The following is a 288358-nucleotide window of genomic DNA, read 5'->3' on the forward strand; positions in this document are numbered from 1 at the left end:
ATTCTCTAATGCATTAGTATATTGTTGCTATTTTCAGTAAAGTGCATGCACAAGATTTAAAAATTACCAATCTTTATATTTTTTCTCTTTCTTATTCCTTTTATTTTCTTCCCATTCATTCTTTTTCTTCTTAAAGATGTAACACATGCTATTTTGATCTATTGGCATATTGTACTCCTGACTTCTACCTATCACATGTTTGTACTACAGGCATGTGTCATCTCACATAGGATGAAACCCAGGTACTACTCCATTCTAGTAAACATTCCACCAGTTGAGCTATACCTCAGCTCCAACATGGGTTTGTCAACTGCATCCACTTCCAAACCATTCCAAGAACTAACTAATATTGTATGACACATGTGCATCAGGTCTGGTGGTTTTCAGGAAAACATCTATTATGATTAAAGTGTTGGTAAGAAAACAGAGTCCTTCTAATCTTTTATACTTGGGTTGAATGTGCAATTATGTCTTTTCTTGGTATACTGATAACTGGCTCCTGTTAGATTGCTCCCTTTATAATAATGAAGTAGAAGTCAGAAAACCTAAGAAACATTGTTGTTAGTTACACACTGATCTTTTTCACACAACAGTCTGAGGCCTCAAAGTCAAGGTAAAAAAATGGGTGAATAAGTTAGTTAAAGAAAATGCTAAAACTAAAAATATCCAGGCAATCTGGGGCACCATGAAAAGACCAAACCTCTGAATAACTGGTATGGAGGAAGGAAAAAAACAGCTCAAAGGCATAGAAATTATTTTTAACAAAATCATAGAAAAAAATCTCAAATCTAAAGAAAGAGAATCATGTCAAGGTACAAGGAAAATACAGTATTCCAAATAGACATGGCCAGGAGAAAAACTACCCACAATACATAATAATCAAAATGCTGATTATACAGAGCAAAGAAAGGATATTAACAGTTCCAAGGGAAAAAGACAAAGTCACACATAAATGCAAATCCATTAGACTAATACCTGATTTTTTTCAGTGGAGAAATCCAGAAGGGCTGAAACAGAAACTCTGCGAACTCTCAGAGATACCAATGCCATAGACTTCTAAACCCGGCAAAAACTATCTAACATAATCAAAGAAGGAGGAAAAGTGTTTCACATTAAAAAAGCACTTTCTGTCCATTGATCCATCTCTTCAGAAGGTATTAGAAGGAAAGCATCAGTATGGAATAAATAATCACAGGACAGTTAACCACAGAGGTCTAAGAAATCACCACCATGACAAAATAAGTGTAAAAGGGCATGCAGTGTTCAATGATAACTTCCAATGTCAATAGTGCAAATTCCCCAGTAAAAAGACACAGACTAGCAGATTGGATTAGAAAACAGGATCCTGTCCTCTGCTGCCTGCAAGAAACACACCTCCAGGTTTTAAAAGAGAAGAGCAGAAGCAAACAGTGTTCAATGCACATAAATATTTCTTATGTACTCATTTGATTCACACAATCAGGAAGGATGCAATGATATGGTGAATAAATTGGTCATCTGAATGCATTTCAGGTGAGGTATTGGTATAAGAAAAATTTAATTATAATTATCTTGGCAATCTATTTTATTTAATTCTTGTGGTAATTTGCTTATGTCTGATTTGTTTTGGATTTTCTCTAAATGCTTGTAGCTTATTATCTATTTCAAAGCATGCAAAGAAAAGTCAGTCTTACTGAAATTGAATGAACAACTAATAGAGTGCCTGAGTGTGAGATAAAGAGTAAAAACTGAAAAAGTAGTCACACACACAAGACCTTACAAACAACAAATGGAGATTAGATCGTATGTTATCATTAAGGGTGAGCAATAGCAGGCTTGATGGGGACACATATGGTCAGTTACATTAGATAAGGAGAAAAGTAAGTTATGGGAGACATGTGAGAGTTATAAGAAAGGCATAACAGCAAGGAAGTAGGCTATCTGGCATTTACATGTCTGTTTGGAGAGGTAGCATTGTCTTGTGTTAGATGGGATAAACTTGTGAGAAAGCTGAGCTATGAATATTGTTGGAATTGCAATGTTGGAATAATAAGCCTTGTATGAGTTATACGGGATATAAAATTAGTTATATGAAATGAAGAGACTAGATAAAGTTAACCCATGTGCTCCAAATTAGTTCATGAATAAATGTAAACTTTTAAAGAATGGGTATTAATTTTTAAGAATTGCCTCAGTCAGTTTTCACTCAGTACAACAAAATAAGTAAAAAATAAACTTATGAAAGGGAAATCTTCGTTTTCACTCATGGATCAGGAAGTTCCAGGCCAAGTTTAAGTGGACTCAATTTTAGAGCTTCCAGCAAGGTGTTCTATTCTAGTTTGTTTCTCTGTTGCTGAGGTAAAACACTGACCAAAAGCAGTTTGGTAAGGAAAGATTTTACTTAGTTTACCCTTCACACTCACATCACCAAGTGAAGTGAGGGCTGGAGCTCAAGGGGAAAATGAAGCAGATGCCATGAGACAAAGCTTTGTACTGGCTTGTTTTCCCTGGATGGCTCAGCCTGGTTTCCTACGCAATCTAGGACTGACTTCCAAATGGTGATCCCTCCAACACTTGTTTAGATCCTGTAACATCAATCATTAATCAAGAAATGTCCTATAAAATTTCCCAATGAGATGAAAGCAGTGTATCAACAGAGTTTCCTGCTTCCTAAGTGACAAAGTTTGTGTCAACTTGACAAAGCCTAACCAGAAGATGAGGCCCAAACATCCCAAAATAGTGTGTGGTTAAGGATGCCGCTTTACTGCATGGAACAAAAATGAAAGGGACTGGGAGGCCAGGGTGCATGATCTCTTCAAGAGATCTCTAACTCCCATTCCTGCTCTTCTGTTCTCCACAAGCACCAAGCTTGCATGTGGTGCACAGACACATGTAGAGGCAAAACACGCCCCAAAATTACAGTAATCAAATCCACAAAGGTCTTCACAATATGACTACACACCTCAACAGTACAACACTCAGGACCAAGTGTGTGATATGTGTGCCAGTGGGAAACTCACTTGGGGCTCGAGACATTGTGTTATATCAGCTTTTGTTTTTTGACAAGTCTCATTGTCCTCTGGAATCACTTTTACTGTTTGTCTGCATGCAGCTTTACATTTGGAGTCTAGTTTCCATCATAACTCTAACTGTTCTACCCTGTTTTTCTTTAGAGACATGATTTGTACTGTGTGGATGTCTCACTTCCCTGCATGTGAAAATTCATTTTCTGTAAGGTGTCTCTTATATCTATTAGTATCTATTTTCTTTTCCTTGTGGTTATCCTTGATAACTCATCATTTTTTCATTAAAAATAAGGCTGCTGGATTCTGTGGTGGTCAATGTCTATTAACAACATGATTGGATTAAAAATCATACCAGGAATTAAGGAAACATTACTTTGGGGATGACTGGGAGGAGTTTCTATCAATGGTTAACTGAGGAGGGAGGACAGCATCTCACGGGCTGTATTCATGGACTGAATAAAAGGAGGAAAGAGAAAGTTTGCTGAGCATTAGTATTCCCTTTCTTGTTCTCTGCTTCTTAGGCAGCTCATATGTGAGGTGTTCCAGTCATAGGCTCCAACTACCTATAGCTCAGCCATGCTTTCCACTCCTGGGTGGGCAACATCCTGTCAGACTGTGAGGCAAAATAAGTTCTTCCTGTTCATAGAACTGGTTATTTCAGGTGTATGATCACAATGAAAGGAATTAAAATTGAAATTTAAGTTCATTCATTAATTTTTGTGGTTTCTGTTCTACAATGCTTTCTTTTAGGTTTCAAACATTTATTCTGTTGCTCTATTCTCATATATTACATTATCTATTTACTTATGTGAATTTCAGTGTTTTCCCAAATACAATTTCTATAACTAACACAAAATTTTCTCTAAAAATTGGTGCTATTCCATAAAATATTTTAAAATTTTTATTATGATTTATACTTTGATCATAAAATATATAAGTATACTTTTAGTTTTTAAAATTACTTATTAAATGTAGTATCATATAAATGCACATTTCTCTGCACTATTCACTAAATAATTGCAAAGCTAAGGTTACAAGCAATCAAGTCAAGAAACAGATTCTGGCCATTAAAGCACCTCTGGGATTATAGATTAGGTTTGTCTGTAGCCTAAATTTATCACAAAAGACTCTCCCTTCTTCTTGGAGCCTCCTCTCTCCCTACACTGTGTCTGTGAATTTATCCATGCTATAGCACATAGTGGTGTTTGATTTACATTTATTATATTACATCTATAATATCCGTGCATGTTTTGCCTTTTCTGGTATTTTTGTGGTCATAAGTACTCCTTTCCTGAACATTTTGGAATTTTCCTTTTGATAAACATAGGCATATGATTATTCTGCATATGTGCATTCCATAAATGACTCTTGGAAAATTAGGAATAAAGCCAATGCATATATAAAAAACAGGTTTGATGATACTCCCATATCTTAAAAGGCAATGTCCACAAAAATCGCCCAAAGCCTGAAGTTTCATTGTATCTTGCAGTGGCAGAACAGAACAATGAACCACAGGCTCTGTACCAGTGTTGAGGCTCCTACCTGAGGCAACCTGCAGAGTCTGGGTAGAGTTCTTACTGGTTAACGTGACTGTAGTTGGAACCTGAAAAGTAACGAAGGGCAAAATGGGGAAATACACAGGATGTTTGTCACTTAAACACACATACTGAGAATGGATACCTGGAAACCGGCAGTAACTAGCTAAAAATTAAACTAATTCATTGTGTATTGCTGGACCCGAAAACCTCTGATACCCCTGACAGGAGCCCTAAATTACAGAACACCAAGCAACAAAGCTGCAATCATGGGTACACACATTTGTTCTAATTTAGTGGATGACTCAAGAAGCTTTCCAAAGCCATTGCAACAATTTGCAATGTTAAAAACTGTGTGCTAGATTTACAAAGTCTATAAATAGAGCTGTGCACACATAGTGTCCTGTTTTCTTGATGGAGTGAAGCTGGTGAAGTGGAGAAAGGATTGTCTACCTGTCCAGTGGCATGGTGATCTGTTGTAATTGTGCAAGGGACAGGTCAGATTTACAATGGCCCCACCTCACAGCTTTCCTTACTACCTAAGCATGAACTGTAAACCTGCAGGTAATTGGTGAAAACAATACATACTTAGGGGGAAAGGAATAGGAACACATCATGATGATGTTATTAAAGGGTAAGCTAAAAAATAGGAAACAGGAGCACTGTGACTTGATATGATCAATTAAATAATGTAAATTAATAAACATCAAATACACATAAACAAGCTGAAACTAAATGATATTTATCATGTATTTATATGTGCACATATATACACAACATCTAAAACAACAAAATGTGTACCAAAATATAAGTATTCTATAACTCATTAAAAGACTGACATGGTTGATTCACAAACATGTTTCACAGAGCTAAAACTGTAAGATAAATGTTGAACATCTTAAGAAAAAGAAAACACATCAGAGAAACATCACCCTTTACAATTGCCACAAACAACATAAAATACCTTGGCGTAATGCTAACCAAACAAGTGAAAGATGTGTATAGCAAAAACTTTGAGTATTTAAAGAAAGAAATTAAAGAAACACTCAGAAAATGGAAAGATCTCTCATACACATGGATGGGTAGGATCAATGTAGTAAAAATGGCAATCCTGCCAAAAGCAATCTACAGATTCAATGCAATCCCCATAAAATACCAGCACAATTATTCACAGAACTTGAAAGAACAATAATCAATTTTGTATGGAAAAACAAAAGACCCAGGATAGCCAAAACAACCCTGTTCAACAATGCAACATCCGGAGGCATCGCCATCCCTGACTTCAAGCTCTATTATAGAGCTATAGTCCTGAAAACAGCTTGGTATTGGAACAAAAATAAACAGGTAGACCAATGGAATCGAATTGAAAACCCGGATATTAACCCACACACATATGAACATCTGATCTTTGAAAAAGAAGCTAAAATATACAATGGAAAAAAGAAAGCATCTTCAACAAATGGTGCTAACATAACAGGATGCTGGCATGTAGAAGAATACAATGGATCCATGCTTATCGCCATGCACAAAACTTAAGTCCAAATGGATCAAAGACCTCAACATAAATCCAGCCATACTGAACCTGGTAGAAGAGAAAGTGGGTAGTATGCTTGAACGAATTGGTACAGGAGACAGCTTCCTGAACATAACACCAGTAGCACAGACAGTGAGATCAACAATTAATAAATGGGACCTCCTGAAACTGAGAAGCTTCTGTAAGGCAAAGGACACAGTCAGCAAGACAAAAAGGCAGACCACAGAATGGGAAAATTATTCACTAACCCCACATATGAAAGTGGGCTGACCTCCAAAATTTACAAAGAACTCAAGAAGCAAATCTCCAAAGAACCAAAGGATCCAATTAAAAAAGTGGGCTACAGAAATAAATAAAGAATTTTCAGTAAAGGAGTCTAAAATGGCTAAGAGGCATTTGAGAAAGTGCTCAATACCCTTAGCCATCCGGGAAATGCAAATCAAAACAACTCTGAGATACCATCTCACTCCTGTCAGAATGGCTAAAATCAAAAACACCAATGACAATTTATGCTGGAGAGGTTGTGATGAAAGGGGAATACTCCTCCAATGCTGGTGGGAATGTCAACTTTTGCAGCCACTTTGGAAATCAATATGGAGATTCCTCAGAAAATGGGAATAAACCTACCACAAGACCCAGCAACTCCACTCTTAGGCATATATCCAAAAGGATGCTCATTCATACAAAAAGGATGTCTATTCCACTATGTTCATAGCAGCATTATTTGTAATAGCCAGAACTTGGAAGCAACATAGATGCCCCTAAAGCGAAGAGTGGATAGAGAAAATGTGGTCCATTTACACAATGGAGGACTATTCAGCAGAAAACAACAATGGAATCCTGAAATTTGCAGGCAAATGGATAGCACTAGAAGAAACCATCCTGAGTGAGGTAACACAGTCACAAAAAGAGTAACATGGCATGTACTCTCTCATATATGGATTTTAGACATAGATCTGGGAAGTGCCAGCCTACAATCTCATGGCCAGAGAGTCTGGGAAACAGAACCTTCATTCAATGACTGATGGAAGCAGAGGCAGACTCCCACAGCTAAGCACTGAGCTGAACTCAAGAAATCCATTGACAGAGAGGGAGGACAGATGAGCAAAGGGATTAAGACTGGTCTAGTTTAACCCCCAGAAACAGCTGACCTGACAAGGGTTAGCTCTTGAATCCCAGACTGATGGCTGGGAATCCAGCATGGGGCTGATCAAGACCCCCTGAATGTGGGTGTCAGTGAGGAAGCCTAGGAAATCCATTGAGCCTTTGGTAGTTGATCAGTATTTATCCCAGGCATACAAATGGACTTTGGACTCCCATCCTACAATGAGAGATGCACTCTCATCCTGAACTCTTGGGGGAGGCTCTAGACACCCCCATGGAGGGCCTCTCCCTCCCTGGGGAAGTGAGGGGATATTGGGGTTTGGTGGGGAGGGCATGGGAAGAGGGGAGGGAAACAGAGAGGGACCTGGAATTGACATATGAAGCAACCTTGTTTCTAATTAAAATTTAAAAATAAAAATATATAAAAATAAAAAGGAAAATGTTTGTCAAAATAAGAGATTTAAGTCAGTCTCAGAAATGAAATACCACACATGTTCTTTCACTGCTTATTTATAGACTTTATAGATACATGTATTTATTTATATATGACATGGATGTAGAAACGATCATATCTAAGAGGGCAAAAGGAACTCATGGGAGGAGAATAGGGAGAACAACTCAGTAGGGGTTTAGGCAGTAACAAAATCCATATATAATATATACTTATATAAAAGCAAAAATGTCTGTGGATAGCATGTCCTGCATGAGTGAAGTTCTGAGCAATTGTGTGCTGATGATAACTGAAGAGCCATATCAAGGATGCCAATGCCTCAGCCCCAGCAAAAAGCAGGAGCCTCCCCAGGAGATTCACAGAAAGATGGCAATGTCTTCCTTTGGTTCATGGATGATTCTGATAGTAGTATGTGTACGAAATTATTTCTCTTCTTAGATGATTACAACTCTAAGATGCTATCCCACAGAGAGCACACCTACTGAGGTCAGTTAGACCTGCCTTCTTGCTTAGATAAATATGAAATCCCTGCCTCTTTGGTTAGCTGTATATAAAATGCTGCATCCTTGTTTATTCATATGCAGTACCCATCATCCTTGTTCAGCAGTATTCATTAATCATACTTCTCAGTACAACTGGATATAATATATGCAACAATCTTCTGGGGTGCTGTAGTTTCTTCCTCAGAAAACTCAGTTCTCCTTGTCCCAGATTTTCTGTGTCCATGTTTCTATATGTGTGTCTGTCTTTTCTTGGTTCCCTATCTGTCCTAGTCAGGTCAAATCCCTGGAAGCTATTACAGGATGTGGCACATATAAATGCTACTAAAAGACAAGTTTCTTGTAAAGTCTGCTGCAGCAAGATTAAGGAAAGTTGTCTACCAAGTTACAAGAGAATTGTCCATAAAAGATGACAGATTATATTAAATGACATACATAGTACCAGATACTATAATAAGGAAAAGAAGTCTGTTTCAAATAAGTAAACTGTCACTAGCAATCTGCTGCTATTTTAGACCGGATTTAATTAACATCATTTTTGGGTGGATCTGTCAAGGTTTATCTTTACAACACTTCCAAGAATATTGTAAAAGAATATGAACATGATTACACAATCTGTAGACTGTTGATGTTTTGAGAGTTATGTGAAATATTTAAAGGAAGTGACCCAAATTGATTTAGTGATCCATACATGAAAAAGCAATTAATGGGGATGTTATATAGTCAGCAATGTTTTTAAAAAATCAAAAAGCATTATGTTAGTGTTTGTTATGCATATAATAAAACCATGGAAACAGTGCTCTCAATATTCAACATTAATTTATAATTTATGCATCTACTGAACATTCTATTGATTGGATCAGCCATGGTGATATGCCTGGGGTTGTATAGGCTTACCTCCAATTTACAGCTCTATTTAGGTACTATTTATGCATCTCATATTCTGGAATGAGTGGAATACCCAGGGAATATTCTGAAACAATGACAAAACTACAAGGGAAAGTGCAAGGAACATTGGTTTTAGCTCTGCTTTAACCTGAGCTAGGGACATTATTTGGTTCATATAGTGGCTCTGTGGAATAGCCTCCAACTCGAGGATCTGAGTATCTGTCAATAGCTTCTCTAGCTTCTCTATGCTTCAATGCTTTAATTCAAAAGTACTTCCTTCATGATCCCTTAGTGGATACAAAAGCAAATAGAATACCTGATACAAGAATACCTCAGTGGCAAATGACAACTTCTGTCCTTTTCCTCTAGTTTTAGCAGTGTCCTTATTATCATCTGGAGCACAGCTTATTACAAGATTCTCCTTTCAAGGGAGCCCAAACTAAAGCATGACTTCTTTAAGCCTACCAAGTCTCTCAATAATTATTTCTCTTGCAGATTACTCCCTTTCTGTACCTCCTTAATGTTCTTTCAGTGACTCGCTTTTATGTTTGATAATTCTCTCTTAGATTGTGTTTGCTGTTGTGCTGATATCATACCAGGTCATGAAATAAGTTAATCCCATAATTACTCATATTTTAGACGTCATAATGGCTAACCTTGATGGTCAAATTGACTACTACATCTAGAATCAACTTAAATCAAGTAGCTGGACATTCATTCCTGTGAGGGGTTTTCTCATTCTGATTATTTGAAGCAGGGAGATCCACCCAAAACCTGGGCAGCACATTTGGTGGCAACACAGATATAATGACATAGAAGAAGAAAGCTTTGCTTAGTGCCCACAGCCCCCACTCTTGATGGCAAGTCTATCTATCTTGTTGCTGCACCATTCCTTCACCAACCTTAGAAACAACTCCTTCATAGACAGATGTTTCAAACACCTCTTCAGCAGAAACTGAAGACCAACAGCTCTCCAAGAAATCCTCGGGGAATTCAGTGCCAGATTAGGACTGTTAGATTCACAGTCTCTACAGCATAAGGAAGCCTTTGATGACTGACCCCGATGGCATCTTTTAAGCCAGTCTAATCCATACAGGTTTTCATTGTGTCAGTTCTGTTTCTTTAGTGTACTCTGACTAATGTACGTGCTTGCCTTTGTATAATTTTGGGGATTTTACTTTTAATTATAATGAACTTCTTGTTTTCCTTGAAATCATAATGCTTTTTTACATAGTCTGTGGACATCTATCTATAGTGATTACTTAAGATAATTATGATCTTCAGTATCCCAAAGAATCAAGAGCAAATATAAAAATTCTCAGGTGACTTAACCATTCCCTACTATATATGTGCCTGTAGACTTAGTATGCTATTCTGCACTACCAAAGTTTTCTGTTTCAGATAATTACAACAATATATATATATGAAGAGTTCTTGAGTAAAGTACAACCTTCAAAGTACCACAAAATACATTTTATACGTTTCAATTTTGAACAATGTTCTGATTTTTTAAGTACCCCAACCAGCCCAAGAGTTTTATGCTTTTTGTGTCTTCTTTCTTTATTCAGTTGGAACATGTTGATCACTTACTGTTATTCACTATATATTAGTGTAAGTGTATAGAAATAGTTCATATGATCAAGTATGTCAAATACAAACACACACACACACATACACAATAGGAACATATTTCTATGTTCTTACATTTTTTGGTATATCTCATTGTATCTTATTTTATATGGCATTGATGTATGTTACTACAAACTGAAATATATATATTTCCATTGACAGTGAAGGAGTTCTTAATTTTTAACTTCTAATTTATGTATTTAAAAATCTGAAAATGCTATTTTACTGGCTGAAAATAAACACCTTCATTATTTCTGTAAGATTGATTTGCTTCAGTGCTTTTGATCTTTTATTCCATATATTCTTGTATATTAATGTATTAATATATTCAATCTAGAAAGCATTTCAAAGATGCTGACTAGTTATACTGATTATAAGTATAACAATAACATATCCTATCTTTAATAATGTAAGATTACTTACGGATATAAAATAGATTGTATATCTACAAGGCAAAGAGGAGAGCAATTTTATAGGGAAGGATCGAGAAGTGGTGTAATATGCATTCTAGGTAGTTACAGTTAAAGAAGGAAGAAATATGTCTGTCTCTCATCTTGATTAGCAGTGCCAGGTGAGAGAAATAAATAAAACATTCTTTGTTCAAGCCATTAACTTTACCTGGTGTTTGGTCATAAAGTACTTGCCTAGCAAAAGGGGGGGCGGTGGATTCAATTTCCAGTAGCACACAAAGAAGGGAAAAAGATGTAGAAATATGTAGAAACATAATCATTGACAGTAGACTTCTTCAGTTTAAGTAGGAAGTTAAATAAATATCCCACACTATTAAATAGAAAGTATTCTCGAAAGACAAAGCAGTGTTGAGTGCTGAACTGCGAACCTGAACACATTGGAGGCTCAGTTCAGACTTAAGTGTACTGCATGACTTAAGGCAAGAATCTTTTAATTTCATGTGCTTCATTTTCATTCTAAAAATGTATCACAGGCATTTTCTATCTTTTTCTTTAGATTTCAACTTACACTTAAAAGTAAACCGAAACAGAATTAATTTATTAAGAGTTTTATGACAGTTGTTATTTTATCTAATTCTTCCAAATTTATACATGTGATTTGAAAATACCAAATTATTTTTCTCTATATTATCAATGATATGAACTTACCTCATAGCACTCTGTTGGGGCCTAGCCCCCCCCCAGGGTCTCTGAGTTTTTTGTCAGCTGATATCCACAAGTGCATCCTGTTTTCTAGTCATGGCTTACTGCCCCCCGCATTGCCCCACTGACATCAACATCTAGCAAGGGGAAAATACGATCTCCTCTACCTGCAGTTTTTCCACTGTGTTGTAAGCCTGTATATATAAGACTGCTCCCTCTTACAAGAGAGAGACCTCTTAGCACTTGCAATAAAGACATATACATTCTCTCTCTCTCTCTCTGTCTGTCTGTCTGTCTGTCTATCTGTCTGTCTTTCTCCTGGCAATAAAGGCAACACTTGCATTCTCTTAGTACAAGCAGCTGGATGTCTTATCTTTCTTTTCCTGATACCCTGGAGTTGCTTGTGGTACGTGTGCCACAATTGGAGGTCCCACCGAGATCAAGAAGGACTTGGAAAGACTGGGAAAGATCAGCCAGAAAGAAGACTCGGGAGAGGAGAGACTTGAGAAAGAAAAGATTTAAAAGCAGGTACCTCAACTTCTAACAGTAAAATTGAATGATCACATCTCCAGGCTTTTGCTTGAGAGATCACCTTCTAAGAAGAAGGTATATTGAATTAATCTCCAGCCTTTGCCGGATACACTGAGGTCAGGAAAATAAAGGGGAACTGAGAGATCACCCTCAAATGCTGGCCAAATAGTAAGGTTATGAGGGTGTACTAAAAAGGGGTACCAAGGTATGGGTACCAGGTTAAATCTCCAGGCCTCCTCCTGTCACCAAGGTTGGGAAAGAAGGGGGACCTGAGAGATCAACCTCAGTTGGAGGGTGGATTGAGTAAATCCTAAGGTTTTTGCCTGAGGGATCATCCTCGGTTGGAGGATGGATTGAAAATGGGTGAATTGAAAATTGGTAACAGTTAGTAAACGAGGTACTAGTATTAAGTGAATGAAAAGGAAAAAGTATATTGAATGGAAAATACACATAAAGTCTAGATACTGTGTGCTGTTTTGTTGTCTTTAAACTGTTTAATTTCTAAGAACAAAAACTGCTAAAAGACCTTTAATTACCAATGCTGCTGAAATAATCCAACTTATATATTTTGAAAATGCTTTGACTTCCGAATTTAAATATAAGTATGGAATACTTGGGAAAAGAATTTATGCATTTATTTCCACAGAAAATATGCTGTGGGTTCCTCCCATACTTGTATGGTTTGATGAAGCAAGACCACCTGATGTAGTGACCCAGGTGATCCAACTTATAAAACAGATGAGATGATGCAGCCTTGCAGACCACAAAAACAAGGACTTCAACAGGTTTCTGGGTTTTGTTGTTGTTATTGTTGTTGTAGTTGTTGTCATGATCCCCTGGTATTTCAGCGCTCCTTAACAGCAGGAAGTAGTTTGGGAAGAACGATGCCCACTTTCCTAAATATTGTTCATAAATGTTTGTTTGCATTTATACAGGGTTGGTTATTGATACAAATTAAAGGTCAATTTTGTGAGTCTTCTCTAAAAACTTTTTACAAAGAGTAGGTACAGCTGTAGCCCTGAATGTAGCTCAGAACTTCTCAAATGGAGGGATGATGAGGGGCACACAGGACTTTTTTAACTTTGTTTTAATTCAAGGATTGTCTGGAGTTGTTCTGTGATGGAGATTTCAATTAAGGAAGTTCCATTTCAACAAACTAATCATGACCTAGGGAAAAAGTATGACTGAAAGATATATGTATATTCTGAATATATGGTGTGGCCACACCGGTATGTATGAAATGTGATTGTGAATGTGTGAGTGTTAACTGCTTAAACTGCCTTGCTGTGATTAAAAGGATACTTAAGTTGCTTTGGATATAGTTAAAAAGCTACCTAAATTGCTTTGGATATAGTCAAAAAGAGCATCCAGCCCAGTTAATGTCTTAACAGGAAAGGTTGATGATTTGAGTCCTCAGAGCCAGTCAGTGGAAATATAACAAAAGCCTACAACATGGCCTGAGAGCCAAAGAAATCTGTATGGAAGATTCTATAGAGTAGCAAACAGCTCAAACAAAATTTCAAAAGTTAAAAATGGGGGAGATGTTGAGGCCTAGCCCACACAGGGTCTCTGAGTTTTTTGTTAGCTGATAGCAACAGGTGCATCCTGTTTTCTAATCCTGGCTTATTGCCCCTGTACTGTCCCACTGACATCAACATCTAGCACGAGGAAAACACGTTCTCTTCCACCTGGGGTTTTTCCACTGTGTTGTAAGCCTGTATATATAAGGCTGCTCCCTCTGACAAGAGAGAGACCTCTTAGCACTTGCAATAAAGATTCTCTCTCTCTCTCTCTCTCTCTCTCTCTCTCTCTCTCTCTCTCTCTCTCCTGCTGGCAATAAAGGCAACACATACATTCTCTTCGTACAAGCAGCTGGACATCTTGTCTTTCTTTTCCTGATAACCTGGACTTACTTGTGGCACGGGCACCACAGCACTCCATTAGGAGACATCTAAGTCTCTTATAGGTAAAAATCCAATTTAATTTAAATGTTTAAATGTTTTATTCTAAAAGTACCTAATAGACACATATTGAACTTCATGGAAGATAGCTTTTGCTGGGGCTCAAAAGAATATAAATAATCATATCAGCCACTAACTAAAAATTAAACCTTTGTCATTAGAAGACATAGCCAACAATTGGACATGTTCATTTTGTATTTCTAAGGTATGATTTGATTGTATTTGAGGGTTAATATCTATCATTAGCCTCAGTTTTAATCAGAATTGATCAGGTTATATCATAGTTACAATAGTCTTCCCAATCGATGACAACACACAATGCTGTTCCAGTTTTTCTATTCAGGAATTTGCATGTCATTGCTCTCTCACTCTCCTAGGTCAGCCTATGGCAGGTACCAGCTCAGCATTCCAGGATGTGCTGACTTAAGAGTACTTTTTTCTCATGAGTTGATGCTGTAATGACTGAATCTAGAAGATATTTATGGAGATCAAAGGCTTAGTAATTAATTCCTTCTACCTAAGAAGGATGTAGACTATATCTACTCTTGGTGCATTGCCCAAAGCGATTCCCCTAATCAGTTCTATTTTAAGAGGAGTTGTGAAGTTCAGTGTTCTCATGAGCCCGTAAATTATTAGATGGTACTTGTGCTAATATTTGACATTCCAAGGAATCTGCTTGAAGTGCCAAAGCCTTCCAGTATAATGTAGAGGTGTCCACTTGCCTCTGTATATCTCCCCTACACGTATTGTGAGTTTTTCATTTTCATTTCCTAATGCTTTTGGTGATATTAATGGTTCACTCCTTGATATCTGATAGTCACTAAAATATGTTAAGTCATTATTACAATTTGCCATTAAAGATTAACACCAGAAACATTTCAAAAGCCATGTTCATTGAATAAGGTTATCCATTCTTTTGTAAGAAAAATATTTACTTAACAGTAAATCTAAGACTCACAGATCCCAAACATGGGTAATTTACCTACCTGGTTTTGCAGAGTTATTCCTTGTTCTAAGATACTTGACTTTTCAGTTCTGAAACAAAACCAACAAAGAAATAATTTTAAATGAAACCCTATATTTCTCAAAATCTTAAATATTCCTTAACAAAAGGCTGTTGTGAGTTTTTCTTTTTCTCCCTTTACATCAAATGATGTAGAAATGTAAAATTTTCAACTTCTGTCTATAGTCCTGTAATAGTGTAAACACACAAAATGACATAAAGGGACAAATATGCTTACATGTAATATTCACCATCCTAGGCTCTGTCAGGCACAATAATGGTGCAATGTGTGAATGGCAAATCTGCTTGCCTGTTCTATATTACCCAACCATCAAAATATACACTCTGCCCATTGGGCACATACAGTATAAAATACCTCCATGAAGTTGATGGTGTCTACCAAACACACTAAATTGAGCTTCATGGAAAGGTGACATTGTACCTCTGATTCTACACCTCAATTTGTGTAACTAACTTGGAAAGAAAGAGAAATCCTGCGGTTGTCATGTGGTAACTATCAGCCTTCATAGTGGATCAGGGTTATTTTGTGCATTTAAAAATGCAGAATCATGAAGACATCAGCCCCTCCAAGACCCCAACCCCAGGGAGTCCAACTTCAGGAAAGGGATCAGCCCCTCCAAGACCCCAACCCCAGCGAGTCCAGCTTCAGCATCCCCAGCTTCAGCTGCAGTAAGGAAGGAGACCAGTGGAGACGGAAAGACCCCACCAGCACCCACTGGAAGAAGAGATGGGAAGAAGACAGAATAAGAGATCACTCAGCAATAGAAACACCAACATGACCCCACCAGAATCCAGGGATCCAACACCAGCAAGACCCGAAAAGCACTACATAGATGAAGAAGAGGAAACAGACCTTAAAAATTATTTCATGAAGATGATGGAGACCCTCAAAGAAGAAACAAGGAAATCCCTTAAAGAAATAGAAGAAAAAACAAACAAAAAAATCCATGAAATGGGGGAAAAATTCAAGAAATAAACAAGTCTCTCAAAGAATCTAAAGAGCACCAAGAAAAAACAACCAAGAAAATTAAGGAAACAGCCAAACAGTTGAAGGATTGAAAGCTGAAATAGAAACGATAAAGAAAACACAGAATGAAAGGATGCTGGAAATAGAAAAGCTCGGTAAACGGTCTGGAACTACAGATGCAAGTATCACCAATAGAATACAAGACATAGAAGAGAGAATCTCAGGTGTTGAAGACTCATTAGAGGATATAGGGTCGTCAACCAAAGAAAATCTCAAAACCAACAAATCCTTAACACAAAATATCCAGGAAATATGGGACACCGTGAAGAAGCCAAACCTGAGAATAATAGGTATAGAAGAAGGTGAAGAACTTCAACTTAAAGGTACAGAAAACATATTCAACAAAATCATAGAAGAAAACTTCCCTAACCTAAAGAAAGGTATGCCTATGAAAGTACAAGAATCTTACAGAACACCAAATAGGCTTGACCAGAAAAAGAAGTCACCTCGCCATATAATAATCAAAACATAAAACCTACAGAGTAAAGAGAAAATATTAAGAGCAGCTAAAGAAAAAGGCCAAGTAACATACAAAGGCAGACCTATCCGAATTACACCTCACTTCTCAATGGAAACGATGAAAGCCAGAAGATCCTGGTCAGATGTCCTACAAACGCTAAGGGAACAAGGATGCCAGCCCAGACTACTATATCCAGCAAAGCTCTCAATTACCATAGATGGAGAAAACAAAATATTCCATGACAAAGCCAGATTTAAACAATACGTATCCATGAATCCAGCTCTACAGAAAATGCTAGAAGGAAAACCTAGAGCCAAGGAAGATAACTACATTCACAAAGACACAGGCAATATATAATCATACTTTACAAAACACCAAAGGAAAAAGGGAGGAGAAACTACACAAAATAACTTCACTAACAATAAATCAAGCGCAAACAAGGATCACCAATCAATGGTCATTAATATCCCTCAATGTCAACGGCCTCAACTTGCCTATAAAAAGACACAGACTAGCAGAATGGATACGAAGACAGAACCCTTCCTTCTGCTGCATACAAGAAACACATCTCAACACCAAAGACAGACGTTATCTCAGAGTAAATGGCTGGGAAAAGATCTTCCAATCAAACGGCCCCAAGAAACAAGCGGGCGTAGCAACCTAATATCTAACAAATTAGACTTCAAATTAAAATCAATCAAAAGAGATGAAGAAGGGCACTTCATATTCATCAAAGGAAAAATACATCAAGACGAAGTCTCGATTTTAAACATCTACGCCCCAAATACAAAGGCACCTACATTCATGAAAGAAACATTACTAAAGGTCAAAATGCACATAAAATCTCACACACTAATAGTAGGAGACTTCAACACTCTGCTCTCACCGCTAGACAGGACCTCCAGACAGAAACTTAACAAAGAAACAAAAGAATTAATAGAAGTTATGACCCAACTGGGTTTAACAGACATCTATAGAACACTCCACCCAAATACAAAGGGATATACCTTCTTCTCGGCACCACATGGAACCTTCTCTAAAATTGATCACATAATAGGAAACATAGAAAATCTCCACAGATACAAAAAATTGGAATAACCCCCTGCATCATATCAGACCACCATGCATTAACATTAGAATTCAACAATAACACAAATCGCAGAAACCCTACAAACTCATGGAGATTGAACAATGCACAATTGCACCATCCCTGGGTAAAGGAACAAATAAAAAAAGAAATTAAAGACTTCCTCGATTTCAATGAGAATGAAGACACAACATACACAAACTTATGGGACACTTTGAAAGCAATGCTGAGAGGAAAGTTTATAGCACTAAGTGCCCACATGAAAAAACTGGAGAACAGTCATACTAGAGAATTAATAGCACAGCTGAATGTTCTAGAACAAAAAGAAGCTCCAGGAGGAGCAGACACCAGGAAATAATCAAATTGAGGGCTGAAATCAATCAAGTAGAAACCAGGAAAACACTGAGAAGAATCAATGAAACAAAGAGTTGGTTCTTTGAGAAAATCAACAAAATAGACAAACCTCTGTCCAAACTAACCAAAAGACAGAGGGAGAAAATGCTAATTAACAAAATCAGGGATGAAAAAGGGGACATAACAACGGACTCTGAGGAAATCAAGAGAATCATCAGGGCATACTTTGAAAATCTGTACTCCACAAAATTTGAAAATTTAAAGGAAATGGACAATTTCCTGGATAGATATCACTTGCCAAAACTAAATCAAGAACAGATAAATAATCTAAACAGACCTATAACCCCTAATGAAATAGAAGCAGTCATCAAAAGTCTCCCAAACAAAAAAAGCCCAGGCCCAGATGGCTTCAGTGCAGAATTCTATCAGAAATTCAAAGAAGAGCTCATTCCAATACTCGTCAAAGTATTCCACACAATAGAAGCAGGAGGCTCACTGCCAAACTCTTTCTATGAGGCAACAATTACCTTGATACCCAAGCCAAACAAAGACACAACTAAGAAAGAGAACTATAGACCAATTTCCCTCATGAACATTGATGCAAAAATACTCAATAAAATACTTGCAAACCGGATTCAAGAACACATCAGAAAAATCATCCACCATGATCAAGTAGGCTTCATTCCAGGAATGCAGGGATGGTTCAACATTAGAAAATATATCAATGTAATCCACCATATTAACAATCTGCGAAAGAAAAACCACATGATCATCTCACTAGATGCTGAAAAAGCCTTTGACAAAATCCAGCACCCCTTCATGATAAAGGTCCTAGAGAGAGCAGGGATAACAGGAACGTACCTGAATATAATAAAAGCAATATACAGTAAACCAACAGCTCACATCAAACTAAATGGAGAGAAACTCAAAGCAATTCCTCTAAAATCAGGAACAAGACAAGGCTGTCCACTCTCTCCATATCTCTTCAATATTGTACTTGAAGTTCTAGCTACAGCAATAAGACAACAAAAGGAGATAAAGGGGATACAAATAGGAAAAGAAGAAGTCAAACTTTCACTATTTGCAGATGATATGATAGTTTACATAAGTGACCCAAAAAACTCCGCAAGGTTACTCCTAGAGCTGATAAACACCTTCAGCAATGTGGCAGGATACAAGGTAAACACAAAAAAATCAGTGGCCCTATTATATACAGATGATGAAGTGACTGAGAAAGAAATCAGAGAAACATCACCTTTTACAATAGCCAAAAACAGCATCAAATATCTGGGGATAATGTTAACCAAGGAAGTGAAAGACCTGTATATCAAGAACTTTGTGTCTTTGAAGAAAGAAATCAAAGAAGATACCAGAAAATGGAAAGATCTCCCATGCTCTTGGATTGGTAGGATCAACATAATAAAAATGGCAATCTTGCCAAAAGCAGTCTATAGATTCAATGCAATCCCTATCAAAATTCCATCACAATTCTTCAAGGACCTGGAAAGAACATTAATCAACTTTATATGGAAAAACAAAAGGCCCAGGATAGCCAAAACTTCCCTATACAATAAAGGAACTTCAGGAGGCATCACCATACCTGACTTCAAGCTCTATTATAGAGCTATAGTCCTGAAAACAGCTTGGTATTGGCACAAAAATAGGCAGGTAGACCAATGGAACCGAATCGAAAGCCCTAATTTTAACCCACACACCTATGAACACCTGATTTTTGACAAAGAAGCTAAAACTGTACAGTGGAAAAAAGAAAGCAACTTCAACAAATGGTGCTGGCATAACTGGGTACTAGTATGCAGAAGACTGCAGATAGATCCATGTTTATCGCCTTGTACAAAACTTAAGTCCAAATGGATCAAAGATCTCAACATACATCCAGCCACACTGAAACTTTTAGAAGAGAAAGTGGGAGATACTCTTCAACGAGTTGGTACAGGAGACCACTTCCTAAACATAACACCAGTGGCACAGGCACTGAGATCGACAATTAACAAATGGGACCTTCTGAAACTAAAAAGCTTCTGTAAGGCAAAGGACACAGTCAAAAAGACAAAAAGGCAGGCCACAGAATGGGAAAAGATATTCACTAACCCTACATCTGACAGAGGGCTAATCTCCAAAATTTACAAAGAACTCAAGAAACAAGTTCCAAAACACCAAAGGATCCACTTGAAAGGTGGGGTACAGAGATAAATAGAGAATTCTCAGTAGAGGAGGCTAAAATGGCCAAGAGACACTTAAGAACGTGCTCAACATCCTTAGCCATCAGGGAAATGCAAATCAAAACAACTCTGAGATTCCATCTTACTCCTGTCAGAATGACTAGAATCAAAAACACCGAAGACAATTTATGCTGGAGAGGATGTGGAGAGAGAGGAACACTCCTCCACTGCTGGTGGGAATGCTGACTCATACAGCCTCTTTGGAAATCAGTATGGAGATTCCTCAGGAAAAAGGGGAATTAATCTACCACTAGACCCAGAAATTCCACTCTTAGGCATTTATCCAAATGAGGCAGGTTCACACAACAAAGGCATCTGCTCCACTATGTTCATAGCAGCATTGTTTGTAATAGCCAGAACCTGGAAGCAACCTAGATGCCCCTCAACTGAAGAGTGGATAGAGAAAATGTGGTACATTTACACAATGGAGTATTACTCAGCAGAAAAAACCAATGGAATCTTGAAATTCGCAGGGAAATGGATAGCACTGGAAGAAACCATCCTGAGTGAGGTAACCCAGTCGCAAAAGACAAACATGGTATGTACTCACTCATATATGGATTTTAGATATGGATCAGGATAGTGCCAGTCTGTACTTCCACAGATAGAGAGTCTGGGAAACAGGAAAGAACCTAAAAATATGCATATATGCATAGTACCCAAGAGAAGAGGATGGAGACAAGATCCTCTGAATGGATGGGGAACACGGCAAGAGGTGGGGGGAGTGGGACCTGGGAAGAATAGAGGGGGTAAAGAGGAAGGGAGTTGGTCATGGGGGAACAGGAAGTTGAGGGGGTGGGGGTAGAGTAGGGGGAAGAGGGAATCATAGGATCAAAGACAGATCAGGCACCAGAGTGACCTCGAGTGATCTAAAGGTATAACTGAAAGACCCTGGCCCAGTCTAAACAGGCAGCTGAGGCTTATGGAAAATTCCGTTTCCCCCACAGCTGAATAGTCATTGCTATCAGAAGGGAGCTCTGCCCAAGGATACAGGCTGCTGGGTATCTGCTGCGACCAGATGGCCAGCCCAGCAAGATTGGGCAAGCACAGAGACCTATTGTTCCTCAGATAGGGCCAAGGCCGAGACTTGAGTTCCAAGCAAAACCTCAATTGCCCTCGTTCTGAGCCCCAGCCTCATTTAAATTGCCCAATCAGGGTCCTGTTACTAGGCTTCTCGCTTCTGTACTGCGCTTTTTGCTATAAAAGAACCCCTGAGTCCCCAGCTCGGGGCTCTCAGTTCCCGAGACTGAGATGCCCCGGGTACCCGTGTATTATCAATAAAGCCTCTTGCTGTTGCATCCAAGCTCGTGGTCTCGTTGTTCCTTGGGTTCGGGTCTCCCTTCCGTGAAAGTATCCCTCTTGGGGTCTTTCATTTGGTGCATTGGCCGGGAAAATTGAGACCCCCGCCCAGGGACCACCGACCCACTTCTGGGAGGTAAGAATTCTCCGGACTCAATTGCTGTTGTCTGCTGTCTGTCTATGCCTGTTATTTTCTCGCGCCTGCGTTTGTAGTATACAGCTGTATACATCTGTATTTGGCGGCACCGAGGAGGAATTGACGGATTCGTACTCCCGACCGCAGCTCCAGGAGACGTCCTGGTGGCGTCTGGAGTCCTTAGGGACTCGTCTGGTTGGGGTAGGTGTCTAGGAATCTGCCCCGTCTGTTTGGGGAAGTCCCGCTGGCCGAGGGAGTTTCCATCCTGATAGGGGACAAGGACGGGAGCACGAGGCCCCCGTCCCCGAGCCCATCTGAATGTTTGCTTTTGACTTTACGTCAAAGCTGCGCAGCGAAAATCTGTTTGTTTTTGTTTCTTATCTGTTCGTCCGTCTTAGTGTCGTTTGTCATCGCTCTCGAGAAAATGGGCCAGACAGTTACCACTCCGCTTAGCCTGACCCTTTCACATTGGCAACAGGTTCAGGAATATGCTCACAACCGGTCTGTCGATGCGCGCAAGAAGCAATGGATCACCTTTTGCTCTTCTGAATGGCCAACTTTTGATGTTGGCTGGCCACGAGATGGCACCTTTAACCCTCAAATTATCTTCCAGGTGAAGGAGAAAGTCATGGATCCTGGACCCCAGGGCCACCCGGACCAAGTACCCTATATAGTTACCTGGGAAGTGTTGGTCTATGACCCTCCTCCCTGGGTGCGCTCCTGTGTGCACCCAGGAGATCCCTCCCCCTCCTCTTCCCTAACCCCCGCCACCACCGCAGCTGCAGGCACCGCTCGGGCTGCGGCTCATTTCCGGTTCGCGTTCAGCGTCCCGGCCGCTGCGGGAAGGGCGCCCTGAGTGTGACGGCGCGACCGGCGGCGGTGCGAGGGGAGCTTCGTCTGCCTCCCTGCGGCCCGCGGTGGACCAGGTACGGACAGAGAGCGGCCGCCACGCCCCTCGCCCCGCTCCCCGGCAGCCGCTCCGGCTCTTCCGGGCAGCGCGGCAGCCTCAGCCCGCTCCGGATTCAACCGCCCTGCCTCCCCGTATGGGCCCCGATGGCCAGTTGCAGTACTGGCCGTTCTCTGCCTCGGATCTTTATAGCTGGAAAAATAATAACCCCTCCTTTGCAGCAGACCCCATGAGACTGACTGATCTATTAGAATCGGTTCTCACTACAGCGGGTCCTTCTTGAAGCCCAGAAAAAAATGTTCCTGGGGCAAATGGCCAACCAACGCAGCTTCCAAATGAAATTGATGCTGCTTTCCCCCTTGACCGCCCAGACTGGGACTTCACCACTGAGGCAGGTAGGACCCATCTATGTCTTTATTGCCAGTTGCTTGTAGCGAGTCTCCGAGGGGCAGGTAGGCGTCCTACAAATTTGGCCCAGGTAAGACAGAGAGTTCAGAAGGCAGACAGAATGTCAGAGACAGGAAATTAGAGAGGGGGAGATAGCAAGGGACAAGAAGCGTAACAGAGAAATGACTAAACTGTTGGCCACAGTAGTCGCAGAGCAGAGACAGGATAGGTAGAGAGAGGGACAAAGGGGGCCTCACTTAGAAAGAAGGACCTTTCAGAGACCCAAACCCCCTGCCGGTCCCCCTGGAACACTCCCCTGTTGCCAGTCAAGAAGTCAGGAACCAATGACTATAGGCCGGTCCAGGACCTCCGGGAAGTCAATGAGCGGGTTGAGGACATACACCCCACGGTCCCCAATCCCTATAACCTCCTGAGTGGACTGCCACCTGACTATGTTTGGTACTCAGTCCTGGATTTAAAGGATGCCTTCTTCTGCCTGCGATTACACAAAGACAGTCAGCCACTGTTTGCCTTTGAATGGCAGGATGCAGACCTGGGAATCTCAGGACAACTTACATGGACTAGGTCGCCCCAAGGGTTCAAAAATAGCCCCACCCTCTTTGATGAGGCCTTACATCAGGACTTGGCCGGGTTTAGAGTCCACCATCCTGAGGTCATCCTCTTACAATGACATCCTGATAGCCACCAAAACAGAGGAGGAATGCCTAAGGGGGACAGAAGCTCTCTTAAAGACTTTAGGAGACTTGGGGAATAGGGCCTCTGCCAAGAAGGCCCAAATCTGCCGGACCCAGGTCACCTACTTGGGGTACAGAATCCAGGATGGAAAACATTGGCTAACAGAAGCCTGCAAACAGGCCATCCTCGACATCCCCCCCCCAAAAAACTGCGGGAATTCTTGGGAACGGCAGGTTTCTGTAGGCTATGGATCCCCGGGTTCGCGGAAATGGCAGCACCCCTGTACCCCCTCACCAAGACGGGGGCTACCTTTGACTGGGGGTAGAGCCAGGAGAAAGCCTTCATGGACATCAAGAAGGCTCTGCTCAGCTCCCCAGCTCTGGGGTTACCTGATCTGACTAAACCAGATGGCCAGCCCAGCAAGATTGGGCAAGCACAGAGACCTATTGTTCCTCAGATAGGGCCAAGGCCGAGACTTGAGTTCCAAGCAAAACCTCAATTGCCCTCGTTCTGAGCCCCAGCCTCATTTAAATTGCCCAATCAGGGTCCTGTTACTAGGCTTCTCGCTTCTGTACTGCGCTTTTTTGCTATAAAAGAACCCCTGAGTCCCCAGCTCGGGGCTCTCAGTTCCCGAGACTGAGATGCCCCGGGTACCCGTGTATTATCAATAAAGCCTCTTGCTGTTGCATCCAAGCTCGTGGTCTCGTTGTTCCTTGGGTTCGGGTCTCCCTTCCGTGAAAGTATCCCTCTTGGGGTCTTTCATAACATCAATTGGCAAGCTAAGCAATAGTGGAGGGACCACCTCGAATGCCCATTCCTGATAATGAACTTGATGTCTATAACCATCCGGGAGCCTTCATCCTGTGACTGATGGAAGCATAGGCAAACACACAACTAATCACTGAACTGAACCCAAGGAACCCAGTGACAGAGAGAGAGGAGTGATGAGTAATTTGGCAAAGAATGGGCTGGCAAAACCAGCAGAGACAGCTGATCTGAACAGGGGAGTGCTCTTGGACCCCAGACCGACAGTGGGGAGGCCAGCATGGGACTGATCTGGATCCCCCAAATGTGAGTGTCAGTGAGAAGGCCTGGGCAACCTATGGGGCCCTGAGCTGTGGATCAGTGTCTATCCCTGGTATACAAACTGTCTTCATGTGCCTATAGCACAAAGAGAGATGCTCTCTCAGCCTGGACTCTTAGGGGAGTGCCTTGACCCTACCAAGAGTAAAATGACAGACTCTAGATATGCCCTATGTGGAAGGATTTGGCAATAGGGTGGGAGAGAGGGGGGGAAGGGGAGTGCGGGAAGAGGGGAGGGAGAGGGAACTGGGATTGACATGTAAAACAAGCTATTTAAAATTAAAATAAAAAATGATAAAAAAATGCAGAATCATTCCCCTATCTAGATGCCAAAAAATCCTATTTGTTATTAAGAGTAACACAAGTAAGAAAGGCACTTCAGACTTTTCCATAGAAAGAATTTACTATTGTTTAACACACACACACACACACACACACACACCTTGAACAATGAGGATTTGCTAACAAATTCTGAATCTATGAGGTGTCAAATTTCTCATGGTTTGTACTTTACCTTTTTATGAAAAGACACACAAATAAGCCTATATAATAATTACCTGTACATGACAATGCATCAGGAAACACACAGAATAGGATGAAAGAGTAATATTTTCTCCTCCATTATCACTTAACTATTTTATTATGTTAATGCAATAGCAACAAACAAATCTGGGAATGTTTAGATTTTCTGAAAACATCCTTTTTGTATGAAAAGATCTAACCAATATCAATTCTATGTAATTGAAATAAGCATGCCTAAGTTGCAGAAGCAATAAAATATAAGGAAATGATCTCAACTCCCACGCTCCTAAGCATGCCTCCAGGAGTTTGTGAAAAACTGAAAATTGCCAGCTCTACCCCAGGAGCCTTCTATGGGGGCAGATGTGAAATTCTCAGGTCATTTTTCTTATAATAACTCTAGATCATATGAGTGTGTATATACCATGTTTGTCTTTTGTGACCGGGTTACCACACTCATGATGGTTTCTTCTAGTGCCCTCCATATGCTTGCAATTTTCAAGATTCCATTGTTTTTTTTCCCCACTCAGATTCCATTGTTTTTTCCCCACTGTGTGGGGAAAGAGTAGTTCTCCATTGTGTAAATGTTCCACATTTTCTCTATCCACTCTTTAGTTGAAGAGCATCTAGGTTGCTTCCATATTCTGGCTATTATAAATAATGCTGCCCCTACAATGAGATTGATGTTTACCTTATATGCCATCCTAGAGCATTCATCCAATAGCTGATGGAAGCAGAAGCAGATATCCACAGCTAAACACTGAGCCAAACTCCTGGAATCCAACTGTAGAGAAGAAAGAGTGATGAACAAAGGTGTCAATACCAGGTTGGTGAAACCAGCAGTAACAGCTGACCTAAACAAGGGGGAGATCACGAATCCCAGACTGATAGCTGGGAAACCAGCATAAGATCAACCCAGAAAGCCTGAACATGGGTGTCAGTTATGAGGCCTGGGTATTCTATGGGGCCTTCTATGGGGTAGTGGATCAGCATTTATATCACTAGAATATGAATGGACTTTGTGAGGTCATTCCACATAGAGAGATACTCTCTCAGCCTAGACACGCGGAAGGGCCTAGGTCCTGCTCCAAATGATATGACAGAGTTTGAAGAACTCCCTCCCATGTAAGGCCTCACCCTCCCTGGGGAGCAGAAAAGGGATGGGGTATGGGATCTGTGGGGTGCAGGGGAGGAGTGGAGGGAGAGGGTACTGGGATTGACATGTAAAACAAGACTGTTTTTAATTTTAATAACAAAAAGAACTCTATATCATTTGGAAAGAATGCTGGACCCTAAATTAGCAGCAGACTGGTATCACAGATAGAACAGAAGTGGAAGGTAAGGAAATTTAGAATTTGTATTCTACCTCTACCTCAAATACAACAGTGTATGCGAGCTATACTGCTAAGGCAACAAGTAGCTACACATTATATCAACTTAAACCTGAGCATCTATAGATGGAAAGATTCTACAATGAGGAACTGAGAATCGTTTATTAGGATTCTGTACTCAGGTTTGTACAAGGCCGGGAGGACCAGGTTAACATCTAGAGCCTCAATCAAGAAAGTGACTTCTCAAGCTTCCCAAGTTGATTAACAGAAGATGTTTCTTTAGGTGTTAGGTCTCAGCATTTCACTTAGGCCAACCCCACTCCCCCCTACCCATAATTCTGAGAGTTGTCCACAATCCCTGATATTTCAACCTCCCTAATGTGGGCACATAACTCACCAGTGAGTAGACTCCAAGGTAGCAATGCCAAAGTATGAATGAAAAGGGATGTACCATACTCTATTAGTCATAAAAATATGCCAGATTCCCTTTATTCCCAAAGTGAAAGAACGGACAGACAATGTGTGGAATCCCAACAATGATCATGGGAAGCCACTGTAGAATTTTTCAGACACATGGGACCTTAGGTGAAGTGTTTAGCAGCACTGATTATTGATTTTCTCTCTAATAACAAACTAAGTAGTATCTCTTGGATGGAGAAATAAATAAGGATGCTGTCCTGTCACAGCAATTATATAAATACCTTATATACTAATAAAAGGAAATGACATTCACTCAAGAAACTTGAATAGCATATCTGCAAAATCACTTCCAACTTGTGTCTTAATGTGTAAAATTTATACTCATACATTTATTGACTAAAATGTACCTCCACAACCAAATAAGGTTTCATGAATGCCACACAATGTGTTTGTTGAATGAATAGTCATCTTAATAAATGGTTATTTATTTATTTGTTTGTTTATGAATGAATTTTAAAAATTGCCTATCAACCATTAACTTATTGAAAAATAATTTCAGACTGAAATGATGCCTATGGATACAGCAAGTAAAAGTAGAAACAAAGAATACCAAGAGGCCATAGAGGGAGTATTTCAACATGGAACAGAATGACAGGAGTTCTGTGTGAAGGAACAGCAGTACCTCTCACCTTCCATCTCAAATGCCTGTTTTGACAGCTGCCACTGAGGGCTGCAAGGGATTCACCAGCCATGAGCCTTCTCTTCTTTTTTTTGTTTAATTTTATTTTCCAGTTTAAATTTAGATAAGAATCAAGGTTGCTTCACAAGTCAGTTCCAGGTCCCTCTCCCATTCCCTCCCTTCTTCCCGTGCCCTCCCCCCCCCCGTTATCCCCTCATTTCTCCAGGGAGGGTGAGGCCCTCCATGGGGGTGTGCATAGTGTGTCATTTCATATAGGGCAGGGCCTAGACCCTTCCCCAAGAGTTCAGGGTGAGAGTGCACCTCACATTGTTCTATGGGAGTCCAAAGTCCGTGTGTATACTTGGGATGGGTACTGATCTGCTGCCCAAGGCTCAATAGATTCCCTAGGCCTCTTCTCTTCTTGCTCTAACTCTCAGATGCTAACATTGCTCCCAACTGCTTTTTTCATTAACACTTTCTTTCCATTTTTACAATATACAACAAAAAATTAATCATCTGAAGATAATTATTTGAAGACTTAGTCCAAAAATCATATTAATCAGGAGATACTGAAGAAACATTATTCAAAATAATCCCCTTCTATGCTGCATTTATGTGTCACATTTTTTTTTAATTCTATCAATTTCTTTTTCGGTTGCAGTGTTTATTCAGAAAAGACCTGGGTAGGTAGAGATATAAGAATTAGGATATTAAATGTAGTAAATACCATAGATAATAAAAAATCCTACCATTCTTATCCTGTCAATACATACAAGACACAGAAACATAATTCAGCAGAAAAGAATCAGCTAGAGAAAGTGCAATAAGAGATTTACTTTTAAAGCAGATAAACCATAAGCTCTAAAAAGTCATTTTTCTTAATGTACTACCATTTCTTTAGCTAATCTCCTCTGCACCTGACCCCTCTGTTTACTGTGCAGGACCTGATGCTCTGCCACTTGATAAGCTCATTACATTTATAATCTGTTGGTTCTACACAATAATATCAAATTCATTATGTTTAATAGCTATCTAAGTTTGACATATTTTTCTTTATTTAGTTTTTTTCATTTTTGGAAACTTTATTTGTCAGCACTAATTTTTTCATTTACATGCATATTTCCAAATTACTGGATGCATCGGCAGATATTGGTAATGGTGCTGTTATATAAATCCAAAGTCTATTTAACAAGAATTTCTTGAAAAATTGGATTGTGAGATTGATGGGCAGGTAGAAATGGCTAATCTGAAAAAACAAAACTGCAGAATTTAGTCATAAAGTGTTGCTTCAAAAAGGACTGTGCAGGATCATTAGCTGAAATGTTCAGGTGTCACATGCTTTGTGTGAGAATTTTATAGAGATTGTGGGAGCTGGCAGAACTGATGCCAGTGTCCCTTGCTCTTATGACCCCTATAGCAAGCTGTGCTAACTCCATTATTATCTGAAATGTTTGAGTGTAGAGAAATGAGAATAAAAATGCAAAAACTTCTCCAAAGCATTCAGACTCTTATTTTAATACATAGTTATCAGGGTTTGTGTCTTTGTTAATGTTCTTACAAAGGTTTCTGAGGCTTCCAAACACTTGCCCAAGTTTGGGACTAACTACAGATAGACACACATATTACATGGCCTGGAAAAATCAGGGTAGTTATAAATGGAAATAATTTAAAGTTCATGAAAAGCCTTGAAACATTAACCCAAGGAATTTGTCTAAATACATGAAAGAAACAACAATTGCATTATTATTACCGCCTGATTTCACAATTCCCTTAGCAACACATGCAAATTTACAGTTTACATGTGTAAAATGTGTAGCCAGATGTACTGTATTGTTTTCTATAATTAAAATTGTTGTATATCATGGAAATTTCTAATTCACTGATTTATGGAGAAGTATGTTCTTTCTAACTATCCTCTAATATTTTCTGATGTGTAAGGGCCTGAATATTCTGAAGAGTTCAGTAAGTTGTTCTACCTGGGCATAGTTCTTTCTTCTAATGTAAATGAACCATAGTATATTCAGCCTAGAACATGAAGTAAGATATTTCAGAAAACAGGATATACCCATTGATCAGTTCCCCTCACAAATTAAACCATGGAGGCCTTGGTGACATTTGAGGCCAGCACTGATACATCAGCACATTTCTTTTAAGGGAGTTACTTTCCAAGGGGCACTGTGAGACTGTTGAAGGTTTCTGGTCCATAAACTCTCAAAAAATTTAATTTCAAAATCTATTTGTTTACACAGATAGCCAATAGCAGTCACATGTAGTCCCATGTTTTGATTATTCAGCTTATAGAATTAGAGGACATAGTATATGTACTCTAGGATAGTACAAGATGGTTTTGATTATAGTGGTTAGTTATTAATTCAGTGTGTCATGTATTGAAGGGGTACACAGTGGGGTTGGCTTTTTAAACTTTGCTTTTTCAGGATATATTTTCCATGGAAAGTCATTTGTATCCATATTTGCGAATGGAGGTGTCTGCTGTCCAGTGTTAAATGTTCTGCATTTTGTTGTCTGCAGCTCTGCAGTCCTCTGAGATCAGGTACAATTGGTAGTAGAGTTCATTCCCTGGGGAGCTGAGAAAAGCCTCAGTGCATCTTCTGATGCTCCTTTAACAGCCATAAGTGTAAAGATAATGTGCAAGGTAATGACTTTAAATGTATAAATCCATAGACAGCAACCTTCAGAGGCAAGTTAAACTGGAACAAGATATCACTAACGAAGGATTTAATATTGTTATTAGATATCCTATGCACTGATTAGAAATATTTCTTATACACAGAAACACTCCTAAGATATAATGGTTATTTTTGCATTACTTTACAAGCATTTTATCATTAAATTTTTTGACAATGCCATATGTGTCAACATGTGTATTGAGATCATATTCATTTCCCATCATGCTCTGCTCTATTCTCTCACTCCTTCTGACCCCTGGCTTTTTTCTAACTATCCCCTCTCCAATTTCCATGTGTTTTTCCTGAGGTCATTTGCAGGTACCCCAGGCTGCTGTGTATTCACGATTGTAATGGCCATGTCACAACCAGATGATAGCATTTCAAAGGCTCCCTCCTCATTTTCCAATCTTACACTCTTTCTGACCCTCTTCTAAGATATTCCTTGCACACATTAGAGGTGGCAGTATCCATATCGTATTTTTGTCTGAGTCCACACACCTACTTATTTCTAGCACTTTCCTCAGTTGTGGAAGTTATTTACATATTCTAATGAGCTTAAAATAAAAGATATAAAGAAATATAATCAACTTTGAGTACTGCAGCTTTTCCCACAATAATTTTCTCAGAAAGTAGCACATCTTAGTAGCAATGCCTTTTCAGTGATGAAATAATTTCACAAAAGAAACAAGGAAGAAAGAGTTTGGTTAGCTTATAGTACAATATGTCATGGCAGTCACATGGGAAGTGACAGTGGCAGGGGCTTTAGAAAACTTGTCACCTTACAATCAGAGTCAGGGGCAGAGGAAATGTTTTAATGCATGCATGCTTCTCTCTGTTCTCTCCTTTTCATTCAGTCCAGGGTCCAGCTCAGTAAATGATGCCACCTGCATTCATAGTGGTCTTCCCTGTCAGTTACCTCAACTAAGACAATCCTTCACAGGCATCCTTAGAAAATGGGTCAAATCCAGACAGTTCCTTATTCAAATTCCCTTCCCAGGTACTTTTACACTGTTTTGAGTTGACAATCAAAACTCACATAGCTCCTCACCCTCCCTGGGGAGTGGATGGGGGCTGGGATGGAGGTTGATGGGGGACATGGAAGGATGGGGGGGAGAGGGAACTGGGATTTGTATGTAAAATAGGATTGTTTTAATCTTAAATATAAATGTATTTTAAAATATTCACATAGCCTATCAGATACCTCTTAGTATCAAGGGAGATACACATCAATTTGATTAATTTATACAGTCCAAGTATTGGGGAAATTAAGGCACAGGAAAGCTCACTTGACTCTCAAATATAAATGGGCATCTCCAAATGAAAGTTATGATTGTCTCAAAATGGAGTAATTGCAAAGAATCAAGTGCAAAGTTAGTACAACAATATTTTATCATAGGCAACATAAGAACCAAGGCAAATGAAAATAGCAACATCACTGAAAATAAGGACACATCTTTGGAATTATTGGGGACCCTGATTAGTCTTGACAGAGTTCTTTTGTATTTAAACCATTCCACAAAACTTCAGTTATTATGAACTGGGAGAAAGTCTGAAAGCATTGTATATGAATTCAAAATGAATAAATTAAATTCAACTTTGCAAACTATGTGGAAAGCAATGTTGGCAATGAGCTTTAAAGTCCACATCTTGACTTCCAAGAACAATTCACATTTGTGGTTGTTTGAGTCACAATTGTTTTATATGCAATGTGTATTTGCATAAAAATGGCTTTTTTGGGGGGGACTGTGGATTCACTGGCTTCCTAAAGTAAAGGAACTCTGTGTAATTGTAGGTGCTACATAGACAGTAGTTGAAGCTAGTCATTAAAAATACTGCCAAATTCTTTCTTTCCTTGCCAATGCATTCTTCAAATCGTATTTTTTGCTCTTGACATCTTCACGGGCTCTTCTGCCAACCAGAACAAAACAGAATAAAATTGAGGTTGACAAACTCTAAAATGTATGTTCTTTAAAATTGAGGCAAAAGTCATATTATAGCTATGGAATATATTTCCTTTATTATATCTTATAACAAAGGACTAAATAGAACACATGGCAACACTGTTTTAAAATAAAATGAAAAAACAATGACTACAAATAATATACAAAATAAGAATTGAGATAGTTTTTGCATTAAAGTAAAATCTGTATATTTGTCATGAAAAACCCAAACTATGCATATAAAATCGAATCTCCAAGTTAACTAGTTACCTGAGAGTGAAGTTATATACTCTATGGTATATCCCAGAGCAAGAGAAGACACAAGGAAAGAAAAAGACTACCTTTTAGGACACTGTATCTACTGATGGAATTGAAACACCTTTTGCTATTTTCTGTATTTTGGTAGAAAAGGGTTACCTTGTTTTCTAACTAGAAATTATACATATTTTCAAGCATCACAATAGCAAATAGTCCCTAGACACAGATCGCAGGCATCCAAAATTATCGTCTTTTCTGAAGATACTCTTCACATTAGAGGGTGATAAGCAGAGTCCTGATGGTAGAGTGGATAAGTGGTTGAGTCCTGGAGTTGAGTTCTCTGCACTCAAACTTCTCTCTTGTCTTTCAATAACTGTATGACCTTGGAAAAATCAACCTGGCACTATGAGCCAAACTAACATCTCTTTCTTTGGTTGCTTCTGTATTTGGCCACAGCAAATTAGTCAAGTAATTAACGCACCACCTCAGAATGACCGGGATGGGCAGGGAAGGGCATTCCAACATCATGCTTAGACTAGTCTCTTAAATTTCTTTTGTCAAACACCATTTCATATAGCAGCTATTCTATCTTTCTTCCTTTAGGTAGACTTTGGAGACATGACATGGTATATTTGCCTTAATTAAAATGTTTTACCCTGAAATCACATATAAATAATTTGTAAAGTAATCTTAAAATTGTCTTAGTGTACCTCGTTTTGGGTGCATGTTAGAACTATTATTATTGATGTTCCTTGTGATTTGAAATGCAAACAAAGAATCATGTTTATAACATTCAGGAAAAGAGACAGAGAACCATACATGAGTAACCTTAAACACTTCTACTGCTCAGCTAATCAAGGAAACAGGAAGAAAGGTGAAGGCTACCATGTAGAAAAATTATGACAGAGCTTCCTCACAGTCATGACAGATTGTTGACCTAGGGAGGAATACATTTTTATCCTACTAAACTACAAAAATGTAGAGATTGTGCATTCTTAGAACTCAGCCTGAAAGGAAGCCTCTAAAAATAGGTAATTAAAGATACCTAAATGAAAGAAGGGTTCACAAATTTATACACACCAGAAATTAGAGAAACTGACAAGATGCTGCAGAGAAGAAACTATTAGCAGAAACCTAAAAGAGCAAAAGAAGAGAGAGTTCATTCCCTGAATCCAGATCATATAGCTTTATAGAGAAACTCAGATGGGAGCTGTAGACTTCAGTAGAAGATCAAGACAACTTCTAGCAATGTTAGGAAAAAGTACCCAGAAGACTTCACCCTTTCTAGTATCTTTCCTGAATGTGGGATGAAAAAATAAATAAGCTTCAAAATATAACAAAGTTAGGGGAAGAATAGTTCATCAATCTAGAAGAAAAGAGAATAAATGGAAATATCTATCAAAATAAAATATTTCTGAATGTCATGTAAATTTTTATGAGATGGTGCTGAAACAACATACCCAAGATTTAAGGTTGGTGAAAGGATAAGAAGCCTTAAAAGGTACTCATGGCATTTGTTATAAAAATATTGATAATATTTCAATTTTATTAAGAAGCTTGCTAATGTAATCTCAGAAAGAAATGTAAACTAAAATGTTAAATAAAATGTGGTTGTTATTGACTGCATTTGGCAAATAACAGAGAAAAGGGAAGAGCTCAAATATCTTTTTGAAACCAAATAGGAATCTTCTTAATTACAAGGACTTGCCGGATTGGAAACAGGACTACATGTCAGTTCCAAACAATAGTACCTAAAAAGGTGAAAATGTTTGAATTTAAAAGCACACTGAAAACCCAAGCTCTTGACAAGCAGTAAGCAAAAGACATAGTTGCTCAGCTCACTATTACCGGCTCTGAATGATAGGTGGCTGCATATGCAAAACAAAGTTCCTTTCAGTCAAAGTCTCTCCAGAAAAAATGGACTGAATGTTTGGATTTCCTACTTGAAGCAGGTAGGATTGTGGTACCTGAAACTGAGTCAATAGAGAGATTCACGGGATGTTAGTAAATGACATGAGAGCAGATGAGGCCTCTTAGAGACATGGAGGAGTTTCCAGCTTCTCTGCATTTTGCCACAGCAGACAGATACACTGGCCTCAAGATGACCTGCTGCAGACCTCCGTTCTAGTGATTGTAGTGAGGTATTATAGACATAAAGTCAGAGGCAAAGGCAGCAATTATCTCTCAGTTAGCCACCTACATTGTTGTTTATTACCATCCAAAATCTTAGACAGTTTAAGTCAGTAATCAACTTTTGGAATTGAAGATGCTGTGTGGTACGTAACTATGGTAACAAGAACTAAAATAATACTAGACAAGCAACATGCAAAGAAATGCAGAAAAAAAGCAGCCATAGTATAGAAAATGGTGAAAACTTTCAGACATAGTTTGCCTTTTCTGAATGTAATGCTTAGTTAGCACTAAAGATAATGGTTGTAGTCTCAAAGAGTTATCTTTTATTCTGTTACATGCACACAAATGACATTTTACCATTATTATCAATTCATTCAAGCTCAAATAATTTTCAGAAACATTATTTTGGTATGTTGAGAAAATAGTTGGGAATCAAGGGTTCACTTGGGTCCTAAGGAAGTTGTGGATATTATGATTGGTGTATATGTAATGTTTGGAGTTCAAGGAAGACTCTCTGGTAGAATAATGAAAGTTACTGTTGCCTGTTTCATCTACAGATCCTGAATATCCTGTTACACCTTGAGTAGCAAGAGTGCCTTTTAACTCATGCAAAGCTTCTTTGGGCCCTGCCTGAGTTTGTGATAACAAACTGATTTAGCATTAAGGCCCCAGATAGTTTCAGAGTGGAAGCCTTAAAGGTCATCCATTTGAATATTAGAAATTAGAAATTTCAACCCATGATCTTAACCTCCAGATTTTGAAAGTGCACATTGAACTCATCTATTCATCAATAGCTCATGAGTTAAACAACTGTGTTACTGCATATTTGTTAATATTTGGATGAGGAGCTTGATGGAATTGGCCTAGGTTGGTGAATACACTGATGTACTAAGAGGGTGCCAACCCTGAAGAGGGCATGAAATGATGTCTTTAGCCTAAATTGTGACTTACATATCTTCCTTTTGGCTTTTCCTGATGCCTATGCTCTATAATAAAGCTAAATCTAAGTATAGCGCTTTCCTGAGTTCTGTGCGCTATTCTGGTGAATCACTGAATCTGAGGAAGTTATTATAATCATATCTGATTTTATTGAACCAAAAAGTGCTGGTAATATGGGTACTCTATTTTACAGTGGAATGTAAAAATGGGGATAGTTCTGGTGGTACAAGTCACAGGGCTTTTGGATCATATGTATTCATGTCAGATTATTAGTGTCAAAATTAAATTGCTGAACGCACTAGCTGATGTTGGAAAGGACTTGGGGAAATGCAGAGATCCTAGTGTACTCCTAAATAATTCATCTGCAGCAGGAACCAAGCATTCCTCCTGACATTTATCACATATACAATGAAAAAAGTAAACATACAGATTGGAATGTAAAAAAGCATCATTTTTAGAAACTGAGAAGTCCTTGTAAAATATATCAAATTTTCATTCATGAGAGTAACTGGAATAGAAGTACCAGAATTAGCAACGATGAACTTGTCAAGATTGTTCATACCTTCAGTCACACCACTTGGAAGACAGAATTAGGTAGAACTCCGTGAGTTGGAGGCCAGCACTACAGACATTTAGTAATTTGTTAGGGGGCTGTATAAATGATACCTCTTCAAAATTTTTTCTTAATTTGATATATTCCTTGGAAGCCTAATATTTTTACTAATATATTTCACTAAATTATGTCATCCTTTCCTTTGCCTCGTTGATGGACACAGAATCTGACCATTGTCATTCTCCTATGGACTGATATGTTTAAGTTGTTTACCCTCACTAGACTAATGGCTCATACCTGTAGATCTGTCAGCCTTACTTCAGTTTATTGTTTTATTTTTTGCTACTGCCAAATAGTATATGTTCAGTAGTTTTGAATGCCCTCTTAGACAGCTTAGCCAATATGATTTCATGATCATAACTTAATGAAAAAAGGATTAGAATATAATATAGCCTGGATCAATGTGATTCTTTCTCCTAGAAAATGGGAATCTAAGTCAAGTGAATGCATTATCAGATTTGGCTTTTTTTCCTTGAACAGAGATATATAGATATGTGATGTTCCATCTGCCACCTGATAGGCTGTATGTAAGAAGACAAAGCCAGTATACTGAGAAACATAAAGTAGGTAGGATGGATTAAGAAGTAAGAAGACATTTTACATTTTAAATGTAAATGTGAAAAATAGTGTCTATCCCATTCATTTCCTACCCACAAGACCTTTTCTGTTGGAGAAGCAGGCATTAAGAAACTATTCAAGTCTGAAAATGTGATGCATATAATGGACTATCAACCCAGAAGTCACAAACTGATTGAAGTGAAAAACTTTTGTTGCTTTATTCTATCAATAAGAATCAGTTACTCAACAGAGATAGTTACATAATGCAAAAAAGCAGAATATTGGATATACTGGTGATTTGGGACTTCTCTATCATGAAAAACTTGTTGGCAAAAACTTAACAGCCCACTGGCTATGTCAGTATCATTAAGTCTCCTATTTTATTTTTTATCAGTACCAATAATGTATCTCAGAATCACTACACATTTCTATTAGATAGTCAGAGACTGTTCAGTGCTGGAAGAAGAGAAGATAAGCTCAGAGGATTGACCATGTCCTGGACCATTCAAATACAGGACACATCTCAATCCTCTGAGATCAGTGTAGTGCAGGTAGCATGCAAACTGCTTAAAATGTGTCAGATGTGTCAATTTCTGCCCATCATTCTTCCCCTGGGCTCCATGCTTCCTAATCTATCACTGCACTACAACAAGTTCACACAAATTGAATCTTCTTTACATTCACTACATACAACATTTTGTGAAATAAACACAAAGCCTTATGATACTCTCTGTCTCTCTACATTTGAAGTTAATAACAACCAACTATCTAAATATAAAAAAGAGAACATACGAATTCAACAAATGGTCTTTAAATTAGAGCTACTCATTTATGTGAAGGACCATATATTCCCAAACCCACCATCTTCTAAACATAAAAATAAAGCAAGTTTTCAATTTTTATCCTATGCATTTGAAGTCAAAGGAAAAGTCATTGTGGAATTTTCTTTACAGAGTAGCATTTTAAAATTCCTCTTTGTAAGAGACAAAAGAACAAAATAAGTACAGATTATAAACCTCTGGGAATGAAATTTATAAATCTTTTGTACTTATTTTCCGGTAATAGCTTTGGTGTCATTAGCAGGCACTAATTGTCTGGTATCATTAAGATACAATGATAACACAAAAGGAATTAACCCTGAATTTCTATCTATAAAATAGAATATTTTTATTGCCAGGTACATCCTAGTAATAGAGTTAATCAGTTCTCTAAACCTGCCAGGATATTTAGTTGCATTTGCAAGATTGCAATGTGAGTTAATGAGGGTGCACAATAATAAGATTGGTGTTTATATGCTCTTCCTCTTGTTTTTATTTTCAGGTTTCTGTGTCCTATTTTCTAGGAGAGATGCTGTTCTGCCTAGCTCCTCTGTTTCATAGAAACAACTGTATCATAAATAAACTTGTTATGCAAGAAAGACTGTTGTTTATTCTTCCCTTTGAACCAACCATTCAACTCCCCTCTGTGACAGATAGCAGAGTTGAGTCAAATGAAAGTTGAGATACATCATGAATTCATAAGAAAAATCAGAAAATAAGGTTGGATATTATGAACTAGAACTATATTAGCATTCTGGTCAATAAGCCCTCTTAAATAAATTTAGTTTTATTTCACACCTGTGTTTTAGTAATTGCAGAGTTACTACATTGCCTTTCTCTTCTAGGGAAAATAATCCTTGTTCTATGCAAGTAAACAATGTAAACTTTCAAAGTCAAATGTATCACGCAAATGAAACATATCAGTTTTATCCCCAAGCAAAGAAGTAAAAAGGGTCAGTAGTTTATTTCCAAAGTTCCAGTGCTCTTGTAGACCACTATAAATTAGTGAATTATGTCATATGTACAATGTTAGCCTCAGCTTTTCATTCTGTTTTCCTTTTATAAAAAATGCATCCAATGTATAGTCAAATAAAACCAGCTAGACTGACAACACAAATTTGATGACTGGGAAACAGATCCACATTTTAAAGTTTATCTGAGTGCTTTGCATTTGCTAGGGTATAGTGGACATGATATACTAGAGAAATGTAAAAACAATGCATATATGTAATTCACAACACAACACAGACAAGAGGCATTGGGGACTTGAGAGCAGGAAGATACAAGTCTTCCTAGTGGAGATAAGTAATGCTTCACTGAAACACAGTGATGAATCATCAGTAAACTTTGATCAGTAAAGGGAGGCATGTGTGCTCTAATATCTGTGAACCAGAAATTTGATAACAGCATAGACCATGTTCTGCTTAAGAGCCTCTTGAAGTCAAGTGGTTGGGAAGATGCAGGTTCTCATTCGAAGGCTCTACTGGACAAACATCCTCCTCTCTGGGTTCTTTTAATCGGAAGCATTCAGTATTGTAGAACTACTCCTGTGGGCACTGGGGTGCAATATTTCTGCTTGCTATTAGCTGAAGGTTACTGTTATTTTTTTGGTCCTTGTTGACCTCTCTGACATGAAAGCATTCCTCATGAAATTCTGGGAGTTGAGAATGTAATACTGAGAATAAACAAGCAAGACACGAATCATAACCTTTTGTAATCTTATTGAAGTGATACCTCTTCATTAATGCTAGAGTCTATCAACATGAATCAACTTATTCAATAGAGGTGGACACCTAATGATGGCAGATAATACCTGGTGTGTTCTTATAAGCCCCTTAATTTTAGCAAAACATTATAGCTCTCTGACAATATTAATATTGTTGAGTCTTTTTAAAATAATTACAACTACCTATTGCAGCTGCCAAAACTGAAAAACAATAATGCATACTCTATATAATTAGGATGTATTTATGAAGAACTAACTACCAAGTAAAATAAATTTGGTGTGGCAATTTAAATCTAAATTTTCAGAGTAGAGATACTCCTACAAGGTGATGGCAAATGCTCATTTTGAAACAGGTTCAATTTTGTAAATAAGGTGAGGGTGAAGAATAAAGTTAAGCAGAAGCAAACAAGGCAAAACAAATACACGGGAATTAACAGTTTCTGCTTTCAAGTTAACTACTCCAGTGGCTTTAGCTAAAAGGAAAAAAATTAGCTGAGTGTGGCAGCTTAGCTAGACATTAAGTTCAAAGTTGTTCCAGAAAAGTTTCTTCCATTACATTTCCCAAGGTCAAGAATATTTTAATATACATTTTATTTAAAATAGAAACAATCTTATTTTATATATCAATCCCAGTTTTCTCTCCCTTGCATTCTCCCTTGTCCCCAACCAACCCCCATTCCATCCCTCTTCTGCTTCATAGAAAGGGTGAGGCCTTCCATGGGGGATCATCAAAGTCTGTCACATCATTTGGGGCAGGGCCTATGCTCTCCTCTATATGTCTAGGCTGACAGAATATCACAGTTCATAGTGAACAGTACATCGTATTTCATGACATGGCATAGACATGAACATGTACACACCACTTTGGTAAACATTTCATGATTTCCCAATCTATTCTGAGTCCATCCTAGTATAATCCAATTTTATCCCTGTACACTATTATATGCCATTTCATTTCCAAAGAGATGGCCCAGATCTACTGAATCATTAAATTGATTTCATGTCCCACTAATTAGTATTGATTGTCTTTGTAGAAAGCACTCACGCACCCCAAGATGCTCATGTTCCCCTCATAAGTAATTATGTCCATGGATCTAGTCAGCATTTGGAGACCTAATTAAAACCTCTTCCATGCTGCTTTCATGGGTGTCTAAGCATGACAGCCTCTACTGTAAAGTTACTATTTTCTACAGAATCTGAAGTTGAAGCTGTCTGTGATGACTTTTTTATACCAGAAGTAGAAATGCTAAAAATAATTTACATTATTTAACTTAGTCCAAAAGTTAAAACAACAGAGAAAGAAAACACAAGAGTAAATTATGTCAAACATGCTGACATCATTGTGTCATAATTTCTAAAGATGTTTTGCTCAACACATACCTAAGATAATGTCTTGTCTATTAAAATGTAAGTTGCTAGAAATATACTTCAATATGTTGGCGATTATAGGTTAGCAGACCTAAGTACCTCTGTCAGTTCAGCCAGTGAGTTTCACACTGGCCTATCAACCACCCAGGTATTCTGAGTGAGCACAGGTCTAAGTTCAGGAAAGTGAACTGTGAACTTGGAGGTCAGTTGGGGCTAGCTGGCCCATTATATTATGTCCTGGAGAATTTGGCCTCATTAGCACTTTGAATACCGACCCAATGATCTGTGCAAAGAAATTGAAATAGTTCATGATTATTAGGACCTTTGGATCAACTACAAGGTTAGAACTATTTCTTAACGTTAAAGAGTTTCATACAACTGCTTAAATATTACAGGGAAAGTACATACCTCTGCATTTCTGGAAAGATGATAGGGAATATAAAAATGGCTAGAGCATATATTACATAGATTAAAATCCTTAGAAGTACTGTTCAAGTTTTAAATCAATAGTTTAGAAATTCAGCACACACAGAGTTTTAAAATACATTGTCCTCAGTAAAATCATGTCCACACAGTATGAATGAAATACAAACTCAGTTTCTCAGGGTATTTTCCATTCACTACACTTACTGCATGTTACAAATGAAAACGGTTAGGGAAATTAGAAACAACCTCAGAAGAGGCAGAGGCACAATCATCACTCCATTTTTCTTCTGGCTTTGACACTCATTTACTTTTATTTTCATTTTGGTATATTTAGCATACAGGGCATGTACTGCCATGAAAATTACTAGTTAATATGCTACTAATATCAATTGTTCTGCATTCCCTAATTCCATATATATATATATATGTATATATATATGTCAAAACAATGTTAACTAACTTGATATTTGTGAAGAAATAAGTACTCCAGTAGATTTACTAGTGACTTATAAATTAACACTCTCATTTTTAAAATTATACTTGGTAAAATTCATGTTACTCTCCATTTTATGAAAATGATGTTGAACAGATGCTAAAGAGATCTTGTACCAGGTCAGAGTATGAGTTCCAAAGATGAGTGACAACTCAAGAGTAAACCTGGATTCAAGTTGAGGAGACTGTCTGAAGCAGGATTTATATAAAATACATGGGATACATTTGTTTTTTAAATAATGCATATATAAATAATAAGCAATATAAAATATATCTTGCAGAAGTAATTTCAATAGCATGAAACTCAGAGAAACTTGAGAAAATAGTGTGGAAAATCTGGTATATCCCCATGCAATTTTACCCAATGTTTATTTTTTACATGTATGTATCACAAACTCAACGGCATAAAATTTAACATTCATAATGTGTAGGAGTGTACTTTTATGTTATTTAACTACCTGTCAGCATCTACACCAAAATCTATGGCTTTCTAGGTACAAAAACTTTCCTTTCCTTTAGTCTCCCATCACATTTTTGTTTATAATAAAGTAGTTGTAAGTACTTCTTGCATATACAGACAGAAGTATACAAATATATGTTATAAATTTTCAACCATACAACAAAATTTAGAAACATCTGAAATTAAATCTTTATGGTATTTATCCATATTTTTACTGTCTTTAGATTTTTCTTCACATTCATTTTGTTTCTAAAGTACCTCACATCATTCCCTTCATGTGAAGTTTTGTCATCATTTTTCCTGAAGGATATCTCCCAAAGGTAGAAGGCTAAGGGATATTGCTGGTTTTCTTTCCCACCTGTCCCTGCCACTGCTTCAGCCCCAAATAAACATACAGAGATTTATATTAATTATAAACCTGTTGGCCAATTGCTAGGGCTTCTTATTGGCTATCTCTGTCTTAATTATTAGCCCATAACTACTAATCTATGTATTTATACATGGCCTTTTCTAGCAGAGAATGTCTGGAGTGTCCTATCCTCTTGGTCACTCCATGGTGTCCCTTTGTGGTGCCTCTCTGTCTACCTTTCCCAGAATTTCCCTCATCTTCTAGTCCCACCTATCTTCTTGCCTCTATTGACTATTGGCCAAACAATGCTTTATTCATCTACCAATAAGAGAAACATATGTACAGCAAGACATTAAACATCAGAGTGACGGTTTTTCTTTTTGTCTTGTGGAAAGGAACCCTTGTTACTTCAATTCTTTCAAGGTTCCTCTCTTGTGTCTCCCTCCCCCACTGTACAGGATTTTGGCATGTTTCAGTCCTCATGAAAAAGGCTTCCTTTTACAGTAAATAGCAATCAATACACAGTCCAACAACTGGTCAACCTGCAAAGAATAGGATTGTTGAACACTCAGTCCTAAATGGATTACCTATATCATTCCTCTGCCTGCAAGGTTTACAGAACATCAAAGCAGAGGGGTGGTAAGCATTTAAGAGCCAGTTGTAATTAGGGTCTGCAATGAAGCAAAACAGTATTTACTGAATACGAAAACATCTTTGTGCACATGAATTTGCAGTAACTGTAATTCTTGCGTGTGGCCTAATAAGATTAAGCCAACCAAAATTCCAGTATGTATGAGGGAAGAGCTCTTGATCACTCTCCTACCAGGTAAGGAAAAGTGACAGAATGACCACTGGGAGAAGGAAAATCAGTTATAATCCAAGATGCAGCTCCTGTAGATGACCCAATACACAGCATGTGCAGCCAGCACTAAATGGGTTTCTAAAAGAAAGATGACATAAATTCTAGAGGAAATAGCTGTTTGGAGATGGGAAAGGAAGCAAAAGAGAGGAAAAGTGAATGTGTGGAAAATCAACAAATAATGGGACAATTAGGCATGAAAGATTTAGCTTCTTGAAGCAAGTGTGAATCCTCCAGAGTGTACAGAATTTATAAGTTACTGAGACATGCAATGTTCTGATCCCTGTATTATACTCACTTAGCCACATACCTTGGGGAAGAAACCCAGAAATACAAGAAAATCCCAGATTCATGCGAGAGACTAGATGGAAAGAGGAAAAGCCAGCCACAGTGACAGCTCAAACAGCTGCAAAGTCAAAAGCCAGCAGCCACCTCATGATCTGATGCTCTGAGTTGGACTCCAGATGAAACATTTATCAATTATTATTTAACAATAAAAACTTGAGAGTCAGATATTGGGGTCAGAACCTGAGAGATCAGAGAAGCAGCAGAGAAGTGACCAGTAGCTTTCTCTCTGATTCATTGATCTAAAAAGGCTAAGACTATATAATCCCCAATCTACCACTTCCTGACTCTCTATCTGTCCCCAGACATCCAAAAGCTCTATGGCTAGTTTTAGTCAGCTAGCTCTACCTTCTGATTTAAAGGAAATTTTATCATCAGTCTTGATAGCATCAGAATGTGATCAAAATATCTCACAAGAGTTGGGGGTTATATTATTGAATGTGGTGTGTGTTTGTGTGTGTGTGTGTGTGTGTGTGTGTGTGTATGCCTGTGTATGTGTTAATGTGTTGTGTCTACATTTGTGTATGTGTGACCATATGTTTCTTTGTGTGACCTCTACTTGTGAATGTATGTATGTACCTTTGCCTGTGTGTGTTTGTATGCATTTCTGTATGTGTATATATTTGTATATTTGTGCATTTGTCTGTGTTTGTGTGAGTTTGTGTGTATGTGTCTGTGTTCTGACTCTGTGTGTGCTTATGAGTATTCCTCTGTGTTTGTGTGATGGTGTCAGTGTGATTATGTTATATGTGCATATATTTGAGGTGCATTTTCTCAGGGAGGCCAGAGGAATACAGTATTCTGCTTCCATCATTTTGTTTTATTTCTTTTGAGACATCAGTCCCTTTGTGAGCCTGGAGTTAGGGTGGATGGCCAGCAAACTTGAATAATAATCAATTCTACTTTCTCCACTTCCACCCAACAGTGTCTTTTCAGGCACAACTATCTACACCTAGCTTTTAATGTAGATCCAGATCCATTTCCAGAACAGCACAGCAAACACTCTTACTAAGTACCAGTGTACTAAGTCGTTACACTGGAATTATTTCCTTATTCTATCTTTTAGTTATAAGACACTTCCATCATGTTTAATACATTTATTGATGATACTTGTATTTGGTTTCATTTATTATAATTTAACATAATATTTCTATGTATTTATTCCCTCTTTTTTCCAGTTGCTTGGTGCTTGGATAAAATCTTCTTTGTTCATTGTGTTTAAATCATGTGAACACCCAGACTGCTCTCTGAAGCCTTTCTGTAATGACTACCTTAAAATTTTGTCATTTTGGAGCTGGTCTTTCTTCACTCTTGCTCAAATTCTGTTGTCTCTAGCATAAGTTCATCTTAACTGTATCTTGGATGTTTGGAGTATTAAATTGTTAGACTCTAGATATTGTTTAGATATTTTTAGAAGGCCTTCTTTGGCACTGTGCCAGCAGAGAGAAGTAACCGCTGGTATGGAAAAAGGTCCTACTCCATATGAGTTAGTAATGACATCGTCGGAACCTGCAGTACACTGCCTCCAGAAAAGCAGAACTCCAGCTTCCAGCTGTTTTGCCCAAGGACATCTTGGGGTTGAGCAAGTGTGTTGGAGGTACACATTATAGATAATCGTGTTATGATTTTATGTGCTTCCTACTCAGAATTTCCTGAGGTTGGGGCATAGCCATTCACTGTGGTGTTTGGCTTGGATATAACTTTTCTTGTCCTGAAGTTTCTGTTATAAAAATTTGGTCATTTTTGGTCCTCTTACTTCAGTAAATATATATATATTTTTAATGTCTTCTGTTTGTTCATCCACTTTGATGTTTCAATGTTTTGGCTTCTTCAGTTCCCAGTCTTGGGAAGAGAAAGCCAAACGCTTTACCATTCCTTGGGTCTGAAGGCCCATAGTTCTTTTTGGATGTCTTCTCTATCTTGTAATGCTTTCTTATATGTGATTTAAACATATTCATTAAGAGATTTTTCTATGCTTATTGTATTAATAAGGAGAGGTAATTGTTTTGTACATATATTCATTCAGAAAATTCTACCCTGAATGGTTTTGAAGGAATAAAACATACTTCAAATATATACCCTTTTGATATTTTAAAATTCTTCAGTGTAAAATAGTATTTCATGGTTATGATTCCATACACTTGCTTAGTTGTGATACAGTTGTTGGGTAGAGTTTAAACATCTCTGAGCTAGTTCAATATTTAAGACTTCAGCACCTACTCAAGACTAATGGCCTCACTTGTATCTGCTGTGTGCAATATTAGTGCTCAGAGGATTATGATCCTTTTATGTGACCTTTATCACTGTTAGCCATCGGTATAATGAAAAAATATCCAGAAGCATTCTTCTTAAGTACCTCAGGTAAAGTGTTAGCTCTAGAATGCCCAGAGCTTATAGCTGATAATAAACAATGTTAATTTTGTTCAATTAAATTACACACATACAAATTCTGAATAATGTAATACAAAAGTTGAATAATATAACTAAGATAAAGATTAGTGCTTCTACTCATGATTCTAGAGACAGTTCTTCACTTTTTTTTAAAGTGTTGAACACACAATATATGTAGGGCTTAGAGTTTATTCTTTCACTGATTTCAACTACTGCAATGAGCATTCTTCCTGCCAGTCTTATCCCAGAGCACCATCAATCCCAAATAACACAGAGAGACTCTATTAGTTGCAATGCTGTAAGCCAATATCCATGGATTCTCATTTGCTAATTCTGTCTTATGTATTACCCATAACAAGGATGCTGGCCTCATACATCCTCTCTTCCTGAGATCATATGGTGACTCCTACTCTTGACTACATTTCCCAGAATCCTCCTTTATTCCTAGTCCTTCCTATCTTGCTTCACTATTTGCCCAGGGTGCTTTATTTATCAGCCAATAAGACAAATATATACACAGAACTTTCCCCATCAAACTACTATCAAATATTAAGTAACACTTGTTTGACAGAAAGTTCTTGGAAACACAATATTAGTAAAACACTTCGTGTTCCCTCCAAGCTTCAAAGTTTTTAACTTCATTTAGAGAGATGTAGACAATATTTATGAGAGAATGTCAAAAATCCTCCAAAAAGTGTTGTAAGGCCAGCCATCCATAATCTCGGTTTGACATTACCTCAAGCCCTTTCATAGAATCATTTATTCCTTTAAAACTTCCAGTTCATTCTCTTTAAGACTCCTATCCATAGGAAGTTTCACTGAAGATAAACTCTTGGACAAGTAAATAATCAGAATATTTTCTCCAAGTTTCATATTTCAAAATTGTCTACTTAAAACCATCTTTGAAATCTGTTTACATTTTCAATAATTGTTAATTGCTCAGGTGAGTGTTTTATAATACATTTGCAAAATAAATTCTATAAAGACCTGAGGATCTTTGACTCCTCTCAGTAGAAACCTAGAAGATATAGGAGTGGGCATGGAAGTTTTCCCAGGGCTTAATGGCTACTGGGTACCTGGGATGTCACTGTATGCTCTCAAGAAAATAACAGTCTTGGCTTCAAAAACTTGTTCCAGCATCAACTTTGTCATATCACACTTGCATGACTTCTCATTTAACCTCCTTAATCACCTTCCTTTATCTCCCTAAATGATTTTTTGAAGAATATTAATTGTAGTTAAACAGTAAAATTGTTTGTTATATTGCCCTTCTGATCTCTGGCAGACTCCAACTGAAAGTAATAAACAAAGAATAGTCTTAGAAAAGAAGGGTATTAAGGGCTAAATGTCAGGGGGATTCTCACATTAGATCATAACTAAGAATATTGGTAGTAGAAAATAAGGGAATTATTATATGACTAGTAGAGTCATATGGCTGAGTATAAGTGAACAAATGGAGTCTGTCATAGGACTTAAAACTAAGTAACATAACATTCTTTCAAGATTGTGTTCCAGTAGCAACTAATGACTGATATACATGACCTTAAAAGAGTGAATCTTAGGTGGAGTTAGACCACAACATGGCTCTCCAGTGTCATTGTGATAATTTTACTTGCAAGTTGATCTAAATTATACTGTTTATGTATCTCTTCTTCCAGTGGGCTAGGGCTTATATTCATTATTTCCCATTCTTTCTCTTCTGAGTGTAAAACAATGCTTATGGTGCTACAAAAATTCAAACACAAAGATTTCATTTTTTAAAATTTTCATATTGTTTTTTATTTTTATTATTCATTTTTAAGTTTAAATTTAGATTAGAAGCAAGGTTGCTTCACAAGTCAGTTCCAGGTCCATCTCCATTTCCCTCTCCACCTCCCGTGCCCTCCCCAACCCCCCCAATATCCCCTCATTTCCCCAGGGAGGGTGAGGCCCTCCATGGGGAAATCCACAGTCAGTCATTTCATACAGGGCAGGGACAAGACCCTCCCCCAAGAGTTCAGGGTGAGAGTGCATCTCACATTGTTGGATGGGAGTCCAAAATCCATGTGTATACTCGGGATGAATACTGATCTACTACCCAAGGCTCAATAGATTACCTAGGCCTCCTCATTGACACGCATATTCAGGGGGTCTTGATCAGCCCCATGCTGGATTCCCAGGCATCATCCTGGGATTCAAGAGTAAACCCTTGTCAGGTCAGCTATTTCTGGGGGTTAAACCAGCCCAGTCTTAATCCCTTTGCTCATCAGTCCTCCCTCTCTGTTACTGGCTTTCTTGAGTTCAGCTCAGTGCTTAGCCGTGGGAGTGTGCCTCTGCTTCCATCAGCCGCTGAATGAAGGTTCTGTTTCCCAGATTCTCTGGCCATGGGATTGTAGGCTGGCACTCCCCAGATCTATGTCCAAAATCCATATATGAGAGAATAAATGCCATGTTTCTCTTTTTGTGACTGTTTTACCTCACTCAGTATGGTTTCTTCTAGTGTCATCCATTTGCCTGCAAATCTCAGGATTCTATTTTTTTTTTCTGCTGAATAGTACTCCATTGTGTAAATGTACCACATTTTCTCTATCCACTCTTCGGTTGAGGGGCATCTAGTTTGCTTCCAAGTTCTGGCTATTACAAATAATGCTGCTATGAACATACTGGAACAGACATCCTTGTTGTATGAATGGGCATCTTTTGGATATATGCCTAAGAGTGGAATTGCTGGGTCTTATCATAGGTTTATTCCCATTTTTCTGAGGAATCTCCATACTGATTTCCAATGTGGCTGAACAAGTTGGCACTTCCACCAGCAAGGGAGGAGTGTTCCCCTTTCACCACATCCTCTCCAGCATAAATTGTCATTGGTGTTTTTGATTTTAGCCATTCTGACAGGAGTGAGATGGTATCTCAGAGTTGTTTTGATTTGCATTTCCCGGATGGCTAAGGATTTTGAGCACTTTCTCAAGTGCCTCTCAGCCATTTTAGACTCCTCTACTGAAATTTCTCTATTTAGTTCGGAACCCCCCCTTTTTAATTGGATCCTTTGGTGTTTTGGACACTAGCTTCTTGAGTTCTTTGTAAATTTTGGAGATCAACCCTCTGTCAAATGTGGGGTTAGTGGATATTTTTCCCATTCTGTGGGCTGCCTTTTTGTCTGGCTGACTGTGTCCTTTGCCTTACAGAAGCTTCTCAGTTTCAGGAGGTCCCATTTATTAATTGTTGATCTCATTGACTGTGCTAGTGGTATTATGTTCAAGAAGCTGTCTCCTGTACCAATTCATTCAAGGGTACCACCCACTTTCTATTCTAAGAGGTTCAGTGTGGCTAGATTTATGTTGAGGTCTTTGATCCAATTGGACTTAAGTTTTGTGCATGGCGATAAACATGGATCTATCTGCATTCTTCTACATGCCAGCCTCCAGTTATGCCAGCACCATTTGTTGAAGATGCTTTCTTTATTCCATTGTATATTTTTAGCTTGTTTGTCAAAGATCAGATGTTCATACGTGTGTGGGTTAATATCAGGGCTTTCAATTCAAACTCCATTGGTCTACCTATCTATTTGTGTGCCAATACTAAGCAGTTTTCAGGACTATAGCTCTGTAATAGAGCTTGAAGTCAGGGATGGTGATGCCTCCAGACATTGCCTTGTTGAACAGAGTTGTTTTGGCTATCCTGGGTCTTTTGTTTTTCCATACAAAATTGATTATTGTTCTCTCAAGGTCTGTGAAGAATTGTGCTGGGATTTTAATGGGGATTGCATTGAATCTGTAGATTGCCTTTGGCAGGATTGCCATTTTTACTACATTGATCCTGCCTATCCAAGAGCATGGGAGATCTTTCCATTTTCTGAGGGATTCTTTAATTTCATTCTTTAAAGATTCAAAGTTGTTACTTTAAAATATCCACTAGTCTCTAACAGAAATAGAAAATATCCTAACTCATTCCAGTAAGGACACATTTCTGCCTCATTACTGACAATGACATTCATTTGGGTACTGCATCATTTTAGAGATTTAGATTAGTTATAAAGCAGAGATATCCTAGGTCAAGTGAGGTAAAATTCATTTAAAAGCTCCCAACATGATAAAGAAATTCAGAAAATATACAAGATATACAACAGATAAAAAGAAAAATTTCACCAAACTGTCTCATAATTTCTACCATTTATTAGAACAAACATGTGTAAGAACCATTTTTGAAAAATTCTACATATGATAACACTTTCCAATAGACAAAATTCTATTTAGAGATGGTTATTCCATGTATTTATCACTCTTTGAAAATCTAAAACAATCAAACAAAACGAATCTGGTGTCAACCTCTCCAATCACTGAACAAGACTAATGTATTAGAAAGTTTCAGTATCATTATGATTTAACCAGTTTTCCCAAATCCAGTATAGATAACCAATCACAGTGAGTCCAAACTGGATGAGTTGATCTAATAAAGTGGTGTAACAAGAGAATTTCAGCATTATCATTGGAAACACTCCAATGCACAGTTCTTAAGCACATTTACATTGTCCTTCCTCAACCTAGTTGCTGCAGGATTTTCTTTTGAACATAAAACTCTTTTCACTTTCCCCAAGGCTCACATTCTGCCTGATGCTATTGCCTATTGCATTAGAAGGCAAAGTATGTCATGTGAGAATTCTCCCATATTTAAGTACTTAAACAAATAAAGCTACAAAAATGATTCATTTTATAATCTTGACATTTTTGGCCAAAGCCAGGAAGCTAAAGAGTAGAGAGTGCCATGATGTTGAAGAGTGATTAGCAATTAGGATCATTTTAACTGAAAGAAAATCACAATTACAGTATCCTGTTTCTCTAAAACAGTTCCTCCATTAAAAGAGTGGGTAGTGACATTGACTAGTAAGAGTCATTAAAAGAAACTTAATACGTGGTGCAAATAGAAAAGATACTGCTAGAAATAAAACAGAGTGCCTAAGAGCCCTGCCACTGTAGTTAGCAATGAAGAACAGTGGCGTTTTGAACAGTAAATCAAATTTACTGAGATGTAGAGATGGAGATATTTTTCTCAAACTAATTCCAACTCCTCCTATGTTTCCACCTCCTCCCATACTCGTAATTGGTCACTGGAAATTACTGAGCCAACATTTCTGGCAGAGATGGAAAATGCATTTTAGAAATAATTTTATATTATAAATATCAAGTATTACCACATAATTTAGAAACTGTTCTTTCTCGAAATTAATGAAGCTCATTCTTCCTTCCTGCTAGAGCAATAGCAAAATTCCTACTTCTAAGCCATTCACTGAGCTATTCTATAGAGTATATTTCTTGAATCAAGACTGAGCATCCTCTTTAGGGACTCATATAGATGTTATAGTAAAAAAGACTACACCCCTGGGTCAGTTAGTCTTATCTTAGTTAAATATACATTGAGAGAAAGAAGGTCATTTTAACATCTTAGGATCTGGTCTTGGAATCAATTCGTGTTGTAAACACAAACGTGTCCTATATGGATATTTATAGCAAAGAATTTCAGATTATGTGCTCAGCATCGAATGGTACACTTTATTCTTATTAATGTTTCATAAACATTTGTATGAAGCACAATATGCTTTCCTCTGCTTCTAAGTATTAGGTAGAATTATTGCAGCATCTGCTTCCAACGGTTGAGTGCACAAGCTTTTCCATGCCTCATCATAAATTGTACAATGCATTAAGATGTCTTTAAATGTCCCTCCTGCAATTGTCTCCTAATTTACATTCTTTGTAAATCATCAGGTAGAATTCAAGTGAACTGGGAATAATCTGCTTTGCATTCCCTTCTGCCACAGACCAAATGTCTTTCATATTCTTCACTCCATGTTCAGCCTCCTCAAATACTCCTTGGTACACTTTCCCAGGGAACAAGTACACATGTACTGAATGCATGGTCATAAATGGTTCTTAAATGACCACAGTAAATAGCATACATAGGAAGCTAGAAAGTTGGCTGGAACATTATAAACAAAGACAGAAATCGTTGCCAAACTTCCACCTCTCCTGCAAGGCAAGGGTTTCCCTCCAACAACCAGCAAGTAGGAGACTGAAAGAAAGTTGTGGGCTAAAGCATTCGTGTCCTCCAATCCCATCTTACATGACCTCACTATGTGATTCCCACAAGCACGCACTTCATATGGGATGTCCTTCTGTATGCTGCAACTATGTGTTGCTTTTATTGGTTGATAAATGAAGCTGTTTGGGCCAATGGCCAGGGAGAATATAGCTAGTCAGGAAATATATGCAAAGATACAGAGAAGAAGTAGGCAAAGTCAGGGAGATGCCATGTAACTGCCAAAGGAGTAATATGCTGGAGTATCAAGGGTAAGCCACAGCCTCATGGCAATACACAGATTAATAGAAATGAGTTAATTTATAAGAGAGAACTACAGTTATGTATCTCAGTCATTGGTACAACAATTATATTCAATATTAGCCTTTGAGTGATTATTTCATAAGCGGCTATGGGGACCCAGCAGGCAAGAAATGGGTTCCAATGTGACCAGGCAAGACAGAAAATCTTCCAACTACACAGATTCACAGTATGAGACAGGACTTAGAGTCTACCTTGTTAACTTCCCAGCCACTACAGCATTCCCACAGGTCACTGTCCCTCTGTTGCCTAAGCAATTCTAATAAAGGGAGCGCACACATTTACAAGATATCCATCCAGTTTTTTCTTTTTTGAACTCACTTTAGTGTTCCTGCAGAAAAATTTTCACTTCTTTAGAATCCCCTCTCATTCTTAGTTTACAAAGAGTATAATAGTTACTTTTCTTCTACCTCAGTGGCCAGACTCATTTTCCCATTTTTATTGCCACTGTTTGATAAACAGCAGTATTTTTGAGCTATTATAACATTTCTCTGAATTTTGTTACCTATGTCACTTACGTTGGAAATAACAACTGCTCAATTTAACATAGCTTCCTGCCTGAATTAGTTAGGGTTTCTAAAGCTGTGAAGAGACAACATGCCCATGGCAACTCTTATAAAGGAAATCATTTAACTAGGGCTGGCTTACAGTTTAGAGGTTTAGTATATTATCATGGCAGGAAGCATGGTGACACACAGGCAGACATGTTTTAGAGATGGAACCAATGGTTCTATCTGGGTAAACAGGAAAAGAGAACAACACTGGGCCTTGCTTGAGCATTTGAAATCCCCAAAGCCCACACCTAGTGACACACTTTTTCCAACAAATCCACACCTACTCCAACAAGGCTACACCTCTTAGTCCCTCTCAAATTGCTCTACTACCTAATGACAAAGAATTCAACTAAATGAGCCTATGTGGATCATTCCTACCCAAAACACCACACTGACTAGGATAAAATTATAAGGATACTGATATCAAAGTTAAGAGGGAAGAAAATCTTTTGTGGAGAGACACCAATTACCATGCCTATCACAATTTGTAAGAGTTAGTGTCAAGACTTTGGTGATTCCTCATGGAGGACCTCACCCTCCATGGGGAGTGGAGTAGGGATTGGGTGGGGGGGTTGGAGGGGTTGACGGAGGGTGGGGAGGAGGGGAGGGTGAGGGAGCTGAGATTGACTTGTGAAGCAAGCTAGTCTCTAATTCAAATTAAAAAAATTAAAAGAATGTAAATGGTTTCTTGTCGAGACTGTTCCTTTTCTCTTTCTTTCTTTCATTCATTCTTTATTTCTTTCCCACTGGGAATATGACCAAGATCCACTGACTATATGGGCAACACAATTTGGACTTGTTTTTATTTTCCTCTTTTTATGGATGGGTCGTAAGGGGAATGAACCTAGGAGTACTGGGAGGTTACTCAGGATACATTATGTGAAACTACTAAATAATTACTAAAAAATTACTTAAAAATCAATAAAAATATTACATTGGAAAAATGAAAGAAAACCATTGCATATTTTGTAAACTACACTCAGAAAATTTTTGTTTTTGTTGCACAAAAAGCTGTGAATTTTAATATTATCCATTTTGTTTTGGATAAAAGTCCCCAGGAATTTAACAGAAAAGATGTCTTAGAACAATGTTCAAATGGATAAATACATATGGATTCTATATCCAAGCCTCAAGCCTCAGAAAAGAAGACCAGGACCAAAGAAGGTGGCAAACAATCATTACCTACAAACACAAGGATCCAAAATGTATGGTAATTTTGACAGATTAAATTAACCTGTCATGTTTTATTTATTTATTTCTAATAGAAGTTATCTAATAAAAATAACTTTGTTCCAAGATCATGATTTCTTCCCAATGCCATATAACTTACATATTCCAATAATTATGAACATTAAAATCATACATATCACTTGCTGTAGTTTTCTGCATCTCTCTTTTTTATTTATTTTACATAGGAGCTATACTTTCCTCTCCCTCGTCTCCTTAATTTTCCTCCTCCGACCTTCCTTCTACACCCACCCACAGTTTATTCTTTGAAGGTAAACTTCTTGTTTGGCTAGAAGGACAAGGCATAGGTTGCTACTTTTCAGGCATCTGTACCAGCCTACCCTTGGGGTTCTGACAGGATACACCCTCAGCTGCAGCCACTAAGAGCACCATCTGTGCACATTCACTATGTTCCCTTTTAAAAGTCCCCTGCCCACCTCCCATTCTCCTCTCTCTCTCTTCTCTCTATCTCTCTCTGTCTCTCTCTGTCTCTCTCTGTTCTACTCTCTCTCTTCCTCTCCCCTATTTTCCCCTCTCTTCTGTCTCTCTACCCCTCTTTCCTCTCTCCTGCTGCTCCTGTCTCCAGAGGCCAGTCTCCCTGCTTCCCTTTCCCCTTTTATGATGCCTTTCAATAATTAAAAAAACTCTACTTGAACTCTATCTCATGGCACCTTTCTTTCGTGTGCTGTTTTTCTTAAATTACAACAATGGGTACTTCTTAAAGCTCCAAAAACGTGTGACACATAGAGAGAATCAGATTCTTATTTTCTCTTGGTTTTTCTTAGAAAGCATGTCTTGGAGTTAGCAACAATGAGACACGAACATCAGATAACCAAGTTTTCTTTTGCTTCAATCTGTCTCCCAAGGAAACAATACATGATCCTTAGAAATCTGGGAAAAGGACAAGTTGAGAGAGGAGGGTAGAGAAGTCATTCCTTTTCGAAGATGCACTAGCATGTTGGACAATGCCTATGAGTGCCATTTTGTAACATGCTTTCTCTTTGAGACACCAGAAGCAAAACTGAGAAGCAGGTCTCTGGGGGGAAGTGTATGAGGAAACAAATACAAGTGTATGAGACTCTGTGATGTTTGTCCCTCTTCCATCACTGAAGTTTCATGGGGACATCAGGTCTAGGAAACCAATTTAAATGTCAATCTCATCAGAACACAATCATATTTCATATCAAATGTAAAAGCAAATTCCTTCTCAATAATAACACACATACAAGATTAAACCTGTGCTGTCTGATTTTCAGATAGAATTATGATCCTGTTAATGTCAAAGAAAACAAGACTCCACTTCCCAAGTGTGATGATTTAGAAACTACCTTGTCCCTCATCAGTGATAATTATGTGCAGATCTGAGATGTATTTATATATTCAGTGAAAACTTGCTAACATGGTATGAAAAAGTGACATGGGAAAATCTTATTCTGTTTATTTCAGAGTGAAAGCTGTTAACGCATGAAGAACTCTACAAGACAAATTAAAGACACTTGTACACAAGCATTGGGTCTTTGATTCAACCCCAGATTAACTTAAATTAAATATAGAATACATAAAAATCAATCATCTTTTCCCTAATCATTAGTAAATAAACATGAGCTTTAGTGTTTTCACTCTACTCACAGATAACTGAACATTGGAAGTAACACTGACACCAATGACTATAGTATTTGTCCCCAAACTCCGCTCAATTTCTGTTTTATTTCCATTTGCTTTTATACAATACTCTGAAATATGAATCAGGTTTTCATTTTCTTTCTGTATCTTTAATCAGATGACTTCTTATGTTTAAAATTATATATTTATGTTCATATTTTGCTTTATATGTAATTACCAGGTAATTTATACCCATTGATTCTGGCATGTCTATTCCAGACATTATGAAGAAAACATTAAATCATTTATACAATCTCAATGCAAAATTTGGAGGAAGACTTTTAGACTCTAATTTCTGGAAATAGAATTATTCAAGCATTCCAAGTTCATATCATTATTTTACTTTTTCTGTTTTGTATCTTTTTCTATCAGATATTTTTCCCAATCCTACTCATCCTTCTTGCCAAGTGCTTAGCCTGTGTACTGGAGTTTGACATTACAGGCAACACTGAAAATCTAGCTATCTGCCATAAATATATTCATATCTTCAAAGACCAAAAGGCAAATTCTAAGAAAGCTTATCTCCCTCTCCCTCTCCCTCTCCATCTCCCTCTCCCTCTCCCTCTGCCTTTCCTTCTCCCTCTCCCTCTGCCTCTGCCTCTCCCTCTCCCTTTCCCTCTCCCCTGTGGTGAATGTCCCCATAGGTTCATATATCTGAATGCTTAGTCCCAAGTTAGTGGAACTGAATGGGAATATTAACAGTATAGCCTTCTTGGAGACAGTGCATCACTAAGAGTGGGATATAATGCTTCAAAAATTCATGCAAGGACTACACCTCCCACCCTTGCTTCCTGCAAGAATATCAGGACATAAACCTCTCATTTATTGCTTCAGCATCAAGCCTGCCTGCTTCCTGCCATAATAACCATGTACTAACTCTCTGAAACCATAAGCAAGCTCCTCGCTAAATGGTTTTCTTTTGTAAAGGGAGTTGCCTTGGTGTTGGTGTCTCTTCCCAGCAATAGAGGAGTAACTAAGATACCCTCTTATGTCCTTACTATGCTCCCCTCCCTTCTCCATCTTCTGCCACTACTACATCCGCTTTCTCCTTTGATTTTGCTCAGTCAATAATATAAACATATAGACTATTGATCTTTCTAATTCTTCTTTACTGCAAGAAGAGAATATATTTGACTTGTAGGGAGAGGATGAGAAGTGGAAATTATATATATATATATATATATATATATATATATATATATATGTGTGTGTGTGTGTGTATGTATGTATGTATGTATATATGTACAGTAATCAAGAATAAAACTTACAAAATGAAAACATAATTAACAAAATATATGACACAATCCACTCCACTTGAGGTTGAAATATTCAGATAGGAAATGCCTCAAAAATGGTTCATAGAGGTAGGCAGATCTATGTGAGTTAAAGGCCAGCCTGGAATACGGAGTACCAGATCAGGCCAAAAGCTACAAAGATAAACCCTGTCTTGAAAAACAAATAAACAAACAAAAAAGTAGTTCACATTCCTTTGTATGGATGAGTGGATAGATAGACAGATAGATAGATATAATTAAATAACAATTTATGTAGGTGAAACATCTGCTATTGGTTAAACTAAAATGTACTTGGTAGGGCAGCTAGGGAGAAAGGACAATGGGGAAGTTGTTTGTAGTAGAAGCTTGCGAGCTTGAATTTCACTCCAAGGAACTATGTAATGAATCCATGCATGGTAGGCACAAACTTATAATTCCAGTGTTGAGGAGGGAGAGACAGTTTGATTCTTGGGGCTCATTGGTTAGCAAGTTACAATACTTAGTGAGCTTTAGGACCATGAAAAACCCTTCTTCACAAAACCTAGGTGGACATCAGCTGAGAAACAACAACCAGAGATGACTTCCCGCACACCTATACACCTGCACACACTTGTGCACAACCCACTAAATGAACATACACACATTCACAAACACACAAGTTTGTGCAAGGTTCTGGGAGTTGGTTGCTAGAGTACTTGTCCATCAGGGGTTCTTAACTTCTGCCAAGAAAATTATGGGAAGGTAGGACATTCACAAAACCAAGACAACTATGATCCTTGCATAGAAACATGGACATAGGGTTAGAACATCACACACTGTGTATCTGAAAACAGAACCCAACAATGAAAACATTGGTGGACCCTCTTTTGCTTTCTGGCATGAGAATTGCTTAGTCTGGAACAGAAATAGCAAGCATTCACCACAGCTGAGGCAACTGGAGGACAACTATGTCTAATTCATTATTTGGTACAACACAAACACCTTGTGGTGCTTGATAATGATAAAATACTAATAACTGAGCAAATTCAATGGCATATATAATGTTCTGCCTGTGCCTACTTTTCTCTGGACAACAGAAAGAATATTGATGATAAATAAACAGATTTAATAAAATAACCAAGTTCTATATCAGCTTTAGACAATAATTCTTGGGCTCCTAATTTTGTGTATCTTAATATTTATCTGATCCTTTTCTCTTTAGTCCTTCTCTGATGTCTGGCGCCTTCTCCATAAAATACAAGAAACTGGTCAGGAAGTGTCTGGTGCCAGTTACACTTAATAATGGCGACCAGAAGATTGTGAGTAGAAAGCAGGTTCTTCTCATCTGAATGTAATGTCACCATGGAAACACACCAGGCCTCCATTATGTCACCAGCAAAGCCTAGCTGGGGTGGCCTTCTGATTGCTGCATGACCTGTGGACCCTGAAGAATCTGGAGAATGTGAGGAACAAATAGGCAGCTTATTCCTTAACTCCCTAGATACAGTTTGTAACACACATGAAATACAGTACTATCATTTAATTCTATATGTATTATTTAATTCTACATTAAATGTACAACTGTTATTTAATTCTGTATGCTAAATACAGCAGGAAATATTTTCAAAGGAGAATATCACAGATTTCGGTGCCTAGAAATGTTAACAGCGTTAAAGTGGGAATTGACTAGCAAGGCTCTCCTCCATTCAGTCTGCCACCTTGCACTGAGATAATTTTTCTCTAGGCTCTAATACTAACTAGACCCTCATAACAAACAGCACAATTGGAAGCTTCTTACCTACCCACCTGATTCTTTGTTCTTCCACCATCTTACACTGTGGGTCTTGATGAAGTTAACAGAGGAACCATCCGTAATTCCTTAAGGGAACACTATTATAAAAGGAAATGAAATCAGACTGCTAGTTTCCAGTCACCTTTTTCAATATAAACATTAACAGGTTATCCAAAGGATTGTTTCTTAAGGAAATGTAAAAGATAATGGATATCTTTTCTCCCAAAACATCTATTTTGTACCTTCAAACACTATGAAAGTAGGAGGAAGTTTCCCAGACAGTTTGAGTTCAATTCCTCACTATCCCCTACAGGCAGAGTGTGTAGCATTTTCAGTGTCTTATCCTACTCTATTGTTATGATGAGGAACTGCATTAGTCACATTTCTGTTGCTGTGATAAAACTATACGATGAAAGGTAACTTCAGGAGACAAAAGTTTATTTTGACTTAGAGTTCCAAAGCAATAGTGTACAGCATGACTGGAAAGGCATGTGGTCACACGAGAAGGAAAGGGATCGAGACCATGAGGTGACAGGAGAAGAAAGTTTGGCTGATGACATTTCGTCTATACACAGAAAGCAGGCAGAAAGACCAGGAAGTGGGACAAAGCCATATAGCCTCAAAGATTGACTCAATAACACTTCCTATCTTCCATCTTCTGAAGTTACATCACTTTCACAAACAGTGTCACTTACTGGGGACAAAGTGTTATAATACGTGAGTCCTTTGAATATATTCCTATTTCAGACTACTACATTCTACTCCTGTAGCCAATTGACTTATGAACATGTGATGATGCAAAATTCCTTAGCCCAATTTCAAAACTTCTCAGTCCTTAACAATCTGAACAGTCTTCAAACGTTCAGTCACTTCTGAGTCTCAAGGCAAACTCTTAATTGTGATTCCACTAAAAAATAAATATATACATACTCTGTACACTTGCATGTACACATGCCCCCCCGTAAAGAGAAGCCTTTTCCTTGAAAGAAGCCTACCCGCCAGCCTGGTTCCAGAGCCGCATGAGTCCCAAATAAACACACAGGAGGCTATATTAATTATGAAGCTATTGGCCTTGCTTGTTTCTTACTGTCCAGCTCTGACTTAAGTATTTATCCCATAATTGCTAATCTAAGTATTTCTCTTACCGGAGAGGTTTCTAGACTTCCTACCCCATGGAGTTACATCTTGACTCTCTGTGTTTCTCCTACCCAAGTCCTCCTGGACTCCTAGTCCCACCTATCTAACTTCCCTATTGGCCAACAGTGCTTTATTGACATAATCACAGGACTTCCCCCATCACCCCCTACACACATGACATTATCTTTCTCTGTTTGCATTCTGTTGTTGTGATAAAACATATAATCAAAAGCAACATGGGGAAGAAAGGGTTTGGTTACAGGTTATAGTCCATTACCAGGGAAAGCTAAGCCAGAAAATCAAGGCAGGGACAAGAAGAAAGGACCTGAAGCATAGACCACAAAAGGATGCAGTCTACTGGCTGGATACCTCCTTCTTTCTCAAGAATGGCAATGCCATCAGTGATCTGCGACTTTCTATGTCAATTAATAATCAAAAAAATATCCCACAAATGTGTTTCAGGGTTCAGTCTTCCTAAGTCTGGCTATTTTTATGTCAAATTGACAAACATGGACCAGCAGGCCCTGGATGCACCTCTCCTAGGCACTTGACATACAGCTCTGGAATCTTTAACATCTTGGGAGCTCAACCGCAACCCAGGCTTCACCATCCCAGCCTTCAGTAATGCCCTCTTGGGACCTCCTCCCACGGACTCTGAATCTCCCATATGGTTTTTGAGCTCAGCCACTGTCTAAAAGTTTCATGAAAAGCCCATAACCTCCTCAACTTTCTATCTTTCACGTCTCCCAAGCCAATACTGCACAAATGATGCTGTCAAATTTAGAATGGAGCCTTTACTTCATAGAACACAGAAGCAGTAACTTTTCTATGCTGAAGTCACTGCTTTGTAGGATGAACCAACCCATTAGGCTCTTTCACAAACCAGAGTCTTAGCTAGCTAGGAGTTTTCTCTAAGTTACTTTACCAATTGTCCCAGAGCAGTGCAGGTGGCTTTTCTTCAGCTGGTAATTTCTTTACCCATCACTACCTCTTGCTCAGCACTGAGATTCTTAGTGTTGTTTTTTTTTTCTCTCTAAAATGTACATTTTTCAATTCTTCGGTGTTGTTTTTTTTATTGGAGACTCACATAGAAGTAATCTGTAATAATCATGGCACTGACTTTATGTCATGCTCTCTTAAAATTTTCTGTCAAAGAAACTATTCCATTATGTTTTAAGTTAGAGTCCAGCAAGTTATCATGATAAGGGCATACTATATCCATAAACTTTACCAAAGTTTCACTGTACAATATCTAGAGTCAGTTTATCCTCCACATCTCCATGCCAGTAGATTACTTTCAGCACCACTGTCTTCCAGGGCACTACCAGAGCAACCCATTAAGTTCCATTTGTGACATTCAATAGCTTTCCTATTCCAAAATTCCAATGCCTTCCACATTCCTCCAAAGAAAAAACATGGCCAGGCTCATTTCAACTACAACCTCACTCCTGTTACAATTTTACTACTAGTTTTCTGTTAGTGAGGGGAAATACCATGACCAAAAGTAACTTAAGGAATGAAATCTTTATTTCATGTTTATGGTTCCACAGGGATAGCATCCATAAGGCAACAAAGGCACAGAATGATGCAGGAGCAGCATTCTGGCTGGATTTCCTTACTTGCAAATTAAATCAGTTATAATGCAAACATCTCAGTCTATTTATCTCATACTATATCACTTGAGAGAATAATGAGGAATAAAAAAGCAAACGAATTCTCTGTGATGAAAGGTTTATGGCATAAACATCCATAAGTAAAGATAAACTAATAAAGAAAAAGAAAATTAATTTAATACAAGTTTAAAGATACAAATGATAGTCAATGAGCAACTACTTTGTGAGTTCAGTCATCTGTTCCTGCAAGAGAAGAGGAGCTGCTCCTCCAAATTCCTTTTGTTTCAGATAAGGCCGTTCAGAGGAGCTACAGTCAATTATACAAATCACTTTACACTGCATAATTGGATACCTTAATATAAACTTTGCACATAGAAATACTAAATTCTCAAATCAGCATTTCTTATCCACCATGTTTTAAAACACATATTATTTCAAATTATGTATCAGGAATGTCCCTGCTTCACCATGTGCTATTGAGTCTATCCTGTATGATGATACATATATATATTTTTTTTGCATTAAAAGCCCTTTTCTTTGTTCATCAATACTTAAAGAAACATCCTTAGTGTTAGTGCTCTTTTTAAAAAGATTTTTAAAATATATTTTAATTAAAATATATTTATATCACATCATTTTCCATTCTCCAGCACTTCCAAAATAGCCTTCTTTCAACTCTTTTCATTTCTCTTTCAATTTGATAGCCGTATTTCCCCTCACTATTGTTGATGTGTGTGTGGGTGTGTTTGTATATTCACAAATATACAAATATAACCTATTAAGTCCATTTTATTGTTTGTGTGTACATGGTTTCACAGCTGAACACTTTGTATTATACAGCCAGTCAAGGAGCCCATGACTGGATTCAAAAGTTGTGATCTACTACTAATAAACTAGAGACACTTAACAAGGACTTTATAATCATTTTCTCTTTCTCACCCTGTGACATTGGTCCTATATGAGTACAGTACAGAATACGTGCACATGAAAAGTCTCCTGAAGAAAAGAAGGCAAGAGTCAGAAAGTGGCTTTACTTTTGTGACCTGAGAATTTCTGCTCTGAGCATTCCCCAATACCTTTAGGCATTAAATAATCATTATACCAAAGTGGGTCTTTCGCTGGACTGTGTTCATGAAATCTAACATAATCCTGGTGACTTCCATATAGTAGCTACTTTCACATGCTGACCACTGTTCTCAAAACACTGGATATGTATGTTAACAAGCTGAATTCTAACCAAGGCTCCATCATGTGGAAATTATAATTACGCCTCTTTTAGAAATGGACAAACTGTGACCCTGAACAGTTTAAGCACCCAAGTTGGCTCTCAAAACCAGTGAGAAGAAAATATTCAAATGCAGGCAGGCATGACCTGTACCCAGTACGTATAACTACTATGCTGCCTTGCTTATAAGTGATCATATACAGTTCTGTACAATTAAATTCAGGCTTCACAATGAATTGTTTCTTTGCAGGTATTTCAGTTACTCAAATACACCAGATTCCACACTGATTTGAATTTACTTAGGATTAACTTGAGTGTTCACAATTATTAACCATCAATAAAAAGCAAGTTTGCTTCAATACAAGCTGAGAATTAGTATAATCTTATTACATAAAACCTTACATGAAGTATCACTTTTAAAATGTAAACAACATCTTATCAATATTCTTCCACATCAGGTCAACACGGAATTAAAGGAAAGTGTCTAACTCAACTAAGACATTATAAAAATATTAGTGCTTAGTAATGGCAACTGAATTCACACATGTCCTTCAGTCACAGGCATTTGCATATTTAATGAGAATCTTGTTGCCAAATGGATATCACTTTCCTAATACCTGCCTTTTCATTTGCAAATGCAGTCTTGGGTCCTCAAAGTACTAGCGATTGACCTAGACAAAAGTAGTCTTTTTTTCTTATTCAAATTGTCTTAGCATTCAAATTGAATGTGGATTAGACTTCAAATCTGAATCGCTGTTAATTTTATGAAGGTAACTATCAAAGGGTAATGTGAGATCACAGGTGTTCATCTTCAGAACCAAACAAAAATGACAGCTCTGGTCTCTTTGGAGATTCACTTTTCATGTACCTGGAATGCTTCATTACGCAACATTATTCATTATAAATGTCTCATTGTTCTGTCTAGCAACCAGATGTGCTGATGACAACTCTTTCACTCAAGGTAAATTATGTGATAATGGGAAGAAAGAAAATCATTTCATCTTGCATTCAATAGGATGTAATCTTCATTTTGGCTTGTGCAAAAATAGCCAACAGTGACTTGAGACTTTAAGACAAGTGTATTTTTCTAGAAACTACTGGCTTTTTGTTTGCTTGAAAGGAAGAAGAGAGAGAAAGAAATGAATTTGTAATTACAACATAATAGGATTCAGAAAATGCACATGGCTAATTATATGCACACTAGGCAGGGTTCAGCTGGCCTGGAGGAAGAATTTTGTTTACTTTGAGAAGGTTCATTAAGCTTGAGTTTTCAATGTAGCAAACAAACATTGGAAAAAATAATGTAACCATTTACTGTGATGGGAGGTGGGAGTAAAATAATCAGGTGTTCTAATGCAATGCTGTTCATAACTGATATTGTTTGTTTTAAATACATGCTTTTAACATATAATAACTATTACTAATGGTAAGGGAGAAGTAGTACTTTCATTACCCAGTTTTAATCATAGCTATACAAGGAATGGGATCTTGGTCCATGCCTGTAAGTAATTTTAGGGAAAACAAGGCTTAACAAGACATATAGTTAGACATTTAGGCAGGGAGTTAGGCAGGATTGTGGGCACAAGACATTGTTCATGTGTTTGTAGTATCAAATTCTATACCTTGAAGAGATTAATTTCAATTATAAGAATAAGAAAACAATCAGGAAAAGCACATTATTTTTTATTGAAATGATACAGTGGTTTAACAGATCAGAACCTTCTGCCCTAAAAATCTGCCATTTGAATGTAAGGGTTTTTATTTTTTATTTTTTGCTCTGAAGGAAATTGATAAAAAGGAGACACAAGTAAACTCTCATGGCACCTTCCCCTGGTCTCCACATAGGCGCTTGCATGAATGCTTTCTCACTCCCTAGCAACAACAGCAAAGGCAGGTTACTGAAGACAAATGGAGACCCCAGTCAGCACGGAGACAGCACGAGAAGAATTTCTACGACAAATCTCAACTGATTCCCAGCACCCAGTGTGGACACTAGAGAAGTGTGTGCTGTTAACTGCTAAGCCATCATCATTCCAGCTGTCCACTGTGCTTGCTGAGCCAGGGTCTCTGCCTGAATCGAAGCTCACGGATTCAGCGAGACTGGCTGGCCAGCAAACTCTAGAGAATTTGCCTGCTCCCATCATCCTGTGTTGGATTATAGGTAGACACCACTCTGTCAGCCAAGTAGGTCGCAATGTTCAAGGCAAGCACTGCCAGACTGGATTATCTCCCATCCATCTCTAAACTCCTTTATTATATTTTTACAATTATTTTGTTAGCTGTATGTCTTCAGGGAATTGAAACATTCATGTTTAATTTTTTTTTCTTCCAAAGAAAGTTATGCCCAGGCTCTGGCTTAGTTAAGAGTTATGATAAGTAGACAAAGAAATAATTGTATTTTGCTTGTATGGCAAATAAAGCAGAAATAAAGTATAAGTTCTGAGACAAACCCAAAATTAGCTCCAAGTGACTCTTCAAAGGATGTTTGCGGCTAATGATAATATCTTGATCTAGGGAAACCTAATTACGTAGAACATAGTCAAACTCAACACTGAAAGTACTAAAGCAATGGCCAATCTATGTTCCCTTAACAAATTATTGAGCTGCTTCCTTAATAATCTTAAGAGACTCCAAATCCTTCAGATGAAACGTTCTTCTATGCTTCTGTCACCTTATGGATCTGGATCATTACACAGTAACTGATTAGATATGCTAGTGCTGATTTTTAATGTAAAATGTAATAAGAATATGATCTTAGGAACTGCTTTGCATGCCTCTTCTCTCCTGTCTTAACACTCCTAACTAGTGTTTATTCAATGTATATCTTATATGTATGTGAAACACAATCCCTAATAAATGTTTTACTGATTTTTGAGTGGTTAAGAGAACTGACTATTTGACCACAGAATCCAGGTTCAATCCCTTGCACCCACATGGTGGCTCCGTAGCATCCATAATTCCAGTTGCTTAGATCCAGTGCCATTTTCTGGCTTCTGCCGAGCATTCATGTGGCAAACAGATATACATACAGGCAAGAAAAATCATATGCATAAATAAAAATAATTTTAAAATATTTTTTAAATGATATGTTTCACAGTTTTCCAATCCCCTGTTTCCAAGTAAGCCTACATAGGAAGCAGAACAGTAGACAGAGTGGACGAACTTGCACTCAATTGAGATTTGTATTTGATAAAGTTGTAGGTGGGGTCATTGTTTTATACAAAGCTCTTATATGAGGCTCCAGAGGACCATACCGAAATGGATCTCAAGCTAAGTGACGCATAGTAAAACTGAAGCTTTAAAAAATGTAGAGTTGGCAGATAGTGGTGGTGCTAGCCTTTAATCCCAGCACCTGGGAGGCAGAGGCAGGTGGATCTCTGTGAGTTCAACACCAACCTGATCTACCATGCAAATTCCAGGACAGGCTCTAATGCTACAGAGAAACTCTGTTTCAAAAAAAGAAGGAAAGAGAAGGAAGGGAGGAATGGAGGGAGGGAGGGAAGGAGGAAGGGAGGAAGGGAGGGAAGAAGGAAGGAAGGAAGGAAGGAAGGAAGGAAGGGAGGGAGGGAGGGAGGGAGGGAGGGAGGGAGGGAGGGAGGGAGGGAGAAAGAAAATTACAGAACCATACAAAATAAGTTCTCCCTCATTTTTTAAATGAGACAGAGAGATTCACCTTAAACAATAAAAAAGAGTCAATCTTCCTTAACCAGCGTAATAAGGAATTAGTTCATGCTTTAACCCTAACAAGAAAAGCCAATCAATCTGCCTTTTATTATTATTATTCTGTTTTCTCCTTCCCACCTTACAAAAATCAATCACTTTCATTCCCAGTGGAGCACAAATTTTATTTTATTGAATGAGTTATCAGCTAATATTAGAATCACAAACAAAACACAATTACACCTTTAAACTAGCTGTGATCTCATTTGGTCTTTTCATAATTTCGTATGGGGGAGATGGCTATAGTCTGGCCATCTCATTAGAGACTATGAGTGTCCTGGGTAACTTCATTAAGCCAATATTAAATGAATCATTAGATAACATAGTTGTACACTATAACAAAGAAACGTTTGAAAGAAAATAGCATTTTCTTTTTAAAGTCAGTTTTTCTTTAAAAGATAATTATTCTTCACTGATATCTATTCTATGTGACCATTGTTAAAAAATCACATTAACAGGTAAAGATTAAAACCATTACTATATATATAGTAGAATTTAGTTAATATTAACCATAATGTTTTCATTTGATATAAATTTGAATAAATCATGCAACATGAATGTAGATATGTATAACAATAATTTCATATTTATATTGTTTGGAACATCACTTCATTTGAGGAAAGAATATCTTTTATTTCTATAAAGTATCTAACTAAACCCACAAACAGAAACAAAATAAAAAAGTCAGTTCTAAACCTAGAACTATCAGCTATGTAATAGAATGTTTGCAGGGCAATGCCAACCTGGGAGTTTGATCCTTAGAACTGTAATTAATTAATTAAAATTCAATTATAAATAGTAAAGAAACACTTATAATTCTACAATCAAGAAATATAGTTTAATATTGCATCTGGCTTCACTATGTATAAATTTATTCATGTGTTCTTCTATTGTAGTCTAGATCTACAAATATATGTTCACTATTGCAATGAAATCTATTTCATTTCTGGTCAGAGTGCACAGTGTTGATATCCTCTACATCCAACTTTATCCAGATTACCCACAGCTCCTGGCAGGCTCCCATACTGATGATACATTCAGTGTCTTAAGAGATTAGCATGTACACTCTATTCTGGAACTCCAAGTTTCAAGTCATTCTGCCTCTGTCTCCCAATAGGTGGGAGTATGTACTTGACACTCTGTTCAGTTCCATATTCAGGAAATGGAATTTTCTTAATGCAAAGCAAGGTAAAGGAAGGGTATTGAAGACATTTAAATATCAGCTACAATAGAAAGAACATAGTAAGTCCATCCTCCTTATTTATGGTCATGTAAAGAAAATTAGCCATGACCCAAAGGAAGGGGAAACTACAAGATAGAAGCCAGAGGTCCAGGAAGTTTTGTTGGTTAAACAGTTTGATCTACTGCAGTTAAAAGAGTTTATATCATTTTGGAATAGGTGTGTTTGAAGGGGATTTATGTTTCATTTGGGAATTTAAATCATTTAACCAGAATAAACATTTTTATAGACCATTTTTGGATGTGAACATTTGTTTATATTATAGGTCTTTTCTGCATTATTTTACATACAACAATTCACTTTGTATTGATTCTGTTTTGATCCACAGTCCCCTTTCCAGGCATCTGTGACATTATTATGATTGAACATTTAGAAAGTCTTTGGTGACTACAGGGTGTATCTATCAGATGAGAGAGTGAAGATCTGAAAAGGAGATATGGTGAAAAGCCAAGCAATGGTTACATAGTAAAATGGCTATTGAGCACTGCTTGCACAAAATTTAATACATAATAGCCTTATGATGTAGAAATTACTAATTGTGATTGTTTGAATGAAAATGCTCCCCATAAACTCATAGGGAGGGGTACTATTAGGAGGTGTGACCTTGTTGGAGGAAGTGTGTTACTGGGGTGGGCTTTGAGGTTTCAGAATCTCAAGTCAGGCCCAGTGACATTTTCTCTTCTGGCTACCTGCCAATCCAGCTGGAGAACTCCCAGCTATCTCTCCAGTACCATGTCTACCTGCATGCCACCATGCTTCCCAGCATGATGACAACTGACTAAACCTCTGAACTGTAATCCAGCCCTAATTAAATGTTTTTCTTTATAAGAGTTGCTGTGGTCATGGTGTCTCTGTCTTCACAGCGATAGAAATCCTAATGAAGACACTAATACTATCTTAGTTTTCATGCAAGTAAATAGAGTTCCATAGATACTAAATGACTTGCTTAGTTTCCACAGTAAGAGACTGACAAAAGGAAGATATGAAGCAAAGCACTTCTCATTCTAATTCCAGATATTCTTATATCTACAGTAAAGAGAATTCCTAAAGCAATATACACTGTTGTCCCATAATTGCTCAAGTTTGCACACTACCATCACCATTGCATTGTATATGAAAGCTCATTTGTCTTCTAGGTTCACTCAGTCCTCCTATTTCTCCATAAATTATGTGCCTCATATATGTCCCGGAACTCCTTGTTTCTGATAAAAATATTATGCACATTATTTACATCATTTAAATAATTAAAAAATCAGAAAATTAACTTGTGGTGTTTTCTTCTGTAGAAAACTAAAGGTTATATATAGATCACTGAATTATCTCTGGCAGGTTCCCTCTGGCATGAGAAAAATCTCAATAGATCCTATCTTAAAAATACTTAGTGGAGCCAATTCTATATGGAAAAATGCCTTACCAACCTAGACATAGGGGTGTAGGGGGTGGAGCGGTGCCTTGGTCCTGCCTTAATGTGATGATGGGACAGACTTAGTAGACTTCCTAGGGGAAGGCTTTATCCTCTCTGAGGATCAGATGGGAGGTGGGGGGCAAGTGGACAGGAGGGAGGAAAATCTGACATTAGAATGTAAAATATAAATCAATAAAAAATTTAACAATACTTATTAGTATTCTATTAGTATCGTTTCCCTTTATCCAATGTTAATGTGAATAGTATTTGTAAGTCCTTATTAAACTTCAATACACGCTTATGTAGATTTTAGAAGCACATATTATGTAAGAGATACTTAATAGAGCCACAGAAACCTTGATTACAGAATTCAAGCACTGTGTACTCAAACATATATTAAGTATTTTAAGAATTCTCAAAATAAAGATACTCTTCCCAAACTGTCAATGAATCATCTCTGGAAAGCTGTCCTTTCTCTTTCCAAAACTATCAAACTATCATGTGAGATGTTAAAGCATGAGTAGTGTTAGCTGCAACAAAAAACAATCTATAGAATAAATTCAATGGTAATATATGCCTTTATCATACATCTTCCTGAAGTGTACCATAATTTCGCATTGCCATTGGCATCAGGCTGCTGAAAACATTAAACTCCTTTAGCTCTTTTAGTGCAAAGATCTAGTTTGACCTAAGTCGTTGCAGGTAAAAAGTGCATATGATTTAGGGGCTCTAATGCAATAGTTAATGGCTTTGCTTGAGGACCACATTTTACATTCCCAGTGGATGCTTCCTGTTTCACTCACTTTAATTATCTAACATTTTAGGTATGGTTCTCTCTTTTCAACTTCCCTGTTGTTTTAAAGTTAATCACTGCTCATAATTGCAGTGCTGGATCATTGAGAAAGAAGAAAGAAGCCATTCTCTGAAGTCATGTATTTTCCCTGCTGATAACAGGATTGTTCCCTAAAGAATATTTCCCGCACATTGTCCATTTCAGTTACAATTGTCTCCAGAGACATGCCTTGTATAATTTCTCCTGAAACACCATTTGACCCATTATTAATTTAATGGATTTTATGATTTTTCCTTTTATACAAAAACACACATTCCATTTCCTTAATTTGATCTCATTTTCACTAGATATGAGAGATCATAATGGACTAAGTAATTTCTATCCATTTTCTAACAACTAATTTTTCTATAAGATAGTGACATAAAATGAACATAGAGTAACTATCTGTCCTATATAGTACTAAGTTGGGTTTTCACCAATTTAACTGAGAAATGAACTATACCTTTCAAAGTACCTTAGAGGTAATATAAATTCTGAAAGAAAGAAAAACACAAGTTTCCTTGAATAATTACAGTCTTCTAATATCTTATCTCAAAATTTGAGAATTCATTCACTTGGTGTATAATTGGAATGTATAAACAGTTATATAATCAAAAGAAGTCTCACACATTTTGTCCCTAGGAAACTTATTACTCCAATTCTTCTAGCAGTCTTTCAAATATAATTCCTTATCTTTTGTCTGTGACACAAAAAATGCATTTGCAACTATACGTTGTTACATAATGTGAACTATTATGAAACGTAAATGATAGCAAAAAAGTAAAAAACCATTTATATATTTAAGATTACACCTAATTCATGCTTCTCACCTCTGGTCTGTTTGTTCACGAGCTGTCTCATTTATTTTGATAACTGATATAAAAATTACAACCTCAGAAGTAACAAAGTATAGCTCAGTCCTGAACTTTTTTAATGGTATATTTAATAAGGTCTTTCTTGGCATTAATGATGATTAAAGTATTTTAATCAAAAACCCTAGAAGGATGAATGGAAGTATCTTAGATGGAGACTACTTGCAAGGTATATTTTTGGAAATGATAGAAATTAGATTTGCCTGTATTAGCTTTCAGATACATAACAGCTTATATAATGTTTCAATATATATATATATATATATATAATCACTTATTTTATTGAGTCTCTACTCAATAATATATCTACTTATATTTTATTACGTGTTTTTACTCATTATAAGTGTCATGTTATATCAACCATTAATACTACAATGGAGCTTAAGGATTCTTGATTACTTTAAAGACGTACACACAACTAGAAATCTTTTTATCCATTCTACATAACCAATATCCTGCTTATGTAGAAATTAAGTAGGATCTTTTGCAAGTGCTGAAAAAACAAAAACTCACGGTACCATGCATACAATGTATATTTCACTACTTACCTATATATACCTCCAGTCTTCAAATTAATCACACACACACACACACACACACACACACACACATGGTGGGGGGAGGGAGAGAGAGAGAGAAGGTTGTTTTTTGGTCTCTAGTTAGATTCCGAAGTCATATGTAATACAACTATATCCAACTGTAATATACTTTAGCCACTTAAAACAATATCCAAGAAAAATAATATAGCCACAGAAATAGATACACACAAGAGAACCAAGCAGTTTTGAATTGCTGAGCCCATTTGCAAATGTAAAGTAGGAACAATTAGCACCACCTTTCCCACTGTAGGCCTGCTCTCTTATGAAGAGCCCTTAGACTTATAAAATACTTTATTAATAGACCCTGATTTTGGAAGTCATACTTTTTTTACATCATTTATGCTTTTTATTTATCTTTTATTTAAGTTAGAAACAAGCTTGGGAAGTCATACTTTTTATCTTTTATAACATTTCAACAAGAACTTCTGATAATTCTTCTTGTTCAGATAGTGGAGTGTTGACACTCTGCCACTGTAGTTTTCATTTATAAATTTTCTACTTAAAACTACGTATTTCTCAATGTCAAGAACATTGCTAACCTCAGAGTAAGTCACATATTAGATATTGAAGATTTAATTAAATGTATGACCATGCATATGAATAATTATCGGTACAAATATGTACCATATTCTCTTGGTTAATTTTCAACACTTCTTATTAAGTTTCATATACTTCTTGCTTTCTTCACTCAGACCCCTAAAAATTGTTGTGGAATATTAGTTTAAGATGTGTTACATTTGTTTATACTGTAGAAAATTGTGAAATAATGAAATGATGTGTTGCATTCTTTTATGTGACTTTTTTTAATTCTGTAAAGCTGTGATACATTGCTTTCCTAAAAACTTGATTTGTCTAATCAATAGCTGAATGTCCAGTAGTCAGACAGGAGAGAGAAACAGGTGGGCCTGCCAGGCAGAGAGAATTAATAGGAGAAGAAATCTAGACTTAAAGAGAAAAAAGACCAAGGATCCAGGAAAGAAGGAAAGGAGGATTCCAGGGGCCAGCCACCAAGTCACACAGTCAGCATGGACCAAGTAGGAAAGAAAGATATATTGAATAAAAGAAAGGAATAAAGCCCAGAAGCAAAACGTAGTTAAAGATAAATGGGATAATTTAAATTAGAAAATTGGGCTAGAAACAAGTCAAGCTAAGGCCAGGCATTTATAAGTAAGAATAAGTTTCCTTGTACAGTATGTATTTATTTGGGAGCTGGGTGGTGTGCTCCAAAGGCTTAAAAATAAAAGCTACAAAGAGAATTTCATTTTTTCTTCCTCTTTTCCATCCATTGCCTATTAATACATCTAATATACACAGGATGTTTTCTTCCTTCTCTCTCTCTTTTCTGTGAGTGTGAGTGTGTGTGTGTGTGTGTGTGTGTGTGTGTGTATTGTCTGTCGTTTTGTCTCCCTTGTATTTATGTCTTTCTCTGTCTACTTATCTTTTATACCTCATCTCCTCTCTCTTTCTCCTATCAGAGCTGACTGATAAAATTATAAACCCTAGCCGGGTGTTGGTGGCACAGGCCTTTAATCCCAGCACTAGGGAGGCAGAGGCAGGTGGATCTCTTTGAGTTCGAGGCCAGCCTGGTCTACAGAGTGAGTTCCAGGACAGCCTCCAAAACAATTCAGAGAAATCCTGACTCGAAAAACCAAAAAAAAATATAAACACTATTAAATTCCAACATCTGACAAGTCTCTATCATGAAACGAAGCATATAATTCAGTTTTTCAATGATTCTGGAGCTTAAAGGCCTAGGTGGCTGGTAGTTTAAACCCAAATTGAAGTTCCAAAGCCCAAGAACAAGGATTGATGATCTTTACTGACAAGAAAAGTTAAATATCCCAGACTAAGCAGGAAAAGTGGCCTTTTCTTCCTTTCTTTAAATGTTAAACTGTCTAGAAATATGTACACAGTCTTTTTTCTGTCCTTCCAGCCAGCTCCCAAAAAACAAAACAGAGGCTAATTATTAATTATGAAAGCTCAGCCTAGCTTAGGTTTATCCCACTAGCTCTTATAACTTAAATTAACCCACTTATGTTAATCTACATTTTGCCTCATGGCTTTTTACCTTTCTTTCATTTCTCTATGTCTTGTTAGTGTCTCTCTGTGCCTCAAGTATCTGCTCCTACTCCCTCTATCTTTGCTTGAAAATCCAGTCTATACCTTCTGCCTAGTTTTTGACCATTTAGCTTTTTATTATACAAATCGCAGCAATACATTTTCACAGAGTGTACAAATATCTCACAACAGAAATATGCATGGTAGTGTATAAATATTATTTATTGATATCCAGGTAATTTTTACAGTTCAGTTGATACATAAAATTAGCCATTGGGAAGGTACAAATTAACAAGCAGGTAACCAAACTCTCTTCCTCAAGTTTCAAGTTTGTGATGGCCAGAATGCTCAATGGTATGCTGAATGCTGAATGGACATCAGACCAGACTGCAAGCTGAGCATTTGTTCAATGTGGCTCACCTCTGTTGGCCAACTTGTATGGAACCTTTGGCTTAAGCATTCAATTTTCCAAGCTCATCATTTTCTGATGTGCATATTGTTCTATCTCAAATAATTAAATAACAAAATAAGCCGTATTTGTATTGAAAAAGAACTATGTAAACAAAGACTTTATATTAAAAATCACTCCCTTATCAGTTACAGGAGAGAATAAACCACATTGCGTAACAATGCTGAGGGAAGATTTAGAATAATAGAGAAGCAAACTTATAATTACATCCATTAATCTTATTTTCAACATGTGAAAATGAATTACAAAAAATATTGTTGAGGTCTGAATATTACAATATTGTTGTTGTTTCCCTAAAGGCTATCTAAATCCACACACAGCTGCTTATACAATTTCTAATAATATAAAACTTCTCAATCTTCCTAGGGGTACATACAAAAAACAAACAAACAAACAAACAAAAACAAGGATTCTGGCTGATGAAAAGGGATTGGTCATTGAGGTCCCAAAGAAACACATCAAGAGCAAGGGATTCAACCCCTTTCCAGATAAACCAGGGCAACTGACTGCTATTTTTCTTCCACCAGGATTATGCCTGCTCCAACATTGCAGGCTGTGAACAGACAACGGTCTAACAAGCTCGTGATCTCTGCGAAGCATGAGCCAGAAAGGAAACCAGAGGATCGTGATTTCAAAGTGACTCAAACAGACCTTTTTACTACAAAGTGTCTTTTCAATTAGATTGTTGGAAATCAGACAGTGAGAAGATGTAAGGTAAGGCGGGCAGGCAAGGTAGGGCTGCCAACCTCTCCCGAGGACCCTGCCTTTCACGTTTAATTCATCTCCTTGAAGAAACATGGGGTCCCACGGATGTTTCCCACACCCCCACTTCTTTCCTTAGGACACATGTGTTCACCCAGTTGTTCCTGCCATTCTACCATTAAGCAGCTATCAGTTTTCAAAAGCTTCGGTTTCTGAAAGGTAGCATTTTGCCTCTCCTACAAGAAAATAAATTACTCAGTACTAGTGGGGACCTGTTTCTAATCACAGAGAGATTAAATGAGGGTCTCATTTGACACTATCTGTATGTTGGAAACATCTACTAATGACCTTTATTACTAATGACCTAAGCCCTCAGGCAATGAACCTAGACAACACTGATTAAGGAAGATGCCTGCTGGTTTTTACAACTATATAAAATAGAAGGAATCTTTGTGTTAATGGAAAGGGGTAGGGCAGAGGAAGAAATGGAAAACTGAATGAGCTATAAAAACAGAACGGCTTTTTACTTCCTTTGTGCTACAATGTTAGAAAATAAACCCACAAATGAAACAATTATGAACAGATATGTGGAGTTTAGCCCAAAGAATGGAAGACCCTTAAAAAAATAGAACACCATATTCTCTCAGCCTATATACACAGGGGAGGGCCTAGGCCCTGCCCCAATTGATGTGATGGACTTTGATGATTTTGATGATGCCTGGCCCTCCCTGGGGAGTGGAGGAAGTGGGAATGGGGATAGGTGGGGGCATGGGAAGGAAGTGGTAGTGAGTGAAGCCATTATTGTGCGGATTTTCCCCAGGGTTTTCTCCAAGTCCTCTTTCTGTTCCAAAGTGACCAGGTGACTGATACACTGTCCCCTTTGGCAGAGCGCTTTATACACAGATCCACCACGACCACCACCACAATACCCCTTCCCTGCATTCTTTGAAACACTTCCTTAAGGTTCCAAACAAAGGGTGTTTAACCATTGCCACACTTTTTTTCTCCTTCCCTGTATGCTATAGACTTAGTTAATACAACTGGCTCTCATCTTGTTTCCAAAGGATACCAAAACTTGAATCATCATTGTACCCAGCTGCTCACTGATTTCCAGCTATGAAGATGTTTATACAGAGATAAGACAAGATTTTGAGATTGCATGAGTAATATATTCTGTTATTACTTGCAGTTGAAATACTGTAAAACAAAACAAAAAGAACCCATACAAACCTGTTCAAGTAAAACTAAAATCCCCCAAAATCAAATCTTCTTTATTTAAAATATATTGCGAGAGACTGAAAAGTGGTTTGGACATAAAGAGAACTGGCTTCTTGTTCCCCAGAGGCTCCAGGTTAGGTTCTCAGCAACCATGTGGTGGCTAACAGTAAGAGCATGCGCCCCTCCTCCAGAAGCTTTCCCAGCACACCAATGGTGGCTCTCACCATTGATAACTCCAGTTGCAGAAGTTGTGAAAGCTCCTTTAGGCCACCCCAGGTACCAGGTCCACACATGATGCACAGGTACACATGAGGGCAAGACACCTATATGCATAAAATGATGAATATATGTTTAAAGACACACTCTGAGACCTTCTTAAACTGGAAACATGTTTTAATTGGTGGCATAATGTTGAATATATAGATATAATTCCCCAGTAGTCAGTCCGGATGAAAATAATCAGAGGAATTAAATATTTCATAACACAACAGCACAGAATTGCTGCAAATATTAAATTCAGATTTTTGATTAACATAGAAAATCCTTGTGAGAACAGATAAATATCTCTTAGATCTTGAATAAAACTTATTTTTCTATTTTTATCACTTATTAAAATGTTATCCATATGAAGAATAAGACACACAATTAGATCACTTTTAAGAATAAAGTGTGGTCTTTTGTAACCATTTTAGTTAATATGGATTGTACTTAAAAAATCTCAGAATTTAAAATGTCTAAAGTCTCATTCTCTTCCTAGTGAGGTAACTGTGTTTATCCATGCATTCCCCCATTCAGTGAATACTTATTACGTGAGAGTACTAAGTATTGGCAGCCATAGAAAACAATAGGAAGGTGTTTGGTCTCCTTGTACCTTACATTCCAACAAAGGGTAAAAATAAAAAATAATAGGGAAGAAGTAGGCAGGTGGCTGTGTGCTAGACAGTTTCTAGGAATGGCAGTACTTCTGCGAGCCGAGTCCCAGCGTGAGTAGCATGGAAACTGAGGGCAAGTAATAAAGTGAGGAAAGGTGTAGAGAATGTGTTTTACTTAGATGGAAGAACAACTACCTGCAGGAAGATCCAGGAGCGAAGAAGCTCAGAGGCCAGTGAGAGAGGGCGAATTAGGACACACTAACATGAAAATAGAGGTAGCTGGATTCCCATCTATGCAGAACATTCAGGTAATGGTAATGGGTAAAGAGTTAAGGGATGGAGGCAGCACAGGGTATATGTTCCTCTTCAATATGCAAAAAGTGGAAATTCCTTTTGTTTAGAACAAAACCATAATGTAATAGTTTACTCACTTCAGATGACAGAAAATAGGATAATATGTTGGAACCAGCATGTTCTGCTTTTTTACTAGAACCTAAGAGCTAAGAGGAGAGGGGCAAAATCTTTGTATTCTCCATGAAGAAAGCTAGATTCTGTGTCTTGATTCTACAGATCAATCTGTAAGCTGTCCCCTTTCTGTGAAGCAGTGTTCTGGAAACATGTTCTTGAGTGTTTATGCTCCAAGTTCAAGTTAGATACTGAGTATGTCTACTTGCTGTATCATCTAAAAATGACAGCAGCACTAAGCAGAGCTGCTCACAGGCTTCTCAGTTATGTGAACTCCCTCAAACTTCAAGAAAGTCTTAAGAAGTAAGCATGATTCTTTTCCTGTTTGTAGGAAGGGAAATTGAGGCACAAAGAAGTAATCAATCCAATGTTAAGTATTGTGCCATTTAATAGCATTGACTGTAGATTGTAATTCTCTGAAGCGTATGCTTCTGAACAAATAATTGATGCCTTTTCAGATCCATTATGTGTTTTCGATATTTTGGAACGGTAAAAAATGTAGTGACTATGGTAGGTAACAAACTCCAAGGTATTCACAAATTGTTTGAATATTTTTCATCCATGCCCTCGTATAATTCCTTCAAAAATCTGCCTTTTTTTGGTAAAGACTAAACTTCAATGGTTGCCATAGGATCATAGTTCCCAACTCACATGGGGATAATTTATTGGGTCTCTCCCAAGTTCATTCTGTGAGTTAGTTAGTTCTGAAAAGGCCAATATAACAAGTCACTGAAGGTGTCAGGGGCTGAGGGTCTTAGGCTGATGGTCAACAAAGATATGAAGCCTACCAATAAACACTGATGCTTGGTGATGGATGCTTGCCCAACCGAGTTTCACAGCGGTTACCTTTTCTTGGAAATACTTAGAGTTCAGTCTAATAAAATCTCTGAAACAGAGATACCTATGTTTGGATTCTCAGAACGCAGAAACTGGAAGATAAAAATGTTGTGCTCATTCTAGTCCCTTAACCTCTGGTAATACATTATGTAGCAATTGAAAATAATAAAGACAGTAATGATGTATACATGCATGTTATACAGAAAGAGGAAATGACATGTTTGAGCTAATAAACTTTTCCCTACTTATATCCTGTCTTTGGTAACTTGAGCATCCTTTACTAAACTGAATAGGTCATGCCCTTCCCAGAGCTATGAAAAAGGAACTCCTTAGGGTCAGAAAACGTTTTTGAAATCACTGGATCCATAACTCTGCAACCCTAACCTTTGCTGAAATCTGATCTCTTTCATGACATCACACTATGATGGTCCTCAGTGCAACACTCCTAACTAGAGTACCCATCAGAAGCAGTTACTTCACATTCTTTAACTCAAAAGAAGATATGCTCACCGAAAGTAGAAAGATGTCTATCAGCTTAATTTCACTGGGGATTTTTGTTATGTTTTGTTAGTTTGGGAATCTACACATATGCTCACACTTATACCACAGAAATAGCATTTTAAAGCTCAGTATAGTAGTCAAACATTTGTGGCCAGTGTAAAGCGATGACTAGAAATCTCTTCTCTTGTCAGATTCCTTGCAGTCCATAAACTACTTTCTCACCCTTTAGTCACTGAGTGAATGCTTGGTTAATAAACAAAATAAATGAAGGAGTCAATGTATTGATTTCCTTTGGAGTGAAGATTTCTAGACAGTTGCAAGAATAAGAAGGAAAACACAAAAGAGAACGCCAAGGTTAAATGCAGTAGAGACCTGACAACAAACTACCCCAGTGTTTAAGGTGTAAACTAAAAGCACATTTTACATGCTAATATCACTTCAGCTTCTCTTACAGGCTTAAGTCAGAACATCTGCCAAAAGCACTTTGATTAACTTTGTGTTAACATTAAAAAACACACCCTTTTTTCTAAGCATTTCACTGGCCAGTGCTATCTGCTCAGTGGTTGGGTTAAGAACAAAATTGCTGAAATTAAAGATGACATAAAGGGTTTCACAATCATTTATACATAAAGACAATAATATTCCTTACTTTTCTTATGATCTATATTATAAGGAGTGGTGTTCATGTCTGTATCTTAATATTAAAGGAGACCATATGAAGATTTCAGTCTAGAGCACAGCATAGGGCAATCTATCTATTGAAATAAAGCCTTTTGCAAAGCTAATACATCCTTTTAAAAGGTGAATTTTGATTAATTTTAAATCTGGTCCTCCCTATAACAAAATATCTATCGATGTGTTGTGCTGTAGGCTAGGGGGAGTAATATTAATAATACTTGATGCAGAGGACTTATGAGGTTCATTACCTCGAAGTGACAACATGGATTTAATGTCCAATACTGAAGATGCCCACAGTGGATCACTGGGAGACGGTACTTACTCGGTTTGGTACTATGGTTCTCTGCATTTCCTATTTCAGAATTTCATGTATTTATTATACGCTTATGAAAGGTTTCTTAGCATTAAAAAGGTCAAGATCACATTATTAATCTAGATTGTATTTACACAGTGTTATTATTTTCCTCTCCCATAAACTTGCTTCTTTTTATTCCCTTTGTGAAAATACCCAAGGTGCACAAGTGATCCAAGGCAAAGAGAGAGTCATTCTGGCCAGTTTTCTCTAGCCACTCTGCACACTGGATCTTCGAGTCTGAACTCCTTGTTGCCACAAAACTGAGATCCACACTCACCGGTCTCTGACACACTTCTCTCTGAGTATGAACATCTGCATGTCTGAATTGTTCTTCCAAGCTGTCTCCCTGTTTCTTTCATATTCTGAGCAAAGACTGATTTTAGTCTTAGGAACCTATAACTAGACTCATTCATTGTAAGCAATGTCCCTTGCCCACATTAAGACACTGTAAGTACTTTCAGGTTTTTTCTTTATGTAAAGTTTCTCTAAATTTAATAAAAAGGGAGATGTTTGCAAATTATTAGCTCTTCTATTGCTTTGACAATAAATACACCATGACCAAAGCAATCTACACAAGGAAGGGTATATTTGCCGTATGGTTCCAGAAGGTGAAAGTTGCTCATAGTGGGAAAATCTGGCAGCAGGAAGCAGTCAAGGCAGGTGTAGCAGAAGCTGGGGACACTCATCTCGAACTCCATGCACCAAGCAGATTGCTAACTGGAAATGGCATGACTCTTTGAATTTTCAAAGCTACCCCAAGTGACATACTTCCTCCAGCAAGGCCACAAGTCATAAGTCTATGCAAATGGCATCACCAACTGGGAACCAAGTGATCATACATCTGAGCCTTTGGGGCACATTCCCATCCAAGGCACCACAATCGGTTGTATCTTGAGTTAAATCACATTTCTGTCTCCCTGGAAGAACTTAAATCGAGATATAGGAAATAAAATTCTTGTTAAGCTGAGTGTAAAATCTGCTTCAAATGTTTGAGACTGGGTGTTACCAGACACAGGACTGGTTTGTGTAGAGCAGGCTCTATATAACAGTTACTTTATTTTACTGACCACTGTCTCAGTAGTTCAGTACATCGAGTGGGCCATACACATATCCGTGATTGACAGGATTCCAATCAACTAACTTTCCCAATTAAATACAAAAATATAAGCCTCGCTACCTGGGACTTTATGCTTACTGGTTTCAACCTCAATTAATTTTTGGCTTGATTTCAAAGTCATCACATTTTCAGGAGCTGAATATGTGTTTTTACAGGAAAAATCTTTAAAAGATCCACCGCCCCCCTGTGACACACCTAAAAATGACTGGCCTCCACCTTTCTCAGGGAGACTGCTGCCACTTATCTTTTGTTATGGAGATGTGAGTTATTTTATGCTTTTCCACCCTGACTTGTAAATCTTGGGGGCATATATTTATTTTTGTGTTGGATATTTAAAGTCTCTCACAGTACTTAGCTTATTTAAAGACAGTGGTGCTCAGTAAATATTTATTTATTCAACAAACAAGCAAACAATGAAAAGTGTTAGTCTATTTACACATGTACTTATTGTATGAAGTCATAATCACAAATATAGTAGAACCAAATGCATTAGAAAAGGAAGACTTTGTTCCTCAGTCAAGAAAAATGTTAACACAAAATTATCCCCTCTTAAATATTTCAAATGGAGAAGATTTTGATGATGATATGTCTCTTGAAAATACCTGCACACCATATGTACTATTTTCAGGCATTTGTAAGGTTTTTGACAGTTTGAAATTACCTTTGAAATCATCTCCAGCTCTACTCTTCCTGCAGTGAGGTAGATAGGCCTCCCCAGGGATGCCTTTTCTTTGAGTACCTGTGAGTGAGTCATGCTCTCTTGAAGACTATCTTACAGCATGATGTAAGGCACTGCATTTGGTACCAGCTGCAATCTCCACATGCTTCTCTGCTCTGGCTTGAAAAAAACACATTGCAGTAGACACATCCGAACATGATGAATGCAGGGAGCACTGTGGCAGAGGCCCATGCTCTGTAGGAAAGGATGCAGACAGCCAGTCAGATGGAGAGTTTAAAAGGGCATCCTGGCTGCCTAAGCAATCTGAAAACCATCAAAAGTGATAAATCTTGTGATATTCTTAGGTCATGTTCCAACTTCAAAGTTGGAGTATAACCAAACTTCAGTTCCTGATCCAATTTCTCTCCTGCCCACTCCCAACCTAGGGGTTGCTTGTTGACAGTATCACTTTGGTTCACTGGGGTTCCTAAAATTCAGTGAACTGTACCTACCAGCTCACAGATATTTGGTACCTCAAACCTTGGATTTTATCTAATCATTCAATATTCTTTTTTTATAATTCTATGCAATACTTTTGGTCTTTGCTACTGAGTCAGAGTAAGAAGACCCATAGTGATAAAGTGGAAGGAACTCTGAGGGAAATGGCAGATGTTTAGGAATATCTAGCAGAATTTACCGCACAATCCCTGCCCAACAGACTAGATAACAGAAGGCGATATAAAAAGGGTTAACAACATTGCAATTTATAAGTGTTCCAAGAAATGTGGCAAAGACCAAAAGAATGGTTACTTTAGGCAAAAGAGCAGTTGCACGCAAAGAATCATATCAGCACATTTCTGTTCATTCATGAGTTCTGTTATCCCTCACCTCTCCCAGACACACACAAACCTAGACACAGGCAATTTTGTGACACAGAAAAATGTGTCATCCTTTGGAACACCTAATCTCAAATCCAGCATTAACATCCAAAACTTCTTTGACCCTTCCTGCAGCTCCATATCCCCCTCTATGGAATAACTCTTCCCCACTTTCATTTCTAGACATGTGTAGTTTTGAGGGAGGGAAAGAGATGTATGCAAGCAAGAGCTGGGAGGAGTGAGCTTTGCCAAAACCCAGGAATAATCCAATCTGGCCACTGTTGTTTGCTGCTTATTAGCACTGGAGCAGAAGCACCTTGAAGTCAATTTATTCATAAATAGAATTTTTCTAGTTGAAAATTACCAGTGGCAATGGTTGCTCCTTTTTAAAAAGTGTGAACACTGAAACAAGCAGAGCTCAACACTAATCTTGAAAGAAACCGGTGTTTCTTTGCCTTGGATGTTCTTAAACTTTCTAAGATAATCGTGCATTCTCCTCACAGTCTTAAGAAAACAATGCTTTCCAAGACAATGCTGAGAACCGATCTGAACTGGGTCAGTTGGATGGTTTCAGCATACAAGGGACAGCTGGGATCCTGTACTGCTGGATTTGATCCAAAGATGATGTAGAGCTGTGTTTTCTGTGGAGAATGTGTGACCTTGTTCAGGCTTCAATGGGAGAGGCTGGTTGTTGAAGCATAGGCCTCGGGGGAAAAACATTAAGACTGAAACATTGTTAGAATAAGCAATTTACTAGAAAATAAAACCCTTTTGGGAGCCTAGTGAAATGGAAGACTTTTTGATAATAATATCATGGATGTGCTATAAGATTTAATTTCAACCTTTATGTCAATGTTTATATGACTACAACTAATATGATTTCAAAATATTCAGGTAGCCTGGTGTGAGGTCAAATATATTCAGTTCCAAGTTATATAAGTGACAGTTGCTGAGAAGGTCAAGAAGTATAAGAAGTGAGATTAATAAAACGAAGTAAATGGCTTATAAGAAAAGGCTTCCTTTCATTTAAGTCTCTAAAGGACTCCTAGCATTGGCTTTAGCAATATTAAAAGATGAACAGAGTTCTAGCTTTTCTACTTTTTCTTTGTTGATGGTAAGTGTGGTAAGTTATGCAAGCAACTATGTATGGTAGTTTGCAGGCAAGCTGCCCTAACTAATCAACTCCTCCTTAAAAACGCCCTGTCCCTTCTTGAGGTGATGGGTTATTCACTATGAAGACTGAACTACTTTAAATTTGAAAATCAAGAACTAGCTCATATTCTCTAAGTGTGGGGAAGCAAGGCCTTGGCATACTTGAAAATGAGATTAAAAGATTTGAAGTTCTTGACTTGGTCCAGTGGCTCTTTCAGTAAACTAAACTGCATCTCTTGCACTTACACCAAATAAACAGTACCAAAAACTGTATTAATTTGCACCTAGAAACTGACTGCACAGAAGCACTTAGTAAACACTGTTGTCCAAGTCTTACTGACACCTAGTGGCTGTAACCACATAGGCTGCAATCAACAAAGATGAACCTTTAATTTAAAACTATATTATGTTCATTTGTCTGTTGAGAAGTTTATGCAATGCTTGTTTATCATTTCCATATACTTTACCACACCCCCAAACCTACATCTTTCTACTCCTCTTTTTTTTTCTTTAAATTTTATTGTTACATAGGAATAGAAACAAAACCTACGTAGTTAATTTAGTGATGCTCAAATGTATATATGCTAACCACTTGGTAATGGGCAACCAATTAGGGGCTCATATATGAGGAAGATTGAATCTCTCTTTCTCAATAATCATTAATTGCCCCTTGTTCCTCATCTAGGGTTGGACCTTGTGAATTTCCCCCTTACTCCCATCCATGCAAATGTGTCAACTGTTATTGTTATTATTGAGGTCTTATTCAGGCAGCTATATTGCTGGTAAAGAGGGAGAGAAGAAAATAATGTTAAAGATATTTGAAAAAGAATGTGTTGGATAGATTTATGCTCAACTTGACACAAACTACAGTCATCTGATGAAAAGAAATCCCGACAGAGAAAGTGCATCCACAGGATCAGGCTATAGACAAGCCTGTATAACATTTTCTTATTTAGTAATTGATGGAGTGGGCTCAGGCCATGGAGGATGGGAACACCCTGGGCTGATGGTACTGGGTTCTATAAAAATACAAGCTAGTTAAGCCATGCTGAGCAAGCCAGTAAGCAGCACCCCAATTTTATCCCCCTGCCACTTGCATTTAGCAATAGAAATCCCAAATAAGACAAAAGGCATAGGGAATCATATTATCTTATGCTTACTTAAAGATGAACTTTTTTGTTAAACCTTAGGAAATCTCAGCTTTTACATCATTCCTGATACTTAGGGAAACTAACTACTCCCTTCTAGTGTAGGGCAAGACATTGAAAGTCATTTTTAAAGCATTTTATGTAATATTCCGTGTTCAAAGGAACTATTTAGCATTTTTTCAAGTTTTCATATCTGTAAATTTCAAAAAAAAACTTTTGTAGTTATAGGTGCACTCCTAGGAGTGTGTGTGTGTGTGTGTGTGTGTGTGTGTGTGTGTATGTGTGTGTGTTTTACATGAATGCAGTTGCCTAGGGAAGCCAGAAGGGGATATCCTGAAGCTGGAATTATAAGCATCTGTGAGCACATGAGTTAGTAAACAATAGGTTGTCTTCTGAGCTACATACACAGATGTGTGTGCATATACCTACACACACAAGAATATAGAAATACAATACCTATGTGCTTAAAAACTAAAAAGGGACTTAATAATTTAAGTTAATATGGGAGGAGGCAAGACATAGCCAGCTAAGGGCAAATGCAAATCCTCAGATGCCCTACCAATCTCAAATAGGCATTTTGTCTCATCTGTTGGCAAATCTACTAATAAAACAACCAGTATTCCTCCTGTTTCTATAGCATTAATGTATAGTTGTAACAACATGTGTTATACTGATCAAGTATGCTTTGGAGAAGCCCAATGTCACTCACATCGTTGAGAGTTGGGAATAATACCTAGGCTTAGAGAAGCAGGATTTCCAAGGTTAAGTCCCTGGGGACACATGCATTTTATTGTGGAAACTAATGAAGGAACACAGACTCTTTAAATTAACTTAAGTGGAAGATAAGAGCCCAGGAGATGATACTAATCACCAATGTCAGATTTTAGGCAAACCAAATCACACAAGACAGATCTTAGAGATGGTGAAACACCGTAAGGAGATGTGAACTTCCCTGAAGGGTTGACTGCTGAAATAAGTGCACACAGGTAGACCTGAGAAAGAACCTGTGAGTTTAATCATGTGTACATGTTCAGGAGAGCCACACAATAAACTGAAAAAGGATGTGGAAGACTTAAATACCCCTTTCATAGGTGAGGGAGAGGTAGGAACTATAGCTACTTTTCCAGAGGGAATAAATGGTCTCAGGGAGATGAATGAACCCAAAGAATAGACAGTGTGCTGGGACAAAATGACCATGGCCCATACGTACAGTATTTGATCTTTCAGTCCCTTTCTGTATGGTATGTGTTTAATCTTTCCTGTTTAATGAAATTGCAGTATGAAGACAGAAGGCAACTGTTTCTGTGGCTTATCTAGGCTTAGGTAGATAAGAGAACTTCATAGAAAACCCTTCTCCAGGTGCTCCCAGCTTGCGGTCTGCAGCTGCACAATTTTGGTGTCCTTTTCTGAGCCCCAAAACAGCTTTCTGCAGTCATTGTCTGAGAATGTGTATCCTGTGGAGTGTAAAGTTGCAATTGTCGCTGAGTTTTCATGTGGCTGTTCTCTCCGTTTATTGTGCTCCCATCATTTGCAATGGAAGATTCTAAAGTTCCAGTTACCAGGTACAGGCTCTGACTCACCTATCAGTTCCTTTGGTTTTCTTACCCCATTTCTTGAATTTATTAGCATTTGTTAAATTTATAGCCCTCTTTCTGATTTGTGATCTACATATTTGAGCATACAAAGCAGAAACAATTATAATATTTGTTATGACCTCTATACCTTTATAGCAGTAGTTAACCTCATTATTATACTGAAAATGATACGAAAATGTCATAATTTGGCTCAGGCATCAATTCATACTATTAACCACCTTGTCTACATACTGCAATAAAATGCAAGACCATATTTTTATTGTTATTATTTTTAAATATCATCATCATTTTGCCTAAGATACATATATATGTATCCATAAATTAATTTAAATTAACAAAGAAAGTTGTACCATGAGTATTAAAAACCCAGAGATAGATATTGGGTCTCATGCTGATGGTCAGATAAGGAAAGCAGCCAAGCTAGTAGCTCTTACCTCTACCTAGGCTGACACAATCCTGCCCTAAATGGGGCTGGAGACTATTTGCCCAAACATTGCTGGAGACATAAATGCCCCAGACTGAATATCTGCTCTTATATTATATACCTCAAGTGCTGGAATTAAAGTTGTGTAGGGTGAAATTTGGTGCTCTGCCATTAGAAGAGGCACATACAGATGAGGTAATAAAAGGGAGGTTTACCACACCGCTAACCACACCCACTTTAGGCATGACTAAAGATGTATACAGATGCAGGCTGTGAACTATGTCACTAGCCAGGCCCACATGCAGGCTGTGAACTATGTCACTAGCCAGGCCCACATGCAGGCTGTGAACTACGTCACTAGCCAGGCCCGCTTTCGGGCCTGGCTAGGGGCGTGTAAGGAGGAAGATATAAAAGACTGTTAGCAGAATGTCTCGCCTCTTTCCAGCTTCCAGTTCAGTGGCAGAAAAATACTTGGCTCATCTGGGTTGCTTGTTTTTCTCTCATGAGTAATTTCTACAATAAATACTTATACTTTCAACAAGTGTACAGTTTATCATTTCAGCATCAAAAGTGTGTGATCCCAAGTGTTGAGATCACCTTTGTGTGAGCTGTTTCTCTTTAGAATGGATCAATTTCATGTAACTCGGTGTAGCCTTGAAGTAACTGAGATCCATCTGCTTGTCTCTTGAGACCTGGGATCAAAGGTGTGTGTCACCACTGCCTGGCTTTATAACTTGTGGCTACCTGTGCATTCTGAGCCCTCAGGCAAGCTTTAGTAAATCATAAATAATATATAACCATAGAAAACTATCAACTTTTGACACACTAAAATGAACACAGATTTCCCTCTGGGTTATCTCAAACTAAAAGTAGTAAAAACTCAGAGGCTAACAGGGCCTGTCTCATACAACATAGTGTGATATTCATCATGATTGATAGTACTTTAGAATCTTCATGAATCTCTGAATAGGTTAACAATAACTATTATTGATTATGCCCTAATATTGAGAGTACTGGAGTTTCATTGTTTATTTGTGTGCGTGCGTGTGTGTGTGTGTGTGTATTAGTGTCTCTGATATCACAAATAGTGGAAGGTTAAGTTCTAGTCAAGTAGTCTAACTGTCTAGCCCTGCTTGCACAGCTCAGCTCAGGCCTGGTATCCATCCTGTATTTTTCCAAGACAACAATTTAGCAAACTCCATGTAAATTTTTTAACAAACTGTAAATAATCTCTGTGTTAAGATGGATTTCACACTGGACAATGAATTTCACACTGCACATACCTTTAATCCCAGCACTTGGGAGGCAGATGCCAATAGATCTCTGTGAGTTTGAGACCAGCCTGGTCTATAGAACTACTTCCAGGACAGCAAGGACTACACAGTTACCCAGTCACACAAAAGTTAGATTTCACAAACTGATTTTCCTCAATCCCTATATTGCTCACTGGATGCTATTCAGCTCCTTTGGAAGTTCTGTTGTTTCTGTCTCAAATAATTTGCCTGTCTCAATAATTTGTTTATTTCTACTAGCATGCCAAAACTATCCTTTTATAATTCAAACAAAAGAGAAATCCCATCTCAATTCAAGTATCAAGTCACTAAACTATACAGAATAGGCAACCAGTCTATATCAGGTCAAGTTCAACCACAGTTGGGCAACATCACCAAACTATGAAAAATAACGAGGACCAGAAGAACAAGTAGTATCTCATGCTAAACATAAAACAGTTGACCTAGAGGTGGCTGAAAAAAACCATACAAACAACTATGTTAGACTTAAAAATTCAAATTCTATAGCTTCCTGAATGTCACTGTAACATGTGTGTTTCCAAATAAATGTATTTATCGTGGCTTAAAAATCTCTACCTATCTTTTCTTCTGCTCTATAAAAAGCAAAATTATAGAAAAAAATGTAAGATCATAATAAATGCACATATATTTGCTATTCCAGTTTTGGTGATGAAGTCTTACTAGATTTTTATTGCCTCTATTATTAACAATTTAAATGCTTAATATCCTCTTGAATATAAAAACACATGAAAGAACTTAATATTCAACATCTCCTTGGCTTCCATGTTCTCCTGTACATTTTTCTAAGTAGGTCCTGATGACTTCTTCTGGACTGCTTAGGCTAATTCTTGAAATAGATCAATCATGTCTTGTTTATCCTTATAGTATCTAACAGGCTTAGCAAATGTCACTAAAAAACAATATTTCATAAAAACAGTGATGTTCTCTTCTTAAAAATTATCAATAAACAACCAGTGTTAAATATTAATATCAAGAGACATGTTAAGTGGAAAATGTTAAAATAAGAACTTGGAACATAAGAACTGAGCAAGCACTGAAGAGTGTGTTCCTCATAAGCTCAGTCATAAAGCCAGATATTGCATTTATCATAGTCCAACATCTTTCCTCTAAGCATTTTGGTGTTTCTATAGAGTTAGCCTGTTTTTTTTCTGGGTTATGTTTATCTGTTTGTGTGTTAATTAAAGGTTATTACAGTTGGGATTGCCAATTGGAAAAATACATGGATTTCAAACTTAGGTTTTCCTAACTTCCAAAGTACAGTAAATTTTATATGATAAAACTTTCAAAAAGACTGAATATTATGAATTCAAATGGCATGACAGATAGAGCTTAGCAAATAGAATCAATGAGGATTTTCAGAATGCAAAATGTCTTTAAATAGACATTTCTTCCAAATTTTTGTCATTGTAGCCACTTCATGAATACTGTAGTAATGGGGTGTGCATTACATACTTGCTAGTACTGAAACAGTGGGTTGACATTTTATCACTGCCGTGTCCACAGTAGAAAATGCCTAAAGGCCTGCAGTAAATGCTCCCCCTGGAATATATAAATTGTCTCATAATACCATTGTTGCTGAGTTGAGCTTTTGGATATTACCTTGGGGTTTTATAATAAGCTAAGCACCTAGATTTGTATTAAAATTCACTGTTCAGCCAGATAGACCTACAAAATGACAAGTTGCATTACTTTAGGACTCTTTTCTAAACCAAAAACGTTTTAATTTTTCTCTATGAGAACACAGGATAGAATGAGCTATATCTCCCCCCCAATCACTGATGAACTTCTACAATGAAGAGCAAATAAACAAGAAAATACCATATGGATTTTCTTAATATAATTTTATATGGCATAAGAAATTTCAGATATAAATATTCAATGAAATGAAAAAATTATGTTTTAGGGAACCCTGCAGAAATATGACTGGAGGGAAAGGCATAGTTATTACCTGGGCATGATTTAGTATCTGTTTACCACCTGCTTCTTATCCCTGTCCTGCTAGCATCTAGAATCCTCCATAGAATGGGGTTCTTATGACCCACTTAGAAAATAAAAAGCCAGAGAACCCGTTCATGGCTTGCTCCAGGTGAGAAAAAATGGACTGAAATCAGGAGGCATGTTTGATAGAACTGTGTGCTTAATATTTTTCTAGGTATAGTTGATTTAAGAATGATATGCCAGTTAATGTATTGAATGAACATTGGTGTCTGCCTGAGAGTTGTGGTGAAATCCTGGCTAAAATTACCTGGGTCTGAAATAAATGGAAGTTGAGAGAGGTAAGCAAAAAGCTGGGACAGGTGTAGAGAACTTGGATGTGCTTTCCTATTCAGTTTTCAACTACTCTGTCTTCCAAACAAAAAACAAACTGAATCTAGAAATCCAGAGAGCCAATATACTATTTAGTTCAATTAACCACACGATACACCCTAGTACAAAAAGAAAGATTAAGTTAGTTTGCCTGTGAATTTACTCAATAGTAAAATATTTAGGAAATTAATTAAATAGAAAGATCATTTTTAATTAGTTAAAAGTACTGGCTTAAATACTTAAGTTCCTAAATACTTACCCCTATGTGGAGGTGGAAATCAGCATTCAGTAGCAAATGTCCTATTTTATCAATCTGACACCAAGCTAGACTTGATACATGCTTGCTTTTGAGGTCTTAGATAAATGTAATGAGGGACAAACAGAAACCACCATGTTAATTTATTTCTCCAGTTCCATTTCTAGATTCAGTAGAGACTCAACCCATGCTTATACGACATGGGGGTACACTAAAACGTAGAACAGAAAACTCATAATATCCTTTTGTGAATTAAGACAAATGCTCTAAAATGTTGATACAAATTGAAAATTAATACTTTAACACTCCTTCTCAATGAGTAAAATCCAACCCTTTCCAGTTGGATCAAAGTTATGGAATAAAGCCAACTAATAAAAGTAGATTCAGAAATGCAGGTGTGGCAGTATGGTGCCTGAACAGCCACATTGCAATGTCTCCCCACTTCCTCCTTATACTAAAACACAGAACTATGTTCTGCCATGTATAGGAGAATGGGGAGCTGGTGTGGCCAAAGAAGATGTCTTCACTGCTGAATGTGACTGATGTAATCAATTCAGCCCCACGCTGCAAACATCCTATTACTGAAATTGAAGCAGTAGTGAAAATGCTACCCCATGTCTGAGTGCCTTGCTAAGGCAAGATAGAAGGCTTCTTTCAACACCTGATTTTTACAGAATTTAACAGTTTATGATTGGGAAATATTTGATTCAGTGAAGCATGGATTCCCAACTAATTACTTATTTTTTGAGAGAGAACCAGGATACATTTGGGCAGTGAATTACAATTAATTAACTTGGTACCACAGTACTCACAGATTTTTGAAATGCACAACAATATCCAGTGTCACCTGACCATGAGCCAGAAGCCCAGGTTTCCAGACATGGAATTCAATGATAGCTGTAATTCATGGCATTTTATGACATTTCATGGAACATTTGGTCATTATGACATTTATGATGTAATGAAATAGGCCATAAAATGCTGTAAATTGTTGGGAACAAAAGACATTCATATTTTTGATGGGCATCTTCATTTCCACTAAGATGTAAGCAGGTTAAATCAAAACTCACCCTGTAGTTGAACGTGAAATTTTAACTTAGGTCTTTCTCTCCATCTATCTCGCGCTCCCTGCTCCCTTTTCTCTTCCTCTTCCTCTTCTTCACTCTCCCTCTCCCTCTTTTCTTGTTCCCCTTATCATTTTTCCAATTAACGCAAAGGCCAGTACTAGTAGAGTAAAAGCAGAAGAATTTCCTCCATATTTTGCAGAGAGGAAAAACACTATAACTCTATGGGTGAGAGTAATAAATTCTGAAGTGCAAAATAAGTGACTTCTAGCTCATTTGCATAGCTTGTGGCTGGGTAAAATGTGAAGCATGCAAACTTTCTAATAGTAAGTGATGACTGCAGCTTGCCTATATCTGATAATATAATTCCTGAAACCTTTTTTAGTACCTACTGTCAGGTTTTTTAAATGTCAGGGCTGACCTTGTTGAATTATGCATGGAAATTAATACTAAAGTGTTTTTCCAGGCAATAGATCCAAAACACACAATGTTCTTTCCAGAAAGAGAAAAACAAATGTCTTCCAAAGAACATTTCATTAACAAATCCCAGCTATTCTTTAAGATCATCTTGTTCTTTTGTGCAGCTTAGCATTTATAAAGTCACCAAATTATTATTTGGGTGTTAAAGTAGAACAGTATGGACATCACGCAGAAGTATTCTAAAAATGCAGTCAGGCTGGTGAGATTGCTAAGGCTGGTGAGATTGCTCAATGGGGAAAGGCACTTGCTGCCAAGCATGGTCTCTCTGGTTTGAATCCTTTGGCCCTGTGATGTAAGGAGAGAACCTATTTTTGCAAGTTGTCCTCAGGACTCAAAACATGCATCGTGACAGGCAAATTCTCATTTACATACACTGAGGCATGCACGCACATGCATGCACACACACACACTCACACACGACCATGCACATACGCGATAAAAATTTTATAAAAATTCATCAGGACATTGTTTTTTCATATATATTTTATACGTAGTGATCTTCAATGTTAATTTAATTTTGTGACTTCAGTGACAAACCTTACTTTGGCAGGTACTAGGTAGAGAGGAAAAACCAGTTCAGATTACTTGGGCCTTTCCTGCTTTGTATTTTGTTCTGTTTCTTTTTTCCATGTAAATGACATTATTTCTAGTGGTATTTGTGATCCGAGATAAGAGAAAGGGTAGAATTCGTTGTGGACTGAGTGTGTGTGTCCAACAGAGATCACTTGTCAGAGGCCTAACCTCTAGAGGGAAGCATTTGAGGTGAGAGTTAGGGACATAGTTATGTTTATAGATGAGTTCCTGATAGTGACTGTCTCTCTCTTGCTTTCTCTCTCTCTCTTTCTTCTTCTCTTTCTTTCCCTCCTCCTTTCCCTCTCCTTATCCTCAAGTAAAGATTATGGGAGCTCAACGGTACAGAGTTGTTCTCTACAACCAGCAAGAGAGCCATGGTGAATTGCATCTACCATCACCTTTACATAGGACATCTCAGCTTCCACAAGCATGAACAAAGACAGGCCACCATCCCAGTCATCTCGTCTATGACATTTTGATGCACCAGCATGAACTGAATAACAGAAGAAAAAACTCACAAATAATTTATTCCAAGAGCTAAATCATCTTTAAATTAAAAGTATATAAGTTTATAAGGAAATTCTTATGGGCTGTGTCACCTGAATGGAGCTAAATCATGCATAAACACTGATTGATAAGATTTCTATGCCAGATACTTCTTCTAAATGAAGGAAGGAACAACAGATCACATTGTTCCTGGGTAAGCTGGGGATTCCATGACCTTATTCTTCAGACTTGATCATCTTAAGCAAGGCAACACAGATGTTAAGTTTCAGGCCTCTGCTCCTACTTCTTTCTACTTCTATTCAAGAATTTTATTTTATTTATTGATACATTTTATTGATATAACGTATCTTGGAAATGTGAAAGCATGTTTCCTATAATTCACACTATTGCTAAAATTTTGTTAGTTAGATTGCTCTAGCAGTTTCTATGTCACTAATAGTCCTGTAAATGACCACAATAGACTCACAGGCTCAATAAGTTAGACCTGGTTTGCCTCACTGATTAAACGGTCATTTGTTGACATCACACAATGTTGAACCTGATAGGAATCAGTTGCAAGGCTTTCCATAACATTTGGCATCCCATCAGCCAAGAGTTCCAGCTTTTCATTTCCTCAATAGCACTTGGTACTTTCACTGAGTGTTTTGTTAGTTACTAGTAACGATAAACCAGATTTTCTTGTAGATTTTAGTTGTATTTACCTAATGATTAATTTTGTTGTGTTTATCATCAAGTCCTACCCTTGTCATGGCACCAATAACTTTTGCTCATCTCTTTATCATGGTTTGTTTATTTTACTAATGATTAATTTTTTGAAATTTAAAATTGAAGATACAAGAACATTGTCAGAAATGTGATGCTATTTTCCTAATAGTTCTTTCCTCTGAAGCAGGACCTAATTAATCATTTCTTCTATTTTGTATCACGCTTCTGGTCTCTTATGTGAGAACTCAGAATAACCCAAGATCACAGGGTTATTGTGATTTCGTCTACTTGTGTTGTATTATAGCTTTACATTTCACACTCACCATTGACTTCTATTTCAGTGGAACTTTTATAAAGGAAATAAAATATAACTGAGGTGCATTTTGTTTTCTTGTTTGTATACAATTGTTCAATTCTCACAGCATGTTTTATTGAATGGATTATGTTATTCTCTTGAGCTGCCTTTGGACATTTGTCAAACATTGGTTTATGATTTTAAGATCTTTTCAGGACTATTTGTTTGTCCCATGGTTTTGTATGTACATTTTAGATCACAGTAACTTTATGATAAGTCAAAGAATCTGGTAGTGTGAGCAGCCTGAACTTACTGTGAAAGGCTAACAGTTTGCAGGGTAGCATCCAATCTTTCACAGAAGCCAGACGTATTCCACCTCAATGTCAATGTCCAATTCCATGGTCATCCAACTTCAAGGTATGCTGATAAATATAGATAAGTTGTACTTAATGTAGACAAAGTTTAGTAAATTGATAGTTTATAGAAGAGAGATTGGCAATTTTTTCTATCAGGGACCATCTGGGCAGGAAAAACTCTATTTCAGTTATAACTTTCTGATCAGAGTATTAATGTAATTTTTACTCAAAAGTGATACATTCCTCAGTTCTGTCATGAAATTTTTCCTATTACATCTGCTTTATTCTATTTCCCAAGTTTCTATTACATACAACCTCTTCCCATGCCCACCTAATATGGAGAATTTTGTGAACTCCTATTTAGTGTAATATCTCTTTTTCCTCAGCCTCTATAATACCTTAAATTAAGATGTGGAAGCCTTTTTCTTTGTCCCTGTTTACATCATATCCTGACTTCTATTACATTTATGTTCCTGGATGACAGTGGCCATAACAAATAAGTGTATATTGAATTAATGTCTATATTTTTTAACATAAGAACTCAATAAACATATTTTAGTGTGGATAGTTCAACCAAATGGCCCCAGCCGTCTTAGTGAATTAAACTGATATCATCACCAGGCCAAAGCTCAAATGAGAGGCCATCAAAATCCATATGGCATTTTGTCCTGATGACATGCTTCTGTAAAGACAAAATGATTGCGCTCAGATTTTAACACATAAGTCTGCCCGGGTAAAAGAATGTGGTTAGAAGACAGAAGGGCAGGGAACTGACTTCCAAAGCCTAGACTTGCCGGTGATCCCCAATGACCATGGACTGAAACATCACTCACCTGCCCTTGACACAGGAAGCCAACCACTTAACATCTGTTTCTTCAGATGCTTCTTGTCCACTGTCAGGGTTTCTAAATGAAGCAGAGAAGGGAGGAAGTAAAAGCAAAGGATGGAAGGGGACAAACCTGACCTAAGGGGATTTAAAGTATCACTTGGCCTGCACAAGTTATTGCTCAGGATAATAACCAAGACAGAAGCAATTTCTAGCTCAAATCTCATTAGTTAAATGAAGAATTGCAATTGTGTTAATTACCTTAGACTACAATATTCTAATAGATCCACTGGACATTCTCAGCCATGTTAGATTTAATTTTTTATTGTTGTCTCTGTCTGCCCAGGTTCCACTATAGAGCATGATTTCTATTTTTACTTCAGGCAAATGATGAGATTAAAAAGTCATTTAATAATGTGTAAGATCAGAGTGTCTTTTATTGATAAATATTACACTTATGTGTAATTTCTAATAAAATTAATATAAGGACATAAAGTATGGTGATGTTTTCTCCATTTCTTCCGCCAAAGTGTTCTTTCACCTTAAGGTTTACACTCAGCTTGCAAACCCAGAAATCTAAAGTCCCTTTTCTTTACTATATCTTCTGAACTTAAATTACTAATTCAATTACTTATGTATTTGAAAGGTTACATGTCCTTCCCTCCCCAGTACCATTGCCTTATTCAACATTGTTTATCAAGGTTAGTGTAATGTCTTCTTTGCCTGCTCCTTTTCCTCTAATAAATATTAGCATTGAAACTATTGTTAATGAATACCATCAATTTACTATCTTTGAAGGTTTTCTAGGAGCTGAACATTGACTTGTAAGATATAATTCTAATATCTTTGTATGGAAATCCTTCAGTTTTTTTCCATGGGTGTCTGCACCAAGCTTAATGACCTGAATGTGATCTCCAGAGCCTACACAGTAGAGAGAAAGGATTCCCACAAGCTGTTCTCTGACCTCCATTCATGCTCCATTGCCAGTGCACAACAGGCTCATAAACACACATTTAATAAACACAATAAAATCACTTTCCAAAGACTTATTCCACTATAGGGATTTTCAGTTTTGTTTTTAAATTGTATCCACAGATATCCTTGGAGTAACAGCAAGTTTCATGTTAATATGCAATTTTCTTGCTATAATGTTACCATTATTTTTCAGAACCAAGTCTATAATGAACATTCTTTCCAAAATTTAAGGTTTAGGTGTGTTTTTCAATTTTCAACGTTCTCTACAACTCAATGATTCAACATATTTCCCCATCATTGTTGTAGGTTTCAGGAATGATTTACCCCCTTAATTGATTAGGAGTATACCTTACATTAAAAAAGAGTTCACAAAACAAAACAACTTTATAACCACTACAAAATGCCCAGCTCACATTTCCAGTATTGTTAACTTTCTTTCAGTCCCTGTGGTGCCCCTATTGATGCATTGGCTTCTCATCTGAGCCATTGCTCTACTTCATACATGTGTTGAGGTAGACTTTTCATAAAATCTCTCAAAAGCATCCTTAAGTCCTAGTATCTATGCTGTCTATCACATAATGCACTTCCTTTGAGTGAGGAATGAATTCACTCGCTTGCCTTTAGTGAGTACACTCCAGGTAAGGTAATGGGATTCCATACCCACCCTTAGGGAGGGAAGACTACAGTTGGCACATTGTTAACCTTCATGTGATCTGCTCTACCATCCACTTATGCTTTTCGAAAAGCAGCCATATTTTGAGTTGCTGAATGAAGATGTGCAGAAACCAAAGAACTAAAGCAGGTATCTGGGCAGCAATCAGCTGGGCACTCATTCTCTCCCACTAACAACCTGGCAGGAATTAAATTCTGTTAGCACCCATGAGTGAGTCACCAGAAGATCTTTCCTGTATTTGTGCCCAAGACAACTGCGGTTGCAGTTGATACATGAATACAGAGGACTCAGGAGAACATTCCCACAGAAACTCATAAGAATAAATATTACTGTTTTAATTTCCAGTAAATTATATATAGGTCTATTATTATACATTTGTTAAGAGGAATGTGGATTTACAGAAAGAATGTGGGATCAGAAACTAAATTATCAGGTTTGATTTCTAACCTATCACTAACAGTGAGTGTATTTGGACAAGTCAGTTAGATGATTTTCTTACTGGTTAAATGAGATATCCATGCTGATCATTATTGTGGAAATTGTGCCTCATATATGACAGATACTCAGTGTTATTGTTCCTACAGAACCTATTAAGATCATGAATTTGTCTGCTTGTGGATCAGTTGTCATCTACAGTTGGATCTGAAGGCTGGTGTGCTATGCAATAATACATTTTGAATTTATTAATGGAACAATTAAACCTTTTTGTAAACACAAACATTTAAATGCTTAGTTATGGAATAGGCATTGGAAAATCAGAACCTGGAATCTATTCTTTATGAAAGACTTAAAAGATTTTTATTTTGCAATAAAGCAATTAATTTCCTTTTATTTTTAAGTAACTATGCTTTTTAAGTTAGCTTAGATGTTCAAATATGCTCATTATTAATTACTTCATGTAACTCCAATAAGTGAAAACAGAACCTTCGATATGTGTTCATGCATGTACAGGCAAACCAAGATAAAGGAGCATTCATCATTGCTGAAATGAAAACTATTGTTTGTTTTAATCCTAACTCCTGTAGAGTTCATCACTTGTTAAAATGAAACAAGTAATATTTGGGAGCACACTAATCTACAATTCCCAAGAACAAACCTTTTTCATTGTTTACTATTTGAAAGCAGATTTTCACATAAGAGCTTTGAAAATGTTGTCTCTTAGCTATCTCCTTCCTGTGTCCTATAACGACTAGTCACAGCTGCTTTTATGGCTAAATACGAAAACTCCATATGCTTTTGCTTTGTCATGATGACCCCTCTTTTTTAGATCGTTGTAAGAAAGTCAACTGATGCCATTCAGCTGCATCCTGACATAGGTTTACACTATTGTGTGTTAACCAGGAAATGGCCAGGCACTTGTGCGGGAGGAGCATACATGCTCTGTATATGCTCACTCTACATCTACATAAATACATTGTACTTAGTCAAAAGACATCTTTTTACATGACCCACTGCCCCTATCATCTTACTCTATTCTCTCTTTCACTACACTTTACTTCAAAACTTTCCCTATTTAACTTCCTCTAATCTCTCCCTCTAATTCTTGTTTGTAAACATTTCCTTTAGAATGCAATGCCAGAAACTTCTCTTCCCAAACACTAGTGTTGGTATTGAGGCCATTGTTAATCCAACTGCCAAATGACAGCACTATTTGCTGCACCACAGACAATTAGATGTGTGACATGGTAGATTACTCCTTCCTTCTTCAGTCATTTTCTAATTTGAATTTTGGAGGTATATTAACCTCATTGCTAACTGCACTGTTTTATTTATTTTGAAGAGATAGCATGCCTAGAATAGAATTTTGGCTCTGGTCATCATTCAACATATGATCCTTGACAAATTTATCTTTTAAATGACTTGTTTTCTTCAGATACAAGATAAATGTATTGGTAGCTTCTATATAGCATTATGGCAAAATTGAATTAATCCAAGGTACATGGAATAATCCCAGAAATATTTGTACAAATTATAACTATTAATTATCTTTATCTATAAATTATATAACTATGTCCTATAAAACACCTGCAGAAATTTAACTTAGACTATAATAATATCTATATGATCCATACCTATAATGTGTCAATACTTATCTCTGAGAATGAAATCAGAATGTACTGAACAAGATCCACAATGCCCTGCTCAGTCACACTTGCCTATATTTTCCCAACCTCATTTCATACCCACATGCCCGCTTTTGATGCCATTACCTTTGTCCATATAAAATTTACAAATACTTATCCTCTACTCTCCTTTACATCCATATTTCACACATAAGCAGATTTTACTTCCTCAGTATTCTATTCCTTGTCATGTCTTAAATTACAGATATTTTATTATTTCTGATTATTTCAGCATACTTGTAACATTTTATATATTTTCATTGTGTCAAGATTATGATTGTGACTTTTAGCAGAATGTGATTTTTTTAAAATCAGGAATGGTTTCATGCCTACTATGCCTATTGTAATGACTCAATTCCTAGTGATTCTTACTAAAGATGCTTGATGTGTTTGTTAAATTATTGGATAATAAAACCTACTATTTGACAAGGAGAGCAAAGTCTTTCAATGTGGGCATGCAGAGAAGCAGTATGACTCTAGCATAGGGATGAGGGATGCATGCCTGAAAATGCTGGCATGTGGATGTACAGTACAGTTCTCTAACATGGGATGGATAGGTCTTTTGGTAAAGATAAGGAGGGAACCTTCCAGCAAAGTGTAGTTAATGGGACTTTAACAAATTCCATAAAAAATGTGTCCTGTAGCAGCTTGATATAGATCTCTAATGCTTAGAGGATAAACATATTTTAAGATTCTAAAAATGAAAATTTTCAACCATGATTGAAATCATGGAACTGGACAATATTGATCTGATAATACTTAGTATGTATAGCATTAGAATAGGTCTGATAGCTCTGATTAAAATACAGCACAATACAAGGAGGAGGGGCTTGGTCCTGCTCCAAATGATGTGACAGACTTGGATGTTCCCGTATGGGAGGCCTCACCCACTCTGAGGAGTTGATGGGGCAGGGGAAGATGGGGGGGGGAGTGGGAGCATGGGAGGGACAGTGAATTGGAATGGGTATGTAAAATATTATTGTTTAAAATTTTTTAAAAAGACAAAGTTTCACCAATATACCAGCATTACAGAATGGGTAAAATGGGGATGGTTCTGCAAGGGGATTAAGGAAGAGTGAATGGCCAAAGAGACTCTCAGAATATATAGGAAATGATATTTCAAGAAGGAGGCTACAGCAATAATGTCACTTAATGACAGAAAAAGCCATAGAAGAATGGAAACTTGCAGGTGAGGAAAACAAAAATTGGTCATAAACAAGTAAAAATATTAAGCACTGTTACTTAGGAATGTTGTAATTTCAGTTTTATATTTATGCCAATAACATTTCATATACAATTGGACTAAGAATCCTGATATAGGAACTAAAATTGATAAATTCAAACAGATATTATAGTTTTTTAAAGTTTGTATACTGTATCTACTCAAAGGGCTCATTCATATGTTTAATTTCTAGCTTATGGGGTAATTTTAACAAGTCCTAGGAATTCAAGAGGTGGGACCTAATTTAGGAAGTAGGTCATAGGAGATCCTGTCTCTCAAACTTCTTTCTGATCCCATCATGAGGGGGGAATTTTCTGCCTCTCACATTTTCCTGCTGCCACTCTACCTCACTTTGGTTCCAAATCAATTGATCCAGATGAGTCCCCAGAACCATGAGCTGAAATAATCTTTCCTCCACTTAAGTTGCTTATTAAGTGTTTTGGTCATGACTGTTCCACAGTAGCTCATACATATCTGTAACAGAAAGATGCATGGCTGGGTAAAGGTGAAGCCAAAACATAATACAGGATGAATAAGGATGTTGGCAGACAAAACTGGGATGATTATATGAATAAACAGAATCAATCAATTCAACTCCCCCAAAGAGTTGGGGATAGTGTAAGAACCATGGAAAACAAGTATAAACAAAATTAAAAGGAAAACAAATGCAAAGCAGAATTTTAGTGTTTCAAAAAAGAAGAGTTTCAGATTGGGAGCAGGACCTGAATAAGTACATGTACAACATAAAGATAGAATGACCCAGGCCACACCACAGTCTTAACATTGCCAACTACAGATGAGAGGTCTATGTTTATTACAAGTCATATTTACAAGTCAGAAATGAAGTGCTTTGTTAATTCAAAAATTTATAGTAAATTTCATGTTTAACATTTTGGTCAACCTTGGCTTCCCTCTCCTGACCTGAAAATTATAAAATTCTCTAAGCTTTTATCACTATAAATTTCTCTAAAATCTAAATTCCTTTTTATATTCAGTTACAGACCAAGACCCAAGAGCCTAACCTCTCCTATCGAACAAAATAGCAATAATTGGTATTGCACAGTAACACTGATTCCTTTCTTCTCCTGGAGAGCTTTAAGATATATAATGCAGAGAGTAATGACAGGCAAGAGTTTTATCAAGTGTTGCACAAATGGAATTTTCTATTATGGATTTTCATCTATACCTACAGGTTACCCTCTTCCCAGCCTCTGACATCAGATCCCTTTTTTCCACTTAACACCTTATAGACTAGGTTTTCCTGTGGTAGTCCTGTACTACAAGGTCACATGGATGATTAGGTCTCTATTTGCTACAAACAAGCTCCAACTTTGGTGAGTTAACACATTTATTTTGACCTTGCAACACCTAACTTTGGGGCCTGCTCTCCAATTCATTCTGTTACTCACAGTTAATCACCATATTGATTCCTTCCAATTTCCAGTTGCCCCTTTCCCAGAATCCTTAGGCGACTTGCTGCATTATCATAGATAAACTGGCAGACAGCAAAGAGCACAGAATGAATCATGAGCAATTTCTCCACATTCAAGACTTACAGTAGTATATATTACATTCATTGTCCCAATCTTCCCTTTTAAAGAAAAATGATAGTTTATTTGATATTAAGAAATTAACTTTACAATAGGTCTGTATGATTTTTTTTAATTTTTGTGAAAAATTGCATTTGAATTTTTAAAATTTATTTTACATCCCAACTGCAGGTTCTCTTCCTTCCTTTCCTTACAGTCCCTCCCACTACCTCCCCTCTTCCTTCTCCCACATACACTCCTCCTCCATTTTTATTCAGAAAAGGGCAGACCTCCCATGGATATTGATAAAACATGATATACCAAATTATATTAAGACTAAGCATCTTGCCTTGTATTAAGGCTCAGCAAGGCAACCCAGTGTGAAGAATGGGGGCCCAGAAGTCAGTAAAAGAGTTGAAGACAGTCCCCATTCCTTCTGTTATGAGTCCCACAAGAAGACCAAGCTACACAACTGTCACACATATTCAGAGGACCTAGCAAGGTCAGTACCATGAATTCTCCTTGTTGTCTGTTCAGTCTCTATGAGCTCCTGTGAGCCTAGATTAGTTGAGTCAGTGCTGGTATAACTGGATGTTGGCATGTAGAAGATTGCAAATAGATCCATATCTATCACCTTGTAAAACTCTTTTGAACTAAGGGGATAAAAGACCTCAAAATAAATGTAGCTACACTGAACCTGATAGAAGGTAAAGTGGGAAATATACTTGAACACATTGACACAGGAGACAACTTCCTGAGCAGAACCCAATAGAGTAGACACTAAGATCAACAATTAATGAATGGAACCTCATAGAATTGAAAAGTTTCTGTAAGGCAAAGGATACCATCAATAAGACAAAATGACAGTATATAGAATGTGAAAAGATCTTCACTACCTCCATATCTGACATATAAAGATCCCAAGAAATGACAGAAATTTTAAAAATGGTGTAGAGATCTAAACACAGAATTCTCAACAGAAGAATTTCAAACAGTTGAAGAAATGTTCAAAATCTTTAGCTATCAGGGAAATATAAATCAAAATGACCCCGAGATTCCAACTTACACCTATCAGAATGGCTAAGATCAGAAATACAAGTGACAGCCCATTCTGGAGAGGATGTGGAGTGAAGGTAACACTCCTCCATTGCTGGTGGGAGCACAAACTTGTACAGTCACTTTGGAAACCAATATGGCCATATCTCAGAAAAGTGGGAATCGATCTACCTCAAGACCCAACTATACCACTCTTTGGCATATATCCAAAGTATGCTAAATCATAACACAAGGACACTTGCTCAACTATACTCATGGCAGCTTTATTCATAATAGCAAGAAACTGGAAACAACTTAGATGTCCCTCATGCAGAGAATGGATAACGAGAATGTGGTGCATTTACACAATGGAGTATTACTCAGCTGTTAAAAACAATGGCATCACAAAATTCAAAGACAAACAGATAGAACTTGAGAAGTAAACCAGACCCATAAAGACAAGCATGGTGTGTACTTACTTGTAAGTGGATATTAGCTGTAAAGTTAAGGATAAAAATGACACAATCCATGGCAGGCGGATCTCTGTGAGTTCGAGGCCAGGCTGGACCGATAGCCTTCAAAACAATACAGAGAAACACTGTCTTGTAAAAACCAAAAAAAATGACACAATCCACAGAAACAGAGAGGCTAGGTAACAAGGATGGCTTAAGGGGCAACTGTCCAATCTCCCTGGGAAGGGGAAATAGAAGAGATTTCATAGGTGGCCTGGTATGGGTGGGGATGGGAATGAAAAAAACTGACTGGAAAAAGGAGGCATTTTGGGATCAGGTTAAAACCTGTTGCAAGAGAAACTCCCAAGAATCTACAAAGATGACCTAAGCTAAGACTTCTAGCAATTATACCTATATATACTGAACTGGTCATCTCCTGTGACCAGACAAGACTTCCAGTGAAAGAATTGGGATTCTAACCCAGCCACATGATTTTGACCTAGTCTGTCCTGCCGATGGGATGAGCTGGAGTAAGAGTGGCACAGAGATGATGGAAGTGGAAAACTAATGACTTCTCCAGCCTGAGCTCTGTGCTACAAGAGGGAGCCCACCCCTGACACTGCCTGGAGTACCGGGACTCAGAGGCTGGACGGCCCAGAGACCTAGGATAGAACCAAACACGACTGGAGAAAAGCAAATGTCAATGTAATGCCACCTAACAATATTCTGCTACACTCATAGATTGGTCCCTAACCCAATATTCGTAAGAGAGGCTTCATCCATCCACTGGTAGAAGCGGATTCAGAGACCCACAGTCAAGCATTAGGCTGAGCTCAGGGAATCCCGCAGTAGAGGGAGATAGGGTTTTAGAGTTAGAGGGTAAAGGTCATCACAAGAAATTCTGTTGGCCAAATCTTTATAAAGAAATCATTCAATAAGAGATCTAATATTTGCTCAGTATTGTGCTCACAATGAAGATAAAAGCAGGTTTGGTAGAACACAGAAGTCCCTATCAAAGTTTACATCTTGATGTTTATTAGTACACGGGCCATTAGGAAAATACCAGATTTCCTTCCATCCAGCTTTGTTTCTGACCTGGACCGGTTCACCCCCACCCCCACCCCCTCCCCTGATCCTGGGAGGTCACCATATTGATGCTGAACTTAGTGAAGACACCTGATCGGCTTAGCACACTAGCCAAGAACTCCCGGACTCAAGCAATCCTCCTGTCTCAGCCAGCCTTCCGAGTAGATGGGACTACAGGCATGCACCAACGTGGCCGGCTCCATCCAGCTTTGTGTTAGAGTCCACAACTCCTCAATGTCTTATCAACTTTCATATTACTAATATGCTTAATAATTGCCATTATACACTATACAACTATGGATTTATAATTTTAACATGCATTTGGTTGTATGAGTTTGTAATCTCTATAGGTAAGCTATGTTAATGGAAGTATTTATATTATTTGCATGATCAGTATTAAGTCATAGAGCTTCATACATTAGTGTAACTTAATAACTCAGTTCATCATCTATATAGTACCACGTGCTTATTTACTTGCTTACATTCTGTGGTACTTCTGATCAAACCCAGGGCCATGTGTATGGTAGGCAACATGCCCTATAAGTATCCTCAGTTCATTTCTGTTCCCTTTATTCTTTTTCCTTCTGTATCTAAGGTAAAGTGTTTGTCCTTAGTTCATGGCTTGTTTGGTTTCCCTCTTTGTGTGTCAGTTGATCTCCTTAGTGTTTTTGAAATTATTCTAAAGTGTCATTATTTTTACTCCAAAATATTTTCATAGTTCTTCCAGTTCATGCATTTGCAATCTAGTCGCTTCTATAATCTCTTGATTATTAAAATAAGTGAATCCTTTAATTTTCACACAAGTCAAAGCAGTTTTCTCTCTTGGCAGCAGTCTCTTTTTGAGATAACAATCTTCATATGCCTCTGGCTTGCCTTTAAAATTAAAACCTATTGTTTTAGATAGCTATATATGTTTACTCACATTAGAACTGACACATCACTCTTTGGCCTGCTTGTGATCCCCACAATCATATATGCTGATTTTTTTAACCTCTTCTATTTTTTTTTCTGGGTGAGTTCAATTTAAAACTTCTTGTAAAAAACATCTGCTATTGACAAAGGATTTTGTGGATTTACCCAATGCATTCTGTATTCCAGCTGCCCTAAGAAAATGAATAATACAAAAGACAGTGATTGATAATATTTGGGACTGTTTGAGTTTTGCTATCTGTCAAATCTGCTTTATTTGAGAAAGTACTATTTTCCTAAGTTACAGTGCATCTTCCCAATATAGAGTGATTATATTTGATCTGGCACTCACTCTAGGAATATGGCTGTTTTGGTGAGATGAGAGCAAAGTTATTTTAATGAGGGTCTACAATCTGTGTTTATAAAGTTGACATTGTTTTTGCTAGTGTTGAGTCACAAGTGGAGAAAATGGTTCTTAAGAGACACATTCTTAAAGATGAAAAATTCCAAAGTTTGTATTTTCTAACTTGAGCTAAAAACATAACATCAACAATTCTTATATAATGCTGAACTCAGCATGAAAGCCTAAAGAAAATTTGTTATTCAATAGGTATTATGCCATTCTTTGAAATTTATGAGAATGAAAAGAAGTCTTTCAACATCGGTAGTATGTCACTAATACAAAAATACATTAAATTTTTTTGTTGAACATTGTAACCTTAATTTATTTGTCTCTAATTTTGGAGAAAAGCCAGGGATACTCACACAAAGTTAAGCATACACTGTTTGTCATTTCTTAGGGGAAATCACTTGCCAGCATTATCTTTGGGTTTAGTTTTTGGTTTAAGCAGCAATCATTTAGTTTACTCACAGATTCACACCTGCAATAGATGTAGGGTCTTCAGTGCTACCTATAACATGGACAGGGAGGCCCCGGTTGTCCTTCCAGCACACAAGTCATCAGGGAACTTAGTGTAGTCTGTGGTCTGGAAGGTGTCATTTTTCTCCATGCAGACATCTACTGTGACTGCTTCACTTCTGCCTGGTGCAGTGGCAGGTGCCAAGGCCAACCACTCAACAGATCACCCGAATCACTGTCCATGGCATCCTCTGGAAACCTACAAAGCTTCACTCATGCTGCGGGCAAAATTCACAGTCTCACCTCTCCATGAATGAAGTTCAAATCGCTCTGCGTGAAGAAATTATAGAATGGGAGAGATCATGGTAGTTATTTTGGAGAATATTACCACCTATATCATTTGAATAATATCTTTTAGAGCCATGGTTCCATAATGAAGAAGACTCAGAGGAAATTTCAGTTTGAAAAAAATCCTCTATGGACACTTAATTGTAAGGTTGACCTTATTCAAATTAAATAGTGGATATTTCTTAAACAATACATTCTTTATAAAAAACTATACATTCGAAAGGGCACATCAAGAAAAATAAGAATCTGAAAATAATCACTACTTTACATCTGATGTGTGAGTGTCAGTAATTATCCCTTCAATCAAAAAGAGTTTTGTGTGAAGGATAGTAATGCTCAAAAACTTTCTGAATGTTTTGGTGGAAGATAACAAAAATATAAATTCTGGAAAAAAAAGAAATTCATCATTTAAGTAAATCATCATGAGAAAGGCAATGTACAGATTAAGATACATGGGTCTAGGTTAAATACAGGTTAACTTTGCTCAGGAAGAAGTCACTTACATAAGAAATCAATGAGCTCCAAGGATCCACACCCAGCTGCACTTTGTGACCAGTCTGGAACCAAGAAAGTGCAAGCCTGTCCCCAACCCCAGACCAAATTCCACATGCTCACACACACCTGTGACCATGCCCCTTTGGGCATGGTCAGTAGCACAGATGTGGCTGGTTATCAGATCTCTCACTACAAGGTAACAGATGGGAACAGCAACAGTGAAGGAAGTCTCCAACTCTTAGCACTACCGTGTTGCCTGTAATTCTTTATTTAGAGTTGAAATCCTGTGAGGCTTTCTCTTTCCATGTCACCATGTCTATTGGTGTTTTCATTGTTCATATCTTTGGATAATAGAATGGAAAATCCTCAAAATAGTTTTATTTTCAGAATTTTGTATATGTTAAATGTTTTTGTATTGGTACAAAAATTTGAAATGATTTAATGTTAATTAAATATGCATTTTACGTTTTTCAGTTTTTAAGCATATATGAAGTAAGTCACAGAGAAAAAAGATAAATATTTTATTATTTTTATTTTTTCTTTAAATTAGAAACAAGATGGCTTCACATGTCAATCCCAGCTCCATCTCCCTCACCTCCTCCCCCACCCCCAAGCCCCTATAGCCCCCCACCCCATCCCCCTCCACTAACCAGGAATGGTGTGGCACTCCATGGGAGATATCCAAAGTCTGTCATATCATCCAGGACAGGGCCTAGGCCCTCCCCCATGTGTCCAGGCTGAGGGAGCATACCTCATTGTGGGATGGGCACCCAAAGTCCATTCAGGTATAAATACTGATCTACTACCCAAGGCCTCAGAGATTGCCTAGTCCTCCTCACTGACATGCAATTTCAGGGGGTCTGGATCAGGCCCATGCTAGCCTCTCAGTCATCAGTCTTAGGTCCATAGTTCCCCCTTGTTCAGATCAGCTGTTTCTCTGGTTTTCACCAGCCTGATCTTGACCCCTTTGTTCATCACTTCTCCCTCTCTGCAACTGGGTTCCAGGAGTTTAGTTGTGGGTGTCTGCCTCTGCTTCCATCAGCCATTAGATGAAGGCTCTAGGATGGCATATAAGATAGTTATCGATCTCATTATTGGGGAAGAGCATTTAAGGTAGCCGCTCTATTATTGCTTAGATTGTCAGTTGGTATCATCCTTGTAGATCTCTGAAATCTCACTAGTGCCAGCTCCTTCGTCAAACCTATATTGGCTCCCTCCATTATGGTATCTCACATCCTGCTCTCCTCTATTCTTCCCCTGACTCAAACTTCTTGCTCCCCCATGTCCTCCTCTCCCCTCCTCATCTGCCCCTCTCCTTCTCTCAGCTCCCTCTCCCCTCCCTCCATGCTCCCAATCCCCTCAGGAGATTCTGTCCCATTCTCCTGCTCTACAGTACCATGCATATCTCTCTTAGTATCCTCCCTGTTTCCCAGACTGTCTGGCAGTGGAATTGGAGGCTGGCACTGTCCTGCTTCATGTCTAAAATCCATGTATGAGTGAGTACATACTATGTTTGTCTTTTTAAAACATTAAAATACTTTTGTTTACTGTTAAAAGGGGAACAGAATGCATTTATTTGTTCTGTGCGATTGTTTGTTTTTGTCAAGGTAATACAAACTAGAGTTACTTAGAATGAGATCAACTCATCTGAGGGAAGGCTTCCATTAGACTAGCCTGTGCCTGTGTCTGTGGGGCTCTTCCTTGATTGTATATTGATTTCAAAGGGCTCAGTCTCTTGTAGGTAGTGATCAGGTTTTCCTGGAGGGTATAAAAAAGGTACATGAATATGAGCCTGCAAGAGAGACAGTAAGCCTTTGCTTTCTTTTTGCATACAGGTTCCTACCTCAAGCTCCTGCCCTGACTTTCTGACATAAAGCACGTTAACCTGTAAGATACTTTAAGACTCTTTTCCCACCAAGTTAGTTTTGTCATGATGCTTTTTCACCGCAATCAATAATAAATTAAGACTACAGAATTTGGGAAATACCCCAATTTATTATGGTATCTTTTGTTTTGTTTTGCTTTTATTTGCCATTCAGTCTAGGACTTATAGTGTAGTTTAGGATAGCCTACATCTCAGGATGTATTTTACACTATCCTCAAAACAAAGTTTTAAAAGTATAGCTTAAGCTTCTTATTATCATTATTTGTATGTCACTATGAGGAAATGTAAGATTCTTATAACTAAAGGTACAAAATTATAGTTTAAAATAGCAGACATCACACTTTGTGGTTTATGTGAGTTACATTCCCTTCATTGTTACAAAAATGACTGAAGTGAACAACTTAAAAGGAAGAAAATTTATTTTGTCCTCCTGTTTCAGTGATTTATATCCATGGCTCCATGTTTTGGAGGCCTGTGTTGAAAGAGTCATCATGGTTGGAAGGCAAGACAGTAAAAGTTATTCCTATTATTGTTATTGTTACTTCTGTTGATGATGATTGCCAATGTGACAACATCTAGAATCACCTCTAAAGATGCCTATACTTATTGTCTTCATTAGGCTGATCAAGCTGTAGGTAGGACCATTCCATGAGCTTGGTTCTCAGGCTGGAGATCAATGAAAGAAATAGCTGAGACAAAGCATGGTCTCCCTCTACTTCTTCAGTGTAGCTATAATGTGAGCAGATGCCCCCATAATGGACCTTTAGTAGTGGATTATACCCTGGAGTGATGAGGCAAAATTAGTACTTCCTTATGTTGTTTTTGTCAGGGAATTTTTTCATAGTAATAGGAAAATTTTCCAACACACTTATGGAAAGTGCAACTTCCATAAATTGAACTCACAGTTGTCAAAGCAACAACAAGTTTTAGAGTGATTTGTATGCTGATTCTATTTTCTCAGAATTTCTTAAATTTACTTAAGACAAAAGACTCGGGAACAATGGTATATTCTGTAATTTACTTTCATAATTCATAAAAATACAGAGAACTATTAAAATGCTATCATCTGGCCCGGTGGTGGTAGAGTATGCCTTTATTCCTAGCACTCAGGAGGCAGAGACATGCAGTTCGAGACCAGTTCCAGGACAGGCTCCAAAGCCACACAGAAACGTTGTCTCAGATAAATAAATAAATAAATAAATAAATAAATAAATAAATAATGCTATCATCTGAATCACATTTAGTAACATATATAAAGTTACTTTGAATTATGAATATGCAATTTAATTGCAAATATATGGTACAATAGATAACATGGTAAATCATGTGGTCCACATGATTACTACATAGCTCTAATGGCTCCTGTGACCAGGAAAGCTCAAGTTCTCCACTTAGCACTCAGGGTATTTGTCTTAACTTAAGAACACAAACATTATTGGGTGTTCAGATTTGGAGGACTGTGATGGCAGCTCACTCAACTCAAATAATCTCAGTCTTTGGATTATGGCCAAACCCCTAGGAGGAGGCAGCCAAAATAGACAAACATAAATCTGTTGGCCTGACTCTCAGGAATTCAGTCAGAGCCAATTCACTGTTTTACCAGGCAGCATTCCTTCAAGCTAGATTAGTACTGTCCAAAAGTAACAGTGAAGGTACACCTTCGCCAGAGTGAGAATGTGGAGGGAGAGAACATGCATGCTTGCATGTACTTGTGACCCTGATGCATGTGTGATTGTTGTTGATTACTTAATTTTCAGCAGGTCCTCTTTTTGCAGGTGGAGGCAATGAGCCCCATTCAGTCAGTTATGCTTCCACAATATATGATCTTACAGATAGCTCAGGTCTGATGTGGTGCTTAACTTTGATTGTCAATTTGACATAAACTAGTGTTGCTTTGGAAGAAGGAACCTCAGTTCAAGAATTGGTCAGATCAGACTGGCCTATGGGCATTTCTGTGAGTATGTTTATTGTTGCTTGAGGGCCCGGTCCACTGTGAGAGGCACCATTCCTAGGCAAGTAGTCCTGGACTGTATAGGAAAAAAGCTACCTGAACACAAGTCATAGAGAAAGCCAGTTAGAATTCTTGAGTGGTTTTTGCCCCAGGTTCCTGCCTGGAGTTACTTTCATGACATATCTCAGCTGTGGATTGGGAACTGGAAATATAAGCTGAAATCAATCCTTTCTATGCCCATTTGTTGTTAGTCATGGTATTTTATTGCAGCTACAGAAAAGCAAAGTAGGATAACCACTCACTGTGCATTTATCATTATGCTGTTTCTTTCCCTCAAAAGACAAACAGTAGATGTTACAGTAGGGCTCCAACCACAGGAAGACTCTAGAAAGTTTGATAGCTAGAGAGAACCAAATATTGCTGGACTTAACGCTTTGGAGAAAACAATAGTCCAAGATGGCTTATGCTTGAAGCAAAACTATCCAGCACGGATCAAATATCAGAGAAATGACAATGGTAAGTTTCCTCAAAATGGAGACTGAATTCAGAGAAAGCAGGGGAGGCAAAGACATAGAGTGGTGGAGTATGGCCTTCTGTATATGTTTCTCTTATGGGTTGATGAGTAAAACACTGTTTGGCCAGTATTGTTTGCTAAGTCAAGCAGGGGCTCTTGGCTGCTTTGAGAGGTTTTCTGACTCAGTGTTAGTGGCAAAAACTGCAAGGTTCTCTTTCAAGAGGCTTTGCTACCAGACACTTAAAGAGTATTCACAAGTAGCCAGAGGCGTGTTTCTTGATGGTGACGTGGACTTAGAAACTCTACAGAGTCGTGGCAACAAGCATGGGGTTCCACCAGTATTCTGCCACGAAACAACTCTCAGAAAGTCAAAGAAAACAGTGGGGCCAGCTACTACTTTATTTCAGCCTTTCTATTTAGCATATTAAAGACTCCTCTGGTCAGAAAAACATAAAAGTAAAGACAGATTCAGATGAAGAAAAATCTCTAAACAGTTTAAAGTGTGTTTAAAAGTATATAAGTAGGCTTGGGAGAGAAAGAAAAATGATAAAGTCCTTAAAAAAGAAGTAGAGTACCTGGGTGCAGTGGCACATGCCTTTAACCCCAGCACTAAGGAGGTAGAGGCAGGCAGAACTGTGATTTCAAGACCATCCTGGTCTACAGAGTGAGTTCCAAGACAACAAAGATACACGGAGAAACTCTGTCTCAAAAAACAGGAAAATAAAAAATAAAAGAAATAAAGTAAAAACAAAAAGTCGCATAAAGATAGAAAATACACAGAGTATGGATACTGCATGTTATTGTATTGTCTTTGAATTGTTTAATTGCTGAGGAAGGAGCAACAGCCGCTAAAATTGTAAATGCTGCTGGATTAATCCTACCTATTTATTTTAAAAATGCCTTGACTTCAAAACTCAAGTTTAAGGACATTTTACTTTGGAAAAATGATTCTTCTTTTGTTTGCACAGAAGATAAAAAGCTGTGGATTCCTTCCAGACTAATATGGTTTGATCAAGAAACAACCCCTGAAGCAGTGGCCCAGGTGATTCAACAGCTTAGGCTATGCAGCCTTACAGACCACTACAGCCTGGATTTGGCCAGGTTTCTGGGTTTTCTCAGGATTCCAGTGTGATTCTCAGTGCCCCCAAACATCAGGAAGCAGTTTGGAGAGGACTATGCCCAAATTCCCAAATACTGTTTATAAATTTTTCATTTAAATTGGGTTAGTTATAAATGGTTAATGATCATGGTCAATCTCTTTCTATTGAAAAAAGGGAATATGATATTGAAATGAATATATTGCATTGGTATGGATTTTGACTTCTTGACACAGATTTACAATCCATTTTGTGCCGGGCGGTGGTGGCGCACACCTTTAATACCAGCACTCGGGAGGCAGAGGCAGGTAGATCTCTGTGAGTTTGAGGCTGGGCTGGACCAATAGCCTCCAAAACAATACAGAGAAACCCTGTCTCATAAAAACCAAAACAAAAAAATTCATTTTGTTATATGTATATTTCCACTCTTGTTTAGGCATTGGGTTTGTACAGCTTTTCTAAAAAATGTAATGCATAATAAAATACAGATTACAGATAATAACCTATAATAGTTCAAACTTATGTTACATTTTTTAGATATACACTGTTACACTTCAAATGGATAGGTATTCTTTAAAACATTTCAAACACCTGCAGAATAGTGGTATTTAAAATGGTTTATTAGGGTTTTTCATGATAATAAGACACAACTGTTCCTGGAAACACCAATTGCATCAGAGAAGAAGATGCGCATCGAAGAAACTCATTATGGAGCTTGCTTTTAATATGCAAGACTAGTCATTTTGGCAAGAAACTGCTCTTTTCTGGACTGATTGACTGCATGCTGTATAATCTGTACATGCAGGACCCACAAGAAAGTGAGTGCTGAACTTGATAAACAAGATGGGACAGCCCTTGGGGTTCCAGTTTCATGGAAGAGTCTGCCAGACATTCTGAAGGAGACAAATAAAAATGGCTGGCAAACCGCCAATACTGGAGAGACAGTATCAAATTTCCTGTTTCCCTGAGAAGTCTGCCAGACACTATAAGCCTGTAGGCTGAAGATGGATACCCCAATGTTACAGAAGAACTTTCGGTGACTGCCCAGGCAGCGAGATGTCTCTCTCAACTTTAGTGTTTATATAGTATCCTTCTGAGGTCTTTAATGGAGTTGAAGACAGAAGATAGTTATGGTTATGGATTTCCTTTCTTATAACAAAAGAAAAGTTACATATAAAACTTTAGACTCACAAAGATAGGGTACATGATAGAGTATCTTCTTTAAATTTTGCTAAATGTCTTTTTCCTCAATGTATGTTTTTATTTAAATTAGAAACATGAATGCTTCACATGTCAATCCCAGCTCCCTTTCTTACCCCTCCTCACTTGTCCCTCCACCACTCTTCCCAGCCCACCACCCCATCCCCACATCATTAATGAACTAAATATTGAAACTATAATTCTTACTTGATAACTTTTGTTATATATAATTTTACTGTGTTAAAGTTAAAACATTTCTTTTTATTTAGACAGAAAAGAAGAGATGATGCCGGATGTCCATATATATATATATATATATGTTTCACTTATTGGTTGATGAATAAAACACTGATCGGCCAGTAACCAGGTAGGAAGCATAGGAAGGGACAGCAGAGGAGGAGAATTCTGGTGATAGGACTTGGAGAGTGAGCTTTCAGGGAGATGCCATGTAGCTGCTGAAGGAGTAACAGGTCTGGGCATTCTCTGGCAAGCCAAGACTACATGGAAACACCTAGTTTAATAGATATGGGTTAATAATTGAGAGAGCTAGTCAATAAGAAGCCTGAGTCATTTGCCAAATAGTTTCTAATTAACATAAACCTCAGTGAGTTTATTTGGGACTAAAGGCTGCAGGACCAGGCAGGAAAGAAACTCTGTTTACAATAGAGTGACTGTGTTTATAATACTACAATACAAACTATGATTATATGAAACCTAAACAGTTAATGTGTCATGTGACCATAACTACAGGTCAGTAAGTTCTGTGTCAGGAGCTTTTGCAGGTACTACAGCTGTTACTGAATTCTATCATTTTCTCTCATCCCATCAATTACTTTTTGTTCTCAGAACTGTTTTCTACATTAAATAGCTGAAAATAGTCATTATTCATTTTAGACCCTAGATTACTAAGAATGGTAATTTCAAGGGTTCATCTTTAAAGTTACTTCTAGTTTTATACAGGAGTGCAATTATATCACATAAAGCAATAAAATTCAAACAATACAAAATGAAAGTGAGCATGGTGATGCCTCCATTTTGAGGAAGTTACACAGGCTTGTATCTATTTTCTCCATTACGGTGATGCATATTGCCTCCAAAGGCAATTCTGTTTTTATTTCCAGAAATAAAAGAGCACTACTAGCTAACATGAGTCACAGTTCTATCATCATTGTATATAATAATTTTGCAAATTAAGTCATTTTACATTTCTTACATCTTTCCCAAATCTCTCTCTCTCTCTCTCTCTCTCTCTCTCTCTCTCTCTCACACACACACACACACACACATTCATAAGAAGATGTTTCAAAAGACATGAGGTTTTACTGAAGTGAAAGGATAATTGTTACATACTTTAAATAGACACCCATAGCACAAATTTGATATTTAGACTCTTCCTTACTTAAAGACCTACCCAGGTTATGCATATGGAACAGATGACTAACAAGGCATTACCATTTCATTCATGAAAAATAGCATTCATCTTATTTATGCTAGACAAACACCACTCAGATCTAGACTTTTGCATTGTAAGAATCCCAGGAATGTGCTTGAAGTCTTTGGAAACCAATAAGCTTGACTTGTCTCATTCTTATTAATAATTAGATGCTGGATGAAGATCATCTTTTTAACTTATATAGAAAGTATATAGTAAATTCTTAGGTTGAAACTTCATATTTACCCCATGGAATGTTCTAGTACTTTGTATTTAAATTTTGCTCTATCCTAGATATGATGTCTCTTATTCCTCACGTACATCAGACAGTGTGAGAGAAGTCAGATATGAACAGGAGGAAAGGGGGGTCTCAGCAAGCTCTGAAAATTTCAGAATGTTACCCAAAGATTCATCATTAGAATATACTACTAGAGGATTGAATCTATACCTAGTTGGTTTCAGGCCAATGTCCTTCCTCTGATACTCTGTTCCTGTGATTTAAGTTAGGAAGTCTCATCAAATATCTTCTGTTTTAAAGAATTTAGTAGAAATAGGAGTCTTACTGTGCTATGAATCAGATCCCAGACTACACAAATCAGTCATATAAAATGTGATATTATGTAGACATCCTACATAATTCTTAAGTAGATTCAATGAAAGCCTACACTTACTAAGTGGTCAAGTATCATATATATATATATGTATGTATATATAATATATATTTTATAACAAGTATACTTAACAATATACTTAGTGAGTTTCTCTTCTACTTCAATTTATTTTAGTGACTGTAAAATAATTTACATGATGCTTTTACTGTAAGAAGTCCAAAATCCTTTAATATGTTTTTAATCCATACCCATTAAAATTATATAAAAGTCTAACCACTTTACATTCATATATTTGCTTCAAGAATGGGATAACTTTCATATTTTAAACTGCTGAACTATGAAAAACCTAAAGGAAATTGGTTATTTTCTTGGAGGGGTTTGTCAAACCGTCCTCTGAACCAGAAGGAACCTGCTATACTTATTTTTTTTCAATTTGCCACTCCTTATTCACTCAGCCAATGCTTAACGTTGTCACACAGTTCACTGCACAGATTTCTCATTAGCCTCATTGAAATGATAAATTATGTCTTGATTGATTAAGCATTTGGTCTTCCTCTTAAGCCACACCCTTTGGAATGAGCTCTTCTGTTTTCTCTTGACATACCATGCTCTTATAACCAACATCTTCCAAATATATGTCCTAGGTCACATAGATTTTTCCTCTGCTTTGTTAACTGAAAACAAGGTAAAAAAATTGCTTGCCATTGCAAAGGAGAGATCCATCATCTGTAATTAGAACAAACCATGACATAGGAAGAGCCTTCACACTAAGCAGAGTTTGCACTCAGCTTAGTTCAGCCACTGGCCATTGTCTACTGTCAGGGAAATGCTGAGCAGTGTCATTTGCAGGACCTGGACAGACAATGATACATACAGTCAACATTCAGGCTCTGATGTATAGCAGTAACAGGTATTTGGTGGCTGCTATTAAAAATATGAGATGATACAGGATCTGAATCTTCTCTGATATTAGAAGGCCCTTGGTAGCAAGCTGGTAGTAATTTTTTATTTCTATGAGACCAGAGTTACTTACAACAAGAATGTCTTCCTCTCAAATGGTTTTATCCATTGATTCTCTTCAACCAGTTAAAATGTATATCACTAATCATGAATAAGCAATGTAAGAGCCATAGGGAAGTTACTGAGTAGGTTCTTATTTAGACAAGAGGGCTCTAGGAGTAGCACCAAGATTGCTAAAGTTAAAGATAAGATAATCTTGGACAACTACATCAAGGAAAGAAGCTCCTCTGATTTATTCTCCAACACATTCATTATTATAAACCCCACTTCTATTTCTGCAGTTCTATACTTTTTATGTGTCTGGTGCACTCACTAGATCTTAGAGGACCACCTATAGCAAAACATATAGCTTTGGTTTAATCTCCTTTGTACCACATAAAATACACTGAAGATGTACTGAACTATCAAACTGAGAGTCCGTGACCCAACAGAAAAGATTCCAGGTTAATCTATCCTGAACCAGAATCAAAATGTGCAAATCTCTTGAACTCTAGTCCCTGTCTTGGGATTACTACAGAAAACCATGTGCCCGAGCATATCTTTCTTTTGTATACAAATTATTATATTTTCAAATTTAAGGATCTTTTAGGGTATCTATAAAATAATGAGTGTTTCTGTTTACTCTAAATTTCAAAACTACAATGGATATGTGGCCAAAATTAATGTTGTACTTCAAAGGGATGCTGGCATAATTGGGGGAGACATTTTATTCCACATTACTGTCTTTGCCCAGAGCATTTTGGAAATAAGAAATCTTATGTCCCAGGCTTTTCAATTGACTGTGGAAAAAGATTTTGTAGTCTAAAGACTGGTTCTCTCATTCTGAACCTTTGGTCTCTTTCTCTCTTCATGCCTGCCTCTACAGTGATTCTCAAGCTTCCTAATTCTACCAACCTTTTATACAGTTCCTCACGTGTTGGTGACCCCCCCCAACCATAAAAGTATTTCATTGCTATTTCAAAACTGTAATTTTGCTACTGTTGTGAATTGTAATTTAAATATTTGTGGAGATAGTGGATTGTAGAGGGAGTTGTGACCCAGAAGTTGACAGTTGCTGATCTAGAGTAATTTTTCAGTGTCTCACCCTACAGCATTTGCTATACTCTCAATGGATCGAAACAATAGCCACCTGGAAGAATAAAAGTTGTCAGCTTAAAAAAAATCATTTACACAGATTTAAAGCACAGAGTTTAATTAGAAATGTTAACATTTAGAGCCATTTGATTCATTAATGGTGCTGATAAGAATATTAAATGAATTAACTTATCTGCTCTCCTTAAGAACCTATACAGCAGGCACCATAATAAATGAGAGAAGTTGCATCTCTTAATTCATGGAGCTTGCCAAGTGGTAAAATAGCTTCTGAGTGCTGAGAAACTTCTCAGGTGTAGGTGGTTCCAGGTTAATTAACATGAAGACTGCTGTTCCTGTGACTTGATTGAGATACACTCAGAATGTAGTGAACTCAGCTGGAAGTTCCTCCTGTCCTCTTTGGATCATGCCATCACAAGGGGAATGTTCTGAGTGTTTTCACACCTCTCTTAGGTCACATATTGGACAGTGTCTATATTATGCCACCTATTTTACTATTTTGTAGTTAGCAGAATGCCAAGTATGCCATTTCAGTATTTAAATGTTGTAGCATTCTGAAGTTGTTAAACTGTATTTTATACTTTAATAGCCAGATATATTTTTATGACTAACAAATGGAAGAGAGTGGCCATTCAAATTGTAGGTATTCACAGAGATGTACATAATTGGGTTTGATTAATTTGGGTATAGGATGTGCTTTATTTGAAAGTTTTTAGAGCAGTTCATTTTTAATTAAACCATATATGGAGAGGAACTCTCTAAATTCCTCTTATCTACCTAAAAACAGAACCTCCAAGAGAAACTAAGTTATATGTCTGCTTTCAGAAAGGTTCATCAGGGAGAGAAAATTACTCAATATAGAAGACTAAAGGATGACAAAACACTCGCAGACTTATTACTAGTAGGGAGTTTAGAAACAATAGAAAAATAGTACTAGGCTGTTATCTCACACGAATTAAGACCTATATCTATAACATGATAATTCCATTGTCCCAAGCAACCCAATCAATGGCTTAAAGAGGAAAGTAAAACCTATTCTTTTACTGTAGTGTTTTTAAAGGTAACTAGGTGCTATATTAGGTTAGGACAAAAGCAATCTCCTTAACTCTGCTTTAGCTTGATTTCATTTCAGCCATTCACAAGGTAACTGCTCCAAGACTTACAAGATTGATTTAAATTTAGCCATTCACAAGGTAACTGCTCCAAGACTTACTAGGTATTTGCTATGAGCCTTATTTTGGGCTTATTTCCTCATCCATCAAATATTTAGGTAATGTTTATTATAATTGTAGGAACTATAACTTAGAGATCAATAAAATAGACTGAAGTGTGTATAAAATTTTGGAGTCACACAAACTCAGCACATTCACATATATGTATATGATTATGTATATGTGTAGCTTCAGATGGTATAGAAACATTTCTTTATAAAGTGCAAAACACATGCGTGTGTGTGTCTGTGTGCATGTGTATGGGTGCACGCACATTTGTTGAGAGAGAAAGTGGAAAGAGAGAATTTGGATGAATTAATCCTCTTTTAAAAAGTAGTATGTCCTGAATTTTTATGCTTTATGCATAGAAATTAGCTTGGGGTGAATATTTGTATCATATAAGAATAATATTTATGAAAAGTCAGTAATGAAATAAACTCAGATCATTGTAGAAGAGGGTGCAGAATCATTTTAAGAGCCAGAGGTGGCAGATGACTACAACAAGGAAACCCTATCTTCTGGACACAGCAGTGCAGATACTCAGTAGTTGTGACACCATGGCAACACTTATCAAGCCCAAACTAGACCAAATTCTAGCATGTAAGAAAGCTAGGCACAAAGGATCATCCATAGCCAAAGAGCTAATGACAATTACTAGTCACTGAGAAATAAAGGGTCATTTTTTTCCAGGAGTTAAGCCAGCCACAATCCAGTGAAAAGTCACGCACACATCCAATACTTGGGCAGCTCAAATTGGCCTTCATGGGTTAAAAAGACACAAAATACTGTGGTAAGGGAAGGGAGAGTGAACCTGAGAAGAGTGAGGGGTGGGAGGTTTAATACGATAAAAACAATTTTATGAAATTCTCAAAGAACTAATAAAAATAAAATAATTGAGTAAAATATTAAATAAATAAAGCCAAATCTTTCCATAAAAAAATGAGAAGAAACAGAAAAAATAAAACAAAACAAAATGAAGACAACAGCTCTTTTGATGAGATGCAAGTACAACTGATCAGAGAGATAAGGAAGGGATTAAGAATGGCTCCTCTAATTTGGTACTGTCCAGAGGGAAGAGTTCTCTGTGGCATATATGGGGATAATAAAGATTCCACAATGGGGAATGTTCAGAAATGGAGCATGGAGGAGAACTAGAAAGTTATTTTTGGAATGTCTATTAAAAAAATAATTAGACAGACAAATGGAGTTAATTATGTGGTAGCCAGATGGATAAAGAATGACAACATGGGAATGAAATGAGACCTTGAATGAGAGGCTTGCCAGTTTCTAATGGAGTCAAAAAACAGCCTTGGATCATCATGAAGTGAGTGTGTAGACAAGGCAGAGATGAGACCATGGAAAAGTATTCAGAGCCACTGTGATTTAGATAACTTCTGCAAGACGAGTTAGAAGCCAAGAATACAGGGGACAGATCAAAACATCAGAAGGAAGGTTGATTGTGTTATTAAAACAGTCATGTCTCAACACTGGTGAATACATCTGAAATAGTTCACATGGTGAAGCCAGATATTAAATGTAGCATGTGAACAAGCAGGGGTAAAGTTTTAATAAGACTACATGTATGATAGCAGGAGTGCCATGTGAACCCCTTTGAAGAACTCTCACTTTCATTGTTGCTGTTGTTTTCCTATAAAGGAGAGCAACACAGTGGAGGGTGGTGTGGCTAGGATGTAGGATAAAGGAAATCTTCTGGTGTGATTTAGTGAGAGTATCAAATATAAAATGAGCACTCAACAGGGGGGAAATACTATTATAGGAATGCCTGAAAGGTTTGGTATTATTAAGAATGTGATAGTATTACAGCAATCCAATTTTACACTTTATTGCAAGTGTTCATCTTGTCTGCACTTCTTTTTCTTTTTGGTTTGTTTGTTTTAGCCACACACTAGCTAATTAACAATGGAATCATTAATAAAATACATTAATAGATATTATATATATACATACTAGTATATAGCACATGCATACTTATTAATACATCTGTATGTTATATACTTTCTGTCTAATTTTAAGAATCTGCTGATTGAAATTCCCATGAGTTCAAGCTGTATACAATCACAAGAACAAGCCCCATATGGCAAAAATAGGTTTTTCCATAGAGACATATAAACAATTAACAGATAATTGGAATGAATAATATGAAGTAAATGCACTTCTATCCACTACACCTTGGAGGAGCACAAAAGCACATTTCAAGAACAATTCCATGTTTTGAAGAAACTGAGGTCACAAGACTTTTGCCTTGCTTTCCCAAAAACACTCCAGAATTCTCCTCACATGACATAATTCTTGAACTGTGTACTGACAATTTATATACAATTAGTGTAAACTAATTACTTTATGTTGGCATAAAGATAGAGAAATTACTCATAAATAAAAACCTCATGGAAAAATATTCTACAGAATTGTTTGCTTGCTACTATTCTTCCATGATCAATATGAATCAAAAACTATTCTAATATTATGTTTGAGTATTTTGAGCCCTAAGGTTATCTATTGCCAAATGGCCAGCCATAAAAACATACTTACAGGTAGCATTATACAAACTGAACAGGTTATATTTAAGGATGTATGTATGTATGTATGTATGTATGTATGTGAAATGTGAAATTATGTGAAATATCCTAACAATTCATGAAAAATGAGACCATGATTCGAAGGTGAGGTAAGGGGTATGTGGCAGGACTTAGAGAGGGGAAGGGAAAGGGGAAAATGTTGTGACTAAATTGTAATCTCAATTTTTAATGTTTAACAATTTAAAAAATTGAACCCCACACTTTCTGTCTTTGAACAATATGCAGAAAGGTAACTGAAGGGCATTGTGTACTGATTGTTATTTGATCAGTTAATGAGTTCCACTCTATATGAGACAAATTTATTTATTGAGTTTCTTATTTAGGTACAAAGCTAAGTAATTTCTCCTCAGTTGCCTCTGGGTTTTGATAATACTCAAAAGTGACTGCTGAAATTGATATTCCTCATAGTTTCCGTCATGTCCTCGCACTCATAAGCACAGCATGTGACCACATTGAAGCATGAGTGAGTGAAAGGAGAAAATAGTAAACAATGAATGGGAGCCCAGGGCCAACAATACTTTTGATCTTACTTTACATTTGTTACACAGCTCTGTCTTAGAATCATAATGAAACACAATACTGAAAATGCCCTGGAAGCAAGGTAGTTAGTTCCAGATAACTTCTCAGCAGTTAATTTCTCATATACAACCTCTGAGGTCAACAAGTAAAATTACTACTAACAACTGTCCTCGCAGATGACACACAGGTACCGTGACTTTGGAGAGAGAGATGGTGGGGGGTGCATATGCAGGGAAAGGAAAATAAAAGGAAATGGCCAAAATTCTTTCTATGCACTCACAATAGACAACTTCTACAATTTCTAAAGCCAGTCAAAGGGATGAGAGTCAAAGGCTAGGCCTGCTGCCAGTGGTTCAAAAGCAGCATGAGACTACAACTAGAAAATGCAGAACAACACACAGCAAATCAAAGCAAGAATGATAACACTCCAGGACACTGACATCCTGCCCTAGTTAGGCAGTGAAGAGTCAGTATTAGATGCTAGTACAGGAAGCTTGTTAGCCAGAACAGACACATTTTTAAAAGACTCTACAGAAAGGCTTGCTGCATATTTTAGCTCTATATGCTCTAGTTATTAATATTTAAGTTGGAAAGTATGCAATTGTTATTATTACCTATGTTGTCTATGTTTCTCCCACAAAATGCTTGAGACTCCACAGCTGGGGATTGGTTTGAACATTTCACATTCACCCAGAATCTAGTTACAAATCTGAAAGACTTAATTAAATTTAATTACACTTACAGAATATTTTGTATTCAATCCATTTATATTGAGATTTAAGTATATGTACGTTATCATGGAGCACACATAGGATAGTTAATACAATTAAAAACAGCAGTCATAATCCCTATACCTCATGGTCTGATCCCCACTCATAATAGACAATACTCCTGTAGTTGATCGTCAAGATGACAACTTAAGGCCGGGCATTGGTGGCACATGCCACTAATCCCAGCACTCGGGAGGCAGAGGCAGACAGATCTCTGTGAGTTCGAGGCCAGCCTGGTCTACAGAACGAGTTCCAGCACAGCCTCCAAAACAATATAGAGAAACCCTGTCTCAAAAAACCAAAAAAAAAAAGATGACAACTTAAACCCCTGCTGTAACATTAACATGCCCCAACAAATAGCATGCAATAAGAGACACAGTGGCACACTTATTCCTTTCAAACAGTGAATGAGTTTGATGCAAAAAGTGTGTATGTAGCCGAATATCTAGAACATTTCCATGGCTACAACTTGTAATTTTCATGAGAATATACCATAAATTTTATTCTAGGCTTGTGTACATTGAGGTGAAGCTCTGAAGGATGGAGTAGATATTGAGATATAGCTAGCAATTTATGTTACAAACATATTTAGACATTTGTATGCAGATATGGTCAGACAGATAAATGCATAGTCACATACTTCACTGATGAATAAAGGAATCTCTGATGTGAATGGTCAATAGTATCTGCTACAAAAATGTGTATGAAGGTGTGTATGAGTGTGGCATTGTACATGTATAAAATGCCAATCCTCTGCTAATGTCTCTGGTACTATTTAAAGTTTCATCTTATTTAGCCTTAAAACATTCATGTCTCAGGTGAAGACACCGAGGCCTTAAAAGTTTTAAAATCAAATTTGCTTAAAACTTATCTTAACTGAATTTCATGTATAAATACCCAGTTTCCAATGATACCTTTTGAATCTGAGAAGTCCCCATACAGTTTTCAATTATACCACTTGAATTTGAAATGTCCCCACACAGGTTCACGCTTTGAGTCCCTGTTTCTCAACTGGAGCCTGCTACTTGAAGAGGACTGTGGAGATTCAATGACTAAGTGAAAGTCTCTATGGGCAGGGCTTTGAAGATCACAGCTAAATCTCTAGTTCCAGTCACTTTCTGTCTCCTGCTCTTTCTACCATGTGAAGAGCTACTGACTCATGCTCCCAACACCGTGAAGAACTAGACTCCTCGGCCATGCTAAGTTTTATAATAGACTGTGCTAGATAGTCTTTTTGTCAACCCCACACAGGCTATGGTCATCTGGGAGAAGACAAACACAGCTGAATAAATGCCTCCATCAGATTATTCTGTAGGTAAGTCTGAAGGAGCACTTTTTGATTAATTGTCGATGTAGGAGACCTTAGCTTACTGTAGGCAATAACACCCTGGGAAGGTCATCCTGTGTTGTATAAAACTGTAGGCTGAGTAGGCCATGGGGAGCAAGTTAGTAAGCTGTGTTCCTCCAAGTTCTGCTTTAGTCCTTACTCCAGGAACTGCCTTGAGCTCCTGCCCTAACTCCCTTCATCATGGACTACAAGCTGTAAGCTAAAATAAACCTTTTCCTACCCACATTGCTTTTCATCATCTTGTTTATCAATAGCAAACCAGGACAGACTGCAAAGATTGAAACCTTAAAAAAAGGCAAACATATCCCCATAAGGAGTTCCCTCCAGTACTTTGTCCAAGAAACTCAAAAGAAATATACCAAGTAACATTACATTCCTGGGTAGAGGGGTAATAGTTCCATTTTTTTGGTGCAAATAACTCATTCTAAACTGGAAGTACATCTGTTGTGTGCTGGTTGGTATTAAATTCATCTCTATTCAACAGCTTCTTCATTAAAGTTCTAATATGAGAATGAATGCCCATGAGGACTAGTTAAACTAAAAAACCAAATCTACCTGGATTTAATTCATCATGCAGACACTGTAAATTACTGAATTTAGGAAAGGAGTACTTCCCCTTTCTAAGATGTCAAATCAACTCTAAAAAAAGTAGTTTTACATTTTGATAACCTTGGGGAAGACCTTATCTATATTAATCTGTGATCATCTTGCCAGTTCTAATTTAGTTTTTACAACATAGTATAAAATGCCTCTATATCCTGAAAGTTACTGAGTTAGAGATAAATGAGCAAGTTATTAGTGCTAGAACAGAATTGAGGTAACAATCAATAAACCTCCTCTGTCTTTCCTAAGAATGTCAATTTGAGGAAAACCCTTCATTTTCTAGCATACCTACAACAACATATCCAAATAAGGTTCAATCTACAGGAAACTCCTAAAGTGTAGAAGCTTGTATAACTCTAACTAAAATTACATTAAGGAAATCATAGTAGATATTATTTTTGGGGGGTTGGCACGAAACATGATAGTACATGCTATTACCTACTGAAGAAGTAGATAATAACACTGTTTGGGATTGTTTTTAAAGAATTCTACTGCTAGTTGGCACATAGATGGATTGGATGAAGGCAAGAATTTGAGGATGATCACTGATATCTTTGTGAGGTAATGAAATTGTGGCTTAGGATGCTGGCCTTGAAATTAAAATGAATGTTTGATAAGAAACATCACAAAAGAAATCTTGAAAAAATTAAGTAATTCACAATGCTGAAAATTGAAGAGTTTGCATGGCTTATTTATCTTTTTTAAACTTTGAGACTAGAGAAGGGCTGACGAGCTGGAATGCAGACTAAGAAATTTACAATTGCTTACTTATTAATACATGTAGATAATCAAATTGAGACAACCTGGAAAGAAAACTCATTCACAATGTGCTCTCTTCTGCCCCACTGAAATATGAAATTTTTTAGGAGAACACAAGTTCAACTTGTTTTCTCCTATATTCATTGGCTGAAACAAGGGAACATAAGGAAAAAATTTATATGCTCCTCTTCTGATTTCTGTTCTCTTTTTCTTTAACTCTCTCATTATTCCTAAAGGAATTTGAGAAAAAATAGAGAGCTAACTGAATCTTATAGATATTTTTATCCCACTGATTATTTCTAGAAACCTATACATTTTAATTTTTCAAAGCAACTTCTATACTTAGGATGAAATTGCTTTGCGGTATGATATTTAATATGATATATTAAAATATCTAGATAATACATCTACTTTGAAACTAAGATGTTATGATTGAATACATACCTTACTTGTCTTACTGAGTATGGGATACCTCACTCAAAATGGTCTTTTCTAGTTCCATCCATTTGCCTGAAAATTTCATGAGCTTCAGGGAAGCTAGGTAACAAGGATAACCTATGAGAGACACATAGATTACCATGGGAAGGGAAATTAGATGAGATATACAGGGTTAACTGGGGACAGGGGGTGACAGGGGAATGAGAACATGAGGGAATAGTCAAGTGGGGGGAGGGAGGCAGAGGAAGAGCAATGAAAGAGATATCTTAATAGATAAAGGGGTTAGGGAGAAACTTGGTACTAGGATAATTCCCCCAAATCCACAAGGGTCTATCTAAGGTGCCTAGCAATAGTGGAGAGGATATTCGAACTGGTCTACACTTGTAATCAGATTGGTGAATACCCCAACTATCATCATAAAGCCTTTAATCAATAATTGATACAGCCAGATGCAGAATCCACACCCAAACACCAGGCTGAATACCAGGAATCCATTCGCAGAGAAAGGGATGAGGGAATATAAGAGCAGGGGAGGTCAAGATACTGATGAAGAAATCTACAGAGACAACTGAACCAAGCTCATGGAAACTCATGGACTCTAGACCAACAACTGTGGAGACTCTAGGGGGATTGAACTAGGCCTTCCATATATTGGAGACAGTTGTGAAGCTTGGACCATCAGAGGACCTCCTGGCAGTAGGACCATGATACAAACCTGGTACATGAGCTAACTTGTACCTTATTGCATGAGAGAGGGGCTTAGTCCTACCCCATCCTTTTGTGTCAGACTTTGTTGAGTCCTCATAGGAGCACTTACCCATGAGTAGGAGTGGACTGAGGGTGAGTATGCGGGGTGAAGGGGAACTGTGGTTGTAATATAAAATTAAACTTAAAAGAATAAATAAGAAAGGTAATTATGAAAATATAATTTGTCTAAATTATGCATCTTTTCACCCTTTAGATGTTCTCACATTTGTGTTCCTGGTTTCTAGGGGATTATTTGATATCTTTGATTTTCTTTGTTTACTTTTTATTGAAAATAGATTTTTAATACAGTGTTTTCTGACTTTGGTTTTCCATCTCCTAACTCTTCCCAGATCCTCCCCACTTCCCCATTCACACAGGTCCAAGCCGTTTCATTGTATTAGAACACAAACAGGCATCTAAAAATCAACAATAAAGTAAAATCAGATTAAATAAAATCAAACAAACAAAATATCATAGAAAATAAAAATAAAAATCCAAAAAGAAAAAAACTCAAGAAATATATATATATATATACATACATACATATATGATGTAGACACACAAAAACACAAAACTGGAAATTACAATATAAACATAGGATGTCTTGCTATGCTTCAGTAAGTAGTGTGGCTTAAGGTTTATAGTTTTAGAAAAACTTCTGAGAAATTAAAGTTGGAAATGATATTGGCAATAGAAACATCATTAATCTCTTATGGAAATATGTTTAGTATTTTTAACTAAACTTAGTTTTACAGTCCCTGTGGGCTTATGATTACCCTGTATTAAATATTCTCTGACATGTGTAAAAGATTAAGAAATTTTATTCAGTTGAAATCCACTATATGTAAAACAATGCAAAATTCATTGTACCAAGGAAAGTATTGATTTAAAATATTTTCCACACTGTACACAGTAGATCAGTGCTTAAAGGATCTGTACCAGCTTAGATTATTTCTACTTTACTGAGTAAATTCTAAGGGGATTTTATTTTTAATTATATTGTAAAGCTAGAAGGTATTATTTGGTAGGGCTTCACAATTTCATGTTGTCTTATATTGACTTGAAAATATTGCAATATACCAGCTAACTTATACAATTTATAAAATGCTATATTTTAATATTGACACCAGAATTTAGTACTAATTCTAATTCTGCCAATCTACCAAATATGTGATTAGTGTTGGTTAGTGTTTAAGTTAAAGGATACTCGCTTGAAACCCAAATCAAAGAATGCTAATTCATCTGATTGATTATCTGGCTCATATCCATTGTGTTTGGAAAAACAACTTGTTCCTTATAAATCCCCTAAACTTTCATCACACAATAGTCACCTGATACTATTCCGTGGAGAAAAACAGAATTGCTTAGGAAACCGTCTTATTTTTCACCAATCTTGTCAGTATAGGAATAGTGAGGCATATATATATATATATATATATATATATATATATATATATATATATATATGTCCGTAAGTGATTGTAGGACATGAAAACCTACATTCATGTCAATAAAGTCTTACCCAAAAGTACCCTAAGATCTCTTAAGGAAAACTCTCAACTATTTGGATCCAAACTTAGTTTCAAAGCACCCATCTATGTATCTAATATGATGCCTTTGAAAGTCTGAAACCTCCCTTGAAGAATGGCTTTGGGTACACTGTGATTTCCTAATGGTGACGAACAGATGGGATTGATTGCAAACTCAGTGTGAAACAGGAGGAAAATGCCTGCAGATATCAACGCCTGGTAGGGATCACTCATAAAAGCCCCACTAGTCCAGACTTATTGGGGTGAAAGATCCAGACTAATGAACACAAGGCAAAGTTTGTGCAAAAGAAGTGAAATAGGCCTAGTAATGATTTGATTACCGAAAGGAAAGTATCACTTATGGAAGAGGCTGTTCTCAGTGAACTAAAACAGAAAGACATTCTAGTCTCACTAGGCTTCAAATAAAAAGTTGCAAGATTTGTTTTAGTGGCAGTAGGAGATGCCCAGTAGTAATTTATGTCCTGGGAGGACTGTCTTATACACTGTTAGCTCATTTTCTATTTGAAGCCCCCTAAGTCTCCAAGAAAAAAAAATTGCAGTCAAGTGGCAAATGAGAAACAAATATCCAGATAAACCACAGTAGGATGAATTATGTAAATACCTCGAACTATGGTAAATGGGCTCCTTGGAAAGCTCATTCTGGTCTACTTAACATCTGAGGAAGATAAAAAAACGTAAATTGCAATTATGAAATAATAAATGACAGAAAGATCTTAATTGCCATCTGAGAATGGCTAGAAGAATGGACTGTAGATTCATTTTGGTGTGCATTTTTTTATAGCTCTTCAGGTACTTAGAAATGCATGGTGTGTATAAACCATTATTCAGTTAATGAGATGCTAAACTACAATTTGCGTTGAAATTGTCCAGTGCTGCTTTTCATTAAAGAGATAATGACTCAAAAGATATTTTAGGTGTTGCTACAAGCTGCTGTTTTCATTCCATTCTTATTTGGCAAATTGGGTCACATTGTATTACAAGACGGTCGTCTGTCCTATAGTATGCTCATGTTACATGACCGTGCAATGGGGAGATGATGGAATGTGCTCGCTCCTTTGCACCTGGCATGTGGCCCCAGAAGAACACCTTGCTGAAGCAAGTAAGCAGACCTTTATGTAACAACCTCAACTTGGCTCTAAAGCACTTTGGCGTATATGGAAATGTGCTTTTAGATGGCAAAACATCTGCAACCATTCACCATGCTCCACCAGATTATGTAGCACAGTCTGATGAGCACAAGTCTTATGCTTTTCTCAGATTTATTGATGTTACCAAGAAGCTGAGGGTGTGATCCTCACAGAACTCATTAGCTGAAGGTGGGAATATCCTGGCAGTTACTGACAATTCTTTTGAAAGCAAGCATAGCCAAGCTCCAAGGGCAGCTTTCTAAGCCACTAGTTCTATTGGTGCAGAGCTCTGTATCTAGAGTCTACACCTGGTGATAGACCTCAAGGAGTAACATTGTAAGATAGCTAGAAAACATAAAATGCTTTAGTACAGTAGTGATTCCCTACACTGATGAGAATGGGAGGGATATTTCTACGCATATTTTAGGATTGAAAACTGTATGTAGTACAGGTGTGTAGCACCCACCTCGACCAGCAAGGAAGATGCAATGCTCAGACTCTTCTTTAAGCAGCTTATTCAGGAACCTTGAACAATCTTCTGACCCCAGGGAGTGCCAACCCACACCTTAAAAGCCCTTGGGCAGCCAACCCCAGTATGCCACGTGGAACATGCAGATAGGTCCATGTACGCGGAAGCAAGCCTGATATCCAGCCTTAACCAAATACAGGTGGGGCTCTTAAGGAGTTGTTTATCACAGAGAGCACTTGCTGTCAGGCTAGCAGAAGGCAGAAGCCAGCGCCATCTTAAGGGTGCGGCACTTCGCAGCTCTCTACACAGGTGTGTGTTTCTTTGAAGGGTCCGGCAATTTCTTCTCTGAAAGGCCAGTGGGGGGGAAACTCTCAGATTTGTAGGCTTAACTATTCAACTCTACTCCTTAGAAGCTACCACACATGGTATCAGAATGAATGAGGCTGGCTGTTACACTCAAACCTTACAAAAACAGCACCCTATACTTTGTATGCCTTTCTGTAAAGGCACACAAAAGCTAAAGTCTCAATTAACCAAACCTATGGCTATGTTGTGCCCAGAGTAAGGCATTTACACTACTTTTTTAAATATGTATTTTCCTTGACTAGGGAGAAGTTTCACCAGACAGGGCACTGAAAGCCAAAACCAGCAAGCTCCAGGATTGCAGGAAGAATCTGCTTAACCAGTAATAAAGGAGGACATTCAAGATCAACCTCCAGATTCTCTGTCTCTGTCTCTCTGTCTCTCTCACACACACCTACCTAAACACACTTGCGCACCCACATACATGCACACACACATATACACACTGATATGCAAAATATATATATATATATATATATATATATATATATATATAGAGAGAGAGAGAGAGAGAGAGAGAGAGAGAGAGAGAGAAATAAGGTTTACCCTCCAGGAACTTGGCAGGTAGCTGAGTTAATAAATAGCTTGCCCCACAAGCGTAAGGACTTGATTTCAGATGCCCAACACCCTTCCAAAAGCCTGGGCATAGAAGCAAGTACTTACAACTCCAGTGCTGAGAGGAAGAAACAAGAAGATTTCATGCCCTGGCCAGCCAATATTCTCAAAGTGCAGAGAGAGACACTGTCTCAAAAGATAAAGGGGAGAATAATAAAAAAAAATCACTTGCCGTCAACACCTTTCTTCCATATGTGCACAGATGGACATGCCTACTTACCATATTCGTGCATGCATACATGCCACACACATACACAAACACTACACATTCAAATATCTTCCCCTTAATGTTCATTACAGTGGAGCTCACTGACTCTGGATTGACAGCTGGGGAACCTGCAAGGGCAGAACTGGGCCCTCTGAATATGAGTGATAGTTGCATGGCATGGGAAGTCTGGGAAGCCACTGGCAGTGGGACCAGTGCTAGAAAGTGTGGGGACAACAGACCTTGGCCAGAGACCCACTTCCCCATCAGCCTGGGGCCAGGCAGCTGTAAGACAATGTTTACTAAAAACATGTTTACTAAAAACAAAACAATGCCCGGGGCAATAAGTTCCTGAAAAGGGCTTGCCCACAGGAACGCCCTGACCTTGACCTTTTCCAAAGACTAACCGCCTCTTCTGACCCACCCACATCAGTCTCTGGTGTCAGAGGAGAACCTGCCAGGGGTAAGACAGGGAGCAGAAGCCTTTCTGGAGGGAAGCCTTTCTTGGGAAGTTTTCTTGAGCCTTTTTGGGGCCTGCTGAAAGTTTTCTTTACATCATTATGTCTCTGTGTCATCAATCCCGACACCCTCTGCACATTCTCAGATACAGGCTGCGCAGTGGGCACGGCAAGAAAGGGCTTTTTGGAGACCATTCTCTTTGGAGGTATACCTTGGTTCTGTCTCAAAAGAAGTGCCAGACTTCTTTGACTCCCCATGGGAAGCCTTATCCTCTCCGAGGAGTGGATGGTTTGGGGTGGGAGAAAGGTGAGGAGAGCTGGAGAAGGGGAGGGCATGGGAACTAGGATTGGTATGTAAAATGAGAAAAGATTGTTTTAAAGTAAAAAAATTATGTGTAATTAAAGACAGAAAAAACTAGGAAGACATAAAACCACAATATTTCAAAAGTTCATAATAAAAGTACATATTACATTTTTTGAAATTCATACATTCAAAACAAATAGAGAGCACTAGGCATATCCACACATTAGGACAGCAGTCTGTCCTTGAACACTTCATGCAATAGTCACTGTGCTTACCTTTGGGTTCAGAGGAATATGTGGGAGCTTTGACCCTAAAGAATCCTACAAACACGACAAAGTAATACTGCAGAGATAATGAAACTATGATATATCTCATGGGCAGTGATGGAGGATGTTCTGAGAGCTGTAATAGCATAAAGACTGGCAGAATGACTCCAACATAAAGGAATGCAGTAGTTTCAGACTGGGGCTGTTTAGTGGGGTCAGGGGACAGGTGAGGTCTACAGATCATGGAGAGCTTATTCTGACATATCCTTTATTCAGAAGGTCATATGGATGACAGAACTTGGCTGTACTGAAAGGATTTAAATCCCAAGTCAAATAAATAGTCTCCTTTAAAAATACTCTTCTAATAATATGAAGGGTCAATTATAAAACACGAGGGAACAGATAAAGAAAGTAATTATGGGACACACCTCATTAAATCATTAGAGTTTTATAACCTAGATACTACTTTTGCTGTCTTTTAGCCTTCTGTCTTCTGCCTTTTGCATTACTATGTAATGATTTCCAAGGCATCAGATTGATAAATTATTTCACCATGCCTTCCATAATATAGACTATCCCTAACACTGGAAACAATGAACATTTTAAGTATGAAATAGTTGGAATGTGACCAAGTACTTATATGAAAAATGTAGCCTCTGAAGCGTAAGCTGTCAAAGAATGTGTATGACATAATGCTGGCCTAAGCCAGGCTTGCGGCTGATCTGAAGGAGAAAGAGGAGAAAACATTCATAGATACATGACAGGCACATGAAAACATAAATGCATGACTCTTCACTCAAATACAGGAGATGCAGCATTACTTGATTACACCATTCAGCAGAATGGTATGTTTCCTTCTGTATCAACACTTGGCACAATTTGTACACATCCATTAGTGGGAAATCCGGTTTAGTGCGAAAGGTGTTTCTATTATTGACATAAAACTTAAATGTTTTCTAGAGAATTCAAAGTCAGAGAGAAAACAGAGAAATAAATAACTGAGGAAAGAACCAATTTTACTGTAATTTCATTGATAAATCTATTGATTGGAAATGCAGTTTCCTCCCAAGCTTCAACTGTGTTTTCTGTAATGGATGTCTGCCCAGATGGCACACAGAAGACCTGAATTCCACCTCCTTCTCTTGACATTCAAGTTCAGTCTGCTCTGTTGTCTGACCATGCTCTTCATCATGTGCTTCATTATTTGGTGGAATCAGTTGAATAAGTGTCTGTTCCTAACTTGCTAACTTCATGTTTCTGACTATGATGCAGTAACATGTCAAAAGGCTTGAATACATGCAAATTAGTACTACCTGTGTCAAGACTTCATCGACTCTCTTGACCCATGAAAAGTACTGGTTATGAAGGCTCATGCAAGCTTTATATCAGTCACACTATATTTTCCACACTCTTCTGACTTTGCTGAGTGTTTTTCATGTTGTTTTTAATAATCACCCAATATGTTTAACCTGACCACTGTTAAAATTTTTCTTTTGTGGACATAGTATCTATTGATTAAGTAAGCATTTGAAGAAGGTACTTTCTTGAAATTTGCTCAACTTCATATTTATATTATTACATAGCACATGAATTGACCCAAATTGTTTCCAAATATAAAAAGTTCATGAGATATTAAAAGATGCAATTAGGTAGTTATACATCTATTTGCAATGCAATGAAGACAGAACGATTCTAGAAAAATCAATTCCATTTTATATCTGCCTGTGGGTCATGTCATTTTCTACTAAATCACACTCTTTGAAAATGACATCACTTTAATATGGAATGCTTATACAGGGATCAACTGTTGGAAAAAGTGTGACTTTTAGATATATGTTATCTTAGTTAATTTAGATACTATAATTATAACTTTTAGCAACCATAATTTTATTAGGCTCTAATTCTAACTTCGTGAAATAGGACACAATATACCATTAATCCAAAAAATATGACATTATGAAGTAATCAAATGTTGAGAAGCTATATTAAGCTTTCTATCTTGTATGAAATATATCTGTAAAATCATATCTTATCCATTTAGAACCAGCAAGCAGGACTCATAAATATTGCCTGAAATGGGTAATTCTGAAAAATGGAGTAAAATTGAGCAATAAAATATGAATATAATGATTGACAAGAAATCAATGAAAAAGTGACTTGACCATTTGGCCACATGCTCAAGAATTATAAATTTTGGTAGAACTGGTACAATGTAAATTTTATGTACTTCAGAAATTATGCACAATTTGCTTAATTGTGTGTGCATTGTCAAAAATACTATGTTATTTAGTGAGTGAAAAAAAGAAATACTTTCTCTACTTTAACTTGAGGAAGTGATGTATACAAATGGTGCCAAGTGTTGACCCCAAAGGCAACAAGAGATGCACATGTCATCTAGATGTGGCCAGTTTTCCACTTCAGGAATGAAGCATATTCTCTGTAGTGTTGAAATCTCAGTCTAGCAGGAATAGATCTTAGAGGCTATGTTCTCTAATCCAGGGCCCAAATTCTATTGTATCATCTAGCTTTTTATTAATAAAAAATTGTAAATTATTGTCAAATGCCAGGATGTTCCTTAAGTAACTTAAATTTTCACTTTAGCACACATATTAATGTCTAATCACAAAGCTAATAAAAATGATATCCTAGATTAAAATTTTAATAAATGACAAAATAAAAAATGTGCATAGTCTTTGTTAATATCTCTTGGTTTAAGTAACTAGTCATAGGCAAGAAAATAAAGTCATAACCATCTTGTGTTACCCATTTTAGTGTTTTAATTGGCATTTTACAAGTTATATTATGACAAAGTGAAAAGAATAAATCAGTGACCATAACCTTAATGCCAAGGCTTGATAAATTTTAAATAAATGTTTGATTCTTTTCCACATATTAATTTAAGAAATACATTATCTATCTCTTATTTCTGCAAAGAAACCACAGTTGTTAGTGAAGACAATATGCCAGAAATATTTCTGTTAAGAAGAATAAATCAATGCTGCTAATTTCATGGTAGGGGATATAACAAAACATGACAAAAATAAATTACATAATATGGAAGGTGAATAGTGACTTGGCATTAAGAAGAGATGTTGAATTTGCTACATAGGAGAAGTATCCCCTTGCAAGAAGATGATTAAATACAGAAAAATCAAACAAGCAATTGATTAAATTAACTTCAGTGTGTAGATAAACTCTAGGGGGATTAAGCAAGTTAAAATCACCCAAATATAGAGGGATACTGATGTATTACTTGCATCCTGAATAGAGACAGATGGAATAGTTCATTCTAGGCCAAAGTACTTAATAAAGTATTTGCATCAATCAACTCCAAAGTGCTCTCTGGAAGATAAATAGGTTGGTGAAGATACTTAATCCTTTGTATCTAAGGGTTATTTCCCAAAGTTGTGGGGAGATGTTAGCATGTACAGAAGCCCCATGGGAATGGTAGTCTCTCTAGGAGCACAAACATACCCCATACTTGGTAAAGTATGATTGCTGTAGTTATGATAAGGGCATCTTATGAATTCCAGCCTCACAGTACATCAGCTCATTTCCAGATCTAGACCCAAATCCCAGCACAAAATCTACAATTACTTTAACAACATTGTTTCAGAGTGGCTCCCAGTGATATATTAGTCCAATCAGAAAATAGTCTTGTAGCACTTGTTGGGTCCAGGGAACCACTGAATTATCCTAATGGATAGCACTTAAGAGATTCTATTGGAGAACATGTGTTGCTTACTTGTTGTTTCCCTGGGTTGGAGTAAAGGATTCTTAGAACAGAGCATAATTGTGAATATGCAGCTACATCTTTTCTAACAAGACTCTGCTGTTCAGAATCAGCTTGGGCATCAGCTCATTAGTGACACTCAAATTCTCAGTCCAGCCCAGTTGAATTCACATATCAACCTGAAACCAACAGCACTGTCTCCCTTCATCATTATATTTTAATTCTAAACTTGAGCATCTCCCAGTGTTGTCTATACTGTTGTCCATAAGTAGTACAAAATTCTGTGCATATTATGCCTGTAATTTACATACTTGTAGCTCCCTATAATTATAATATACAAAGTAATTTGCTACCAGACTACCTTGTTGATGCCTATAGACTGTATCTTTGATGATGATTCTAGCAAGGTTTAATATATTTCCTGTTCTTCTGAAGATGCATGTGAAGAATTCCATGTTTTTTAGTATGAACATGTGTATCAACATCGCACTTTTCTTCTGTGTCTTTAAAGTAATCATAAACCATAAAGCTTTTAAAATCTTTGTCTCCAAACATGATGAGTTCAATCATTTCAGACAAATATAAATATATTCTTAAAAGGCCATGAACTGAGCCATTCAATCCCAAGCAAGTAAAGCCTTATATACTAGAAATGTAATAAATATTGAATGATGAACTGAAGCCATTCATAACCAACAATCTTTGACATCAGGAAATGTTTCCTCATTGCTAATCTAGGTTCTTCCTCTTTTATTTCCCCTTACTATCATCTCAGTAAATGTAGAGAATATCTAGCAATCAATCTTTGTACCATATCTGTTCCATACACGAAGACTATTATTAAATTTCCTTAATGATCCTCAAACTCACTTAGCCCTCTCTTTTGTAAGCTAAATAATTTATCTCCCTTTTCCACTTCAGTCATGACTAAGATTTCTGCATTAAACAGGAGAAATGCTGAAGCCACAGGCCATTGTTTTTAATCCAACATTACCTAATTAATTTAAGTAAATAGCAATGGTGTGTGCAGACACCATCAGTATATGGATAAGTAATGAAACTGTCTAAGGAGTCACTAACATCTGGATCATTTTATGATGACTTTTCTACAAGATAGAGTGTGTAAGTATCAATGATGCTAAAAGAGAAAAAATAAAAGTTGCATGCTTACTCTACATTCCTTAATTGTACATACCCCTGTTTCATAGTTTCTCTGAACCACTAACATTGTCCTGTACATTACCCACTAGCTTTATTCTATAAATTGAAAAGTTTTTGAGTCTTCTCTGTATTCTTGGTTAAACACTAGAAAGAAGAAAAATGGTTCATATATCCCTGGTGGTTTCAAACCAACAAGAACAACAACAAATCTTGAGTTCCATTTAGAGAAACTAAATGCAGAGAATGTAAGCTATTTATCAGCCTGGCACTCATGTTCAAAGAAGAAAAACATACAAAGTTCTTAAGTTGAAATAAAAACTTGTAACAGAAGTTTGCCCATCATTTACATCCCAAGTAATATAGCAGAAGGACTTGCTAAATTGGTTTCTGTCATCACACCATGGACTTAAGAGAAATTAAATATCTTCCTACTAGGAGAGATTAAGCTGTTAGGCACTACTGGACAGGCTCCAAGGTTAATGAGGAAGATGGACAGCTACAGTTTGACTTGCCTTGTTTACGTGAATGAATGACAATGAGTGGTATGCAGATGGTAGAACTTTGATAGATGATCCCTAAAATTCTACCGCTTTTAATCTTTAATGCTCCTAACATATTGAGGCACTTCTAAATATTTCATTTCACTGCAGTGTACTAGAAATAGCAGTGGCCTATCACTCCCAGATATGTAACAATTTAACTTCAATCCAGGAGAGAACACTGAAAAAAATCTGCTACCTCCTCATGACAGGCTGGTGACAGAACTCTGTCATGCCCTGGACCTATATGTTTCACAGTACTCTGTTGATCCAAGTATAGTGTATATACCTCAATTTTATTTTATTTTATTTCATATTTGCCATTGTTTATAGCTTTTTAAGCATTCGATTCTCCTAAAGGTTTGAGGAAATAAGGTAGGGTGTGTCTCAAATTTTGCAATGTTGTTATTAGTGAGGCAAAGTGGATAACTGGACTACTGCAGAGTGTGTCCTCCCCAGGGAATGTACTCACTCTGCTTAATCAACTGGCAAACAAGACACCTAGGGTTATCTCTTTACCATGCTATTGCCCCATCAATAATGTAGACTGTCATTAAGAAGCCATTTCTTCCTTCTGGGCTGAATTTTGAGAAGTATATCATATGGGGGAAAATAGGAGTTATAGTGCGGAGACGATTCATCACATCATAATCTCAGTACCATGCTGTGCTATTCACCAGACAGTCCAAGAAGATATGTTCCAAGGCATGCATCAGCGCATCACAAAATATATAGACTGAGAGCCCTGAACTCAATTCATTAGGACCTCTCAGTATTAAGATTATAACCATGCTTCAGGGCATACGCGGATCACCAGCTGAGCTCAGGAAGACATTTGGCTTCCATGACAAGACTTCCCAGAGGTCAAATACACTGCTGGAAGTTTTTGATTTTGCAAATATTTCTTTGCTATCCCTAAATGTCTTTTATTGTCTCTTTCTTCAAGTTATAAATTTCTCAGATCATCAAGCATTTCTATAAACAATTACAATGTGAACTTTGGTATTGTTTTCTTCTTATTGTCGTCTCTCTTTCCAAATAATAATCTTTTGGTTTTACTAAAAATTTATATGAGAAATATACATTAAGATTCATTGTTATTTAATAATAAAGCAAATTTTGAATTATTATCAATATAATATATTACCAGTATCATTATTGAAAAATAGATTCAATTTTCAGAAAAAAAAATGTTTGTCTGCATGCAAAATCATGCAGTAGTTTTCTGATGACTCTGCTCAGTCACCTGATCAGCATCTCAAGGATAAAGAACAATCTCCCTCACTGGCTCTTGATAATGTCACATTCATCATAGTATCTGATGAGATGTCCTTGAAATGACACCCTTTCAATATTCCATCTTCCATCGTCCTATATTACAGAAGCATAAATGCAGAGGTAAAGAAATGGAGCCTTTGTCTCCATAAACAAGTCAAGTAGACAGGGGAAAGAAGAAACCTGATATATATATATATATATATATATATATATATATATATATATATATCACCTCCTGGGTTGAGGGAAGCGACATCTCTATGAGATTGACCTGTAGGACAGTCTGTGTGTCATTTTACTGAGTAATGGTTGATGTGGGAGGCCCAGACCTATGTGGGCCATGTCACCTCTTGACAGATGGCCATGCAGTATATAGTAAGACAGGCAGAGCAAGGCATGGAAAGCAATCTGGTAAGTGGCATTTCTCAGTGTGCTGTTTCAGTTCCCACTTCTAGGTCCCTGCTTGCATTTCTGTCTTGAGTTGCTTCGGTGATGGACTGTGGCAGGAAGTGTAAGTCAAATAGCCCCTTTCCTCCCCAAATTCTTTTAGGTCATGGTCTGTATCACAGCAATAGAAAGCAACTAAGATATATGAATATTAGAGGCATATGCTACTGCTGCTCTGTTAACAAGCAGCATCTGGAATTTTTGTCCATCAATTCTGCTTTTTGACCATAGTTCCTTTGATCTCAGTTAATAGCCCACAAATTCCTAAAGAAAGTGATACAAAGTCCTAAGCAGTGACTGTTGAACCCTATTGATACTATCAGTGAGAATGCACAGCTTTCAGATTTTCATTTTTTACTATGCAGGGTATACAGTCTACACCATCAGAACCTGCTTTGAGTCTTGATACACTTAAAAAATTACCTACAGTGTCAGAACTCATGAATTATCAACAGATTTAATCTTCTGAGAACAGCAAAGCAGATAATCTGGGTTCAAAAAACACCTCTGCCACTTAATTAGGCCATCATTTAACTTTTTTTTCTGCTTGAGTTCCCAGATCCTTGTCCAGCTACATTAGGAGTGGTCTACAGGGTGGGTGAGAGGATTACATCATGTAGCATATAGTAGATAACCAATAAATATTGAATAAACAGGTGTGAAGGACATTATCAATACTTAAGAATCGAAATCTTGCCCTCGTTTGGGAATAGTATCAAATAAAACTAACTCTTAGCAAATGCTGTCTTAGCAGGGGCTTTGCTGTGCATCTCAGAAATCCAAGAATTTCAGAATACGAAGGCATTTTTAGGAAGAGCCTATCAAATTACAGAAGGCTTATTTACTTACAATCAATTTATCAGTTTGCCTAATGATATATTTATTTATCAGAGATACATCTATGCTAGGATAGTGTTAACTTGAAAGATTTTTGGTAAACTTTCATAGTGCCTGTTTTGCCTACTTTTTGTAGATTTCAAGGCATCCCAACCTAACTCTGGTTAACTGTTTTAACTGTTGTAAAATGAATTTTAAAAGCTGAAGCAATTTGTATAGACAATTCTTGAGATTAGCATCATAGTGTATATGAAATGATATAGCTATGATAATTTTCTTAGTAATATGACTATTTATTATTAGGCTAATGGATATTTCAGGGTATTGGACATGAAAATAATTGGTTTTAGACAAGTTGACCTCAAAAACTCTTAAAGAATTGGGTGTTAAAGTAGCACCATCAATTTGAACTGACGTCATTTTGATGAGTTGTATTTGTGATGAAATTCAGCTGCAGTTCAACCTACTCTTAGCTTCAAGTCCGTGACAGATTTCCAGACTCTGAGCCTGCATGCCAACATTGGCTGACCCTAGAGCCATGTGACAAGAGACTTTTCTTGCACGGCCTTGACAATACCAGAGATATCTGTTTCGACCTGGCTTTGAACTCAACCTAATATGCTATGCTCTATTTATATTCTGGCTTCTTTCCATTTAACCTGTTTTCATAATGCACATTTCAAACATTGTTTCCTATGATAAGAACTACTTCCAGCATTACTTCTTCAGAATATAGGAAACATAATTAAGAGGTGGAGGTGTGAGAATTTGCCTATGAAAAGAAAATGCAAGAGAACTCACAGATAATGAAGCATACAATTTCTACAAAAAGAAATCTAATTTACAGGAATGAATCAATAGTCGCTTTTTAAAAAAAATGGTGGCAAACACATGAGAACTTTTTAAAAATCAGTTTTATTCTCATTGATTCCTGCTCTTAACCAGAAGGAGACAATTCTCTCCCTATTTCACTCAATAAAATTCTTCTTCAATTTTACAAAAGTTGAGGAATTCTTGTTTTAATGAGAGTGTTTGGCTTTCCTGGCAATCAGAAAGCATGGAACTGCTGGGTTTGTTTAAAGTTCCGTCTGACTAAGTGATGATGTGAGCACTTGGTCCCATCGTAGTGTAACTAGCAGCGTGTAAATTGTCATCTGCCAACAAGTAATGGTGGTCATACCTCACTGCCACTCCAACTGTTCACAGTCCGGTTCAGCCTGCCACCCTGAGCTCCAGCCAGCTGTCAGCACAGTCACAGCTGCCATCTTATTTACTGCCATAAGCTTTCTTGGCATTGTGGATGCAGACACTGCTGAGATGGAGCCTGTCATTGGCTGTAAAAGGTACAGGGATGAGGGACTCAGAGGAACCCTGGGAAGGTGCAACATGTTCCAGCCACCTGACCGTGGAACCAGCCGGTACTGAGTCTCTAAGGTTGTTCTTTGTTCACTGATAAGATTGGACAAGGCACAGTAGGCCCTCCAGAACTCCTATTCAGAACTGTTTTAATTGAATGTGTCACTGACAAGGCACAATCACTTGGGCTGTGGCATCCATTCCAAATAAAACAATTGTTTTAAAGTAATTGGTCTGACAAGAAGGCTGGCAGCCATTGAGGAGAAGATGCATGTGTTGCTATGAGAAGAGACAGAAAGCATGTTCCCTGTAATTGCCATGGCTGAGCTTTTAAACTTTTCTCTTTATTCCACATGAAATGCATCCTTTAAAAACCTTGATTTGAATAAACATTGAGCAATTCTGGAGACAACACTTTGCTTTTCATGTCTCTTATGCACATTAGAGTCTCTTTCTCCACTCGCTTATATTCTCTAGACACAACAATTTACAATAAATTCAACAGGGACAAAAGTGCAAGTGGGACTGACTGGTTTGTTTCTGAATTTCAGTATGGCTCTCATGGTTAGAAAGAGCTGATATAAAGATTGCAATTATGCAAACGTAAGACAGAAGGTCAATTATATCACCTGGTTAGCATAACCAGACCCAAATTTCTCTAGTAGATAAGGGGGTTCTCAGGAGAGTAACTATGCCTGCAAGAGCCAAAAGCAGCAGTTTTCTCCATTTATCACACCTGCATAAAGGATGCACAATAAATGATCCACTCTGGCTCACAGTCTTTGTATATCTAAACAAGAACGTGTCCTCTTTTATGAGAAAAACAACTATGCTGATAATAATGCTTTATAAATTATTTAACAAGTAAAAATTAGTGTTAAATTTTATATCATAGCTTTTAACGTAAGAGTAACAGTGTATGAATATTTGTGTGTGTGTGTGTGTGTGTGTGTGTGTGTATTCCAGATTATTATAAAAACAACATTTTTACTATAGGTCATGACTCTGTTTTCAACTTCCATCATATTTTACCATACAGAATATATTTTTCCCATGAAATGATAGTATGAAATTTCTAATGAATTCCCCCAAAGTCTCTTTTATGGACCGGAGTTCTTCCCATGATTTACCAGGTACATCACACTACTATAGAGATTAAACATTTGTGTTTATAGTGATATTTATTGCTGGATTTGAAACCTAGATTGTGGTATCTAATAACTGAAAATTTAAGAGCACTACTTAGTTCTTTGTGCCTCCAATTCTCCCCGTATGTAAAGGACTCCACCCAGTAATTTATGCATCCATTCAGTAAGTATTCCATGTCCATATATATGTGACAACAGTTCTCAGCCTCTACAGTATAACAAGGAACAATGCAGGGAGAGATTTTAGACTCCTGCGCCTCTAGCCACACCCAAAGTGGGCGTGGTCGGCGGCATAGGTTGACCACGCCTAACTTTGGGTGTGGCTAGAGGCGCAGGTATCTAAAATCTCTCCCTACAGTATAAGCCAAATGTAATACTAGGGAAAACTCAGTTAACAAATAAATAGCATATATTTTAGGTAGAAATATTCACAATGAACAAGAATAGAATGATGGGATGCAGAGGCGGTGGAGAAAGAACAGTAATGCTGTGTTAGACGGAACTGCCCGAAAAGTTTTCTTTACGGTTTGGCACTTAGTCATTTGAAGCTGATTGTGAGAAGAAAAAAATCCTGTGAATAAAATTCTATGTGAGGAGAGGGAAAAAATATGTAACTCTTAATTAGCTAACTCAATACATTGTGTCGCTATGCATTTGAGGAAGAGAAAAGAGATATAGTGAGAGTCATAGAAGAAACTCTCAAAACTGGTAATAGTCAGTTCAGTACACAGTGGTTAGCTCCAGCCTTGAGGGTCTCATAAAAAGAGATCCATATATGGTGCAAGATTGGATTCTATTCCCTCCTGTAGGTCCTGGAGATCATCACTCCAAACACTGCAAAAAGAGTAGGCAGCAAAACACGAGGCAAGAAACAGAAGGCAGTTTTCATGCAGTCATTAGTAACCCTGCAGAGAGGACATCAGCTTTGACAAAGGCTGTTGCTCTGGAGGTGGTGAGACTCAAGTTCATTGTTTGATGATGAATTTGATGCAGGATGGAAGGAAAGAACTTTTTAAGTAGGGTGACATTTGCCGACATCTTTTAGGTGAAAAGCAATGCTGACTGCCAAACTAGGGCACATTAGGGAAAGGATAATTAGGGGGGATTAAAGATATCAGGTTTTTTATATTATGTGTGAATATGCATCCAGTCATTAGAGTCTGGTCTATAACAACTCTTCAATAAACCATGCATTCTTGTGGCTATTGCCATTATCATTTTAACTAATGACCAAGTCCTGGAATTTTTATTTCCTAAATAAGTCTCATTAGCATATTTTCCTCTCCATACTTATAGCAGCATGTTAGTTCAACCTCTGCTGTCTTTTATTTGGATTCTTGGAATGGTGACCAAGCTGAGGATTATAACTCTCCACTGAAGCATATTCAGTGTGCTTTAGTCACTGCCTGCAGGATCCTCTTCCTGACATGCATGCTTGATGGCTCTCCTCCCACGTGGAACCACGTGCATCAGAGACTGTGTGTGCTCCAGAGGATGAGCTCGCACTCTGTGGTGAGCCATTCCATGACTTCTTTGCAACCCAACCCCTTTATTATTTCTCAAGTTCCCGAATCCAAATCCCTCTAAATGTATAAATAATGACCGTTTCTCTGCATTTTCACAAACCATTTCCCTTGCCTAGAATATCATTTTACTTCACAGTGTATAACTTATAAATTTACTCTTTAGTTAAATCCTAATCAGGACTCACCTTTTCCAGTGAAGCATTTTATAAGTCCTGCTAAACAGTAGACTGCACATTGTTTCATGCCCTACACTTATCTATTTTACTGGAAGCAGCACATTTCCTTATAATCAGAGATGCTACATTATTGTTCACTCCTTCAAGGTATCTTCTTGGTCTCTGAGTAAATGTAAAAATGACAGTTAATGCCATATATATTATATTATACTCATTTTCACTACTACTAGTAGGATCCAGATATCAGAGACAGAGATGGAAATTCATTAGCATACATTCTATTCTGTTAAGAGAAGCTTTTTCTTTGCTAGCCGCTTTGGTTTATCTCCCGCCAGTTGCCTGGGCTCTGCCGCTTTGTAGTCCCCAAATAAGCACACAAGACGCTGTATTAATTATGAAGCTGTTGGCCTTGCTTGTTTCTTACTGGCTAGCTCTGACTTAAGTAATTACCCCATAATTGTTAATCTAAGTATGTCTCTTACCGGAGAGGTTTCCAGGCTTCCTACCCCGATGGCGTTACATCTCGAACGCCTGTGTTTCTCCTTCCCAGAATCCTCCTGGACTCCTAGCCCCACCTATCTAGATTCCTATAGGCTCAACAGTACTTTATTGACAAATAACAGGCAAATAACAGGACTTCCCCAACATTCTATATTATATGATGACATGCCATACCATATACATTACACCTAATATTCATTTTATTGTGTTTGATTAACATAGGCTTTATGGAATTGAACTGATTCTTTTCCTTTATTATGAATTTTTTCAATGACATGTACTCTTTGAAGCTTTCAAATTCAAACTACTTGAAAAGTTCATTCCTGTTTTCTCAGACTATAGATCTATCAGAACCTAATTATGAGTCACCTTTTCCTTAAAGTTTTACTATTCACTGGGATTTGGCCTACCCCCTCTAAACTTACAATATCAAACTAATATTTTTATTTTAGTTTCTAAATATGCAAGTTCTCGGTATTTTACTATAGTTGCATTTATACATGTACTGTTTCTTTTCAAAGCTTCCGATATTCTTGTTAATTTTTTAAAATAAAATTTAATTAAAATGTAATTAAGTAACTTCCCCACACTACTCTCCTCCCTCTAACATTTCCCAAGTTCCATTTAATATTCTCTTCTGAAATATGTTATTATTTCACCTTTATGCATTTTTCAATGATATGCCACAATTCTAACTCTGGAATAGGCATTTGATAGTAGCATTTTAGAATGAAACGAACAACACACCATGTGAAAATCCAATCCAATAATCACAAGCCCTCAAGCACAGGGTGATAGGCTTCTTCATGGGCTCAAGTGGAACATCCTTGTGAATACGTCAAGGCAAAGGTTATGAACATCTCTCTTTTCACTTACATCATATGTAGAAATAATGAACTAAGGTAAAACTCAAACGTGGATAATAAGAACTAGTTTATATTTAGGAATCAGATTTATAGTAGCAAAATAAATGCAGATTCATTTCATCTAGAATTTTTTAAGGATGAGGTCATATATGGTATCTTCTTACCAATGAGGCGGGGATGAGGAAGCAATATTATCAAATCTTCCCAATTTCTTTTAGCATCAAGTTAGCCCCTACCTGATTAGCTAATTATAGTGTTTTTTATCTTTTTATGCCAACCTCTTGTTGTCCGAAGCATGAATTACAAGTCTGGAGAACCACCTCTGTTCTACTGAAGACACCAGGGAAATTAAATCCTACTTTAACCGTGACTAAAATGACTCAACCGGCACGGCTCCAGGAAACTCAGTGTTCTTGATGGTAAATCCACTGTGTTATATAATTGTATGCCATGCTTAGTTTTCACTCCCAACACCATAAATTTTTAGACAGAAATTTTAAAAGAAGCTCTTCATTTGTCACGGACTGAAAATCAAAATGAGAAGTCATGCAAAGCTACTTCCAGTTCTTGTATGAAATTTAATGCCCAGGTTCATCATGAGACACTGCCTGGGCATACCTTCCTCTATTATTCTTTTGTCAATGAAATTTTAAAAATCAAATCTCAGGACAAAGGACATTTTAAACAAATTAAAAACTGTCACAACTGTTCTAAGCAATCTGGGAGGTATATAGGAAATTTACAGCCCATCATGTTATGTCTCTTTAGCATAAACATTGGCAAATGGCCAGCCTCTCATAAGAGTCCAATTAAATTATACAGCATTGCAAACTTTTATTTCTCCAATGTCAATAATGGGGCTCCTTCAGATGGCCCTTGATAGTCACTCCTGGGTATTTTAATTTCCTAACAAATCTATCATCTAAAATTTACCATCAAGTACAGTCAGTCTCAGAGCTGTGATAAAAAAGTACAACCTCTGGTACTTCCCTTAACTATGTAGCAAAAGGACACTCTTTCTAGACCTTATTGTGGATAAATACTATTATAACTTTCAATACGTCTGTGTATCTGCATACACATACATATTGAAATTCATCCACAAATTTGATACACTTGAAATGTATGAATACACAATATTGTAGACCAAATATTTCTAAGTATTCAAAATTCCCATGCTTTCTCCAGTTCTCATTATGTTGTTAGTAATATATTTAGTCTGATGATCTAAATCTAAGCTATTTATTCCCACTGAAAAGTCTTAAAGAGTATGTATAAAGCATAAATGAGGATAGCTTGAAGTGAAAAACAAATTTTACAGATGAGGTCAAATGTACAAATGTAGATTGTCACTTGCTTTGAAACATTTCACAAACTATATAGATATGCTTAGGATTTGAAGGGAGTAAACTATACTTAGGATCCAAGGAGAGCAAGGAATTTGTGATTTCAAATTAATAATTTGTTTTTGACATATCACAGTAGATGATAGCAGATTGAAGAAATCATTTGCAAAAAAATTAAGCTTGGCTTTAAATAGCAATGCATTTCATGTATTAGAGGAAGTTGCTTTGCTAGTTTTCCAACAGTGATGAAGTGTTTTGCAGGAGATCAGACAATCTCTGGAATGTAAAAACTGCTAGGTAGCACAGTAGGGCAGTGTACAGTTGATGTCAGAGGCTGAAGTGTGTCAACTTCCAAACACATGCTGACAACAGAACAGGGACTGTTGTAGGGAAGAAAGGAGAATGGAAAATAAGGGGCATTCAGAATCAGGGAGAGTCATGATAAATATGAAAGAGAAAACTGTCATATACTACTAGCAGCCACGACCTCAGAATGGGAGTGTGTCTACACAGAGTTTAGAGACAAGTAAAGGAAATAATATGTCTTTATTTAGATGAAATTCCTCTCAAGAAAAGGAAAATTATACACATATTACACACACACACACTCAACCCACAGAAGAAAGACCATTGTTGAGAGGCCCTACTGGTTAGATGTTGCAGTCTACCATAGACTGGCATCTTTCTTTAAGCTAAGCAACATGGAGGACTCCCTCCCACAACCCAGCAAGGGCTTTCTGGCTCTACCTACCCTTATCTAGAGAATGTCTCTAGGCCCAGAGAACTAACTTTATCTAAAAGCTGTCTCTAAGTCTGGATGCCTAATTTAGCTCAACTATGATCCTTGGAACAGTTTCATGCTAGAATCCTCTCCTGCTGTACATATGGTAAATAGGACATGTACTAGGAGCTTTGCTATATGACCTTGCTGCTACATAGGAAGCCTTATGTTAGGAATATGCTACTTAATGCAAATTAGGATTTGTCCCTAGGCTTCCCAATCCTATATATTCCCTATACCCTGGGATAAAGTTGAGCAGATTCACCTAAGTCACCTCAAGCGGCGCTATCTCCATCTTATCCATAGTTGTCCAAATCCTGTCTCCTACTTCTGCTTCTTCCACCTTTGTGGGTGATTGCACCAAGCATCCCAAGGAAGGAGGAGAGCACAAACTACAGTACAAAGGTAGTGACTGCCAGTCAAGGAGAAAGTCCTCAAAAGAAGCTAAACCTTGAAGCCAGATTTCTAAACACTGGCCCCCATTTGTAAGGAATTACTTAGCATCCTAATATAGTAATGGCAAAATACAAGCTCATTATAAATCCATGCCATCCAGAACAGAACTGAGAAAGTTAACAAACACCTTGCACAAAGTCCATCTACTTTATTCCTGTAACAAGGAAGAAAGATAACAAGAGTTTTCATTGAAGCCAAGTCAAGGAGCATATGGAATTGGATACTGTGCAAGACATATCTCCCAAACTGAATTCTGACCTGTAGTGCTCAAGGGAAGTTAAGCAGCAAATGGATTAAAAATAAGCAAGAGTGCTGTATCGTGGTAGGGAAGTTTATTCATAAAATGTCAGTGCTTCCTAAACATGAGCTGAACAAGGAAGACACAATACATGTCTAACTGGGTGCGGGAAAACCCACAAGGCCTCAGTCCTACACAAAGAACTACAGGAAACTAAGGAATGCTGAAGGTGGGAGAAGAGTATTTCCCCCCAGGGAAGAGTATTTATATTAAATAATTATTATATAAGTATTATATAACACACCTACAAGTTATTCAGTACTGAATGGTAAACTCTGAAAACATACATATGAAAACAATGTTGCTACATTATACAAATTGAGTCAGTTGTACTTATTATTAAAAGTATATACATATATATATGTTTATGCACATCCATGTAGTTATGTAACAGAAATTAATGGGAAAAGGAGACCAACATCTTGAAAGACAGCAAGGAGAATGTCCTGGATAGTTTTATGTCAATTGGGCATAAGTTAGAGTTGTCTGAAAGGAGGAATCCTCAATTGAGAAAATACCTCCATAACATCTGGCTATAGAGTATATTTTTAATTAGTGATTGATGGTGGAGAGCAGAGTCCATTGTAGGTGGTGCCATCCCTGGGCTTGTGGTCCTGGGTTTTATAAGAAAGCAGACTGAGCAAGCCATGATAAGCAAGCCAGTAAGCAGCACCCATCCATGACTTCTACATGAGATCCTAACTCCAGGTATCTTCCCTGTTTGAGTTCCTGTCCTGACTTCTTCATGATAAACTAAGACATGGAAGTGTAAGTCAAATAAACCCTTGTCTCCCTGACTTGCTTTAGTTATGGTGTTTCACCATGACAATGGTAATCCTATATAAGACAGAGAAGTATATGCTATAAGTGTTTAGAGGGAAGAAAGGGAAGGGAGAAATGATGTAATTATAATATACAAAACCAAAGAAATTGAAGAAGAACCCCCTTTGACATGCATGGATTGGAAGTAAGACAATCAGAATTTGAGTCCAAGATGAAAGGTTCCACAAAGGCTTGTGAAGACCCAAACTCTTTAACACTAACTAAGATTTGAAGAAGGGCCCTGGTTTGATTAGCAGGTTGACAAGAATGGAGAGTAGATGTACTCCCTATGTCAAGGTAAAGGTATAAAACCCTATAAGCCTGAGGTAGAATAGGCCTTCACTTCCTTCTTGATAATTACTCTCCTTTTCAGTATATCAGATATTTTATCTAAATATCCACCGACCAGACAACAGGCTGTTAGAGAACAGATGGAGAGATAAGATCTGTTTGAGCAAGCACAGATTCTTAATAAGGATAAGGATTCAGAGGACTCTAGGTCTAGGGGTATTTAAATAAGTCTAGTTAATTTATAAAATTCAGATGACAATAAAATGAGAATGTGTATGGGGAAAACACAATGCAAGCTTCTTTCTCCTACTATTAATCAATGGTTGTTAATGGAGAAACATGGTAGGAGGAATAGTGTGGGGAGAGAGAATGTTCTCAAATAAAAGGTTTGAATGAAGCAAGATGTAAGAGAGGATGAAAAGAAGTAAAGGAACAAATATACATTTGGATAATTGAATCAACAAGTTCTTGTTGCTCTTTTATAAGTGATACAGTTTTTCACAAGCTTTACATAAAAGTCTGAGAATAGTTAAAACTATAGATTTGGAGCCTGGAGAGTTAAGAACACTAGCTTATCTTCTAGAGGACCTGGGTTCCATTATGTGTAACCCAAGTTCCATGATATCTCATGTCCCTTGACCTCCATTGGAAAAAAAACATACATGTGTACACAGACATATACGCAGGCAAGACATCCATACTCATAAAATAAATTTGTAAGTTTCAAAAATTTAGCTCATTTATTAGAGAGACAACTTTACATAGGAATAGACACACACACTCACATGGACACACACACACACACACACACACATTCCCATAGGAGAAAGAAAAAAACAACCACGGAGATCAGAGAATGGAATTTAATAACTCAATTGAAGCTTTAACTGTGCTTTTATAAATAGATTATGTTTAGCATCATCACCATTAAGATAACAAGTGGTTAGGCAAGATTTCTCCATTGATACAGTGGTAACAAGAATATTATGAGAGTTACTAACCACTTTCTGATTAGATTTAGAGCATTGCTACAATATGTAACTATGTCTAATACCTTTAATTGACAAAAGAACTTCTGGTCAAGTGATAGACCCTAGTATTAAATCTACTACTAAATGGAAATAGTAATACATTGTCCACTATGTACCTATCTTTATACTCATAGATTAGCAAAGCTCTCAGTCATCATCAGAGGAGTTTATTTTTGCACTAGGTAGTGGTTAATACAGCAATTCATAGCTGGTCAACATGCATAGAATAAGCGAGTATGGAATGCTTATTCCTAAACAGACGTCTGTATCATACCCCTTTTCCCAAGTGTGATGGTGAGATGGTGAAAAGCAGTTAGTAGAGATCCTGAGGTAGCAGGTGACTACAGTTAAACCGTGTTTTCCAGACACATCAGGGCCAGTGTATGAACTCATAGTGATGATGGCTGCATTCAAAAGACCCACACAAGATCAAGTGAACAAAAATCCCAGCATGAATGTGGGAGAGAGGCTCACAAAGTCTCATCTCTAGTTGAGAAGTATTGGCAATTGATGACTGCTGAGATAGGAAAGTCAGTTTTCTTCAGGGATCTGTCTCCTAAAACTACCTGTAATATGGTAGATGGACTCAATACCCATGTATATACTGACAGCACTAAGTGGACTCACTTGGTTAAAAAAAGATTAGAATACATGGCATTAGGAGTTAATAGTAGTTTGTAGGCATAGTTGAAGAATTGCAGAGAAGGGAATGGTTGTGGATTTGATTAAAATATACCATATTAAATAGTCAATACAAATTATAAATCTAAAAAGGATATTTTAAGGAATAAAAGTGTTTAGCTGAGCTACTCTGAGCAAAGGTTATGAATTAGAAGACTGGTGGAAATATTTAACTTGCATGAGTGAGACAGTTTGTGAATATGGGGAATGGAAAGTATTTTCTTATCCAGGATGGAAACTGTGAAGCAGAGATGGGCATTAGCAAATTAGTATTCTGAGAGTGCAGGAAGGAGTGCACTAGGGGACTGGCATCTGTAGCAATAAAGAAAAGGAAGGAACCAAGATGGAGTACAAGCTACAAGCTTTTGTTAGTAAAGCCGGGCTTGACCTTAGTAAAAACTCTGAAGCTAAGATGAACCTTCAGACCTACAGTAACAGGACGGAGTCTTGGTAGTTTTTTACAATTGCATCCACTGAAAGAAGATTTCCTGTGGGAAGCGAAAGCAATTTTCTTAGATCTGGCATCTGACTGGCTACTGGAAGATTGACTTGTTAGGTACTGAAAATATACATCCTACAGAACATTGTTTATATCCCGAAATCCAGTGTTTTGGTTTGGTTGGTTTAGTTTGGGTTTTTTTTGTTTGTTTAATAACGTTTTAGAACAGATATTCCAAGATTTGTGCTTCCTATTTTTCTTAAGAGAATGTAGAAGGTGAAGAGGTGTGTGACCAACCGTAGGCCCGGTGCTATCAGGTAGCATAAATAATGCATAGGGTCTAGCTACCACATCGCGCTCTACAGCTTTCTGACCCTTATGTAATCTGAACATAACTTCTCAAGTCATTAATTTATCTGTGATATTTCAACACACCTGTAAAAAATGAGCAAAGGTATAGCAATAGGTACCAAACAGAATCATGGATGACAATTTCCTTTCTGATCTTTTGTGGAAAAAAACAAAACAGTCCAATTACCAGAGTCAACTGCTCTTGTCAGGATAGTGACTTCTCCCCTGGCCTTTGGCATAAGGAGACCCCAAATCTCAGACAACAGTCACAACTTATGTGGTGAGTATTTCAGCCTGTGCTGTCTTAGTTAAGGTTTCTATCTCTGTGATAAAGCACCATGACCACAAGCAACTTGATTGAGTGTATTTAATGTTGCAACTCGTAGTCCATCATCCAGGAAAGTCAAGCCAGGAAATCAAAGCAAGATGGAGAGGCAGGAGTTGACGTAGAAGCCAGGAAGGAATATTGCTAACTGGCTTGTTCCAATGGTTCACTCAGTTTGCTTTCTTACATCATCTAGACCACCAACACAGAAGGGTATGGCCCACAGTGAGCTGGGTTTCTCAAAACCATCAGCCATTAAAAATCTGCACCCACAGACTTGAACACAGGCAACCTTACAGAGCCATTTTCTTAATTTAGAATTATTCTTACCAAATAACTCTAATTTGCGTCAAGTTTAGACAAAATTAACCAGCAAAATTGTGGGCCTTCGTGGAAAAGTTATCCATTTGAAAATCAGAAGTATTACTCTAAAATGTAGAAAGGTGATAGAATGAGAAATTTCCACTTCCAAAGGGATTGGGCGGAGGGAACATCTCCTACTTCAATTCTGTGTACATACATCTATTCAGTGGAGATACAGAACTATTGGTGTTTGAGGAATCCTGAGGGATGATCTTAAGATTTAATTTCCATGATGATTCTTTAAATATGATCAAGAGACAAGTCTATCATTGTAGCCCTTCCACATTCTTCCTGAAGCTCCTGGACACTATGCTGTATGATGTAAATAAGGAAGCACATTTTTATTCTGGAAACTCTTCATTGCATAATGAAATCTTTTTGCAACAAACCCTTGATCATCATCTTTTATTGTTTTTGTTTATTTATACTAATTCACACTGGTGGCTAATATATAGCTTACCACTAAGGGAGACTTGTTATATTAACTATCTCTACAACCCGCTAAGAGTCAGAAACACTCCCTTTTCCTTCTACCAATAACTCTACATATAACTAAAATTTTATACTGCTGGATTTTCTATGTTATTCCTCCACAACTTTCCATATTACTTGAAAGTTCTATAATATGCCTTACTCCCAGAGAATATAGTTCTGTAATGGAAGAGCTCACCATAAACCTTAGTCCAATGGAAAAGTAGAACTGAGCTTTTTAGTGATACGGTCCCCTCACCACAAACACACATCCTCTGGGAATGTGGAGGAACATAACATCTGTTGATATTTCAAAGGAAACATGGTATAATCCCTCTAATATGGTTCATTGTCTATGTATTTGCCCCCCACTTTATAGGCTATGAGAGTTACAGTACTTACACTCTTTAAGAATTTGTCCTTAATTTTTCTTCTAACTGTGTAAGACTACTTCTAGACATGTATTTTTAAAATCTGCTTCAGTGCTAACTCTCACATCTCACAAAATGGCACTTGTATTTATAACTTATCTAGCATAAACTTAAAGACAGGAGACAGTTTTTTTGATTGAAGCATTCTTTGTGGATGTCAACAGAAAGCAGGAAAAGTCAATACATTACAGATAATATAATAAAAAATAATGAGTTTATGAGTTAGGTTCTGGATATAAAATTATTTTTAGTTGATTAACATTATAAAACAAAGCAGATTGAGTCTTAACAATTTAAGCAACACTCATTTTTCTCTAGAATATGTGATTTCTTTAGGACTCTAAAAATGTATATCCCTTTTACTGAGCAGCAGTCTGAATAGCTGTGAGCTGGAACCTGTCATTATATTAAGGGTTGATAGTATATATATCTGGAAATAAATGCTGTTAATCACTAGAAACCTTAGCTATGGATATTAGTGAAAACATCTAAATGAGGCCTAAACTATTGGGTTGGGTGCATAAGAAGAGGAATAAAGGAAGGGAGAAAGGAAGAATAAGAGTTAGCAAGGGGTGTCATTTTTCTGGCTTGGGCATAGAATTTATACAGTACTTCATCTACCACATTCCATTTGCCACAAGAGTCATAGAATCCTGATTTAATATTAACTATAGGGCAAAAGGTTCTTCAGGTCTAGGATGGTTGGAAACAGAAGAGTACATAATGAGTGGAAATGGTTCCACACATCTCTGAAAACAGCAATTCGCTAGATGTTCACTAGAAATGCACAGCAGGAAAGGAATCTTATCAATTTGACAAACAATTACTTAAACTTAACTGCTGTGCCTACTTATCTTGCTTTAGCACTGCTATCTGGGAAAACAATGAATCATGGCCAACTTTGCTCAGTTTTATTTTAAAAGGTAAACCAATTTTTGAACTACAAGTCTTGTTAGGCTGCCTAAAATTTATTATCTAAAGCAATTAATTACTATCACAAGCAGTAGTTTATTTGCTGATATGGGGAAGGAGTTGAATAATTGCAGTCTGAATGGGAGAGGAACATGGCCTACTTCATATTTGCTTTTCATGCCCCCCCTCATGAAGAACTCAGACCTGGAAACAGTTTGAACAACACTGTGAATAATTTTACAAAACCATTCATATATTTAATAAAGAAAGTTCTTACTCTGATAAGAAGCTCTTTTTCTTAGTGAATATCAATGCACAATTATATTAAAATTTTATTAGAAATTATTCTGCAGAAAAGATAGTCTTTTGCTTGTTCATTCATTTTAACATTGCTTTCTTTCAAGTGACAGTATTCATGGATGTTTCCCACAAATTGATTTATTTATATATAATGTTTTGTTTAATGGAAATATATACATCCACATTTCATGAACTCAAAGTACATATATATATACTGAAAGAGAACACAAAGACTGCAATGCTTATTAGAACAAATTCTGCATTCTCTGGGATCTCCTGGCCAGGGGACTGCAGCTAGGTCGACTCATCCCAGATGACCAAGCCACCTCAAGTCTGCTGATAGCACTGTGCTAATCCAACTCCCACCCACCAGGAGGGGGAGTGCCTCAGCCCTACCTGTACACACCATGAGACCCATCAGACTATTGGAACTGCTTGCACCCACCGAAATGAACCTTGGAACCCTACATACCAAGAAATGGAGAGACCTCAACTGAACCCACTGGAAGAAGGGATGGGAAGACGACAATATAAGAACACATTCAGTAACAGAAAAACTAATATGACACCACCAGAGTCCAGGGAATATACACCAGCAAGACCTGAACATACCAACACAGATGAAGCAGAAGAGAATGACCTTAAAAACAACTTCATGAAGGTGATAGACACCCTAAAAGAGGAAATGAGAAAATCCTTTAAAGAAATGGAAGAAAAAAAACCCCAAAAATTACAAGAAACATTTCAAAGAGTGCAAGGTTTGAAAGCTAAAATGGAAGCAATAAAAATAAACACAGTCTAGCTGGGCGGTGGTGGTGCACGCCTTTAATCCCAGCAGAGGCAGGCAGATCTCTGTGAGTTCGAGGCCAGGCTGGACTGACAGCCTCCAAAACAATACAGAGAAACCTTGTCTAGTAAAAACCAAAAAATAAAATAAAATAAAATAAATAAACACAGTCTAAAGAAATACTGGGATTAGAAAAGGTGAGTAAATAATCAGGAACTACAGATGCAAGCAAAACCAATAGAATACAAGAAATGAAAGATGGAATCTCAGGCATTGAAGATTCACTGGGAGAAATAGATTCATCAAGTAAAGAAAATAGTATGTCCAACAAATTCACTAACCCTAGTATCGAACAAATTAGACTTCAAACTAAAATCAAACAAAAGAGATGAAGAAAGTCATTTCATATTCACCACAGGAAAAAATTCCAATAGGAAGAAGTCTCACTTCTAAACATCTATACCACCAATACTGAGGCACCCACGTTTGTAAAAAAATGTTACTAAAACTCAAATCACACATAAGACCTCACACAGTTATAGTGGGAGTCTTCAACACCCCACCCTCACCACTAGAAAGAATCTCCAGACAGAAACTTAACAAAGAAACAAAGGAAGAACAGAAGTTATAACCCAATTGGGTTTAACAGATATCTATAGAACATTCTATCCAAACACAAAAGAATGTAACTTCTTCTCAGTGCCACATGGAATCTTCTCTAAAATTGACCAAATTCTTGGAAAAATAGCAAACCACAACAGATGCAAAAATTGGAATTAAACCCCTGTATTTTATCAGATCCCCATGGCTTAAAATTAGAAGTTAACAACACAAATTGCAGAAAACCCACAAACTCATGGAAATTGAACAATATTCAATTGCATCACTCCTGAGTAAAGGAAGAAATAAAGAAAATAAAGAAAGAAATCAAAGACTTCCTAGAATTCATTGAAAATGAAGGTAAAACATACCCAAACCTATGGGACACTTTGAATACAATACTAAGAGGAAAGTAAAGAGCACTAAGTACTCACATGAAGAAATTGGAGAATAGTCACACTAGAGAATTAAAAACACAACTGAAAGCCCTAGAATAAAAAGAAGAAAACTCACCCAGGAGGAGTAGACATCAGGAAATAATCAAATTGAGGCTAAAATCAATAAAGCCAAAATAAGAAAACAATACAAAGAATCAATGCAACAAACAGTTGGTTCTTTAAGAAAATCAACAAGATAGACAAACCTTAATCCAAAATAAACAAAAGACAGACAGGGAGAGAGAGAGAAAACATGCAAATCAACAAAATCAGGAATAAAAAGGGGGACACAACAACAGACAATTAGGAAATCCAGAGAATCTTCAGGTCATATTTTGAAAACCTGTACTCCACTAAATTGGAAAATGTAAAAGAAATGGATAATTTTCTGGATAGATATCACTTACCAAAATTAAATCAAGAACAGAGAAGCATTTTAAACAGACTTGTAACTCCTAATGAAACAAAAACAGTCACCAAATCACCCAGTCAAAAAAAAGGCTAGTCTTAAATAGCTTCAGTGCAGAATTCTACCACTGTGATCAAGTAGGCCTCCATCCCAGAGATGCAGGAATGGTTCAACATACTAAAATCTATCAGTGTAATCCACCATATAAACAAACTGCAAAAGAAAACCACATGATCATCTCAATTGCTGATGAAAAACCTTTGACAAAATCCAACACTCTTTATGATAAAGGTCCTGTAGAGATCAGGGATAACTGGAACATACCTGAACATAATAAAAGCAATATGGAGTAAACCAACAGCAAACATCAAACAAAATGGAGAGAAACTCAATGCTATTCCTCTAAAATCAGGAACAAGACAAGGCTGTCTACTCTCTCCATATATCTTCAATATTGTAATTGAAGTGAGCAATAAGACCAAAAAAAAAGAGATCAAGAGGATACATATGGGAGAGGAAGAAGTCAAAATTTCACTATTTGCAGATAATATGATAGTTTACATAAGAGACCCTAAAATCTATACATGGAAACTCCTACAGCTGATAAACACCTTCAATAAAGTGGCAAGATACAAGATTAACTCAAAAAAAATCAGTAGCCATATTATACACAGACAATAAATGGGCTGAGAAAGAAATCTGAAAAACATCACCCATTATGATAGCTACAAACAGCAAAAAATGTCTTGGGAAAATGCTAACCAAAAAATGAAAGATGTGTATAGAAAGAATCTTGAGTCTTTAGAGAAAGAAATGTAAAAAGACAACAGAAAATGGAAATATCTCCCATGCTCCTGGATAGGCAGGATCAATATAGTTAAAAGGGCAATCTTGCCAAAAGTAATCTACAGATTCAGTAGACTAATGTCATCAAATTGAAAACCCTGATATTAACCCATACACCTAGGAACACTTGATTTTTGACCAAGAAGCTAAAATTATACAATGGAAAAATGGTACTGGCATAACTGAATCTGGCATGTAGAAGACAGAAGATACATCCATGTCTATCACCATGCACAAAACTTAAGTCCAAAAGGATCAAAGACCTCAACATAAATCCAGCCACACTGAACCTGTTAGAATAGAGAGTGAGAGGTGTCCTTGATTGAACTGGTACAGGAGACTGCTTCCTGAACATAACACAAGTAGCACAGACACTGAGATCAACAATTAATAAATGGGACCTCCTGAAACTGAAAAGCTTCTGTAAGGCAAAGGACACAGTCAGCAAGAAAAAAAAGGCAGCCCACAGAAAGGGATAAGATATTCACCGACCCAGCATCTGATAGAGGGCTGATCTCCAAATTTTACAGTAACTCAAGAAGCATGTCTCCAAAACATCAAAGGATCAAATTAAAAAGTGAGGTACAGAACTAAATAGAGAATTCAAGATATGGAGAAAGGGGAACACTCCTCCACTGCTGGTGGGAGTGCCAACTAATACAGCTACTTTGGGAACCAGGATGGAGAGTCCTCAGGAAAATAGGGAATCAGTATACCACAAAATGTAATGTGATTCTTCCTGCCAACCTGATCCCTGAGCCGCATCCGTCCCTAATGAACATGCAGGATGTTATATTAAATATAAAGCTGTTGGCCATTTGCTATGGTTTCTTAATGGCTAGCTCTGACTTAATTATTAACACATAATTGCTAATATATGTAGTTTTTATAAGTTTTCATCTTACTGAGAATGACAGACTTATACCCTCTCCTCCCACGATCACATGGTGACTCTCTCCCTTGACTACATTTCCCAGAATCCTCTCCAACTCCTAGTCCCACCTACTTTGCTTCCCAATTGACCATAAGTGTTTTATTTATCAACCAATGAGACAAACATATACACAGAAGGACTTCCCCCATCAACAAGATGTGGCAATTTCACTCTTAGGCATATACCCAAAAGATGAAAATTCATACAACAAGGATGTCTATTCCACTATGTTCAAAGCAGCATTATTTGTATTATCCAGAACCTGAAAGCAACTAGATGTCCCTCAAGTGAAGAGTAGATAGAGAAAATGTGGTGCATTTACACAGTGTAGTACTCCTTAGCTTAAAACAAATTTGCAGGCAAATGGATGGCACTAGAAGAAACCATTCTGAGTGAGGTAACCCAGTCACAAAATGATAAACATGATATGTACTCACTCATATATGGATTTTAGACATGAAGGAGGGGAGTGCCAGTCTACAAACCCACCAACCCACTGCCAGAGAGTCTGGGAAACAGGGAGAACCCTAAGAGAGCTATGAATGATACCCCAGAGAAGGGGAATGGGGCAGGATCTCCTGAGTGGACTGGAAGCATGGGGGGAGGGTAGAGGGAACTGGGGAAATGTGAGAGGGAAAAGAGGAGAGGAGAGGAGGACATGGGGGAGTAGGAAGTTTGAGTTGAGGGAAGAGTAGAGCAGAGGAGGATATGAGATCCACAATAGAGGGAGTCATTTCAGGTTTGAGGAGAGATCTCGTACTAGTTGCAAGGATGACATCAACTGGCAATATAAGCAATAGAGGAGAGGCTGCCTTAAATGCCCTTCCCTAATAATGATATTGTATGCCATCCTAGAGCCTTCATCCAGTGAGTGATGGGAGCATAAGCAGACACCCACAGCTAAACACTGAACTGAACTCCTGGAACCTAGTTGCAGAGAGGGAGGAGTGATGAGTAAAGGGGTAAAGACTGGACTGGTGAAATCCACATAAACTGCTGATCTGAATATGTGGGAGATCTTGGACCCCAGACTGATGGCTGAGACGTCAGAATGGGATTGATCCAGACCCCCTGAACATGGGTGTCAGTGAGGATGCCTTGGTAATCTTTGGGTCCTCGGGTACTAGATCAGTATTTATGCCTGGTGTACAAATGGACTTTTGGAGCCCATTCCACATGGAGGGATACTCTCTCATCCTGAACACATGAGGGAAGGCCTAGACTCTGCCCTGGATGATGTGAAAGACTTTGGAGATCCCCCAGTGAAGTGTCTCACCCTCCATGGAGAAGGGAGTGGGGACTGGGTGGGGAGTCGGGAGGCTAGTGGGGGGCTGGTTGGAGCAGGGGAGGAGGTGAGGGAGAGATACCTGGTATCAATGGGCTACACACATCTTTCTTGATTTTGATATTGAATAAACATCTTGAATTATACAAGTAAAAGAAAAAAAGAACCAATTCTGCATTTGTCTTTACTCAAAATGAAAAGTTCATGACAAAGTTAAAACTAGAAATATTCATGTTCATTACATGTGTTGTTTTCTTAGCCCCTAATAGCCTTTATTTCTCTCTTTGCTACATATCTTGATAATGTAACCAAACTTATATTTTTAATGAGGTTGTTTGGCCTCATTTAATATTATAAGTTCTAATTTAATCTATTTTATTCAGATTTTGTAAGTTAATTTTTCTTTCAGATTCAATAATATCAAATTCTCATTATTGATGCCTCTGTTGATGGAAAATATGTTGATCCCAACACTTTGATACAGTCAGTAAAGCAGCGGTAAACACAGGATGGTAATATCTGTTTGGTTACATAGTTTTAGGGGGCATATATTCCAGTGAGAAAGATTGTCATACAGTATGTCTTCTTTGAAATATTTGAGAAATTTTCCAATTAATCTCCAAGGTGGATGTGTTAGTTTGTATCCCCACCAACAGTGAATTAGGATTCCTTTCTTTCTATATCCTCTTCAATGTAGGTTGTCAGATTAGTTGATAATTTTCATGCTGAATGAGGTACTATCTCAAAGCAGTTTTAAATAGTATTACCTATGACTAAGGGTATTGAAAATTTTTTAAAATAATTATTGGCCATTTGTGTTTCCTTCTATGAAAACTGTCTATTTTCCTACTTGCTGATTGGCAATTTTATTTACTTGGTGATTAATTTTTATAATTCTTATTAATTTCCCGATGTTAGTCCTTTGCCTTCAGTGTAGCTTGTAAATATTTTATCCCATTCTATGAGGTGATTGTGTACTCTGTTGAACATATCCTTTGCTCTCCTGAAACCTTTAACCATTCAAAGCCCATCTGTTAGTACTTAAGGTTAGTTTCTGTGCTATTAGTATTCTATACAAAAATTTCTTTCGTAAGTCTTGAAGTGCATAAATACATTCAATCAGGAAAGTGGGAAAACCACTGGAAATCTCAGAACTATTCTAACATAACATAAGTTCATGGAAATGTTTAGACTGAGGTTCTTACTAATTTTGGTGTGTGATGTTTATTTTATTTGTAATTGTTTTCTGATACACTTTAGAATTTATTATTATTATTAGGTTAGAAACAATCTTAAGGATCAGTGCTAACATTCTTACTGGATAATAGGCATCTTACTCTGGAGCTCTTGGTTCAAATTCTTGCATGAATGATATTCTCTTAGCCCTTGCCTGACTTACTCACAAAATAGCAGCCTACTAAATCTTAACTTTAGTCAATGTAGATACTCCACTCTCATATCTGTAACGCTTTTCTTACTTGGCTTGCATTCAGTGTCGTGAACATTCATGGCACTGTAACCTCTTTCTGCCTGATAATACTCTACCCAAGATCATGCACCAGGTTTGTGTTATGGTCCTACTACCAGGGTTCCCTCTGATACTCCGTGTTTTACAATTGTCTCCCACTTATGGATGGTATAGTTTGGTCCCCTGGAGTCTCCACAGCTGTTGGTCTGGAGTTCATGAGTTTCAACGAGTTTGGTCCAGCTGTCTCTGTAGATTTCTCTATCATGATCTTTCCCTCCTTCCTCTCTTTGACTGGATTCCTAGAGTTTGGCCTGGTACTTGTTTGTGGATCTCTGCATCTAGTTTCCTCAATTACTATTATAGTTGAGATATTCACCAATATGATTACAGGCATAGACCAGCTCAGGCATCCTCTCCACTATTGCTAGGTTTCTTAGCTGGGCCAGCCTTGTGGATTGTTAGGAATTACCCTAGCACCAGGTTTCTCCCTAACTCCACAGTAGCTCTCTCTTTTGAGATATCTCTTCCATTGCTTTCCCACTGCATCCCTCTACTCCTTACCATCCCATTCCCTAATGTTCTCATTCCCCTGCCACCCCCTACTACCCTCTGCCCCCAGTTTACCCTGTAGATCTCATCTAATTTCCCTTCCCAGGGTAATCCATGTGTCCCTCATAGGGTTATATTCTTGTCACCTAGCTACTCTGGAGCTGTGTATTGTAGTCTGGTTATCCTTTGATTTACATTTAATATCCACTTATGAGTGAATACATATTGTGTTTGTCTTTCTGAGTCTGGGTTACTTCAATGAGGATTTTTTTAATGAGAAAAGCATGTTCTCGGCAGAGGTGGCTGGGAGACACAGGGTACTAGATAGAAGTATGGAATGAAGGAAGATGTTCTCGGGTGGTGACCTTGATGGTGACAGCATGGGACTCACAGTGAAAACTGTGAAAAGGGGTCAGGTTTCTTCCATATGAAAGAGAGTAATCAGTCCTTAGAAAATCCTAGGAATCAAATCCAACAGCACCGTCAAAGGTGCTTCATGACGATCAGATGAAGTAAGGGATGTAAGTATGGCTCCTTGTCAAATAAAATATGGTGCATATGCAGTAACAGAATAAAGAGGGGAAAGTGTATGCCATCATAAAACGTAGAAAACTATTTGAAAAAACCCTCTGCATTTGCATGTCACAACTATCAATAAAACACAGAAGGCACGTTCATCGACACAAGGAAGGGCATATGTGGCAAAGCCATAACTAGTGTTATACTCAATAATAGATATTTGAAAGCTGAAAAACAGGAACAAGAGAAGAATAGCCATTTCTAACATTTCTACTTAATATATTACTATAACTCCTTCCAAGGGTAATTAGTTAAAAAATAAATAATAAATCTGATAGGAAAGGAATCTGTGAATTGTCATTTCAACATAATATTAAACTTAAAAAATTACCAAAAACTCTACAAAAACTATTAGAACTGACACATGAATGTATTAAACTGATAAAATATATAATCAACACATAAAAGTGAGTAGCAGTTTCATATGCTAAAACAACAGTACAAAACAATAACCTCATTTACAACAAATAAAATTCCTTAGGAATAAATCAAACCAAGGAGGTAAAGTATCTGAACACTGGGAATCATATCACACTGTTGAAAACCAATGGAATAAATAACACACAAGTGGAAATGTATTCTGCTTGTGTTTCGAAGGAATTAATAATGTTAAAATTGCTACTCTAACAGAGGTTCTATACACACTAAGTACCGTATAGATTGTTTCAGTGCTGAAAAATACCATGGAGTTCATATGGAATTATAAAGTAATCCCCAGTAGGTAAAGTTCTCTTCCATCTAAAAGAATAAAATTAGAGGCACCATACCATCAGGCAAACTATATTAACAAGCTATAGTAATTAAAATACCATGCTGATGGAGGTAATGGACAAATTGAACCACAAAATAGAAAGCTATATGGATTTAACTAAAAGTTCATGAATTTATTGCCAATTCCTTTTCAACAAATGTGCTAGGAACACAAAATAAACACACAATATGTTCAAATAATAGATTTTTGGTAAACTAGATATACACATGCAAAATATAATATCAGATTCATCTCAAACTATCTACAGAAAATGCCAAATGAATTGATGATGCCAATGAAGACCTGAATGTATAAATATACTAGAAAAAAGCTTAAAAACTGCAAAACATAGATCTAGTCAATGAATTTTGAATTTGATTGCAAATACATAAACAACAAAAGCAAATAGAGATAAATATCAAAGCAGAGTAAGATTCTGCATGGGGAAAAATCATTACTACAGAGACTCAACAAGTTACAGAGTAAGATATATAGTTTTATTTTAAAAACACACAATTCATATGGATTAAATATGTAAACTATACAAGGAGTACGATAAAAGAGAAAACATACTAATTAAATACATACAAAGACTATTAATAGGTATTTCTTTAAAAAGACAGGGAACAGATATCTAGAAAATATGTAATGGTATTAATCATCAGGTAAATGCAAATCCACATCTTAATGAGCTAGAAGTTCACAAGTTTCAGAATGATTACAATATACAAAGACACTTTTCCAGAGGGATTGGAGAAAGAGTGTAGAAGACAGGATGCTCCGTGCATTGTAAATTAGTACATCCTTTGTAGAAAACCATATGATATGGTATTTTCAGTTCCTCAAAATCAAGAGTAGAATTGATATAGGATGGGAAAGACTCACTTGTATGGGACATGAAATAAAAAGCAAAGAATTTATAATCAGAAATAAGGTATCAGGTTAGAACTCGTTATGCTTAATAAGTAAGTCAGAGACAGAAAGTAAGGTAATGCATGCTCCCACTGAGGGTTGAGGCTCAAAGTAACTGGAGGAGATGTCTGGCTGTACCAGATGCTGGGAATTGAATGGAATGAAGAATGCTCACCGAAAGGTCCAGAATTTCAAGTATTTCAAAATAGTTAAGACAGTAAATTTCATTTTCCACCAAAAATAGAGATGGCAGTCATGCAAATCAGCTTGATTTAATAATTGAATGTTCAATAAATGGATTTTAACTGCATGTATATCCCATACATACATGCAAGTATTGTGTGTTATTCTGTATTAAAATAAAGAACATAAGGAGATCAAAATCCTGGGTTAGAGATGAGATATCCAAGTAAGAGTTGGAGGAGGTTCCAAATCCCTCAATCTGGTTACTTAAAATTACATCAAGATTTTAAAGATATCAGTGTAGATCAGTTTGGGTCACCCTCGAAGTCTGGATCAGTAGCTCACACATGTGTGTACCTGGAGGCCTGACAGAGCATGTGCAGGCACAGCTCACTGGCACAGGTTTTCAGAGTCCAGAGCTTTAGCAGGTTTCCAGATGATTTTACCAGATGTTCTAAGCACTGGTTTAGATAAATCATCATTTTAGGGATATTGATTAATAGCAAAGATAATTTTTCAACTGAAGTCAGAAAAATGTTATTCTATGACTAGGGGCTTTTTCTTTTTTAATGTGATTAAGCATTTACTGGGTTATAAGCAATCACTTATTGTTAAATAAATGGACAGGCAATTGAAGATTGTTTATTTTAATTTCTGGCATTTCATTTTCTGCTTTGATTGAACTCTTCGACTGAATAAATCATGCAGGTTTCCCTATTGTATTAGAAGGCTGCATTAAGCTGTGCCTGTTGCCTATAACCAGTCAGGTGAGTGTATAATTTTCTTGCTGTTCCCACACACAGGAAGCAATACTTGCTAGCATAATGGAACACCAGGCACATATTTTCTGCTTTGTTACACTCACCCTCTTGCTCTTTGGGGTTTTAAATTTCCCATTGTGCCCTCATTCTTCCAACAGAGGAAATTACACCACCCACAGAATGCATGCTGTGTTTTCCCATCCTGGTAGAAATGCAACAGTGGTCATCCTGGAAGTGGCACAGCAAAGAGCAGAGACAGCCATCCCAGGATCTGGGTCATCCAGCTGCCACTAGCCTGGGAAAAAGCCTAGTAAGTTCCAAACTCCCCAGAATGAGTGTTTTGTATGCAATTCATTTTCGCACAGCAAGCTCCTTCTGTGTGACTTAGATGGTGCCTGATGAGATGCGCTGGAGTGATGGAGGTCTCAAAAGGAAGCAAAGACCTGCGGGGAGGACCAGGCTAGGATGTAAATGAGGTAAAGGTAATGGTAGAGGCCAGCACTACCAGGCTTCATTGCTTTCAATAACACAGATGCATTCAACAAGATGAATTTCTGGGCAAGTGGAAGACAGCAGAAACACAATGCGATTGACAGACTGTTACAGGCAACTGGTTCTATTACATTCAATAGGTTGAATCAGAATCTGCCCAAACACATCATACCTTGCAATGATATTCAAAAAAGACAGGTGCACATAGCAAAACTGAATTCAACTTTTATTGGCTTAACTTTGTCATACTTTTTCACATAATAACTAAGGTACAAAATTCCACAGTGGCCCAAGATTAAAAACCTTGGTAAACAAATGGCACCCTTCTCTCATTAAATCATTTAGTTAGCATAATTGGAACATAAATCAAAATACCAAAATTCTCTCAATACAATGGCTATCCTTTATGCAAACAAAATCCCTTCTAAATTCTTGCATTATCTGCATATACGGATTTATATGAAGACAGTAGATAAAAAGACAGTAAAAGCTATCATAGTAGATTACCATAAGCTACTGCACAGTGTGCTATTTCAATATATCTTTCTATGTCACGAGGCATCTGTACATTTATTAACTCACATTTAAAAATGCTTTTGCTTTCCTTTCATGTAAAATTAATTTTCTAATTTTGAAGCAAGGAAGTAAGAAACATTCTATGAGATATTTTTGCATTAATTTTCCTAAAAGCTATAATGTGTACGCATAATATATTTTTCTATGCTTGATATTGTAGACATGACCAACTAACTAAAACTTCAGGGCTAATATTTTCATTGCATTTTAACTCCTGGTTCTAAAAGCCACAAGAAAAATCACTATGCAATATCTATATTTGGAAGAGTAGCAGTTTTGTTTTATCTTAGGTTGTCTATTAAAATGCTCTGGGGAAATATGCTTCAGAAAATGCAAGGCTGCTAACATTTTTAAAAGATAATTGTGCTACTCACTATGGGGACTAAGATATATATTGTACTAGTACAAACTTGAAAATAGGACTGGCCTTCCTGTTCCCAAGAAAGGATGACTCAGGCATCTACTGGGATGGACTTGAGTATTTTAACTGAGAAGGCACTTTTTAAACTTCAAAGAGTTTAAAGAAAGTTTGGATTGGGGTGTTATTATTAAAAATATACATCTATGTCACAATTGTATGCTGAGTATGATAGTTGCTATCTCTAGGAGAAATCTTTGAACAATTTAACAATTTTTTTAAATCTAGTAAAGCCTACTAGGTTTTGTAAGTCCCATGTACAATTAGATCTAACTTTACAAAAGAGAAAATGTAGATTACTTTCTCCCCAAGCTCTGCTACCCATCATGGCAGTTGGGAGCTCTTGGGAATTACACATTAGATTCCTTTGGGAATCAAATAAAACCAAGAATTCTTACTGCCTTCAGCGGCACCAACATTAAATTGGAGTTTGAATTTTAAGAGGCCTTCAGCTATTTAAAATCTCTACCCCCCAAATATTTCTCCTCCAAAGGAAATAAGGGCAATTATTTCAACAGTCATGCACGGAGCACTTATTTGTGCTCAGAAATGCTCTGGAAACTGAAGACCATGGAGAAAGAGGCTCTGCTCCATCCTAGTGGACAATACAATGTGTTGAGTAAGGCATCAGTGCCATACCCTCACCAGAATGACATCTTCTGGCTGTGCAAATACAGGTAAGAAATGTCTCTAATGATGACAGAGTTGAGTAGAACAAAAACATTGAGAAAATAAAGCTAAAAGAAACAGCTTTACGGTTTTTTTTTTCTTCTTAGCTTTTCATCCTGCTTTTTGCTACCAGATAACTTAAGAAAACGTGAAATCTAAATTTTTCCTTAAGAAGTATGTTAGCTTATAGCATTTTTGAGTGACTATGATATGAACAGCACTATCCCGGGATATTTCAAGGCCCTCTTTTATTTCTATCCATTTCTATGCTTTCAAAATCATATGTTCTCACTCAGTGAGCACTCACCTTTGAAAAATGGTATTTTAACACTTGACTGTCTCTTCAGCAAAAGCCATATTATAGAAATAATAAAACAGACTGTATCCTGCTGAGCGTGATATTCTGCAAGGAGATAGAGGCAGGGACCAGAGGCTTGCCTGGGGTTGATGTGTTTAAGGACATACAAACAAAATGCCTAAAGAGAGGAAAAAACACCAAACACTACACACTGATGTGTGTCCTTTACAGTGAGAACACAGTAACATTCAGACAAGGAAGCCTGACACAGAACCATCACTCCATTTGGATTTTATCATTTCTCATTTGGGAGCCACTTCTTAAGGTCACTAGTAGATGGGTGGGTGAATAAGACCGTAGACACGGAGGCAAAGTGATGGAAACGGAACCTCAGATGCCCTTTTAAAATTGTTCACGAAGTGGCTGTGCTTCTGTTAGAGAAAGAACCAAATAGAACCCTTGCACTTCTGCAGGTGTTTTTCACCGGGAAAGAAAGCAGAAAGCACAAATAATAATAATAAAGAAAGGCCAGCAGAATAACAAATAACCACACACAGTCACTTTGGATCTGTTCTGAAACAACAGAATAGATGTTAAAACGCAGTAAGGACAATAAAAATTCAGCCATTGTGAAAGAAGGAAAGCCCGAGTTGCAATAAAGGCAGTCAATAAAGAAGCGCTCTCATTTAAACATCAAATGCACATTGTTTTGCAACACCTGTTATTCAGCCATAATAGCTTTCTTAACCTGTCAAAGTGTTTAAGCTGAGGAAAAGGAATGGGCCTCCAGCTGTGCAGTTCTGTGGAGAAAGCCTGTGCTGAGCGATATTAGTTTAATGAAATGTGTACAGATTGTAATTGTGGTAATAAGAGGGCAATTCCCCGAGGTGCCATTGGAAGGCGGTGAGCTCAGCCAGGCAGAAAACAGAAACACACAGGCTGAGGAGGGGAAATATGGCCTGTTTGGGAGAGGGACTGAGTAGTGGGGGGAGGGTAATCCTCTAAGAAGGTTTACCTCAGACCCAGTCTCCAAAGGGTTAAAGTCCGTCCTGGAAGCCCAAGTGACCTGTAGCTAATGTGAACCAGGGTTCAGGCAACACTGCAGGTGCTTCAGACCTGATGCCTTCAGCCACCTCAGTCCTCAACATGGTGACCGGGACCTTTCAGGCACTCAGAGTTGGGAAACATGCAAAGTCTCGAGCAACTGAAAAGAAAGGTGCTGTTACACAAGAAGAAATAAAAGCAAACTGAGGATCAAATAATCACTGCTTGCTCTTTGTGTTTATCTGGCATCGGTTCAGGAAGGCTAGGCATGGAACCCTGCTCTTGTCAGCGACTCCATAGACAATGCGCCAGTATTTTAAAGCGTCTCAGTCATCTAAAGTCCACAGAGCAGAAGCCCAAATGCAGAAACCCCGAGGAGAACCAGCGAGGCCAGTTAGGAAATCCAAAGCGATGGCTGGCATGTCACTGGAGGTTTGGTGTGACAGAAGCCTTGAGTTCAGCACTCCAGGGAGACCCAGTCACAAGGCGCCATTCAACCCCTATGAGCTTAACTTTGATGCTCCACAAGATCTCACGGTGTCCAGCAGAGAAATACCCCCTTGTTCTTAGAGCAAGGAATGAAATATGAAACGTTTTGAAATAAGCCAGGACATCCTGTTTTCCTTAACAAGGTCTGCCCTCCAGAGAAACGTTTTACAGAAAGATTCATGTCGTGTCTGTGTTTTATCCGAGTAAGGAAAGGAAATACTAAACAGAATCATCAATGTCACATGCCAAGTAAGACAGGCAAGAGCAATGAGATCTGCTTGTGAAGTTTACACCCTTGTGGTTCACAGCCTTAATCAGAAGCGAAGAACCAATCATGGAACTTTGGAATACTTGCCTTTTCTCCACATGCCATAAAACCTTACCTACATTGGCTCCTTTAACTAAGTGCATTATGCCTGACTATACACAAAAGCACACTAGGCTGTCTGACCCACCTACAATCCCAGCTCTTGGGAGGGTGTACAAGAAGGTCTGGAATCCATGGCTAGCCTGAGCTATGTTGTGAGACCCTCACTCAAATAAAATGAAATTTAGAAATTATTACAAGAATTTTTTTCAGACTGCAATTGTTACCTCAAAGGTACTAAATGTTAAGGAGGAGCTCATAAGGGAAGAGGTAGGTAATAGCAGCAGAGAGATAGACATTCCAAGAAGGACCAGAAGGGAGTATTTGAAATCAACAGTACTGTATTGGAAGTAGAGAATGCCTTGAGAGGTTCAATAGCCGAGTGGACACAGCTAGAAAAGGAACACAGCTTGAAGAAGTTTCAATAGAAAGCTCAAGATCCAGAAAGTAAAAAAATAACTGAAAATAAGAAAGAAATCATTTGGAATATGAAACAAGCATAAGATATAACAAATGAAACTTGAGAACTCTCAAAAAAGAGAAAAGAACAAGTTATAACAATCATAACAGAATTTCCCCCAAAAGAATGTCACAGAGTAAATAGCAAATCCAATAATCTCATAAAATATCAAGTAGAATAAAGGTATGGATGGTGTACGTCAGCATATCTATTCAAACCACAGAAATTCAAAACAAAGGGAAACAATCCCCCCAAAATTTTTTCAGGAGGAAGTGAATAGCATATCAGTGGATATATAAGATACAAAAATGGTTATATAAGCAAATATATGAAGTGAACCTAGAGACAGAACTAAGCAGAACCTACAGGTCTGTGGATATATAAGATACACAAGTGGTTATATAAGCAAACATAAGAAAGGATCGTAGAGACAGAGGAAACCGTTTCAATCCCAGCACCCATATGGTAGCTCACAACCATGTGTAACTCAGTCCCAGAGTATCTGATGCACTCTTCTGCCATCATCAGGCACTAATTGTACACAGTACACATACACATGTACATAAATACACATACATACCCATAGTATACATAGACGCAGATAAAATGCACATACACATAAAATTAAAAATTAACAAGATTTAAGCAATGAATAAATCTAGTTTATCCTCAGAATCATATTTTAGACAGTGCTATTGTAAAAATCTGAGACAATCTATGTTAAGAGGTCCCCTGACCCTGCTTTGAGGTAACACATGACATAGAAGAAGTTGTAAGAAGAGTAGAGGCTGGCTGGGCGTTAGTGGCAGACACCTTTAATCCCAGCACCCAGGATGCAGAACAGGCAGATCTCTGTGAGTTCAAAGCCAGTGTGGTCGACAATGCAAGTTCCAGTATAGCCAGGCTGCACAAAGAAGCCCTGCCTTGCAAAGCCAAAAATGAAAAAAAAAAAGAATGCAAAGAGATGAAGGAGAAGGAGAAGGGGAAGGAAAAGGAGAAGGGGAAGGGGAAGGAGAAGGAGAAGGATAACTCTTGCCCACCAGGCCCACCTTCTACAAAGCCTCCTTAGCAATAACACCACAGACTTACAACCAGCCATCAATACATGTATGTTTAAGACTCATTCAGATTCCAATGCAGCAAAGGTCAATAAAAATGTGAAGAATAGATTTGATATACTGAAATTTTTGAGGTAAACAAAGGAATAAAATATTCATTGTGTTCTGTGATATTATCTGTCAAAAGTTACAGAGAAATAATTTCTCAAGCAAGATATCTGTTATTAGTACAATGGCCTTGCAGAAATGTTCAAGAACTCTTTATAAAGAGAACACAATCCACACTAGAAATTCATGGCCAGGGTTGTATCCCTAGGTGGAGTACTTGCCTACCATGCTTAAGACTCTGAGCTTTATCCCAACACCAGGAGTGAAAGGAAAGGATACAGGAAGTAAAGAAAGTTATATCCACAAAAATTAATGGTAGAGTGCTCAAGAAAAAAATAGACGGAGATAGATGAAAAAAATTCATTTTTATTCTTTTAGTTAATCTTAACAGCTAACAATTTATTCAAAAAACAGTATCACAACACACTGAACTATGCATACATATGTTATTGTGTGACATGAACAATAGCTGTGATATGCAGGATAAGGAGGTAATTCTGATTATTTTGCCATAAGGAAATAATACCACCTAACAAATGGCAGTAGGTTTTCTGAAAATGAGATTTGAGTAATTGTAGATATTTTGTAAACACTAGGGCAACTTGTACAAGAAGAAAATGTACAACTGATTTGTTAATAAAAGAAATAAAATATACCCTTATTATTTGCTTGTTGTTACCCGTAATAGACAGGGGAGGAGAGAGTTATCAAAAATCAGGGATAAGGAGCAAACATGGTAGTTATAAATTTATATATAGTAATGGTTACTAGGAACAGTGTTGGATAAAGCCATCAATTAAAAGACAAATTTCCATAGCACACACAAAGAAATCATCCTAAATGCTTGTTGCCCATAGTGAATTAACTTTAAACATGAACACACACATACATGAAAAGGCAGCGGAAACGTACACCATGGCAGCCATGGCCCAAAGAAAGTGAAAGTACCACTGTTAGTTTCAGACCAAGCTGAGTCCAGAGCAAGAAAAGTTATCATCTGTAAATGTTGTCATTACGTTTGATACGGGAGTCAAGTCTCCAAAAGCTACCATGATTTTCTCATGAACATTAACACAGGCTCCTGCCAGCAATGTCCAGTAAGAGTGGCAGAATTCACCTTAAGATGCAGCAGCAAACTGTGACTGCTGCAGAGTCCAGCGACTACAGGTAACAACAACGATCAAACACTGAAAAGCTGGAAGGGTCTTGAACGTTTTCACCATGAACAATGGGACATGTTTGAGAGCAAAGGTGTGTTTAAGTTAACTTGCACATCATTCAATGCATACATGCATCAAACTATCTCATTGCAACATCACTCTGTAATCTAGTTTTAGTCTCAGTTAAAACAAACTTAAGTTTCTTTTGTTTTGTTTTTAATGGTAGATATTTGAGGGAAAACTAGGTCAACCCACTAATGTAGTTGGAGATGTCAATACTCATCTATCAAAAAATAGACAGCCTACAGCAGAAAAGTGGTGAGACACAGGTGCAGAGAGTCACCATTAATCACCTGCAGGTAACTGACACCTAATGAGCCTCATCCAACAACAGCAGAGCAAACATCCTGCCAAAACTCACATGGGATCTCACAATCTATCTAAAAATAAAGTGCAACTTAAGAATTTTAAAGACCAGAACTCATACAATGATTGCTTCCAGACTACAGGCATATTTAGTGAGAAGTTCAAAGTGGAAGGTAAGTGAGGGAAAGAAAACACTCAGAGACAAAAAAACACAACCATGACTGGGAATGGTGACATACACACAGGAGGCTGGCACAGGATGATCATGGGTTTCCTAGCGGAGGTCAAAGGGAAAAATTTAACAAAACATTTGTAAATAAGTGACAAGAACATACAGCCTCTAGATTTGTAGACTTATACTAAAACAGGGCCTGGGGGACTTTGCAACATTGAATACAAATATTAGAAAAAATAAAAATCTAAAATCTATCATCTAAACTCCTACCTCATGAAACCAGAATAATAAAAGCAAATTAAATCAAATGTAAACAGAACAAAAAATAATAAAAATCAGGTCATCTCCAATGAAATTTAAAGCAGAATATCAATAAAGAAAATCAAATCCAAAGCTGGCTCTTTGAAGGATGATTAAAATCAATAAGCCTCTAACCAGGCTAACAAAGTAAAAAAGGAAGACACAAATTACCAAAATTGGAAGTGAAAATGAAACTTTGCTTCAGGTCCCAAGAATATTAAAATGGAAATTTTATGAAAATCTCAGTGTGCCTGTCGTAGTCCATTCAGATTACCACAAGAAAATTTCATAAACAATATGTTTATCAGAAAGAAAATATTATTTTGTGACAGATTTGATGTCTAGTAAGGAGCCATTTTCTGTTTTCAGATTGCACCTACTCAAGGTTTTTGTGAAGAGGGATGGACTCGCTAGCTCTCCAGTCTTAATGCAGCACCAATCCTAGTGATGAAGTCTCTACCCATGAGTTCTAATAATTGCCAAGGGACCTACCTCAATGCCATCAAAAAAGAAAAAGACAACAGAATTTCGAGAGAAGAATTTATTGGAGAAACAAAATACAAACTATTGCCCCAAAATATGACTTGAAACCAATCTATGCCTTGAGAAAACACAAGAAGAAATGCATACGCAGTGTTTCAAGATGTAAGAATAGCATGGATAATAACTGCTTACATGCACACTGTGAATCAGCATGTGGGACTTTAAATTGAAAACACATTTCCAGCTGTTGTTACGGTCCAGTGGTAGCATGTGGCAGACCCTGGGTTAAATCCCCATCATCACATACACAAAATTTCCATCTCCATTAGTGCTGAAAAACACTAACTTTTGACAATGTATTTGCAACTAAAATATTACAATGAAGCTTTAATATAATAGAATGCAAACAAAATCAATATGAAAGAAAACACAGAAGAATATAACTTGGGATATTGAAAATTATTTAAAAGTATTGCCTCACATTTGAATAAATATTTAACCAGCTCACATTCCATCATCTCCAAAAAAATATACAGCCTTGGCATAGGTGGCCTTGGTAACCTACCTTATAAATGTATAATAGTAAAAATATTGATTAAATAGTTTGATATCTATAAGTTATCTTCTTGTATTAGTCAGAACTCTATAAAAAACAAAATGGATACAATTATATATTTAAAAGGAATTTATTAGATTGCCTTACCACACAGTCAGAAAGTTTTCCTTCTAATTCAGTCTAAACTGAGTCAAATTAGCAACCAAGATTAGCCACCATATTTCATACTTATTTATAGCCCACACACATTAGGAGATGATTTTAAACAAGGAATTTAAAACTCAGTTCATGACCTATTTACATATATTCTTTCAACTTCTCTATCTGAAAGTCATAGTCAAAACTTAAAATGATGATACACTTTCAAATTCCTATTGGACCCAGTCACACTGTGTTCCTCTATCTAGACCAACAATTGTGGAGAGCTGTGTGCTCTGAAGATTTGCATGGGGTGGGGGGCTGGGGGAGGTGCTACTCCAGCAAAGCAGTTGGATCAATGGCATGCTTGGAAATTGGTATTATGAGCATATTTTTAAGCCTTTAAGGGAATTAAAATTACTTAGTACTGAATGTGTCTGCTTCTCTTATACCACATAATTATTAAACACCAAAAGGCACACAAATGTTTAATCAAGTACTCAAAACCCACAACATGGAGCATTATCTAAGACTATTATCTACATGGCTTACAGCTTTTCCATTAATGGCATTCACTGTGATGTATTGAAAGACTTTGAAATATGAGGAAAATAAGCTGTCTTTCATTAACAATACTGCTGATAGTTTTATTAATTTCAAAATCTCCTATGGTGAAGACGAAATAATACTTCAGTAAGTACAATACACAGCTTAAATTATGAAGTTACTTGCAAAAGCATGTGCCACTAGAAGTGGAACCTTAGCTAGAAGCCGAACCTAACTGGTACAATTCCAAATTGTTCTTCTTTAGTGTTACTGCAACCTGATCCACCTCTCATGGAACACGCCCAAACCATGAGGGACAAAGGGTAGCATTTAAGGGCAAAGGACTTAACCTTGAGTTTCACAGATGACATTTAATTTCACTACGGCTTTTAGTTTCCCTCCCATCTTAGGTACTGTTGTCTACAATCACAGCAGCTATGGTTCCACGAGAGAAATGTGTGAAGTTTTCATCAATTATACTCTAGGAAAGTAGAGTCTTTCCCAGAAGACACACTATTCTTGAAACCTGATTGTACAAGGGGATCTTCTGTCTTTCTCCTCCCAAATCTCCATTTAATTCCCCACCTATAACTCTTCATGAAGAATGTTAGCATCCTTCACTTACAGAATAATCGACGAGGAAATTGAAGGTGAGAACTGCTAATTCGTCTGTCAGACAAAATAGTTAATAAATAATAAAGATAAGATTCCAAGCCAAATTCCTTTGATTTGTCATCCCAATAGAATTCTAGTGAGTAGTAAAATTACAAACATACCAGTTTTAAAATCTTTTAGATAAAGTGTGAAACTGTTCCTGAGACCATGTTTCAAACCAATACCATGAACCCGTCCTGAGGAGAATATAGAGAACAGCATATCTTATTTTCCTGATTTTAGAACTGATTCATCCAGATGAATACATTGTGGGAAATGTACCTAACTGTGAAGATTAGAAAGTCAATGGTTTAAAAAAAATCTTCAAATTGTAGTATTTTAAATTTTATGGCCATAACTTTGCTAATTGAATCCCCTTTCTCTTTACATCATGGGGTATTCCGAGACTCAATTTCCTTCCCTTAGGTGTGTCACAGAAGTACAGACAGCATGGCGACCACAGAGAACATCTGGCAACAACATTGAAGCAAACTGTAATCTCCAAAGTCACAGTTTCTGAATGGCGGTTAGTCAGTGCTTACCTAAGAGACCATCCTGCTAATTGGAAAAATCTTACTCGGAAAACATTTTTAAAATACCATTCAATTGAGTTCACAAGTGTAATAAACAGTGGTTGAAATGAAATCTGAGCCATTACATAGAGAAAATTCCATAATCTAGTACTAAACTCAGTTATATCGACTCAACTTCGTAATCTCTTGTTCCCATGTGACCTGGGTTTTTCTGAGATAGAATTTTAAACAACAAATTCAAGTAACCTAGAAGACTGAGTATCCCTCTCCAGCTTCTGTCCCTCCTATAATAGGTAGTAATAGGAGGGAGGATTTCTCAGACTTCCTTCAGCTGAGAGCCTGTATCTTGCACTGACATTATGGCTCTTTCTCTGACCCATGGTGTCATGTGGATCACAGTGACTGATTCCTTGTGATGTACTATGTTATGGAGCCATATGTACCAGGTGGCATCCTACAGAAGAAATTGGTTCTGCGAAAGGTAACTTAGAAGTCAAAAATTGATATCATTTTGGGGGAGCCATTCTGTCTGAATTATAGGTAATCTTTGAAAAAGTAAATGCAGTGAAATATTTAGAAAAAACAATGCTCACTTTTTAAAGTAACATTGTTCTACACCGTGCCTACATATGTACCTTCATGTGACTACTTTTAAAATGAAAATCCAAAGGTCTCTTTAACTTCTTTGAGAACAAACAATACAGAGAAACCCTGTCTCGTAAAAACCAAAAAACAAACAAACAAACAAACAAACAAAAAAAGACTTCCTGGCCTTCTAGGAGTTCTTCAGTGTTTCCTTTAAGCTTGCCAAGGTTGGCTGTCCATTCACTCTGCTTGAATCTGAGGCACTCATAGGTTTTCCAAGACAACCTGCCTATCTAGGTCCAGGCCTTTCTGCCCCCACTCAGGAAAACTAATGCCGAAGGTCCCTCTTCTCTTCTGCTGTACTTTATTATGTAATTCAAGGTTGAAAAAAGAAAAAGGATCAATGTTTTTCCCTTAAAATATGACAGAGCTATTACTTGCTTGTAGGAATAGATATCAGAGATTTTTCCCAGGGCTGCTTGTGATTCTAGATGGGGTAGATTTACCACGTCGATCCAGCCTGATTGACTTTTCTACCCTTCATAAGAGTAATTTATTCACCATCTTTCTGGACACCTCTGGTGACATTTTAAGGCAGCCTGTTTGTTTTCTTTAAGTACAATACACAAAACCAATCTCCGTTGCACTTGTATTCACCCAGAGGCTGAGACCATATTTTAAAAACTAAAAATAGAAGAATTTCTTTAAAAAATAAAAAGATCATTGGAAGATGTAAAGCCTTAGTTCTGGCTTTGCCCGGGGTACTCCTCAAACATGAGAAGTAATGTTATCACCACCAGAGGATCTGGGCTCTGCGAGTTAAAAGTCTTTGTATTAAATTACCAATCTGCTGAATAGTCTGACTTCTAAGCAGGCAACTTTCATTTTATTTCTTTATAATTATATTTCATCTATCATTAATTCTATTTCTCTTAGTCCTCACTATTTTCTTTCTATTACATTTTTTTCTTTACTGGTCCTTTGAGGAAATATGCATTACAACATGCTTTTGATAGTAACAAGTTCATTTTCATTTGCTTAGTAAGGCATGTGAGGAAGGTACAACAGGCCAGATGTGGTGGGGCATGCCTACACTCTTAGGTAATCAGGAGGGAGGAGGGAGAGAATTACAAGTTCAGGGTCAGACTGAACAACTTAGGGAGACCCTGACTCAAACAAAGTGAGAAGTCAAATACAGCAACCTGTAGTCTACACACACGCATATACATAAACTGTACATATGTGTGTATCCACATACAAGCAAATACACACACATACAACTTATATACAAAAAATAAGGTAAATGGGTTCATGACATAGATATTAAAGATGCTTGTAAATACATGATCTTTAGAAGAAGTTCCAAGCAAGAAAACAAAGATTAATTAAAAATTTAAAAAGAAACAAGCATATTTAAGTGGGTTTGATTATTAGACGTTGGAAATAATGTAATTTTACGGTGAAGTTTCAAGATGGTGAAATTTGCTGCATTTTCTAAATGTATTTGACTGATTAAAAATCTTTCTCACTAGTTATCATTTAAGAATGGGAAAAAGAAATTAAATAAAAATTGAACAAAGAAGTAAAAAGTGATTGTGTATAAAAAGCATCTTGAAAAGAAAGAGATCAGTTTTAAAACCAAATAGATACATACTTGCAGAAGTAAAAATAAGTTTGAATAGTGTCATTATTTCTTAAGAAAACAATGTAAATAGTTCAGAAAATAGAGTTGACTAGGGGAAATGGGAAGGTAGAAGCAAGAGATGCGAGCACAGAATGAGATGATATCCTAGTTTAGACCAGTCACATAGTGTGAACAAATCCACCCTGAGCTGTCCTAAGATTAAGTTAGGCGATATCACCTTTTCCAGGTACAGGAGCCTTGAACTGAGCGTAGGTTTCTGCTCAATTAATTTAGTGCATTCAGTACAAGCAAACATGGCCCCAACAGAGCCCGTGTAATGCTTGTGCCTGCTAAAATTCTATAGCTGATGGCCTGTGGCTCCCAAGTTGAGCTTATTTATTTGTTTGACAGCCTAATCCATTAGAGCAAGAGCATTGACTTTCTACATTCCACAATCGCTTGCTAAGGGATGAATCCTCAAGACTGCCCACCGCATAGACCTCAGCTTGGTCCGCATTCCCTGCCCACCCCTTAACTGCTTCTGGTTGGTTTTCTGAGCCATTTCTCTTGTTTTCCTTCACTTTTTTCCTTGGAAAGCAAGCTCTCTGTGAGTCTTGCTTATTTTCTGCCTCCTTCCTTCCCCTCCTCCCCAACTAACAAATGCCATGTAGTAGACAGACTCATTCATTTACACAGCCTTATCTAGGGGAGCATATGTTTCCTTTTTTTGAGGTCAGATTAACTATTCCTATATGCAACACAAAGAAGAAATATACATTGGCAGGAGATTCTCCTAGGGCAAGCCATCTTTTCTGTCCCCTGCGTTAAGCCAATTTAACATGCTTAAACATGCCTTTTGTCATTCACAACAAAAGCAAAAGGCAGCTGAACTCTGGTTAATAAATCATTTCTCCCAGGCAGAAAGACTGCTTTGGAAATATGATGCCAAACATTTAAAGCTAAACCCTAAGGAGCTTTAGTCACAAGTAGACCCAGTCTCTCCACGATTAAAACTATTTTAGCAAAGACATTTTAAAGACCAGAAAGAATTTCTAAATTTAAAACAAGTTCACTAAGTAATTGAGGCACACTTTATTTTCACAGAGGGTTTATTAGATAAATTATTTTTCTACAGAGAAGAATGTATGGCATATATATATTTTACGAGGGTATGAATTCTAGTAAATTTTAGCCTTTCTTCATGTTCTCTGTCTGTTTGTGTGTGTGCATGTATGTGTGCTTGAGTCTTAACTGGACAACTTTGACCTATTTGTGCTTCCAGTTTTTTATCAATTCAAATTAAATGCAATAATTTCTACTAGTAGTTATCAAAGTGTATTTTGTACTAAGTTTACCATAAAAAAGACCACCAAAGGGAAAAATATAACTTGGAAATACTGAAAAATGGTAGTCCAACCCCTAAATCCTACATCCTAAACTGAAGGGAGCTTACAACTGGTCACAAACCCCGCATGTACCTATGTACACCTGCACACATATGCATAGACATTTGATGAACTTCCCAAGGGCCAACAGCTAGGAGGACCAGCTATAACTATCACTGCCAAATATGTGAGCATGCCTAGCTGTTCACATATTCACATTCAATTTTGTTCTGTTATAGAAGAATGAGATGTGCTGTAAACCATTCATGCTAGGCAGTGCTTGCATTCATTTCAGATAAAACATTTTCAGGTGAAGCGATATGTTTAGAAATCCATCTTCAGGTGGTCTGGGATGAATTTTTCTGGTTTGGCTCTTATTTCCTCCTCCTACCCAGATGCTATATGGCATTTAAAGCTTGGACAGGCTTCCAAATTCTCAGTGAAGGGGGCTCAAAGCTTTTGAACACACAGGTGCTAGAGTATGCAGACTTCCCTATTACTATGCCTACTGATGGGTGAAGGGAAGCCACAAATAATGCTGGCCAGGTAACACAGCCCTTTCCAGTTTCTGAAAATGACATTGTTTCCAAGTCAGGTGGGTAATATTGCAAAGCACCATCATCCATATGGACACTGAGAGGAAAACTGGCCTGAATGGTTTTTAGGCTTTTAGCAAGCTGTGCTTTGACAAGAACTGTTTAGTGCTAGTAGAGATAAGTAGTTCTTCCCTGGCTAGTACATGCCTTACTGTGGGTTCTCCAACAGCCTTCTGTACTTCAGTGAACATGTAGCCTTAAAATAATGAGGGCCTTAATTTAGCTAAATGCACTTATAATAACCATAATGCTTCCAGTCCAGCTACTGAGCAAAGTGATAATCATTCATTACCACTTTTACATGAGAATGTTGAGCTGATAGAGAAAGTTATTTAGTCCATCCATTTGTAATTGTATTTTATAAGCTCACTGGGAGGAAAATAATGTTACTATGGGGCAGCCTCTAAGTATGAGCGAATTCTACACCATGCAGCTAATGCTAGTCCTACCGTCTTTGAAAGTAAATGTTTGTTAAACTCTCATTCTATCACAAGAAATATTCTGTCTTTCTTCATTAGCACTCACAATGAAACCCTTGCATATTAACTCATTTTAAGAATATGAGAGTGTCTTCACCCTTATGTTTTAGTCTCTTTGCTGTGGGATGGTACTGCAGGCTAAGGAAAGAGAAATTTGGACAGCAACTCAACCACAAACACTTAACCTATAATTTGTTCTTGCCTGTAATATGTACTGGACCAATGGTGATTCAGAACTTGTAGGAGTGACCAATCAATCTCTAGTTTAACTTGATGGTCATGCCTCCAGAGGAAGCACATGCCTGGCATTGCTTGGGTGGCCAGAAACTGAAGACTATATGGATAGCCCAGAGACATACTGCTTCCTCCAAAAAGAAATGATTCCTAATGATGTTCTACTACACTCATAGATGGATGTCTTGTTCAGTCTTCACCAGAGGGGCTTCCTCTGGAAGCAGATTGAAGCAGATGCAGAGAGATTCACAGACAGACATTATGTGGAGAATCTACATTGGAAGTCTCCATTGGGTCCCTCTTCTTGGAGAAGGAGAAAAGACTGTATGAGTCCGAAAACATGAAGGACACCAAGAGAACATGGACACTGTGGTAGTTTGAATGTAGTTAGTCTACACAATCTGATAAGGAGAGACATTATTAGCATGCGTGGCTTTGGTGGATGGGTATGGCCTTGCTGGAAGAAATGCATCACCGTATGGAGTGAGCTTTGCGGTTGCCTATGCTCAGGATACTTCCCAAAGTCTCAGTCCTGTTGCCTGCAAGGTGTAGGCCTCTCAGCTACTCGAGCACTATGTTTGCCTGCATGACCTCATGCCTCCAGTCATGATGATAATGGACCAAACCTCAGAAACTCTCTTTCTCCAACTTGAAATAAATGCCTTCTTCCTTTTCCTCCATCCAATTCTTCCCACACCTCAGCTTTCTCACTCTCAAATTCATGACTTCTATTTTCATAGTTTTTATACAAATTAAATTATGAAGTATTTATATAGATCTTTTAAATCTATATATTATATATACAGATACATACATACATTCATACATATGTTAAAAACATAAATAAAACTAGTTAAGTCAGTTCATATAAAGGTGCTTGTATGTGTGTGAGTTTTGGTCTTTCCACTTGCTATTGTATAACCAAATTTAAAAACTTATCAATGGGATTAAGAGTTCAACTTGTGTTCTAATGTATAAGCACCTGCTTCAGGTTTTTCTTTCTAACTTCCTTTTTGTAGAAAAGAAACTAATTCAATTTCACAAATGAAATATCTCAGAAATAATAACTTAAAAACTAATTACATATGATACATCATGTATCAAATAACTGCACTCTACGAAGACCTAGACAATTTAATGTACTTAATGTAAAAATGTATGATTGTAATTTGTATATTTAATCACTTTGTAGTGTAAATCCCCCAAAAAAACCAAACAAACAACAAGCAAACAAAAAAAAAACAAAGAAACCCAAAGATTAATCCCTAAAGAGCAAAAAGGTTAAACATTTACCGTGTATTCTAAACATCTTTTTGAAATTTATAGCCTATACAGCATTATTTGTAATAACCAGAACCTGAAAGCAACCTAGATGACCCCCAACCAAAGAATGGAAAAAGAAAATGTGGTACATTTACACAATGGAGTGCTACTCAGCAGTGACAAACAATGACATCTTGAAATTTTCAGACAACTGATTGGAGCTAGAAGAAACCATCCTGAGTGAGGTAACCTGGACAGAAAGACAAATACAGTATGTACTCACTCATAATTGGATATTAGACATAGAGCAAATGATAACCAGCCTGCAACCCACAACCCCAGAAAATCCAAGAAACAAGGAGAACCCTAAGAGAGAAATACATGGATTCCCCCCCATCCATAAGGGAAAACAGGCAAGATCTCCTAAGTAAATTGGGAGCACAGGGGTGGGGAGGGATAATCAATTGGAGAATGGAGAAGAGGAGGGGGGAATACATGGGAATCAGGAAGGTCAAGTTGGGGGAAGGACAAATGGGGAGAGCAATGAAACAGATACCTTTCCAGACATAATCATTATGGGGTTAACAATAAACCTGGCACTATTATTCCCAGGAATACACAAGGATGACCCCCAACTAAAAATCTAAGCAATAGTGGAGAAACTACTTTAAATGCCCTTCCCATAGAATTCGATTAATGACTACCTTAATTGCTATCATAGAGTCTTCATCCAGTAGCTGTGGAAACAGAAGCAGAGATCCATAGCTAAGCACAGGACTGAACTAGTGGAGTTCAGTTGTAGAAAGGGAGGAGAGATAATATGAGCAAAGGGGTCAAGACCATTTTGGGGAAACTCACAGAGACAGCTGACCTGAGCAGGTGGGAGTTCAATGACTCTAAACTGAAAACTGGAGAACCCTTCATAAGACTGAACTAGGTCCCCTGAATATGGGTGTCACTTGGGGAACTTCGGCAGTGTATGGGGATGCTGGCAGTGCAACCAGAATTTATTCCTAATGCATGAACTGCTTTTTTGGAGCCCATTCCCTATGAAGGGATACCTTGCTCAGCCTATAGACACATGATGTTACAGACTTTGGTGATCCTACATGGAAGTCCTCACCCTCTATGAGAAGTGGATGGGAGTGTGATGGGAATATGTTGGGGGGAATAGAAGAATGGGAAGGAGAGAGAACTAGGATTGGTATGTAAAATAAATTGTTTAAAAAATAAAAAATGATAAACGAATAGACTATGATATTTCTCCCTTTCTCAAAATGCTGATATATTTTACCCTATACTTGAATAATTTTAAATACCAAGTCCTATACAAGATTCCACAATATCTTTCTAATTCAACTTTTTTATTTTTAGGGGTTTTTGAATTGGGAATAGTTGTTTTAAAGTATGATAAATTCTGATATCCCCCAACTCTCCCTAGATCCTTCCCATGCCCCCACCTACCCAAATCTACAACCTTTATTTCTCTCTTTTATTAGGCCACAGACAAGCATATACTAATATTAGTATTGAGGAGAAGAATGAGGAGAAAAGAAAAAGGAAGATGAGGAAGAAAGAAAAAGAACAAAAACAAGAAGAAGAAGAAGAAGAAGAAGAAGAAGAAGAAGAAGAAGAAGAAGAAGAAGAAGAAGGAGTAGGAGAAGGAGAAGGAGAAGGAGAAGGAGAAGCAGAAGGAGAAGCAGAAGGAGAAGGAGAAGCAGAAGGAGAAGGAGAAGAAAAGGAATGAAAAGAAAATTAACCAGAATAGGACAAGACAAACAAAAGATTAAAAGCCAAAGTAAAGCTCAAGAAACATATATAGATGCAGATGAACACACATTTGCACCCATAGAAATCCAATAAAAAGAATCAGAAACCATAATAGGCATGGAATGGACTTCTGAAGCTAAAAATATCCTGACAAAGTCACTCAACTCAATCACTTTCTTTCTTATTTCAAGATAATCCTGAGATTCAACACACATCTATTAAAGTCAAGGCTATGACATTGTTATTTTCCTTTGTGAAAACAATTCCCTTTAATTTTTTTCATGTCATTTTGCTCTCTTCCTTTAATATTTCTGCTCAAGTGACACTCTTTAGGAGTTTTCTAATCTCCCATGGAAATGGTATTTACTATCCTTTCCCATGTTAAGGGGAGACATGTATATCAGTGGAAATCATGTTTGTATTTTCTAATATTTATCTGTCTACCCTAATAGCACAAAGTCTGAAGTATGTAGATGCCCAATAAACATAAACTAATGAGTGAAAATGAACTCTTAGCATCATTGTTGGTGTAGGATTGCACCTTTAATATCATCAAGATCAACTGAGGCAAATTAATGTCAGACCAAATATTTCATAAAAAATTGTGTGCTTAAAATAGTATTTAGAGTACATAATTGTAACACTAAAGAGGAAATGAATCAAATAAAGATTCATAGACATCTTAAATTGTTGGAGAAACTACCTAATAGCAGCAGAATCTAAAAAGAAATAATGTTTCCTCTTCTGCACCACCTCTCATTCTTTTATTTTCTGTGTCTCCTCTAGGGAATTAGTGCTATTATTCTATATTTACATGGTGATGCAGAATAATTATTGAGGGAGATATTGGTTATCTTAATGTTTGGATAACCCCCCAATATTTTTGTTGAAGTTCTACCCTCTCGTAAGACCTGAAAGGGAGAAATAAGGTTAAATATGGTACCATGATGTAATAAGTTTAGTGTACTCATAAGAAAATATACCAAAACACCCTGCTCTTCAAAAGTGGTGTGTGTGTGTGTGTGTGTGTGTGTGTGTGTGTGTGTGTTTTATACATCAAGATAGGCCAGGTGGCCATAAATTAATCTACATTCTAAGAGAAATTAGCCAACCTCAAGAACAATGAGAAAACTAATTTCTCATTCTTACAAATCCTGGTATATTGAATACCAGGAAAAAAAACAATAAAAACATGTTCCATGTCGTATTGAATTAAATGGCAAGCACCATGTATCGTTTTGAATTTGTATGATACATAAATTAAGAAAATAAAATGCTTCGTTTTAAATTTAATACAAGCTTTCTTATAAGCTCTGTATTAAATTCTGCCCAGTTCCAGGATAGCATTTTTCATATGCCTAAATGATAAGGAACATGTTCTGCTATTTGAAAATTACCCTAGGGACAGGCAGCTACAGTTTACTATCCTCTGGGTAAATCATTTTTCAAATCTTGAGTTACCTCTTACTATCCCCTGGGTAAATATTGTTCAAATCTTGAGTTACCTCTTACTTCACCAATACTTTATACTTTTTTTTAGGGTGGCATATCCTTTCATTGAAAATAGACTTTATTTTCCTCACATATCCTGATTACACTACCTACCTCTGCTCCTCTCATTCCACCTTACCTCCTCCCCCATATGGATTGACCCCTTTTTGTCTCTCATTAGAAAATAAACAGGCTCACATAAAATAATCTCAGAACTCAGGAGGCAGATTCTCTTCCATCTCTTTGGATTCCATTGGTGGGTCTTTCTTCTGTGGGTCATGTCTGAGTTTCTAAATTTTTCATTTTCAGATTTGCCTCAGTTTGGGTTTTCTTTATTGTCTCTCCTTCCACTTGTATGTCTTTAACTGTTTTATTCATGTGTTTCTATTGTTTGTTAATGCTTCCATATATTCCTTAAGAGATTAATGTTTTTATATGAAGTTGAGAAAATTGGGAATGTAGTTCAGGGTAGAAGGGGAACGAGGATGGAGAACATGAGGAACTGGATGGTGGAGATGGGGTAAGAACAGAGAGGGAGAACAAGGAAAGAGATACCTTGATTGAGGATGTCATTATGGGGCTAGTGAGAAACCTGGCATTAAGGAAATTCCCAGGAATCCACAAAGAGGACCCCCAGCTAAGAGTCTATGCATCAGTGGAAAGGCTACCTGTACTGGCCTTCCCCTGTAATCAGACTGATGACTACCCGAATTATCAACATAGAACCATCATCCAGCAACTGATAGAGGCAGATGCAGAGATCCACAGCTAAGCAATAGGCCCAGCTCACAATGTTGTAATTTAAGTAAAGCAGCATGAGAGAAAGATGTCATGTAACAGGGTTCAAGCAGAGGGTTTCTTTTATTAGAGAAAGCGATCACTAAAAGGTGATAGGGAAGGGGAGAGACCTGTCTCCAGGGACCAGAGTAGCAGGAAAGAGGAAAGCAGCAAAGAGAGAGTGACAGAGAGAAAGAGACAGAGATAGAGAGGGAGAGAAAGACAGAGAAGTAGAGAAAGAGAGGAGGATGAGAGGTGCACAGGATCCTTTTAACAGGGGAGGTAGAACAAAGTGAATGTGCACAGTGGCTGCAGCTGAGAGCATATCCTGTCAGAACTCCAAGGGCAGGCCAGTACAGACACCTAAATACTAACACCCAGAGTCCAGTTGAAGAGAGGGAGGAGAGATAATATGAGTAAAAGGGTCAAGACCATTTGGGGAATACCCACAGGGACAGCTGCCTGAGCTAGTGGGAGCTCACTGACTCCAGACTGGCAGCTGGCGAACCTGCATGGACAAAACTGGGCCCTGTAAATGTGGTGACAGTTGTGTAGTTTGGGCAGTCTGTGAGGCCACTGGCAGTGGGACAAGGATTTAACCCTAGTGCTTGAACTGGTGTTTTGGATCTATTCTCTTTGGAAGGATAGTTTGTTCAGCCTAGATATAGAGGGTAGAACCTTGGTCCTGCCTCAAAGTTGTATGCAAGACTTCATTGTTGCCCCATGGGAAGTTTTGCCCTCTGGATGGGGTAGCATGGGGAAAAGGTGGGGAGAACGGCAGGAGGGCGGGGGAGTGAGAACTGGGATTGGAATATAAAATGAGAATTGATTGTTTTAAAATAAAAATAAAGATCATGTCTAAAGATGTGAAGTCACATAGGCTTTATCAGGACAAACAAGCAAAAAAAGAGATTTATTTATTTCCTCTTTAAGGAACTCTATCATAATCATAATGGTTTTTAGGGTTTTTATTTTCTTGTGCTTTAGCTATTTTGGAGTACTCAAGACCTGAGGTGGTTGGGTAGCTGGGATCTATGGCAGACATTTTCCTGGCTGTTATTTTGTTTATCCACTGGCATCAGGGTGCTGCTATCCCGTCTTGCCTTTGTTGGATTGGTGTTCTGTTCCTTGGTTTTTGTTCCATCTCTGGGTCTTAGGATAGTATTGTGACTGTGTGTTTCCTGGCAAGACAGTCTTCTGTAGTGCTGATTATGAAGCTACTTGAGGTTCTGGGGAAACAGTGTTTTCAGGAATTGGGAGCTGACACTTAGTAATAGGGATAGGCTGGGAGGAGGAAGGCAAGCAGGGTGTGTCAGCAGGAACTACTTAGTACCCTGGGAATTGTCTAAGAGGGAAAGGACAGGCCACAATAGGAAGTCTGATACAGAGCTGGGGACTGGATTTGGAGGAGCAGAGAGAGAGAGAGAGAGAGAGAGAGAGAGAGAGAGAGAGAGAGAGAGAGAGAGAGAGAGAGAGAGAGAGAGAGAGAGAGAGAGAGAGATGAAGTTCTGCAGTTAGTTTACCTGCTTCCCTCATTGGAGAGATCTGTGGGTTCCTGGAGAGTGCCTGATAGAGTTGGTGGGAGTTGGTGGGGGATAAAGCATAGAGAGGGAGTGGTGTTAGGAGGGAAAGATCTCTATGGTCACCAGAAGTGAGGTCAGGGAAGCCATGACAGGTATTCTGCTGCAGAGTGGGGATGAGACTAGGGCATTGGACTTGCATGGATGGAAGGTGAGGTGAAGATCTGCAGGTTGCCTACCTGTGTCTCTGGCAGGAGTGGCCTGTGTGTTCCCAGAGTGTGACTGCTGGAGTTAGGGCTATGACAGAGCAAAGAGTAGGGGCACAGAGGTTAGGTGCACAGGAACTGTGGGACTCATAGGAGATGGGGCAGTGTAGGGAATGGAGGCTGCAAGAAGTGCTCTGTTGCAGAGATGGGGATGTCATTGATTGATTGGATTTGGAGGGGCAAAGGGAGAGATGAGGGTCTGCAGTCAGATCTGCTTCCCTGGCAGAAGTGGTATGCATATTCCCAGGGAATTCTTGCTGAATCTGGCCATCTTACAATCCCATCAAAAGGCCACAATCATGCTTCCCTAGAATAAAGTGACATTTCACAACTAACACAGCATCTTGCTTTAGAGTGACAGGGGATGATCTATTTAGGGAAGCAATTGGTAGGGGAATCCCTCCCCACAGAGTTTTGAGTATGAAGGTCTGTCATTGCCAAACCTAATTGCCCTCAGTGTTTCCCACAATTGATGGAATTGAAGCCAAGAAATCTATAACATATCTCATTATTGTGGTTCTCTCTCTGTGGGGTTGATGGGCATACCTGGCCACAGATGACCAAAGGCCATTCATATTTGTTTTTATTTTATTGCTCTTGCAGACTAGAGCTGCCTTCAGACTCAAATACCTGTCATTGAAATGAAACATGGATCCGTTAAAAATAATTAAACAAGTCAATATAAGGATAAATCTAATACAAACAAAAGAAATATAAATTAACTATGATCTGAGAAAACATTTAAATGCCCATTTGGGCATAGTGTTAAACTATACAGTGACTGTAGATATAAACTAACATAACAACAGCACATGATGAAAGATTGTTTAGGAACGCAAAGAGTCTCTGGTGACTGTACAAGCCAAGTGTCATCTGACTATAGCCTGAGAAATTTATATGAAGATCATGTTATTGGTATCAATGACAATGACAGTCTCAATCCCCTGCTTCACTTTTGGTGCTTTGGCAGTTCTGACAAACTGATCCCTCAAACAGGCAACTGCTTGGGAAAGACTACACAGGTGTGAATTAATGACCATAGTTAAAGAGGTCATTTTCTCACAGTAGAGGAATAATTGCCTATTGTTAAGAGCTCTCAAATGTTCAGATAAGTCAAATGATACCATGTATTCATATCAGCATTCGTGTGTGGTGTTCAGAAAACCACAGCATTAGCATTCTATCTCAAAACCTGGCAATATGCAATAATAATTTCATAAACTTTATGTATTAATCACAAGTATCTATAGAGGCACTTTACTGCAAGTGGATTCTAAAATTAGAATATAGAATACCATAACAGATAAGTTATTTTCAGCACAAAAATCCAGAAAGTAGCAAATTTCAAATAAACAATATTCTTACATTAATTTTTTTTGTGTGTTGGTGTAGGGGTTTGATTGGGTTTGGGTTTTAACAGCAGCAATTAATCAACTTAACTTTATCATGGTCAATTAGATTTCCATCCCAAAGCCATTATATGAGGACAGTGTGTTTTCTCATGAAGGCTGTGGCAGTTTCACTGTGGAGCAGATGGCAAGTCAACTAGGCTTAGGTGGATAGTCTAGAGAATGTCATCCTAAGTGACATCTTCAGCAAGAAATCAGTTTCATTGGATTCTGGTGCCCCTTCCACATACCAGGCCTTTTGTGGCAATCTGCCACATCTGTTACCACTGACACATGAAAACAGAATTGCAGGCATCCTGGAACTGTCAATGAGTGCAACCTGGTTACCTCAAGCACCTGAACTACTGGGCAAATTCAACGGGGGAGTTAAATGCGATTTCACTGTCTGGAAGAACTATTAGCTTAATAGACAGCAAGTATGTTCATTGTTGTATCAGTCATATGCAATTATGACTTTTGGTCAAGTTTGAAAAGTCAGAGTGACACAATGTTATCATTTGTGCATGAAATGTGTTTTTGCATAAAATAACTGAATATAAATGTTTTCAAAATAATATATATGAATAATATATATGTATACATATATATTCTTATCTAATGAAAATAAATCTGATTCCTTAATTAGTTTAGGCTCAGGGTAAATATGATATGAATTTAGGCTTAACATGAATTTGAAGCAGAATTCATTTCTCTTTCTACTTTGCTGGAATTCTGACTTGTTTGAGCTTTACCCACATTTTCAAGCAGAACATGAACCCTCACTGGTATTTAATCGTTTGAATTTAATCACTGCTTCAGCCAATTCCAACAGGCACCACGTAACTGGAATGGCCATGGCAGGCACAGAGCTGCTCTCTGCCAGCACTGTTTCATCTTCCCTGGACACAAAGCTGCTCTCTGCCAGCACTGTTTCATCTTCCCTGGACACAAAGCTGCTCTCTGCCAGCACTGTTTCAGCTTCCCTGGACACAAAGCTGCTCTCTGCCAGCACTGTTTCATCTTCCCTGGACAGCTCTATTACTGTGCATATGTTTATGGCCATGAATTCCCTTGTCTAAAGATTCTCGTACAAAGAACAGAGGTCTCTGCCTTTGAGAGTACAACTAAAGCTTTAGAATGTGATACATTTGATAGCAAAATGTGCAGCTGGGCAATTGCAATGCTAAAGCAAGAGTTCTTACCTTTGGCTAGATTGTAATTGGTTTCACATTGACTTGTTTTACTGGCTGAAAGAAACACGCAGACTCTTTTTCATTGGCATGTTTAAACCTTGTCTTACTGCCCAACTATTTCATTATTTTTAGCATCAGTGGGTGTCAATGAGGAACAATTATAACCACTCGGTCTGATGTGCCTCATTTCACATGATAAATCATCAAAACAGAATCCTCCACTGGAATCTTAATCTTTGGACTCAGCATAAATTCTGTCATGTGCACATGACAACATGGGTAACAATCAACACATTGTCTTCATATTTGTGCCCTTTAGAGAGGTGTCTGTTAAGGCTGGGATAGACTGAAGAAGTGAAAACCAAATTCCCATGATCAGCATTTCACCCAGGTTTGCCCGTGTGCTCATGGCTTGCCAACATTCCATCAGCTCAGTAGGCCTTCTGCCACAAGGCACAGTTAGACATGCACTATGAAACAGTAGTGGTTTTGGCTTCCATTTTCTGGAATGCTTCTACACCTACTCTGTCCTCTATCTAAGGCTCAAGCTAGTTTCATTCCTTTACTTTTTTAGTAAAAGGGATGTTAAAAACTGGTTTTCTTTATTTTTTTAATGTGCAGCTGTGTGTGTTGTGTCTGTGTCTGTGGGAATGTATGCAATGTGAGTGTAGGGTCCCACAGGGATCACAAGAAGGCATCAGAACCCATGTAGCTTGAATTGCAAATAGTTGTGAGCACATGGGGTATTGAGTTCTGGACTGGAGTCTTCTGGAAGAACTGGAAGTGCTATTAACTTCTGAGCCATTGCCCCAACCCATTATAGACATGTTTTGCTTTGTTTTGTTTCGTTTCTTTTTTATTCAGAGAAATTCAGATATTGTATTTAGTTCTCTACTTTTATGGTTTGTTCCAGTCTCACAACTGCCATTTGAAGTGGACAGCATGGTATATGACCATGTCATCCGATGTCACCTAAAGTAGTAGTATTAGTTGGGTATTATAGTTGAAAGAACATAATCCCAGAGTTTAGGTAACTCTTTGGTACAAGGCAAGATTTGAACCCAAGCCTAAATGACTTTATAATGGTAAAACCACTTCAATATCTTGATGCCAGTTCTGAGTGGTTAGTGGGGGAATTTATTGAGTTTGTCTTTTAAAGGAAACTTATGTTACCTTAAGACCCAAGAAAAGAGAGTCTAGAGATCTTAATAAATAGAGAAGGGACAGTTTTGTCAGGATGCTATGGTACTGCTGTTATGATTTGGTCTCCTAGTGCTAGGCTGGTGCTCAAATCTATGTGTTGGAAAACAAGGTTTTATATATCTCCACATTGCTACATAGCAGTGGGCTTGACTACAATGCTTTGCAAACAAGAATTGTTTTTCCAGAAAGACAGATAGGCTAAGGAACTGTTTGAGCATGACATAAGTACACAGTTATTCATGTCTCATTCATCAGTGAACATGGCCAGGTAAAGCAGAGAATGTTATGTCCCCAAATGGAAACACCTGGGCACACAGAGCACACACACAGTAACTTCCGGAGTATCAGTCATCTCCATTCAGAACAGGCCTGAAGAGCCATACCTGCCCACAAGGACATTGCTGCTCCCGACAGTTTTAAATACTCCCCCCTTCACCACTTTGCACAGCTTCTAAATCAGCATTTTATCAAAATAAGTGCCATACTGAGACTTTCTTTTAAGACATTTAAATGTATAAAGACTGCTAACATGGTTCCAAGAGCCTTGTTTTTAAATTAGGAACTAAAATGGTTCCTGAGGATTTGCCACTCAAAAATAGTCCCATGTTCCCCACAAGGACCAAAGATTATGATCATTGGGATTTGAACAATGACTTTTAGGAATCCAAGTGTCTCTTCAAGGCAGTATTTGCTCAGTATAAGATGTTGTTTCAGAATTCTGCCCAGAAATATTGCAGTCGACACAAAAACATGCCTGAGTGCGTCAGGGAAAGTTGTTCAGGCCATGAAGGGAGATTTAGCAGTACATCAACAGGCACCAGGAACTCTAAGAAATGATGTAAGAAATCACTCTTCCATGAAAAATGGGACTTGATAGCCTGAATTTTAAACAATTGCTACAGTGACTGACATTTCCCTCATCTACAAATAAGATTAGCATTATCACATTGTTTATTTCCTATTTTATGACAAAATATTTTTCTTTATTAAAGTGATTCCACCCAAAGTCTACTGATGAAGCTTACACTGATTGATACTATATGCATATAATATACATATACATATATATTACACTATGTATATAGTGTCTATATAATAGTGTAAATTCACAGCAGTTCAGAGTTTTTCAAACTGGGTTTCAGCGCAATTCATCTTTTTAATGCTGCAAAATCTCTTCTGTTTAATTAGATTGAAAACAAACACATTCCTGAATGTAATTTGTTAAATTAGAAGTGAACAAACAGGGAACATTGATTATAAAGTCAAAGAAGTAGAACTCTGGCTCATTCAATTTTGTGGATTCGTGTGAGCAATTGGAGTTTTTACTTGTGCATAAAACAGCACGTAGAGAGCACGTATTTCGTTTGAAATAATAATGGGTATGTTCACCCCTTTCCCAAAAAAGCACACGCAAATATTACCCTAAATCCCAGAATCTGTGATTATCACCTAAGACAGCACAATACATTCCTTATGTGTGTCTAAGCTAATGACCTTGAATCATCCATGTGGCATCGTGTCCTCACACGTGCTTTTAGAATTGACAGAGGTTTAGGAAAGGGTGGTGAGAGAGAGCCAGACAGTAAACTTTGAGGTCATTAGGTTGGGGTGGGTTTGGAGGTTTCAGGGACTGCCTCAAGGAGCAGCCAAATGCCAGAAAAAGGGGTTTGCTACAGAGGCCCCTGAAGGTACTAGGCTCTGACCAGCTCGGGATTAGCCCCATGAGACTTGTTTTATACTTCTGCTTTTACTTTTGTGATTATAATATAATTATATAATTTATCCCATCTGTTTACTCTCTTCAAACCCTCACATATACCCTTTTCCTTGCATTCTTTTGAATTCTTTGTCTTTTTGTCATTAATTACTGCTCATATCTTTTACATAACTGATTGGGCTCTTTAAAATTTTTGTTTATATTTATTTACTCTTTTGTGCATGAATGGTTTGTACACATACCTGGTGTCTTCAGAGGTCAGAAAAGGGCATTGGACCCCATGGAACTGTAGTTACAGAGGGCTGCAAGCTACAATACAGGTGCTGGGAATCAAACCTGGATCCCTTGTAAGAGTACCACTTGCACAAACTCACTGAGCCATTTCTCCCTCACCCTCCTAGTACTCTTAATATTCCATTTCAAATCCAGATGTTCACCAATATTTTCTTAGCCTCTCTCTTTCCAAAACTATGTTATCTCCCATGTTCTCTAGGTTCTCTGTTCTACTGCACAGTTTGTGTCACACCTTGTTACACAGCAAACCTAGTTTTGTGAGCTGTTTGTTTCTCCTGATAAACCATATGTTCTTGACAGTTATAAAGGTGCAATGCATTTGAACCAGTGGTCACCATCTACCCTCTAGGTTGAATACTTTAAATCTGTTACATAATAATTACTCTTCAATTACATTAGAAATTGGCATCTTTCCCATATTAATTCTATCAGCTGTCTTTAAAGATATGTAAATATTTCCCCATGCTTTTACAAATTTTTGTATAAATCCCACCTTTCCTCATTAGCTTGGCATATTCTATGCTATAATACACTAAAAAATTAATTCTTCCAGGAAGCTGTTGCTCAGAAATTTCAAATATCTTATGCCTGTAACCCTTAAGATAAATGAATTATTTTCCTTTTATATCAAAATTAAACAATTAAAATATGTCTCTGACAAACACTCATTTTACTACATGCTAGAACAGTTTCTCTCACTGCTGTTAAATCCGAATCCTCATTACTTGTGAGTACATTAATACTGTGTGCTACATCTTTATCGTCTAGCCCAGTGATTTATAGACATGCATGAAGCCTAAACAACGGAGACTTTAACAAAAGACTTAATGTGAAACTCTTCACATCGTTAAAATGTATTCTTCAAAGCCTTTCATGGGTGTCAAACTTATGTCTACACACACACACAGAAAATAGAGAGATAGAATTACATAGCGTCAAACTTTCTTCTTCCACTCTCAACATGCCATAACCTTAAAGCAAGTGACACTACTTTTTGTATGTGTTATTTACACAGGTATGCTAAAGAGCTCTCAGAGAACAGGCAGATCTTCCAAAGCTAGATGAAAAAAAATCAGTGCAACAACTATAACAAAGAAATATATCAAAATAACACCGCATTCCAGGATCTCAAGGTGGTCTACAACTACAGACTACAGTTTGTGAAACACTAAAGGGATTTTGGTGTAAGTGTGAAATTAAAAAAAAAAATGAAAAAACAGTATTAGGCCAGAGGATTCTGAGAAGGTGTAGATTTCTCTTGGATGGCACTAACCTCTGAAAGATAAAACTACTGTCTGTAAAAGCATAGAAATTATATGTCATTACAAACAGAAAGCCTATGCATATGTCTTGTCAACAACATTAAGTGTACCGTTTCATTTATTATAGGTTTTGTTTATCTTTGACAATTTTTGATAAATTGTTTCTATCAAACATGGAAAGTAAGATACTTGACAAGAACACACATCTGCCACCTCTATTAACCAGAGCAGAAACATGCATCCCTATGGAACGATGAAAAGAGTGTGCTGTGAAATAGAGTGGTATGCCAAGCTATGAGTGTCGAGGCAACCATAAACAGGAAGGAATTCTCATAAACTATTGCAAGTTTGAGACTGGCCTGTGGGATTCATCACACCAGGGAAATCAGGAAATCCTACATAGGAAATTTGTTCCTGACCCGATAGTAGTAGCTTCTCAGAACACTGAGTTTAGGATAGAGCAATACTGTAGATGGTTTCATTTTCTCATAAAAATCATTGTGAAATCAGAGAAAATTCTTATTGAGGTCACTACACAATTATATGTGAAATTGGGGGCTAATGTGGGAATACAATTCTAAACTAATTCACAAAAAAATATCAAAAGTGGTTTTGAATAAATTTTACCACCACATAATTAATGATGAATCAAAAGAATTAAGGTGGTTTGGGGGAATTTTTTGTTGTTGTTGTTTACTTTTTTTAAAAAAGTGACCCAACTTCAGAGTTAGAAATGTCTATGAAGAAATAACATAACTGAGTTTAGAGAAAGGGAGTTGTGAAGAACTCAAATCTTAACTACTTCATTCAAATCAAGGTTAACTTGAGAATATCTTACCTGAGCTCTGGGCACAACTTTAGAATGCGAAAGATGTAGCCTTTTCTGTGATTAATACCTTGAAATTAAATCATTCTTTCTCCTTCACAGTAACTTAGCATTTTAATTTATTTTTATGTGTGATCTTACATAAGGTCTGTTTTTTGACTCAGGCTCTGAAACGAATGAATACTTAGTCACCGTAAGGGTTTCACTCCTTTGACTTAGTGATGCTGACCCTATTATTGCCAGCTTCAACGCTGTTAATATTATTCTATGTGCATCTATAATTTTTGGCTTATTTATGGGATTGTCACACTCATGTGTTGCTACTAGCGCATCTTCCCAACCTTCTATGACCTCCTTGTCCATTCACGACATCTTCTTTCCCCTAATAGTTCCCTTTCTACTATTTTTCATATATTATAAATACAAATACAGTTATATAGATTTTGCATGCTTATGAGAAAAAAACCTGTTGTATTTATTCCTCCCATGTCTACATTGCCCTCTATTCCTCCAGAAAACATTCTCCCTATGAAGTTATTTGCAGTGTAGTACATTTTCTACTTTGATGCCCTAATACACTTTCTTTTGGTATTTGCTTAATGCATATTTTCCATAAATTAATTTGCAGATATATTAAAATACATTTTAAATAAATAATATTTAAAGTTAATATCTGACCAAGACTCAGACCAAAGTTCATCTGCAAATAATAACTGTGAAAACTAAGAATTTCCTGCACATATATAGCTAGTTGAAGGAAAAATAGACAAATATAACCAAGACAGAGTTTTACTTTGTATTTCAGACTGTCCTGGAAAATTTCTGTGTATCCAGTGCTACCCTCAAACTCTGTATCCTCCTCTCTCAAATTTCTGAGTACTGGGGTTCCACTGTACCACAATTTCAATTTTAGTATTTATAACATTATTGAAATTTCATTTAGTCGTCAAATTTGATGAGTTTGATATCATCAGCATAAACTGTTTCTTGATGCTGTTGACTGCTCTAATGTTCTTATGTTTGTGATGTACACAGATTATTGAAATAAATGCCTGTTCCCCATGAAGTTCAGTGTGTGATAGGCTTCTCAGGATGGTAATATAGGAAAAGTCATTTTAACACATTGAAAACCTTTGGTTCTTTCAAATCCATTTGTAAACAATGAGATGGTGTGATACAGTTTGTACATTTCTACCAAGGATTTTTATACTCTTTGAGTAAGTTTTCTATATGCTTTCAGATATATTTAAGATTGTCACATGTAAAATATGCTGAACTATATAGCGAGAATTGATTAACCTGTTGAATGGGTCCCTGTAAAGCTGGATGTGCAAAAGATCTGAGCTATCAAAGCAAATGAGAGTCAGCAGGCAACTGCAGCCCACCTACTTTTCATGCAAGCCACACTGTGTTGTTAATAAATTCTGTTAAGATGGTATTAAAGAATGTATTTCCCTCAAGCAGTCTCTTAGATGTGTAAAATCTGATATTTTCATCTTGTTTGAAAATCTTATGTGAATGTGAGCCCAGATGAGGTGGCAGACTGCTATTGAACTGAACAGTCATCTATTTGACCTCCAGTGTCTAAGACGAAACCTAATATCAAATAAGACATTTTACAAGGAAATAAAAATGGGCATTGACCTTCTTTATCCTATAATACTTTCAATAAGTGGAACATGTTTTGATTTAACATTTGAAATAGAACTCTAGGGTGTTTTACTGTTTTATTTAATATGTACTATTTTACATAATTATGTTTTGTTACTGTTGCATTTGGTATCTAAAATGTCCCCACCTAGGCACACGTTTCATTCTGTTATGCAACTCTTTCAAATATGTAGACTTTCAAATATGGAGACTTTAAGAACCTGAGTCCCAGGGAGGCTGGAGAAAATGGCTCAGCAATTATGAGTACATGCTGCTCTCCCAGAGGTCCTGGGTTCAGTTCCCACAATTCACGGTGAGTGATTCAAACCACCTTTAACTCCAGTTTCAGGCGATTATATGCCCCCCTTGGCCTCTGGTGGTAATCCACACGTCATATATATGCAGGAACACACACATAAAGTTAAGTCATTTAAAAAAGAGAAGTGGGACTTGGCAAGCAAATGTATGTCACTGGGGTGTTAGACTTTGGAGAAGAACCCAGCTCTGGTTTTGATCACAGTTCTCTGTGTCCTACCTGTCACCATGTGAACAACCCTCTCCTACTTGCTCACTGTCTTGAATCAGTCAGAACACTCTAAAATGTGAGCCAAAACAATCTCTTTCTATCTAAGTTGCTCTGTCAGGTATTTAGTACTAATGCAGATTGGGATATGTTTGACATCCCTTTTACATTATCTGTTTCCCTCAGAGTTTTCTACATTTCTTTGTTCTTTCCTTATTTTAGGAATATTTATTCACTGATATTATGACTTGAATACTTCTTCAGGATTTGCTTCCAGGTTTTCTTTTTCCTTACATTTTAGAGCTGTTTTATTGATAATTTTAATAACACATTTCTTTTTATTCCTCTGACTCTTGTTTGTCATTCCCATAGTGTGTATCTATTGCTAATTCAAAGTGAATATCTTTACAGGCTCTCACATCATTCAGCTCCTAACCTACCTCATGTCCATGTCTTGACATTTTTTACTTTATTTTTCTAGGATTTTTCTACTTCAATATTGGCCTTACTCAGTCTATCTTCTATAAACTTTATAATTTCTCAGATTTTGTCTTTTTCTATTTTTTATATTTTCTGTGAAAATTGTTCACTTAATCACTAAAGATAATAGTGTTGGGGAAGTCCTGTGTATATGTCAATAAAGCACTGTTAGCCAATAGGGAACCAAGATAGGTGGGACTAGGAGTCCAGGAGGACTCTGGGGAGGAGAAACACAGAGAGTCGAGATGTAACTGCCATGGGATAGGAAGCCTGGAAATTTCTCCGGTAAAAGAAATACTTAGATTAACAATTATGGGGTAAATACTTAAGTTAGAGCTAGCCAGTAAGAAACAAGCGAGGCCAACAGCTTCATAATTAATATAGCCTCCTGTGTGTTTATTTGGGATTGATGCAGCTCTGGAAGCAGGCTGGCGGAAAGGCTTCTCTTTACATAATAGCTTGTTTTTCTTGTCTATTTTATTCTTGAATTTAAGTAATGACTTTATTGAGATAAAATTCACACACACAAGTCACCTTCTTAGTTCTCAATTGTTTTAGCATATTCAAATTTGAGAAATATACCAACTACAAAAATCTCAGACACATTTCTCACTTCAATTCTCTCCAACTCTTTTGGTACTAAGCAATTCTGATATAATTTCTGCCTATTCAGATTTAATGGTAATTGGCATATACTCATTTTGTGACCTTTTGTTCTTTGTTTTTTTCAATTGACATCAAGTCATAAAAGTTCCTACATATTATAAATCAGCATTTAATTAATTTAATTGCATTGGTGACTAATATTTCTTGTCTGGGTATGTTTGGGACATGTGCTACTTTCTTGAATATATATATCTAGGACAGGAAAGGTGAGTTATATGCAACCTCCATGTTTCACCATATTAAAACACTGTATAATAATTCTAAAATTCTAAACTAATCTACATCATTATTTTATTCCAAAGAGCTAATATGAGGAGTCTAATTTCTCTATATCCTTAACAATGCTTTTTATCACTTAAAAAGAACTATAGTCATCCTGGTTTTTCCTTGTGGATTAATTTTACATTTCTCTAATGTCTAATGTGTGTATTGACCATTTCTATGGTTTCTGTTCAGACTCTATACTCTTTTTGAGTTGTAGTTTATTATTGAATTTTAATAGTTCTTTATACATTTTCTTACATGTATTATTTAATAACTGAATATGTCTACAATAATTGTTTATACTTTCTGATATTCCTTTTCAGTGTTTAGTCTCATATATGTAATATGATAAAAAGAAACACTTAGCTAATATATATTAAATCATTAGTACATACAATCATTTGTGCCAAGTAATGCATTATTCATGTATGTATTTTCTTGTGATCCTGTATGTATCTAACTGCAATCAACTACATTGATTATTGGTCACATGCCTCTGAGAGGTGGCCTCCTGGTGACTGAGGGTTTGATAGGTGGAAAGCACCTTGGGGGCCAGAATCTTTTACTATAATATGCTCACCCACCCCTGACCCAGTCCTTCTCATCATTCTACCTTCTAAGTAGACCTTAACCTAGATCAAATTCCAAATACTACACTCTGAGCATTATGGAATTCTTTATTTTTAGATCCTATTTATATTCAGTTTGAAATCAATATCACAGCTTTTGTCTGAACTGATATTTTCCTGGTATATTTCATTTGGTATCTGACATTGTCCTTTTTCTCTGCCCCGCTTCTCTCAGATAAAAAAATAAAAAGTAATAATCAAATAAAGAGCAAAGAGATGAAAACTCTCAGCCGCTTATTTGCTGAGATGTTATTAACTTCTTGCAGTTTCCACTGGATCCCAAGGCTGCCCTCCCTGGATGTTCCTTCCGGCTTATTCTACTGTGTTACCTCAGATTCTTGAGTGTTTACAAGGAAAAGATAGGTGATGCTGACCTCCCTGGCCCCTGTAAAATATTGTGTTCTTCTCCTTTGTGTGTATCTAGTCCTCTGATATCAACTCTCCAAGTCCCCATTACAGCTGGATCCTAAGCATCTTCCCTCAGCATGGGCTCCTTACAAAATATCTTAGGTCATCAAGTCCTTATTGTCATTCTGTTTTCTAGGTGACTTCCCTTTGGGAGACAGTCAGGCTGGCCTGGAGTGAGGAGTATTTTTCTTTCATGGCAACTATTACTGAAGACTTCACATATTTAAAGCATTCTTATTCTGTACCAGTAGATATCGTTGTCATTTTCCCTAAAGACTTAGTGACATGTAACTGATATGTAAAAATAACCTTTAAGAATGTTGTTTGCAAAGATGCCACAGGGATTGATGGCAGACTTGCAACTTAAAATACTTTTGCTAATGGCATAATAAAGAGGGAGAGAAGGACAGGCTTGAGAGAAACACGGAATTTTACCAAAGACACATTGTGGATGGGAATTTTAACTAACAGAGGTCATTAGGAACAAAGCAGAAATGAGAAAATAATGATGATCCACCTGAGATGTTTTCAGAATGGATGGTCCTTCAGAGCCTTTCAACAATGCGTGTTGCCTGGTTTATTTACATTGTCTAGGGCTGGATTTAGACAAGGCTGGGCCAACAACAGAAAACAGTTTCTGCTTCTAACAACCATCCTCCTCTGGTGCTCTTTAGAGCCTTGAAACCTAAAGGTGTTGAGAAATAATAATATATGAGCTTATTCTCTCTTTAGTATTTTCTCTCGATCTTTTCTTCTTCATTTTCTTTACATTTTCTTTATTTCCAAATCAAGCTCTGCAGCCCAGATATCCTGGAGTTCTCTACATAGGCATGGATGGTCTAAAACCTCAAATTTACAATTCTCTTGCTAAGAGCCAGATGCTCTATCATGCCATTCCTGAGCTTATCCTTTTTTATATTTCATTTAATTCTAGAAATAATGCCTCCAGAAAAAAATGTCAAAAACTTTCCTTTCAATAGCATGTGATGTGCTCCTCAGAGAATCATGGTACAATTAGTGTTGGTGTATCAGGGAGGGCTTATGAAGTTCTTTTTGTCCTGTGTTCAAAAAGAGTGGCAATAATATCACTAGAATTTCACTTCACTAGAAGTAGTCGATAGACTACTGAGATAAACTAACTTAGAAACCTCCTGGGGCTTCCAAGCATAGTATTAAATTTTCCATTGATAGAGTGTGTAATTGGCTATTTATATAGCTCCTTGACAATTTGGATTGATTTTTACATATTATAAATAATTTCAGGTCTTTGCATGGTAGGTATACATCTTTGTTAAGCCTGTAATTATTTACACCTTTCACAAAGGTAAATTATAATCTGAACATATTGAAAATAATACCAATAGACATTCTTCTCTAAATCACAGAGGGTGTCTCATTCAAATGTACTCACACCTTAAAATTCAAGTTACATATATCCAAATCTAACATAAAAATCTCAGGCAGCATGCACATTAACTTCAAGTTATTTCATACTCTGTAACTCCAGATTTAAGCATTAATCACAGCTATGATAGTTATTCATGATCTCAGCACATTTTTCTGAAAAAGATATTAAATTTGTTACTTAACAAATTCATATACGTATAAAATGCATTCTGATCACTGTCACTCCATCTTTATCCCCTTTTGGCCCTGTTGGTCCACACTCCCCACCTCTTCCCTGCTAACCTCTTTCCTACATTCATGCCTTTGTGTGAATTTCTGGGACTAGTGTTTTGGAACTGTCTCTAAGAGTTTGGTGAGCTCTTCTGTGTGTGCACAAATGAATATTGTGACTTCCCACGTCTCATAATCTCTTACCAGCTAGTAACTCCTCAGTAGTGGATGGGACCCAGGAACTACTTCCCTGTCCATGTTGAATACTGACAGCCAATAATTCCTCAGTAGATGATGTGACCTAAGATCTTCTTCCCCATTCATGACATCTTGTGCAGTCCCAGTGCAGACAGCCACAGGTGCTGTAAGTTCAATGACTGACACACACTTATCCAGCCAGAAGCTTTTCTATGTTCTAGGGGATTGGTTACATGAAAAACAGTGGGAAGTTTCTCATCTGATGGAGGTCATGCCTGAGTGGAAGAGACCATTAACGACTAACCAAATACTGGATAACTCATATCATGAGTGTAACAAAAATAAAAGTATCCATTAGCAGCTAAATAAATACTAGATAATTTACATCAGAATTATAATTAAGAAAAAAGAGAAAGCATGGGAATGATTATTGTGAGTACACTGTGCCACAAACATAGATGAATGTGTTTATATCTTTCAAAGTTTCAGAAGCAATTGAGTAGCAATAAATTCACGAGGTTTAGTGGTTTTAATGATATCAATTTGTCATAGAATCTCCTCTACCTTGGTAATCTGGACCAGGCAAATGCAGGTTCTTTTACTCTAATCTCTATCACTAATTCTAACTTTCATATTTTATCTCTCACACCACATATTACACTACACTCACGTCTATACTTCTGTAAGTATATATGTGGTTTTCACTTTCATATTTTATCTCTCATATCATATAATACACAACACCCATGTCTATACTTCTATATGTGGTTTGCAGAAAGACTACAAATTAAAAATGCTGTAGCAAAGTACAGTTTCTGAAGTTGCTCAAGAGGGAGTCTATATTGGTAAGATCACAAATTTGGCCAGTGCCAGGAGGGAACTACTCCTAGAGTTGCTAGTATCACAATTCCAAAGTAAAGCTACAGAATCCAGCTGCTGGAGAGGATGTGGTGAAAGAGGAACACTCTTCCACTGCTGGTGGGAGTGTCAACTTGTACAGCCACTTTGGAAATCAGTATGGAGATTCCTCAGAAAAATGGGAATAAACCTTCCACAAGACCCAGCAATTCCACTCTTAGGTATATATTCAAAAGATGCCCATTCATACAACAAGGATGTCTGTTCCATTATGTTCATAGCAGCATTATTTGTAATAGCCAGAACTTGGAAGCAACCTAGATGCCCTTCAACTGAAGAGTGCATAGAGAAAATGTGGTACATTTACACAATGGAGTACTGTTCAGCAGAAAAAAAAACAACGGATTCCTGAAATTTGCAGGCAAATGGATGGCACTAGAGGAAACCATCCTGACTGAGGTAACCCAGTCACAAAAAGAGAAACATGGCATGTACTCTCTCATATATGGATTTTGGACATAGATCTGGGAAGTGCCAGCCTACAATCCCATGGCCAGAGATTCTGGGAAACAGAACTTTCATTCAGTGGCTGATGGAATTAGAGGCAGACTCTGAAGCCTAAGCACTGAGCTGAACTCAAGAAATCCAGTGACAGAGAGGGAGGACTGATGACCAAAGGGATTAAGACTGAGCTGGTCTAACCCCCAGAAACAGATGACCTGAAATGGGTTATCTCTTGAGTCCCAGACTGATGCCTGTGAATCCAGCACGGGACTGATCAAGACCCCCTAAACGTGGGTGTCTGTGAGGAAGCCTAGGTAACCTATGGAGCCTTGGGTAGTAGATCAGTATTTATCACGGGTATACAAATGGACTTTGGACTCCCAACCAAAAATGAGAGATGCACTCTCACCCTGAACTCTTGGGGGGAGTGTCTAGGCCCTGCCCTGGAAGAAATGACAGACTATGGACACCCCTATGCAGGGCCTCACCCTCCCTGGGGAAATGAGGAGATATTGGGCGTGTTGAGGGGAGGGCACGGGAATAGGGGAGGGAAACGGAGAGGGAACTGGAATTGACATGTGAAGCAACCTTTTTTTCTAATTTAAATTTAAATTTAAAAATAATATATATATATATATTTATATAAAAGAATCCAGCTGCAAGGTGAGAAGCCTAACCAGGGTTTGACATCAGGAAATAATGGGTTCGAGTCCATGGAAGAAAAAGAGGATAGACAAGCAGTAGAGTAGGCTGTACCATCAACAGGGAACTGAGTGGAACTGAAGACCTAAGGACAAGTACAGAGTCATCTACTGTTCAGTCCATGGTGCCCACAACATGGATGAGATGATAGGTCAATATGGTTCCATGCCATCTCAGCGTTGCCTGTCTATGGCTTATGGGGCAGGCCAGGAGTTACAATGGTCTCATGTGTTCGATAAGCTCTTGGGATAGTTTCCTTGATACCTCTAAGAATTCCTCCAAAATCCCAATTTACCCTGATAATTTTATAGGGTAAGAGTCATCTATCAGTTCGTACTCCCAATATAAATAAAGCTTGAAAGATAAGAAAGAATATTGGTGGGAAATTTAGGATCAAGCATTCCAGGCAGCAGAAGTGAGAACACACCAGCAGAAGACCAAAGCAAAACTTTGAGGCACTTGGAGAGTGGTTTAGATACTAGGAAGTAGAGTAATGACCTCACGGTTATACAGCATTCTGCGGTATGGCCATATGACCATGCATGTATGTCCATTTCTCTGAGGTCAGTCTCTATGTTTTTGAGGTCATAGCTCATCCACATGACAAACTGATGTAGTGATTCTTGTAATTATAGACGCTTGTAGAGGACTATTGAAGTTTTTTAGTATAAATGTATCATGAAACTCAAAACCAGGAAAATGCCTTTCACTTCTTGCTATCTATTTTCCCAAATAACTTCTTTAAAATCACTGTTCATTTTAGTTATTGTGTTTTCCTATACCAAGATGCCTTATTCTTGTCAGCTACTGTTCTACTGTGTATTCCAAAGCTGAAAGACATGAGAACATAATTAAACTAAAAACTGCACTTGAAAAGAACCTCATTCACAAGAGTCCTTTATTTATACTATTCTCCTCTTAACATTTATTAGGTTCTGGGAAGCAATGCTGTGCAAAGGAAAGTGATTGATTAGGCTTTCACCATGCTCCTTCATCTGTGCTCATGTGTGGACTGAATTGGTGCAGGGTATGAAGCCAGCATAAAGGCTGATAACACAGACACTGGGAACTAGCCATGGAGAGGAGCAGTTGAAAGGTAGATTGTACAAGGTCCACTGTGATACCAGATTGTGCCTACTATGTGCACTTACCAAGGTCCACTATGACCCCATATTGTACCTGCTGTGTACTTAGGTAAGTTCCTGACACGTTTTGTACCATGCTTTGAGGGTGACATGAGCGTGTACTACATTTGTGAGGAGATTTGCAAAAAAGAGACAATTTTATAATATTTAAAACACATTAGGAAGTACATGGGATGTATAGTATAGATCTAAAATTCTTTAAATTATTTTATTATCTACTAAGCACTGGGCATACTGGGCATGCTGCTTTGTGGTTTTCATATCAACGACAAGGTGCCCAATTATGGAAATATTAGGAATGCCCTCCACTGGAAATTAAAACTAAATTATAAAGCTTACCATATACAAGAATGACTACAGTTTAATGGAGACACTCTTCCAGTCAGATGCCCCTTCCCTGAAGCCATTAGTCAACTGCCTTACAATGTCCACCTTTGGGTGGTAAAAGAGCAGGAATTAAGGATCCAGGTGCTGTTTTAATTATTTGTGATGGATAGAAGTAGCTATACGTATTTTAGTGACAGGGATCCATCATTTATTGGTATGAAGGAATTCTATGTATTCTTCCTCATCTTGTACCTGCACAGTAAGTGGATAATGAGTGGACTATTGTATTGGATTCGGCTCACTATCAGAATAGCAAGAGAACAACTCCATTACCTGAATGCACAACAGCCACAGGCCACAGTGTGACTTTCCAACCTAATTTATACTAAACGTTGTCCATGGGAGAGGATACAGCATCCCAGAGATCAGCATCTGGGGTTCTTGGGGATCCTTAGCAGGAACAATTTTCCCTATTCATCTTTCATTTTTCCAAACTTTTCTTCCTGCTGTTCTGTCTCTGTGTCGTGCATAACCTTTATAATTTGACTAATTGCCCCACCACACAGAGCTTCATCCTGATCTTCCTCACACAGAACTGGCCATGGAGACTGCTGCAGGGAAGAAGGGCTCCCTTCACTTCCTTAAATATTCTTGCATCAGCATGATCTGGATTTTAGGTTGGGGAGAGTAAAACTGTCACGAATACTTGCATACAGATCTCTCACCTGCACACCTGTGGGACAGGTCCACGCTTGCAGTTGCTGAAACACGTGCTTATTGTAACTTTAATTTGTTGTAAAACTGACAATTAGACTTACAGATAGACTTCCTCATTCTCTATTCTTACCAAGTGTGACTGATTCAGCTCTCCACATCCTTGCTAGTTTTATAGTGGCTCTTTTGGAATTATTGTTAACTTAGTATTTTTGACATGTATTCATATTTCTCCTCATTGTGGCTTTAATTTGTGTTTCCCCAATGACAAACAAACTGCCCTTGAAGGCATTCTCCTGTTATTTGTCCTTTGTGTAGCCTCTGACAAAATGTCTCTGCTAGGTGCATGTTTTTTTCCTTGGGTCTCTCTTTCTCTTTTGATCCACTAACAATATAAGATTTGTAAATATTCTTTATATACTAGAGATTATATTTTAGTGCCAAATCCAGGAAATCTTAAACAACCATATATTTTTCTATATTCATTTTCATTGTTGAATATTCTATATTTAGGCCTGGGATTTGGCATAATTTAAGCGGTTTAAGCTAGCTGACTGTTGACATGGAGATATTTGTGTTGTTATTTCCATGAGTCTATGGGTAACAATTTGCCCCTGTGCTATCATTTGAAATGTCATTTCTTCTTCAGTGGATTGTGCTTACACTAGGATCAAGTAATGTCAGGGGAGATCTTCTGGAGTAATCATTCAGACACCATAAGAGTGGAAGAGAGGAGATGTTTCCGGGGGGCCAACGCCAGGATAGCTCCTCACAGGCTTCTTTCCAAGGTTCACTTTATGGTCTCATTTCATTCTCTAAAACCACCAAATTGGCAGGAAAGCAGCAAGACTGTATAGAAGCACCTGTGGCAGTCAACAGCTTTTTAAGGGCAACTGTCACTGTTTTATGTATTTCTCCAGGTCATCCTGTTCCAGATAGCAAGTGAAGTCATGGTTGGCTGGTAAATAGGCAGTAAATGCAGAGCTTTGGGGAAATTCCAAATAAATTAATAAATCACCAGCTAATAATTGTTTTTCTACCTTATTCTACTTCAGCATTTTTTGAGTACTTCTGAAGAATACACATTGTTTTCCCCTCCACTTTCACACTCTACTAACCAGGAAACTCTGACACGGAACATTGAGGGGATTTTCCCAAACCATGCAGTTCTCCATCAGACATGAGCCATGTTTTGCCCAGTTTAACTCTATTCTGTAATGTCCGTATGGCAGTGTGGTTAGATCCCTCAGCATAGGGACAGTCCCACAGGAATGATCCTCCAGTTGAGATGACAGTCTCTGCTCCAGGTTGAGGCCCGTGCCTCTAAAAAACCGGCTATAAGTCAGGGCCCCCCAAACTCCATGTTTCTATTCAGTTAATTTTCTAAACTTGTTCACAATACTCAGGGAAATGCTTTGTATTTATTTACCAATTTACTATTAAAGCTTACACCAAGGATAGAGCTGAACAGCCAGGTTGAAGACACACAGAAAGGTGGAACAGTGATTCTCACTCTCTTTGTAACAGGACCCTTCAGGCAATCCGTATTCTTATCAACACAGGACTCTCCAAATTGTCTTCTTGTAGTTTCAAGGTGTTACCATTACATAGTGATGGCATTATTGGCCATAGTGTTCAACTTTAATATCTGTTCCTCATCCACCACAGAGATATAGGAGTCCCAAGTTCCAGTACTCTAATCATACAAATGGTTCTCATCCTGGAGCTAGGTACATGTGTACACACACATACACACCTGAATTACGTTACAAAGTAATCTTATAATTCAGAAAACTCCAATTGATTTATAGGCCTTATACCAAGACCCAAGGAAAGAGATCAAATAAGTAGGTATTAAATATGTGATAATATCATAGGCAGATTTGTGCAGGATTATTTCTGTCTTTTACAACTTTGTGTTATTCTACTTACCTTGTCTACAATAAATTTTTTAAAAAATCTTGTGATTATCTATAAATAGAACGTAGCTGAATATTTTTGGTTGGTTTATGGTTTTGCTTTTGCTTTTTAAATATGTGAAGGAAAAGGGTATGTTCTCATGAGTGTGGGTATTTAAGGAGGCTTTTTCTTTGAGAGAAGATCTCTCTGTAGCCTAGGTTGGCCTAGAACTTGGTATGGAGAGCAGGCTGGCCTTCAATCCACAAAGGTCCTCCTGCCTCTCCCCACAGAGTGCTGAGATTAAAGTTGTATGCCACCATGCCTGGCTTTTGTGTGATTTTCAATGTTATTTTGCTCTCAGTGATCACAGATAATGTTGTACCCATTTTAGTGCCTAATTAGGAGATGTGGAGACATAAGTGACCTTCTCTGATTTTTTACTGAACTCACTTGCTATATTTCTAGGAGGATGTAGTAGGTCCCCTGGCATTTTCTCTATTGATAATCATGTCATCTGAAAATACTGACTCATATTTCTCCCTTCAAATTTTCATTGTTTTATTTTCTTATGCTAGCTAAACTTTCTTATGATGTGCTTACCAGAGGAAGCCATTCCCACTTCCAATATTAAGAGTAAGGCTAGTTGCAGGGAGCTTTGTTTGAGTAGTTGCCTGTTTTTATATTTTCATGATTATTTGAAGAAATGTGCCTTCAAAAGGTTTTATTGGGAATGAATATTGAATTTTGTTTATCAGTCTATAACAAACTGGCACAATAATAATGATTTTTCTACTATGACTGTTAGATGGATAGCATTGATTACTGTTTCCTTTTACATGTTAGACAATGTTGAATTTCTGGAGTAAACCTTGCTTGGTCATGGAGTGTAACTTATTTTTTACATTGCTACATTTTGTATGACAATATTTTTAGTGTTTATGCACCTACTTTCCTGATGAACATATGCCTATATCTTTTTGCCCCTTTCTTCCTCTTTATTTTTTTTTTGAAGATTAATACCATTACCTAGTTTTGTAGCAGAGAGCTTTATAAAATAAATGATCAACTATCCCTTTCTTATTTTCTGGAATACGTTAATAGAATTCATGCTAGTTTTTCCTTAAACATAGGTAGAGCTCTCCAGTGAAATCACGCTGATACAGAAATTTCCCCTTGGGGGGATTTTTAAATATTGATTTGTGATTCCTAATTGGCTGCATAAGGTTGCACTGCCTTAACTCTAGCAAGCACACTTAATATGCTATAGTTTAATTTCATTTAGTGTCATGAATTAAATAAGATTAGTTAAAAGCTGTTGCTTAATTCTCAAATTTTGAGAGGTTTCCTGCTATTGCTCTCTAACTGATTTCTAACCTGATTCCATAGTGGTTAGAGAACACTCAGGGTACAATCATTACATTAAATTTGTTAAAGTTTATTCTATCAACCAGGTGTTCTAGCTTGCATCTTGTAACATCATTTTTTAATGATTAAAAATTAAACTCAAAACAATATATCTACAATCATGCACACATTGTTTTGTCCATAATTATTCAGTACTTTATCAATATAGATTCAAGTGGCTAGTAAACAAGTGCCTTTAGAAGTTGCAGTCTATCAAGTGTTCCTTTGTTTTATACGAGATCACTAACTTGTAGGGAGAGATTTTAGATACCTGTGCCGCTGACCACACCCACTTTGGACATGGCTACAGGCACATAAGGATGTGGTAATAAAAGGTTGTACAGGAGCGAAGCAGGCATTCTTTCCAGCTTCTGGTCCAGTCTCAGAAAGCTGCTGACTCACCTGAATTGCCAGTTTCCCTTGTAAGTACCTTCCACAATAAACAGTTACCTATACCCTCATGAAGTGTGCAGTTTATTTTACAGTGACACCAACTAGTGACTGAACCATGGGATTTAAAATAATCATAGTAAAATATAACAAAGTAAATTGCCATGAAGAATTAGAGAGAGGCTGTGACATCATAGTTTCTAAACATTCCCTAAAAGTCAAAACTGATTCATTCCTCCACATGGTCTCCGAGGGAACATTGACCCTCCTGTGGCAGCTGGGTTTCTTTCAAGCCAGTACATTTCTGACAAGGTTGAGAGTTTTGTTTTTAAAAGCTTCACAGTCCCAATTAGGAATAAAATTAGCCACTATCATGGGATGGATGATTCTTTCACAGAAGACTTCTTACGAGTGTATTTGAATTGCAAATGTCAAAACCCCTCCAGAAAATGCAGCCAAAATAATAAATAAGCAGACAAGTTTTCCTAAGAGCGGCGGTAATTCATTATCAAGCAATTAACCTTGTAAGAAGCCCACATTTTCAGTTTAGAATACTTCATTCCGTGTTGGAAGTATGAGTGTGGTAAAGGTTGGAGGCACAGGCTAGTACACACAATTTCACACTAATGACAGGTAGGAGATCCATCTGACCATAGTCTCCTCTAAAGAAAGCTGACAGTTTGCCAGGCAGCACTGAATATGTTTGTCTTTAAGGTTAAGACCTTGACTATTAAAGGGAAAATTTGAAATGGGGTTTCAGGTAATTAATTTTCCCACTCCCCCTTCCTCAGATTCTAATGAAGTGCTTCAGAAGTCTTTCTGATGAATGGACAAAAACAGTGCAGAACTCCAAATCTTTTAAACCACCATTCCTTCACCTGTCTTTAAAATCTCATGATGTCCTGAATATGGCAAAGGGTTAAGCTGATGATGTTCAGAGGGCCCGGAGGAAACAAGAGCAGCTTCAGGTTAGGAGAGGTGGACTGTCTGAAAGGAAAATGTTTGCTGCAAAGGCTTTTTCTTCAAAGCTTTTTGGGGGGTATGTAAAATAGAAAAATGAAAATAAGAAATGTAAACCTGAGCCACACCTATGAAAGCCCATTTGTAATGCAGGCCTGGGGACGGCCAGTGAATCCACCAAGTGGATGGGGCCATACCTCACAGCATCCTACCTTGAGGCAGAAACAACTGCCTGAATCAGTCTCAGAGTTGTTCACTCCACTTCCCTCAGAGGTCATTTGTTGCTTTTCTAGCTGCTTTTCTCCCAATTCTAATGTTTTTAGTACTTTAAAAGAACTCATAAGTGCAGCATTCTGTGAGCTCCTGGGAAGTTGTAGGAGGCACCTGCCTTTGAGCCCTTTCTTTTATCAAGGAGCATGAGTGGATGACTTACTGGCTTGCCTTTGACACGTTCCCCGTCCAGTTCTACAGGACTCTGTGTCAGATAATTTTCTAGCAGTTGAAGTGCACTCTCTAGTTTTTTTCACAGTTAGCATGCCATGACATCATATTGATCTCATTGACCTCTGGATGCTCAGAAAGAAATTCATTGTGAAACATGTACTATGTGTCTCAGGACTACATTTTGTTTAACCCACAAATATTTGTGAGTATGAAAAGGTAATATTCATATGTGTATGAGTGTCAGCATGCACGTTCATGTGCATGTATGTGCATGTGTGTGTATGCAGGTATGTGTAGACACTGTCTGCTGAGCCAGGAGACAACCTCAGGTGACATTGATCTCCTTTGAGACAGAGTCTTTTACTAAACTAGAACTTGACAAGTCAGCTATACTTTGGAAGAACCAGCTTCAGGGATTCATCTGTCTCGGCTTCCCCAGTGCTAGAAATACAAGCATGTGCCACCATTCCTGGCACTTTCCCGTGGGCTCTGGGGTTTGAATTCAGATCCTCAAACTTGCAGACCAAGCGTTACGAGATGGGCTATCTCCCCAGCCTTAAAGGATAATTTTAACAACCTCCTGTCCCCTGATGATTTCAGTCTATACTAGCCTGAACTTGGTATAAAACTCATGGTATCTCACTAAAATTACTGAGCAGAAACTGAACATTAAAACAATGAAGCCATATTTATTGTCAATCACTCATGATCCCTAGAATGCTCAAATTATGCAACCTGGCACTCGTTTAAAGTTAGCTTTCAATTTATAATCATTGTACAGTTTCTACCATGCTGAAGAGATATTTGCTTCTATGATACCATTATCCATATCTCCATAACTTTAATGCTTATGCCTCTAAAATACTGTCACTCTCCTTAAACCTTCTCCAGACACAGAATAGACCTACTGAGTATATTTTGTGTACTTCACTTTCAAAGTCATCTCTCACCTTCCAATGGCTTAACCCACTGAAGTGTCTTCATTTCATAGCTCTGTTGGCCTCACAGCAGCTCCTCATGTTAAGTCTTTGCAGCACTAAGTATCACTGTCTTGATGCTCTCCCCCATCTTACTGGCAATTCTGTTTTATTACTCTATTTGTGTTTGTTCTTTCTTCCTGTAGTGTCTGAAATCTAGTGTTTTCTAACATCAACCCTTGGATTTTATCTATGTTGATGTTTTCTTGGGATCTGGATATTTTCCAGTACAACTGATCGAGTCCTCATTTGAATTTCAGAAACATTCTTTTCAATGAACATTACCAATCGGAAATCTCTTTGAAGTGCCCTTCCTTTCTTCTCATCACCTTCTATGCCCAGACAGAAATAAATTTCACTTTTATTGGCCAGAAACCTGATTAATGGCATCAATACACACCAAAAAGCAAATCAGATTATAAAGTCTGGTTGTGTTTAAAGACAATAGATACTTAGTAGGTCTTCACCCTGGCTGGGATGAACTTTGCTCTGGTCTGTTAATGAAATGCTAATAGGAAGTACAAAGGAGGCTGGAGAGATTGTTCAGTGGTTAAGGGATTGTATATGTCTAGTATGTGCTTCTTTTAAAGAGGACCTGAGTCATGTTCCCAACACCTATGTTAGTAAGCTCACACCTGCGTGTAACTCCAGATGGATGTGCTCTGACACATAATACTGCTCTGTTTGAGCATGTGTACTCATGCACACACACCCAGGTTCATATACACACACAATTTAAAACAAAATTATCCATTAAAAAACAAGCACACAGAAGACAACTAGGGAATATAGTTGCATACTTTTCATTTTTCTTATGAATAGAACTGCCAAAACTTGGCATTTCTAGATCTCCACACAGAAAGAGATACTTTCTGGGGCATATAACAACCAAACTCTATCTTGTGAGCTTTTTATCTATTGTTACAACAGAACTCAGAAGCTACTAACTCTGGTTACTCTATTATTGTTATACCTAGAACTCGGCATTAATGTCTCATCATTTTAGTGATGGTTGATTCTTTATCTAGGCTTCCACAAGCACATCTATCTCCTAGGTGCTATTTGTAAAGCTCAGCACAATGAGATGCCTCATTGGAAAAAGTTGAAGTTTCCTTGACTGTTTCCTCTGAGTAACAATCTACACAGAACATTATTGTGTGCTGTCACTTATGTACCTTATACATCTCCGGCCTATTGGTCTCTGGTTCACTGTGGTTTATACCAACACCTCTCACATATGCGAGTCTCCAACCCAGTGTCTAATATCAGACACTGAGTTCTTTCCTCTTTGTTCTGAATTCAATTATCACCAACTAAATCCCAGATAAACATGATGATGCTTGACTCCTCAAAAATCATTCAATGACATCTCCATACCTCCAGGACAAACTCTGCATGTCACAGCACAGCAATAGACTCAATACGACACAAGCAAGGTCCAACCAAGCTCTGAGATTTCTTCTGTTTCTGCTTTTACTTCTTTCTAACTCTCAAAGGATTTCTAGTTCTTGAACCACATTACATCTGCACAAGTCTGTACACTTTCCAAACAGTGTGGAATAATCTCATGTTCAAACAAATCTTTTACAATATTTTCTAATCCACAGAAACTTTTTTGCCTTCCACATTCAACTAACCTCAAACCTCACAGATTCTATTTTCAAGCACATGAAGCCATCATCAACTCCTTACCCACTCTTTCCTATCAGCTATATTCAAGCCATCATGATCTTTAAGTTCCTTTACTATCTTTGAAGTTTAAATATGATTATGTCATCTCTCCCATTCCCAACAACCCCTCCCATGCACCTGCCCTTGTTATCTCTTGAAATCATCGCTTCCATGACCTTTCAGATAGCTTGGATCTGTGTTCATCTAACCATCTATTGGTTTGCCTCACACCAATATCAAACAGAGAGGTCCTTTAAGCCTTATGTCAAATCAGTATGTGTCTATAAGGGATGCATCTCAAAGTCTTCAAGATAATTAAAATGACAGAGAACACCAAATTGAATCCATTATTTCTTCCTATACAGACAGAACTATTAAAGAATGTATTGTATCATCAACTACAACAACAATAGCAATAAACAACCTCATCTTCAGTATACTCTGAGGTCAGTGTTTCACTCAGCTATCACCGCAGAAGCTTCCTCCTGCAATGGATATTTACTAATACAGAGACACACAGCTGGATGGGCTGTAGAGAATGAGTGATATTTGGAATATTCAGTCCTAAATGGGAGGTCTTCATTAAGCTTTTCCCCTCAAGGGTCAGGAAACTGCAGAAGAGGAGGCAGAAAGATGATAGGAGCCAGTGTGGGCAGCAGACGCTACATAAACACTGTCACCTAGAAACACCAGGGCTGGCACAAAGACACTGGGGTAGCATACATAGGGCCTGCAAATGTCCAAACTAGGTGAACTAACAGCACTACATCCCTAGCACAGAAGCCATACACAACTGACAACTACTCACAAGGAAAAGCTCGCATTCTCCAATGCAGTCTCACTTGGTGGACAAACCATACTTAAGGGAGGCCCCATGCCCAGCAGTACATGCCAACACAGAACAAACTCAGGGGTAGATTTGGAGACTTTCTTGTCTTTTGCTTATCTGTTATGGTTTCAAAAAATTAGTGATTTTATGGGTTTTGGGCAACTGGGTGTATGACAGCCTATGCATAAAATGTTTCTTGTCTATTTACTGGTCTGTTACTTTTAAATTGTCTTGTTTATTTTTTAAAGACAAGAAAAATGTGTGGAATTGGAGGGACGAGGAGGTAACAAGTATCTGGAAAGAGACAAGGAAGATAAAAATGTAGTTCAAATACACTATATTAATTCTTTTCAATAAAATGTTGAAAAATAAATGAATTAAAAATAAAATAAAAGCTAAGTTCTTTAAAAATAAGATACACTAAGAAATAAGTAATAACCACTAATACTAAACTAAAAGAATATGAAAATTGTCACTTTGAGATGGTTCACTTGTTCTGTTTCTCCTTCTCTCAGTCTTCTATCTAAAAATATATTACTATATGCCTTCCTTTTCAATTTAATATGTGACTTTGGCAAAGCCAACATCGTAAAATTCCTTACCTAGCCCACATGACCTTGTGCCCAATTACTTCTCTTCTTTCCTGTCACATTTCTCCTCTTTCACATTATATTAGCACCATGATGTCTTTCTGACACAGCAATGAACTTCCTTTGAATTTTCCATCTAATAACTTTATTCCTTCAGACTATACACACACATACACAGCTCACACACATGCATGCACTCTCACACCCATAAACATACACACTCACACAAAGATGAAATTTTCCTCCTCCCTTGAAGGTATTTAACCAGGTCTACAATTGAATTAGCATTAAATATATTAAATGAAAACATACATATCCATTTTATTTAGTAATGTTTATAAGTACAAAACAGGAAAAGATAGAGAATGAGAGATAAAGAGATATAGAGAAATTAAACATTAAAACATATACACCAGCTCTTTGTTGACATTATTTATCTTTATTTTATGCGTTTGAGTATTTGTCTTCACCACACATAGGCCTGGTGGAAGCAGATACCAAAAGGGGATGTTGGATTATCTGAAAATAGAGGCACAGACAGTTGTGAGCACCGCGCAAGTGCTGACAATGAAAACAAGGTTCTCTGCAGGAGCCAAAAGCCTGAGCCATCTCCAGGCATGATAAGCTAGGTTTGTCAAACAGCAGTGGAAAATGTGAGAAGACACTGGACTTTGGGGTCAGACAGTTACTTGTGGCAGTGGTGAGGAAGATAAGAGTGTGCTTGACAAGGTTGTTTGTGAAGAGTTTTCTCAGCCTTTATTCCTCTAGGTATGCGTTGGGTACTTTTCACAGATGATTTTATCTTCTGCCTTCAGGAAGGAAATGATAGGCCAGGTGGCTCTTCCTAACATTTCTTCAAATTACTGAAAATAGTGAATATACTAGAGTACACTTGTAATGTGATCTGATCTGATTCCAGCTAAACAAGTTGATAAATAGATGACAGACAGACAGTAGACGTATGATGGACATGGTTTTATCACTAGTTAAAATGTACACTACTCTAGATACCAGTTTCCAGGGAGATTGTTTTCCCCAACATTCAATTCCTCTGGTCCGGATGTAACAATGTAGATTTACCTACATTTCAGTTTTTCTCTTCAATTACAACAGAATGAATCTTCATGAGAGGAGATCCTGAATATTATCTTTATTTCTAGATCTCTAAGAGTTTATGAAGAAATAAAGGAATACATGTGTAAATATGTAAATGAATATAGTATTTTCTCCTTTACACAAAAATGCATAAAGTATGATCCCATTTTTACTTTATGAAAGGTAGTTTGCTACTAGTTTGGAGAAATTTAGGAATCAAGGTCAGTCATCTTAAAGGATATATACATGCAAGCTCATCTACTTGTTCACCAAGAAGCTTACTCTCCAGATGGACACCTTGCTGAGAGACCATTAATTCTTCTGGGTACCTCACCAACCACAGTCAAACCTTACACATCATAGTTGCTTTTATTCTACACTTCATTACACTTAAATCTAAAGGTAACCCTTAGTGAGAAAGACATGAGTATTTAAATATGCTAGGAAGGTGCCAGGGAGATGGCTTCGCTGGCAAAGGGCTTCCTGCGCAAACATGAGGTGCAAATTCACATTCTCGGCACCATACAAAACTCGGGCATGGCAGAACACATCTATCTGTAAGCTGAGGTCTAGGAGAGTGAGAGGCAGGAGGATTCCAGATCTTGTTGGCCAGATATCCTAGCCAATTCATGAACCCCAAGTTCATTGAGTGACTCTGTCTTATAAAACAGATGGAAAGAGATTAAGGATGGTACTCAATCCTGAACTCTGGCTTTCACATGCCCAAGAACTCATATGCATTCCTATTCATAGTCTCACCTGCACACACATATACCGAATACGCACAAACTTAAAATTAATGCCAAATTATTTACTGGAAACAATAGTTTTTGTCCTACGTACCAAGTATGGCTATAGATCACATAAATTTATCTTATGACAGGCCAGAAGTCCAAAACCAAAATGCTGACAAAGCCATACATCCTAAGTTCCTTCTATCCTCTTTTTTTTTTTTTTTTTTTTTTGTCTCTGGTGGCCTCTGGTGCTTTTCCTGGTAGCCACTTGGCTTCCATCTCTGCCTGTTTTGAAAAGCCACTGTCCTTGTGTCTGTCTCTGTCTCTAATAAGAATAGCAGTCACACAGGATTATGGGCCCAGCCTCCTCCAATATGATGTAACGTTAAGTTTATTTTCAATAACTTTATTTCCAAATCAGATCACTGTCTGGGATACTGGAACTTAGGATTCAATTTGTGGGGAACCTTTAAACCACATATTCTGAAAAAACAGCTATGTAAGTTTTCAGTCATGAATTTTATTTCTTTATTCATTTAAATTTTATTTATCCATCCATTCCTTTCCAGCATAATGCATGTTCTGAATAGCAAAAATGAGCTAGACCAATCCCTTACCTATAAGGAGATACAGAAACAAATATTTCAGTACAATGTTTAGGCATAGGCAATGTGCCCTGGGAACAAAGATGCAGGTGTGATCCATTCAGTTTGTGAGATCAAGCAAAACAATCCAAGATCATTTTTTATGTACTACTGTGGATGTATGAAAACTAGACAAGCAGAAAGAACAGAGAAGACATCCTAAACACAGGGCCATTCAACACATATATATTGAGCACCTGCTGTGTGCTAAACACAAAGCATGCTCTTGTAATCTGTGTTTGTGTCTGAGTATACAGGCATTAAATGTGTCTGTGTTGATTGGATGTTAATTTAGCAAAGAAATCAGAAGAGTAAACTGGTTGTCATAATGAGATGTGATGGTTGCTCATGTGGAGCTATAAAACAGGTACTAATATGCTGAGGCTCGATTATCCTGTTAAGTGACACAGAATTATTATAAAGTCCTTAATGTGAAATGACTAGGGAGCATGGAGTACAGATTGACAACTATCTCAGAGTGCATTGTCCACAATATATTGCTATTAACATCCAGGTTTTCACACAAACATGGAATGGGACTTTTGTTGGATGTTGTTTGCATCTATTTTTATCATCTTCCATAAAGTAGACAGGTAGGTCTAAAAAAATAAAAATCATATGCAAATATAGGACCAAGTATCTGTATAAGCTGTTAAGTATCAAGCTTTGAAAAATAAACAAAGTATATATTATCTCAAAGATACTTTACTAATGTGAACTGAATATAAAGGTTTTCTATGTGCTTAACATTAAAAAAAATCCTCCTTTTGAACACCTGGGTTAAACAGATAAAATAATTTATAGGGAACCCTTGGTAGAGGACACATTTTTACAAACACATTTTTCTCATGATTCTGTCTCAATATTCAGAAAAAGAATATTGGATGGACATGAAAATTCATAAACGGATATATGCCTATATATTGTGAGTATATGGCACAAAACATGTATTTGTATATCTATTTTCATGTATCATTTATATATGCATACTTATAGAGAGAGTATGCAAGAGCAAGCAAGAAAAAGAGGATTTTAGAAGCCAAGTAAAACACTGACAGAATCTCCCATTCATTTCTCCTCTATTCTTACCCTGACGCAACCTTCCTGCTCTCCCGTGTCATCCTCTCTTCACCTCTTCTCTCCCTCTCTTTCTCCCATCTTCTTCTGTCCTCCCCTTCTCCCCCTCCCCAATCTAATTAGGAGAGCACATCCCATAACCCTTTGCAGGATTATCATGCATATCTCTCTTAGGGTCCTCCCTGCACCCCAGACTCTCTGGTGGTGGGATTGTGGGCTGGCAATGCCCTTAAGTTTGTTAAGTGATGATTATACATTAAACTGCAGAGAAAACCTGGTTCATTGACTCGAAGATAGATTTTAAAGAGTGCTATGTGCATAAAAGAGTTCACAGGGAAATAAAGTCTGGGACTTGTCTACCCTCTCACTGGTTAAAAAGAAGGGGCAAGGGCACTTACACAAAGACAAATGGCTTCATACAAGGTGAAGGGCAGGAGAAAGTGGCTCACTTGCAGGAAATCAAACCACATTTTGGGGAAATACATGAACCCCTAGGAAAGGAGAGGAGGGGAGGAAAGGGAAAGGAAGAGGAGGGAAGGAAGAGGAGGGGAAGGGAGGGGAGAGAAAAGGAGGAGAGGGGAGGGGAGGGGAGGAGAGGGGAGGAGAGTAGAGTGATGGTTCTGGTAGCATCTGTGTATTTGTGTATCAATCGATCAGCTCTTTGGAGTGCCTCAGTCTCCCCTGGCCAATCATTGGAAGGGGAATCTTGACAGTTCAGTCTTGACTTCTTTGGGAGTGGGCACTGCTTTTGTACAAGAGAACGAAGTTCAGCAACTCAAGTTACTTCAGTTCAAAATGTTTATCATCTGATGGCCTATTCCAGATGAATTCAACCGAGAAAGGCAGGCCTAGGGCTTAACAGGAAAGTAGCTGTATGCCATGCTGAGCACTTGACACTTCAGGAACCATTTACCATGATGATCTCACTGTCACCAGGTGGTGGTCATGTCTCTACATGCTTGATTCCTAAGACCTGGCAACTGAAAGGCTAGCAGTGTCTACTTCTGTCACTGTCCTCCTTGTTTTTTCAATGGTTGTTAGAAAGAATTGAAGCAAATTAAATTACCCCACATTCTCCTGCCTCAGTTATTTTCTAAGGAGACTTTTGGTTTAGAAGAAAACCTTCAGTCAAGAAGACAGAGAGCTCAGCTATACATTTGATTATCAGGCTTAATCTCCAGAACCACAGGAGGTGAGAAAGTAGAGAAAAAGCAGGAAATGGAAGAAGGGAGAGTGGGTGGGAAAGGATGCTGGGAAGTTAAGGGGGGACAGGGGGAGGAGGGATGGCAGGAGGGAGGAAAGACTTTTATAGATGATAACAGTTAAGGAACTCCTATTATGACTTTAAATCCTGGCACAGGAGAAGAGACAGGGCTGCCTGCGAACTGTGAGCCCTACAAGTCTGAACCCAGTGACTAAGTTCTGGGTTTGAAGGACAGAGTAGCATATTGCCTGGAGGACTGTTGGTGGGTCTCCACTGCAGAAAGAGAGGGTGCCTGCACAACTGCATCATGGCCTACCCTTCTGCACCAGCAATGCTGATTATGATTCCAGAACCATCCCACATGCTTTCAAATTATCTGTACTAAACATATGCGATGCAAGTTGTAATCTGAAGTGCTTTTCTATAAAAGTATTAAAAATGCATTTCTCTTTCATGGACTAGTGCACTCTATAGTCCTACCACAGACACTGCAGCCTCAGTCCCTGCTCTTCTTGATTTTTTACTCACTTCTATATCCAGATGAGAGGTTTTAAAGGCATTCTCATTTGCTGCAAATAAAAACTGAAGTACAGCGGAACCCTTAGGAGCACAAGCTGTCCCTACCACACTCCATTACCTCCAGAACTGTCTGTGGTTACTGGGCATGAACTTGACAAAGGGCTTCCTTACAAACCGAGGGCAAGATCCCACCTTTGTGAAAGAATCTATTAAACAAAACCAAAGCCCATGAGATTTGGAGAAAAGAAAAAAAAAACCAAAGAGATAGCTGACCCTATGTTTGCATGACAGAATAAAAGCATCAGTACTGTCTTTCTGGAGGTTTCAAACAATGACAGAGGGACAAAGGCACTCCTGGAAGAAGGATGATTGCATTCAGCATAATTTTGTGCTCTGCAATTAATTAAAAGATTAATAATTATTGGCCAATGTTTATTCATAATATACTACTGGCATGCAAAACATACAGAATCTGTATGCATGCTTGCAGGTGTGTATGTACAGATCTACATGTCTTCTTAGTGGGAGGGAACTAGTACATACACACCCACATTAAAGTCACATAAAGATGACTTTAAAAGCACACACAGAAAATTTGTATTTTTAATTTTCTTAGCATATGTGTGTCTTCCACGTATGTGTGAGTGTAGGCGTGAGTTGGTTCTCTCCATTTGTAGATCTAAGATACCAAATTCACATCACCAGATTTCGTGGCAAATACTCTTACCCACTGAGCCACCTCTCCAGTCCATGCTATATATTTTCTTTGTTTGTAGTTGAAGCAGGTTCTTAAGGATCCCAGACTGGCTTCAAATTCATTCCATTGTAGAGGATCCCCTTGAATATCTAATCATCCTGCCCCTACCTCTTAAATGGTAGTGTGCACCATCGCAGTTTCATATGATGCTGTCATTGAACTCAGGGCTTTGTTGTGAGAGATAGAAACTCTATCAGCTGAGCTAACCCTAGAAAGGTCTCTTTACGTATTTCCATTTTTTTTAACTTTTCAGTTACTAAATATAGCCTCTCAGGTCACAAGAGACAACTAAAATAGCAAAGCAGTTGTAAAAATCCCATGGTCCCAGGGTTTAAAAACCTGTGCAGTGAACGTATAATCTCTTTTTGAGCAAGCTGAATGACCTCCCAGCCCACAGCAGCTCAGACTTGTGCTGTGGTTGATTGATTATCCAGTTATACAGCAAGTTTCTGCTCACTGTCCTAAAGCCAGGTAACAGTGACAAAAGCTAACATCACAGTTCCTGAGGGTGGTGTGATATCCTGCTGTTGTCACAAGTTCTGTAGCTCTGATGGCTGCTGTTTTTATCTGTGTCCTTGGCAGAAAACAATGCTTGGTTTGAGAGCACAAACCATATAACCTTAGATGCGTGATCTTCGTTAAAAATAAAAATGAGGGTCATTTTAAGTCTTTTACAAGTAAAACTTTTGGCTTGTATTGCAAATCTACTTCAGTCTTTCTCAGTACTCTAAGTTACATTTATCTAACAAAAAAAACACAGTACAAGTGATTTTATAAAAAATGATGTTCGCTCCTACACCATCCTGGTCCACACCTGTGTTTTTTAATGTATGTGATGGGAAACAAGAAAGCATGATGACGCTTCCCACACAAACCTTCTCTTCCCTCTCCTGATGATCTTCTCCTAACTGCCCTGTCAGCCTCTGGGAGTAATATGTAAATTAGCGAGCCCATGCACCAAGCTCTATCTCTATAGTTAAAGGACAACCTCAGTGTCTACTATGTGGGTGAAATCAGTTCCTTTAGGTAGGATGAAAATGCAATCCACTCTGGGTCTGCACTGAAAGGGAGGTATTTTCTTTCCAGAAACTTTCCATCTACTCTTGACATTCTGGGACTAAAGACAGTTGACAGACAGGAGGATGATTGAGTTGTTTTCCAGATAAGAAGTGCTTAGCAAAAGAGTTATGGGGCAAAGCAGCCAATAAAGCCATCTACAGAGACTAATGGGCAGTGCAGACAGATCCATAAGCACGGCCGGGAGCTTGCTTAGTTCTCTTTCCTGTCATGGGGTGTATAGGCCCTCTGCATTTGCAACATGCAGGACAATCCCTGTCCTAGAATTCATTTGGAATCTCAAAGATAAGACAACCTTGCACAAACGTGAAGGAAGCACTCAGACTCTCCCAGCAGCTCCATGGAGTCTGTGGTAGTGACAATCTAGTGAAGTGCCTGTCTCCAGCATTCATAGGAAGAAAGCAAGCCAAGTTATTAGCAATTATTACAGTACAGACACCTCGACTTATGTACGGAGACCTCAACTAATTTACATACAAACTTCAACAAAAGCACATCTTCAAAATTACATTTTCTCTCAAGCCATCCAACAGAAAACCTGCTGGCTGGCCATGTTTATTAGCTCTCTTAATTTCAGGGTTGTTACTACCACTGTATTCCAGGCAGCAAGAGTATTGGGAAGAAGAGAGAAGATCTGGCTTGAAGCTTGGCTTCTAGAACCTCGATATAACTGGAAAAGCATGAAGCCTAATTTCATGAAAGACTAAGACTAACTTTTCCCATGAAATAAACCAGACTTGGAGAAGCTGTTTTTATTTGGAGGTAACTAGCAGAGAGCTCCAGCCATGAAATTTGTGTTTAAATGTAAGCAGTTAAGTGGGGTGTCCCAAAACAGCTCTACAACACAAAGAAATGAACTCCCCCAGGAGGAGTAGATGCCCGGAAATAATCAATTTGAGGGCTGAAATCAATAAAGTAGAAACTAGGAAAACAATACAAAGAATCAATGCAACGAAGAGTTGGTTCTTTGAGAAAATCAACAAGATAGACAAACCTTTGTCCAAACTTACCAAACAGCAGAGTGTGAACATGCAAATTAACAAAATCAGAAATGAAAAGGGGGGCATAACAACGGACTCTGAGGAAATTCAGAGAATCATCAGGTCATACTTTGAAAACCTGTACTCCACAAAATTCGAAAATTTAAAGGAAATGGACGACTTCCTGCATAGCTATCACTTGCCAAAATTAAATCAAGAACAGATAAGCAATTTAAGTAGACCTATTATCCCTATTGAAATAGAAGCAGTCATCAAAAGTCTCCCAAGTGAAAAAAGCCCAGAGCCAGATGGCCTCAGTGCAGAATTCTACCAGAAATTCAAAGAACATTATACCAATTCTTCTCAAAGTATTATACGCAATAGAAGCAGAAGGGTCTTTGCCAAACTCTTTCTACGAGGCTTCAATAACCTTGATCCCCAAGACACAAAAAGATACAACTAAGAAAGAGAATTTCAGACCAATATCCCTCATGAACATTTATGCAAAAATACTGAATAAAATACTGGAAAATCAGATCCAAGAACACATTAAAACAATCATTCACCATGATCAAGTAGGTTTCATCCCAGGGATGCAGGGATGGTTCAACATATGAAAATACATCAATGTAATCCACCATATAAACAAGCTGAAAAACAAAAATCACATGATCATCTCACTAGATGCTGAAAAAGCCTTTGACAAAATCCAACACCCCTTCATGATAAAGGTCTTGGAGAGATCTGGGATAACAGGGACATACTTAAACATATATACAGTAAACCAACAGCCAACATCAAACTAAATGGACAGAAATTCAATGCAATTCCTCTAAAATAAGGAACAAGACAAGGCTGTCCACTCTCTCCATACCTTTTCAACTTTGTACTTGAAGTTCTAGCCAGAGCCATACGAAAACAAAAGGGGATCAAGGGGATACAAATTGGGAAGGAAGAGGTTAAACTTTCACTATTTGCAGATGATATGATAGTTTACATCAATGACCCAAAGATCTCTACCAGGGAACTCTTACAGCTGATTAACACCTTCAGCAAAGTGGAAGGCTACAAGATCAACTCAAGAAAATCAGTAGCCCTACTATATACAGATGATAAAAGGGCTGAGAAAGAAATCAGAGAAACATCACCCTTTACAATTGCCACAAAGAACATAAAATACCTTGGGGTAATGCTAACCAAACAAGTGAAAGACTTGAATGACAAGAACTTTGTGTCTTTAAAGAAAGAAATTAAAGAAGATACCAGAAAATGGAAAGATCTCCCATGCTCTTGGATAGGTAGGATCAATGTAGAAAAAAATGGCAATCCTGCCAAAAGCAATCTAAAGATTCAATGCAATCCCCATTAAAATCTCAGCACAATTCTTCACAGACATTGAAAGAACAATAATCAATTTTGTATGGAAAAAAATAGACCCAGGATAGCCAAAACAACCCTGTTCAACAAGGCAATGTCCAGGGCCATCACCATCCCTGACTTCAAGCTCTAGTATATAGCTATAGTCCTGAAAACAGCTTGGTATTGGCACAAAAATAGACAGGTAGACAAATGGAATCGAATTGAAAACCCTGATATTAACCCACACACGTATGAACATCTGATCTTTGACAAACAAGCTAAAAATATACAATGGAATAAAGAAAGCATCTTCAACAAATGGTGCTGGTATAACTGGAGGCTGGCATGTAGACGACTGCGGATTGATCCATGTCTATCACCATGCACAAAACTTAAGTCCAAATGGATCAAAGACCTCAACATAAATCCAGCCATACTGAACCTCTTAGAAGAGAAAGTGGGTGGTACCCTTGAACGAATTGGTACAGGAGATAGCTTCCTGAACATAACACCAGTAGCACCGACAGTGAGATCCACAATTAATAGATGGGACCTCCTGAAACTGAGAAGCTTCTGTAAGGCAAAGAACACAGTCAGCAAGACAAAAAGGCAACCCACAGAATGGGAAAAATATTCACTAACCCCACATCTGACAGAGGGTTGATCTCCAAAATTTACAAAGAACTCAAGAAGCAAGTCTCCAAATCACCAAAGGATCCAATTAAAAAGTAGGTTGCAGAACTAAATAGAGAATTTTCAATAGAGGAGTCTAAAATGGCTGAGAGGCACTTGAGAAAGTGCTCAACATCCTTAGCCATCCGGGAAATGCAAATCAAGACTACTCTTAGATACCATCTCACTCCTGTCAGAATGGCTAAAATCAACAACACCAATGACAATTTATACTGGAGAGGATGCGGTAAAAGGGGAACACTCCTCCATTGCTGGTGGGAGTGCCAACTTGTTCAGTCACTTTGGAAATCAGTGTGGAGATTCCTCAGAAAAATGGGAATAAACCTACCACAAGACCCAGCAACTCCACTCTTAGGCATATATCCATAAAGATGCCCATTCATACAAGGATGTCTGTTCCACTATGTTCATAGCAGCATTATTTGTAATAGCCAGAACTTGGAAGCAACCTAGATGCCCCTCAACTGAAGAGTGGATAGAGAAAATGTGGTACATTTACACAATGGAGTACTATTCCGCAGAAAAAACAATGGAATCCTGAGATTTGCAGGCAAATGGATGACACTAGAAGAAACCATCCTGAGTGCGGTAACACAGTCACAAAAAGAGAAACATTGCATGTATTCTCTCATATATGGATTTTAGGCACAGATCTGGTGAGTGCCAGCCTACAATCCCATGGCCGGAGAGTCAGGGAAACAGAACCTTCATTCAGTGGCTGATGGAGGCAGAGGCAGACTCCCACGGCTAAGCACTGAGCTGAATTCAAGAAATCCAGTAACAGAGAGGGAGGACTGATGACCAAAGGCATTAAGACTGGGCTGGTTTAACCCCCAGAAACAGCTGACCTGACAAGGGTTAACTCTTGAATCCCAGGTTGATGCCTGGGAATCTAGCATGGGGCTGATCAAGACCCCCTGAATGGGGGTGTCAGTCAATGAGGAGGCCTAGACAATCTATGGGGCTTTTGGTAGTTGACCAGTATTTATTCCTGGTATACAAATGGACACTGGGTGTCCATCCCACAATGAGAGATGCACTCTCACCCTGGACTCTTGGTGAGTCTATATTACCCAAGGCCCCTAAGGTGATGGACTGCTGCCTAGATTCTTACCTAGGGTTATCTTTGTGGATTACTGAGCATTTGCCTAGTGACAGATTTCTCTTTAAACCTATACTAGCTCCCTCTATTAGGCGTCTCTTTTCTTGCTCTCCTTTATTCCTCCCCGGTCTCAGTCTTCCTGATCATTCTTGTTCTCCTCCCCTCTCTTCTTCTCCCATTCTTTTTTTCCTACCTCCCTATCCTCTCTCCCCCCTGCTCCCAATTTGCTCAGGAGTTCATGTCTCTTTCCCTTTCTCTGGGGGACCATGAATGTCTGTCTCAGGATCCTCATTGCTTCCTAGCTGCTCTGGTGGTCTGGATTGCAGGCTAGGAATCCTTTGCTCTATGTCTAATATCCATATATAAGTGAGTACATACCATGTATGTCTTTTTGTAACCAGGTTACCTCACTCAGGATTGTATCTTCTAGTTCCATCCATTTACCTGCAAATTTCAATATTCCATTTTTTTCTCTGCTGAGTAATACTCCATGGTGTGAATATACCACATTTTCTTTACCTATTCTTCAGTTGAGGGGCACCTAGGTTGCTTCCAGGTTCTGGCTATTACAACTAATGCTGCTATGAACATAGTGGAACAAATGTCTTGTTTTATGAATATGCATCCTTTGGTATACACCCAATAGTGGAATTGCTGGATCATGAGGTAGATTGATTCCCATTTTCCTAAGAAATCGCCATACTGATTTCCAAATTGGCCGCACAAGTTGGCACTCTCACCAGCAATGGAGAAGTGTTCCCCCCTTTCACCACATCCTCTCCAGCAAGACTGTCATTGGTTGTTTTGATTTTAGTCATTCTGACAGGAGTAAAATGGTATCTCAGAGTTGTTGTTATTTACATTTCCCTGATGGATAAGGATGTTGAGCACTTTCTTATGTGTCTTTCAGCCAATGTAGATTCCTCTTTTTAGTTCTGAACCCCACTTTTTAATTAAATTGCTTAATTTAATTAAATTAAAAGCTAGTTCTGGTAACTAGCTTTTTTAGTTCTTTCTGTATATTGGAAATCAGTCCTCTATCAGATGTGGGAGTGATGAAGATCTTTTTCCATCTTGTGGGCTGCCATTTTGTCTTGTTGACTATGTACTGGTTGCCTTACAGAAGCTTCTCAGTTTCAGGAGGTCCAAATTTATTAATTATTGTCTTCAGTGTCTGTGCCAGTGGAGTTACATTCATGAAGTGATCTCCAGTACCAATTTGTTCAAGGGTACACTTTCTCTTCTAAGAGGCTTAGTGTGGTTGGATTTATGTTGAGGTCTTTGATACATTTAGACTTAAGGTTTGTGCATGGTGATATATATGGATCTATCTGCAATCTAGCCCTACATGAAGTATTGGAAGTAAAACTCCAACCCAAAGAAGTTAACTACACTCATAAAACCAAACTTTACCACTTTACCAAACACCAAAAGAAAAAAGGAGGGAAAACCACACATAGTACTGCCACCACCAACAAATCCAAAACAAACAAGGATTGACAATTAATGGTCATTAATATCCCTTCAAATCAATTGTCTTAGCTCACCTATAAAAAACACAGACTAACAGAATGGATACAAAGACAGAATCTGTCCTGCTGCTGCATAGAAGAAACATACCTCAACTTCAAAGACAGATGTTACCTCAGAGTAAAGGGTTGGGAAAAGATTTTCCAATCAAATGGACCCAAGAATCAAGCTGGTGTAGCAAACCTACCATCTAAAAAATTAGACTTCAAACTATAATCAATCAAAAGAGATGAAGGAGGCCACTTCATACTCATCAAAGGAGAAATCCACCAAGATGAAGTCTCAATTCTGAACATCTACGCCCCAAATACAAAGGCATCCATATTCATAAAAGAAACATTACTAAAATTCAAATCACAAATAAAACCCCACACACTTATAGTGGGAGACTTCAATACCAGACTCTCGCCACAAGACTGGACCACCAGACAGAAACTTAACAAAGAAGCAAAGGAACTAACAGAAGTTATGGCCCAGTTGGATTTAACAGACATTTATAGAATATTTCATTCAAACACAAATGAATATACTTTCTTCTCAGTGCCACATGGAACCTTTTCAAAAATTGACCACATACTCGGCAACATACAAACATCAACAGATACAAAAAAAAATAGGAATAACCCTCTGTATCTTATCTGACCTCCATGCTTTAAAGTTAGAATTAAACAACACAAATTGCAGAAACCCTACAAACTCATGGAAATTGAGCAATGCACAATTGTATCATTCGTGGGTCAAGGAAGAAATAAAAAAGAAATTAAGGACTTCCTAGGATTCGATGAGAATGAAGAGACAACATGCCCAAAATTATGGGACACTTTGAAAACAGTGCTATAAGGTTAGTTCATAGCACTAAATGCCCACATGAAGAAACTGGAGAATAATCAAATTAGAGAATTAACAGCACAACTGAAAGTTCTAGAACAAAAAGAAGTAAACTTATCCTGGAGGGATAGATGTCAAGAAATAATCAAATTGAGGACTGAAATCAATAAAGCAAAAACAAAGTAAACAGTACAAAGAATCAATGTAACAAACAGTTGGTTCGTCCAGAAAATAATCAAGATAGTCAAACCTTTATCCAAACTAACCAAAAGGCAGAGAGAGAACATGCAAATTAACAAAATCAGGAATGAAAAGGGGGACATAACAACGGACACTGAGGAAATCCAGAGAATCTTCAGGTCGTACTTTGGAAACCTGTACCCCACAAATTCAAAAATTTAAAAGAAATGGACAATTTTCTGGATAAACATCACTTACCAAACCAAGAACAGATAAGCAATTTAAATAGCATATAACGACTAATGAAATAGAAGCAGTCATCAAAAGTCTCCCAACCAAAAAAAAAGCTGAGGGCCAGATGGTTTCAGTGCAGAATTCTACCAAAATTCATAGAACAGCTAATATCAATACTCTTATCTGCATTTTAAAGTACAGCAAAATGCTGAGAAATGATAACAGCTTTACATGAACTCTCTTCCTGCATCCTGACTTCCCTTCTTGTATTAACTTTGCTCCATAAAGAACTGACTGATTTTGATTAGTGAGTTAAGGAGAGTCTCAAATCCTTGGCTGTCCGTTTCACAAAAGTTTAATGAAGTTCATGTTTTAATCTCCCTGTCTCTATAACTAGGACTCAATGGATGTAGGCCTCTAATTTTCCTAATTGTGACTTATATGTGTGTGCAGTCTACTTACCCTGTAATCCTAAACACAGTGTCCAAATGTTGGGACCAGGAAATTAATAAAGCAATACATCAAAACCTTAAGCGGTGTTAGTAACACACCTCCAAGACAATAATGTGTATACACACACACATACACACAGAGAGAGAAAGAGAGAGAGAGAGACAGACAGAGAGAGAGAGATCTAAGATTAAGGGAAGAAGAGAGAAGTATATTGGTTCCCACCACTGGTCTGCCACCAGTTGCCATGCTCAGTGCTCTGGGGCACTGTTCACAGGGAAAAAATGGAACAGGTTGGTGGTCAAGGTTAGTGCACAACACCATAAAGAATGGCAGAGTGGGGAAAACTAAGGAGCTGCAAATGGCACTTGTTACTGGTTAAAAATGAGAGAGATGGAGACTCTGAAAAAAACCTAGAGAGGGATTCTCAGGAGGGGCTATGGGAATGTGCGAGCTATAAATCAAAAGACAGCAAGTTATTATTTTAAATGAGGTCTCAGAATAGTGAGGCTCAGAAAATTTAGGTGACCTGTGTGTACATGTGACAGTTATAAGCAACTTATTTGTTTAAGGCACATTTTATTTATATCATTTAATTACAAGAATATATCTGTGACTAGACAGAATAACAGAAATTTTACTATCCACACATTGGGAACTGGCATTGAAAGCCAAGAATTAATTACCACATGTTATATTGCTGACAAGTAGTAAAGAGAGATTAGAAAGATATATAAGCAGGATTGATATAATATATATGTTCTTTGATTCCTGGACAAAGTCAGTAATATATCACTTGGAATGTCTCATGCCTACAAACTCTCTTTCACAGAAATACTCAAACAGGAATATGAAGTTATTTATATTTAATTGGATTCAAAAACCAGAGAAACACTTTAGGGCTTAGTGACTATGGTGGTTAGTCACAGAGAGACTGAATCCTCGCAACAGTCATACAATCTTCGATGTGGGTCTTTCTTAGCAATATTCAGAAGAGCTTCCATCCCTGTCATGGAGTTAACCCTGAAACAGCTTGTTGGGAAACCCTCACACAGAGGCCCCTAATCCAGACTCTTGCTAACCACAGAAGCTGTAAAGTCAAAAAGCAGGGGGCTTAAGCTTCTAACTTAAGCAATTATTTATGCATCTTTTTTGCAATAAAACAATTACAATTCCCTTCTAGGTCAAAGGTGCAAGCATGCTTAACAATTACCTTTCCACCCGCTTTCCTGCTTCACAGGGCGCTCATGTTGAGGGTGGGTCCTGTAAGGCACTCTTGCATTGTGGTCTGGGGTAGTAGAGAGTCTTTCTATGATCTGTGTGCTCTATAATCCCTGGAAGATTTAATACTCAGTTGTCCATTGGAAGGAACTACAAGGCCCAAACCATCTACTATGTTGTTCTGAAAGCCATTTCAATATTAACAAGTTTTTTGACATAAACATTGATGGAGAGCATAATCCAGTCTCAAGGTACCTTATGCAACGTTTATCCTCAATTGCTTCGCCAAGGACTGCAAACAGGTGATGAACCTAGGACTATGTGGCCATTAAAGGAAGGGAGGGAAGCAGGGAGAAAGAGACATCAAGCTCCTCTGTTGTTCCCAGGCAGTTTTTTATTTACAATGTCCTTTTTATTAATGTATCTTTTACTCACCCCTTTTTTTCATTTTGTGAGTGTTGGAGATGAGTAAGAAATTGGTTTAATCATTTTCTGAAAAATCAGCTAAATTCTAATGTTGTTTGATTACATCCAGTTGCAAAAATGTCAAGTGCATTTCCATTTAGAGTGCTTGCTTAAACAGCCGTGCAAATGGGTGACACCCAAAAGTCAGCCTGCAGCATGAGTGAGTTCTGCATTCTTTTCAACACACTTGCATTAATCCACTGCCTACTTCTCGAAAATAATGTATTTTTCCAGCACATCATTCCTTAAATGAGGGTGATCCATCACCAGCAGAGATTCACCAGTGAGGCACATAAATAAAAACAGGCAGCTTCTGCGGTGTTTCCTTTGGGAAGGCATGTATCCCATGAGAGCAATGTTTGGTTGTTTGTGCCAAAAATCCAACCCAGATGTTTCTACAAGTTCTACTTCCCCTGGTGAAACATATCCCTGGACCGTAAGGCATGGCAGCTCTCATTCCAGGTTTCATTAAGAGGCTGTTGAACTTAAAATCATCTACTCAGCATAACTAAATAGGATTGTTCTTCCCTCTTCTAAACATTGAGGGATGAAAAGTTACTATATAAACTGTAGAAGACAGCCTACTCTCCAATCAGCCCGACATTTTAATGTGATTAAAACCCACACATTTATCATATATATTCAAATACCCATTTGATCAGTAATAGTGAGATTCAAATATTTGGAAATTAGTAAAATATCAAACCTTTGCCAATTGTTCTTCAGATTTTAAAAATAACTGGATACGAGCCTAGATACATATCCCAATGGTTAAGAGCATTTGCTGCTCTTCAGGAGACCTACAATTCAGTTTCTAGCACCAAAATCACACAAATCATAAGTAGCTATAGCCCGGGCTTCAGGGCATCCAGTACCATCTTCTGGTCTCCATGTGTACTCGCAGCCACACATGCACATACACACACAAACGTGTGGGCATACATAATGAAAAATAAAAATATTTATTAAGATGTAGCTGGAATTGCATCATTGAACAAATCTGTAATATTGAGATCTACAGAGGAAATTAATATTCAAATTTCAGTGTCTATTAAGAATTAGCTAAGTGGTTTTTATTGGATGGAGTCACAGGATCTGACTTCTCTCCTAAAACACCCATGAATTAACACCTAGCTATATAACTTTACCTTCACATATTTCTTGTTTATGCTTTATTGTCTAATCCTGCTATAGTGTTGTAGAAGTCAGGCTTTCCACATGGTTAAGTAAATTCTCCAACAGAACATTTTAAAGTTAATGAACAGATTTGTTTATCTGCTCCACACTTAACCTATAACAATAGTTGAAATAATCCTAGCTTATTCCATGGAATAAAACATTTAATCATTAGTAATACTGGAAATAAAAATATCAATTACTAATTAGCGAAAATCAGTGTGTGTGTGTAATTACCTAAAAAGGTATAAAGAAAGATACTAGAGCTGATCACTTATTTTTCTTGTTGTGATTCTTGGCAAATAGATTCTAGGGAATTCAGTCAAGAAAAAGCTATTGAGAAATATTTGTGTACATATTATAGCAATATATAGCAAACTTATGTGGTTGACACATATAGTGGTTATTTGAAGTAGAATACATGAAATTCTGAGTAGAAACTTTGCTTGGTAACTTCATGATGTTACCAAGACAAAGGGAAGAGTTTTCCAAGAATCTAACTGTAATCCCAGATTTAAGATCAACAAGTCATGTGTGTTTATCCCACAAAGGAAAAAGTGCCATAAAAAAACTGTTGGTCTAAGTTAGTAAATTGTATCATCACAAAGAATTCTATTAAATAAATAAATGGAGTCCATAAAGGGTGGGCACAGAGAAGAAACATGGTTTGAAACAAAGGAGGAGACTGGGAATAGAGTAATTTATATGATTAATATTTTTCTCAAATTTTCTGGAGTTAGTTGGCTATGAATTTTACAGTGTCCCAGAGTACTATAGTTCAAATTAACTCTAGTTTTTATGGCTTCATTCCCAAGAGTCTCAACTGGAGTTAGAATGCAGAAAATCATAACAGAGGATGTATCACCCAAACAACTAGAGAAGTGGTAAGATGAAACATCATAATTACACAAAGAAATGAAATCAGGGAACTGAGCATGTAAAGAACCCCAAAAGAACTAAAACACAAAACGTTCTGCACACTTGGGCAGCTGGTTCACACCTGATGGAACAATGAGAAGGAGGAAGTTTCCAGAGATAAATTTGCAAATGGCACTGTTGCACATCAAACGGATGGGTGAGTTGGTGAGACAAGGAGCAACTGCCCTGATAAACCGGGTCCTTTAGTGGGCCTTGAAAGCCTGAAGCTTTTGGAGGAGCAGGACCACCTGGTAAGAGAGCTCCACTGTGGCCTAGAAAGCTGGAGAGTGGGAGCCAATTAAAGGGAGATCATCAGCCACTTGCCAGTTTTCATCCCAAGCCTTGCTGTAGATGGACATCTTAAACAGGTTCTTCAAAGCATTGAAAACCATTACTGAGAGGCGTTTAACTAAGGCTGCACAGAAACCCAGATGGAAGTCAAAAACAGAATGATCTGATTTAGCCCTCATCACTAAAGACTGAAAACTGAAGGGCAACACTGCTATGGATAAGAACTCTTGCTTTGGTTTTTTTCCTCTTTACCTCCCTCTCCCATTTAAAAATAATTATAATGATGAGAGAAAGAACCAGCAGGGGATCTTTGGTAAAAGAGAAGAGATAATGGAATGGAGGACAGCTCTGCAGGTGTATTTAGCAGGCAGGAGCTTGACATGAACCAGGCAGGACATGTCTACAGGAGAAGGTAGACAACGTGCATGTTCAGAGAGAGATTTTTAGCAGAGGGCAAACACTGTGTAAACAAACAGAATGGAAAACCTAGAAGGGGATGGAGAACACAGTAATAGAATTTTTCCATAAAACTGGCACCAGTCACAATAAAAACATTGAATTTGAAGATCACTGTCAGCAGATTTTATCTACAGAACAAACCAAAATAAAAGGCAGAAAGGAGTCCAGAATGTGTGAAACCCAGGGGACATCATCAAACTTTGCAATGCCTGTGTCACTGCGATTCTAGGACAGGCACTCAGAAACTGCTGGTGATGAAATCACTGGCCCACCACCTACACCTACACAGTAACCAAGCACCAGTACTGCACCTGCCTTTTGCCTTTCCTTTTGCTAATTAACCTTGTTAATTTAGGCTCCTTAGTTACTGAATGAATGCCTACTAAAAACTGGTAATACCTTACCTATCTTCTTTCTTTCTCAGAGCTGAAGGCCTTTACAAGTCCTATTCCAGACTCCCAAAGCTCTCCAGTTGTGCTGAACCTACCTACAGTCACCTTAGACTCCAAGAACAATACAGTGTTGAAAGGCAGATGACACTATTGACAGGGCAGTTATCTGCAAAGATGAGGCCTTGCCCCTCAACAGAAGCAATTGTCTTCTGTTTCCTTAAGCAACAGCAACTTTAGGACCACGCACACTTGAACCAAGATGATGTTTAATGGAGACCACTTTGATAACCTTCATGATGCACACTTCTCACTTTCTGCTCCAATCCTTCAGCTATGTAAAGCTAAAATCCACATAAGCAGCAGAAGGACAGACCCCAGACAGTCACTGGCCCTCTTTATCTACTCTTTTTCTCAAATGTGTACTCTGTTCTGATAAAAACTTGGATTAAATATCCTTTGTCTACTCTTCACAATCTCACCTCTATTTAATTGGCATATTGGGGTAAATGTACACATCTAGTCTGCTGATGTTTCTGGAGCATGTTGTTTTTGCCTGAAAACTCCAGTTACAATACCAGAGTTTAGAAAACATACTCTGTAGGGAGTAGATAAGATGGAGAGGTGGTTGCTCAGGTAAAAGTATTGGCTGCTCTTCCAGAGGATCCAGGTTTGATGCTCAGCATCTACATGATAGCTCTCAACCACCTATAACTCCAATTCCAGGTTAAATGATGCCCTCTTCTAGCCCCTGTGGGCCGCTAGCATGCATGGGTAACACAGATATATAAGCAGACAAAACTCACATACATATTTACAGAAAAGAGAGGAAAACTCCTTAAGAATAAAAAGAAAATATATATTGTGCCAGAAGAAATATTTGTAGAAATTATGGCTTAGATTTTTCTCTAGAAAAATAAATCACGGGTATCCATAATTCAAGAAAGTTGTCAGCAAGCCACATAGTGTAAGTGTAAGGAAAGTAGTTTCAGGGTAGTATGCAAGTAAAAACTAAATACAAAGAGAGGAAAATCTTAGAAGCAACCAGAGAAAATGAATTCTCTCATAGTCGTGGCTGTATCTGGTTTCTTATCCAACACAGTGAAGGTCATGTACACATAACAGCACCTTTAAATTGCTGAAGGAAAGAAAGAGCACTTTGCAGTGGAATTCCACATCAAGTGAAAGTATTCCCCAAGGGCAACAGAGAGATTTTCAGAGCAACAGAAAATGAGAAAATTATTCCCCAGACTACCTGCACTGCCCACCACACTGAAATATCCTTCAGGAAATGTTTAGAAGGAGTCAGAAAAAAATAGTGAACCAAGTAGGATAAAATTCTGAGTAAAGAATATATAGATTTTTATCTATATAGGCATGTAAATTTCTTTTTAAATATTCTCAAAAAATATTGACTTATTAAAGCAATGTCTCTAACATTATCGAAATAAAATATGTGACAATAAGAACACATTCAATGTTGTACATTTTTACATTGCTAATGAAATAGGATACTCTTTGTAGGCATGTTGTTATAAATTAGTTATAGCTGTTGTGACAGGAGGAGTTATGACTGTATCGCTGATGCAGGTGCTAAAATGGCATACTGAAATATGTGATGTATACTAAACAACACATGAGTAGGGTATGCTGCAAACACATTCCAGACAAGCATAAAGAAGTATGAACATGACAAGCCCACAGTGTTGATAAGTATATCCAGTTAAAGAAGACTAGTCAGAAAAAAAAATCCCAGTGACTTTTCAACACACTTCATGAAACAAATGCACAAAAATTTTACTTAGTGAACTGACCACTTGTTATAGACTAGTCAAGTGGTATACTACTCCCTGGGGAACACTCTGTCTCCTGCTCTCAGCAGTCCTTGACTGCCTGTAGATCTTTGTCTAGGGCTGAGGTCTCATGAGCTTTCTGGTATATGTTAGCTTGTCTACTGGTACAGTCCTTGTGGAGGTCATGTTTAGTCAGGCATGATGGTGAGACTACACAGGAGTATCTTCTCTCACATTTCTAGGAGACACAGTTCACAGAAAAATTCCTGTTTCTCTGGCTCTTATGCCCTCTTTTTAACATTGAACCCTGAGCCTTAGGTGTAGTTGTGTTACTATTGTGTCCACAATTCTGTATTTTGATGAGCTGTGGTACTCTGTAATGGTACCCTACAATTATACTACAATTATACAAGTAATATTATCTGGACTGAATGGATTGTTTTTTATATGCACTCAGGAATATATAAAACAAGCACACATACATACATATAGATACATAAATACAGAAACACATACATACACACAGCTTTAAAATAAGATGCCATGATTTTGAGAGAGAGTAGAGCAGGGAGTTATGTGAGGTTTGAAGAAGTGAAAGGAAAGGGTCATGCAATTATATTATAATCTTAAGAAATAATTTTTCAGTATTACCTGATTGAAAACACTACAGTACATATAAATTTTTTAAAAGTATTAGATTCTGATATCTGAATCAATAATATAATATCTGACCACAAATACTTTTCTTAAATTATCAGCAAACAATTGGTAGGTTTTATGTACAATTTAATTCTTTCCAGTATTTGAAAAAAATTTTCTCTACGGACTATTCATATAGTCAAAGTAATATCATTGCTCTATTTAGAAAAAGCAAAGCAATTTTTAAACATTTCTAAACAAATTTCTATACATGTTCTGTGTAGAAAAGGTAAAAGCTTAAGTGAAGTCCCTGGAGTCACTCTAAGACCAATATATTTAACAGGCAGCAAATATCAATCCGTAATTGTTTAAGTCATGAACAAATTATGTATATATGTGCATATTTGTAAAGTATCATTTATGTGTACATGCACTTGCAAGAATACTGACATATAACCTAATTTATTCATATTATGAGTTATAAAAGATGCCATATTTCATGAATAATTGTAGGTAATATTAACTGTCATTTATAACATACATATGCTGAGTATTTTTCTCAGCACCTGACAAAGGCGAGCAGATTTTTCTTTTATAATAACCAGTGTGTTAGATATGACTATCTTAATTTACTCGTGAGAGAAATGAAGAATAAAGAGGTTAGCTGAGTTGTCCAAGGTCACATGACAGAGTAATAGAGGCTCTTATTCCACTGGACCCACCTAGTAGCCTGCTCTGTACATATGTGCCTTTGCTTATCCAATTAAGCTCCTATCTGTGGTCCTTTAAACTTTTTTTTACTTTCAATGAGTGCTACAATGTTCATTTTTGGTGCCCTGGCACTCAGAAATCTTACAGACTTAAGGAAGACTGTCTCTCTAGAGAAAGCTATTGCAAAGCATAGTGAACAATTTACTTAGGGATGTGTATTTTATTTTATTTGTACTCAAACCATGAGCCATCTGCAGCTCCAAACACACCTATCCTACTCTTATAGTATGTACATTAACCTAATAGTCCCTCTACCCTGTATCTTCCAAAGGATAAATACATGGCAACTGGAGATGACAATAGCCCTGTCAGGCAGAATTAATGAAACCAGCCCAGTCGCAGCTCTCTTCCCTCTGCTAACTACCCTTCTTTCAGAACTCTTAGAGAAAAAAAAGAGCCTCATGTGTGGCTTCTCCTGCCAAACCTGGCACACCTGGCTTCTGCCTCATATCCATCTTACAGTTCCTTAATGTGGCTGTTGCTGAAGTGCACGGTGTGCCATTCTCAGTAAAATGCAGCTAACACATCCCTTTCCTATGGTGTAAGTTCTATGTGTGGCTACTCTGTGAGTTTCACCAATTCAAATCTTCAGTTCCACATTAGAAAATTATTCTTGAATACCCAAGCACCAAATACTTAAAAGACAAAGCCTTTGATCATTATTTCTCTCATTATTACTCTTATTATACAAATTTTCATGTAGTTATTTGCTTCATTTTTCTTTCCTAAGAGGAGATGAACCTATTTCACCTATTTTGGGAAAGCATAGGGTATTTGTGGTTGAATTGGAATAATTGAGATGTTAAGCCAACCAGTGTTCTCAGTAAGAGACCTCATGTTCCCTGTAACTATTTTATGGTTAAAACCAGGTTCCTGGGAGTTGGCTTCGGTGGGAATAACACCTGCTTAGAAAATGAGAAGTGAGAAAAATGGACCCACATGTCCCAAAGTGTGCTATGCCTGCCTGCTCTGTAATGCAGATCTGATAATAAGAGCCATCTGTCTCTTACAAGGGCTGGTATTGCTGCAAAGAACAAGATTGGTGGCAGATGCTTTCCCAAGGACAAGCAACTGGACAAGGGTTCTCTAGCTCCTTGCGGTTGACATAACAGGAAAATGGATTATTGATGGGGGAAGTCCTGTGTATATGTCAATAAAGCACCGTTGGCCAATAGGGAACCAAGATACGTGGGACTAGGAGTCCAGGAGGACTCTGGGTAGGAGAAACACAGGGAGTCGAGATGTAACGCCATGGGGTAGGAAGCCCAGAAACTTCTCCAGTAAGAGAAATATTAGATTAACAATTATGGGGTAATTACTTAAGTCAGAGCTAGCCAGTAAAAAACAAGCAAGGCCAACAGCTTCATAATTAATATAGCCTCATGTGTGTCATTTGGGACTGATGCGTCTCTAGAACCAGGCTGGCGGGAAGGCTTCTCTCAAGGAAAAGGCTTCTCTTTACATGATGGTGTTCAGAAGTGGGATCATGAATTTACATGTAGCATAACAAAAGCTTTAAAGGAATTTTAGAAACAAAAGAACAGAGAAAAGCATGGGTTTTTGGTAGCAGCATTTTTCTCAGGTGGGCTCTATTTCGCTAGCAACAAGCAAAGACTCACATGGCTCTCTTAAGGGAGTCTTCCTGACTCAGCATTAAAAAAAAAAAACAGAAAGGTTCTTTTAAGAGGCTCTACTAATGATTGAACGGTGTGTACGTACAGCTGGAAGTGGCAATGACCACATCACTAGACCTGCAGCTTTTGCTGGATCTCACATTGGACTGAGACAGTGAGCTGGAATCACGCTTACGCCCGCCATCTTAGAAAAACTGCAGTTTAAAAAAGCCGCGGTTTTAACAGATAAGACACTTGGCCAGAAAAACAAAGATTTATAGTAAAGTCAGACTTGGATGAGGAAAACCTCTAAAGGTTTACAGTGTGTTTAAAACTGTACATAAGATTGAGAGAAAAAGTGGTAAAATAAGTAGAGAAGCTGGCTGTGGTGGCGCACGATGGTAGGATTTGCTCCAGAGGCAGAGGCAGGCAGATTTCCAAAGAGAAACCCTGTCTCAGAGAAATAAAGAAATAAAAGTAAAAGAAACAGAGTAATAATAATAGATAAACAAATAAGCCAGGTAAAGATGGAAAATACACAGAAAGTCTGGATACTGTATGCTATTATGTTTTTCAGTTTTTTGATTTTTTGATTGCTCAGGAAGGAACAACGGCTAAAGTACACTTGATTATAAATGCTGCTGAATTAATTCAACTTATATCTTTTGAAAATACCTTGACTTCAAAATTTAAGTATAAGGATATGTTACTTAGGAAAGGAGGTTTTTTTTTTTTTTTAATGTTTCTACAGAAAATGAAAAGCTGAGGATTCCTTCCAGGCTTCTGTGGTTTGATGAACCAAGACCCTCGGAAGCAGTGGACCAGCTGTTCCAACAATTGAGACAGCTAAGATGATGCAGCTTTACAGACCACGAAAATAAGGACTTATACAGGTTTCTGAGTTTTGTCATGATCCCCATGGTATGAACAGTGCCCCCTTCCAGCACGAAGCAGTTTGGAATGAGCGATGTCCTAATTCCCACCTTGTTTATAAATCTTTGTTTTCATTTAAATGGGGTTGTTTATAATTGGCTAATGATCACAGCCAATCTCTTTTTAATGGTAAAAAGGGGAATTAAGATATGGGTGTGGTTTTTCATTTATTGATACATATTCAAGGTCCGTTTTGTGATGTGTATATTTCTCCTCTTGATTAAGTATTGTGCTTATACTGATCTTTTAAAAAATAATGCATAATTAAATACAGACTATACATAGTTACTTATACTAGTCAGAATTTATAGTTAGGTAAGTTAGGTTTTCTAGATATACAGAAATATATTTGAGATAGATAGACAGTCTTCAAACCTTTTAAAGATCTTCAGAAAATGGCATTTAAATATTTTAGGTTTTTCTTGACAGATTACAAATGTACTTGATAGATAGGATGAGCAAATTCAGGAAGCTTATTGATAGACTTGCAGCAACGTTCAATAACAGAACACCTTAATTATGTATAGAAATTGTATGTAAGTTTTCTCACACAAGGTATGTAGTTCTTGGGACCTTTGTGACAAGGCTTTTCCCTTCGTGTGCACCAATTCGTACATGGAACTCCTTGTCTGACAAAGACGCAGAAATTCTTACTTCCACAAAACATCTTCGGTGATCTACTTTTCAGTCTAATGCAAAGGAATTCAAAGATCACACAACAGCTAGATTTTGACACCTAGACACAAACTAGAGTCCCCTGGGAAGAGGAAGCTTCAGTTGAGGAGTTGCCTCCATCAGATTGTCTTGGAGACATCCCTGTAGGAAATTTTCTTGATGAATCAGTGATGCAGGAATGTCCTGGCCACTGTGGGAAGTGCAATAACTAGGCAGATGGGCCTGAGGCATACAACACAAAATAAAAAAAAAAAAATAAGAAGGCTGAGCAAGCCATTTATAAGAAGCCAGTAAGTAGCATCCTCACAACCTTAGCCTCAGCTCCTAGGTCTAAACTTTTGTTTTGAGTTGCTTCACTGACTTTCCTCAGCAACAGACTGTCCCAGGAGTTAAGTATATCAATGTACTTTCTAAACAACATGTTTCTTGGTAGTAGTTCCTAGAATGTCAACGAATATTTTTTGTTGTTAAAAACAAAATGAAACAATAGGACGGCTCAATGGAGACTGGTGCTTAACATTGCTAAGCAGACATCTGGATTTAGTTTCTGGGAACTGTATGGTAGAAGGAGCAAACCAGCTCCTGGAAGTTGTCCTCTAACCTCTACACTACCCCATAGCGTATATGCCTCCACCCCACCCCTACAGACATACATACAGTATACATGCATACACACATACAAATAAATGTAAAACTAAGTTTTTAAAGAAAATGTTTTAGTCCAGTGTTTAACTGTGGGTGTTTGCCTCTGCTTCCATCAGTCACTGGAAGAAGGCTCCAGGATGATTATACACATCAAGTTCATTATCAGAAATGGGCATTCGAGGTGGTCTCTCCACTATTGCTTAGCTTGCCAGCTGGTGTCATCCCTTTAGATCACTAGAGGTCTAACTTGATGTCTATAACCATTCTGGAGCCTTCATCCAATGACTGATGGAAGCAAAGGCAAACACCCACAGCTAAACACTGACCTGAACCCAAGGAACCCAGTGACAGAGAGAGAGGAGCGATGAGCAAATTGGCAAAACCAGCAGAGACAGCTGGTCTGAACAGGGGAGAGGTCTTGGACCCCAGATTGACAGCTGGGAGGCCAGCATGGCACTGATCCAGACACCCTGAATGTGAGAGTCAGTGAGGAGGCCTGGGCAACCTATGGGGCCCTGGGCACTGGATCAGTGTTCATCCCTGGCATACAAACAGACTTTGTGTGTCCATAACACAAACAGGGATGCTCTCTCAGCCTGGACTCTTAGGGGAGTGCCTGGACCCTGCCCTGAGTGAAATGACAGACTCTAGATATTGTGGAAGGAAGTAGCGATAAGGTGGGAGGCTGGGAGCAATGGTGGGAGGGTGCGGGAGGAGGGGAGGGAGAGGGAACTGGGATTGACATCTGAAACAAGCTATTTAAAATTAAAATAATAAAAAAGAAAATGTTTCATTTGGAAAGATGTTATGGTAAACTTTAGTATTTATGGAAGGAAAACTGTTAAGGGGAATTTAGTTGCTAAACACCTGGTTTATATTTAGAATATTTCTAAAAAGAGAGTTTAGCTCTGAATGAGATCCTTCAGATGGATTTCATTCATTAAGCCACATTACCTTAAACAGTGGTTTACTTACCATCATGTTACAAAAACTGAAAAGTCTAAACCAACAGAATCCATTGCATGTTAATACTATAAATTTCTGTCAATTAACTTAATTCTTCCCGAAAGTAGAATAAGACCAAAATGCAACCCAAAATATAATAAGGTAGGATTAATTATTGCCTTAGGTTTAAACAAAAGAAAAATTCAGGACACTCTTGAGGGGGGAAGAGCATGGAAAGATGTTATTTAAAAAGCCAACAATAAACACATGTAATCATTTAGTAAGAGAGACCACTGGCTTGGAGTTGAGAGCACCAGTTTGTGGGTGAGAAAACTGACAAGAAGATGGTGAAGGCAATCAGACACAATGTCTTTGTTTTTACCTCACAGGGCTCTGTAAGAATTAAAACAGGAACATGTCTGACTAGCATATGAACTTAAAAACTGCTATTTTGTATAAAAATGAACACTACATGATCAAAGATTAAAAAGATACTATCTAATGTTTTTATGATTCTGACAAATAAATATACCATATGATATAAATAATTATCTGTTCAAAATGAATATGCATTCAGTACAAATAAATATTTCAAATTTCGAATGTTAACCTTTTTGCAGGCTACCTAAGTGTAACAGTTTTCCTTTCTACTGTGCTTAGGCATACTACAGTTATTCAGCTGACTGATAATCCACAGTTTAGTTTAGCTATGATGATTAGTAGTTTGAGTGAATTTTTTGGTTACCCAGGTTGGCCTCAAACTTGATATCATGCATGATGTGAATATAGGTACATGTTGTCACACCCAGCCCAATTCAGAGTACACACATACACACAAACAACACACCCCTTTTTCTAAAGCTGTCTTATATTTTGCAACCTTTTCCAAAGGGAAACACAATTGCTTCTAGTCTCACTGAAATTTCATGAACTAAAGACATTAAATTATTTAGCTGAGGAAATAACTAAAAACCAAACATTAAACCTACAGCTTAGTGTAAGTTTCTGCCTGTGGTAATTTCATGTGCTTTGGACACATTCACCACGGATAAAAGCAGCACTATCCCTCAATGGTTTCCCAAAGTCTTATGTCCATTCCTACAAAGAGAGTATTTAGGTTCCAGCCACCACAACCTTAGCTTTAGTTGAGATCCTAACTGCCATGCAAAGGCATGTGTTGAGGCTTGGACAATAGCTTCCAGTATTGCTGGAATGTGGTAAGACCATTGGAGGTAGGGCCTATTTTGAGGCATGCCTTTGAAGAGGAAAATAAGATATACTTCTCTTCCTCTCTTATTCTGCTGCATGTAGCTCTGTCTGAGATGAACATTTTCCTTTCAGGTGTGTTCCCACCATCGTGTGCTCTGTGCCACTAACCCAAATCATCAGAGATAGACAACCAAAGAGGAGAACCTTAAAAACTGTAAGGTGCCAAAACATGGGCTATCAGAGACATATTGGGTATTTCAAAAAAATTTTAAAGACTTCTTAAGACTGAGGGCTTCTACAGTTATATTTTATTTTATGATGTTAATATATAAAACCTAGGTGATAAATCAGAAGGAGAAATCGTGCTTTGTTAAGAGATGAATTTGTGTATCAAGTTGACAAAGGGTCAGTTGTGAGGACTGGCTTTTGTCAACTTGACACAAACCTAGACCTATCTGGGAAGAAAGGATGTTAATTAATAAAACATTCCACAAGACTGGCCAGTAGCTAAGTCCACAGGGAATTATCTCGATTAATGATTCATGTAGCAAGGCCCAGCCTATTGTGGACAATATTTTCCTATGCAGATGATTCTAGGTTGTATAAGAAAGAAGTCCAAGCCCAAGAAGAAAGGCAGAAAACAGTGTTCCTCCATTGTCTGCTTCAGTTTCTGACTAAAGATCCATGCCTTGTGTTTCTGCTCTGACTATCTTTCATGGAAGTCTACACTTAAAAGTTGAAATAAAACCATTCCTATTGCTATTGCTTCTGTTTATGATTTTATCACAGCAACAGGTGCCTAACTAGAAGTATTACCCTTGAGAACTTGATGGTAAGCCCTACTGATGAAGACGTCATATTCTTGAGTCATCAAATGTGTAGTTATAAATCTGGTACTGACCTGGAAGTATGGAGAAAAGTAGCTATCATTCTTAGCCAGACTTGAACTCTGTAAAGCACAATAGACCGATCTAGCAAGGCATGTCCACTGGTACAATAATGACACAAATATAGAAATAAGCAACCAATTTCTCACTTGACTTATGTTTTCCTGTGCATTTATGAACCCCATACCTGGTACCATTATATGCAAGAACCTATGATTAGACAAGTCATAGATTATTAGAGAAAACTCACTACTATTATTATGCTTAATAGACACAGTATTAAAATGACTCCTAATGACTTATTGCTGAATTAAAAGGCAATTGTACCTCTCATTTTTATCAGAGAAGATTCTGTTCGCAGAGGATGGTAGCTAACACAAAGACCCAAAACTGGCCTAAGTGCAAAAAAATAAGAGACTGAGAAATACTCAACCCTAAGTGGGACATCACAAGACTCACAAATTCCCCCGGACCATGGTGACACAGGCCTTTAATCCCAGCACTCTGGAGGCAGAGACAGGCAGATCTCTGTGAGCCAGCCTAGTCTACAAGAGATAGTTCTAGGACAGCCTCCCAAGCCAAAGAGAAACTCTGCCTCAAAAAACAAAAAACAAACAAAGAAAGAAAAAGACTCAGAAATCCTTGAAGAAAAAGAGTAGAATGTGTAAGAGCCAGGGGCAGTGTACAACTCAAAGTGTCTTACTTGTGAATAACCTCTCCCACCCCCTCACTGAACACATGGCCTTGAAAATACTAAGCAAACACTCTCTACCAAATGGGCTAGCCACTTACTTTCTTGTAAGTTTTAAGTTCTGTTACCCCAAAACTATGCTAAACTATTGCTAAGACAGAGAATTATTTTCTAAAATCTGAAATCTTTTCCCACAAGGTCAATCTTTCTCTATTAAAAACTGTTGTCTACATTCCTCATATTTTGGCAACTTTAAAGAAATACATCATTAGAATTAAAAGAGCACAAGAACATTGTTCATTTTATTCTTCTGTAATTTGCTTCCTAATTTTTATTAAAAAATAAAAAAATCAGTGTTAGTTCATTTTTTCATTGGTTAATTCAGAGGATGTTGGTGGATGTGTACTGCCAAGTACACATACAGTGTTAAACCTAAAGATCAATAGATGCCAGTTGATATCATTAGAAAAAACTTATAATGTCTTGGAAACTCTAAGGAAAGAACCTTCAATTCTATCACTTTTCCCATGTCATTGTAATAGTTGATATACAATTAGCAACTCAATGGAGAAACATAAGAATCCAAGGATCTTAAGAGTTTTGAGAGTTAATGTTATTTGTTACTGTTGTTGGTTTTTGTTGCTGTTGTTTTGCTTTAGTTTGGTCTCTAGTTTTTCTATTTTATCTTTTACTTCCAACCAATAGACATTGACTTCTAGATTTTATTTGAATATTGGTAAATATTTACTAAAATTGGTAAGCCTACTCAGCTGTAAAACCTATAAATCACAACCCCAGCTGGACCTGAAAAAGATCCACAATGTTGAAATAGTTTTCAGGAGTAACCAGTGGAGAATCCATACCTTGTACTATAAACCTGGAAAACTACCAATCTAGAGGAGATCCTACTACTGCCACTTTCCTAAAATAAAATTGCTATCTTTGTTATAAATACTTATCCTTATACCCACAGGTAAGTGTAATTCTCATCCCTTTTCAAAAAAGCTCATTTTTAAAACAGATGAATACGATTACAGAGATCCACACTGTCAAACTATAGAAGATAATTGACCATGAAGTGTTTAGCCCCAACTGATACATCTGCAATGCACATGATTGTCAAATAAAATTACAGAAGAGGCTAAGGAAAGACTGTAGGAAACAGGACCAGGAGGCCTGCTGCTACATAGTGTTCCTTAAACATGACAAGGCAAATGCATCCATGACATCTCAACAATAAGACATAGATGATGACACTACTAGTGGTCATGTGAATGTAGAAAGGGAAAGTTTCAAAACATCTCACCCCTAGATGAAGAGGTACAGGCAATTAAGGAGTTCCGAGAGACGTAGATCCATATCCTCCAGAGATGAGTTCCCACATAACTTAGTCATTTCCAAGTAGTCAGCCATCACACACATATATATGCACGGGCATGTGTGTGCATGCACACACACACACACACACACACACAGATGAAGGGGCAGGAGGGATGAAGATTTAATGCTCATATACTTCTTCAGAAACTTCTTTTCAATAAATATACATTGTGCTATGATCTAGTTCAATGTCACAGCAAGTAAAATAAATAAAATAATAAAATTAAATAAATAAATAAACAAATAACAACAATAACAAAAGAACAACTAGCAAGTCTCAGAGTTTCAATTCAACTTTACTGAGTCAATTCTCTTGTATTTGTAAGTGTTTATTGAATACCCACTAGGTGTCAAATCTTGGTGCTGGAATAATCAATCATCATGGCTGTTACCAATTAAAAAGAAAAGTTTTCCTTTTTATTGTTTTATATGATTTGGATGGCTCTGACAGAATTAGCATATATCATGTAGTTTTTAAAGGAATTATATAGAAAGTTATGTAATGTTTCTTCTTATGTATACAGAACTATCTGTTCTTCTGTAATAACTTATTTGTAATAAAACTGTACATTAAAAAGAAATATAAAAAATTCATGGTTCATAGCAAATGCAAATGGAAATTGTGTTTGCAAATGATTTTGAGATTAAAAATTCAGATAAATCAAAATTTGCTGTGGTAAGTTGCTCAGAAGATTTAAAAAAGGAAATTATAGACAACCGTGATGCTACAGACAACCATCATGCTGCCAGAGTGCCCGGAATGGTGGGTCTGTCTACCTAGCTATTTATGTTTGACTTACTGGGGAAACTATAGTAAACTCTTCATACATAATTTCACTAGTCTATTCATATATACCACCCAAGGAATATTTTTTAATTCAACATTAGTTTCTTCAATATTATCCAATGAATTCCAAGAGAAAAAGCCATTTAAATACCTCATGGTATAGATAAATCCCATAGGTTTACAGTTCACCTGCCAATTTACATAGCTTTTTTTTTAATTAGTAAAATCAAACAGATTTTAGGATCTTGCTGACTGTACCCAGGTCTTTGCGCATGGTAAGCAAGTGTTTGATCATTGAGGTGCAGTTTTACCCATAGTCATCTGCTACCCATTCTCTTCCCTTGAATGTTAAATCATTCATCACTTTCAATCTGCATTCCAGAGATTTCTTCCCAAAGATGTTCATCCCAATATCTTTAATTCAATTTTATCAGAGGCCTAGGTCTTCATCCAGGATGTCATCCTGGTTTTCTTTTTCTTTGTTTCTGTCAGTCACATAGCTAATGTATATATACCCTTTGTCTGACCAGCTCTCTCTGCTGCCTCTGTCATCAACAGTCTCTCATATGGACCTGGGTTCCTATTTCATCTTCTCTTTTCAGAAGAGACAATATTAATCTTGTTAAAATCTAAGTCAAATGGTTCCAAACTGTTCAATATTCTTCTCCGGTACCCTGTTCCACTCAGAGCAAAAGCCCTAGTCTTCAAGACCCTTCCATCACTTTTACACCTTCATTTCCTATTACCTCCCAGTCAATGCACTGTCATTCCTTACGTAGCACACTTTGACTCTTGACTTCCCAGGTATTTAGACCCTGCCTGGGATTCTTTCCTAATCATCACCCACTCTTGCTTGCTTTCCTATCAAACTGACATCTTCTCAGAGGCACCTTCCTTGGCGATTTTTACTAAAATCCACTTCTCTCTCCCTCTCCCTCTCCCCCTCCCCCCTCTCTCTCACACACACTATTCTTCTTCCTCTACTTTCCTCTCTTGCTACTTTTATGTAATTGATTTAGCATCCAACCCCACCCTGCAATCATAGGCACAATGAGGACAGGTTATTGTTTTGCTATATTTCAAGTGCCAAATGGACAGGAAGAAGGATGACACAAAACAAATTTTTAGTAAATAGATACATGAATGACTCATGGAACCATAATAGTACTCTGGATGACAAATGCCAGCAGAATTAAAGACGAAAGAAAAGAGGAGAAGTAAAAAGTAGAGAGAGAGAAGGAAGAAAGGAGATAGAAAGGGATGGGGAAGGAAGGAAGGAAGGGAGGAAGGAAGGAAGAGAGGAAGGAAGGAAGGAGGAGGGGAAATGGAGGAAGGGGAAGGGAGAGAGAGAGGAGGGAAGGAAGGAGGGAGGAGAGATAGGATGGGAGTTTGTTCAAGTACATTTCTGACCTGTCGGCATGACTTCTCTTATGAAATGGCACTACTAGCCTACTTTATTGTCACTTTCCATGTTAACCAGTCCCACCACAAAATCTCTCCAGGTTCCAAGCCCTTTCAAATTGGTAGTACCTGACAAGTCTGTTACACCCAAATAGCTCTGATCATGGCCTTTTTCCAGCTGAGGCATGAATTATAAAGGAGAATTTCCAGTAATAACTGAATATAAGGATTGCATGTTTCAGTCTTCCAATTCTACATAAGACAATTCTACATAAGAAGACATTTCTAAGAGAATAAATAAAAACAGTCCTTGGAGTCTTTTGCATTGGATGTTATTTAACGGGGTTGAAAATAATTTTGGAAAAGATGTTGTACTGGCATGGTTGAGGTCATAAAATAGGAGTAAATAATTAGAAAATGGTATTGAAAAGTTGTACTTAGTTTCATGCTTCATAATGTCACTGTCTAGTACTTTTCACCACATTTTATGAAAGTCGGCTGCTACACCGTGAGCTCAAGCAAACATAAATGACCTTCTATTTCCATCTCTGAGACCCATATAACAATGATTCAGAAGTACTGTATTCAGAATATAATTCACACACAATTATGTTCCATATTTGAAAGAAATCTAGTACATAAATCTCTAAATGGAACAGTTTAACCAACTTTAAAAGAATGAGCAGCTGAATGGACTCATAATGATATAATGTAGAAGCATAAAAATTGAAAGGATATAGCCGCCTTGTAAATGCTCTCCATTTCATATTTATGCTCTCTCTTCTATTTATTGTATCATATATCAAATTATTCTGCTTCCTTAGAAAGCCATTTTTGTAAGAATAGCACTGAGGACACAAGTCATGTTGCTCAGAAGGAGAAACTTAAGGATACCTGCCTTCCTATGTGCTCCAGACAGCCTTGTATTGATTCTTGTATGGCTTTGAAGTGCAAGGAAGTCCTATGGATAGCAGTCTAGTGGCTATATTTGCATGTTCACTAAGATGAGATATTTGAGGTGAAAAAGGAGTCTGGATGAATGTGCACATTTGGGAAGCAACATAATCCTAAACTTTCAACAGGCAGCTAATAAGAGTCATGAAAATGTAGTGGACTCCCCCATAACAAAAGTAAGTGGCATTATATCTTGCATAATCTTTCATCTTGAGTGCCAAAAGTTAAGGTGTTTAATATACACAGTGGTCTTAGAAATCATGTAAACTGTTGATAAGACTTGGTTAATTAAATTGCTACTAAATTGTCCCTTGAATTTCCTTTTTATGATAAGTAAAAGGCTTACTACATTTGAAATATGGTATCTAGTGATATTTAGGTAATATTTTGCATTACCTTGATTAAAATACACTTATCTCACAGGATTTTGCTTATAATTAAAAAAACTTGTATCTGTTGACAAAAATTCTTAAGAGTATATTTTGATTAAACATTATCAAATATTCATATTTATCATTCTATCACATATTATGGCTTTCTTAAATTTTATCTTTAAATATTCTTTTATTAGAGAAGTAAAACATCATTAACTTTTTTCTCAGAGGATAGCTATGCTATCCATCCTTATTTGTCCATATCAGCAATTCAGATGTGTAAAATATTTTTAATTTATAAGGCACTTGCACTTATAAAATAACCATATGCCAGAAAGTTCTTTAAGACTAAGCACATCTTTGCAGAACATAAATTTTCCTCAGAGGTAAATATATAACAGAGTTTTACTAAGGCTAAGGCAATGTAATAAGGAGTAGAATGTAAAAGCAGCATATATTTTCCATATAAAAATTAATGAAGAAAAATTCTTATTGAAATTGACTCCTTTAGCTGTGAACTCACAGGCAAACATGACATGTCTGTAGTTAAACAGCCTTGTAACACATGATGATAGGAGATTGGTGACACACTGGATGTACAGCTAGACAGTTTTAAACATTCTACTGGTATGCGGTAGCCAAGCAAGTAACTGTTAGACTCACCTGTGTAATAGAGGAAACTGAAGGCAGAAATCCAAGTACTGAATTATGAAATAAGAAACCCACTTCCAGGTCTTTGATCTATCAATATTAATTACTATCCTAAATTTTGCATGTTTTTATTCACTGAGCAGTACTTCACTGTGTAAAATGTAGGACATTTTCTCCATCCATTTTTCAGTTGAGGGGCATCTAGGTTGCTTTGAGGTTCTGGCTATTACAAATAATGGCTACATAGTTGAAGACGCCCTTGTTGTATGAATGTTCATCCTTTGGGTATATGCCCAAGAGTGGAATTGCTGCATCTTGAGATAGACTGGTTCCCATTTTCCAGAGAAACTGCCATACTGATTTCCAAAGTGGTTGTAGAAGTTTACACTCCCGCCAGCAATGGAGAAGGGTTCCCCTTTGTCGAAATCCTCTCCAGCATAAAAGTGTCCTTGGAGTTTTTGATTTTAGCCATTCTGACAGGTGTAAGATGAAATCTCAGAGTTGTTTTGATTTGCATTTCCCTGGTGGCTAAGGAATTTGAACAGTTTCGTAAGTGTCTTTCAGCCATTTTAGATTCCTCTATTGAGAATTCTCTTTTTAATTCTATATCCCACTTTTTAGTTGAATTATTTGGTGATTTTGTGACTAGCTTCTTGAGTTTTATGTATACTTTGAAAATCAGTCCTCTGTCTGATGTGGGGTTGGTGAAAACCTTTTCCTATTCTGTGAACTGCTGTTTAGTCTTGTTGACCATGTCTTTTGCCTTATACAAGCTTCTCAGGTTCAGGAGGTCCTATTTATTAATTGTCAATATCAGTGTCTGTGCTACTGTCATAAATTTTCAGGCAAATGGATGAAACTAGAAGAAACCATCCTAAGTGAGGTAACTCATACACAGAAAGACATACATGGTATCTACTCACTCATATATGAATTCTAGACAGAGTGAAAAGGATTACCAGCCTACAATCCACACCTCCAGAGAAGCTAAGAAACAAGGAGGACCATATGAGAGACAAACACGGTCCCCCAGTGAAGCAGAAACATACAAGAGCCCCTGAACAAATGGGGAGTATGGGGCAAGGGGAAGGGAGGTAGGAAAAAGAGGAGGGGAGAGGAGGAGGGAGAAGGAGAACATGAGGGGTCAGGAAGATTGAGTGGGGAGAGGAATAGAAAAGAGCACATCAATAGAGCCATTGTAGGTTTAAAGAGAAATCTGGCAATAGGGAATTATATAGAGATCCAAAAGGATGACCTTAACTAGGACTCTAAGCAATAGAGAAGAGGCTATCTTAAATGTCCATCTCCTAAAATGAGAATGATGTCTACCTTAAATGCCATCCTGTAGCTTATGGAAGCAGAAGCAGAGATCCATAGCCAAGCACTGAGCCAAATTCCTGGAATCCAGTTTCAAAGAGGGAGGAATGACGAACAAAGGAGTCGAGACCATGCAGAGAAAACGCACAGAAACACCTGACGTGAGCAAGTAGGAACTCATGGACCCCAATCTGACAGCTGGGGAACCAACATAGGACCAAACCAGGACCACTGAATATGGGTGTCAGTTAAAAGCACTGGGCAGCCTATGAGGCCTCTGATGGTGGATGTATCCTAAGTACACGAACTGACTTCTGGAGCCCATTTCCCATAGAGGGATACTTCTTAGCCTAGATACACAGGGGAGGGCCCAGGCTCTGCCCCAAATGACTTGACAGATTTTAATGATCTCTCATGGAAGACCTTACCTTCCTGGGGAGTAGATGGGGAATGGAATGGGGGGGTTATTGGGGGTTATGGGAGGATGGGAGAGAACTGGGATTGATATGTAAAATAAGATTGTTTCTAATTTAAATAAAATTTCACATTTAAAAAAATTCAGAAAATCAAAAAAATTTCACAAAGGAGAAAGAAACATAAAGGAAAAAAGGAGTTAAAACTCAGACAGGAATAAAATTTGGAATTAGACGTGTTGCCTAATGCTTACATTCATATATTCTGATTAATAAAAATTTATGTCAGTAAGTTTCATCAGTAGGGAATTTTAATATTGCTCATTAACCATAATGATACAACATAAATTGTTTACATAAACATTTATCTATCATAATTTTTCAATCTACCTACCTACAATTCTAACTTTTTGTATGTCTACCTTGAATGAAGTGTATGAATAAAAATCTAAAAGAAAATATTTCTTGATTACAGTAATGACTTCAGTGAAATTATTCACTGCAAGACACCCATAACAGGACATCCAGATAGCTCAGTGGGTAAAGCTAATTTCATGGTATAAATCCATGTATCATCTGAATTTGTTTTTACCAAACAAATTCATAGTTTTAATTTTTTATGTAGTAAATGGTGTTTCGGTCACGCTCTAGCGTCCCATGCAAATTTGACTTGGCCTTAGTGTTGTGCCCTGAGTCTGGACCTCCCAAAACCACCAAAAGACCAGATCCAATACAACAGCAGAGTCTTTTCAACTAAAGGTTAACATGGATCCAACACACAGCAGTGCAGCTGCAGTGGAGCAGGGCATTTATTGGGGTAGAACAAGGGGGATGGGAGGACGTTTGGGAGTCTGCTAGTTGCATAGTAACAGTCTCAGGATTGGTGCACCTCCAAGCTCAGGAAACCTGTTCGGAGTTGATTAGTCAGCTGCAGAAAGGTTGCTATGCCTACAGGTCATCCAAGGGCCATTGCTACCTTATAGTCCATGTTCCACTGTTGTCAGTAAAGTACATCCAAAGCCTGCCAGCTAAATTCTAGTTGGTTCCCTAACACATGAAGGAGATCTGGCAGTTTCTTCCCAGTAATTATGGCAAGGTTGGGGAGGTTGGGGGCTCAGCACATCCTACTGAATCAGGGCCTACATCTTGCTGGGTCTTTTCTGCAGCCTGCCATGGCTGCCAAAGCAGGGGAAGCAGGGAAGCTGGGTGAGGGTCTGGACCGACCTTTTAATAGTTTGACCTTTATATAAATATTGAAAACTGCTAAATCTCATAACAGATCTGGCAATTAATCATGTCTTTATAAACATGCTGCCTCAGTACTCCACACCAGCATTTACTATAATTGCTTTAAATGAGCATAACTGTTCTTTGAAAAAAATATCTAATTATCTACTCATTTTCAAAGAATTGAATCCCATGCTGGCCTCTCAGCCATCAGTCTGGGGTCCAAGAACTCCCCATTGTTCAGGTCAGCTATTTCTCTGGGATTCACCAGCCCAGTCTTGACCCCTTTGCTCATCACTCCTCCCTCTGTGTCACTGGTTTCTAGTTCAGTTCAGTGTGATCTGCCTGTAATCACACCCCAATGGTACTGGAGTTTCACTGTAAATATCTTGTTTGCTGATGTTCACACTCTGCCACAATCCTTACCCCAAGAGTGGGGTAGAAAATAACTTGTAGGTACCACCTCTGATTCTTACTCTTAGGTAAGCTGACTGGCTTATTCTCCTTGGACCAATAAAAGATGTAGGCAGTGCTCTGTTGAGAATACCCTTCCTCATGGCAAGGAGCTGCTGACAGCCTACAGCTTCCAGCTCAGTTAGACAGCCAGATTATGTCAGGGCCTTTATTACATACAGCCACAAGGAAATATATTCTGTAATGACCAGAAAGTGAGTACTTTCCCAAGTGTGTCTTCCAACAAAATGCTACTCAACCACTACTTGGGTCTCATCCAGTGAGAACTTGTCCAGAGAGCCATTCAAGTTGTGTTAGGCCCCCTGATCTTCTAGACTATGAGGCCATAACGGTGCACTATTTTAAGCAATAGTGTTGTGGCAATTTGGTATGAGTAATATAAAACTCCGGAAGAAAAAAAATGCTAGTCAAAATGTCCCAGAAGGAGGAATGAAGAAGGCACTTTTATTTCCTTAAAAAAACTATTCTCTACTGATGGTGTTTCCTCAGCTGTCAGTTATGGTTGAAACAAATCCAAAGTGATTGGAACTGGGAGGACAGTCCTGCCAAGTGTACAGGAGCCTTTCTTCCTCTCAAGTTCAAGTATTTTTATTCAGAAAAGTGAAAACTCATCTCCTGAGTCATTATTATTCAGCATTGAGAATGAAATGTTTGAATTGAGATTTTGTACTTGCTCGAGGGGAAAAATAACAATATTCTTTTGTTTTTATTGTATCCCTTCATTTTCTTGGGTGCCCTTTATAAAAAGTCAAGACATACCAAGGGAAAATGACTGAATTTCAAAGACTTTGGAGTCTTGTTGACAGGATGCATAGATTATTAAATGTCAGAAAATCATCAATAATGAAGGTAAAAAGTGTTTGTAAATTACTATTAGTTTTGACTGTTGTAAAGTTGCGAAGGGCATTGTTCATAAGAAATTTAGCCAAGAATATTGATAGGCAGTACTAAGTGACTTGATACCTCATGTCCAGTTTCTCCCATGGTCACAACAGAGCACAAGTTCAGCATCTTACAACAACAGGATTGTATCAGCTCATACTTGTACAAGTAAACATTCTGCTAAGTCTGTCAGTTGCTTTACCCTGAGTCAACAAGGTCCAAAACAAGATATCCTGGGAATGCTACTGGAACACTAGGGGAAAAAAACATTCCTTGCCTCAGTTAGAATCTCATCTATTTTTAACACTTATTTATTATATATTTAAATTAGAAACAAGCTTGCTTCCCATATCAGTCCCAGCTCCCTCTCCCTCACCTCCACGCCCACTCCCTCCCCCCCAGCTCCCCAAGCCCCCCATCCAGTCCCCACACCATTCCCCAGGGAGAGTAAGGCCCTATATGGGGGATATCTAGAGTCAGTAATTTTGTTCTGGGTAGGGCCCAGGACCTCCCAAAAGTGACCAGATTGAGAAAGCATCCCTCATTGTGGGATGGATCCCCAAAGTCCATTTGTGTTCCAGGGATAAATAGATTGCCTAGGTCACCTCACTGACACACACATTCAGGGAGTCTGGATCAGTCCCATGCTGGCCTCTCAGCCATCATTCTGGGTTCCAAGATCTCCCCCTTGTTCAGGTCAGCTATTTCTCTGGGATTCATTAGCCTGGTCTTGACCCATTTGCTCATTACTCCTCCCTCTCTGTCACTGGGTTCCAGGAGTTCAGTTCAGTGTTTAGCTGTGGGTATCTTCCTCTGCTTCTATCTGTCACTGGATGGAAGTTCAGGATGGTATGTAAGATTGTTTTCAAGATCATTATTAGGGAGGGACATTTAATGTAATGTCTCCACTACTACTTAGTTTGCCAGTTGGTGTCATCCTTGTACATCTCTTGAGTTCTTACTTGTGCCAAATCTCCCCTCAAACTTAGAATGGCTCCCTCTATTATGGAATCTCTCATCTTACTCTCCTCTATTCTTCCCCCAACTCAATTTTCCTCTCCCTTCCTCTTGTCTCCCTCTCTTTTTCCTGGCTCCCCCCACCCTGTGCTCCCAATCAGCTCAGGAGATCTTGCCTCATTCCACCCTCTCTGGAGTAGCATGTATATCTCTCTTAGGATCCTTCCTGTTTCCCTGCCTCTCTGGCATTGGGATTACAGGCTGAGACTCCCCTGATTCATGTCTAAAACCCATATATAAGTGAGTACATACCATGTTTGTCTTTTTGTGACTGAGTAATCTCACTCAGGATGGTTTCTTCTAGTGCCATCCATTTGCCTGCAAATTTCAAGATTCCATTGATTTTTTCTGCTGAATAGTATTCCATTGTGAAAACATATCATATTTTCTTTATCCACTCTACAGTTGAGGGGCATCTAGGTTGCTTCCAGGTTCTGGCTGTTGCAAATAATGCTGCTATAAACATAGTGGAAAAGATGTCCTTGTTGTATGAATGTGCATATTTTGGGTATATGCCTAACAGTGGAATTGCTGGGTCTTGTGGTAGATTGATTCCCATTTTCCTGAGGAATCTACATGCTGATTTCCATAGTGGCTGTACGAGTTGGCACTCCCACCAGAAGTGGAGGAGTGTTCCCTTTCTCCACATCCCATCCAGCATAAACTGTCATAAGTGTTTTTGATTTTAGCCATTCTGACAGGAATAAGATAGTATCTCAGAGTTGTTTTGATTTGCATTTCTGTGATTGCTAGGGATGTTGAGCACTTTCCTAAGTGTCTCTCAGCAATTTTAGTCTCCTCTATTGAGAATTCTCTATTTAGTTCTATAGCCCACTTTTTAATTGGCTCCTTTGGTGCTTTGGAGATTTGCTTCTTGAGCTCTTTGTAGATTTTTGGAGATCAGCCCTCTGTCAGATTAGTGAATATCTTTTCCCATTCTGTGGCCTGCCTTTTTGTCTTGTTGACTATGTCTTTTGCCTTACAGAAGCTTCTCGGCTTCAGGAGGTCCCATTTATTAATTGTTGATCTTAGTGTCTATGCTACTGGTGTTATGCTCAGGAAGCCTTCTCTGATGGGAGATGTCATTCTGTAAATCTATCTCTTATTGGTTGTTGAATAAAACACTGTTGGCCAATAGGGAAGCAAGATAGGTGGGGCTAGGAGTTGAGGAGGACTCTGGGAAAGAGAAACACAGGGAGTCACAATGTAGCTACCATAGGGGTAAGACGTCTGGACCCATTCTCCAGTAAGAGAAATACTTGGATTAACAATTATAGAGTAAATACTTAAGTAAGAGATAGACAGTAAGAAACCAAGCAAACAGCCAACACTTCATAATTAATATAGCCTCCTGTGTTTTCATTTGGGACTAATGTGGCTCTGGAACCAGGCTGGCGGGAAGGCTTTACCCAACATATGGTGATCAGGAGTGGGATCATGAATTTCCATGTAAAATGACAAAAGTATAAAATGTATTTTAGAAACAAAATGACAGAAAGAAGCATGGCTTTTTGGTTGCAGCTTTTTCTCAGGTGGGCTCTGTTTTGCTAGAGACAAGCAGAGACTCACCTGACTTGCTAAAGGTAGTCTTCCTGACTCAGCATAAGCAAAAAAACAAACAAAAAAACAGCAAGGTTCTTTTAAGAAGCTCTGCTAACAACTGAAAGGTATGTATGTACAGCTAGAAATGGCAATGACCATATCTCCAAGCTGGATGCCAGCATAGATTGAGGCAGTGAGCTGGAGTCAAACTTAGCCCTGCCATCTTTGAAAAACTGCAGTTTAAACAGCCTCAGTTTTAACAGATAAGACACGTGGCCAGAAAAACATAAAGATTTACAGTAAAGCCAGACTTGGATGAAGAAAAACCTCTAAAGGTTTACAGTGTGTTTAAAAATATACTTAGGATTGAGAGAGAAAAAGAAACAACATAGTGGTAAATAAATAGAGAAGCTGGCTGTGGTAGCAAACGCTGGTAGGATTTGCTCCAGAGGCAGAGGCAGGCGGATTTCCAGAGAAACTCTGTCTCATAAAAATAAATAAATAAATAAAAATAAAAGAAATAGAGTAATAATAGATAAATAAATAAAGCCACATAAAGATGGAAAATATACAGAGAGTCTGGATACTGCATGCTATTGTGTTTTCCAGTTTTTGATTGCTAAAGGAACAACTGCTAAAGTATCCTTGACTATAAACACTGCTAAATTAATTCAACCTATATCTTTTGTAAAATGCCTTGACTTCAAAATTTAAGTATACCGATATATTACTTTGGAAAAGATATTTTATTTGTGTTTCCACAGAAAATGGAAAGCTGTGGATTCCTTTCAGGCTTCTGTGGTTTGACGAACTAAGATCCCCAGAAGCAGTGGCCCAAGTGATTCAACATCTAAAACAGCTAAGATGATGCAGCCTTACAGACCCTGAAAATAAGGACTTATATAGGTTTCTGAGTTTTGACATTATCCCCATGTTATGAACAGCACCCCAATCCAGCAGGAAGCAGTTTGGAATGATCGACATCCAAATTCCCATATTGTTTATAAATCTTAGTTTTCATTAAAATAGGGTTGCTTATAATTGGTTAATGATCACAACAATTTCTTTTTAATGGTAAAAAGGGAATTATGGTATAGAAATGAATACTTGGTATGGGTATAGTTTTTCATTTATTGATACAATTTCAAGGTCAATTTTGTGATATGTAGATTTCTCTTCTTGATTAAGTATTGTGCTTATACTGATCTTTTAAAACATAATGCATAATTAATAACAGACTATAGATAGTTACTTATAATAGTCAAAACTTATAGTTAAATTAATTAGGTTTTCTAGATATACAGAAATATATTTGAGATAGGTAGATAGTCTTCAAACCTTTAGAAAATGGCATTTAAAATGGTTTAGGGTTTTTCTTCACAATGAGAAATGTCTGCTCCTGGCACATCAATTACGTCTGAGAGGAAGATGTGCATCGAAGAAAATTGTTATTGAGTTTGCTTTCAACATGGCAAGATTAGCCATTTGGGCAAGAAACTTCTCTTGCCTAGACTGTTTTGACTGTTGCTGTATAAACTGGATAAGCAGGACCCATAGGAAAGTGACTGCTGAACTCAAACAGTCCTTCAGGGTTCCTGATTTATGGAATAGTCTACAAGACTTTCTGCAGGACACAGAAAAATGAGTAACAGACTGCCAATGCAGATGGACTGCTGAAAATTTCCTGCTTTGCTGAGAAGTCTTCCAGACACACTGTGGCCTATGGGCAGAAGATGGATGCCCCAAAATTACAGAGGAACTTCATGTGACTGTCCAGGAAGCAAGATGTCTCTGTCAATCCTAGTGTTTATATATTATCCTTCTGTGGTCTTTGATGGAGTTGAAGGAAGATAGTTATAATTATAGTTTTCCTTAGTTATGATAAAAGATAAGCTGTATATAGGACTTTGGACTCACAAGGATGGGATAGATGATATTTTCTTTAAATCTTGCTGAATGTAAATGAACAAAATGTTGTAACTATGTTCTTACTTGATAACTGCTGAAGTTAAAACCTTTCTTTTATTTAGACAGAAAAGAGGGGATGATGGGAGATGTTATTCTGAAATCTGTCTCTTTTTGGTTGTTGAATAAAGCACTGTTGGCCAATAGGGAAGCAAGATAGGTGGGACTAGGAGTTGAGGAGGACTCTGGGAAAGAGAAACACTGGGAGTCACGATGTAGCTTCCATAGGGTAAGAAGTCCGGACCTTTCTCCGGTAAGAGACATACATAGATTAACAATTTTGGAGTAAATACTTAAGTCAGAGAAAGCCAGTAATAAATCAAGCAAATGGCCAACAGCTTCATAATTAATATAGCCTCCTGTGTGTTCATTTGGGACTGATGTGGCTCTGGAACCAGGGTGGCAGGAAGGCTTTACCCAACAGGTCTCCTGTACCAATTTGTTCAAGGATACCTCCCACTTTCTCTTCTAGCACGTTCAATTTGGACTTAAGTTTTGTGCATGGTGATAGACATGGATATTTCTGCAGTTTTCTACATGCCAGTATCCAGTTATACCAGCACCATTTGCTGAAGATGCCTTCTTTTTTCCATTGCATAATTTTAGCTTCTTTGTCAAAAACCAAGTTTTCATATGTATGTGGGTTAATATCACGGTTTTCTATTCAATTCCATTGGTCTACCAGTCTATTTTTGTGCCAGTGCCAAGCTGTTTTCAGGAATGTAGCTCTATAAAAGAGCTTGAAGTCAGGGATGGTGATGCCTCCGGATGTTGCTTTGTTGAACAGGGTGGTTTTGGCTATCCTGGGTCTTTTGTTTTTCCATATATAATTGGTCTGTGAAGAATTGTGCTGGGATTTCAATGGGGTTAGCATTGAATCTGTAGATTGCTTTCGCCATGATTGCTATTTTTACTATGTTGATTCTACCTATCCAAGAGCATTGGAGATCTCTCCATTTTCTAGTGTCTTCTTTAATTTCTTTCCTTAAAGACTCAAAGTTCTTGTGATACAGGTCTTTCACTTGTTTGGTTAAGGTTACCCCAAGATATTTTATGTTGTTTGTGGCAAATTTAAAGGGTGACATTTCTCTGCTTTCTTTCTCAGCCCGTTTATTGTCTGTAGATAGTAGGGCTACTGGTTTTCTTGAGTTGATCTTGTATCATTCCACTTTGCTGAAGGTATTTATCAGGTGTAGGAGTTCCCTGGTATAGTTTTTCAGAACACTTATGTAAACTATCATATCATCTGCAAATAGTGAAACTTTGACCTCTTCCTTTCCAATTTGTATCCCCTTGATCTCCTTTTGTTGTCTTATTTCTCTGGATAGAACTTCAAAAACAGTATTGAAGAGGTGTGGAGAGAGTGGTAAGTTTGTCTTTTTCCTGATTTTTAGAGGAATTGCTTTGAGTTTCTCTCCATTTAGTTTGATGTTGGCTGATGGTTTGCTACATATAGCTTTTATTATGTTTAGGTATGTTCCTGTTATCCCTGATCTCTCTAAGACCTTTATGATGAAGGATTTTGGATTTTGTCAAAGGCTTTTTCAGCATCTAGTGAGATGATCATGTGATTTTTGTTTTTCAGCTTGCTTATATGGTGGACTACGTTGATGGATTTTCGTATGTTGAACCATCCCTGCATCCCTGGAATGAAACATACTTGATCATTGTGGATGAGTTTTCCAATGTGTTCTTGGATCTGATTTGCCAGTATTTTATTGAGTATTTTTTCATCAATGTTCATGATTGATATTGGTCTGAAGTTCTCTTTCCTAGGTGTGTCTTTGTGTGGGTTGGGTATCAAGGTTATTGAAACATCATAGAAATAGTTTGGCAAAGGCCCTTCTGCTTCTATTGCATGGAATACTTTGAAAATTGTTATAAGCTGTTCTTTGAATTTCTGGTAGAGTTCTGCACTGAGGCCATCTTTCCCTGGCCTTTTTTTTGGTTGGGAGACTTTTGATGACTGTCTCTATATCCATAGGGATTGTAGGTTCTATTTAAATTGCTTATCGGTTCTTGATTTAATTTTGGCAGGTGATATCTATCCAGAAAGTTGTCCATTTCCTTTAAATTTTCAAATTTTGTGGAGTACAGCTTTTCAAAATATGACCTGATGATTCTCTGTATTTCCTCATTGTCTGTTGTTATGTCTCCGTTTTCATTTCTGATTTTGTTAATTTGCACGTTCACATTGTGACGTTTGGCAAGTTTGGCAAGATATACAAGGTTTGTATATCTTGTAGATTTTGTCAAAGAACCAACTGTTCATTACATTGATTCTTTGTATTGTTTTCCTAGTTTGTACTGTATCTGATTATTTCCTGGCATGTACTCTTCCTGGGTGAATTTGCTTCTTTTTGTTCTAGAGCTTTCAGTTGTGCTGTTAATTCTTCAATGTGACTATTCTCCAGTTTCTTCATGTGAGCAGTTAGTGCTATGAACTTTCCTCTTAGTACTGCTTTCAAAGTGTCCCATAAATTTGGGTATGTTGTATCTTCATTCTCATTGAATTCTAGGAAGTCTTTAATTTCTTTTTTATATTTCTTCTGTGAACCAGGAGTGGTGCAATTGCGCATTATTTAATTTCCATGAGTTTGTAGGGTTTGTAGGCTGTTGAATTTTAACTTTAAAGCATGGTGGTCTGACAATATACATGTAGTTATTCCAATTTTTTGTACCTGTTGAGGTTTGATATGTTGCCAAGTACGTGGTGGACTTTTGAGAAGGTTCCATGTGGCACTGAGAAGAAGGTATAACCTTTTGTGTTTGGATGGAGTTTTTTATAGATGTCAATAAACCAAATTGGGTCATAACTTCTATTAATTCCTTTGTTTCTTTATTAAATTTCTGTCTGGTATTCGTGTCTAGTAGTGAGAGTGGGGTGTTGAAGTCTCCCACAATATGTGTGTGAGGTTTTATGTGTGGTTTGAGTTTTAGTAATGTCTCTTTTGGGGCATAGATGTTCAGAATCGAAACTTCATCTTGGTGGATTTCTCCTGTGATAAGTATATAATGATCTCCTTAATCTATTTTGATTGGTTTCAGTTTAATATCTAGTTTTTTAGATATTAGGATTGCTACCCTTTCGGTGAGTGCAAGCAAATCCAATACTTTCTGTCCTCTGCTTTCTGTTCTCTGTCCTCTGACCTCTGTACTCTGTCATGAGTTATGGTAGGAGTAGACCCAGTCTCTCTGCAGGCTCCTGGTAGCTTGGTCATCAGTCCGGGGGCAAATTGACCTGGCTGCAGTCCCCTGGTCAGGGCATCTGAGACAGGGCAAGCTGGAGGAATTCAGGACTAAGATGGGGACCCAGAGCTCACCTCTGACTTCTGCCCTGAGTGTGGGTGGAAGTGAACCAGGCCTCTGGTTGCTTGGTCATCAGTCCCAGGACGAGACGACCTGGCTGCAGTCCCCAGGTCTGTGGATCCGATATTAGGAGAAGTTTGGGTCTAAGATGGGGATCCAGAGCTCACCTCTGACCTTGGCCAGAATCCCGTCTATTAACATAACTCAATGCGATGAGGTTGGCTATTGTACCCTGTTTCCTTGTATCTATTGGATGTAATTTTCAGCTTAGTTGCTGACAGTGTTCTTTGGCTCATGGCCACCTTCTCCAATTCCAAAGCCAGAAGCAGTGTCTTGAAGCATTCTCATATCTCAAATTTATCTTCTTCATCTTTCTCCAACTTTTTTCATCTGATGCATCTCTCTGTCTCTCTGACTCTACACAGAGTGATCCCTCAGCTCTTCAGGGTTACTGTGACTGGGACCTCATATCACCAGGATAATCCCCCAACTCAAAGATGGGGGCCTTCTTCACATCCCTTTGTCAGATAATTATACTATATTCACAGGTTTGGGAATTAGAAAGACAGTACCTTAAGAAGTCATTTCTCTATATACCAAATTTTTCTTAAATTAAGATAAAATAATGACCTAAATTATAAACAGCTGTATGGAAGCAGAAAGATCTTCAAACTCTGAGAAACAGTGTCCCAAATGAATATTGTTTTTTACATTTTCTAATCTTGATTGAGAATTGATCAAACCTGCCTAAAGTAAAGAATGTAATTTTTTATAAATTTGTTTTTCTATCATTTGAAACACGTATCCTTGCACCCACAAGTAAGTGCAGCTCTCACTATATCGAAGAAGCTTCTTTCTGCAACAAAAAGAGACTATGTACAAAAAGTTACACCTGATCAAAATGTAGAGAATTGACTGACTATGAAATGATGCAACTGATACATATGTAAAACAATCCTACATCTAAGACTCATGGAAGTTCCTGTAATAGAGGGCTGAATTACTGGAAGAGTCAGAATGTCAGATGTGTACTATAAGACTGTGTCTTCTGTATATGAGAGGTAAGCTGCACCCACAAAATCACAATAATATGATACTTAAACTAGACACAAGTAATGTCAACATCAAATGGCAAGCCAACCCTAAAGGTGCAAATCACACACCTATATGAAAACTCCACCCCTATGTGAAGGGATGAAGGAATTAAAAATTACTGGTAAGGAGAATCAGTTGTCTCCAGGCATGAGCACCCTAAATAGTTGTTCAATAACAAGTGCTCAACCTTAAAAACACATATATCTGACTAACACTGAATAGATTCAGCAGGTTTGTGAGTATGTATGTATACAAATAGTGCACACATTATAAATGTGTCATAATATGTAATAATTGTGAAAGTGGACCATGAATTTGAGAGGGAGCAGGGAAAAATAGGGTCATGTAAGGAACTGGAGGAAGGGGAGGGAGAGGAAATGATGTGAATACAGTGTTCATATGTGAAATTAAAAAAAATTGTAAGTGTAGCTGTGATTGAAAATATATCAGTATGTGATTAATCACCTGTGTCGAAATCCATTTACTCTGAGAGATGAGGGAATGCAACTGGTACTGATGATGTGAAGAATAAGCATTTCCAGGAAGGATGCTGGTATATGATGATTTTCAAAGTAAGCTTTTCAAGTTGCCAGAAGGCATCATGCACTCTAGCAAAATGCTAGACAAACATGGTGTAGTATCATCACAGATGACCACAAGTTGCATCATCTTGCCTGAAGCTAATCATTCTTTTTACCTAAAAATTTCCAATCTCAAAATCCGTATAAATTACAATGTAGGCTTATTTTGCTTTTGTAAGAAAGCCTAAAATCATTGCCCTTAACAGAAATATCATGAAGATAACTAGAATAAAAATCCCAAACAATAAGCTTACAGTGTAACCTAATGCTCTTCATTTATGATTTTACTGATTCCTCGATTACAAACAAGAGATCTGGGTAACCATGAAACACACTCACATGACACGCTAAGGAGCCTCATGAATTGGGAAACATGTGCATTAAATATTCATTGAACAGTAACAATATTTCTCCCTAGTACTAAATTGCACAGAATATTCAAAATATCGGATTATTCAGAAATGCATTTATAGGTATTATTTTTATAATTATCATCTAAATGTGATCCATTTTCACAATGAAATATGTATAATATATTGAAACATAAAGTGAAGAGGTACATAAACCTCCTAGAGTCGTTTCTAATGAATTGGAGTTTTCAAAAGGATGTTATGTAAGGATGTACCTGAGAAGATAATGCACTTCAAATAATAGGCAACCGGGTCTGGAGGTATAGTTGGGCAAGTCAGAATACAGTATGTCTTATTTAAAGAATAAAAGTAAAGGAAACACTGCTTCAGACAGAAAATATAACAAATGCAGAAACTAGTGGGGCACTGTTAAGGCCAATGAGATGAAATGGAGCATGGAAAAGTTCAGTCAAGGAGGGTCTCCTCTGCTCTCCTGAGGTGGTGAGATATAGCGGTAGTCAATTAAAGGCATAATACACACTGCAGCTATACTGTAGAAGAGAGCTAGATAAGAATGGAAAACAGATAAGTAAGAGATTGTCAATGGTTTCATCTGCTGCCGTTAACAAAAACAATGATAGAAAGCCACTTGGGAGAGAAATGCAGTTATTTCATCTTACCTTCTAAAGGTAAATCACAATAGGGTCCTGTAAAGCAGGACTGTTGCTCTTCCATATGCCATTACCTCTAGCCAGGATCTCACTCGCAGCCAAAGTACAAGAACATTAGAAACCATGGAGAACTAACGCTTGCTGGATTGCTCTCAAGGTTATCTAGCTTTCTGGGTGGGCTGGGGTACAGTAGGGGGGGCAGCAGGACGAGGGGCAGGAGAGAGAACTGTAGTTGGAATGTAAAATGAAATTTAAAAGAATAAGTAAAAAAAGAAGGAAAAAACCTCAGGGAAACCTGCCCAGGGGTTGTATTGACCACAGTGGTGTCCGCTATTCTATATTAATTAGTGATTAAAAGAATTCTCTACAGACATGCCCTTAGACCAGTCTGATCTAGGAAAATCTTTAACAGCGACTCCTCAGGTGATTCTAGGCTGGGTCAAGTTAACAGTTAAAGTCAACTAGGAAAAAGGTAATTGAAATAAATTTGTTAAATCATTATGAGTGTTTAATAGTGGAACTATAGGAGCAGAACAAGAAAGGTGAGGAACTTTAAGAAAATACAAAGATTTGATCTTCATTGGCAATGCCATCCACTATACCAAAGGGCACTAACTGATAACAGTATACAATATAGATTAAACATGTCCTATCACAAATTCTTATGTTGGAATTATAGTCCCAAAGGTGATGGTACTAGGAGATGGGAGTGTTGGGAGAATAGATCAAAGGAGTGGAGCACTCATGATGACATTGGTGTCATTTATAAAAGAAACCCAAGACAGCTTCCTTCCCTCCTTCTTCCCTCCCTTCCTTTCTTTCTTCCTTCCTTATTTCCTTCCAATATGCACATATCAAGAAGTCTGTCTATGAGCTGAAAAACACACACTCAGCAGACACCAAATCTGCTAGTGCTTTGATCTCAGAGTTACAGCTTCAGAACTGAGCATCTGTTTGTTTTTTTAACAGCCCAGTTTATAATATCTTGGTATAGAAACCCAAACAGACATAGATCAGGGAAAGAGTAGTGACTGAGTAGATCAGTTTCAACACGTAATGAATTAGACACTGGTGGAATTTCCAGCGTTTGCCTTCATAGGACAGATCTGGATGTAAAGTGGGTAGTCAGGAAAAGTATCTACATGGTGGCTCCTGTAACTGATCAGTTAACTGCCACAAGTAGGTGAAATCACAGAAAGCAGATGAGATTAAGCAGAGAAAAGGAAAGAAATAACCTCATCCAGAGGAAATATACTATCAAGTGAGGACATGACAGAGAATTTAGAAAAGACTTATGAATAATAACTCAAAAGGAAATAAGGTAAAACGTGAAGCATAGCCTGAGAGTGTCTTTCAACAAGGTGCCAGCCACCATTGCCACTTGCCACACGTAAGAAAGACTAAAACATGATGTTCAAGTTTGGGATTAGGAGATCTGAAGGTGACTTTCAGTCAGTCATATCATTAGGCTAAAACTTGACACCAAGCCTGAGGAGGCATCAAGAAGAAAGAGAAAGGCAGAGTTTAGCTGAGAAGAGCAGGACTGCTTGGAAGAAAGACATGGAATGAGTGGCTTCCTAGGTGTGAGCTGAAGAAAATTCCATTCAAGAGCTAAAGGACAGAGTAGCAGAAACAAAGGACAAGAAGTAGAATGGAATGCAATGAAATGGGGAGCTTGTCTAATGGTAAAAGTCTCCTAAATTAAGTAAAGACATGGTAGGCTGAGGAAGAAAAAGCCAGAATACTCTGTGCTGGAGGAATCCTCAAGGGCTTTGCAGAGGACATGATGCTTGCTTGGGTGGAGTCCTGAGGGCAGATAATGGTGACAGAACAAAAGATGAATAATAGTTCAGGCAGAGAGCACTCAGCAGGTGAAGAGAGCACTCTGAGAGGTGAAGAGCTAGAGGTCCAATTGGAAACTAAGAAATGGTTTTACTTTTGGAATTTCTCCATAAAATCTACAAACCAAACTCAATTAAACTTTAAGAGTGTGCTGGAAAATAGAATACTTTGCTATCTATAATATTGTCATCTTCTTGTATAAAATACAGTATCAGAAAAGAAAAGGTATGTAGCTCAAAATGTAACATTTACACTGACCACATGGAGACTGAGGACTTAAGTCTAGTTTCTTTGGATTTCACTTGTAGGATATTTTATTTTCAGTTATATATGTGTGGTACAAATATTATTTTTAACAAACATAAGTAGTAAATAAAATCATAAAACTGAATTTATTCAAAGGATGAAAGTCATTAATAATAACCGTGATCTTCATTAAAAGTCTATGTAGTTTTTGCATCATTGAAATGTTATAGATACTCATATTGAGAAATTTCAAATTAACTGAATAGGATTATAATAAATATCTGTACCCTTAAAAGATCTTCATAAAATATATTGAAGAATTTAAAATATATTTTATTTTATTTATTTAATTTTCTTTTTTGGTTTTTCAAGAGAGGATTTCTCTGTATCTTTGGAGGCTGTCCTGGAACTAGCTCTTGTAGACCAGGCTAGTCTCAAACTCACAGAGATCCATTTGTCTGTGCCTCTGAGTGCTAGAATTAAAGGTATGTACCACCACTGCTTGTCTATATTTAATTTTTAAGCCTTTGCCTCTAATTAAATATTTATTTTTTTTACCTTTTTCACAATTCTAAATGATATTCATTCCATTGTATGTATTGTAGAGTGTTATCTTATAATAAATTTCTGTATACTATGCAATATAATCAATGAAAGTAACTTATCTACCAGCTTATAACTACTCTTCTTTAAAAAACACAAAAGACTTATTTTATACAGCTCAATGCATGACCAAAAGAGCATACACAAAAAAATACTAGCTTTGTTCTTCTCCATTCTCATTGAAATTATCATACTATTTTGTGGGAAAATGGCAAGATTTATTCAATTGTATTGAAAGAACAGGAAAAATAAAGCTTAGAGTTATACCAAATACCTGAAATCGTCTTGTGTATCCATTATAATGTAATGAAATATGCTTTGCAAGTATATAGAAGATATCAAAGAGCTTTCATAGAAGAATGGTTGACAGTGACCCATCCAGTTACAATGCCAAAACTACATAGTATTTTCTCCCATCCAAAAGTGACATGAAATGACCCTGACAAAAGTCGGTATGTGGTGATGGACAGATTATAAACAGGTAGATGATTAAATAGACAGATCAACAGATATATAGATTTAGACATAAAGATGGATGGATAAATAGATAGTAGATAGATAGATAGACAGACCGACAGAGAGACACATGAATGGGTGATATACAACTGAGATATACATAGATTTCAAATATATAGATTGATTGACTACTAATAAATAAATTACAGACAACTGATACACATATAGATGACATATAATAAATTATTGATAGCAATATATATAGCAATTATAGAGATAGATATATGATAAACAGACAAGCAATAGGTGATAGATATGTGAGTGATTGATAGGCACATTAGTTTGACAATATATAAGACACACAGTATATGATGAACAGAGACAATAGGTAATTTTCTGTGTGGACTTGATTGACTAGGCAATAGCACCTTACTGATTTAATGTCAGTCTAGATGTTGTGAAGATTTTTTTCTAATGTGATTAACACAAGAATTCATAAATTGAATAAGTATTATAGCTGTTATCAGGTGCTTAAAACCTTTTGTACTTACATAACAAAATACCTCCGATTTGATGGCTTACAAACAACAGAAATAGTTTATCATATGTTTGGAAGCTGTGAAATCTGGGATCAAGGCATTAGATGTTTCATCTATAGAGGTTCATCTTACCAACCTGTGGCACCTTCTGATAGTCTCACCAGAGAAGGGTTTGCTAGGTTTCTGGAATGGTTTCTTTTGTAAGGGCAATGGTGAGGCAGACCAGACATAATCTAATGACCCCTTACAGCTCCTTCAAAGGCTGTATTATTATTAGGATTCAAAGTATAAATCTTAGGAAGCCATGCATTAAGTCACTCAGGAATTTAGGCAACCCAACTCCTGCCAAAACTTTTTTCAAATATTTGACATCATGTGTTCTAGAATTTAACAGATTTGGTTAGAATTTGAAGCCTATTGGTGTGCTCCACAAATCCCAAGCTAGCCATTTCCTATAAATGAGAGTCAAGTTTTTAAAAATGTATCTCAATGGATGTGTGGGTGGGTGGATGGTGGATGGATGGATGGGTGGGTGGATGGTGGGTGGGTTAATGTGTGGGTAGGAAGGTGGATAGATGGGTGGGTGGATAGATGGATTGAGATGGAGACATTGAGTGATGGAGGGATGGAGGGATGGATGGATGTACACTGGAAAGGAATTAATGCAATACATCCAATTGTCATGAGGCCAAAGAAACTGTACATTGAATAAACCAACCAGTTACTCGTATTGGAACCCCCAATCCCTTTCTAGACTGAACCAACCTCAAACAGACAATTAGAGTGAGTGTGAAATAGGATACTGAAAAAGAAGTTACTCCTAAGGAAACGGGTGAGGTACATCATGAATTACAGATGTTTCAATTTTTCTTAATTGACAAGATTACAAGGCTTATTCTCCATATACAGAAGTGAATAATGAAGAAAAGAAAAAGCTATTTCAGAATATGATAGATGAGTACCTGCATTTAGAGAGGCATTCTCTGCCCAGGGGCCTAATTAGGTTATAATTTCAAAAGATTTTTGAGTGGCTCTCTGATGGAGGTCCCACCATGTTTTCAAGCTTCATTTCTTACACACCTCACTTCTGAAATACTGATGCTCACAGTCCATCAGCCATGCTAACAGGATATCAAATTTTCCTGTAATATGTGTTGTTAGAATAGAAATTCTAACTTAGTTACTTTTTGGATGCAAAGTCAAAGCAAATGATTACTTTCCTGTCGTCTATGATTAATGTTTACAGATGCTAAATGTGACAGGTGCACTAGGGTTTGCGTTCTGGGATCTTACCTAGAAAAATTAAGCAACTACTCAGTAGGCTAGTAGTTTTCTTTGTTGGAAAGTTGAGCTTTAAAAGTTCCGTGAATAATTATGGAAATGATTTGGTAATCATGGTGAGTGGGACAAACTGAGCTCTGGGATGACATGACAATACCTCAAACCTCACGTTTGCCCTTCCATGTCAGAGGACAGCTTGCGAGCAGTTGGCCTCAAAGGGCCTAGCTATTTATCTTTGATGACAGGTCGTAATTTGATTAGCTCTGTTTTACTAAGCATTCTCCTACCTCAAATCAACCAGCCTTCCTTCCTCTGTCATTGTTTATTACTTACATGTTCATTCCAGTATCATTTTTTCATCTCCCAAGACGTTGCCCTTCTGCATTCTTTTTCTCAATTTTTGGGCAAGGAGATCATAGATGGCACATTATTTTATCAGTACACATTTTTACAAGAACATAACAAATGAGACTCACCTACCAAGTGTACAGAATTTCCCCGAAGCCTCAATTATGTATTTCTTTTCTGCTGAACACAATGACCTGCTGAAATTCTCCCAGCATTACTATTAGAGAGGAGAAGCCATGAAAATAAATTCCCCTCTAGGTGAAAGATACTAGGGGAAATCATGTAAGTGGGCTCCAGGTAGCACCCAGTTCATTCTGTCTCTAATTCTCATCCATCTTATTTTAAACAAAGAGAGAAGCAGGAGTACTTGTGGAAGTTTAAAGAGAGCTGTGGAGGAGTCTCCCATGGCCAGGTGAACTGCATTCCACAGAACCAAACAGTGTATAGAAAAACACCTGGATGAACAATAAGCTTCCTTTAAATGTGTTCATAAAAGACTAACTGAAGCTGGAAATATGAGAACATGGTCAGGGCTAAGAGAATGTGGTGAGTGAGATTTGGTCCTGGAAAAATGCATCTGTACACTGATAGAGACTTTTCTCCCCTTAGCATCTTTAGAAAATCCTAAAGTCTTTATAGGAAGTCTTCCTTAAAACACTTAGGCAACCAGCTTGGGCCATGTCACTGTAAGCTTGTGACTCAGTTAGGTCACCATTTGAGTTCCCCTTTCTACCACACTTTAGTTTCTTTTGGTGAGTCTTCCAAAAACCCAATTGGAAGAAAAACCATCTGTAGTTCAAACTTGTCAGTTTCTTTCACAAGGAGAAGAACTCAAAGTCACCTGCAGATATTTGCTTAATGTAGTTAGAGCCTTTTTTTCAAGATTTTCTATTGCTTTGTAACAATGAATCACCCCAAACGTCCTGTAGGAAGAGGACCAGTATCGCCTTATCAGACTGCATGGCTCTGGCTTTGATTGTGCCAGAGGGTGGTCCTCTCAGAAGAACTGTGACATATTTAGAGTCTAGTGGTGTGGGAATGGGGCCGGATGCTATTGACCAGCAGTAAAATTGATGCTGGTGGTCAGAAGGCTGAGAAGTTGCCGCCTCCATCTGTCCTGTTCTTCCCTCTACATTCAGAAGCTGTGTTCTAGAAGTAAACACTCTGGAGGCAGAAAGCAGAAAGCTCAGAAAGACCTGGACACTGGAGCAGAGTCACTTCAGCATAATACTGCTAAAGAGGTCTGCACAGAAGCACAGAACTAGCTAGATCTTCCCAAATAGGCAGAGTTCGAAATTCCTTTAGAGACATGTTTTAAAACCACTACACGGGGTTACTTCTTAGGCATTATCTCTTTTGCCTCTTCTTCCTCACTTCTAGCCTTATTCACCTCTGAGTTATCCCTGGAACACTGCAGGCATATCTGTTCTTTGGTCTTTGCACTACTCTTCCCTCTAGACCCTAAGTGAAAGTGATACACACACACACACACACACACACACACACACGCACACACACACACACACACACACCCCACACCGCCCAGTATATGCACTTATGCACTATCTCTACCAAATACAGTGTCTGGAGGCGAAATCTCAAAAGCCCCTACAAGCTAAGCTATTTTGTATACTCCATTATTCATTTCTTAAGGAAACTTAATCTTGTTCTTCCTTTGGTTTGCTTAATGGATCAAGTCATTACTGAATACAAAGTAAGTTGAAGGGCAATTTATCATTGATATTTACAATGATGGCTTAAGTGCATGAAAAGATTTGACTCATAAAAATTAAACTATTCTGTATGATATAATTATTAAAGGAAGGAGTATGCATTTAATTTCAACAATAGATATTTATCTAAGAAAATAATGCTGGCTAGTTCAGAGCCAACCACAGCATAATCTTAAAATTCTCTATCCTTGTATTTCTTTTAATCATAGCTCCACTGAGGGAAGCCTGTGCGGCTCCCTCACAGTAGATGAACGGGCTTCTTGCATTAACCTATCTATGCTTGAATATCATGTTGAGAATCTGTGAGAGAAAGTGCTGTGATAGCTGCTCAGAGATACACTTTATTTTTACTATCTTAGGAACTGACAATAAAAAAAACAGTATAAATGGATGAACATTTTCAGGCTTTTAGCAACGTAATTGAAAAATGCACGCTTTCATGAAAAAGTATAAAATGCTATAGGGGATCACACATTGTTACAAAAATGCCCTCTGATGAATGATGAAGGAAAAGAGGGCATAATTACACTAGGTCATGTCTCATGTCCAATTAACCGCTAAGTGCTATCTGTTCATCCTGAGTCTGTCCATTCTTCTCCACCCAGCACTGCACCTTGAATTATATCATCATTATTTTTTAGACCACGAAGGTAACAATTTCCTAAATGGTTTCCAAGACTCCTATCTTGCCCCTTTAGTTCACTTTTGACATTGTCACTTTAGTAATATTTCTTACAATGAAAGGGAAGCATACAGTGACACAGTTCCCTGCTTAACACGTCAATAGTTCTCCGATGCTGAGGGAAATAAAAGTGTAGACTCCCTTGAGTGACTTCTAGGGCCTAAAAGGGAATACCCTGCACAAGCGACTCCCAGTTTCAGACCTTCCCCCTTGACTTGCCATCACCATTTAAGTACAGTCTCTGTAAAACCAGGCACTCTTGCCTCCTAAGCTCTGCTTTTCTACTTCTTTCTGTCTGCAAACTTTTCCCTTCTACTGTGGAAGCAGAGGAAGGAGTTACACTCTGATCCCTGTCTGGTCCTCTGTATCCATGAACTGGGATAGCCAATACTCAGAGCCCTGTGTAAATAAGATGGTTCTGTATAAACTGGCAATGGAACAAGTCAAGAATAATTGATGTGGACAAGCACATCCACACAATACCCAGAGGGAAGAACATCCCAATAACACCCACTGACTTTGGGCAAGATAACTACTCTACTGCTCAGAAAGGAAATCAGTGGACACACTTCCCTTTGTGCTGCCTTGGGATTATTGCCAGTAAAAAAGCCTAAGCACACCTAGGGTTCCTGGGAATCCAATGACTGCATTGGATTTGGTACCTGTGACTTGAGTCGGAAACTACTGGCAGTCACATCTAACGACTGCTGCTCACCAGCTCCTGGAAGATTTCTTTGCTACTTCTGATGGCTGTGTCCAGGATAGGTGATAGTCCCATCTTTCTGCTGTCCAGTAGCCAGTGCTTATCTCTGGGGTTGCATCAGCCTCTATTGTGACTAAGTGGTTACTGTTTTTCCTACCCATTTCCCTGTATTTTATTTAACAAAACTAGCAGTAATACTCCATCATCTCCCACATACACAACACATGACAACTTCTGACTTAATGAAGTGAAGTCCTAAGACCTGGAATAATGCCAAAGTTTGTAACAATCACTATAGAATTGTTTCTGGCAAATCATGGGTGACAGGAAGCAAAATAAAAGGATGAGAAATGCCCTGGAAAATAATGTCTGCTGTTACTTTTAAGAACCCAACTTTGAACAAATAGCTAGCATTACTTTATAAACTGTGGACACAGTTGATAGTCTTGCCTTATTTTCAACCTCAAGAGAAAAATGAGAAGTGTTACATCAATAAACATAGTAGAGTCTGTAGTTCTGTCAGAGATGTCTTAATTCACATCTAAAAGATTCTGTTTGCATTGTCTGAAAAGTCTTATTGAATGGGTACTGAATTATATCAAATGCTTATTCCAATTCTACAGGGGTTATGTTTTATTTCATTCTTAATCCTGGAAGTTGAATTGGTAAACACACACACACACACACACACACACACACACACTTTTGTGCTGGATAAATGTAGCATCTTGGGATAAACTCTGATCATCTATCATCTTTTTCATACATTGCATAATTTGATTTGATGATATTTGTTGAGAACCTGTGTTTAGTTTCATAGGTTTCAGATTTGATAAGTTCTTGTGAGAGTTTGCATTTATGACCCTTCCCTGTCTATACCAAGATCTTATCAAGTCCTTTAAGAGTTATATAATTGTTTTTATTCTTGGAAATCCCATTTACTTATTTCCATCTCGTTTTTGCTGTTCTCTTAGGTGGCTGACCTTTAATTAGGAACATGCCACATATTTTGCAAAGCTATTTTAAAGTCCCCGACTGAAAACTACAGCATGTATTCCACTTTTGAATCTAATCGTGTTGATTCTGTCCTCTTTTCACTATTATACCTTTTCTCAGTGCTTCTTAGAATTTTTCATTTCACGGCAGTTTTGTGTTTAAAATCACCGAAAACCTGCAATACTGAATTATAGTATTTATAACCGCAAAGTATTTATTCTTGTGCACAAGGCTGCTAGTATATGTTAATTTGACATGTATTTGATTTGGATTTGCACTTTCTTGTACTTCCAATCAGATGCAATAACCACTGGCTTCACATTACTTAGCGATGTGATAAACTCTTCTTTAGAAGTAGAAAGGCTAGAAATGAAGAATGATGTTTTGAAAACAACATTATGACTTGAGCATGAGCTTACAAGGATGTAACATACTTCTTAAACTTACTGAAAAACACATGTTTATTATTTAAACATGTTTTCAGTGCTTCAAAAAAGTATTTTTTAAAAGTCAGTAAAATGTCTTAGCATCAACACTGTCAAAATGAGGGAAAATACTGTTATAATTTCAGTAAAATAGTATAGCCAAAACAACAACAAAATGCTGCTTTCTTCATGTGTGTTATGCTCTATCTTCTCTTAGTTGGGGTTTCTGTTGCTGTGAGGAGACATCATTACCACAGCAACTTTCATAAGGAAAACATTCAATTGGGGCTGGCTCACAGTTATGGGGTTCAGTCCATTATAACATGTCAGAAAACAAGGCATTGTGCAGGCAGACATGGTGCTAGAGAAGGAGCATAGAGTATAGAAGGAGCTACATCTTGATCCACCAGGCAACAGAAACTGGTCTGTAATACGGGGTGTGACTTCAGCATGTATGAGACCTCAAAGTCCACCCCTAAAGTGACACACTTCATCCACAAGGTCATACCTACTCCAACAAAGCCATACCTCCTAACAGTGCCTCTCCCTAACAACTTATAGGGGCCAATTACATTCAATCTGTCATATGTCCCATAAAATTTCAAGCAATGACAATATCTTTGGATTAGGAGTAAAAGACAATATGTTTGGGTCAGTAACTTTTCTAGCCTGCCTATACTTCTTAAAATATAAAGTATGTAAAATCATCTGGGATAATATTAAAATATAATCCAGATTCAGTATTTCTGAGTGATAATGAGAGAAACAATTTCTACTCAATTCTAAAGTTAGGACTACTCTTGGATCAGACTTTTAGGTTCAGTCTCTTAGCTGTGACAGCAGAATTGCTGACCCCTATTATGATAACCAACTTCCAAATGACCCCCACTAATTCACAATCCCTTGTATTTGCACATAGACCAACACTGTGCCTGAGTTGTTCTATAAGACAAAAGAGTGTATCCAAGATTCCATTGCCAAAGGTTCTCTGGCTTCAGCCTTAGTAAATAACTCTTTTTCTCTCTATCTAAAATCACGCAGCTAGATACCAACTGCCTGATAAGGACTAGGTGACAACAGGGAACTGTGATGGTGATGTTACTACTGAACCCACACAAAATCCACAGAGAACCAGGGTTACAAACACTCAATTAAGTCCCTGTCTCTCAGAAATCCCTAGAATATAAAAGATTTATCTTTTACATTTAGGCGATTGTTTTTTACACATGGGGTACTGATTCACTGCTTAACTTCTATGTGTTAAATATCAGACACATGGGAGGGATGGCTACATGACACCTATAACAAAGAAAAGATGCAGCGATGTGACTACATAAGCCTAGGAAAGCTAAAGGTTAGCAACTGTGGGTTCCTAAGTCAGATGAGGGATGGTACAGCAACGCCTATACCGAGGACATCTCTTAGAAAGCACTGCAGGTGTGGGGCTGCTCCCTACCCAGAAGAGACAAGGACCATGACATAATAAAGTCAGCCAAGCTTCAGTTCTCCCTACTCCACCCCCCCACCATGGAACTGGCTTTTCAGTAATTATGTGACTTGCAGTCTGCTACTCTGACTAATACACTGGGAGAGGCCCTGCTCCCATTGCAGCTCTTCCAAAACAGTCCCCAAGTAGTTCATGACTATCATACGCACTGCAGTCTAAGACTCTGCTCCTTAGTTCCTCTGCATCCTGGGACCTTTGGGATGCAATAACTGATTAGGGTCAGGTGACCCACAGGCAGCCATTGCTAGAAATAGGAGAGTCTTTTGGAGGGTGGGTCGGAGAATCTTGCCAAGAAGTTTCAGCTCTTCGATTTTGGACTTTGAAGGCTTAGAACAGTACAAGAATGAATTTTGTGCTAAGTTGACCAGTATGCAGTATATTATGGCAACTCCAGTATATGATATATGATTATTGAGACTGACTTATGCCATATATAAAAGTGTACATACAAGACTCCTGTTGAAAAACCACAATGAATAAGAGTTTCAAACATGGGACTAATGTATACACATTTGAATTTCATAGCTAGTAACAAATAGTCCAGGCTAGGAACCATTGAACTAGATGACTTTGAAACATTAATTCTCAACTTCAATGTCTTTAATCCCTGCAAGAATTTTAAAGTGTATTAATTTAATGTTTCACCACAATTATTCATGTGGGCACTTAAATACCATTTGTAATTTTTATTTGAATACATGCATGAGCCTAATTAACTGTTTTTTTCCCATTGATATTCTTTGTGTTGAGTTATTCATGTTAAATTGTTTTAGAGTTGATACTAGCTTTAAAGACAAACATTTATATTTTGAGGGATTCATAATTTTCCTTAAAAAGAACAACATATGGTTTGTCTCCTGTAAGTACTTCTTGAAGAATAGCTGCCTTATTTTGCTGCATTTTATTGTTATTTTGTGATAAAGTAGAAAATTATCAAGATCTGCTTTCTCTTGCTTTTGCAAAAATAATTATTGAACAAATTGAACAGATGCTCTATATAAATAAATCTCATAAATTCACACATGTGGGAACTTCTCTGGATCCTACGCATCACTTGTAGAAACATACTCAAAATGCCTTTGGTGGAAGAGCTATTTTGTACTTTTCCAGATCAGCACAGTGAGGTAAACTTCTTCCCTCTAACACTCAGACAACAAAGATATTGATGCCATCATTTTTACCTGGCCCTTGAGAGGTGAGCAAAATCTTATCTCTGTGCTATCAGAGATTCCATGGTTTTCAGTTACTTTCAAAATAGTGCTACTCTGTTTTCTGTTTTGTACCAACACTACCCAAAACACAGTGAGCAAAAACGCCCTACTGGAAATAGTCTCTTAAATGTATTTGTATGGTTTCAGGAAGAAACAACTGATACATATCCACCAGGACCATAGAAATCTAAATCCATTCCGCTCTGTAGGAATAGTTGGTCTTTCTACTGCATCAGCAAATTTACCAAAGATGAGGATTAGGCCAATTGACAGGCTTCAGTTTCTAGGAAATTAAGTTTAGGACTGATGTCAACATCACACTCAGAGGAATCAGTGTGAAATAAGGTACGTAGCCAGAGAAAGGGGGAGCAGACTGATCACGTTTTTGCATATTAGACATTTATCATAGGGTAATTCCTGATTTCAGATTATTTCTGCATATCAGCTAGGAATAGGTATGTAGCAGAAGATATGATTCACACATGAGCTTCAATTAAGGCCATCAAAGAGCACCAAGGGAATAAGACACAGGAGTAGGAAGGCAATCAGAACTTACTCCTTAATCAGAAATATCATTCCTTAATTGACAAATCTTCATTAGTAGCAGATGGTAGGTGAGTGAGAATTTGGGGGAATAGCCACCTTTTTGACATTGCCTCTAATTAAGAAAGATTTCTCAGCTATCAGGACAAATTTTGAAACCTTCATATTTTTCCCAGGTCAATAATAACTCAGAAGGGATAATGAAGTCTGTTCCCCTTCTGTCTGTCATTTACTCTAGCTGTTTCCATCTGTTCTATGATGAAAAGATGAACTATTCAATGATTCTAGTCTAGACGGAGCACTCAGGAAGCCCACAGTGACTCAGGAGTGCTACTTCATATTAGGAGAGAGCAATCCTAGGCTCCAATGACACAGACCTGCAACAGGAAAATGGTCTCAAATATGTTCACTATTCACAGCAGAGAGTAAAAAACAATGGGGAGACAAGCTAATTCCACTTCACAACCCCTGGAAAACAGCATACTTGAGAGGGGACTGAACCAATTCCAGTGTAGCAGTGTATACTTTTCAACAACCCTTCACAAGGCACACACTCATATTAGATGATAACCCTGCTCAAACATTTTATATTATATAAGCAGAGGAATTTATCGGATAAATTTTGCTGCAGAATGCACCCAATGCAACTTGATTACTTTAGGCTTCTCTTTGTGTGCATATTTGTCAGTTACAGTATCAATTTTCAAAGGTACTCCTTGGAAGTTACTAGAAAGGTGCTCCTCAAGCTTCACCCAATTAGATTCAATGAGAAATTCAGGGGACAGCATCAGAAACCTGTTTTAACAGTCCTCCAGGGTGGGAGGCATGCTGTCTTGGTTCCTCAAATTGTTTTTAGTCTTGAGATCTGATTTGGGTATCGGGGTTCTTTCTTTGGTTCTACGATGTGAAAATCTGACCTGCCTTAGCTTGAGCCAGTCTAGGAGCTGTGTGACCAGAGCTAAATCACAAAACCTGGTGCATGGACTACTTTATTGGACCAGGCAAATATGGCTCCAAACCATGGGTCTGGAGCTAGGCCTATGGGTATGGAGATGGTGTTAGGAGTTGGTAAAACGTCCAAATGTTTCTTGCACAAAGCAGGTTTTGGGGGCAAGGGTTTGGAACCTTTGTGGCAATGAGAGACAATAAACAGGGGTGGGAATGAGTGAGAAACAAGAGCTGATTAGACAGAGAAAGATATATTTGACGGGCAAAAGGTTTTAAGCAACCAAAATCTAAAGTTATAATAATAGAAATAAAGTTATTAGATGGTGCCACACGCTATACAAGATTTCCTGACCAACTATTGAATTAGGCTGACTTAACAGTAACTGAGTAAATAAATTTGTATGCCAAAATTCAGTTACCAGTAGAAAGTCACTTGCTCATTCTTTTAACCACTTAAGAATATGCATAAACTAAAGGAAATATAACAGTCTTCCCAATTTTGTATAGGAATATTTAATGAAATTTTTCAAAAGGAAAATTCAGACCTAAAATAATAAAAGAAGCCATAAATATACTTATTATATAATATATTGTATATAAGTACATTATATAAATATATTTATTTTATTTTCCTATACATAGAAAAATATGAATATTGGAAAAAGAAAAAATTAACAATACAATGCTGAGCAAGAAGTGATTACTATGACAGAAATTCAAACTCTTGTTTTACATTAAAATTTCTATGCCCCATTTTAAAATATGATTTAACATTATGCAAATGAATGTTTCCCCAAATTTCAACAAAAAGGCAGGAATTCTGACATATAAATTTGATTACCTACAATCTTAACATTGTAGTGGCTTGCCCCTGTGTCCATCTTCATTCTTTCTAGAAACTATAGAACAATAATATGTACTTCAGTTCCTCTGTAGCCCATCTTTGACTAATTGTATATTCAGTTTTTTAAAAGCATGGAATGGAAACAACAAAAATGTGACATTTGTTTTTAGGAATAAAAGAAATACTGGATATATAACTTAGTGCCCTCTAAAGACCCATATCAAACACCACGTATGGATATCTTTGTCATAAAGTAATTCACAATGAGACACTATTTCCACAAGAGTTAAATGAAACTTCCAGAAAACATCACTGTTCTGTTGAATAGGACTGTAATCATTCAATTACACTTGTATTTATTTCTCTGATGTAGGTCTTCTCAGAGATGTTAGTGTGTTTCTAAATCTTCAAAGAAATTGTAGCAGAATAAAAATTCTTAAATGCATGGGACATTTTTAATGATCATTGTGAGATACTGAGATTATTAATTAATTTTTGGTTTCTATAACTTAATACCTGAAGCAAGATAACTGTAAAGAAAAGTAATGGTTTAAGTAGATTACAGTTCTAAGATGCAAGAGAAGAGCCTAAGTATCTACCGGGTTCTGGTGACAGCCACTTGGGCACATCATATAGTAGACAGCTATGGGAAGGGCCTTGTGAGTGATCATGATGGGAAGCTAGTGAGTCTGTCTTGGGTCATGATCAGACTTTGAAACATCTATCTCATGAGCCCTAACAGACACCCAAGAGAAGCCCATTGGTTCCTTCCAAAGCCATAGCCCCAGTAGCCAAAGGGTTTCCTCTTAAAAGTCTGCATCGTGTTCAAACTCCATGATACTTGGAAATAAAAAATGAATCCTGAAGGACACAAAAACCTGCAAACCATAACACTGGGATTCTGTGGAATAAATGTTAGGATACACTTATGTAACCAAACATCAAGATACCCTAAGGTATCATTTCACAACAGTTTTGCCTGATGCAGCATCAGCTACAGGTCCGGTTGTGCAAAGAAATAGCATATCACAGAGGAAAAGAATTAACAGCAAAATCTGAGTGCTTGTCTTCAAAGGCTGGTCCTGCCACTAGTTAGGTACTTGCAATTTACGTGTGAGACATTCTACTTTCTGTGTCTCAGTCCTGGGAACTGAAAAAGAAATTTTTCAATAAGAACAACCTTTTAGAGCTGTTTTGAAGGTGAGTATCTATGAAATGTTCAGAAAACTACCTGGAATTACAATAAACAGAACACAGTGTATGTTAACAGAGAATTTAATCAGTTTCCATGGCTGATATTGTGGTTTCGTCTTTTGACCTTTGCTTGTCAGCATATATTTCTCTTTTATTAATTTTGTATACCCAAGTCATTAGTGGCTGGCCTGCTTTTGGGGATTATATAAAATGATATCATAAGGGCATGCTATAAAATAAAACAGATGGGATAAAAGAACTTTGAAACTAAATTTCTTTTGTCATTTTCTGAGAATAATTAGCAAAAGCCAATGCTCTGTCAGCTTAATGTTAATAGAGTCAATGGAGTCCTCCCCAGGAAAACTTCCTATAAACACTCAATAGATATAATATTCTATTTCTCCCAGTAGTATTTTGATGTATCTGTTACTCTTTCCTCTATGTGAGTAGCACATAGAACTCCAACCAGAGTGTGAACATTGTGAGTGGTCTAATAGTGTGTGCTCTAACCTTGGTAAGATAAGAGGCAGGGAAGTTGCAGAGGAAGCTGAAGTCAACACTGCAGTGTCCACAGTCAGCTCCACTTACACAGTGAGGGCCAGGAGAGATGCTTGCTACCTTAGTGATGAAGGCATCATTTGAAGAAATGGGAAGAAAGGTGTATGCTGTGTGACAGAAGCCGAGTTGTAAGATGATAATTGTGTCAAGATGGAGACCAGGTTTGGGACCCTCCACTGCTAATGAAGATTTATTCACTAGTGACATTTGATCAGATCTTCTGGGTGGATGCTGGGATTTCATTAGTTAAAGACAAAGTAGTCTGTCTGATGAAAGAGGCGAGGAGCAGTAGGGAGCACCCATAAATTACTATGGCTCAATTAGGTACAGACAGCTTAGTGAGTGTTTATTACTAGTACAAAGGAAGATTTTCCAATTAGATTAAAAGGTTTAGAAAACAACACTTACAGTCGTGGTGATTTAAACAGAACTCTAGAATAATGCATCGTCAGAAACTTTATTGATTAAAATTGAACTAGCAAGTTATTTGTAGTGTTTATTGTTTATCAGTAGAATCCCTGCTGTGAAGAACAATTTCCCTCACAAGATCAATGGGAGGACTGAGCTAATTTCTTCTTGCCCTGAAAATTGATAAGAACATAAAGGGCAGCTTGACCACCGCTGAAAATACCAACATGATTTATTCAGGTTAATCATCAAGAAAGTGACATTGCATAAATCACTGGAGATGTTTCATGCTGCACTAGGCCCTTCAGGCTGGCTTTACTATCATAGTAGGACCACAGCAGAAGCCTGGGATTTAATCAGAAGAGCCTTTGGCCAGGTCAGCTACAAGGAGTTACTCTGAACACTGGAAACAGTAAGAAATAAAAGGGAGGCTGCATCGATAACTTCTCTGGGGGTAACCCCTAGAATTTATGAGATTAGTTTGGTGGGATGAAACCTGAGGTACAGTCTGGGAGGTTTTGCATCCTGCTGTCTTGAAGTTTCCAAATGACACCCCTAAGTACGAAACAACAGGAAATTGCTTCACCTGATCTGCAGTCTTAAAGTCTGCATTTCACTAGCCACCAGATTAACTATGGAAGAAAAGAAAGACACGGAAGTGCTGGCTAAAATCCATGGATTCTTCATGAGCAATGCACTAATATACTTACCATAAAATCACAATGCGATTCTATGTATCACAGTAATCACAATAAGAGGAAGAAGCAGGTTGTTTTTCAAGCTCCAAAGTAAAAGAAAAATAAGGATCTTTGCAAATAAGACTTAAACAATCATATAGTTATTGAGTATCTACCTAAAAGTATCTATTATACACCTAAGTGGATATATAATTATACATACATAGCTTAATGAATATTTTCCATCTGGGATGGACGTTTCCTTCCAAGAGCTAAAGACCATCTAACAAAAACCCTGCCAGGCTGTCCAGGAGACTCCCAAAACTTTACAGGCTACTGATACTGTTTTGGTTAACCCACAAGTGGAAGGTAAGGTCCTCTTGCTGAAGCTACCATGCACTTGAGACACAGGGCCCATAGGCCCCAGAACTGATACTGACCTCAAAACTTTCTCCCCAATGACTGGTTTTCATGGTACCAGATGGTTCCACAAAAGCTTCCAAAGGAAGGAAACAAACCACAGTCCTACCCTCCTATGATACCTATGATACCTATGATTATAACAACAACCAGCATGGTACAATAACCCTAAGGATGCTGTAGTGCCATGCATACTTTGACATTAACCAATAATTCTCTAATTAGAATTAAGCCACACAAAACAAGTGGGAAATCATGCTTATTATGGGCAACCAAGTAGTCAGAGCTAGTGAAATCCATGGATCTTGAGAGAAAGACCAAAGCTGACCCTTACCAAGCATCATATCCTTAATTGCATTCTAAACGTCTGTCCTTATACACACAGATAAGTGGAGTCCTCATCCCATCCCTCGTCAAGGAAACTTCTCTTTGCAACAGACAGAGACCATTAATGAAATGCATAACACATCAAAATAAAGTTGTGCAGTCCAGTTCCAACTGATCCATTTACAATACTATACGAATATATAGAGCTCCATATATACATATATATATGTGTGTGTGTGTGTGTATGTGTAGTGTATGCATATGTATGTGTGTGTGTGTGTGTGTTAATCCATGAATAAGAACCGGCATCCATCAAAGGATGAATAGAGATGATAAAATAAAGTATACCACTTCCCACTAGCAAACTAACTCTCAAAACAGACAGAAATAAGTGAACTAGTCTTCTCTGTTAGTGTGCAAGCAAAATGAGGAATAAATTGAAAAGGCATGGGCAGAAGGCAGCAGGAAATTGAGAGTCTTCTGGCTCAAGATCACAGAGGAACAACAACCCTGAGCAAAGGCATGAACACAGTGCAGTGGATGCAGCATCTCCTTCCCCAACTGAAAAACTTAAAAACTGACTTTGTGATTAGGTTGGGCATGTTTACTGAGCAGTTTTGGTCTTGCGGAGAACTATTTTTCAGAGAATCGTCTTACAGTTTAATAATAGGCTCCATATACTTTCCATTATAAATAATTTCTCCCTTAAAATATACTTAATTTATAAGTAAAAACATCATATTGTGTGAGGAGCCGCCCTCGCTATCGCTATTGCCGTTAGAAGATGGCGCTGACATCCACTGTCAGTTGGAGTTAACTGTCGCTGTCAGTTGGAGTTAACTGTCGCTGTCAGTTGGAGTTAACTGTCGCTGTCAGTTGGAGTTAACTGTCGCTGTCAGTTGGAGTTAACTGTCGCTGTCAGTTGGAGTTAACTGTCGCTGTCAGTTGGAGTTAACTGTTTAAACTGTGCCTCTCCCGTGACGTCATCTGGGGTGATGTGCAAACCACCAATCCCGGCTCTACACATCTCACTCGGAGCTCCTAGGCTTATATAAGGGGCTGGGTTTCTTAGCTTGGGGTCTCCCTCTAAGAAGCTGATCATCTATCTCTCAAGATGCATTAAAGCTTTACTGCAGAAGGATCCGAGTGTTCTGCGTCGTTCTTGCTGGCGAGACGGTAGCGCGGGACATCTGGTGCCGAAACCCGGGAACTCTTCAACATCGCCGGCGCCGCGGGAGACCCTCGGAAGACGGGGCGGATTCAGAACTGCAGGGACGTAGGTTCAGAGAGGTATGCTTTATCCTGAACAACCCTTTTCTCGACTTTGGCCTTAGTTTGTCATCACCGTGGGACGGGTCAGTGGAGGCTTTGGTGCTAGTCCTGTTTGTCCTTCTCCTTCATCGTGGCTGGTGCTGACAGAACGGCGCTGTCCGTCTGGCGCTGTCCGTCTGGCGCTGTCCGTCTGGCGCTGTCCATCTGGCGCTGTCCATCTGGCGCTGTCCATCTGGTGCTGTCAGTCTGGTGCTGTCAGTCTGGTGCTGTCAGTCTGGTAACGGAGTTGAGCGCGTTTTTAGATAAGCTGTCAGCGCGATGGGGTCGTCACAGTCAGTGGTTACAGCCTTACAGACTGTGCTAAAACAAAGAGATCTTAAAATTGCACCACGAACACTTCAAAATTTTGTGAAGGAGGTAGATAGAGTGGCACCATGGTATGCTTGTTCCGGGTCCCTCACTGTGGCCTCATGGAACAAGCTAGGTAAAGAACTAGACAGGAAGCATGCAGAAGGAGATCTCTGCTTAGGTACCAAAGCCATTTGGAAGCTAGTTAAAAACTGCTTGGAGGATGAGGCCTGTCACCCTGCTATAATAGAAAGTCAGGGAACCTTAGAGGAAGTTCAGGATAGCATGTCAGAAACTGAACGGAGTGAGAGAATGGGAGCTCGCAAAAGAAAAGACATGTCTAAGAAAAAAGGCCCTCCCCAGGAAGTTAAGAAAGGGGGAGAGAAAGAAGGGAGTTATCATTCACCCCTTAACAAATCTAAGAAAAAGAAAAAGCCAGAATCTAGTCTATACCCTGCAGTAGAGCTAGAAGCCTTGGAGCTAGATAATTCTGATTCTGACACTCTGGATTCTAGCGAAGAAGGTGGTCTAGAGGAGGAGGTGGCACGGTATGAGGAAAAAGATATCACCCTGATAGACACCGGCCACTGAAAACAAAAATGAATGTGAGGCCACCGCCTATAAATCCGGCGGGCTCACGCTCCTCAGCGCCTCCGCCATATGAGCTTCGGCTGAATACTGGTACTGACTCCTTTTTACCTTTAGAGGAACGGAGAAAAATACAAATGGCTTTTCCAGTATTCGAGAATGTGGAAGGCGGAAGAGTACATACCCCCGTAGATTACAATCAAATTAAAGAATTGGCCGAATCCGTTCGTAATTATGGGGTCAATGCTAACTTTACCACATTACAGGTGGAAAGGCTTGCTAATTTTGCCATGACTCCCACTGACTGGCAAACGACAGTGAAAGCAGTGCTTCCCAACATGGGACAATACATGGAATGGAAGGCTCTCTGGTATGATGCAGCCCAGGCACAAGCTAGAGTTAATGCCACGGCTGAAGATGAGAATCAGAGGCAGTGGACATTTGAAATGCTGACAGGTCAGGGTCAACATGCCCTTAATCAAACCAACTACATCTGGGGCGTCTATGGTCAGGTGTCGGCCGCCGCTATTAAAGCATGGAAGGCCCTCACAAAAAGGGGAGAGTCCAGTGGACACCTTACAAAGATTGTCCAAGGACCCCAAGAGCCATTTTCAGACTTTGTGGCCAGAATGACAGAGGCCGCCAGTCGCATCTTTGGTGATTCAGAACAAGCTATG

The sequence above is a fragment of the Mesocricetus auratus genome, unplaced genomic scaffold (genome assembly GCF_017639785.1).
Source record: "Mesocricetus auratus isolate SY011 unplaced genomic scaffold, BCM_Maur_2.0 Super-Scaffold_100009, whole genome shotgun sequence".
NCBI lineage: Eukaryota > Metazoa > Chordata > Mammalia > Rodentia > Cricetidae > Mesocricetus > Mesocricetus auratus.